At 43.8% G+C, this 288,358-nt stretch overlaps 1 protein-coding gene across 1 annotated transcript; it reads right to left on the minus strand.

The window, feature by feature from the left end:
• Positions 1 to 55,589: 55,589 nt before the first annotated feature.
• On the minus strand, positions 55,590 to 225,619 carry lrch4 (leucine-rich repeats and calponin homology (CH) domain containing 4). Its single transcript, XM_084335405.1, has 18 exons — positions 225,274 to 225,619; positions 133,624 to 133,768; positions 127,375 to 127,504; positions 120,599 to 120,704; positions 111,228 to 111,474; positions 107,696 to 107,792; positions 100,420 to 100,528; positions 99,856 to 99,959; positions 98,210 to 98,262; positions 84,097 to 84,261; positions 80,951 to 81,019; positions 80,464 to 80,518; positions 78,097 to 78,160; positions 70,391 to 70,492; positions 68,641 to 68,738; positions 64,457 to 64,594; positions 62,174 to 62,251; positions 55,590 to 60,513 (listed from the first exon to the last, which is right to left on the minus strand). Exons 1-18 carry the CDS (start codon positions 225,443 to 225,445, stop codon positions 60,244 to 60,246), a joined length of 2,202 nt encoding a protein of 733 aa, XP_084191531.1. The 5' UTR covers positions 225,446 to 225,619; the 3' UTR covers positions 55,590 to 60,243.
• Positions 225,620 to 288,358: the final 62,739 nt, after the last annotated feature.

Here is a 288,358-nt window from a genome sequence, read left to right on the forward strand (position 1 = left end):
CGTCCCAACTGTCGTCCCCGTAGAGGCAGGAATCAAAGAAGGGGTCTGAGGCCCACCTGTCGTGGTGGTCATCGGAGGCACTGAGCTTGGTATCTTCCATGTTCAGGAAACGGTTGTTGACGTCGTAACCTTTATGTTTCGGCTCCCCCTTTGGTGCCTTTTCATTTTTAGATTTCTCCTTCTCCTCCCTGGTGTTCTTCTCCTTGTCCATCTGCAGATGTTTCTCCTCGTTCTGTTCACTTTTCCTGTCAGCCTTTGAGGAGGACTTCTCCTTGGACCTTTTCTCCTCTTTGTGAGCCTTAGGTTTCTCCTCCTTGAGCTTGTCTCTCTCTTTGAGGGTCCTTTCCTTCTTGGCTGATTCTTTAACTTTCTTAATTTTCTCCTTCTTCGCCGTTCTCTGCAGCTCTTTCCCAGAAGACCAGTCCTCGTCCTCAGGTTCCATTTTTGAAAGCCGCTCCTTTGACTTATCTTTCTGAGAAATGGAGATGCGGTTGGCTGTGACTGTGGGGCAGCTAATCCCACTCTCATTGCCTCCTCTCAATGGTCCGTTGACAACCCATCCCAAAAGGGTTTTAACAGCGTAAGGTCCTTTACCCCTGCTGTTTATCACCTCCCATGGCTCCATTGCGTCTGGAGTGTTAGTTCCAATTAACAACTCCACGTCAGCGTCAATAGCAGGAATTTCCACAGTGTTTAAATATGGCCAAGCATACAAGTCCTTTTGTCGCGGGATGTTATCGCGAGTCACAGGCATCTTGTGTTGAGTGTACACATCAGGCAACTCAATGTAGGTGTCACTGTTTAGTGCCGCAACCTCTAGTCCCTAGATGACGTGACTGTTGACGAAGTTTTCTTGGTTCATCGTTTTCATTAAGAATCTAGTGCTCCAGGCGGTTAGGTGGCCGAGCGGAGATTGCGTTCGTCACCAACCCCGGAGCTGTGAGCTGGATTCGCCTGTTTCTAAGACTGTGTTGCCTTTCTTTGCCTTGATCTTGACAGGCACGATAGACAAGACGCAATTCTGTGCTCCGGCCCCTATGTGACCACAAGTTTTGGGAGTGGTGACTTGACTCATTCTGTTTTCATCTCGTGTGTCATCTTGTCGTGATCTTAGTTATTTCCATTCCCTTTCATAAATATGTAGAATGGTAGGATGTCTTAGGTTACATATTTTACAAAACAGCCTACTATGGCACTGTGAACTTATGTGCCCGACATATAGACATCCAAAACAAGCGCCCTTTCTTTTTAGAAAGTCTATTTTTTCACCATGCCGCTTTTTCCCCATTTTAGAACATGTTTCCAAACTGTGGCCCTCTTCACATAGCAGGCAGGATTCTCTTATTGGTTTGTCTCTCTCCTCTTGATTGTCAAACTCAACAGGTGCCACAAATGTAGCGAAACTGCTTCCTCTCTCCTGCAGGCACCCTTGTGAAGTTTTGTTTCCAATCTTTAACTTTGACATTGAGACAACAGTGTCTAGAATGTCCCCGTACAGTGGGTCAGATGCAATAGACACTTGTCTTTCAATGAAGGTGACAACTTCACTGAAACCTGCTTGACGATGGTGTCTCTCCTGGTATTCAAAAGCAATGTTTCTCCATCTGTCTCTGAGTTTGTAAGGTAGCTTCATGATTATTGCCTGTAGGTTTGATGGCATGTTCATCTCAGACATGTAGCTGATGTCTTCCATGGCATTACAGCAGATGCGTAGAAATAACGAAAATGCTTGTAAGGCCTTGATATCTTCTGATTTTACAGGTACCCATCCAAACGCTCTCTCCATATATGCAGTGGCTATTTTCTGCTCATTTCCAAAACGTTCATGCAGAAGCGTTCTAGCCTTGTGATAACCCTGTCGGATGGCATATGTTGACAGCTCTTTACCAGCTCTTTAGGTTGCCCTCTAGTGTACTGCTCCAGGTAGTACAAGCAGTCCACACTGCTAGCAGCCTTTCCTTCCACGCCATGTTCAAAGGCTCTAATGAATGTGTTGTACTCAAAAGGGTTTCCATCAAAGATTGGTATATCCCTGGGGGGTAGTGATAAGGAAACTTGCTGTTGCACAAGTAATGCTGTAATGTCATTTTGCTTCTGCATGATCGTGAAGATATTGCCTTGATCCTCACTGCTTTGAATGGGTTGCTGCGGTGAATATACAGCATGGGGTAGGTGTTGAGATCGTTGTGGCATGCTTGCAGTGAGAGCACTTGGTTTTGTTTTGGTTCCTTGAGAAATGATTTCCTTGTGCCGGGTGGCTACAGTACTGAGCTGCTTGTATGGCTTTTGGTGTGATTGAGTTGGTCTTGCAGGTTTGCTGCCTCCTGTTGGTGGATAGTTGACATGACAGTCTGACATTGATGGAATGAATTGTACAGCAGAGGGGTTGAGAGCAGCCTTTTCTTTTGACGCATAAGAGTTCATTCCATCTGTAACTCTGCTTTCAATGTCAGACCCTCTTTTCCTGAGAACATTCACCTTAGCTGTCTGAGCAGCTATTTGACTTTGTATTTGAAGCAATTGTCTTTTTTTCCTTATTTGTGCCTCCTGGGCTTCCATTTGTGCCTTTAATTGTGCTTGCTGGGCTTCCATTTGTGCCTTTAATTGTACCTCCTGAGCTTCCATTTCATGACTTTCTTTTAACGCCATTTCCAATACCACGAGTGCCGCCACCTCGGCCTGTGCCAAGATGGATGCAGAAATGTTTGATGACATTGAGTGTCGCGTAGAACTACCACGTGACACTCTTGATTTACCCGTCATCTGGCCCAATACTATTCACCTCCTCGTTTCCATTTGACACAAAGTTGAAATTTGAACCATCATTATCAAGACCCTCGTTTGTATATGACACAGCATTGTTATTTGAACCGTTGTTATTCAGAACCTCATTTGTACTCGACACAGCATTGTTCTTTGGGTCAACCACAACCTCAGTTGCATTGGGCACACCATTGAATTCGTAACCATTGTCATCAACTTGTGTGGGCATGCACTGCTCCCTGTTAGCACACACCCATTTCTCCATTTTGTCAATGATTTGATTAACATTGTGCAGGTGACCTTGAAACCATTATGTTTGTTTAGACATTTCGTCGTCGGGCAATAGAGGTTTTAGTGATTCATGTACCCGTGTAGTTTCACCAACCAACTTAATTTGCATGATGGAAATATTTTCATTTGAGCACATCATTTGATCCAACTCTTTAGCCATTTTACACAATTGTTTCAGTCCAAAGTTCCTTTCTTTATGCAACAACATGATCTTTGTTTCCAAAGCTTTAAATGTGGGCTTAGAAAGCCTTTTGCCAAGTTCATTGTCTGTTTCATCTTGATTGACAGCTGCCTCCATTTCAACATTAATTTCCTGATTCCCCACGCTACTCATGTCTACAATGTCAAGCAATAGGCGGAGGTTTTATTTAGAATTCTTGGTAGGATTTGCCTTTATCCATTTGCGCGAGGCCACTCCTTCCACAACTTTATTCCATTCATTCATGAATCCGTCTCACCGTAACTTCTTTGATGTGTTGTTCCGCGTTGTGCTGCGTGCATGTTTATATCGTGGTTGAACCGGCAGAAACGTCAATGAAAGGGGCGCTGTTCCTTGACTCCTTCCGTATCTGTCTGTCTTCGAAAACAATCTTGTTTAGAAGCTTATCTTTTTACTTGTGTAAGGGCAACCTAACAAGAAATGTTGCCAGTGAGGGAATACTGGGTGAAGCTCTTTCCTACGCGTGATGCTTGTTGATAATAAAATGATGTCTTCTCCTTGGTTACTGTTGAGAGTTTTATTACTACTTGCGGTGTGGACAAATATAAGCATACAAAATAAACTCAAAAAGTGACTCAATATAACTGAAAACAAACAAACGAGCACGGTAAAAAGATAGTGTGGCTTCCCTGTGATAATTACCCAATTTCCCTGCCGCTGCACACCTGTAAACACATACATATAGACTGCACCTGAGCGCACATGAGCCCCGCCTCCTGTGCCCACTGCCAGCTAATTGGTCAACACTTTCATGGTGACACGGTGCCTTCATACAATAACATAACGTCAGAAAATCATTAAATTGGCTACAACATATACCTTTAGGAGTTTAACATGAAGTAGTATTTTAACTTTGGGTGGAATAAAGTTTTAGAAACATTTGGGATGAATACACCTTTAAAGCTATTTGTGGGAATACACATACAAAAATAAAAACGAAACAATGGAAAAACATGCAGAACTGATCGCTAATGCTGTCACATCCCTGATGAAGATGGACAGGAGCACTTGGATTGGCAAGGTATTGTATTGGTGCGGACCCACGACAAGATGAAGGCCGACAGGATAGGTCAAGCGCAGATGACATTTCAATGGCAACCCCCCCAAAGGAATGCGTGTGTGCTGGCCATCTCACATGTGTTACAAATAAAGACTTCATAGTCTCATTTCATTCATTTATTCATTCAAACTATTTGGGGTTATAAGCTTTAAAAGGATTTGGGGAAGACACCATAACACAATTGGGTATTCGAACCTTTAAAACCATTTGGGTGGAATACACCTTTAAAATGATTCGGGGAAGACACATTTGGGTATTAGAACCTTTAAAACCATTTGGGTGGAATACACCTTTAAAATGATTCGTGGAAGACACATTTGGGTATTAGAACCTTTAAAACCATTTGTGTGGAATACACCTTTAAAATGATTCGTGGAAGACACATTTGGGTATTAGAACCTTTAAAACCATTTGGGTGGAATACACCTTTAAAATGATTCGGGGAAGACACATTTTGGTATTAGAACCTTTAAGACCATTTGGGTGGAATACACCTTTAAAATTATTCGGGGAAGACACATTTGGGTATTAGAACCTTTAAAACCATTTGGGTGGAATACACCTTTAAAATGATTTGTGGAAGACACATTTGGGTATTAGAACCTTTAAAACCATTTGGGTGGAATACACCTTTAAAATTATTCGGGGAAGTCACATTTGGGTATTAGAACCTTTAAGACCATTTGGGTGGAATACACCTTTAAAATGATTCGGGGAAGACACATTTGGGTATTATAACCTTTAAAACAATTTGGGTGGAATACACCTTTAAAATTATTCGGGGAAGACACATTTGGGTTATAACCTTTAACACTATTTGGGTGGAATACACCTTTAAATGCCACTGTCCCGCCACAGGTTTGTCATTTTCCCACTACCATTTTACCACTGTCCTGCAGCCATTTAACCACTGTCCTGCAGCCATTTTACCACTATCCTGCAGGCTGCAGCCATTTTACCACTGTCCTACTCCTGCTACTGTTTAAGCATTGTCCTGCACTGTCCTGCTACTGTTTATTCACTGTCCTGCACTGTTCTGCTACTGTTTAAGCACTGTCCTGCTACTGTTGAATCACTGTCCTGCTACTGTTGCATCACTGTGATCCACTGTCCTGCTACTGTTGAATCACTGTGATGCAATGTCCTGCACTGTCCTGTTACTGTTGCATCACTGTGATCCACTGTCCTGCTACTGTTGAATCACTGTGATGCACTGTCCTGCTACTGTTGAATCACTGTCCTGCACTGTCCTGCTACTGTTGCATCACTGTCCTGCACTGTCCTGCTACTGTTGCATCACTGTGATCCACTGTCCTGGTATTGTTGAATCACTGTGATGCACTGTCCTGCTACTGTTGCATCACTGTGATGCACTGTCCTGCTACTGTTGAATCACTGTGATGCACTGTCCTGCTACTGTGGAATCACTGTGATCCACTGTTCTGCACTGTCCTGCTACTGTTGCATCACTGTGATGCACTGTCCTGCAACTGTTGAATCACTGTGATGCACTGTCCTGCACTGTCCTGCTACTGTTGCATCACTGTGATCCACTGTCCTGCTACTGTTGAATCACTGTGATGCACTGTCCTGCTACTGTTGCATCACTGTGATCCACTGTCCTGCTACTGTTGAATCACTGTGATGCACTGTCCTGCTACTGTTTAATCACTGAGATGCACTGTCCTGCACTGTCCTGCTACTGTTTAATCACGGTGATGCACTGTCCTGCTACTGTTGCATCACTGTCCTGCACTGTCCTGCTACTGTTGCATCACTGTGATCCACTGTCCTGGTATTGTTGAATCACTGTGATGCACTGTCCTGCTACTGTTGCATCACTGTGATGCACTGTCCTGCTACTGTTGAATCACTGTGATGCACTGTCCTGCTACTGTGGAATCACTGTGATCCACTGTTCTGCACTGTCCTGCTACTGTTGCATCACTGTGATGCACTGTCCTGCAACTGTTGAATCACTGTGATGCACTGTCCTGCACTGTCCTGCTACTGTTGCATCACTGTGATCCACTGTCCTGCTACTGTTGAATCACTGTGATGCACTGTCCTGCTACTGTTGCATCACTGTGATCCACTGTCCTGCTACTGTTGAATCACTGTGATGCACTGTCCTGCTACTGTTTAATCACTGAGATGCACTGTCCTGCACTGTCCTGCTACTGTTTAATCACGGTGATGCACTGTCCTGCTACTGTTTCATCACTGTCCTGCACTGTCCTGCACAGTACAGGACACAAAATGATTTAACTTGTTTCATTACATCCAACATCTTGGGGGTCAATGTAGCTCAGCATCTGTGTGTATTAATCAACTTCCTTTCCCCAACGGGCCTGAATGGACTTCTAAGACAGGAAATATTAAATATAAGTGTTTCTATGAGTTTACAGGGACGTTGGTGTGTTTCCAGGTATGCTGGGATTAGCAGTATACTGGGAGTAGCAGTGCTCTGACTGGCTTCCCAAGTAAAAATGAAGGCTGTCAAAGTTAACGCGTTAACGCACAATTATTTAAACGCCACTATTTTTTTTAACGCACGATTAACGTTTAAAACAATGCTTTTTTTACTTTTTTGTTTTTACTAGACTTCACTGTATTATTGTATTATTATTAGGGCTGTCAGTTTATCGCGTTAATTCGATTAATTAATTACACAGCAAATTATCGCGTTATGAAAATTAACTCAAAATTAATTACAAAAAAAATAAAAATAAAATTAAATAATAATTTTTTTTATCTCATTCATTCCATAAGAACGTAGAATACACATTTACAGACTTTTTTTTATATGGTCTATTTGCATTTTCTTGGTATCTGATTCTAGGGACATAGATGGATCTCAGGGAATGTATTCCCAGTGTCAGAAATACTGTGTCTGTTACTAGGCTTGAGTACATTGTAATGAACCAAATGAGAATATCAATTAAATTTTTTTTTTATCTTTGACTGTGAATAACACCATGCTCAAATTGACCAGACCTGAAAAATCTAAGCAAATTAATAGATGGAAGATGATTAAACAGAAGGTTTTGTTGATAGAGTACTGAATTCTGCCATCCGGACACATGAAATTTGAAATATGGTTATAGAATATAGAATATCAGGCATAAAATGGTTATGCGATTAAAATGCGATTAGATTAATTAATTACAAATCCTGTAATTAATTAGATAAATTTTTTTAATCGCCTGACAGCACTAATTATTATTGATACACTCATTGATACTATGTTGGTTTCTGACTCAAAGTGTGTGTGTGAGAGAGAGAGAGGGGGGGGGGTGAGAGATGAGGAAGGGGCAAGAGAGCTGGGAGTGTGTGTGAGAGAGAGAGGGGGCGGGGGGTGCGAGTCCTCAGCCCTTGTGTGGGTGAATGTAACAAGTTCCTGTCATAGAGAAGATGATTTCTCACACTATAGAAGTCAGGGACCATAGGATGAATCAAGGCCGAAGAGAGAGACACCGGGCAGATCGGATGAATAGGAGGAGATATAGTTTATTTCACACAAGGTCAAACACCAAAGTCCTAACAGGTTAAAGTATTAAAGCATATTTATAGTCTTCTTTTTTGGCATATTTCAATAAAGGCAGGTCACTTCCTAATTGGTCAAGTTCGGTGGGTGTGTAGGTGTGTCTAATACTTCTTGTTATCGCCAACTTTCTTTTATTCACTGCGTTTCATTTTGGCTATTCACTGTTTTTCATCAAACCGGTTTATTCTGTTTTTTTGGGGAACTCATTCTAAAATGAGTTCATCCCAGGTCCTGACCGAGGTTAGATCCAAATCTAAGAACACTAGAAAACATCCCTTGCACCCCTCCTGGTCCACTCTGACACAGTTTGCTCAGAGGATATAATATCTGTGACATGGGATATGTTTTGTAATGACCTGTATCCATAAAGGTGTAATCTATTTTATATAGGATGTGCATTATATGGCATTCTGCCACCACAGTCCTCCCTTTCATGGCAATGCCATGAATATGTACTACTTATATGTACCTACCACATATATGTACTAGTGATTTATATGTAATAATGACTGTTAATACTTCACATGACTGAATGAATATAAACACAACAGTCAGTACTAACATGCAAGATGTACCTCAGATATACCTTGGTTATACAATACATTTTCATTAATAAAACACTTCATTAACAAGAGGGAAAAAACCTGACACCGCAGATTTGTTTACAGAAAAAAACTCGTATCCTAGTGTCGTTTCTTAGTGGCACCTGAAATGCTGGGTCTCATTGTTGGTCTTTGTAAACCATCAGCATGCACAAGTTGAACATTTTTAAAACATAAACTACTATTAAATTAATTTCTTATTTGTAACTTATTCATCACCAAGTAAATTGCAGATTATTGTATGAAGTTTTCCCTTCTATATTTGCAAAAACCAACTTATCATCTAACAGCCTTTTCTTTTATATGCTGAAAACATTTTGATAATGTTAAATAATAGGACACACAACTTTGCTTGTTCAGTGCCTCGTACGTCCTTTTTCCTGTGTATTTTACACCTTATCTCCCCACCTAAAATCTTTATTCAACCATCATACTGTTCCACATTTTGTGTTTAACCTGTTTCCCATCTCAACATATCCTCCCTTTAGATACACCCGTATCTATACTGTGACTCTGCACTAGTGTTTAGTGTATACATACATCAACTCCCCCAGTTACTGTGCCTAGAAGCAGAATACGTCGACCAGCAGTGAAAATCACCGCTCAGGCTTATCTAATCCATAGACCTACTAATTCCGCAAGTCCATTCGAGGCATTTTGCAAAAAGGCCCACAATATTTGCCAGTAAACTTCCGTTCTTTACAGGAGAAAAAATTAACTCCCTGTTGTCAAGATTTGTAAGAAAGGTAAAACCATGACCTATTGTGACTTACAGCAAGTAACCTTACATTTGCCAACATTCGGCTCCACTTCAATATGTAGTTCTTCATCAAATAAAAGATCATATTCTCATGCGTATTTTCACTTGAATACAAAACCAACATGTAATGTAACATGTCATGGCCTAAATCTAGTAACACTTTAATCATTGTTCACTCTTTACTGTCCACATTTCGTCCATCATCTAGTCCATAGTCCACAACACAATTGTCCTTTCATCTGCCACTCGCTTTCATGATGCTGTTGGTCTCAGGCTTTGATCCTGCTTAGCTTCTAGGATCAGGCCAGGTCAGTTGTGTCAGGACTCCAGGTTGGTATGGCAGCAACTTGTACTCAGACAGAAAGTCCTCATCCTCCTCCAATGTCCCTCTTTTTCCACACCGTCTTGACCAGGGTACAATTGCAACATGTCCAACAGAAAAAATTACAATTAGAAAATCCCATATTTAACTGCTTGTTTATACCACCCTTCTAAATTTTATCTAGCCAAGCTCCATTGTATAGTCCCGTGCCAACATTTTCATCGCTTAATCCAATAATTAATAGGTTACGAAGAGATTCTAGTTGACGAATACTCTCTCCTAGACATCTCGGCCTATCTTACAAACTATAATAGTTAACCTCCTAAAAGTAAACATTGAATGCACAACCAATTCTCATTCACCACATGTCAGTTTCAAATTCCTTTTGACACAATTAGTTGCTAAACCAGCCTTGTGCAGTAACTGTCCTAGTGACATACAACCGCTTCCTGGAAATATCCAATTATAAAATACATTGAAAGAAATGATGAATAAGACTCTTTAATTTGTATGGTCCACTTTGACCACCACTTTGACCTTTATAACCTGCTTGTGTAGGGTACCCCTCTCTGTCCCTTAGAACCTCCCTTTGGTAGAGTACACCTCTTTGTCCCTTAGGACCCACCCCCCCACCAGGTCCAGGTAGATCCCATCTTGAACACAAGCCACCTCTTGCGAGCTACACAGTATTCAAATAGAGACCCCCCCCGCCGGCAGAGATAGGTTTCTTCTTATTTGATCCAGTTTTTTGTCATAACCGAGAGGTCCCCATTCCCCGGGCACAAATCTAGACAGGAATCCCTTAGGCCTTAACCCCAAATACATGAATTTCACATTTCACATCACTTTGTCACATTCCAGGTACATTCATCACGTCCATCATGACTCTCTTTATCGTGTTGGTCGTCAAACTGGGGCACCTCAATGTATGATATCTTCATTTAAAAAATTACACCACAGCTACATTGGATCAATCACAATGAATAGACCAGATGTATTGTTTTGCGTATTTATAGCACAAGTGCTAGTTTTCAATACTGGTCCCTTGGTGTGTCATTACACCTCTTCTGCTCATTTCGTACATTAATGACTTACTTAGTCACCCGGACTATTGAAATGCTAAAATGTGAGGACACTGTGGCTCTATAATCCTATTTCATTATCTGACCTCTTTTTATATTGTCAAGGGTCATGTCATGGACATACATTATATGGATATACATATAACTATGGAGGCTTATTTTTGCTCTCCTTATGCCAAAAGAAAATAATAATATAAAAATGGAAACAACATAGTTCTGTCCTTATGGACTTAATATATGTTCATACAGTGAAATTGCTGGCAAGGTGACCCCAATTTGGCTGGCATGCGGAGTTGCACTTGTACTTAACTTTGAGGTGCTGGCTTTTGCATTTCGAGGACTCTACCTTCTGTCCAGCGTATCTCCCCCTGGATCCTTGGATCCTCAGTCTCTGCCTCCTCCAGCCTCTGCTGTCCCACTTGGATGATAAAAGAATACAGAACAGAAAACTTATACCATCTTTTGCGTGTCTGCACATGGTAATTTCTGTTTGTCTTATATTATTACAACACTGTCCTTGTTTCGTGCTGTGCTTCGTGTTGCGCTCCAGGTGATGCTGAGTCGTGCTTCATTGTCTCGAACTTGGATTGGCTCACCCCACTCTGGTCTCTCTCCTTCAAAGGATGCTCTCTTTTTGACAGAATACTTATTTCGCACTGTTTGCAACAGGCGGCTCATGCAAAAGTCCTATGCAGGACCTTTTAAGCTGCAATGCTGGCCTGCAATGACCTGTTTGCCTCAGTGTTACGTTAGCCCTTTTTATTAGTTTAGCTTTTCCATGCAATTACATCATATCAAGTTAGTCAGCTTTAGGTTGATGATCAAACATCCATGGCGCGCCCATTCACTCGTCTCCATACTCACTCATGTCTGGTCAGTCATCCTTGTCAGTCGTCCTTGCTCTTCTCTACCTATTCTCTATATTCCTCTCTTTGATTAAATGACAAATCATCTGTTCATTACCTTACACTTCTTCCACCTATGGAACATCTTCTGAAAAAAAACAACGCCTAAAATATATATACAATATATATATATATATATATATATATATATATATATATATATATATATATATATTATATATACATATTGGCAAATGGAATATTGCTCCACTTCCTACGAGACTATTTGCATCTTCTTGGTATCTAGGGACATCCATGACCCCAGGGAATGTACTCCGTGTCAGAATACACCGTGTCTATTACTAGGCCCCTTAAATTGTGATGAAAACAATGTGTTAGTGATGCTCCCTTCTTCCTGAAAACAGACACAAACAGTGGTTAATCAAATGTTCAATATTCAATGTACTCCTTTAGTCTCATTTGCATATAATTGGATTTTTACTTCCCCAATTTCCCAATATGATCCTCTGTGTGACCTAGTCACAAAACCTATGGACTCTTGTCCCTGTACCACTCTTGATCCCTTCTTTTGTCCTTTCTACCACTTCGCTCAACCTTCCTCAGACTTCCCTTTACTCTTCTCTTCTCTTAAATTTCCCTGTATAAAGCAACTCCCTACTAATGTTACCAGGCTTGCTGATACAAAAGAGAATATTTCTTCTTACAAAGATGTAATGCTCCAATCCAACCACTTGGTGTCACTCTCAGACCGCTCCATCTCCTCCCAACGCAGCACAGCGTTTTCTTGGCAAGCATGCGAGGCACCACATTCCTCTCCTCCTCTCTCTCTCTCCCCCTGAATCCCATGTCTGAGAGATGGAAAAAAAGACTTTTCTCTCCAAGTCCCCTCTCGGAGAGACAGAGAGCGAAAAAGAGAAGTCACTAATCATAATAATAGGACATTATTAATTTATTATAGTACAACTATACTATAATAAACCTAAATATAAATAAATAAAATAATAATAAATATACTAAACTTTCTTCAGCAGTTATATTCTACTATTATAGTCGGAACACTATGATGTGTAAAAAACAAAAGACCCTGTCTGTCTGTTCTGATCTGTTATATATTTCAAAACGTGTAATGATTTATACGACCACTTGGTTTATCCTGGTATTTTTCCTCTGTTTTTTACAATAGTCCTGGGTGGGCTGTTACCACCCACCTCTATATAGTTTATATCCTTTAAATACTATTATCATTTTCTTATTTCATCTCTCAAGATAAAACAAGAGAGAGATAGATATTCCACTACAACTTAGATCAACCTGTTAGTTAATTTATTTATTTATGATTGACAGGGCACACTGTGTCATGTCACATGATAGTCTTAATATCTCAATGCCAGTCTCCGTCCCCCAACAATGATGTATATATTTTAGCTTTTTGTTGGCCTTTATAAACTCTCTTAACGATCTCCATTCCTGTAAAGGCAACATGATTACCTCCTGCTCCGTCACATCGTCCAATCTCTCTATAGCCTCGACTGTCAAATCTGACCTGATCACATTTAATATCCCATCTTCCTCCTCACTATCTTGGCAATCTCTGTTATAGGTCACAGATGACAGTTGTGGGCATTCGTCCACTCGTCTCAAATTTAGCCTACATTCCTTGCGATCCTGCTTCATTGATTGTTGACCAATGAGGGAACGCTGTGGTTCGCTTACTCTACACAAGTTTATTTGAACTCTTTTTCCTAATTTATCACACTGCTTAACAGTGGTTTGAATAGATTCTTTGAATAGATTCTCAACATCCTCTCTCTCCTCCTGGGCTCTTGTCTCAGACACCTCGCAACTGTGTGGAGACTCGTCAATTTGTCTTAACTCTAGCCTAAATTCCGTTATATGTCCCACATACCGGACAAAAATGTTGCTCATTTCTTCCACTTGTATAATAAATGTTATTAGTTCACAGATATATTTTTTATTTGAATATTTATAGATATCCTTTGAATGCTCCTTATCTGCCTGCAGTTCCCAATCTATATGATCTGCTCTATCACAAATATGTTCCTTATATACTAATATTCATCGACTACTGCCGGCTATAGATCCGCCACCTCCCCCAACACCACTACATATCCACCACTTCTGCTAAAATCATAAACAGAATAATCAGACACTTTACACTAGAATTCTTTTTTATATTCTCAATATCAAGATCCTTGTCTGTGATGAAATGCAATAATACAAGAAAATATTAAATCAAAGACCTAAAGTAAGTAGCCGTCTCGCTGCTTTAAATGTGTGTATGTAATGAAATGAGACAGAAGACACTGTGGAGGGAAGCTGATCAATCATACAACCTTGCTTCTTTGAATCTCCTTGTGTCGTCTCTCTCATTTGTGTTGAAACCGGAAAGAAAAGAAAGTAAATAAACAAAAACAATGATTAATTAATTTCACTTCATAACCACTTTGAATCACAAATATATCTTCTTAACTCTGAGAAACCTTCCAGAACTAGAAAAAAACTTTGACATGTACTGTATTGTCTGTCTGTAACTTGGTGCATCCGAAAAGAGTCACAGACCTTGTGCCCCCACCTTTGTGTGCCGTATAGCTCCTCCTTCCGAATACTGCCTCTCTGTTCTGAGAATATTTCTCTCACTTCTTTCAGACTCTCTGTCTTAACGTTTCTCTTTCCCAACCAGAGTCTGCTGGAATGTGTAGTTGTTGGCTCCCTTACTGTTAAAGAAACCTCTCTTTCTCACTATGCTTGCTCCTCTCCTTTCTTTCCCTTATAGAAAATAAGATAAAATACATAGCTGTCACCTATGTAAAAATACAAAATAAAACACCGGGCCACGCCCTTGCAAACTGTACTATACACTGAACACCAGGGGGTCACTCCCTGTCATTAAAACAGTGCCCCAAAAAGATACGAGTCAGCTATAGTCTGACCACCATATCTCCTTTCAGGGTCACTTCCTACAGAGCTGAGTGGATCACAGAGCTGAGAGGATCACAGCGCAAATCATAGAGCTGAGTGGATCACCGATTAGATCACAGAGCTGAAAGGTCGCTCACATATGCAACTTAAACACACACACACACAGAGTCATTTCTCTGTCACAATAAATCACTGTTAGTCCGAGTCGTCAACCGTTACCTAAGACACTTGTGTACAAAACAAAGTCATCTGTTACCTTTGCTTCTCCTTTACCTCAACTATGTGAGATTCCCGGGGCCACTCAAACATGTGAGATTCCCAGGGTCTCACTTCAAAGACCGAGCACAGAACAGAGCTACGTACCACCCAAATACAAATACACTTAGTTTGTCTAACAGTCTTTTTTTTTTTATAAACAACGTTTTTTATTCAAAGATTACATTTACATTCATATCCTGCATACAGATGTCATGTCCTTTGTTGTTTCCTTACTGAATATCCCTCCCTCCCGCCCCACCCAGAAAAATAAAAAAGACAGTACAAAAGTAAATAAATACATACAAAATAAAACAAGACAAATACAAAATGTGACATTAGGATCCACTTTAACAGCAATATGGTACTCTTAAAGGATAAGTATATTTGCTATGGATATAATGAAACATAAGTGCAACTCCAGGTCCGATACACCAGCCAGGTCGCATGACCCTAAATACGTGAGGTGGGAGATTAAATAAATACACGCCTACTGTCCCCAACACCCCCAATCAACAGGTAAGCCCACTCAGTGAAAACTGTCCCCCCCCTACATGGCACTCGACATAACTTCAGTCAGGAGGAAACGGATCTATTCTATCTACATATGAGATTAGCGGTTGCCAATGTGTGTAGAATTTATCAGCTGATCCTCGAATTGTAAATTTAATTTTTTCCAGTTTTAGGAATGACATCACATCATTCAGCCATAATCTGGATGATGGGGGAGGTTCTGCTTTCCAATGCAAGAGTATCCTCCTGCGGGCAATCAGTGAGGCAAAGGACACTACATTGTATTGTTTTTTGGTCAAGATCACATCCTCCTCGGGGATCCCAAAGATAGCAATTTGGGGGCAGGGCACTATAGTAATCTCCAGTACCTCCGAGATGGTATCAAAAAAGAACTTCCAGAATGTTATCAATTTCGAGCAGGACCAGAACATGTGGGTTAGATCCCCTGGTGACTGTGCACATCTGTTACAGTTGTCCGTCACATTGGGATATATTTTAGCCAATCTGGCATTGCTATAATGGACTCTGTGAAGGACCTTAAACTGAATAAGGCCAAGTCTGGCACAGGAGGAAGAGGTATTAACTCCCTCTAGTGCGTCCCCCCACCATTCATCCGAGAAGGCCACCCCTAGTTCAGTCTCCCACCCCGACCTAATCCTGTTTATGGCCGTGTCTTTTCTAGGTATGGTATCATAGAGATATGAAACATGGCCCCTATCCATACTAGCCGAGTGTCGAAAACGCTCCACACCTGATGGAGGGGGCAACTGTGGAAACGTAGGGGAATGGGTCCTCACAAAATGCCGAATCTGGAAATATCTAAACCGGTCAGAGTGAGGTAAGTTATATGTGTCACATAGGTCCCCAAATTCTGCAAATACACCATCTATGTATAAGTCACTCAAAGTGATTAGTCCCTCTTTCTTCCATCTAGCGAACCCAGAGTCCAGTGTAGCAGGTAAGAAAAGGTGGTTATTACAGATGGGTGCTGACATAGTGAGCTTAGTCCACCCGCATATCTTTCTCATCTGGGCCCATATCTTTAATGTGGAAACAACAATTGGGTTCTTACTATATTTTGTTGGTGATAGTGGCATTTCACCACAAGCTAAAGCTTGAAGGGAAGATGTTGGGCAAGAACTGGCCTCAAGTTGACCCCAGCTGCTGTCCGGTTCACTCGTCCACAAGACAATTTTGTGAAGATTGGCGGCCCAGTAATAGAACATGAAATTTGGTAGGCCCATTCCTCCCTGACTCCTATCCCTTTGCAGCAAGGATAATTTTATTCTTGGTGTTTTGCCCTCCCAGATAAATGAAGAGATCATCTTATCCAGATCAAGAAAAAATGCTTTGGGGAGAAATAAGGGAAGACTTTGGAATAAGTATAAATATCTGGGTAATACATTCATTTTAATGGAATGTACTCTGCCAGCTAAGGACAGGGGTAAGCCATTCCACCTCTGTAAGTCAGCCTTTACCTTTGTTGTTAATGTGGTAAAGTTTTGTTTTCGAAGAGAGCAAAGAGATTGGGAGATGTTAATGCCCAGGTACTTAAAACCAGTATCCGCTATCTGGAAAGATGGAAGGCGATGGGAAATATTCCGGGCGAGATCATTAATTGGGAAGCATTCACTTTTCTGTATGTTTAATTTGTAGCCAGAAAAGCTTCCAAAAACCTTTAGAAGAGACAAAATATTTGGGATACCGGCCATTGGGTCTGATATGTAGAGCAATAGATCGTCTGCATAAAGAGATACTTTATGCTCGCTACCTCCCCTCCTAATGCCAGAGAACAAGGATTCAGCTCTAAGAGCTATGGACAGGGGTTCAATGGCCGCCGCAAAAATCAATGGAGACAGTGGGCACCCTTGGCGTGTCCCACGTGTGAGTGGGAAGGGCTTAGAACTGAAGCCATTAGTTGTGACACATGCCTGGGGGGCGGTGTACAGTAAGCGTATCCACGCCAACATTTCTTCCCCAAATCCAAACTGTTTTAATGTAAAGAACAAATAGTCCCACTCCACTCTATCGAAGGCTTTTTCCGCGTCCAGAGAAACCACTACCTCCGGGACTATTTGAGAGCTTGGTAGTCCAATAATGCTCAACAGTCTACGAATATTTGTAAAGGAATGGCGGTTCTTTATAAAGCCTGTCTGGTCCTCAGATATTACTGTGGGGAGAACAGCCTCTAGTCTACATGCCAACGCTTTAGCTAATATTTTATTGTCCACATTAAGAAGAGACACAGCTCGATAAGAGGAGCAGTTTATGGGGTCTTTATCCTTCTTAAGGAGTAAAGAGATGGAGGCCTGCGTGAGAGTAGGTGGCAGAGTACCCTTCTGTAATGAGTCATCAAACATCTCTAATAATAAAGGGGCCAATTGATTTGAAAATTTCTTAAAGAATTCTACAGGGTAGCCATCTGGGCCTGGAGATTTTCCGCTCTGCATCTTTTTAATAGCTGCAGCAACCTCACTTAGTTGTAGCGATCGGTCTAAGTCCTGACAATCTTCTGGAGAAATTTTGGGAATAACTTGGCCTGAAAAGAAATCTAGCATTACAGAGGTGTCTTTGGGCGCTTCAGATGTGTAGAGCTGTGAATAGAATGACACAAATGCGTCATTAATTTGTTTAGGATCCGTTGTTAGTGAATCTGAACTATCGCGAATCTGTGGTATTAGTTGTGAGGCTGATCTGCTCTTCAGCTGTTGGGCCAGAAGTCGACCCGCCTTGTCCCCACTCTCATATAGGGCACCCCTTGTTCTAAGCAACAGTCGCTCTGCCTCTTTGGTGGATAAAAGATTATGTTCCGTCTGAAAGCCAAGCCGGTCCTTATAAAGTTCCGGAGTCGGAGCCACGGCATAGCGACGATCAAGATCTGTAATCAGAGTCTCCAATTGTTGTTGCCTTTCGAGACGCTGTTTGTTAGCATGTGCGGTGTATGAAATAATTGTGCCCCTAACATTTGCCTTTAGTGTCTCCCATAATAATGAGGGTGAGGTTTCGTCATTTTTATTTGTCTCGAGAAATAGGTCAATCGCTTGAGATACCACGTTACAGAATTCATCAGATGCCAGTAGGGTAGAGTCCAGTCTCCAGAAACGGGCCTCTTTGGGTTTAGATTTGAAAATAAGTTCAAAGGTTACGGGGGCGTGGTCTGAAATAGTTATAGCAGAATAGCTAGCTGAGGACAAAGACGGTAATAAGGCCTTATCAAAGAAAAAATAGTCTATGCGTGTGTAGGAGTGATGCACATGAGAAAAAAAAGAGAATTGTTTATCTGTAGGATACAGAAATCGCCACGGGTCAATGTAGCCATTGTTATTATTATACATCTTTGAGGGCACAGCAGTCCTGGTACTCGATCTATCAAGGTGGGGGTCCATTACACAGTTGATATCTCCTCCCAGTATTAAGTGATGTGTGTCTAAGTCGGGAAGTGAGGACAGCAGTTTCTTTATAAAGTTAACATCATCCCAGTTAGGTGCATACACACTCACAAGGACCACTGGGGTCTGATATAGTGAGCCAGTTACTATTATATAGCGACCATTGGGGTCTGAAACAGTCTTAACGGGAGTGAACTGTACTTTCTTGCCTATCAGTATGGCTGTCCCTCGTGTTTTAATTTCAAATTTAGAGTGGAAAATCTGACCGATCCATGGTCTAGCGAGTCTCCCCTGGTCAGTGGTACGTAAATGTGTTTCTTGAAGAAATATAATATCGCCTCTCAATTTTTTTATGTGGGAGAAGACCCTAGCCCTTTTGACCGGCCCATTTATTCCCCCCACATTCCATGAGAAGAATCTGACTGTGTTCCCCAGTCCCACCGAAACCTTTGCGTTAGTCATTGTCAGTTGTTAGTGGGTCAGACATCATACATAATAATAGTTGCAGAGTGTATAATAGTATCCCAACCAGGGAAGGGTACCAACCTAGACTGCCGTGCATCGGACCTAGAAGAGCACACGCTAAAATGTCAATCACAGCAAACAGACAGAGTGTATAAGAATAACAGAGTACCATAAAACAAAAACAAAAGCAAACCCTCCCACCCCCCTCCCCCCTCCCCCCGCACATCAAGTGTTCCATCCCCGAATGATGGGAACAACCGTGCTGACTCCAACAGGAGCCTTTCCCTTCAGTGATACTTACGGCTATAACCATGGCTAACAAAAACAAAACAAAAAAGCTCAGCAGGGTTATATGTAAATATTAGGCACCTAGAATACAGTGCAACCTGAGTCAAAATAAAGGATCATTTTATCTAATGTTTAATCTATGACTTTATGGTCCTTGGATGTAAATGCAAATTAAACATGGTCAACTTTCAAAAATAGAAAACCACTGGTTATTGACCGACACCAGACCTTATATGTAGTGGGTACACCCATTACAAAGAATATTCAGGCTCTGGAATATCCCCCCTCCCAATGTCAACCTCATTAAACATAGAATACAGTGCAACTTAGATCTAGTGCTTAACCTACAACATGTATGGTCATAGGGTATAAATGCAGATTGAACCTGCCAATTTTCAAAAATAGGAGAAAATTGGTAGATGTTTAAATCAGGCGTGATTAGGTATAAAACAAATTATACATATATATGGTATATTGACCAACCTCAAACCATACGATTAGGGGCACAACTGTTACTAAGAGCAATGATAAGAGTACAGTGCAACTTAAATCCAGTATTTAACCTATGACTTTATGGCCATATGATATAAATGTAAATCAAACATGGTCAATTTTCAGGTATAGTGAATAAATGGTGTATTGACCAACCTCTCGCCTATGTGTAGTGGGAACAACAGCTACAAAGAGTAATGATAAGATCTTATTACAACTTAATTCTATTGTTCAACCTACGGCTTTATGGCTATATGATATAAATGTAAATTAAACATGGTCAATTTTCAGATATAGAACGTGTTCCCTTCGCAGTTATAGGGCATCTTAAATCTAGTGTTTACCCCCGACCCCCTTGGCCATGTGCTATAAATGTAAATTAAACGTGGTCAGTTCCCAGATACAAAAAACATCTGGCACTAACCGACATCACACTATGTGTGTCGTGGGGACGGCAGCTACAGAAAATAATGATGAAAACACCCTACAACTTAAATAAACGTAGTACATTTTCAGATATAATGGAATAAGTGGTATCTTGATCGCCCTCGTACGGCACGGCCCCACACCACCCGCAGGCGGAGGAGTGTCTCCCCCCGCGGACCGCGACGGACCGCGGCCAGAGCGCACACGAAGGACAGCGCACCCACACGGGAACAGCCATAGAATAATAATAACAACAAAAATAAAAATACACACTGTACCACCCAACTCTAATGTTTAGAAAATGACTGTTGTATTGACCTACACCATACCTGGTCGCGGTGGCAGCAGCTACACAGTAATGATAAACACTGTACCACTCAAATCTAAAAATGCAACGTGGGGAATTTTCAAATCTAAAAAATAAAATAGCAGTTGACTGACATCCTATTATGTGTAGCGAGCACAAGTTGAGGCTTTCATTTTTCTTCTTTTATACAACTTAAATAGTTGGCCCGAATATGTCGTTGACTCACCAATCAGTCCGTGGAAACTAATAGAAAACAGTCCCATCTTTAATTCAGTCTAGTCCCCGTTTCTGTTCAACGATTTGACAAAATTTGCAGCCTCCTCAGGTGTGTCGAACTGACTCTCTTTGCCGCGATAGGTAACGATGAGGCGGGCTGGATGGCGAATTCCAAAACGGAGCCCCTCCACCTCTCGGAGCTGGCTTCTCACCTCGTTAAACGCTGCACGCGCCCGTGCTATCTTGGCGGTGTGGTCTGGAAAAACGGAGATGGACACCCCCTCGTACATGATCCTCTTCGTCTCTCTTGCTTTCTTTAGGATGTCGACACAGTCTGAAAAGTAGTGTAGTCTGGCCACAATTGTGCGAGGTCGCTCCCCCGGTCGGAGTCGCTCCCCTGGTCGGGGTTTGGCCTGGAGTGTACGGTGCGCCCTGTCCAACACAGGTTCCTTCTCCATGTTGAAAGCCTCCTTAAGCAGCCTGGAGACGGCTGCAGTCGTGAGGGGGGAGCCTGTACCTTCAGGAACGCCAACAATCCGTATGTTGTTGCGACGAGACCTAGATTCGAGATCTTCACATTTATCTTCTGTTTTAATCAGTTCTTTGACAAGATGTTCAACTTTCTCCTTCAAAATGGCGACGTCGTCGGTGCATGTGGTTAGCGCGTCTTCCACTCCTGCCACTGTGCCTTTTATCAGCGTTACCTCAGATTGTAAAGTTGTTATCTTGGCTGACCATTCAGTGTTCATGGCTTGTAGTTCGGATTTGATGGTTACTAGGTCATTTCCCAGAGCCGAGTGCAACTCAGCTTTAAAGATTTCAGCAATATCATTGCGCACAGTTGCAAGAATGTCCAACTTGAAGGCCGCGGCTTCTGACTCCCTGGTATCCACTGGGAGAGAGTGGATCGAAGGCTCACGTGAGAGCGGGGCCGCACCACATTGCGTTATTTTCTGCTGCGACTGAGATATTATACACTGTATTTTAGTAACTTTTGGAGGCATTTTGAAGCCCAAACAAAAACTGTCTAGTTCACGGGTGTATTATATTCAATACTAGTAAAAACGTCTTCTTGAAAGGGTGCCTTTAGATTATATAATTAGGCAATTCTGCCGGAGCTCTTAAATCTGCGTGTCACTCCATAGTACGTTAAACCGGAAGTCACCGTCTAACAGTCTTTTAAAGAAAAGAAAAAACTATTCATCCGATCCCTACAGCCTCTCTCCCAGGTTCCTGTACTTGATTTCTCCGATTCTTCACAATATAGAATAAATCGAGTTAGGTTATTTTTGAGGAATGAACGGCCCAGCCCCAGGGGACCCACACAGCAGCCAATTTTAAACAAAATAGAGAAATAAAAAATCTCTCACCTTCTCTGCATTGTCTGCTGCTCAGGCCCCCCGATGGTCGAACCCCCAACTCCCCTGCTAACGTTGGGCGCCAAATGTGGTAGAGAAGATGATTTCTCACACTATAGAATGAGTCAGGGACCATAGGATGAATCAAGGCCGAAGAGAGAGACACCGGGCAGATCGGATGAATTCTCCACTTGCACAATCTGAAAGTAGCCATTTCCGGCTGACTTCCGGTTGCCAATGGCACTTCCTGTCCCATCCAAATACATTGGTTTTAGCTACTTTTCTCCCCTTATTTAAACAACTTTGTCGTCACAGAGAGGCAATGAAACGTTTGTATTATTATAGTATAGAATGTATTTAATAAGCGGCGGCTAGGTGGTGTAGTGGGCAAGGCACTCGCCACCAGTGTGGAGACGCTAGGATTCGCGTGTTCGAATCCAGCTCTCCACATTGTTTTCAGTTTAGCTGGTCGTCCGCAGTAATACACATCGGCCGTATTACGGGGAGGGAAACTGAAGGGTGGGGATCGGGCGTTGTGAACAAGCGACTCCTACAAGTCGGTTGGTGCGCCTGCGCAGTAGAATCAGGAAGTGTCGGGGGCAGCGTGAGCCTCCCACGCGTTACTCCTCGACACAGAGATCGAGCAGCGCAGGTGAAAAGATGCGACTGCTGTTACCTCAAGTACCGGAGGGGACTTGTGCTATGTATGACTTAGTCCACATTGCAGCCGGCTTGTGGGAGGCAAGAAACAGCGTTCGTGACAGGGGAGGGTTGAATTGGATGATACGAAATTGGGATGGGAGAAAATATAGAAAAATGGGAGAAAAAGTGGATAAAAAAAAAGAATGTATTTAATAAGCAAACGTTTGTCAGCAGGGTTTTTGGGCTGTATTTCATGTAAAAACGTTTACTGTTAGTTTCCTTGCTCAGCCAGCATTAGCTAACCGAAGCTAGTGGTTAAACAGGCCGGATTAGCTTTGAGCTAACTATCTTTCCCGACCCATGTATTCATTCCATTCTAAACATAACGTTAGTTTACAAAACATGACCCGTCTATATAACGTTGAGGAACAAATTATATAGACGGGTAATGTTTTGAACAACTAACGTTACGTTTAGAATGGAATGAATACATGGGTCGGGAAAGATAGTTAGCTCAAAGCTATTCCGGCCAGTTTATCAACTTCCTGTCATTTAGAAATATGATTTTATAGTGAAAATCATTACCAAAACGTCCGGAAAAACCTAACGGGAGCATTATAGATGGTCATACAAATGTACAAATGCTATAAGGTGGCAAGAAATGCACTATAAACAATACTTTGCGGCGTCGTTTCTTGCGCTAGCCTCTTGTTAGCCAGCATTAGCCTTAATAGCTTTGAGCTAAGGATCTTTGCCGATGCATAAAGTATTGTTTATAGAGCATTTCTTGCCACCTTATAGCATTTGTACATGTGTATGACCGTCTATAATGCTCCCGTTAGGTTTTTCCGGACGTTTTGGTAATGATTTTCACTATAAAATCATATTTCTAAATGACAGGAAGTTGATAAACTGGCCGGAATAGCTTTGAGCTAAAGGATCTTTGCCGATGCATTCCATTCTAAACGTAACGTTAGTTGTTCAAAACATTACCCGTCTATATAATTTGTTCCTCAACGTTATATAGACGGGTCATGTTTTGTAAACTAACGTTATGTTTAGAATGGAATGAATACATGGGTCGGGAAAGATAGTTAGCTCAAAGCTAATCCGGCCTGTTTAACCACTAGCTTCGGTTAGCTAATGCTGGCTGAGCAAGGAAACATACAGCCCAAAAACCCTGCTGACAAACGTTTGCTTATTAAATACATTCTATACTATAATAATACAAACGTTTCATTGCCTCTCTGTGACGACAAAGTTGTTTAAATAAGGGGAGAAAAGTAGCTAAAACCAATGTATTTGGATGGGACAGGAAGTGCCATTGGCAACCGGAAGTCAGCCGGAAATGGCTACTTTCAGATTGTGCAAGTGGAGAATAGGAGGAGATATAGTTTATTTCACACAAGGTCAAACATCAAAGTCCTAACAGGTTAAAGTATTGAAGCATATTTATAGTCTTCTTCCTTGGCATATTTCAATAAAGGCAGGTCACTTCCTAATTGGTCAAGTTCGGTGTAGGTGTGTCTAATACTTCTTGTTATCGCCAACTTTCATTTATTAACTGCGTTTCATTTTGGCTATTCACTGTTTTTCATCAAACTGGTTTATTCTGGTTTTTTGGGGAACTCATTCTAAAATGAGTTCATCCCAGGTCCTGACCGAGGTTAGATCCAAATCTAAGAACACTAGAAAACATCCCTTGCACCCCTCCTGGTCCACTCTGACACAGTTTGCTCAGAGGATATAATATCTGTGACATGGGATATGTTTTGTAATGACCTGTATCCATAAAGGTGTAATCTATTTTATATAGGATGTGCATTATATGGCATTCTGCCACCACATTCCTAACGTTTTCTTTCCCCTATTATTTCATGCACACTTTATTCATTGTTTTAAATTATTATTTTCTTTTTAAGTTATTTTGTGCATCACTCGTTTTGAATTTGATGCAAATGTGCAATGCATGAGGGTCATCCTTTTGTGTTGGATGTGACATGTTTGTGACATGTCACCAGCTTGTGACTGCAACTTGTTCTTGTTCGCGGATGACTCAGCCCTGCTGGTCTCTGACAGGGACAAGTTACAGGTTGAAAAAGCCCTCAGCTCTGAACTCGGGCAGAATCTACAGTACACCTGGCTTGCTGATAACAAACTATCATTACACCTGGGTAAAACAAAGTCCATTCTCTTTGGATCAAATAACAAACTCACCAAGGCCAACGGCTTCTCTGTTACAGTGGGTGACAATATTGTCACAAGTAAAGATGAAATTACCTACCTGGGTTCCATCCTAGAGGCAAATCTTTCCTGTGACAAAATGGCAACCAATGAAATAAAAAAATGTCAACCAACGAACAAGATTCTTTCTACTGGATAATAATAATAATACATTTTATTTATAAAGCGCTTTTCAGGAACCCAAAGACGCTGACAACAACAAGTAACAGATACAGAGTCCAGTAGGGGAACAGTCAGGGAAGTAAGGAAACCGAGGGGAGGGGGGGGGGGGGGGGGCAGGAGACGGAGAGAAAGTAGGGAAGGGGAAAGGGAGGTGGTAAGTTGGAGGAGGGTGGTTATGGGTAGGGACGGTTGTATTCTTGGGAGAACAGGTAGGTTTTGAGTCGGGATTTAAAGGTGGAGAGTGAGGGAGAGTCACGGACAGTCTGAGGGAGGGTGTTCCACAGTCTGGGTGCAGCTCGTGAAAAAGCCTGGTGACCAAAACTTTAAAGTTTGGATGACGGGACAGTGAGGGAAAGAGTGGAAGAGGACCGGAGGGAACGGGTGGCGCGGTAGGGGAGAAAGAGTTCAGTCAGGTACAGGGACGTGCACAGGATTTTAGAGGGGCAGGTGCTCAAAGGCTGAAAAGGGCACTACACCTGTGTGATTTTTAAGGGCCCTTTTCGGGCGGGGGGCCCACTTTTTATGCTTTTTGGGGGGTTTTGGTGATCAAATATTGAATATTGAACTATAATAATCAGTGCAGGAGCTCACTTATCTTTGAAAGACACTTTTATCACTGACTTAAAAGGCCCATAAATCTCCATAAATGTTCAGGGGGGAGGGAATAAGTGCTTACCCTACAGACCCCAAGAAGTGCTGTATATTCTGTATTGTTTAATATAAATGCATTTTTTATTCCAATCCCGATTTGTATTTGAGATTCCCAAATCCCATCGGACTTGACTTCTTTGTGTCCCTCAATGAGTGTAATACCAGCATTCAACAGCAGTTTCTATCATGATCATCATCACCACCCACGCTATGCATAAAATATATAGGTCCGCGGAGAGGCATGCTGAGGAGGCCGTGCAAACTGCAATGGAATATGGGGCATCTCTCTCTCTTTACCTAATATTTTGATTCTATCCTGACATTTTTCAGTTGGAAGGGCAGTCTATATGCGTAACAGTAAAAAAAAAAAAAAAAAAAAAAAAAAATTATTTTGATTTTTTTTTCAAAAAGGGCACTTTTTTGATGAGGCTCAAAAAGGCAGGTGCTCAGGCACCCCTTGGCCTCTATGTGTGCACGTGCCTGGTCAGGTAGGGGGGGCCAGGCTATGGAGGGTTTTGAAGTTGATGCGTTCCTTGATCGGGAGCCAGTGGAGGGAGTGGACTCAGTGGAGGACAGGAGTGATGTGTTCACGTAAACAAGAATACCCTGAAGACTCATTCAAGGGTACTACGACTATGCTTGCACCTCATGGTACCAAAGCACCTCAAAAGCCCTAAAAACAAGACTACAAACATCACAAAACAAACTGGTCAGACTACTGCTTGACCTTACTCCTAAAACCCACCTCACCCCTGCCCACTTTGACAACCTAGGATGGCTTAGAGTAGACGACAGAGTACAGCAACTTGCAATGGGCCTGGTCTACAAGATACACTACACCACTAAGATACCCATGTACATGTCGAAATACTTCCCAAAGGTCAGTGAATTCCATGACCACAACACCAGAGGGAGTTCCACAAATCATATTCAACCCAGATTTGGCTCAAACAAGGGACTAAACACGTTTAGCAAATATGCCACAACAATGTGGAACACCCTACCCACAGCCGTAAAATAATGTGAATCCCTACCCTCCTTCAAAACCGCCCTCAAAGAGCACCTACGGGAGGCTGCAATTCGAAACTGGCCCCGGTAAATGTCCAAACACCCAAGTAATCGCGAGTTAACTATGGACAATCATGTGATTAATCAGATTAAATATTTTTATCGATTGACAGCCTTAGTAAAAATGTAAATTTCTTGACATGATAAACAGTATATTCCAACTGTGTCTCCCATGCCTTACACCAGTGGTTACCAAAAAGTGGGGCGCGAAGGTACTGCAGGTGGGGCGCAAATATGAAAAATGAAGAATAATGTAAATTTAGCACCAAAACTGATAAACGCCAATGTCAACAAAAATGTGTTATTCTTTATACAGAGCACATTCAGAAGCCTAAATATGTTTAGCCACAAAAGGTGGCAAATTATTAGGCAAATTATTATTGTTCTAGGAATAATTTTTATAAAAAGGATGGAGGAGTGAATCTGAAAGAACTTGGAAGACTAGAAATAAACACGTTAGAATTAGACCGAATACAGTGTTGAAACTAGACATGAACCTTACCTCAAAGTTTTGTACCTCACTGTTTACTCATTTTATTTTTAAATATGTTTTTTTTTTTTTTTTTTTTATTGCAAAACAAAAATTATTAAAAGTCAGTACTCAACACACAATGCATAATGAAACTAACAATCAAGGTGGCTAAAATGACATGCAAGTACAGAAACAGAAAACAAAAAAAAAGTCTATAATAATATTTTAACGTATACAGTGTATATCCAACGAAATTACCAATTATACAAATGCCTTATACAGGATATACCCCTAATACCTATTTTCTAAAACCCTACACACATATGCTCCAGCTCGAACCCCCCCCTCCCGGACCCCTCCTTGGATAGTACCTCCATTATCCCTCACTCCTAACCAGACACTAACTTTTAAATATGTTTTTGTAGATTTTTATTGGTTTGTACTACTGGGCAGTCCGGTAGAGAGAGGGGGAAAGGAGGAAATGGGAGACAGAGCAGGGGAAAACATTCGGCAAAGGACGCCGGGTCCGGGAGTCGAACCCGGGTCGGTCGTTTCAGTGCGTTACATGGTGTGCTACTAGAGCGCCCCTGTTTACAAGTTTTTACTGTATATTGTATATAATATGTATATTGTATATTCCTCTTTACTTACTTTTTACTTACTTTTTGTTTTTACTGTATGAAGCACACTCTCAGGGGCTCATACAGAACCAAGCATTTCACCCTAAAGTACGTGTATTTTATTGTGATAATTAATAAACAAACTTGAAACTTGAAAACTTGTGTATGTATGTGACGAATAAACCTCTTGAATCTATTTTTGTACCTGCATTCTATTTTGTTTTTAAATGGAAAATAAAAAGGTTAATGAGTTTGACATTATTCCAAATGGGGATGGTGTGTAGTGTTTTGATTGATTAACTATCAAAAGTGTGTTGGTCTATTCTTTTTCTCATTATACTATCCACTGAACTGTTAGTGTACAACCTCAATCTTTAGAAAATTGTACCAGCATCTTTAATATTGCAGGTTGGGAATCACAAGGTAAAGTGTTTTGATACAAATTTGCTGCATGCATCACGGATTGTGTGTTTATGGAGATTTATCGAATAATTTCCCAGATTGATTGATTCAAAACTTTATTAACATATTGCAGAATGGGTACAATACAGTACGGCTCAATGCACACAATTGTTAAGGGGATGCAGACCAGAGAAAGACTTTAGTCTTGTTTACATCAGGGTCCCCCATTTTCAATTCATCATGACATTTATGACATACGACAGGACGTCATGCATCGGTGTGATTTTTTATTTTTTTCTAAATGGATCTTTACAATATTTGGACATGTACTACATAAGGCTGCAGGCTATGGATCTCGTGAGATTATTAAGCCTCCAGACATTCTGGGGAAATACTACCTCTGGACTACTAACTACTACAGAAAAACTTGAGTAACAAGTTTTTCTACAACTCAAGTTCAGACCTATGTTACTCTAATTCATTAGCACTAAAAGTGAATCAGTAACTTCAGAATGTCATCTTTCAAAAGAGACCAGGCTCATGCATGTGCTATAAGTATAAAGTATGTTGTTTTGTTTTGCAAAAAATGCAAGTCTTTACCGGCTTAGCGTAGGTAAAGTGCATTGCACATGTGTGGGCCCATGCAGGTTGGAGATATACGCTCCAGGTTACTCACAGGGTTGAACCGTGTAACGGATACTAATGGTCGCTTTAGGCGAAGGTCACTATCCTGTTGTTGCTACTAATTGCCGCCTTGAGAGCGAAGGGTACTAGTAACATGTTTTGCAATATCCCCTGTTGTGATCTGACAGCTTTTCAGTAAAGGGAGATACTGCTAATTTGATCCACTGTGTTGTTGTGTATGTGTTTCAGTGAATTATCAGTGTATAACCTGTTCTGTAACATTAACGGGGTGGTACACTGATTTCGGGTCTTCAACAGCAAAAAGGTATGGTACTGCTTTGGGGGAAAACCATATTAACCATTACTTCCACCAGCTCAGTGGCCTTGTGGGTAGAGTGTCCGCCCTGAGTTCGGGAGGCTGGGAGTTCAAGCCCCGGCCGAGTCATACCAAAGACTATTTAAAAATGGTACCCATAGCCTCCCTGCTTGACAATCAGCATCAAGGGTTGGTTTGGGGGGAAGTCCTTGCGACATACTAGCGTCATGTCCAAGGGGTGTACTTGTATCAAGCTGCCTCACGCTACGGAAACAGGAGATAGGCTCCTGCCCCATGTGCCGTTACGGCTCGAGAACCATTGGTTCTCAAAGGCAAACTTCTTCTTCTTCCACCGGGTGTGAGGGGGTGCGTAGTGTACTAGGGGAAGTGCAGGTGTGTAGGGAATTAAGGAGTATTGTCCTACAGAGCAGGGGAGGACTATTACATGAGTCCTAGGTTGGTAAATCCTAAGGCCCTATCCACTGCATTCATATACTCTAGACCTAGTATTGCAGCACTACAGCTAGGGGCCCCGCTGGACTTAGCTCTGCTGCGTTCCTACTATCCGGTGTTAGTAGAATCTCACCCTCATTAAGTAGGGATAATCCACCCTTCTACATATGCATATAACATTGTTTAGAAACCAATTTTTTTAACGTTAGAATGTGTTTTTTGTCCATTTTCGTCGATGTACTCCATGGATGACATGCTAACGTCACGTTAGTGTTTACACACATTTATTGTGGTCTGTAACTTGGCAACAAAGAGAGCTGCTAATGATCGAGCGCAAGATACGTGACAGAACTCGCACCAATACGTCAAATAAAACTATGCAGTGACCAAGTATCCGTTCGCGAGGAAAGATATAGTCCCGACTTTAAAACTATGATTGCGCAAAACCAGGTGGATTCTAAATGGAGAACTTTTTATTCCTAAATCTACACCAATAGATCTTTAGCTCAGAGTGAAAATTGTGTAGTCCACCGAGGTGGGAACGAGAATAGTTTTCTATCCACTTCAGCCTTCACCGTACGGCCTAATAATAGTCAATATGAGCCTGAGGCTGCAGAAAGTCCAGACATTGTGGTAAAACTCCTGTGTGGTCCCTGTCCCTAAGTGCTCACGTCCCAGCACGTCCAAGGACTACAGGCCGGTGGCTCTAACCTCTCATATAATGAAGACCATGGAGAGGTTAGTCCTGGAGCAACTCCGCCCGGTGATTAAATGGGGCGACAGTGGCTCTGAGGTAGAGGTAGTCGTCTGGCAAGAGTTTCCCAGTTCGATTCCCGCTCCTCCCGGTCGGGCAGCGTGTCGATGTGTCCTTGAGCAAGACACTTAACCCGTAATTGCTCCCGATGAGCAGGTTGGCACCTTGCATGGTTGCGTCTGCCGTCTGTGTGTGAATGTGCGAGTGAATGTGTGAGTGAATGGGTAAAATGTGAGTAACAAATTGTAAAGCACATAAAAGCGCTATATAAAAAAGCAGCCATTTACCATACCGGGCACTGGTGGTGGACTTCGTCACATGGTGCGATAAAAAACACCTGCAGCTAAATGTGACGAAGTCCAGGGAACTGGTTGTGGATCTGGGAAGGAGGAGTGCATCTGTGACCCCCGTTTCCATCAGGGGAGTCGATGTGGACAGGAAGGCCAGTAACGTGGTAGGGGTGGAGCTGGATTCTCTAGCGGTGGTGGAGGAGAGGAGGAGCCACCTACAACCCCTCCCACCCACTATACACAGACTTGGCTGACAGAAGGAGCACGTTCAGTGCTAGACTAAGACTCCCAAGATGTAGCACTGAACGGCACAGGAAGTCCTTCATTCCGACAGCCATCAGACTTTATAATGCATCACAGTGCCTCACTGCATCACTGAGCACAGGGTGACAGTACAAATTTACACTTACTGTATATTTCTGTATTTTTACAGTATATTTTATATTAGAATGTAAAAGCGTCAGCTAACTGACTAATGTATTAGTGTATTTATTTTACTCCACCTTTAAATTTTTTACAGTTGTACAGCCCTGGCCTATTCTTTTCCCCCAATTACATTATATTCTATTGTGCTTCTTTCTTAATTTAGTTCATATTCCATTTTATTTTACTCCACCTTTAATTTTTTTAGTTGTACAGCCCTGGCCTATTTTTAGTTCACAAATACATCCACTTCTATTGTGCTTCTATCTTAATTTAGTTCATATTCCATTTTATTTTATTATCTGTCCGTTATTGTCTGTCCGTTTAATGTCGCGCCGAAAACGACCAAAGCAAATTCCTTGCATGTGAAAACTACAATAAAGACCTTTCCGATTCCGATCCTGATCCTGATGAAGAGCGTGGGGGTTCATGCCAATTTCTAATTACACCCGATAAATGTCTGACTGGCTCAGGGCTTCCTGGGATAGTTACCGGCCCTCACGGGGTGATCCGATCAGACGTGAGAGGAATAGGTCCAGCCCTATTACCAGACACAAGAGAGTGTATGTGTGTGTAGCAGAATACGACCAACCCTATTTCCAGGGGCTTGCACAGACAATTTGGGTCTCAGGGGCTCAAGGGGTTATAAGACATTTATAAGGTATTTGTAGATAATTAACTAATCATGAACAAACCATTTATATACATTCGTAAATGATTATTAAATCATTTATAACTATTTGTAACATTTACCAATTATTTATAATTATTTATTTATTCATTATCAACATTGTTTGTACTTGATTTGTTCATCATTAACACTTTGATCGCCATGGGTTAAATTCATAATTTACCATCCCTAGCCAGCTCTATTTGTCTATGGAGAAGTTCCCCTTCTTTGCAGGGCTATAACTTTTTAAATTCTATTGCTAAATTGCCATTATTATGGCCCATTCAATGTCCTATATGTATTGTTCAGGGTGTAGCAACGTTAAACTTTTTCATTCACATATTCATACTAAAATATGGTCTAAAGTATGTTTTTATCGTTTTCTGCAGCTTTCTCCAGAACTTGATTTATAGCTCCAAATGCATTATATTGATGATGAAATACAGTTCGATAGCAATGGGCGCGAGATAAAAAATGTCAACTGGACGTGGTTCTAGAAGTTACTACGCATCATCTGATGATGACCGGATGGGCGGGGGGGGGGCGTTTATAATTCCGTGGGCAACGTTATACCATTCGTCTAATGTGGGTCATATGGTCATCAGAGCAGTTTATATGGAATACGTTAGAAAATAACGCTGGATCTTACCGTATGTTCCTCGCGCCGTTGGACGATCGGCGTGGAGTAGACAGTTTTCGATTATGGGATGTTGATCCTGATGAACCATTTCCAGGTTGTATAATACTATATACGTCCAAATAACGTTGTTTATTGAGTTAGGGCGAGCGATCGATTATCCAGTGTGTTGAGATGGGGTCCGGCTACCGATCGCGAGTGCCCGGACGGATTATGGATGAGCACTTCCTGTTTGGCGCGCCCTCTCTCTTGGCCGATCTGCCGATCGGCCACCGGATGGCGCTCTTGAACCGTTAGACAGTTGAGTGGAGCTCACCAGTACATGTCTCCGGAGGAGAAATATGATTTCGATCACAGATTTTTGAATTATTGATATCAAATACGAGTTACGGCGTCTTCGGCAGAATGAGCATGGCTAGGAATGATGTCTAAACACGTCATCGGCGATTAAAGTGTTAACTAAACACATATGGTGTGTTGTCATTAACTAAACACACAGGGCATGTTGTCATTAACTAAACACACAGGGCGTGTTGTCATTAACTAAACACACAGGGCATGTTGTCATTAACTAAACACACAGGGCGTGTTGTCATTAACTAAACACACAGGGCATGTTGTCATTAACTAAACACACAGGGCGTGTTGTCATTAACTAAACACACAGGGCATGTTGTCATTAACTAAACACACAGGGCGTGTTGTCATTAACTAAACACACAGGGCGTGTTGTCATTAACTAAACACCCAGGGCATGTTGTCATTAACTAAACACACAGGGCATGTTGTCATTAACTAAACACACAGGGCGTGTTGTCATTAACTAAACACACAGGGCATGTTGTCATTAACTAAACACACAGGGCGTGTTGTCATTAACTAAACACACAGGGCATGTTGTCATTAACTAAACACACAGGGCATGTTGTCATTAACTAAACACACAGGGCATGTTGTCATTAACTAAACACATATGGTGTGTTGTCATTAATTAAACACACAGGGCGTGTTGTCATTAACTAAACACACAGGGCATGTTGTCATTAACTAAACACACAGGGCATGTTGTCATTAACTAAACACATATGGTGTGTTGTCATTAACTAAACACATATGGTGTGTTGTCATTAATTAAACACACAGGGCGTGTTGTCATTAACTAAACACATATGGTGTTGTCATTAATTAAACACACAGGGCGTGTTGTCATTAACTAAACACATATGGTGTTGTCATTAATTAAACACACAGGGCGTGTTGTCATTAACTAAACACATATGGTGTTGTCATTAACTAAACACACAGGGCATGTTGTCATTAACTAAACACACAGGGCATGTTGTCATTAATTAAACACACATGGCATGTTGTCATTAACTAAACACACAGGGCATGTTGTCATTAACTAAACACACAGGGCATGTTGTCATTAACTAAACACACATGGTGTGTTGTCATTAACTAAACACACAGGGCATGTTGTCATTAATTAAACACACATGGCATGTTGTCATTAACTAAACACACAGGGCATGTTGTCATTAACTAAACACACATGGTGTGTTGTCATTAACTAAACACACAGGGCATGTTGTCATTAATTAAACACACATGGCATGTTGTCATTAACTAAACACACAGGGCATGTTGTCATTAACTAAACACACAGGGCATGTTGTCATTAACTAAACACACATGGTGTGTTGTCATTAACTAAACACACAGGGCATGTTGTCATTAATTAAACACACAGGGCGTGTTGTCATTAACTAAACACACAGGGCGTGTTGTCATTAACTAAACACACAGGGCGTGTTGTCATTAACTAAACACATATGGTGTTGTCATTAATTAAACACATATGGTGTGTTGTCATTAACTAAACACACAGGGCGTGTTGTCATTAACTAAACACACAGGGCATGTTGTCATTAACTAAACACATATGGTGTTGTCATTAACTAAACACACAGGGCGTGTTGTCATTAACTAAACACATATGGTGTTGTCATTAATTAAACACATATGGTGTGTTGTCATTAACTAAACACACAGGGCGTGTTGTCATTAACTAAACACATATGGTGTTGTCATTAATTAAACACATATGGTGTGTTGTCATTAACTAAACACACAGGGTGTGTTGTCATTAACTAAACACACAGGGCGTGTTGTCATTAACTAAACAAACAGGGCATGTTGTCATTAACTAAACACACAGGGCATGTTGTCATTAATTAAACACACAGGGCGTGTTGTCATTAACTAAACACACAGGGCATGTTGTCATTAACTAAACACACAGGGCATGTTGTCATTAATTAAACACACAGGGCATGTTGTCATTAACTAAACACACAGGGCATGTTGTCATTAACTAAACACACAGGGCATGTTGTCATTAACTAAACACACAGGGCGTGTTGTCATTAACTAAACACACAGGGCATGTTGTCATTAATTAAACACACAGGGCGTGTTGTCATTAACTAAACACACAGGGCATGTTGTCATTAACTAAACACAGGGCATGTTGTCATTAACTAAACACACAGGGCATGTTGTCATTAACTAAACACACAGGGCGTGTTGTCATTAATTAAACACACAGGGCGTGTTGTCATTAACTAAACACACAGGGCGTGTTGTCGTTAACTAAACACACAGGGCATGTTGTCATTAACTAAACACATATGGTGTTTTGTCATTAACAAAACACACAGGGCGTGTTGTCATTAACTAAACACACAGGGCGTGTTGTCATTAACTAAACACACAGGGCATGTTGTCATTAACTAAACACACAGGGCATGTTGTCATTAACTAAACACACAGGGCGTGTTGTCATTAACTAAACACACAGGGCATGTTGTCATTAACTAAACACACAGGGCGTGTTGTCATTAACTAAACACACAGGGCGTGTTGTCATTAACTAAACACACAGGGCGTGTTGTCATTAACTAAACACACAGGGCGTGTTGTCATTAACTAAACACACATGGTGTGTTGTCATTAACTAAACACAGGGCGGGTTGCCATCCTTTCTTTTTCTTCTTATAACGTCTAACTATTTTCTTAACATATCTTTGACACAGCTGTATGCGTTTGGTTAAGGACAACACAACCCTGTTTCTTCCCCCTCTTTTAGAGCTTGTACAGTTTATTTTGTGTAATCCAAAAGCCATTTGAAGGAGTTATTTTTCTTTTTTTTATTTCAAAATAACAATACAATATTATTAAAAAATAACAACTTTTTGATTAGATTAACTTTTTCAAGGGAATTCATTTTTAGATCAAACTTTTCAGGAGACAGCAAATTGGGCCGACAACCTCAACGTTGGGAAAACTAGAGCCAGCTTTCCCTGCCTACCACCAACACATTGCTTTTGAGGGGGGCACTGTGATCAGTGGTGCGTTATTAAAATCATCGGGGTTGCACGCACCACGTGCATGCGCGCTCCCGGCGCGTGCGCGCGCTCCCGCGAATGCGCATTTAATTTCCCCTCGCTTGAGCGCAGACTGGAGACAGTGCCTGATTGCCTCTACGAATGGAATGTAACACATGTCTTCACAACAGGTTGGGTGTGAATGCGCATTTAATGTCCCCTCGCTTGAGCGCAGACTGGAGACAGTGCCTGATTGCCTCTACGAATGGAATGTAACACATGTCTTCACAACAGGTTGGGTGTGAATGTATCTGAGAGCGTATTTAACACACCTGACGACCGGCGCTATTGATATGCAAATAGCGAGTACTTATCATGGGGTGGCACGGAGTGCAACCCCGTCCCATGAAGAACGCATGCCTGACTGTGATACTGTAACATGTGATACTGTAACATGTGACACTGCAACATGTGACACTGTAACATGTGATACTGTAACATGTGATACTGTAACATGTGACACTGCAACATGTGATACTGTAACATGTGATACTGTAACATGTGATACTGTAGCATGTGATACTGTAACATGTGACACTGTAACATGTGATACGGCAACATGTGATACTGTAACATGTGATACTGTAACATGTGACACTGTAACATGTGATACTGTAACATGTGACACTGCAACATGTGATACTGTAACATGTGATACGGCAACATGTGACACTGTAACATGTCATACTGTAACATGTGACACTGTAACATGTGACACTGTAACATGTGACACTGCAACATGTGATACTGTAACATGTGATACTGTAACATGTGATACTGTAGCATGTGATACTGTAACATGTGACACTGTAACATGTGATACTGCAACATGTGATACTGTAACATGTGATACTGTAACATGTGATACTGTAACATGTGACACTGCAACATGTGATACTGTAACATGTGACACTAACATGTGATACTGCAACATGTGATACTGCAACATGTGATACTGCAACATGTGATACTGCAACATGTGATACTGCAACATGTGACATTGCAACATGTGACACTGCAACATGTGATACTGTACCATGTGACACTGTAACATGTGACACTGTAACATGTGACACTGTAACATGTGATACTGTAACATGTGATACTGTAACATGTGACACTGTAACATGTGACACTGTAACATGTGATACTGTAACATGTGATACTGCAACATGTGATACTGTAACATGTGATACTGCAACATGTGATACTGCAACATGTGACATTGCAACATGTGACACTGCAACATGTGATACTGCAACATGTGACACTAACATGTGACACTGTAACAACATGTGATACTGTAACATGTGATACTGTAACATGTGATGCTGTAACATGTGACACTGTAACATGTGACACTGTAACATGTGACACTAACATGTGATACTGCAACATGTGACACTGTAACATGTGATGCTGTAACATGTGACACTGTAACATGTGACACTGTAACATGTGACACTAACATGTGATACTGCAACATGTGACACTGTAACATGTGATACTGTAACATGTGATACTGTAACATGTGACACTGTAACATGTGACACTAACATGTGATACTGTAACATGTGATACTGTAACATGTGACACTGTAACATGTGATACTGTAACATGTGACACTGTAACATGTGATATTGCAACATGTGACACTAACATGTGACACTAACATGTGATACTGCAACATGTGATACTGCAACATGTGATACTAACATGTGATACTGCAACATGTGACACTGTAACATGTGTTACTGTAACATGTGATACTGTAACATGTGACACTGTAATATGTGACACTAACATGTGATACTGTAACATGTGACACTAACATGTGATACTGCAACATGTGACACTGTAACATGTGTTACTGTAACATGTGACACTGTAACATGTGACACTAACATGTGATACTGTAACATGTGACACTGTAACATGTGACACTGTAACATGTGACACTGTAACATGTGATATTGCAACATGTGACACTAACATGTGATACTGCAACATGTGACACTGTAACATGCGATGCTGCAACATGTGATGCTGCAACATGTGATGCTGCAACATGTGATGCTGCAACATGTGATGCTGCAACATGTGATGCTGCAACATGTGATGCTGCAACATGTGATGCTGTAACATGTGATGCTGCAACATGTGATGCTGCAACATGTGATGCTGCAACATGTGATGCTGCAACAAGTGATGCTGTAACATGTGATGATGTAACATGTGATGCTGCAACATGTGATGCTGCAACATGTGATACTGCAACATGTGATACTGCAACATGTGATACCGTAACATGTGATGCCGTAACATGTGATGCCGTAACATGTGATGCCGTAACATGTGATGCCGTAACATGTGATGCCGTAACATGTGATGCCGTAACATGTGATACCGTAACATGTGATACTGCAACATGTGATACTGTAACATGTGATACTGTAAGCATGTGATACTGTAACATGCGATACTGCAACATGTGATACTGCAAAATGTGACACTAACATGTGACACTGTAACATGTGATACTGTAACATGTGATACTGTAACATGTGATGCTACACCATGTGATGCTGCACCATGTGATGCTGCACCATGTGATGCTGCACCATGTGATGCTGCACCATGTGATACTGTAACATGTGACACTGTAACATGTGACACTGTAACATGTGACACTGTAACATGTGATACTGTAACATGTGATGCTGCAACATGTGATACTGCAACATGTGATACTGCAACATGTGCCACTAACATGTGATACTGTAAGCATGTGATACTGTAACATGTGATGCTGTAACATGTGATACTGCAACATGTGATACTGTAACATGTGCTGCTGCAACATGTGATACTGTAACATGTGATACTGTAACATGTGATGCTGCAACATGTGATACTGTAACATGTGATACTGTACTGCAACATGTGACACTGTAACATGTGATACTGCAACATGTGATACTGCAACATGTGATACTGCAACATGTGACACTGCAACATGTGACACTGTAACATGTGATACTGTAACATGTGATACTGCAACATGTGATACTGTAACATGTGATGCTGCAACATGTGATACTGCAACATGTGATACTGTAACATGTGACACTAACATGTGATACTGCAACATGTGACACTAACATGTGATACTGCAACACTGATACTGTAACATGTGATGCTGTAACATGTGATACTGCAACATGTGATACTGTAACATGTGATGCTGCAACATGTGATACTGCAACATGTGACACTGTAACATGTGACACTGTAACATGTGATACTGCAACATGTGATACTGTAACATGTGACACTAACATGTGATATTGCAACATGTGACACTAACATGTGATACTGCAACACTGATACTGTAACATGTGATGCTGTAACATGTTACAGCATCACATGTTGCAGCATCACATGTTGCAGTATCACATGTTACAGTATCACATGTTAGTGTCACATGTTACAGTATCACATGTGATGCTGCAACATGTGATGCTGCAACATGTGATACTGCAACATGTGACACTGCAACATGTGATACTGTAACATGTGACACTGCAACATGGAACTATGAGGTGCAGGTGGGAAGTGGAGCCGGCTGCCCCGGGGCGTCCTGCCGGGAGGGTCGTCGTGGACCAGCCAGGGGGAGGTGGATCAGGGCCTGGACGGTCTGGGCCACCCGAGCGAGCCCCTCCTCCTCCAGGACCATCTGGGGGGCCCACAGCGCCTCCTGGAGGAGTGCAGGGGGAGAGAGTTGGGAAGGTCAGAGATGTATACGGTGGCCCTGCTGGCCAAAGAAAAACCCATATCTCCAATTTGTTGTTATTAAAAATGTTTACTTGTATTGACTATCGAGTGCACATGGTTCTCTGTGTGACACTTCCTGACAAGTGGTCCTTGTTGGAGATACAAGTTTTATTTTGGCAGCAATTGCGAGTGGACATAAAAAGAGATGCATACACAACAGACCATGCAGAGATAACCCACAGCAGACACCATCACTATAGAGTTAACATACACAACGCACCATGCAGAAGTGACCCACAGCAGACACCATCACTATAGAGTTAACATACACAACGCACCATGCAGAAGTGACCCACAGCAGACACCATCACTATAGAGTTAACATACACAACAGACCATGCAGAGATAACCCACAGCAGACACCATCACTATAGAGTTAACATACACAACGCACCATGCAGAAGTGACCCACAGCAGACACCATCACTATAGAGTTAACATACACAGCGGACCATGCAGAGATAACCCACAGCAGACACCATCACTATAGAGTTAACATACACAACGCACCATGCAGAAGTGACCCACAGCAGACACCATCACTATAGAGTTAACATACACAACGCACCATGCAGAAGTGACCCACAGCAGACACCATCACTATAGAGTTAACATACACAACGCACCATGCAGAAGTGACCCACAGCAGACACCATCACTATAGAGTTAACATACACAACGCACCATGCAGAAGTGACCCACAGCAGACACCATCACTATAGAGTTAACATACACAACGCACCATGCAGAAGTGACCCACAGCAGACACCATCACTATAGAGTTAACATACACAACGCACCATGCAGAAGTGACCCACAGCAGACACCATCACTATAGTTAACATACACAGGCATCCGCACTTTGTTAAAATGCATTATTACTTCAAAAATCTATGATTTTTGTGGGGACGTGTTGTCTCCAGTGAGATTAAAGAAACATGCCAACAGTATGGGAAATGCGCTTACCGCCTTCTCCAGAGTCAGACAAGAAGATAAGATTCCTCTGTGTGTTCAGTAGAAAGCTATCCAGCTGCAAGCTAGCAGTAGCACAGCACAAATTAATGGAAGCAGATGGGTTAGCCTAGCTGTTGGCCAACAACACCTCAGTCCTAGGCTAGGTGATCCATATCCAATACCATTCATTTGTGCTGTGCTAGGCTCCATATCTCCCCTGGTTTGGCCTCACTTCACTGGCTTCCAGTTCGTTATAGAGTTGATTTCAAGGCAGCTGTTCGCGTTCAAAGCCCAGAACCAACTGGCTCCCTCCTATATCACAGATATCTTAAAACTACCTCCAGGTCTCATAGGTCGTCTGACCTGGGCCTCCTGGCTGTCCCACGCTCAAGTGGGTCTTATGCTGCATTCGGTTATGGTCGGAGGTGGGAGGATGGAAGTGGGAAATGTGTCGTGGGGCGCGCGGGCCCTCTGAGCCCCTGGAGGTGCTACTCCAGCCCTGCCTGAGTGACTCAGCCTGGTGCTGCCCCAGGGGTTTTAATGGATCCAATCTAGAGATATGCTAATGGTGCTAAGATGGCATTTTAAGGAAACTGAAGCACAATTGTAGAAACTTTTTCTCCACAATGTGATTTGTAAGTGCCTGGTGTAGAATAACGAACCGGATACAATTCAAATGTCAGGATATTGCTTGAAGCTCTTCAACTTGAAGCAACAGCTACAGCAGAATAGGTTATTTGTGTGCAAATCAGTGCTGCATGCACATTCATCTAGCCTGTCCACAGTACATCCCAAGCACTGACTGTACTTTATGTTGGAACATGTATTTCAGTCATTTCAGGGGTGTTCTTGTGATTAAGTATGCCTGCCGGCATACTTGATCATGTACTGTGGCAAGTAATCAGGCAAGCGATACCGGAGTCTCATGGCAAGCACAGAAAGACTCAGAAGAAGCTTCTATCCCCAGGCCATCAGGATGCTCAACGAACAATAACACTATGTAACAACCATCAAATGCACACAGCACACACATCCACACGCACACACTCACTTTAAACAAACAACTCACTGCAGCACCCACTTTATACACTTTAGAACACCTAAACACACTTTATATTTATTGGTAAAGAATTTGCACTACAACCCATACCTCATTACACCTTACTGTAAATTGTACCTAAATTGTACCTCATCCCATTTCTCCTTTGCACTATATAGTATATTAGTTTATTGTATGGTAACTCAGTTACTTCTACTCTGCATTGAACATTGTACATATGTACATACTGAACACTTGTGTCTACGTACGTGACTTCTATTTTATACTGCTATACTTATTTTATTTTATACTTATCTATTTTTGTCTAGCACAGTCTCTGGAGCGTAACAGAAAGAAGCATTTTGTATAAAAGTATTCTGTACTTCTGTATGACAACTAATAAAGAAACTTGAATGCATGATCATAAAACAAGTTTGTTTTGTGATCTTTTCTTTTTAGAAAGTCCTACTCGGCCAACTCAACTCAGCCTATGTGTTTATTTAAACGAATATCCTTATTAATATTGATATTTGAATAACAAACTGGTTGTCCCAAGAGCTCACAGATTTAATAACAGAGACATGCTCCCACTTCCTACCAGAATAATACATTTCAATCGTGGCTATATGGGTTAAAATCCTGACTGAGAATGCTCCAGTTTGCATACATTCCATGGGTCTGACTGTCAGGCTAATCTTTTATTTTTTGCCTTTTAACTTTTTCTCCCATCCCTCAATTAAGTCTGGGGAGGGTGTAGACTACCACACCACATGCTGCCCTACTGTCGGTCTGGGGAGGGTGTAGACCAGGGGTTCCCAAACTTTTCAGGCCGGGACCCAGAAAATAAGGCGTCAGAGAGCCGCGGCCCAATGCACATCGTCAGGCTTTTTTCTTTTTTTTTTTTTTTTTTGCCAGGTGACCGATTTTTTAAGCCAAATATCACTTCAATCCTATTAAGTTAGTTCAAGTTAGTTATTCATTTATATGTGCTATTTATGAGAGGGCTAACTTGTTGCAAAATAATAATGATAATAATAATAGCCTCATTAAAATACTATTGTTGCTTCGGTTGTTTTCAGCGTTTTATGTGCATAATCTGTTATTTAGTTTGAAATAAGTAGATTTTTCGTTTTTGTTTATTTATTATAGTCACATTTTAGAATACAATAGAATATAATTTTAGAATACAACTAGAAACACTGTCCTGGCCTGCTTCTAAGTTCAGTGGCCTTAAAATTTTTTAAAAAAAAAATAGATTTTTTTTTTTTTTGGAAATCATCTCGCGGCCCTCCCGTGGTTGCTCGCGGCCCACCTTTGGGTCGCGACCCCGACTTTGGGAACCACTGGTGTAGACTACCACATGCTGCCCTACTGTCGGTCTGGGGAGGGTGTAGACTACCACATGCTGCCCTACTGTCGGTCTGGGGAGGGTGCAGACTACCACATGCTGCCCTACTGTCGGTCTGGGGAGGGTGTATACTACCACATGCTGCCCTACCGTCACATGCTGCCCTACTCTGTCTGGGGAGGGTGTAGACTACCACATGCTGCCCTACTCTGTCTGGGGAGGGTGTAGACTACCACATGCTGCCCTACTCTGTCTGGGGAGGGTGTAGACTAGCACATGCTGCCCTACGGTCTGTCTGGGGAGGGTGTAGACTAGCACATGTTGCCCTACGGTCTGTCTGGGGAGGGTGTAGACTAGCACATGTTGCCCTACGGTCTGTCTGGGGAGGGTGTAGACTACCACATGCTGCCCTACTCTGTCTGGGGAGGGTGTAGACTACCACATGCTGCCCTACGGTCTGTCTGGGGAGGGTGTAGACTACCACATGCTGCCCTACGGTGTGTCTGGGTTGGGTGCAATAGACAGTCCTGTGACAGCAGAGGTCCTAGCGGCCCCGGGAGTGGTGTGAATAATTCATCAGAACATGAACCCTGCAAACGTGGGTTCAAACCCTGTCAAGAGATGAGATCTTACTCTAGTTATTGTCATAAAGAAAAAAGAGCACACAGGCGTTTGAATTATGACCGTTGGTCATGTGTTGGCTATGCTAACAAGTGGTTGACAGGGTTACATTTTTCTGTTACCCTGCAGTGGCAAGCACACACACACAGAGGTGGAGCAAGAGCCGACAGGTTGCTGGTACCGACGAGATGTATTTCAGTTGTGACTCCAGGGTGGCTAGTATTACATCGACGGTGCTCCTCATCTCTGCCAAAATGCAAGGCACTGAACCCCAAACTGCTCCAGGGGGCTGTATTGTACTGTAAGGTGACCTTGCACTCTGACTTATGAACTGTGCGTGTGTGTGGGCTACATGTGTTTTTTCAGAAAGATACATTTCAATGTCTGTGTAAACTGACATAAATCTCAAAAAATCTGATTCCGCGACTGGATTTACCTGAGAAGGTGGAGAAAAAACGTAGGTTCCGACAGTCCAAATATGAATCATATGTCAGATATCAGATCAAAGATACGCAAATCTCGTAACAAAAACATATGATGGCCATGAGATCAGATCTGTTCCACATAAACAACACCTGCCCGCCTGGCCTTTTCCTCCGCAGACTGGATTTGCTCATCAGTTCATTCTGGCCCGCTGCCTCACCTATAGGCGCAGTTCAACTGGCCTGTGATACAAATCAAACACACCTCCGTCTCACTGCGCAGTGACACAAATGTATTAATGCACAGAGCGATATCTGAATCTGCATAATTTTGAATATGTTTTTAGTGACTAACCCTGCTTTCGGGGGCCATCGGTGGAAGACCCGGTATTTAGCCTTCAGTTGTACCTTGTTGTACCTTGTTTTTAATAACGTTTGCTTTTAAAAGCTCATCGATCATCCGTTTTCGACTCGGGACGTATTTTTCGGTTGCATCCAATTTGACTTCAAGTCAAGTGAATTATTGCCAATTCATCATAGTACAGTCGCTGAAATTATTAGTTTTGTGCAAAATAAGTGAAAGCTGTGGTAAAGAGAGAGAGACAGGCTAGAGAGATACAGGGTAGAGAGACACAGGGGGAGAGAGAGACACAGGGGGGAGAGAGAGACAGGGGGGGGAGAGAGAGACAGGGGGGGAGACACAGGGGGGAGAGAGAGACACAGGGGAGAGAGAGAGACACAGGGGGGAGAGAGAGACACAGGGGGAGAGAGACACAGGGGGAGACACGGGGTAGAGAGAGTAAAATGGTATCTGCACGATACCAATGTAAAATTACTGATGTATGCAGATGATCTGGTTCTGCTGTCAGCCACTAAAGAGGGTCTACAACAGAACCTAGACATCCTCCACCAGTTCTGCCAGACATGGTCTCTGAACGTAAACATGAAGAAGACTAAAGTCATGATCTTTCAAAGGAGACACGAGTCTCAGAGTTCACATAATACATTTAAATTAGGCACACACATATTAGAAAACACAAAAAGCTACCCATATTTGGGATTGAAAATACATCATAATGGTAACTTCAATATGGCTGTGAATGAACTGAAGGAGAAGGGAAGAAGGGCTTTTTATGCCATCAAAAGGAAAATTCCAATTGACATCCCAATTAGGACCTGGCTCAAAATTCTAAATTCTGTAATAAATCCAATAATATTATATGGCAGTGAAGTGTGGGGTCCATTAACTAACCAAGACTTCCCAAAATGGGAAAAACACCCATTAGAAGTACTGCATGCAGAATTGTGCAAAAACCTACTTAGGGTCCACACTGCCAATAATGCATGCAGGGCAGAACTTGGCCAATACCCCCTAATCATTCAAATTCAAAAGCGAGCCATCAAATTCTACACACACCTCCAATCAAGTGACCCCCACTCCTACCACTACAAAGCCCTTCAGAGCCAAGAGATGAACCCAGATAAGAGTCCCCTCTGCCAGCTAGTCAGAAATCTCTGCCCACAAACGCTTCAGGACAGATACCAAGAAATCTGGCCCAACCAAATAATCTCAAAACAAAAAGAAAATTATATAGAATATTGGAACAAATCAACCAAATCTCAAACTAAATTAGAATTCTATTTGACCCTAAACAGAGAGTGCACGGTGGCAGAATACCTGACCACTGTGAATGAGATCAAATTAAGAAAGACATTGACACGGTACAGACTGAGTGGACATAGTCTAGCCATAGAAACAGGCCGTCACAGGCAGAACTGGCTGCCCAGAGAGGCCAGGCTGTGTTCACTTTGCCATCAGGGGGACGTTGAGACAGAACCGCACTTCCTCCTATACCGTGAGAAATACAAGGATCCAAGAGAAGTCTTCTTTGATAAAATAAATAAAATTGATGCACAGTTTATCCATCTCCCTGATAACCAAAAGCTGCTATACATGTGTGGGGAGAAAAGTCAGTGTACAGCATTAGCTGCAAAATATGTAGACGGTTGTCACACAATAAGAGAACAAGCCCTGTAAATGTATCTGAGTGGCCACACTTGAAAAATGACTACCCGATCAAGTGACTATTTTGTAAATTAATATGTTTCTTGTTGATTGTCCTTACTGTTATTACTAATATTATGATATTTTATTGCTTAATATATATGTTATTGTTTGTATGTTGAACTTGCTTTGGCAATAAGTATGTTAATATTTCATGCCAATAAAGCCTATTTGAATTGAATTGACACAGGGAGAGAGACACACAGGGGGGAGATAGAGACACAGGGGAGAGAGAGAGACACACAGGGGAGAGAGAGAGACACAGGGGAGAGAGAGACACACAGGGGAGAGAGAGACACAGGGGAGAGAGAGAGACACAGGGGAGAGAGAGAGACACAGGGGAGAGAGAGAGACACAGGGGAGAGAGAGACACACAGGGGAGAGAGAGACACAGGGGGGAGAGAGAGACACAGGGGAGAGAGAGAGACACAGGGGAGAGAGAGTCACAGGGGAGAGAGAGAGACACAGGGGGGAGAGAGAGACACAGGGGGGAGAGAGACACAGGGGGGAGAGAGAGACACAGGGGGGAGAGAGAGACACAAGGGAGAGAGAGAGACACAGGGGGGAGAGAGAGAGACAGGGGGGAGAGAGAGAGACAGGGGGGAGAGACACAGGGGGGAGAGAGAGACAGGGGGAGAGAGACACACAGGGGGAGACACAGGGGGAGAGAAAGACAGGGGGGAGAGAGACACAGGGGAGAGACACAGGGTAGAGAGAGAGACAGGGGGGAGAGAGAGACACAGGGGGGAGACACAGGGGGAGAGAGACACAGGGGGAGAGAGAGAGACACAGGGAGAGAGAGACACAGGGGGAGAGAGAGACACAGGGGGTAGAGAGAGAGACAGGGGGAGAGAGAGACACAGGGGGAGAGAGAGACACAGGGGAGAGAGACACAGGGGGAGAGAGAGACACAGGGGGTAGAGAGAGAGACAGGGGGGAGAGAGAGACACAGGGGGGAGAGAGAGACACAGGGGGAGAGAGACACAGGGGGAGAGAGACACAGGGGGGAGAGAGAGACACAGGGGGAGAGAGACACAGGGGGAGAGAGAGACAGGGGGAGAGAGAGAGACACAGGGGAGAGAGAGACACAGGGGGGAGAGACAGGGAGAGAGACAGGGGAGAGAGAGACACAGGGGGGAGAGAGAGACACAGGGGGGAGAGAGAGACACAGGGGGAGAGAGAGACAGGGGGAGAGAGAGACACAGGGGAGAGAGAGACACAGGGGGGAGAGACAGGGAGAGACACAGGGGAGAGAGAGACACAGGGGGGAGAGAGAGACACAGGGGGGAGAGACACAGGGGGAGAGAGACACAGGGGGGAGAGAGAGACACAGGGGGAGAGAGACACAGGGGGGAGAGAGACACGGGGGAGAGAGACACAGGGGAGAGAGACACAGGGGAGAGAGACACAGGGGGGAGAGAGACACAGGGGAGAGAGACACAGGGGGAGAGAGACACAGGAGGAGAGAGACACAGGGGGGGAGAGACACAGGGGGAGAGAGAGACACAGGGGGAGAGAGACAGACACAGGGGGAGAGAGACACAGGGAGAGAGACACAGGGGGAGAGAGAGACACAGGGGGGAGAGAGACACAGGGAGAGAGACACAGGGGGAGAGAGAGACACAGGGGGGAGAGAGACAGACACAGGGGGAGAGAGACACAGGGAGAGAGACACAGGGGGAGAGAGAGACACAGGGGGGAGACAGGGGCTGACTTCGGTAGGTTTGAGATCAGGCGGGCCACTGCGTTCTGACTGAGTTGAAGAGGCTTGGTGGCAGTGGTCGGAAGGCCAGCAAGCAGTGCGTTGCAGTAGTCGAGGCGGGAGATGACTGTTGATTGGACGAGGAGTTGGGTGGCTTCTTTCGTCAGGAAGGGGCGGATCCTTCTGACGTTGCTCAGGAGGAATATGCAGCTTCTGGTTGTCGCTGCGATGTGAGCGAAGAAGGTCAACTGGTCGTCAAGGACAACACCAAGGTTTTTGGCGGTCAGGGACGCGGTCACAGCTGCATTCTCGACTGATGGAAAGGTCGGTCAGGGGGGAGGATTTGGCCGGCAGGTGGAGCAATTCTGTTTTGCTTAGGTTCAGTTTGAGGTGGTTGGTCGTCATCCATGCGGAGATATCGGACAGACAAGCCGAGATTCACTCGGAGACGTGGATATCTGAGGGAGGGAAGGAGGAAGAGATGAGTATGATCGGCATAGCACTGATACGAGAAGCCATGAGAGGTGATAATGTTACCCAGAGATTTAGTGTAGAGGGAGAAGAGAAGGGGTCCTAGGACCGAGCCCTGGGGGACACCCGTCCGCAGGGGGCGGGTGGCCGACAGGGTCCCTCTCGATGACACTTAGTAGGAGCGGTCATTGAGGTATGATGTCAGCCATGTCAGCGCAGAGCCAGCCACTCCCATTCCTGCGAGGGACTTGAGGAGGATCTGATGGTTGACTTTGTCGAAGGCTGCAGATAGGTCTAGGAAAATCAGGACAGAGAGGCCTTTCGCTTTTGCTAAGTGAAGTGACCGCAATGAGGGCCGTTTCTGTGGAGTGGCCAGTCCTGAAGCCTGACTGATTAGGGTCTAGGAGATCATTCTGTAAGAGATGAGCAGTAAGTTGGTTGGATACAGCACGTTCAAGTGTTTTAGAAAGGAAGGAGAGAAGAGAGACAGGGCGATAGTTGCCTATGACAGTGGGGTTCATGGTTGGTTTTTTTTACGAGCGGTGTGACTCTGGCTTGTTTTAGGGAGGTGGGAACCACCCCCGAGTTGAGGGAGGAGTTGATGTTTGCAGTTAGGAATGGGAGGATGTCTGGTACTATGGTCTGGAGGAGTGGGGAGGGTAACTGATCCAGCTGGCATGTGGTCGGACGGTTAGACTTTACCAGTGTCAGGGTCTCAGCTTCTGTAATGGGAGAGAAAGATGACAGAGTGAAGGATGAGGTTCTCGATTCAGTATTTGGAATGGGTGGGGGTTGTGAGAGCTGCGGATGTTCTCCACTTTTTCCTAAAGAAGATCTCAAAGAGGGCAGGTTGCGTCTGACTGAGACGGTTTGAGTTGGAGTGAAGGGCTTTCGGTTAAGCATGAGAGTTAGTGAGAAGGATATGAAGGAATGGTCAGATACATGCAGGGGAGTTACCGTGGTGTTAATGATGCTGGAGTTACGGGAAAATATGAGATCCAAGGAGTTGCCTGCTTTGTGGGTGGAAGGCAGTGGGAGTCAGGTCAAAGGATTGTAGGAGGGAGACCACTGTGTCCGACTGAGATGAGTCAGGCAGGTTGAAGTCGCCCATTAGGAGGGGGGTACCATCTTCTGGTAAGGAGCTTAGAAGCATGTCCAGCTCATTTGGGAAGTGATCGAACGGAACTGGAGGGCGATAGAGTGTAACAATGGTGAGATTGAAAGGATTAGAGACAGATACTGCATGATATTCGAGAGAGGAGAGTGACAGCTCTGGGAGTGGTGTTGAGTTTGTAGCCCATGAAGGAGATGTCATGAGGCCAGTGCCTCCACCCCGTCTGGAAGGTCGAGGTGTGTGAGTGAAGTTATAGTTTGTAGATAAGGCTGCACTGGTGTTGATGAGTTATTGGGGGTTATCCAGGTCTCAGTTAGAGCCAGGAGCTGTAGGTTTTGACTATGGGCGTAGGCAGTAATGAAGTCAGCTTTCTTGACGGCTGATTGACAATTCCATAAGCCTCCCCGTACTGTGACAGGTATATTAGTGGCTGTAGTGTGGGGGGGGGGGGGGGGGGGTAGGAGAAATTAGTTGGGTTGTTTCCAAACTGTCGTGGGTGGGTTGAATCTGTTCTGGAGGAGCAGATTGTGCATATAGGTATGAGGCACATTTGAGTCCATGAAATGATAAGGGAACAGTCCCTGTAAGAGAAGATGTTGCTATTTTCCCATCTACATCATTTCATGGTGACACAAGGATTCAATGTCTCGAATGACATCACTGGTTGCCATATTCAAACTAATTTACTCTCAATAACTGTCCAATAAATTAATGAATGTGTGCAAAACTGAGTTTTTGGATGTGTGTGAGATTATGTGCAGAATAAATAGGCATTGTTTTTTGGCGAAGTGGCCCTTTAAGGTGAGAGTAAGGGGCTAGGGAATACATTTAAGTCAATAGTGTCCTCACAATTATAGTACAAGTTGATCTCTGGCTCTGCTTCATCATATTCACCCCCTCCCCACAAAAAACATCCTTATAGTTATGAGGTATAGTTATTGCTACATTTCATCATCTTTTATCTGTAGCCGATCTGAGACGAGATAGGCTCATAAGTCAAGTTCAAGTTCTTTAATAGTTGTCATACAGAAGTACAGAATACTTTCATACAAAATGCTTCTTACTGTTACGCTCCAGAGACTGTGCTAGACAAGATAGTATCAAATAACATAATAACATAATATAGCATGAATTTAGAAGAAGAAAAATGAGGTCACAGTGTTCGGTATAGACATATGTACAATGTTCTGAGTTACCATATAATATACAATACACAATACTATGCAGTGTACTAATGTACAGTACTATCTAGTGCAAAGCAGAAATGGGATGAGGTACAATTTTAGGTACAATTTACAGTAAGGTGTACGAGTTGTAGTGCAATCCTTCATCCATAAATATAAAGTGTGGGGAGTGGGTGCTACAGTGTGTTTGTTTAAAGTGGGTGTGTGCTATAAAGTGTGTGGAGTGGGTGCTACAGTGTGTTTGTTTAAAGTGAGTGTGTGCGTGTGGATGTGTGTGCTATGTGCGTTTGGTGGTTGTTGTTGTGTAGTGTTCATTCATTGTTCGTTTAGCAGCCTGATGGCCTGGGGATAGAAGCTTCTTCTGAGTCTTTCTGTGCTCGCCTTGAGACTCCGGTATCGCTTGCCTGACCGCAGCAGTTCAAAGAGGCAGTTGTTCGGGTGACTGGAGTCTTTAATGATTCTCTTAGCCTTGCCCTTGCAACGCTTGTTGTAAATGTTCTGGAGGGTGGGGAGCCCCCCTCCAATTGTGCGTTCGGCTGAACGTGTCACTCTTTGTAGTCTGCTTCGGTCTTGTGCAGTGCTATTCCCAAACCAGGAGGTGATGTTGCCGGTCAAGATGCTCTCTATTGTACATGAGTAGAAGTTCTTAAGGATCTTCTGGCTGACTTGGAACTTCCTTAGGCGCCTGAGGAAGTAGAGGCGCTGTCAATGTGTGTGGTCCATGTCAAGTCCTCGGATATGTAGGCTCCGAGGTACTTAAAGCTGTTGACTCTCTCAACCGGTGCCCCGTCGATGCTGAGGGGGCTGTAGTCCTTGACCCCCGACCTCCTGAAGTCCACAATCATCTCCTTTGTTTTGCTGACGTTCAGGGAGAGGCTGTTTTCCTGGCACCATCCCGCCAGGACCTTGACCTCTTCCAGGTAGGCCCTCTCGTCGTTGGCAGAGATCAGGCCCACCACCACTGTGTCGTCAGCAAATTTGATGATTGTATTGCTACTCCGCTGAGCCACACAGTCGTGTGTGTACAGGGAGTAGAGGAGGGGACTCAGAACACAGCCCTGGGGGGCCCCTATGTTGAGGGTGATGGATGAGGAGGTGCAGTTGCCTGCTCTCACCACCTGGGGTCTGCCAGTCAGGAAGTCCAAGACCCACTGGCAGAGGTCATAGCCCAAGCCCAGGTCCCTGAGCTTGGCTATGAGTATGGAGGGGACTATGGTATTGAATGCCGAGCTGTAGTCGATGAATAGCATTCTCACATAGTTCCCCTGCCTCTTGTCCAGGTGTGATGCTGCTGTGTGCAGCACATGGGCTATGGCGTCCTCCGTGGACCTGTTGGGGCGGTATGCAAATTGCAGGGGGTCCATGTTGATGGGGAGGGAGGAGCAGATGTAGCCCTTTACTAGCTTCTCAAAGCACTTCATGGCTATGGAGGTGAGAGCTACAGGGCGGTAGTCGTTGAGGCAAGCAGGCTTGGATTTTTTGGGTACAGGGATAATAGTGGACTTCTTCAGGCAGGTGGGGATGACAGCCTGTTCTAAGGACAGGTTAAATATGTCAGTGAATACTGGGGCCAGTTGGTCGGCACAGACTTTTAGGACGCGGCCGGGGATGCCGTCCGGACCTGCTGCCTTCCTGATATTCACTTTTTTAAAGGTCCGCCTCACCTCATGCTCTGTTACCCTGAACACTGCGCCTCCATCAGCAGCCGACCCCCCCCCCCCATTGCCGTGGCTTGTGAGCTGGTGTTGTTATTACCAGCATCAAACCTCGCATAGAAGGTATTGAGGTCATTTGCTAAGGAGATGTCACTGTTCAGTTTGAGGGAGGCGCCTTTGTAGTCTGTCATCGTTTTGAGCCCCTGCCACATAGCTCTAGAGTCAGCTTGTTCAAACTGGAGTTCAATTTTATCCCTGTAGCGCCGTTTGGCCTCTGACACTGTCCTCCTTACGTTGTATCGCGCCACCTTGTGGTCATTCATGTTGCCTGCCACTAGGCCGTCGTTGTATGCTTTGGTGCGCTCTCTCAGAGCTTCACGGACGGATTTGTCTACCCAGGGTTTTTGATTTGGGTAAACTTTCATTTTGGTAGTGGGGATTGTTTCTTCCACCCTAGTACAAACATAGTCCAGCACTGTTTCCGTGTAGACATTAATGTTATCTGTGTCGCGGAACACATTCCAGTCTGTGTAGTGAAACACGGACCGGAGCGTCTCCTCTGACGTCAAATCCCATTTCTGCACCTCTCGCGAGACTACAGGAGTACTTTTAATTCTCTGTTTGTACTTTGGTGAAAGAAAGATGGACGCGTGATCTGATTTACCAAAGCCACTATCAGAATGAGCCTTGTAGCCACCTTTAAATTGCGTGTAACAGTGATCTAGGATGTTACCGCCTCTGGTGTTGCAAGTCACATGCTGATAGAAGTCAGGCAATACCTTTCTCAGATTGGCGCTATTGAAATCTCCCAGCACTAAAATGGCGGCGTTAACATTCGCCACTTGTATTCTATTTACCTCGTCGTGGAGTCTGGAGAGCGCAACCTTGTTGCTGGCTTGCGGTGGAATATACACTCCGATCAGGATGATCGCTGTTAACTCCCTCGGGAGGAAGAAAGGACGACACTTGATGGTTATATATTCCAGTTCTGGGGAGCAGTGGTTGGATAATTCCTTCACGTTAGTTGGATCGCTCCAATTTTTGTTAAACATGAAGGCAATACCTCCTCCACGTTGTTTACCGGACTCTGCTGATGTCCGATCCTTGCGATGGATAAAGAAGTGATCTGCCGGTTGAATTGCGTGGTCTGGAACCTCCGGTGTGAGCCATGTTTCGGTGAAGCAGAGGACGTTGCAGTCCCTAACGTCTCTTTGATATTGAATCCTTGCTCGGATGTCATCCAGTTTATTGTCAATTGATTGTACATTGGCTAGCAATATACTGGGCAGTGGTGTACGGTGGCGTCTGGATCTCAGCCTGTTACGGATCCCAGCCCTCTTCCCACGCCGTCTGGTTCCCCTGTTCCTGGGATCAAGGAACAAAGGATCTGGTCCTACTCTCCGGAGAATTTCTTCAGGCCATTGTTGCGGTTCGGAAAGCTGGTCCAGTGAGTAATCCAGTTGGTAAATTTCCCGTAATCCAATGTCTATGAGTGACTGACGGTCATACACGTTAGATGCACCAACAGTTGGTACAAACAAAACTCTAAAAACTATAAATATTAACAAAAGTAGGCACAGTCTCGACGGAGCGTACAGACAGGCAGCCGGTCGTTGCGGCGCCATCTTTCATGGTCAAGTCATAATGAGGTGCATGTGGTCTCGTGGCTGCTCCGAGTACGAGTTCTATTACTGTATATATCGGCTCAGAGGCCTCGAGACACCATCTGGACGCTGTTCCAGCAGCTACTCGATGGCCATCATGATCCGCCATTTCCTGAAACCTCTCTTAACCGATCAATTCCAGTGATCATCCCCATGCACTGGGGACAATCATGCAGTTCAATCAACTATTCTCTGGTATCATCAATAACTTCGATAAGAGACCGTGGTCTTTATTGGACTTATGTTGTTTGTTGTTATTATTGATGTATTGTATTCCTACGTTCTCTGCACTTCCCCATTACAGATGTATTATGTATAATGTCTGCAGTCAGTTTTATTCGTTGGTGAGACCAAAGACACATTTCCACATTGTAGACAATAAAGTGAAACTAAATTAACTAAAACTAAGACGCATGTAGTTATAGAAATCTTCATCCGCAAACCTCTCGATATACATGCTGCGTACAATACACACGCGTAAACACACACACACACCACGACGGAACCACAAGACGTACTGTATGCAGAGGTGGCGCAGAGAGGAAGGGCACGGCGAGGAGAGCGGGGTTAAGTGGTTGTCGAGCAGGGAAAGGTAGGGACACTGGAGACGGGACACAATTTATGGGAAAGGCTTTTTTTTTGACACAGCGATAGCAGCAACACAGAAGCGAGGGAGTTCAGTACCATTAGCCCAGACTCACCTTCTCCGACACGGGGTACAGCTGGGATTTACGGTGATAAGAACCTGCTCAGTTATGTGGAGCACAGAGGAGCTTGGGAGTCGCAAAGCGCACGGACAGCGATGCATTAAAGCTTCTTGGCCGCTTGACAAGCAAGTACACACTAACAGGACACGAGGGCCGTCCGCTTAAGTCCATTAATCGGTCGGTTTGGTTTTAGTCCAGACTTTGTTTGTTAGTCTTTTCACACTTTCGTTCTGCAGAAGGAGTTATATCCATAATCCTGGATACCGGTAAGCAGTAGGGATGCACCAATATGAACATTATGGACCGCTATTGAAACCACATTATCCGTTATGGCCGATAACCCATATTTACAGATTACAGATATGATTTGGTCTGTGTAAAAAAAAAAAAAAAGTCCAACTTGTACATAGGGGAATTATAAGACATGAAAACAACTGTAAAAATGGATATTAAATCATTTGTTTCTGCAGTCTATGTCAAAGCGGATATGGTCGCAGATAAATCATGCACCCCTAAGAGCTCGATTTAAGGAGCTCCTTCTGCAAGACAGTGTGAGGAAACACAATTGACCCATCTCAAGCCCCACCCTCTTTTCCTGATCCTCCAATCACAACTGTTGCTTCCCTCGAAGATTATACAGATTCATTCAATTAGTGGACTAAGAATTTCTTTAGCCAAGGACGGTCCCACAGAACACACAGAAGCAGACAAATGCCGTAATGATCAAAGTTCTTCTTTTTCTTTTTTTTAATAATTTCTTTTTACAGTGAGAGGAAGGGGGGAACAGAAAAACAAAACACTTTACATATAAATTTATATAAACTCAGATTTCTCGTTCTCATTAAATACATTGGGTATCATAAATATTACAAAATACAACAGTATTTCTCTTTTGCTGTCATCTTTAAGAATATAGTTCAGTCTAGACCAGTGGAGGAAGTATGTGGTGCTTATAGGGCTTATAGTGCTTATTTTCTTTTATAAAAACATACATTTTGATGTAAACTTTTTTTGTTTTGTTTTGTTTAAAAATTCCATTTTAACAGCGTACTACTTTAAAGGTTGCAAGTAAAAAAAAATTAACAAATGGTAACAGACTGGGAGAGGATGTTTTAACAACAGATCCCTTTCCACTATGACACAGGTGTAAATAAGCCACAACCAAGACGGCCCCTTGTGGCCACTTTTATGCAAGGTGCCCTATTATTATTATTATAATCATCATTATTATTATTAGGTACAGTATAGGTAACTAAAGTACAAAGGATGACATCTTTGTGATTAAGACCTTCTCTGGTGACTTGTGACGTGAAATAGCCGATATGATATATCATGAACTTCCTTTTTGCTTAAGTAGGTGCCTCATTGCAGAGACGTCACTAAGGCTATGTTCACACTGCAAGCCTTAGTGCTCAATTATGATTTATTGCTCATCATTTTTAAGATATGGCCGATATCAGATTCCAGTGTGAACTGGTCCCTGCTCCTGAACTGACCCACATGCGCCAATTAACAATAAAGATCGACGTAGAAATTGTGACAAATGTCAACCTAGAGTGACATAAGTCACATGACTGTTCAGACTGAGGTCGCGTTGCAAAAGATCAGACCTGTATCTGATTTAGTATCACATATGAAAGTGGCCCAAATCAGAATTGAAAATATCAGATTCCTTATGATTTGTGTTGTGGGAAAAATTATTTGGATTCTGAGTCACATTATGAGCCAAGCAATCAGATTTGGGCCACTCTGGTCTGCAGTGTGAACGTAGCCACAATTCTCACAAAGTAAGCAGAGACGCACGACAGAAAACTCAGAGGCCCCTTGGTGTAAGATTAACCCTTTCACTACCACACTAACCTTCTGTAGTGTGGTCGTGAAAGGGTTAACCTTCTCTAGTGTGGTAGTGAAAGGGTTAACCCTTTGTCGTGTGGCAGTGAAAGTGTTAACTGTCTGTAGTGTGGTAGTGAAAGGGTTAACCGTCTGTAGTGTGGTAGTGAAATGGTTAACAGTCTGTAGTGTGGTAGTGAAAGGGTTAACCTTCTGTAGTGTGGTAGTGAACCCTTTGTCGTGTGGCAGTGAAAGTGTTAACCGTCTGTAGTGTGGTAGTGAATGGGTTAACCTTCTGTAGTGTGGTAGTGAAAAGGGTTAACCCTTTGTATTGTTGCAGTGAAAGGGTTAACAATTTGGTAGTGTGGTAGTGAAAGGGTTAACCGTCTGTAGTGTGGTAGTGAAAGGGTTAACCATCTGTAGTGTGGTAGTGAAAGGGTTAACAGTCTGTAGTGTGGTAGTGAAAGGGTTAAGACGGCCTGATAGGATTCAACCATTTAACGACATGTTGAAAACACAAAGCCTTCTCAACCCTAAACATTTTAAGGGGGGGAATTAACCCTATTGGTGAATTGGAGGCCTCTGCTTTCTCCAAGTACAACGATGACAAAAAAACAAGACAAAACATTCTCAAAATAAATAAAAAAACAAACAAACAATAACTTAATTAGTTTACATTTATACAAACATTAAGCAAAGTAGTAAGCTGTGGATTTAAGTGACCGATACCACAACAGCAAAAGAGGAATTTTACATACAAGCTTTGAAAGGATTCTGTACCATCAGTTTGGAAGAATGAAGCAAGCGGGGCGATGGTGTGACAACACCGACCTCTGCTGGTCACAGTCAACATTGCAGACAGAAGAACAAGACGGCCAACAAGTGAGTGAATTTAAAGGCCCAATCTGTGATTTCTGACCACATTAATGGTGGTACAAATTCACATACACATTCTTTAACCTGTAAATAGAAAATACTTTCTAAACCCTGAATGTAAATCTGAATATACATGTGTTTCACTCCAGTGTTTACAAACATGACCAAACATTTATAAAAGTCAAACTCCATGATGGAGTTTGACAGAATGAAGTCAAACTCCATCAAATAGAGAATAAAAGCACGTCTCCATTCTTTTAAAATGTTCATATCTTTTGATGGTGGTGGCTTCCAATTTGCTTCCAATTGGGATCACCGATCGGGCCTTTAAGTGGGTCTTTATTGATAAGAGGCACTAGAGTGTTAATCTGCGTCTTTTTGGCGAAACACGAGGGTTAACCCCTTCAGGGTATCTCTGCATGTGAAGTGATCACATGTCCCTCTTCAGGCAACCGCTATATTTATCAAGGCTTTTAAGAGAAGAAGAAAATCACATTCACAGTTCTGTCTAAATACATTGACCGCATTCACACAGCAGCCATTTTGCTCTTATGACACACTCAGGTTGAACATGAACATGAAATAAGAGCAGAATTTAGTTCTTATGTCACGTTCAGGTTGACCATGAACATGAAATAAGAGCAGATTTTTTTTTCTTATGTCACGTTCAGGTTGAACATGAAATAAGAGCAGAATTTTGTTCTTATGTCACGTTCAGGTTGGGATTCCTTTCCTTTTGGACCCGAGCATGACATAAGAGCAAAATGGCTGCCCATGTGCATTGCACTTCCCCTCTCCGGGCAAGTGGCTGTGCGTTTCGCCGCTCCGCCATGCTGTGCGTAGCTGGGGGAGCTCAAGGCTAAGCTAGGAGACTAAGGCAAGTAGGTTCATGTTGGTTTATTTTTTTTTGTCCATCTCGCACGGCGCATTTTCACATGCTACCGATTCGGCTGCAGATTCTCATACGAGGGGAGGGGGTTTAGCTTATATGTGCCATGTAGGGGCGCATAGTGTCGTTTATAAAAATAAAAAAAAGGTGCTCCGTTTTGTGATAGCGTCTTCCTGGTCTGGTCTGGTCTGTGTTGTGTGTGTATACAGTGTGTTATGGCATCTGTTTTGCGGGTTACGAGTGTTATGTATACTGGACACACACACACTGTCTGTCTGTCTGTCTGTCTGTCTGTCTGTCTGTCTGTCTGTCTGTCTGTCTGTCTGTCTGTCTGTCTCTCTCTCTCTCTCTATCTCTCTCACACACAGCTGTTGGCTTAGTGGGGGCAGCTGCTGGTCCTGTGTGTTTCCGACCCCCCCCCCCCGATCTGTTCACACCGCTCAACAGCTGCGCGGACGTTTCGGACGAGACCTCGGCGAAATGGAATTCTGCAACCAGTAAACGTCTTAGTGTTTGTTTTCATCCGTTCGAAGTGCCAGACAAGGAGTTTTTTTTTTGCATTAAGGATAAGCCAGTCCTATCCTTAGTCCTGTCCTAGGATAATTTGTCCTGTGCGGCACGCCAACACCACGCAGAGAACACTTGGTTTTCTTCAAAGGAAAACTTTAACATTTAGAACTTTAGTTATGGTTCTTCGCCAGACACTTTGCGTCACTACATTCTAGGGATGGGGAGAAACTCGCAAAAATTACTATTCGATAGTCACTAATAGAAAACGAGTTTCCATGTTAATGTACAGTAGGTGGTTTTGTTTTTACTTAATAGCAAATGTGAGATAATCTGACACGCCAGCGAGCTGACTGCTGCCTTTGCTAACAGCTGGCGCTGCATTCATTCTGAATGTTACCTCACTGATGCTTGAAATGTGTGATCTTAGTGAAACTACAGGGCAAACGTACAAAACGTTGCTACCATGTAACATATACTCATCTTTCTTTTCTGTTCTCCCAGCTGCTAACAGACTTATGCTACCTGGCTAGCTAGCGAGCTGTACCCAGCATGCTGTTCAGAGGTGTAACAGTTAACAGGGTCCCCTCTCAATACACTACACAGTGTAGGTGCCGGTAAAAAACAAGGGAAACGATATTTTTTGAGACAAAAACGATATTTGCATAAACTATTAACATTTTTATAATTTAACGACTGAATATTAGAATAATTTGAAAATCGATGACCATCCCTACTCCATTCTGTGTATCCTTTTCGTTTCCCTAAATGGAATGTTGGCGTTCCTCACTGGAAGCACCGGAGAAAGCATCGACCCCCCCCATGGCTCAACCGACGAAGGCTAACGATGCCATTCCATTTTAGGGAAATTAAAAGGAAAAGTGTTCCGTAATTCACAACATGAGGTGAAAAACAATAACAAAATAGAAATCCATGCAACATGTCCCAAGTGTTCCATCAGGTGTCTTCCTGTGAGATCGGCACGTGTTATTTATCTGTAGTCAGACCGTCTTTATAATATATGAGGAGGGGACAACAGAGTGTAGTCAGACCGTCCCATATGGTCCGTGGCTGCTCTCTATATGAGGAGGGGACAACAGAGTGTAGTCAGACCGTCCCATATGGTCCGTGGCTCCTCTCTATATGAGGAGGGGACAACAGAGTGTAGTCAGACCGTCCCATATGGTCCGTGGCTCCTCTCTATATGAGGAGGGGACAACAGAGTGTAGTCAGACCGTCCCATATGGTCCGTGGCTCCTCTCTATATGAGGAGGGGACAACAGAGTGCAGTCAGACTGTCCCATATGGTCCGTGGCTGCTCCCTAGGCGAGGAGGTGACAGTAGAGCGTGTAGAGCAGGGCCATGGCCAGAGCGTAGAACAGCAGGAAGCCTGTGGAGAGCAGCGAGGAGGAGAAAGAAGAAGAAGAGGAGCAGGAGGAGCGAAGGGAAGACGAGGAGGGCGTGGAGGACGAGGAGCCGGGGGTCGGGCTAAGGGCCTCCCCCTCTGTGGCGACGGCTAGCATGGCAGCGACGCAGCGCTGCACAGCGGGCAACTTGCATAAACACACGTCAGAGTACACACACAGCTCCGTCTGGGCGAGAGACAGCAGGCATGAAGGGGAGTAGAGAGAGAGAGAGAGAGAGAGAGAGAGAGAGAGAGAGAGAGAGAGAGAGAGAGAGAGAGAGAGAGAGAGAGAGAGAGAGAGAGAGAGAGAGAGGGGAGAGTGAAGGAAGGGGGAGGGAGATAAAGACATGGGATGGGAAAATGGAAATACAAAGATTGGAGACGGAGAGAGAGTAGAGAGGAGACATAAGAGTAAACAACAGGAATTTAGACACAAACAAAAAAAAGCTACTGAGCTGAAAGCACACAACAAATGAGTCCTGAGATTTTAATGTTTTATTGCTTTTAAGCTTAAGACATAAAACATGAAATGAGCCGCCATGATCAAAAGAGATAATAGATAAAAAGAGGAGAGAACAGAGTAGAGAGAATTTGTATTTAATTTAATTGAGAGTAGACAGGAGAGAAGAGGAGAGGGAGGAGAAAGTAGAGAGAGAAGAGTAGAGAGAAGACAGAGTAGAGAGAGGACAGAGTAGAGAGAGAAGAGTAGAGAGAGAACAGGGGAGAGTAGAGAGAGAGGACAGAGGAGAGAGAGGAGAGTAGAGAGAGAGGACAGAGTAGAGAGAGAAGAGTAGAGAGAGAAGAGTAGAGAGAGGACAGAGTAGAGAGAGAAGAGTAGAGAGAGAGGACAGAGTAGAGAGAGAACAGAGGAGAGAGAGGGGAGAGTAGAGAGAGAGGACAGAGGAGAGAGAGGGGAGAGTAGAGAGAGAGGACAGAGTAGAGAGAGAAGAGTAAAGAGAAGACAGAGTAGAGAGAGGAGTGAGTAGAGAGAACAGAGTAGAGAGGGGAGAGTAGAGAGAGAGGACAGAGTAGAGAGAGGAGAGAGTAGAGAGAGGAGAGAGTAGAGAGAACAGAGTAGAGAGAACAGAGTAGAGAGAGGACAGAGTAGAGAGAGAGAGAGAAGAGTAGAGAGAGAGGACAGAGTAGAGAGAGAGGACAGAGTAGAGAGAGAGAGGACAGAGTAGAGAGAGAGGACAGAGTAGAGAGAGAGAGAGAAGAGTAGAGAGAGAGGACAGAGTAGAGAGAGAGGACAGAGTAGAGAGAGAGAGGACAGAGTAGAGAGAGAGGACAGAGTAGAGAGAGAGAGGACAGAGTAGAGAGAGAGAGGACAGAGTAGAGAGAGAGAGGACAGAGTAGAGAGAGAGAGAGAAGAGTAGAGAGAGAGGACAGAGTAGAGAGAGGACAGCGTAGAGAGAGAGGACAGAGTAGAGAGAGAGAGAAGAGTAGAGAGAGAGGACAGCGTAGAGAGAGAGGACAGAGTAGAGAGAGAGGACAGAGTAGAGAGAGAACAGAGTAGAGAGAGGAGAGTAGAGAGAGAGGACAGAGTAGAGAGAGAGAGGACATCGTAGAGAGAGAGAGGACAGCGTAGAGAGAGAGGACAGAGTAGAGAGAGAGAGGACAGCGTAGAGAGAGAGAGGACAGCGTAGAGAGAGAGAGGACAGCGTAGAGAGAGAGAGGACAGCGTAGAGAGAGAGGACAGCGTAGAGAGAGAGGACAGTGTAGAGAGAGAGGACAGCGTAGAGAGAGAGGACAGCGTAGAGAGAGAGAGAAGAGAGAGAGAGAGGACAGAGTAGAGAGAGAGAGAGAGAGAGAGAAGAGTAGAGAGAAAGAGATGGTGGTGCTCTTACCTCGGGGACTCCCAGCTTGCGGCAGGCAGAGATGAAGTTCTCCACATTGAGGCGGCACTTGGCAGAGCTCAATTTTGGCTGAGAAAAGAAAGGTTTCCATTATGAGAAATGTAAGCTGCACTTAGCTGTTGTTCACAATATTACACCATGTACGCAATGATACTATATCACCCCAAATCAGGAGTAATCTGACCAGGTCATTTAAAAGATTCCAAGTCTTCCACATGAGAAATATCAGCGCCGCCCAGCCTGCCCTATTGTAGTCCGTTTGGTTTGAGACTAGTTTGACATCAGATCAAGTATTAGGTACAGTAGTATGGAGCAGTGGTTCTCGTAGTAGGGCACGGGGACCCCCAGGAAAATGGGGAATAGTTTAATTTCACATGTATTTTTTACTCTAGATATTATTAGTGAGAGAATGTGTATGAGTGACTATTCTGATCTCTCCAGTTATATCTCCCGTTATCTCTTCTACACAGTTATCTCTCCACTGTTATCTCTCCACTGTTATCTCTACACTGATCTTTACACCGTTATCTCTCCACTGTTATCTCTCCACCTACAGTATAGACAGTTTGTCAGATGGCTGTTTGTGCCAATGAAACAGAACTGGCTTTGAAATCTCGCTCTGGAATCCTGCGAGTCGTGAGTTTGTTGCAGGACGCTGGAGGCTGTGGAGCACGGATAGTCCATATGCATTAAGGTATATTGCTGTGTGCATTATGTCCGCAGAGCGAGATCTAATAAAACTGGTAGTGTGTGTGTGTGTCTACTTGTATTTCTATACTACAGGGGACACTGACCTGTTTACACACTCACGCAATGGGTGTAGAGATAACAAAAACACTGCTCCTGGTGTGGGCTGAATGCACTGCATGACTGATGGGAGACACTTTCACTTTCATCGAGCTGAAGAACGTGTAGCGAGTCTTCGAGCTCTGGCTCGTTGTTTGCGTTCGCCACACTATGAGGCTATGCTAAATGACAGGTAATCTCTCAGTGGTGTGCGCGGGCTGAGAGGACAACATCAGGCCCTTTGGGCAAGTTATATTTTGGGAAGGGGGTGAACTTGGGGAGTTTTGATTTTAGTTCTGCACGCAAAAAAAAGAAAGTTCTGCACGTGCGTTCCGTTGGTGGTTCAAATAACGTTGTATTCGTTCGGTACACAGTGTGTACTGAACCGAAGGTCCCGTACAGAAACGGTTCGGTACGAATACGTGTACCGTTACACCCCTACTAAAATCTGATACCAAGAAATGGGTGTAAACTTCCCGAAATCAAAGGAAAGTGATTTGCTCTCTCTAATGAAGAACAATTTATTATATCTCAATAACTTTTGTTCAATGACCCCAAAATGACGTCCAGGTCTATACTGTTCATTAAAAGTAATAGATCGGATTGGTACTCCGTATCGGACGATACTCAAAAGCCCAGGTATCGGGACCGGGACTGAAAAAGTGGGATCGGTTGCGTTCCTAACGACAACTACAACGTCAGGAATGTGGTCAGAAGCGGGCGAGATGAAAACGGTGCGGCTGGGTCACTGGTCAGGGTTCCCACAGACATTGCAAAATGAAATTCAAGGACTTTAAAGTACTTTTCTAAGCTCAAATTTTCATTTTAAAATTGCATTTAAAAGGATACAATTCACTTTTAAATGCTGTTTTTATAGAAATAAAATATAGGATATAGGATCCAATATTTATGGCTTAAAACCAATTTCCGACAATTAGTTACAATAAATAAATAAATTTAAATCTTGATTCAGAATTTTTTTTATCATGGATGAACAAAACTTTCAATGTGAATGGTTGATTTGAATTTCAAGGACTTTTTAAGCACCTTGTTAAAAAATTGGCTGTTTTCAAGGAATTCCAGGCCTTGACTATATTTTGTCAAAAAGCAAGCATTTTAAGCACTTCAAGGTAGGGCTGGGCGATATGGCCAAAAACGTTATTGCGATAAAATTATAAAATAATTTTCATATAACTCGATATCGATAATTATCGTCGATATAATGTCTGTCAAGTTTAATTAACTTATTATGCCCAGCGCCGATGGACGGGCTATTAATAGACTTGTTTTTCTGCTGCGAATGTCTCGAGTTGATGTCGTCATCAGTCCGCGCACGTTAGCAGTTAGCCAGAGCGAGCAGTGTATCCCATGACAAAGTACTAAATATCCCTAAAATACTCTGTTCCGCCCCAATACATTGCAACGACGTCCACCCTTCAAGGACCTTGTGCGAACCCTGTACTACAGACCACTCCTCACGGGACTCACCACTGCAGGGGAGGGAATGTGGATGATTGACACGGAGCGCGGCCGCATTTGATTGGCCAGCTGACAGAGGATGGTGCCATTGGATAAGGCCTCCCCGAGGTCCTCTGGCAGAGTGATCTTCAGCCGAGACTCCAGAATCTGATGGAGGAGGAGGAGGAAGGAGAACTTTGAGTATTACTGACTTTGAGCTGGTGCATATAAATGCCATATCCTGTTTATAAACTATATCCAGAGTATGGAAATATAATAATATGATATCATATTAGGATATAATGACATCCGCTAGGATTCCGAGGCTAGATATGACAGAATACCCGTCAGAATATACCTGCATATATTCATTTTTAAATACTTGTATATTATATATATATTTATTACATGGCGTTTTAACATTCGCCGAAATGCTTGATTGTGATTGGTCAATAGCCCCTGACAGCGGTGAATAATTTTTCGATAACCACTGGTGATTATTGTTTTTCGCAGCTGGAGCAATCAAGCCCACTGACACACACTGTTTCAGTGCAATCAGACACACCTGCCGGCTGCCGGCGATAATAATAATCACTTTATTTGGGCTGACAGAGAGCCACAGAACAACTGCGTCTGCATTTGATCTCGTCTCGTCGATGGTGTAAAATTAATTAGATATATTGTTAGTAAGTTAGCCATGTAATAAGCGGGATAATGTATAGCTATACTCGGTCATTGTGGCAAAATAATTGACCTTCACTGACGTTTTAAAACACCTCGGCGAGGCGCCTCGGTGTTCTAAACTCTGTGTCGGTCAATTATTTTGCGACAATGACCTCGTAGCTATACATTATCCCTTACATATCTGTATATGTCCTTTACCTACTCTTACTAGTTAAATCACTGTCCAGTATACATAATAATAATAATAATGTAACACTGTACATGTAGATTAGCATTATTACTCAGTAGTCCTCATTTATATATATTCCAGTTTAATCACTTGTACATTGTATATCGTTACTGCACTTTACTGTGACCTTTGCACTCTGGTTAGATGCAAAATGTCTCGTTGTACTGTACCTGTGCTGTATGATGATAATGCATTTTAATCTAATCTATTTCCCACCAGCCTGAATACATATATGCCTGTAACTGAATGATGGTCCACCAGCTAGTACTGCGGTCAAGTGAGCCGTCTTTTGCTTTTGCGTGGTCAAACCAGCCGCTCTTGTTTTTCGAGTGCGCGATTAGTTCCAGGTTTACGGTAATGCATTAAAACAAGCCTGGGACGCTGTTGTAATGAACCGACGTGACTTTTGAACACAGTCTCACAAGTAGATCTTACAGAAATACTTAATATGACATTGAATGCGCATCGAATCAATAGGACGTTTCGTATGTGCAGTATTATTGAACATCGAATCAATAGGACGCGTGTAGCTTTATGCCAAGCAAGCAGTGCAAAAATTTGCCGTAGTGGCATGCAGTAATGCGCCTTTCATTTTCCGCCGCCCAGCGCCCAGGTCGCGCGGAAATAGGCTGTCTATTGCCATTCTCTTTGACAAACTCTAACCTTAACCAGCTCCTTAACAACGCCTAAACTTAACCGTTCTAACCTTAACCAACTCCGAAACAATGCCTAACCTTAACCTTAACCTTAGAAATTATATTGCCATTCTCTTTGACAAACTCTAACCTTAACCAGCTCCTTAACAGCGCCTAAACTTAACCGTTCTAACCTTAACCAACTCCGAAACAATGCCTAACCTTAATCGGCGAAAGAATACACGTTAAAAAAAAATCACGTTAAAAAATATTTTCGATGGGATTCGAACTCGCCAGCAAACAAGCCATAGGATCCACAGCCATGTGTCCTAGCCAATTGAGCTATTTGCTAGATACTGAATAAGGGGCGGTGACTGATATATATTGAGCTCCGCTCGTGTCGCATGCGCGGGCACCTCGCGCGAGCACGCCGGCGCACGCACGCACCTGAGCGAGCACGCCGCCGCCGGTGCACGCACGGTAGCATTTGTCTGAAAAGAAGGGCGCTTTACCGCACTAGCGTGCGGTGACGAATGCGGAAGCATTTTTGCACTGCTTGCTTGGCATTAACGTACAGGCCAATAGGACGTGCAGTATATTCGACCACTAAAGCTACAGACAATTCCACAGAGGAACACTTCCGGTGAGGATTTCAAAGTAAAGGATGGCATGTGCTTAATTTCTATTATTTCACAAGTAGTTTATGACACTGCCATGTTTGTACTTAATACTTCTTAAGACTACTTGCATAAATAATATGAACTACTTTTACTGTGTACTTTGAGTAATTTGAGTTTCAAAGTCCTTTTTATAGAACAATGAGCATTTTCGACTAAATTTGATGTGGGATAAAAACCATTTCTCCCATAAGCAGTTTATGAAACTGCCATGGTTGTACTTAGTACTTCTTAGACTACTTGTACAAATTATATGAAATATTTTTACTGTGTACTTTTTGAGTAATTTCAGTTTCAAAGTCCTCAGAATCAGCAAAGTTAGTCGAAAATGCTGATTCTGAGGACTTTGAAACTGAAATTACTCAAAAAGTACACAGTAAAAATATTTCATATAATTTGTGCAAGTAGTCTAAGAAGTACTAAGTACAAGCATGGCAGTTTCATAAACTGCTTATGGGAAAATATTTTTTTGAGGGAGTGTGGGGGGGGGGGGGGGGGTGTGAGGGAGCGTGGGGCTGTGTGTGAGGGAGCGTGGGGGGGGGGGTGTGAGGGAGCGTGGGGCTGTGTGTGTGAGGGAGCATGGGGGGGGGGGGGTGTGAGGGAGCGTGGGGCTGTGTGTGAGGGAGCGTGGGGGTGTGTGTGAGGGAGCGTGGGGCTGTGTGTGAGGGAGCGTGGGGGTGTGTGTGAGGGAGCGTGGGGCTGTGTGTGAGGGAGCGTGGGGGTGTGTGTGAGGGAGCGTGGGGGTGTGTGTGAGGGAGCGTGGGGGTGTGTGTGAGGGAGCGTGGGGCTGTGTGTGAGGGAGCGTGGGGCTGTGTGTGAGGGAGCGTGGGGCTGTGTGTGAGGGAGCGTGGGGCTGTGTGTGAGGGAGCGTGGGGCTGTGTGTGAGGGAGCGTGGGGCTGTGTGTGAGGGAGCGTGGGGCTGTGTGTGAGGGAGCGTGGGGGTGTGTGTGAGGGAGCGTGGGGGTGTGTGTGAGGGAGCGTGGGGGTGTGTGTGAGGGAGCGTGGGTGTGTGTGAGGGAGCGTGGGGGTGTGTGTGAGGGAGCGTGGGGGTGTGTGTGAGGGAGCGTGGGGGTGTGTGTGAGGGAGCGTGGGGGTGTGTGTGAGGGAGCGTGGGGGTGTGTGTGAGGGAGCGTGGGGGTGTGTGTGAGGGAGCGTGGGGGTGTGTGTGAGGGAGCGTGGGGGTGTGTGTGAGGGAGCGTGGGTGTGTGTGAGGGAGCGTGGGGCTGTGTGTGAGGGAGTGTGGGGGTGTGTGTGAGGGAGCGTGGGGGTGTGTGTGAGGGAGCGTGGGGGTGTGTGTGAGGGAGCGTGGGTGTGTGTGAGGGAGTGTGGGGGTGTGTGTGAGGGAGTGTGGGCTGTGTGTGTGAGGGAGTGTGGGGGTGTGTGTGAGGGAGCGTGGGGGTGTGTGTGAGGGAGCGTGGGGGTGTGTGTGAGGGAGCGTGGGTGTGTGTGAGGGAGCGTGGGTGTGTGTGTGAGGGAGCGTGGGGCTGTGTGTGAGGGAGTGTGGGGCTGTGTGTGAGGGAGTGTGGGGCTGTGTGTGAGGGAGCGTGGGGCTGTGTGTGAGGGAGTGTGGGGCTGTGTGTGAGGGAGTGTGGGGCTGTGTGTGAGGGAGCGTGGGTGTGTGTGAGGGAGCGTGGGGGTGTGTGTGAGGGAGCATGGGGGTGTGTGTGAGGGAGCGTGGGGGTGTGTGTGAGGGAGCGTGGGGGTGTGTGTGAGGGAGTGTGGGGGTGTGTGTGAGGGAGTGTGGGCTGTGTGTGTGAGGGAGCGTGGGGGTGTGTGTGAGGGAGCGTGGGGGTGTGTGTGAGGGAGCGTGGGTGTGTGTGAGGGAGCGTGGGGGTGTGTGTGAGGGAGCGTGGGGGAGGGAGCGTGGGGGTGTGTGAGGGAGCGTGGGGGTGTGTGTGAGGGAGCGTGGGGCTGTGTGTGAGGGAGCGTGGGGGTGTGTGTGAGGGAGCGTGGGGGTGTGTGTGAGGGAGCGTGGAGCTGGTCACCTACCCTGCGTAGCTGGATGATGTCGGGCCTCTCCTCCCTTGGAGAGCGCAGTGTAGTGCGAGACTCACTCCTCCCATAATCCACCAGGCTCAGGACTGACCCTGACAAGCGGAGACACTGACCATGAATAAAAGGACTTTGCTATGAATAAACCATTTAATTGCTATGAATAAAAGGACTTTGCTATGAATAAACCTTTTAATGGCCATGAATAAAAGGACGTTGCTATGAATAAACCTTTTAATGACCATGAATAAAATGACTGTGTTCATGATTTCACGTTCAATGGCCATGAATAAAGCACTTTGCCCATGAAAAGTACTTTCACTACACACGTCTTCAGACTGACTTCTGTCAGTAGGGCTACTAACACTAGATCAAAAAAAATTGATGTTTATTTTCACCTCTATAGCTTAGGACATTTCAAGATTTCAAGATTCAAGATTCAAGAGTTTTAATTGTCACGGCATACAGGTATACAATGAAATGCGGCTGGTCTTGCCCGCGACGATGTGCAATACAGTGGTACAACATATAATAGAATCCAATAAAATACAGTGGTACAACATATTAATAGAATCCAATAAAACAGTGCAATAAACAGGTACATGGTGTGCCATCTCGGTATCTGTACATTAGTATTTACAGAGCATATAGGACATGCTAGTTAGCTTTAGTAGTGCAATACACTGTTCCTGATGTTATACTATTTTAAGTGGCCTTTCCTCTGGCCATAAGTGTGCGTGTGTGCGGCATGAGTGTTAAAGTGGCTGCTAGTGTGTGAGCGTGCTCAGCGTGCGTGTCGTGTATGTACTTGTGTGTGGATAGTTCAGTTTCTGTGTCTCTCGATGTTCATTGTTCAAGGCTCTGATGGCCTGGGGGAAGAAGCTTAGCCTAAGCCTCTCCGTCTTAGTCTCTAGAATTCGCAGGCGTCTGCCTGACCTCAGCAGCTGGAACAGGCTGTTATTGGGGTGGTGGGGGTCTTTCATTATCCTGCAGGCTCTGGATTTGCACCTCTTGTTGTATAGAGCCTGCAGGGGAGGTAGCGCAATACCCGTGGTACGCTCGGCTGAGCGCACCACACTCTGTAGGGCCTTCTTGTCCTGTGCCGTGCTGTTCCCATACCAGGCAGTGATGTTTCCGGTCAAGATGCTCTCTACAGCTCCTGAGTAGAAGGACTGAAGTATCTTCCCCGATACTCTGAACTTCCTTAACTGTCTCAGGTGGTAGAGGCGCTGCTTCGCTTTCTTTACTACTGTGCCTATGTGTGTTGACCATGTCAGGTCCTCTGAGATGTGGACCCCCAGGTACTTGAAGCTGCTCACCCTGTCCACGGTAGCCCCGTTAATCCTCAGTGGTGTGTGTGTCTCCCGCTGTCCTCTCCTATAATCCACGATCAGCTCCTTGGTTTTACCAATGTTCAGGAGCAGGCTGTTGTCCTGGCACCAACGTTCCAGTACCTCAACCTCCTCCCGGTAGGCCTTCTCGTCGTTGTCCGAGATCAGCCCCACCACCACCGTGTCGTGTGTGTGTGCATGTGTATATGTGTGTATGTGTGTGTGTGTGAACCTAGTCTAGAAAAGGGCCAAACTAGGCAGATTATGTCTGTGACATTTTGACCAATCCTCCCTTTAAAATAGGCCATTTCAGGGTTAGAACAAGGTTAAGGATTAAGTTTAGCGACTAGAGAATTAACAGTCCTCACAACTATAGAGATACAAGAGAGAGAGTGTGTGTGTGTGTGTGTCTCTACCTGAGGTCTTGACTGCGCAGCGGGAGGACGTCCTGAACAGGAAGCTGTTGGGTTTCTGGGCCTGGCCAGGAGGGGGCGACGTCTTCGGAGAGGACAGACCATCTAAAAACACACACGGGTGCGTCTCATTAGTCAACTAACACACCGTCCCTACTTTCCCTCTGCCCTCTGTAATAGGTAGCGCCACACGTCATTAGGCAGGTTACGAGGCTGAGCGGGGGACTGGAATGGAACACACCTGCCCTTGTGCAGATAACTAGGACATCTAAAGCTCCGAGTCATGAGTCAGAAAATATCACAGACCGGTTAATTTTTGTCTAGGAGTATCATAATTATGATATTATATAAATGGTATTATTGATATAGTTTGTTTACTTACACTTGGATATAGTTTGTTTGGTCATTGGTTCTCGCACGGAAAATGGCAGAAAATCGTAATGCATTCTGGCTACAAATGCGCCTGGAGTGTAACATGGCTGTTGACTCTCGAGTGTAACATGGCTGTTGACTCTCGAGTGTAACATGGCTGTTGACTCTCGAGTGTAACATGGCTGTTGACTCTCGAGTGTAACATGGCTGTTGACTCTCGAGTGTAACATGGCTGTTGACTCTCGAGTGTAACATGGCTGTTGACTCTCGAGTGTAACACGGCTGTTGACTCTCGAGTGTAACACGGCTGTTGACTCTCGAGTGTAACATGGCTGTTGACTCTCGAGTGTAACATGGCTGTTGACTCTCGAGTGTAACATGGCTGTTGACTCTCGAGTGTAACATGGCTGTTGACTCTCGGCTGGATCTCACAAAGTTCACTTGAGTTTTTCATGGTAATGGAACAGTTCTTAACACATTCAGGGCCATTGGGGCCTATCTAATCCCACTCTACTGTATGAGGCCAGCTTTTCATTACAAGTTTTCACTGTGCATGAGGTTGTTTGTAGAGCTAAATCTATATTTTATATTATTGCTATGTGTCCATTGTCATTGTCAAAGAATTTTTTTTCCCATCAATACGTTCCCATTTTATAGCGTCGTGAATATGAACTATATACGCAATGTTCTGGGGTAATTCCTGCAAAGCTAGTTATAGGGCGCTAAGCTAATAACGTTAAATCGATTGGTGTTTCAGCCCTACACAAGCTAGTTAAAAATCTAAATGCATATGGCATATGATCGGTATCATGGTCCACCATGAATGCATGAAAGGGGGGGGGGGCGGGGGAAGTAGTTTCTGATTACCAATATCGGCATTCGTTATTGGTAATCAATAATTGCAACATCATACGCTGACCGGGTGGATGGCTATGAGAACAAGGCCCGATCAGACTGAAATTGACGTCAAATCGCTCTTACCTGTGGCCGGTCGGATTCCAAAAAGAATTTCCCAGTTATTTGATCACCATCTGGTAGATCGATATGTCCATTGGTTGATGCTATATATATTCCTTTACTGCATACTGAATTCGGTGTCGCAAAAAGTATTCCAGGCGATCTGGTAAAGCCATAGCTTCAGGCTAACAGAAAAGCTAACCCGGAATGAAAAAAAAGTGACACCCGGTCTGCAACACGGGAAACTGCATTATCGAGACAGCACCAATACCAGGATCTGGCCGGTACTGCACTTTCGGAGTCCCGATATGCCGTTTCTAGCCAAAATACAGCTCTGTGACATTGAGTAGGATATTAAAATGGAATAAAAGCAAAACTGAGTGGTAACACGTATATATACGTGGCTGGCCTTTTTTTTTTAATACACTTTTTCTCCCCATTTTCAATTTTTTTCCCATCCCAATTTCGTATTTCCAATTCTTCCCCCCCTGTCTTGAATGTTGCTAGACTATGCCTCCCACTGGTCGGCTGTAGTGAGGATAGAAGCCTTGCATCACGTGTCCCCTCCGGTACACGAGGAGGCAGCCTGTCGCATCTTTTCACCGCAGCAGCTCAAACTCTGTGGCGAGGAGTAACGCGTGGGAGGCTCACGCTGCCCCGATACTTCCTGTTTCCGCCGCACCGGCGTCACCCAACCGACCTGTAGGAGTCGCTGTCCACAACGTCCAATCCCCACCCACCGGCTTTCGCACCCTCTAACACTGCCAATTGTGTTAGTATGACGGCCGGCCAAGCCGGTAGCAACGCAGAGAGCTGGGCTCGATACCAGCATCTCCTGCGTTAGTGGCGAGCGCCTTGCCCACTGCGCCACTCACCCGCCCTCGTGGTTGGCCTTTTAAGGATGGCGCCCAATCACGTATTTATACGTGGTTGGCCAGGAATGTGTTAAGGCGAGACAGTACCCCCGAAATCGCCTTTTTCGACGATATTGAGATTGTTATATTTTGCTTCCTTAGCATGTCTTATTTCAAACTAGTGGCAATAAAATATCGAAATTAGTTGTTTATTTTACTTCATTTTGTCTGATTGTGTCCATAGATCACAATTATGTACAATACAGAACTTTGAGGGCGTTTTCCCAAAAATGTGTTTTCTTACGCGCAAGAGATGAAATATATTCATTTCCCTAGCACCTACACAAACCATACTTTCCAAATGTCTTCCCATCTATACCCTGTATCTTTTCACAAAGGGGTTTGTTGATATATCATTCATACCCTGATTTATAGTACATTTATACCAAACAAACTGGCGAAAATTGATTTTTTATGACTGTAGACAGCATTTCCTGATTTATGGGATGATAAAAAGACATAGCCACAATCCCTTCTGTAAAAAGTTCATTGTGTTATGCGTCAACATAATGAAACAACATTTTTGAATCTGGCACCATCCAATGTTGGATGTCTATCCTGGCGATATATGCAAATGAGCGCATATTTAATTAGGTAACGCCCATTTAGCATCTAAACATAAAATCTCAGAAAACTTGTAAAATATTTTTACTTAGTTGTTATGTACATAACAAACTGGGAAAGTTTCATAGTGATATCTATTAAAATATTTGTCTTGCCTATTAGGGGGTACTGTCTCGCCTTAAGACGGCAGCGGGGCGTGTTAAAAAGTTAAAACCTCTTAACACTTGGGGGCCCACATGTGGGCCCTCTTGAGGACGATTTGCCCACCGGCACTTTGCCGACCTCTAGCGGCTCGGGTGTGCATATTCTTTAATGCAATATATAGAGAATTAAAGCCCTATTTGTTGCCTGTCGATAGCCATTTCAGGCGACAAAATCCGTTCAGCGCTTCTCGAGTTACATATGTGCCGATATGTGAGGCGTGTGCCGAAGTAGACTGCAGACTTTTTACTTTTTCAAATACCACTCCCGACTCTCGAGCCTCTACCTCCGTCAAACATTTGGCAATCTCATTTGAAAATGATTGGACAGGGTTGTAACCAATGAGTAGGGCTTTCCAATGGTACCCCACGTGGGAATGAGCAAATCAGGGATCTAGGTGAAAAGTCACAAGCCAAAACAGGAAGAGAATTCTCTGTCGAATGCAATGCATAACTTTTTACCAAAACCGCTTGGAAATGACTGATTTCTCAACGAATTTTTTATGAAATTTGGACATGTAATACACAAGACTTCAGGCTATGGACCCAGGGTGTTTCTTCATTTTTCGGGAAATACTACTTCTGGACTACTAACTACTACAGAAAAACGTTTTTTCTACAACTCAAGTTCAGAACTATGTTACTCTATTTCATTAGCACTAAAAGTTAATTTTCTCAGTCAAACTTCAGAATGTCATCTTTCAAAAGAGGCCAGGCTCATGCATGTGCTATAAATATAAAGTATAGTATTTTAGTTTGCAAAAAAGGATGCAGTCCTCAAAAAAGATGACTAAGATGACTTTTCTGCCCGCTTGTTAAGGACTAATGGAACGCAGCCATAGACTGTACTTCCACTGAAAATACAATTTTAGATTTATTAATTGGATGTGTTGCCTCCATGATGGAGGACCATCTGACTCTTAAGTGGTCTGCACACGGCGGGCGACAGACGTCGCCTGGCGATGTGATCGCCTGTCGCTCAATGACAATCGCTTAGCCCCCCACACCAGAGGCGACCGTTCTCAGGTATAATGAGATGCATAAGCTATGTGTCGCTCTGTTCCCCCCCGGGAGATATAGGAGGATGGACCGCCAGCCGGGACCGGACGTTAGTTTGTCGTGAAGCGAGCGTATATATACAGGGTATCTGCAGGTTTAGCCCAGTCAGATTTAAGGCTTTTTAAGACTTTTTAATGCCACTCAGAATTAAATTTAATACCAATTTCACAATAACAAAATGGCAAAAATCATGCAACGACACCAATTAGTTTAAGTTTAGGGACACGTTGGTCCAAAGATGTTTATTAAAAAATAACTTGGAAACTTAAAAATCTTGAACTTAAAGGAGTAACTGGATTGGATGAATTTCAACAAAGGGGTGACCAAACATAAATAGCAAATATAGCTATACAAAATATACCAGGGGCCAAGCAGCAAGTGCAACAGCCACATTTCCGTCAGAACACATAGGACTGATACCTGTAAGAACACATGATTATCACCATAGGACTGATACCTGTCAGAACACATAACTATTACCACCCTCCCCAGGGTATCAAAAAAGTCAACCAACAAACTAGATTCTTGTACCGGATCTGCTCTCTGGTAAACAAGAATACCCTGAAGACTCTGGCAGGAGCACTCATTCAGGGGTACTACGACTATGCTTGCACCTCATGGTACCAAAGCACCTCAAAGGCACAAAAAACAAGATTACAAACATCACAAAACAAACTGGTCAGACTACTGCTTAACCTCACTCCTAAAACCCACTTTACCCCTGCCCACATTCAAAACCGCTCTTAAAGAGCACCTACGGGAGGCTGCAATTAGAAACTGGGCACCGTAAATGTCCAACGCCCCCCCCCCCCCCCCCCCTCCTAATGTACAGTCTCCTCCCCATCATATGTATATATTTTCTGTTAGGATCTCTGGGTAACAGTACTGTATATTTGCATATGTCACAAATGTAACAGTACAGTTACTATGAATTGAAAATGGGGGACCCTGATGTAAACAAGACGAAAGTCTCTCTGGTCTGCATCCCCTTAACAATTGTGTGTATTGATCTGTTATCTGTTAATACAGTTTTTCATTTATTCATCCAGTCGTTTTGTTTTTGTGGTTTGGTTGAATGAATGAAAACTTTGTTTAACAGATTGCAGAATGGGTACAATACAGTACGGCTCAATACACACAATTGTTAAGGGGATGCAGACCAGAGAAAGACGTTTGTCTTGTTTCCATCAGGGTCCCCCATTTTCAATTCATAGTGACATTTATGACACTCAACATACATGACATTTATGGCATAGGGACATACAGGTATATAGTACTGTTACATTTGTGACATATAAGATATGCAAATATACAGTACTGTTACCCATAGATCCTAACATACATATGATGGGAGGATACTGTACATTAGGAGGGGGTGGGTGGGAGGAAAAAATACATAGTGGGTGACTCTCATCGAACATAAACACAAACGTGTCCTTGTTTACATCCGTGAATAGATTATTTTCAAGTTAAGACCTCAGCTTCAAGTGTTGGCGTGGAGCCGCATGTTATCCAGACTTCTGTTGGTGCAGATGTTATAGTCCTACCTGAGATGGCGGGGCCGAAAAGAAATTCGAAATAGTAGTTTGCAGGCGCCGTTTTTGCAGAGGTACGCTTAGCGCTGCTCAGCATGTGCGACTCGACTGCTCTTTTTTTGTTGTTGCAGCGGGCCTCGTAATGGTCTTTGACTTTGACTGGGACCAACCATCGCGCAAACAGTGGATTGTCAAGCCAGTTCTCGTTAAATTGGCACTTTCCCATATTAACGAGTGCAAATGCTAAACTAAACGTAACGTTATCGCTTCCGCTTCGCCTTGCTAACGTTAGCTAGACTCCACTGAAATTGTTCCCGGCCAACATAAGGACCAGTGTTGGTTCCGCCCCATTCCGGTCTGCGTGATGCTACAACGCGGTCAATAAAAACTCCCGACTTTATCTCCCGTTAACCGTACTTCCCCAGATTTCATAATAAAACATGACATGGCATTTTATCTTTCCTTTCTATGGCATTTTTAAGACCTCTGAAAATGGATTTAAGACATTTTAAGACAAACTAAGGCCTTAATTATTGATAAACCAATTTAAGACTTTTTAAGACTTTTTAAGGATCCGCGGACACCCTGATATAATTAGCAGGTAGCTGTGTTGTGCGTTACGAGAGAGTATTAACCTGTAAAACCCATATTGAGCTGGAATTAAACCATCATATACGAATACAACCTCTCCTCATTCTTCCTGACATTACTGCATGCCTGATCGCTACGATACGTTCACTACCACCAATTGGACAAGTATTGTTATGCAGCTGCTGAAAGAGTGTTTTTTTTCACGGAAGACGCAAACTGTTTTATTCTCAACGATAATTTTCTTTGGACAATAAACCTTACAAACTACATCAGCTGCAGCCTGGACATTAAACTCTGTCAACATCCACAACTTATTTTGTTACCCGAGTATTAAAACACTAGTAGGTGCATCGTGGGGCATTGTTCATTTATTAGTTAATGACAAGCGGCCACTATATCTTCTCAAACTAACGTTATTTATTTAAATTGTTCCCGTTAATAATAATGAACATAAGTAGCATGGTAATAATACGTAGGCTATTGATCAATGAATGTATTGAATGATACATTAAAGGTGTACAAATGATACACCAGTAGAACTTCTGTACTGCTTCTACTGTAGAAGTCATGTTATTTCCTCATTGTCCTGCTGTGTCGCCTCAAAAAATAGGATCGAGGCGATTTTTAGCGAGGCGACAGAAATAGCTGCGCGATGGTCGCTTCAGAATCTCCTGCCGTGTGGGTTCTCTCATTCATAACAATGAAGGCGATACAATTCTGTCTGTCGGCTCGCTAAAAAAATCGGTCGCCTGGCTTAAATCGCTCGCCGTGTGGGGACCCCTTTAATCATAAACACTGTACCATCACTATTATTACTATGTTCTATTATTACTATGTTCTGTTATTATTATTATTATTATTATTATTATTATTATTATTATTATTATTATTATCTCTTCTGCACGTACCTACCCTGCCCCATGATACTATGACATCTGCATTTCTCAGAGGGGATTAATAAAGGAACACTTGACTGGAGTTATTTCCAAGAAAATATAAATCCTACAATAACATTTGAAGAGGTCCTTCTGCATCATTACATGTGGGAAACACTATGTGTCAATTAAATCAACTAATCGTTTCGTCGTCAAAGTCCTATGACCATCAGTCGACCAAGATGTTTTTTTTTGCTATATAATTGCAAGCAGTCATTTGGTAATCGGAAGGTTCCTGGTTCGATCCCGGCTCCTCCCGGTGTGTCCTTGAGCAAGACACTGAACCCCTGACTGCTCCCAACGAGCAAGTTGGAGCCTCCACCGTCGGTGAGTGAATGAGTGAATGAATGGATGAGTGAATGAGTGAATGAATGGGCAAATTAATGGGTGAATGAATGAGTGACTGAATGAATGGGTGGGTGAGTGAATGAATGGGTGAATGAATGAGTGAATGAATGGGAGAATTAATGGATGAATGAATGAGTGACTGAATGAATGGGTGGGTGAATGAATGAATGGGTGAATGAATGAGTGAATGAATGGGTGAATGAATGGGTGAATGCGTTTCTGTGTGTGTTGTACCTGATCTGCTGGTTGAGCGTTGGATGGGCGTGGCATGAAACACAGAGGACATCTGCTCTACACTCTGAAAAGGAGACAAGGGACTTCAGACAGACAGCACTGAGGACACATCCACCTGTGATCTTCAGACGGGTTAAAGACACTTCAGACAGACAGCACTGAGGACACATCCACCTGTGATCTTCAGACGGGTTAAAGACACTTCAGACAGACAGCACTGAGGACACATCCACCTGTGATCTTCAGACGGGTTAAAGACACTTCAGACAGACAGCACTGAGGACACATCCACCTGTGATCTTCAGACGGGTTAAAGACACTTCAGACAGACAGCACTGAGGACACATCCACCTGTGATCTTCAGACGGGTTAAAGGCACTTCAGACAGACAGCACTGAGGACACATCCACCTGTGATCTTCAGACAGGTTAAAGACACTTCAGACAGACAGCACTGAGGACACATCCACCTGTGATCTTCAGACAGGTTAAAGACACTTCAGACAGACAGCACTGAGGACACATCCACCTGTGATCTTCAGACAGGTTAAAGACACTTCAGACAGACAGCACTGAGGACACATCCACCTGTGATCTTCAGACAGGTTAAAGACACTTCAGACAGACAGCACTGAGGACACATCCACCTGTGATCTTCAGACGGGTTAAAGGCACTTCAGACAGACAGCACTGAGGACACATCCACCTGTGATCTTCAGACGGGTTAAAGACACTTCAGACAGACAGCACTGAGGACACATCCACCTGTGATCTTCAGACAGGTTAAAGACACTTCAGACAGACAGCACTGAGGACACATCCACCTGTGATCTTCAGACGGGTTAAAGGCACTTCAGACAGACAGCACTGAGGACACATCCACCTGTGATCTTCAGACGGGTTAAAGACACTTCAGACAGACAGCACTGAGGACACATCCACCTGTGATCTTCAGACGGGTTAAAGGCACTTCAGACAGACAGCACTGAGGACACATCCACCTGTGATCTTCAGACAGGTTAAAGACACTTCAGACAGACAGCACTGAGGACACATCCACCTGTGATCTTCAGACGGGTTAAAGACACTTCAGACAGACAGCACTGAGGACACATCCACCTGTGATCTTCAGACAGGTTAAAGACACTTCAGACAGACAGCACTGAGGACACATCCACCTGTGATCTTCAGACAGGTTAAAGACACTTCAGACAGACAGCACTGAGGACACATCCACCTGTGATCTTCAGACAGGTTAAAGACACTTCAGACAGACAGCACTGAGGACACATCCACCTGTGATCTTCAGACGGGTTAAAGGCACTTCAGACAGACAGCACTGAGGACACATCCACCTGTGATCTTCAGACGGGTTAAAGACACTTCAGACAGACAGCACTGAGGACACATCCACCTGTGATCTTCAGACAGGTTAAAGACACTTCAGACAGACAGCACTGAGGACACATCCACCTGTGATCTTCAGACGGGTTAAAGGCACTTCAGACAGACAGCACTGAGGACACATCCACCTGTGATCTTCAGACGGGTTAAAGACACTTCAGACAGACAGCACTGAGGACACATCCACCTGTGATCTTCAGACGGGTTAAAGGCACTTCAGACAGACAGCACTGAGGACACATCCACCTGTGATCTTCAGACAGGTTAAAGACACTTCAGACAGACAGCACTGAGGACACATCCACCTGTGATCTTCAGACGGGTTAAAGACACTTCAGACAGACAGCACTGAGGACACATCCACCTGTGATCTTCAGACGGGTTAAAGACACTTCAGACAGACAGCACTGAGGACACATCCACCTGTGATCTTCAGACGGGTTAAAGACACTTCAGACAGACAGCACTGAGGACACATCCACCTGTGATCTTCAGACGGGTTAAAGACACTTCAGACAGACAGCACTGAGGACACATCCACCTGTGATCTTCAGACGGGTTAAAGACACTTCAGACAGACAGCACTGAGGACACATCCACCTGTGATCTTCAGACAGGTTAAAGACACTTCAGACAGACCGCACTGAGGACACATCCACCTGTGATCTTCAGACGGGTTAAAGACACTTCAGACAGACCGCACTGAGGACACATCCACCTGTGATCTTCAGACGGGTTAAAGACACTTCAGACAGACAGCACTGAGGACACATCCACCTGTGATCTTCAGACGGGTTAAAGACACTTCAGACAGACAGCACTGAGGACACATCCACCTGTGATCTTCAGACGGGTTAAAGGCACTTCAGACAGACCGCACTTATTTGAGCCCTTTTACTAATCAGCACACATATCTTAGCCTGTTTACTAATCAGCACGGCTGCAGAGTGGAGAGAGTACTCACCGCACAGCGTGGTCTGAGGCCGTTTTGGGTGTGGTTGTTCTCCGGCGAGCCGCCACTAGGTGGAGACAAACATCACAGATTTACTAAATTATACACAATACTATGCATTTCTTGTAATACAATGTGTCTCATGTTACAGTTCCTATTTTGGAATCTCAATTTTATGTATTAGAATGTTGCAATATTTCTGTTGTTTTTTCTATTGTAGAATGTAGTCATTTATTTAGATTTTCTAATTGTAATTTCCCCCTAAATCTTGATAATTGAATATGTGTAAAACTTGTAAACCTTTATTTCTTCAGGGCTCTTGGAAAAATAGCCCAACTACAAGCTAAAATAAAGTCTAATAAACAAACTAACTAACTCCCATCTACCACTAATGTAGCATGGTCAACTCAAACATTCACACAGTGTTGATTCAAATCTTGCTCACTAGCTCAGTCTTGTGTATACTTTGTGTTCACAAGGGGGGGGGGGGGGGCCTTACCCGGTGCAACTTCCTGTCTGCGGTGCCGTGGTCACATGACTTCCTGTTTTAGAGGCTGTCTTCGGTAAACTGTGGAAGGAGGGGTTTGAGATGAAGAAACCATATAATCAACAACTTCAGCAGGTTCCACATCAAGACTATTGTTGCTGGCCGTCACACTCCATAACTGCCATTTCCGTTCACTGTGTGGAAGTGAAATATTTATACATACTAGGGCTGGGCGATAAAACGATAACGATAACTATCGCGATAAATAATTTCCTCGAAATAAACATGAAACGTGGTCGCAAAGTTTCGATATATCGATTTTCCAAGCTTGGATATGAGCACACGCACTAACAACCAATCAGTGAAGGAGATGGCCGACAGCGGAAGGAGACGTAGAGCTCAAGTAGCAAACGAGGCTGGCTAGGATAATTAGCTTGCACGGCGCTATTTTATAGTTTACCTGCCGAGTTGGTGTGTGTTTTGAATTCTGAGGGTAACTGTTATAGTAGTGTGGGGTATACGGTGGACGTCGTTGCAATGTATTGGGGCGGAACAGAGTATTTTATGGTCATATTTAGTACATTGTCATGGACTACACCGCTTGGAAACGAGGCTGGCTAGGATAATTAGCTTGCACGGCGCTATTTTACAGTTTACCTGCCGAGTTGGTGTGTGTTTTGAATTCTGAGGGTAACTGTTATAGTAGTGTGGGGTATACGGTGGACGTCGTTGCAATGTATTGGGGCGGAACAGAGTATTTTATGGTCATATTTAGTACATTGTCATGAGATACTCCGCTTGCTCTGGCTAACTGCTAACGTGCGCGGACTGATGACGACATCAACTCGACTCCGAGACATTCGCAGCAGCAAAACAAGTCTATTAATAGCCCGTCCATCGGCGCCGGGCATAAGAAGTTAATTAAACTTGACAGACATTATATCGACGATAATTATCGATATAGAGTTATATGAAAATAATTTTATAATTTTATCGCGATAACGTTTTTGGCCATATCGCCCAGCCCTAATACATACATCTCTCAAGTCACTCCTAAACTGTACAAACATCTCCCGTCTCTTTTTTTCTTTAAGCTACATCTTAGGTCACAAACCTTCTTCTGACAACAGTAGTAAAAATGATGTTTCAATGAGCCTAGGTCCCACAACCAGAAAAAAACCTGTAAAAATCACATTTCACTCCTTGACTTGAAACATTTAAGAAAACCGTGTTCCAAACCATACAAATATCTCTGCACTGGCCACACTGACTAAGCTCTGACTGGGTTCAGGAGATTCACTGATAGAGAGGGATGAAAGAGTGTTTATATCTAGTGACCTCTATTTCAAACAACCGCCCTATTTCCTTGATCCTCTAATCTGAACCGTTGCTTCCCGTGGACAAACAAGGGTTTTTGGAGGATCAGGAAACAAGGGCGGGGTTTGGCGATCAGGTCAATTCAGGTGTCTTTTCTTGTATTCAATTGGAACCCTGAAGCATATATCTGATGAGAGCAGTTCATATTCTGCTCAAAAGAGCATTAGGAGGAGGCAAGGATGCTCCCTTGCCCCCATCACTTTCGTACAGTCTCGTTTATATGCGACTTTAAACTTAAACCGCCGTGTTACCAAACCAAGCTGAGATTCTGGAAGGTAATACTCTCCATCACAGAATGATAACGTAAACATCACTACCCTCGGTCCGACCACAAAAACCCTGAGTCTGTGCACAGAGCGCTGTCTAGAAGACGTTTCAAGCACAATAAAACCCCTTCCTTCCTCGTCTTCCTCCCCTTGTGTCCTAGACGGGGAGTGTGAAGCCTTGAGACTCTGCACGATGACTAATTACAGGGTTCACACAAGGTACTTGAAGTGCTTGATTTTTTACCAAAAAAGTCAAGGCCTGGAATCCCTTGAAAGCAGCCCATTTTTTAACAAGGTGCTTAAAAAGTCATTGAAATTCAAATCAACCATTCGCATTGAATGTTTTGTTCATCCATGATAAAATTGTTCTAAATCAAGAAATTAAAATTTTTTAGTTAAAGTGTAAGTAATTGTCGGAAATTGGTTTTAAGCCATTATTCCCCTTGTACTGGAAGATTTCCCTCAAGACGTTTCGTTAAAAGGAACCCTCCTCCCATCGAAACATAAACACAATGCATTTTGTCCACAGTGTTCACACACATTCCAAAACTATGACCTGTCCATCAATAGTGTTGGGACGTGTTTGAGATTATGGGGAGCGTAATAAAGCAGCTGTATTAAAGAATTGCGAAAATGGACCTTTCCCATGTTTTGCATTGTTTTTACAGAATGAAACTCGCATGAAAATGTGAGATAATGTGCATTGTGCCTGCTCTGCAGTTCAGGTGTGACAAGAAACAAGCCTCTTGAAACCAGCCGAACAGAATTGCAGCTTCAATCAGCGCAGTTAGTCAGTGCTGATTGAAGATATCTTGGAAAAATGGGCTTGTACAAAATGGTGGCTCGCTCGTAAATCTCATCTTTTCTACCAAAATGTTAACCTAAATTATGTTTGACACATTTTTAACAGTATGTTTGATATGCTATTGCTGGATCTCGAGTCATATTTGATCTGCGCGAGCGTGTGTGTGTGTGTGTGCGTGCAAAATAAGATATTCCTTTATTGATCCCCTTGGGGAAATTCAGGCATCATAGCAGGATGGGGGAGTGGAGGTACAGGTAGTAGAAGACATGGTACAGGTCATAGAATTATAGTACAGTGGAGAAGTAAAAAAAGAAAAAGAAAAGAAAAGGCAATGTAAACAATATAACAATAACCCTCTCAGTTATATTTGCCCTACAATAAATAGTTACAATATATATAATCGAATATCTAATCTAATATATAATCTAAAAATGATAAATGCTAGAAATGCTAAGTATATTCTCTGATGAAGTGTACAGTATACAAATGAGGTGCAATATGCATAAGGTGTGTCCGTATGTCACGTTATATATTGTCCTTTTGGGCGGGAGTCAGACACACTCCGTGATGGAAGTTCCTAGTAGCTGGTAAATGTGTAAGTGTGTGTGTGTGTGTGCACGTGCATGCGTCCAGTCCAGAGTCATATTTGATCTGCGCATGTGTGTGTGTTTGTGTGTGTGTGCGCGTGCGTCCAGTCCAGAGTAACTCACATGTCTCTGGCCTTCTCCCTCTGCTGCTGCTGCTGCCGCCTCTCTCTCTCCTGCCAGATCAGGAGGTTCCCGGGCCGCCGCCTCTCCTCCAGGGTGGGGCTGGATGGGGACTGGGGAGACGAGGAGGTGGAGGTGGGCTCTGCTGGCTCCACCTGCGGGTGGGTCCTGGGAGGGACACAGAGAGAGATCAAGACTGTGGCGCTTCCCATGGGATTGGAGTATCCATTCGTTTGCGGTTTACAAACATACCGTGTTCGCGCCAGTCAGCAATATCAACTGAGTCACGTGACTAAGTTGCCCCAGACCTGCGCGAGCTGCTGCGCTAACAAAATAAGAATGGGGCTCTATGGAGAAACCATGGCACTCCCCTGACTAAAAGTTGTTTAAAACGAAAACAGCTGGATGTCATTTTGTCAAATCCACATGGCTGTGAGTGTGAGTCTTTCACCTTTTACATAGCTTTGGCATGAATTGATTGTTTAAATTGCTAGCATGGCTAACAAATGCAAATATATTGTAGTCTGCCCCGTTGTTCTGACCAGGATTACGCTCCTTTTGCCTCCTCGATGCACGCGATCACAGAGTCTCACGTATACAGCGAACAGGTCTATTCACACCCTGGGTGGCAACAGGGTGGAAAGGAATCCCATCCTGAGCACGACATAAGAGCAAAATGGGCACCGTGTGAATATGGTCAATTGAGATTTCAATATGCCAATACATGGGTTGAGAAGCATTGCTGCACTCATGCAGGTATCAAAGAAGATGTTTAGATCCAAGGCCATGGGCGTCATAAAACAAAGTTAAAGTAACACTTTATTTATTTTGCACATAATCTCCATCCAAAAACTCAGTTTTGCACACATTATTTTACATAGACAGTTATTGGGAATAAATTCATTTGAATATGGCCACCAGTGATGTCATTGGGGGACATTGATTCCTTGTGTTGTTAATTACAGCTCAATGAAATAAGATCAGATATTCCTTTATTGATCCTTTTGGGGAAATTCAGGCATAATAGCAGCATGGGGGGGGGGGGGGGGGGGGTACAGGTATGGGCATGGTAATAGCAGAATACATAAATACAGGCAATACAATTATAGTACAGTACAAATAGTTCAAATAGGGAGTGTAAACAATATAATTAACTCTGAATATACACATGAGCAAGTAGGCAGTGTGGTCAAAGGTGTAGATTAGGGTCTGTATGCCATATCAGTTATATTATACATTACAATAAATATAGTTACAATAAACACTAGAATCAAAATATATACTATGAGTAAGTAAAGTATACAGTATACACAGGTGCAGTATACACAAGGTACCCTAACCGGTGTGATATACGTCATTCATTGATATGATAAGGTAGCAGTCCCTATAAGACAAGGTATTGCTGTTTTTATTTTTTTTAGCATTTTTACAGCTTAATTTTTTTGGCCATACAAGACCGACAGAGGAGAGGGAGAACGGGGAAAGATGTGGGGAGGACCTGCGACAAATCAGCCCGGGAGCAGGAGGCGAACCCGGGACGGCCGCGTAGGTGTGCGAGGCACTATGCGGTGCGCCACAAGGGCGCCCAGGTATTGCTGTTTTTTAATCTACATTTCACGGTGCTGTAATCAACACAACACAAAGATGTCCCCGATGTCATCACTGATTCAAACTAATTTACTCTCAATAACAGTCACACTAAATGAATGTGTGCAAAACTGTTTATAGAGTTTCTGGATGTGTGTGAGATTATGTTCAAAATAAATTAGCATTGTTTTTGGGTGAAGTGCCCCTTTAAGGTGGTGCTACACCAGCCAGCGTTTAGGGCAACGAGGGACAAGTAGTCTAGATGGAAACATAGGTCCAACATGGTCTGGATTTTTTGGAAATGGAAAAACATGCACAACAACAAATCGCCAACGCTGTCGCGTCCTTGACAAAGACTCAATCGCATTAGGCGACACAAGAATTTGCATGTGTGTGTTCCTGTGTGTGCCGCCCATCGCATGCGTGTGTCGTTTGCATGCCAAATAAAGACTTCCTAAGTCCTGCATATACTGATGATCCTCCTCTACCATGTCAGCATGACCAACCTCTATATACTGATGATCCTCCTCTACCATGTCTGACCAACCTCTATATACTGATGACCCTCCTCTACCATGTCTGACCAACCTCTATATATACTGATGATCCTCCTCTACCATGTCTGACCAACCTCTATATATACTGATGATCCTCCTCTACCATGTCAGCATGACCAACCTCTATATATACTGGTGATCCTCCTCTACCATGTCTGACCAACCTCTATATACTGATGACCCTCCTCTACCATGTCTGACCAACCTCTATATATACTGGTGATCCTCCTCTACCATGTCTGACCAACCTCTATATACTGATGATCCTCCTCTACCATGTCAGCATGACCAACCTCTCTATATACTGGTGATCCTCCTCTACCATGTCTGACCAACCTCTATATACTGATGATCCTCCTCTACCATGTCAGCATGACCAACCTCCATATACTGATGACCCTCCTCTACCATGTCAGCATGACCAACCTCTATATACTGATGACCCTCCTCTACCATGTCTGACCAACCTCTATATATACTGATGATCCTCCTCTACCATGTCAGCATGACCAACCTCTATATATACTGGTGATCCTCCTCTACCATGTCTGACCAACCTCTATATACTGATGATCCTCCTCTACCATGTCAGCATGACCAACCTCCATATACTGATGATCCTCCTCTACCATGTCAGCATGACCAACCTCTATATACTGATGATCCTCCTCTACCATGTCAGCATGAACAACCTCTATATACTGATGACCCTCCTCTACCAGCATGACCAACCTCTATATACTGATGATCCTCCTCTACCATGTCAGCATGACCAACCGCTCCATATACTGGTGATCCTCCTCTACCATGTCAGCATGAACAACCTCTATATACTGATGACCCTCCTCTACCAGCATGACCAACCTCTATATACTGATGATCCTCCTCTACCATGTCAGCATGACCAACCTCTATATACTGATGACCCTCCTCTACCATGTCTGACCAACCTCTATATATACTGGTGATCCTCCTCTACCATGTCAGCATGACCAACCTCTCTATATACTGATGATCCTCCTCTACCATGTCAGCATGACCAACCTCTATATATACTGATGATCCTCCTCTACCATGTCAGCATGACCAACCGCTCCATATACTGATGATCCTCCTCTACCATGTCAGCATGACCAACCTCTTATACTGATGATCCTCCTCTACCAGCATGACCAACCTCCATATACTGATGATCCTCCTCTACCATGTCAGCATGACCAACCTCTATATATACTGATGATCCTCCTCTACCATGTCAGCATGACCAACCTCTATATACTGATGATCCTCCTCTACCATGTCAGCATGACCAACCTCTATATACTGATGATCCTCCTCTACCATGTCTGACCAACCTCTATATACTGGTGATCCTCCTCTACCATGTCAGCATGAACAACCTCTATATACTGATGATCCTCCTCTACCATGTCAGCATGAACAACCTCTATATACTGATGATCCTCCTCTACCATGTCAGCATGAACAACCTCTATATACTGATGATCCTCCTCTACCATGTCAGCATGAACAACCTCTATATATACTGATGATCCTCCTCTACCATGTCAGCATGAACAACCTCTATATATACTGATGATCCTCCTCTACCATGTCTGACCAACCTCTATATACTGATGATCCTCCTCTACCATGTCTGACCAACCTCTATATACTGATGACCCTCCTCTACCATGCCAGCAGGATCAACCTCTCCATATACCTCGACCACAGCACTGGCATGCATCGCAAGCTGATAAATGTGTCTGAACTGGCTGAGTCTCTGGGCCCCGAGTACTGCAGCACTCTGCTGGGATACTATGTATTTTCTGGGGAAGACTGTACCAGCGCCTTCAAAGGCAAGGGAAAGGTGAATCCCTTGAAGAAGTTGCAGAAGAACCCTAGGTTCCAGAAGGCTTTCAGTCATCTTGGTGCATTATGGCTGGTGACAGATGAGCTCCAACAGGAGATGGAGTCCTTCACTTGCATTATGGATGGCCATGGTCGGATGAAGTCAGTTGATGCTGTGTGAGCCAAGATGCTGCAGAAAATGGTGGGTCTCGATAAAGTCCTGGATGCAAAATCCAAAGTAGACCTTGAACGCCTGCCTCCTCCCAAGGTCTGTCTCTACAGCTAGTCAACTTCAGAGTTGCCTGCTACAAAAGAGCAGACCAGCCAATATTTGAGATGCCCAAACCCTATGATCAGGATATGGGCTGGGAGAAGATGATGGATGGGGGGGTGTTAGAGCCTGTCTGGACGATTGGACCCATCCTCCCTCCTTCTCTTGTTGAGGTACTGGCCCAGAAAGCGGAGTTAGAAGAGCAAGAAGCTCTTAATAAGGAGGCAGATTATGCAAAACATAAAGTGGATCAGGAGGATGGAGAGTACGAGTGTGATGAGGATGGAGATTGGAGAGATAGACTTTGACGATCTCTTTGATGATGATGATTAGGAGTTTAGGTTTTAATGTTGTGCCAACAGAGAAGATGTACTGTAATAGTACTTTGTTTGAACCTTAACAAAACAAATTTCACTGGATTTCAAATTGTATAGGAAAATGTGTTAATTTGTCTATGTAGGACGAATTAGTCTTTTCACATTAGTCTTCCACTTTTGGCCTTGTTTACACAAAATCTACAATATTTAGGGCATAACAGCATGATACAATCTTTATTAACATTGTATTTCCAATAGTAACCTCAAATTGATCTCATCTGATGGGACTACATTTGAGTAAAGTGGGAAAATAGAGATGTGAAACATTTTCAGCTTTTTTTGCATTTTCTTGTCCTGAAATAGAATCAAGATGTGTTTGAAACCTCAGGATAGGTGTAATAAAGGGTTAAGAATAAACTCCATGGGACATTATTTCAACCTGTTAAAATCTTAAAATAGACACTTCAAGGATTAAGAAAAAACAGGTGGCGAAAAAAAATCCAGACCATGTAGGTGGACCTATGTTTCCATCTGGACTAAAGTGGATGAAGACGTTTGCACCGATCGCATGGCCGCCTCTCGTTGCCCAGATACATCCCATTATATACAGTATGTCCGCCTCTGTCGGACTTCATTTCCTGTTGGCACGTTGCCAATGTTGTCCAAAAACATTGCCCCGCATATCGCCTCCTGTAGGCTTGTATTTGCCTGTGGTCAACAAGCCATAACTATTACTCGTTTATTGATAACAAGTCACATGTTTAGGGGTAGAGTCATTTTTCACAAAGTGCATTGATGAAACTGATCATCAGGTGTAGTTTGGTAAACCCTGGTTTTAGTCTTTAAGCTACATAATATGAAGCGTGTGGTCGTTTATTTGTACGGCTCAACACAGGCCTTCATATATAAGCTGACTGTTTTGGTCTGTGGTGTTCGTGTGGTCAGAGCTACAGACCACGGGCTCATAGTGGTCAGAGCTACAGATTACTGGCTCATGGTTGTTGGCTCCTGTGACCGTGGGAAGTTACTGCCGACGGGACGAGAGTGCTGCTGATAGGACATGTCCATTGGTACGAGAGTGCTGCTGATAGGACATGTCCATTGGTACGAGAGTGCTGCTGATAGGACATGTCCATTGGTACGAGAGTGCTGCTGATAGGACATGTCCATTGGTACGAGAGTGCTGCTGATAGGACATGTCCATTGGTACGAGAGTGCTGCTGATAGGACATGTCCATTGGTACGAGAGTGCTGCTGATAGGACATGTCCATTGGTTAAATTCAGTATTGAGATGGCAACATGTTTTTTATGGTTAACTCCTCTTATTTGTGGTTATTTGTGCAGGACTCGTCACCAGAGTGCCATTTTCCACATTTGTCTCAATTTCACATTCTTCCCCTGGAGAGGGAGAGCTTCTCTATACTTCCCTGAAATCTGAGTTGTGTGTGTGATGTCACGAATAGGTCAAACCTATCATGGTCCAGTATCTGGTAACTTGACACCTTTATCTTCAGCTACACAGAAAGATGAATAAGTATCGACACGTCTTGAAAGAATAATAAGCTGCAGACTCGGAATTCCTGGTAAATATGAATAGGTGCTTGTTAGCTATTTGCATATTCATAGATCCTTGCGTTCTCAATGAGCGTAAAGGTGTAGAGATGCTGCTGAGCCATTCTGACTAGTTTATTGAAGAATTCAGTGGAAAAAACACGTGTACAAATTATTATTCAATATAGAAATTGTTAAGGGTTGAAAAGACATCTGGAGGGGACCTTTAATTAAGTACAGATTACTGTTCATATAAGCTAGTTGCTGCCCAGATATTAGTGATGTGAGATTCACAAACAAATCTTTTAAAATAACCAAATCTTTCAAGTGGACAAGTGGATTCGATTGGCCAATGTGAACCAATTGCAACAAAATAACCAAATCTTTCAAGTGGACGAGTGGATTCGATTGGCCAACGTGAACCAATTGCAACAAATGACAGCAACCGCACATGGTTCTCCTTCTACCGAGCTGAGCGGGAGTCTCCTCCTCTCAGACGAGGCCAGCGGTGAGCGGGAGGGCAGGCTTTTCATGGAGTCGAGGCGCTAGGGGAACATACTACTGAGCAGTGGTGGAAGAAGTACACAGTTCCTTTACTTACGTAAAAGTAGAAATACCCAGATAAATTAGTACTCTGGTAAAAGTCCTCCATTCAAATTCTACTTAAGTAAAGGTAGAGAAGTGTTTGCTATTGAATGTACTTAAGTGTCTAAAGTAAAAGTATGCATTCTACATGACGTTTGTGTATTCCAGTGCTTGGGAGCTTTCCATCCTCGATCCATTGACCTTATATTAAAGTGGTATGTGGTCCAGTTGTGTTTTCCATCAATCTTTTTCTTCAAAGTAACTAGTAACTGAAGGGTTCAGATAAATGCAGTGGAGTAAAAAGTACAATATTTCCTTTGAAATGTAGTGGAGTAAAAGTATAAAAAGTTCCCTAAAATGTAAATACTAACATAAAGTACAAGTAGCTCAAAATTGTACGTAAGTACAGTACTTGAGTAAAAGTACTTAGTTCCTTTCCACCACTGCTATCGAGTGATTCGAGTCGGCAGAGTCCAATTACCGTTTAAAAAAGGTGAAATCTAAACAAACCGATTCGACTCTCGGACGGACCGAAAGAATCAGTGTTCAGTTCCTACCACTACCGGAAACGTCTCCCGTTTAGAAACACCCCCCTGCTCGCGCGTTTGCCGTCATCGGTGTGAATTTGGCATAAAAGACACACGTAAAGACTGCCAATACTGGAATCACTGTGTCAAGAGTGAGGGGCAGCAGCACAGGGTTTCTGTAGTAACACCGTGTTATGTACTAGAGGCCTGATCACTCTGTGTCACGGGGCATGTAGGTGAGGGCTGCCACTTAGTTAATTAGTGCTGATTGGTTACCTGCTGGGAGGTTTAAAACCAGCCAGGCACACACACATGCAGGGTCTGTGTTTAGAAGAGTGTGGGTTACCAGATAGATTGTCACGTTCTTCCAGTCCTTATCCTTTTAGCTTACACTAGTAATTCCTTAATATAGTAGCACTTGAGTTAATATACAGGTTTTGGTGTCGGTTTTGCACATAGGTTGCGGGCCTTGAGCCAGGGTCGTAACAATTGGGCGCTCATCCGGGATCTTTTACCCCTAGAACTTTGTTTGGTGTTTTTTTTTTGTGTTGCACGGGGTGTCATCATATTATGGTTTGGGTGGTGTTCGTTACATTTGGTGTAACGTGGGGGCTGAGCCATTTCATCAGACAGGTGAGTATGCCGTATTTGTTTGTAATTTGATGTGACTACTTATGCTGTTAAAATATATAGTTTAGTAGGCATCACATGTAGATAGGGACATTATTTTCTGGTTGTGGGTTAGCGTCCGGTGCACCACGTACTCCTGGGGCGGTCAATGAAATGATTGTATATGATCTTTGACTGGTAGCAGGTGTGGTTGAAGAAAGTTAGGTCTACAGGGCATTAGTTTAAGGGTAGGTAGGTTAGGGCGGCCAGGAAACACAGGTAGTGTGGTAGGGCTTGAATTAGTGTTTCTTAGGGTAGACATGTGGTAGGCCGGGTTTTTTTTTTTTTCCTGCAGTTTAGACGTAGAAGCATATGTGGTCACATCAGGTTAGAAGGCGCACCTGTTTGGAATTGTTTGTTGGATTTGTTTTGTTTGTTTGAGTGTTTGTTGAGCATACCTGGTAGCACCTAACACCCTGAGTGTATGTCACGTCTATTTAGGGTGGGTGTGGTTTTTTTTTTTGGTTTTTTTTACGTCCTTGAAATGTGCGCTCCGTAGCACACATTGCCACAGCGTCCCTTTATGGTTGTTATTAGTGGCTTTGGCATTCAGTATGGTTCTTCAGTGGTTCGTCGTGGTTCTTTAGTCGTTCTTCGGTGGTTCTTTGGTGTTTCTTTGGTGACTCTATGGTGAACGGGTGGTGGCGCTGGTGTAGGAAAGATGGCTTCCGTTAGGGATTTTGTTGATCTCCCTTCGCATGACTTGTTGGAGAGGTTTTCCAAAGAACAGCTTCTGGAGCTTGCTGTACACTACAAGGTGGAGCTTTCTCCCAGTGAGAAACGGTTGAAGCCATCTGCCTTGAGTGCTTTAAGGGTGTTGCTCATTAGAGGGCAGGTGCTTGAGGAGAGGGTGGAGCAGCCTCCTTCGTCTGACGCGTCTCCGCTTTTATCTGGTGCAGAGGGTGAATGGAGGGTTAGAGAGTTGGAGTTTAAGGAGAGGCAGCTACACCAAGAGCGTGAGGAGAGGAGAGAGGAGCGTGAGCTTAAGGAGAGGAGAGAGGAGCGTGAGCATGAGCGTGAGCTTAAGGAGAGAGAGAGGAGAGAGGAGCGTGAGCTTAAAGAGAGGAAAGAGGAGCGGGAGCTTAAGGAGAGACAAATGTTGCTGGAGCACGAGCGTGCGCAGAAGGAGCTTGAGTATAAGCATGCTGCCTTACAGGCGGGTGTTCTGCATCCAGAGTCACGTTCCGGTTTTGATGTAGGCAGGAATATTAGGATGGTGCCTCCGTTTTTTGAGAAAGACGTGGAAAGATATTTCCCCCTTTTTGAACGGGTGGCAACCACATTGAAGTGGCCTGATACCGCCTGGACACTGCTGCTGCAATGTGTTTTGGTTGGTAGGGCACAAGAAGCCTACACTGCTCTGTCCCTTGAACAAAGCGCTGATTATGAACTTGTTAAAGCTTCCATATTGAGGGCTTATGAGTTGGTCCCCGAGGCCTATCGTCAGCGTTTTAGAGGTTATCGTAGGCAGGAGGGGCAGTCTTATGTTGAATTTGGAAAAGAGAAGGAGAACCTGTTTGACCGGTGGTGCACCTCGCAGAAAGCAGAGTCAAGGGAGCAGCTCAGACAGTTGGTTCTCCTAGAGGAATTTAAAAGGTGTGTTCCTGATAACGTGTCCACACATCTAAATGAGCATAAGGTATCGAAGATAGCCGACGCTGCTGTCTTGGCTGATGAGTTTGTGTTAACACACAAATCTGTCTTTGTAGAGGAGGGCCGTGTGGAGTCCAGGGGTAGTAGGCGTCCTTCTCAGGGGAGCCGGTTCCCGGCACCCGTGTCTGCTGGTCGGTTTACTTCGACTCCTAGGCAAGGTGGCTCTGCTAGTGCATTCCCAGAGGGGGTTATCTGTTTTTACTGTAAGGAGCCTGGTCATATCGTTGCTGGATGCCCTGTGCTTAAGCAGAAAAATGTAAAAACGGTGGCTCTGGTAGAAATCATGGACAGGACACCTATGCCGACATTAGAGGGTGGGGTGCGAAGTATCAAAGGTGCAGACAGGGAGCTAGAGGGCTCCTCAACATTTATGATGGATGGATTTGTTTCACTGGTTGGTGCATTAGGATCAAGGCAGGCTATTACAATATGGAGAGATACAGGAGCTTTCCAGTCTCTCATTCTGGATGGGATTTTGCCATTTTCGGAAGATTCTTCATTGCATTCCGGTGCCATTGTTCAGGGCTTTGGAGGAGGCTTTGTGAATACTCCTTTGCATGAGGTCTCGCTAAACTCTCCCTTAGTATCAGGCAATGTTGTCGTAGGAGTGTGTTCTCACATTCCCATAAAGGGGGTGTCCTTCATTCTAGGGAACGATTTGGCCGGTGGCAAAGTGCTGGCTACTCCAGTTGTAGTTCCCGTCCCTGTAGTTTCTGAGGTTCCTGATGAGCTCGCACAGAAGCATCCAGGAGTGTTTCCTGTGTGTGCGGTAACACGCGCAATGTCAAAGGTCAAATGTGACACCCATGAGGTTGTTAACTTAGATGGTGATATGACACTTAGTGACACGTTCTTTGTTGAGTTGAAAAGTGGCCCTGATGAGGGTTTTGGTAAGGTGATACCGTCTCATGAGCAGTTGGTACTAGAGCAAAACAAGGATGTCTCCTTGTCGTCCCTCTTTGAAGAGGCGGTTTTAGAGGATGCAATGGTAGATACGTCTCAAGGATACTTTGTTAGCAATGACGTGCTCATGAGAAAGTGGACACCACCTATCCTGTCCAGTCTGGATGACTGGGGCAGTGTGTTTCAGATTGTTGTTCCAGCCGTGTATCGTCCTGATATACTGCATCTAGCACATGATCATGATCTTGCTGGTCACATGGGGGTCAGGAAGACTTATGACCGTGTGCTGAGACATTTTTGTTGGCCTGGTTTGAAGTCAGATGTGGCACAATATTGTCGCTCGTGCCATGTGTGTCAGGTGGTTGGTAAACCAAACCAGAAGATCCCTCAGGCTCCTCTGCAGCCTATCCCTGCCGTTGGGGAACCTTTTGAGCGGATCCTCATTGACTGTGTTGGTCCCCTCCCTCGAACTAAGACAGGGAACCAGTACCTTTTGACTATTATGTGTGCAGCGACCCGTTTTCCTGAAGCCATTCCTTTACGCAAGATCACAGCCCCAGCTATATCCAAAGCTCTGGTTAGGTTTTTTTCGACGTTTGGTCTACCAAAGGTCATTCAATCAGATCAAGGGTCTAACTTCATGTCCCGTCTCTTTGCTCAGGTCCTCCAGCAGTTGTCTATCCAGCATTGCCCTTCCTCTGCCTATCATCCAGAGTCCCAGGGGGCGCTGGAGAGATTTCACCAGACTATCAAAACAATGCTGCGGGCATATTGTACGGAGTTCGACAAAGACTGGGATGATGGAATTCCTTTGCTTCTGTTTGCTGCTAGGGAGGTAACCCAGGAGTCTCTTGGATTCAGCCCGGCTGAGCTGGTGTTCGGCCACACAGTGAGGGGTCCTTTGAAACTGCTGAAGGAAAAGTGGTTGGCTGACCAGACTCCTTCCTCTACTAATTTGTTGGACTATGTGTGTGACTTCAGGCTTAAGCTTAGTAGAGCATGTGAACTAGCGAAAGAGAACCTAAAGGTAGCCCAAGGAAAAATGAAGGTGTGGTATGATAGGCGGGCCCGACATAGGGTGTTCTCACCGGGAGACAAGGTGTTGGTTCTCTCGCCTATTCTTGGGTCTGCATTACAGGCTAAATACAGTGGGCCATACTCCATTGAGCGCAAAGTTGGTGAGGTCGACTACTTGATTAAAACTCCCGACCGCAGGCGCAAGAGTAGATTATGTCACGTCAATATGTTGAAGGCGTACAATGATAGGGCTCAGATGGACCAGTCAGGGGTCAAGCCTGTGGCTATTCTGACAGTTTCTGCATCTCCTATTGTGGCCGACTGTTCTGTGTCGAAGGAGATTTCTCAGGGCAGGTTGCCAAACACCCAGATACTAGGTGACTTGGACTCACACCTGTCGTACTTGCCACTTCCTGAGCGTGCGGATGTGGTGCGCCTACTTAGACAGCATACACGTTTGTTTTCTGATGTCCCTAGTCGTACTAATGTACTCGAGCACGACATTGATGTTGGTAGTGCAGGGCCAATTAAGCAACATGCCTACAGGGTGAATCCGGAAAAACGACGGATCTTGAGTAAGGAAGTAGACTATATGGTGAGACATGGCATTGCGGAGCCCAGCTCTAGTGCGTGGAGCTCCCCCTGCCTGCTTGTTGATAAGCCAGACTGCACTCATCGGTTCTGTACTGACTTCCGTAAAGTTAATGCAGTAACCAAGCCGGACTCGTACCCTCTTCCTCGGATGGACGACTGTATCGATCGGGTGGGTTCAGCAGCCTTTGTAAGTAAATTGGATTTGCTGAAGGGATACTGGCAGGTTCCGCTTACTCCGCGAGCACGTGAGATATCCGCTTTTGTCACACCAGAGAGTTTCTGCCAGTATACAGTGATGGCCTTTGGCATGCGAAATGCCCCAGCGACGTTTCAGCGGCTAGTGAACAAGGTCCTGGCCGGAGTAGCGTTCTGTGAGGCATATCTGGATGACCTGGTTATCCACAGTTCCTCTTGGTCACAACATGTGGAGCATCTGGCGGAAGTGTTCAAGCGGTTGGGTGATGCTAACTTGACAGTTAACCTTGCGAAATGTGAATTTGGACAGGCCACGGTTACCTACCTGGGTAAGGTGGTTGGACGTGGGCATGTGTGCCCCATTACAGCTAAGGTGGAGGCTATAGTGGGCTTCCCTGCTCCCATCACCAGGCGGGAGTTAAAGCGCTTCCTAGGTATGGCAGGGTACTATAGGAGTTTCTGTAGGAACTTTGCTTCTGTTGTTGCCCCTTTGACCAATCTGCTCAGTCCTAAGGTACCTTTCGTGTGGACTGAGACTTGTCAACAGTCTTTTGAGAGCATCAAGGGTATTCTGATTAGCGCTCCCGTTCTGTCAGCTCCCGATTTTCAACTGCCATTCAAGTTGGCAGTGGATGCTAGTGACCTCGGTGCTGGAGCCGTCCTCCTGCAAGAGGATGCATTAGAGGTGGAGCACCCAGTGTGCTACTTTTCTAAAAAGTTTGACAGGCATCAACTGCACTACTCTACTATAGAGAAGGAGGCGCTCGCTTTGGTTCTTGCCTTGAACCATTTTGATGTTTACGTTGGATCCTCCAGTTTACCCCTTGTTGTGTATACAGACCATAACCCTTTGGTTTTTCTTCGCAGCATGGTGAACTCGAACCATCGTTTGATGCGATGGAGTTTGTTCCTCCAGGCGTATAACTTGGATATTCGCCACATTCGTGGGAGGGACAACGTGCTAGCAGACGCCCTCTCACGATCATAGTACCGGTGTTTGTGGTACCCGTTATCACTGTTGTGGTAGTGGCCCTGACAACTAAGGGGTCACAGTTGTTTTTTTGTTTTGTCTATGAGTTGTTGTGTAGTGGTTGCCTCTTGGGCAACCAGTTTGGTGGGGGAGGTGTTATGTACTAGAGGCCTGATCACTCTGTGTCACGGGGCATGTAGGTGAGGGCTGCCACTTAGTTAATTAGTGCTGATTGGTTACCTGCTGGGAGGTTTAAAACCAGCCAGGCACACACACATGCAGGGTCTGTGTTTAGAAGAGTGTGGGTTACCAGATAGATTGTCACGTTCTTCCAGTCCTTATCCTTTTAGCTTACACTAGTAATTCCTTAATATAGTAGCACTTGAGTTAATATACAGGTTTTGGTGTCGGTTTTGCACATAGGTTGCGGGCCTTGAGCCAGGGTCGTAACACACCGGTTAATGGTTTTCCCCTAGTTGGGGTTTTCTGTGCAGTGAGTGAACAGTACGGTAAGTAGTGGGAACTGGAGAGTGTTGACTTTTCCCAGCACCTCAAACACACTGTAAGAGGCTGACCTTGTAAAACAAGGGAGGGAGAGAGAGAGATAGTGAGAGAATGAGAAGGAGGAAAGAAAAACAAGTGATAAAAGATATCTTTCTGTTTCATTCTTTTTTTCTGTTTTCAGACCAGGAGCGCGGGCGGACACGCACACACAGGTCTGTGTTTTCAGAGCAGGAAAATGGACACAGTTATATATTAAGTAACATTAACACTTGGTGGCAGTTCACTGAGCGTGCAAATTCAAACTAATATCAACAGTAATAGCAAAGGTCAAAAGTGTGAGAGAAAGAGAGCTACACAGACTCACCTGCATGTTGAAGATTCTTGACTTCTTGAAGGTGAAGAGGTCTCTTTCTTCTCCTGTAATTAAACACATCACACAATTATTTACCTATTGAAGCCAAGCAATTATTTACCTATTGAAGCCAAGATATTATTTACCTATCGAAGCTAAGAGAGTATTTACCTATTGAAGCTAAGAGATTATTTACCTATTGAAGCTAAGAGATTATTTACCTATTGAAGCCAAGCAATTATTTACCTATTGAAGCCAAGATATTATTTACCTATTGAAGCTAAAATAGTATTTACCTATTGAAGCTAAGAGATTATTTACCTATTGAAGCTAAGATATTATTTACCTATTGAAACTAAGATATTATTTACCTATGGAAACAGATTATTTACCCATTGAAGCTAAGATATTATTTACCTATTGAAGCTAAGAGATTATTTACCTATTGAAGCTAAGATATTATTTACCTATGGAAACTGAGATTATTCACCCATTGAAGCTAATAGATTATTTAGCTATGAAAACAGATATTATTTACCCATTGAAGCTAATTTACCTTCTGTATGAATATTTTTTATTTGATTTTAAGTTTCTGTGTGATACTTTTGATACTCTGGTTGTATCACTGCAGCCATTGTGATACATTTGAATAAGTGAATCATTACGGCTGAATCATAGATAATGTATGTATTATTTTATATGAGCCATGATATTATCTTAATAGTGCTTTATTATTTATTTATCTCTAGATGCCATGCTCCTTTTATATTAGCCAAGTAGTATTTCCATTGTTCCATTAATCAGTCAGCGATTAATAGACTAGTCATTTAATGCGCCCTGAGAGGGAGGTTTGCCTGGGTGGGAGGTTCAAATGGTCAAAGTGGGTATACAACAGGAGTCAAGTCAAGAGTTTTAATTGTCACGGCATACAAGTATAAAAGGAAATGCGGAGGGAAGACTGTCAAGTTTTAAACTGTGGATACCAAACAGAGAAGGTAAAGACGACTTTGAACTGTTGAACAGTAATCCAGAACTATTTTATTGCACTGTAAAATATATATATTTTTTAATCTATTCTATTCTACAATTGTATTGCACTGCACTATTGCACTATTATACTCTGTCTATTTTATCTTACTCTTTTTATTATTGTCTATTTAAAACGAAATCAAACCATAAACAAGGTGGCCTGTTGGAATGTTAGATCCTAATGTGAAAAACTGTGATTTTATATGTCTGCACTTTTATGTGCTCATTTTATGCCTGTCTTTTTTCTGTTGTGAAGCACTTTGAGCTGCAGTTTCTGTATGAAAGGTGCTATACAAATAAAGTTTATTATTATTATTATTATTATTATTAATCATTCCCACTGCCAAGTAAGTAACCAACTACCTACTTTAACCGACCAACTGACTCACCAGAGGGGAAGCTAGGAGTGTAGGTGAGTGAGTGAGTGAGTGAGTGAGTGAGTGAGTGAGTGAGTGAGTGAGTGAGTGAGTGAGTGAGTGAGTGAGTGAGTGAGTGAGTGAGTGAGTGAGTGAGTGAGTGAGTGAGTGAGTGAGTGAGTGAGTGAGTGAGTGAGTGACTGACTGACTGATCCATACCAGAGGGGGAGCTATGAGTGTAGATGAGTGACTGACTGACAGTGTGATCCATACCAGAGGGGGAGCTATGAGTGGAGGAGTGGGAGCGTCTGTTCTACACACTTCCTCTTCTGTCACGCTGCTGTCGGTGAAGTCCACCTGCTCAGTCTCTCCATTCACTGGGAGGGAGGCAGAGGGAGGGAGGGAGAGAAAGGGAGATGGAGGGCGGGAGGGTTGAGGGAGGGAAGGAAGGAAGGAAGTAGGGAGGAAGAGAGAGATGAGGGAAGATACGAAAGGCAGTGCAATAACAGTTTGAGTTGAGCCTTGGAGGACGATAAAATAGAACTCTCTTTATACACAAACACAGAGTAGAGGGATAGGAGTTTGATTTACTACACAGGCTGAAAGGAAAACGCTTTTCATTCAGGCGAGAAAGAGAGAGAGAGAGAGAGAGAGAGAGAGAGAGAGAGAGAGAATAGTGTTACAGTACGTCATGCCAATAAAGCCATGTGAATTGAGAGGGAGAGAGAGAAAGAGACCAATGTTACATCATGCCAATAAAGCCATGTGCACTGAATTGAGAGAGAGAATTGTACACACAGTTGTGAGTACCGTATATGTGTGTGTGTGTGTCCTCACCTTGCTTCGTCTCCAGAGGGGAGTCTTCCTCTGCCTCCTCCTCCAGGTTCCTCTGGTCCCTGCTGAGCTCAGCCAAGCGCAGAGAGCGCTCCGAGAAGTCATCCGCTGACTGTACACACACACACACACACACAGATGTGGGACAGGAAATCAGGATTAAAAAGGCAGTAAAGGAGAACGCCGCCCAAATGAAGAATTCCAATATGTAATTCCCATGGCTTAGGAAAGTTCAGCTAATCTTTTTAATATGATATATAATATCATGAGTTTCTGTCCCCGGGAAGCAAATATCTAATTTCAGCCGTCATCAGGTATTAAAGTCTGCAGTAGTCGGTCAATTGACAATTTTTTTGGACCCACAGAATGTTTTGAGTTTTTATATCCAAATGAGATTTGTTCTACAGTAGTGTTCTCGGTTCTGAAACCATCAACAATCTCGGAACCCATCGGCGGTCGTCGACGCGGCTTCTGGGGGCAACATGGTAGTGGCCAGTAGAGACTCAGAGCTTCTATCCCCAGGCCATCAGGATGCTCAAGGACTCTGTAACATCAACCCATCCATCTACAGTGTACAGATTCTACACCCATTGCACACACATCCACATGAACACACTCACTTTAAACAAACACTCGCCTTAACACTCACTTTAGACACTTTAACACCACACCATATTTTATCTATTTATTAAAAGAGATTTGCACTACATCCATACCTAATTTTTGCATTTTGCACCTGGCCTTTAAAAAAAAGTAGTTGTACCTCATTGTCTGCATTTTGTACCTCATTGTCTGCATTTTTACTTTATTGTACTTAGGTTGTACTTTAGTTTGTATATTGTATATATTGTATATGTGTATAGTGTTGGGACTTTATTCCTCTTTTACTTACTTTTTTTACTGTATGAAGCACATTCTCAGGGGCTCATACAGAACCAAGCATTTCACTGTAATGTACATGTACTTTATATACGTGACAAATAAAAGCAAACTTGAACTTGAACGGTCAACGTATTAGTGGCCTGGTGTAGCAGCTGGTTGCTTCCGTTTCCCAATATCTGGGCCAAGACTTGCTCTTCCGTGCGCCAGTAATTGTTTACAATCCGATTAGCAAACAACCCCTGTATTTTTTTCCAAAGGCAGCCGTGTAATCCCACTCTGAAAGCCATTTGTTTATTCCATTACACAAGTTGAACTTTTCCCCCCCAAGACACACAAACATCAATACTTTTTGTAGGTGTTTTAAATTCTGGCGACATTCTGGCCAACGCGTTGCGCCTCTTTCGCTCACCACATGGACCGTTCACCTGCAGGAAACCCGCTCACACATGATTGGTCAATACTACTCGGACTACAAATGGAAACCAGAATGCTTCAGATATTAAAATCTTGTCCCTTGCCTACAGATTCTGCATTCATTTACATTTCGTCATTTAGCTGACGCTTTTATCCAAAGCGACTTACAAGTTTGGTACGACAAGTGAGCAGGAAGTGTACAACTCTATCAGCTGAGTAACAATGTCCATCAAAGTGTCAAAGCGGAGCCACAAGGGGTGAATTGCACTACGAAATGGGACAGCACTAAGCACTCAGTTGCCGACAGTGTAATGACGCAACACACCCCATAAAAATAGCATATTGGGATAAGTGTGACAATTTCACAGAAACGGATCACCAAGTTACCATTTCTCAAAAAATATAAATAAATACAGAAAATAAGCACTCGTTCACTCAGTGGACATTTCTAGCTCAATGCGAGGTCTGCTGCTGCTGGCTAATAATACGGTCAATACGTGGGGAGATCTTTGACAAGGCAATACGCATGTCATCCCCTCAAGGCTCAACTTGGCCCTATATTTTGTTTTCAGAGCCGTCATGGATGAAAGCCAGCTTCACATCAACACCTTAACTGCTGCATCATGAGATACTTGGTACTCCGCACCACACTCTGCAACGAGCTCTCCAGGTGGTATCAGATGAGATTTCAATGAGTTCTTCCAAGAGTTTGGATGGAGATGTGTCAGGAAGCTTTGTCTCAATGTTGTCTGTAAAGGTTTTTTTTATCCAGAGTAACTTGGTGATCCTTTTCTGTGTTTTATTAAATAATGATTTTCAGATTTTGAGAAATGGTCAAACTTATCCAAATATGGTATTTTCATAGAAAACAGTGCAGCTGCAACAGATAGCACTTTAGTGCTAATTTTCTGTAATCCAAAAAGAATAAAAAACATTTTATTTTTATTTATTTTTTTAATCTCAAGGCACCCCTGGCAGCTCTCTGAGGCACCCCTGTTGAGAACCGCTGATCTATGGAGCAACTTCACACTTGATCTGGTCTGGTTTTAGCACCATTTCTGGATTTGCGAGAGAGTTGTTTGTGTTCAATAATATTTTTTTGGGATAAACTCACTAACCTCCAAAAAACTATGATTCTGATTATTTTCAAGCTAGCCTTATTTTTCAGCTGCCATCCATAACAATTGACTGACCCAAATCAAATTAGGTGCTTGAGTGTGCTGTAGGACTGTACAAAAAAAACAAAGTGCTTGATTGTGATTGGTCAATAGCGCTCGGTTGCCCCCAACAGCGGTCAATTATTTCTCGATAATTCACCGCTGCTACGGGCAACGCGCAATAATGACCGCTGTTAGGGGCAACAGAGCGCTATTGACCAATCACAATCAAGCATTTTGATCGCAGTCACGAAAGCTAAGCTTTACCATTATGCACAGCTGCACTACATCAGGTGCAATCAAGTCCACACACCTGCCGGCTGCCGGCGATGACAGAGGAGCAACAGAACAACTGCGTCTGCATTTGATCTCGTCTTGTCGATGGTGTAAAATGAATTACGTATATTGTTAGTAAGTTAGCCATGTAATAAGCGGGATAATGTATAGCTATACTCGGTCATTGTCGCAAAATAATTGACTGACACTGCGTTCTGGAACACCGAGGCGTAAATAATTGACCTTCACTGCGTTTAGAACACCTCGGCTACGCCTCGGTGTTCCAGAACGCAGTGTCAGTCAATTATTTTGCGACAATGTAGCTATACATTATCCCTTACATATTTTTTTATTTGTATGTCATAATGATTGTGAAATATTTCCACCTGGGAGCCTTTTCACTAAATCAATTTATTTTCTCTTTCTCTGCAGAAACAAAGACTGAGGCAACTGACTGAGATTTGATGCTCTCACACACACACACACACACACACACACACACACACTATTACTCTGACAATAATATAAGAAAGGTGTTACAATATTGTTATTGTTTTGGTTGTTTTGTTGTTACCTGTTGATCTAATGTGCCTATTGTTAACACTTTAACTGCCGGGAAACGCTTTACAGCGTCATTCCCGGCCATGTTCAAGTTGCCGAAGGACGCTTTACAGCGTCTTTAATATCAATATTTCAAAAATCTGTGATCGGATTCATATTTCCCCTCCGCTGGCCTGAGATCCACCAGGAGGACCCACTGAGCTCTCTGGCGGTTCAGGAGCGCCATCTGGTGGCCGATCGGTGCAATCGCCAAACAGGAAGTGCTATGGAGGTTGTGCTGGTCGGCCATATTACTTCCGGGCACTCGGTTTGGCTGCCGGCACTCTGGCTCGTCACAATATAATAGCGATCCATTGCCAATAACTCGATAAACAACATGATTTGGACGTATATAGTATTATACAAGCTGGAAATGGTTCATCAGGATAAACATCCCATAATCGAAAACGGTCTACACCACGCTGATCGTCCAACGGCGCGAGGAAGATCCGGTGAGATTCAGCGTTATTCTTGAACGTGTTCCATATAAACTGTTATGATGAACATATGACCCACACTAGATGAATGATATAACGCTGCCCACGGAATTATAAACGATCCCCCGCCCATCCGGTCATCATCAGATCATACGTAGATCATTCTAGAAGTACGTCCAATTGAAATTTTTTATATCGCCCCGATTGCCATCAAACTGTATTTCATCATCAATATAATGCATTTGGGGCTATAGATCACGTTCTGGAGAAAGCTGCAGAAAGAGATGAAAACATACTTATACATTAGACCATACTTTACTATGAATATGTGAATGAAAAAGTTTAACGTTGCTACACAATGAACAATACATATAGGACTTTGAATGGGCCCTAATAATGGCAATGTAGCAATAGAATTTAAAAAGTTATAGCCATGCAAAGAAGGGGTACTTATCCATAGACAAATAGAGCTGGCAACCCATGGTATAGCATGAATTTAACCTCCGGCACCCATAGTGTTAACACTTTGAGTGCCACTCACGAGATATCTCGGGTTTTTAATAGTGACGTTGAATGCTACTCACGAGATTTCTCTGATTTTTTTTATTTCTTTTTTTTGCGATCTGAAAAATTATTGCATCACCCGAGCCTACCCGAGTATAGCCGAGCGGCGCCGGCGATCACTGTGGAAAAAAGTACTCCACATTTTCCAGTCCACTGATCCAGCCGGGGTTACCACAGTTCATTCTTGAACCTCAGATCCCCGCTGATCATGGAGTTCTACAGTATCGCGTTGGATCCATACACGTATCGATTTTTTCGAATGGTGATCAGGAATTGGAATATATCAGTTGGATACCATCTGATGTCAGGTAAGGACTCTATGTTATCAGTGTTAGGATAATCAGAGTAAGTTTGATGAAGATATAGGCTGTTTTGTGAAATGTCTTCTTTCGGTTTCACTGTAAAAGTCCGAGAGGAAATCAACGAGGCGATTATCCGTGCGCGGCCGTAATGTGCTTGCGTGCACGTATAATATTGATCATCTAGCGTTTATTTGAAAACGATTCATAAAAAGGCCGACGAATATCAACGTTGTGGAATATTCCACTAAAAGACGATTTTCATAGAATGCTCCAGAATGAGCTGTTTTTTATATCAAAACGGGGGCTTTTCTAACTGCTCTGAAACGGAAACGACGCGATAAAAAAACAATCTGCCTTGACAGCACTGACTGGAAAATAGTCTTTGATAATGCGATGGGCAGATTAGACACATAGCCATAATTTAAAACATAGATTAGGCGATATTAACGTTAACATTGGCGCCGATGGTGGCATTCAGCCGGTAAAAAGGAAAACCAGGCGTGGCGCTCAAAGTGTTAAAATAAATTATTTCAAATAAAAATACAATTATTTATTTGAATGGTGTTCAAACTATACCGTAATAACAACTATACCGTAATAACAACTATACATCTATAGGCGTAGACCAGGGTTTAACCCCTGGTCGTCAAGAGAGAGGGAAGATGAGCTGGTGCTGATGGGGGGTGAAATGAGGACTGATCATACCCCACACACACAAATGCACACACACACTGTGTTTAAGTTATTAAATCATATTATACAACGGCATGCAAATTTCTCGATTCTGATTGGCTGAAACAGTCCATTTACACGTCTTTATTGGCAACAATCCACGGTCCTGGGCTCAGGACCCGCCCACAACCGAATCACATATCACTCCGCCGGCTCACTCCGTGAGAAAACAAGATCGCGGACAACAAATGGATATGTTGATAGCGCCATAACAACTAAATATGAAGCGATTCTGTCACTGCGAATGTGTTAGTCCTTTAAACAATGTTGGATGATGTAATTGATGGGTCTTGAGTCATTCTAGAACAAAAGAAAAATCGCGATTTGATTGATTGATTAATTTGCATTTTTTTTTCAATTTCTTTTTCCTTCTCTCTGACTGTCAGCGCTAGCTCTAGTCTCCACCCACCACCACACACCCCCCCCCCCCCACACACCCCCCCCCCACACACACACACACACACACACACTCCTGTCTGCAACGCGGGTCAGACAGAGAGAGCTGGGTGCTGCGCTGTTCTAAGTGAGCATGGCCTATTGAGTTGATTGATTGATTGATTGCTAATTTTATTACTGTACGCTTGGTTTCCAACTGGTTAAGTTTAGGCCCTATACAGTAGGTTTAAAAAAATAAATAAAAAAATAGGGCGAAGTAAACGTTTTTTTCCTATAGGGCAAAGAAAACGTTTTAATTAGTTAAACAGCCGTACTGTATTGTACCCATTCTGCATCTGGTAATACAATTTTCAATCAATCATTCCAATAATACACAGTTGGATGTGTTAGTTGGTTGGATGCACTTCCGATCTGCTTCCACATGAGGCAACTTCTCTCAATCATTCCAATAATACACAGTTGGATGTGTTAGTTGGTTGGATGCACTTCCGATCTGCTTCCACATGGAGGCAAATTGTCTTTTTTGTAGTTGTGGGAACTACTTTTTCTGGCGGATGGTTTTTTCAATAAATCTTCGATTAATGTGTGTTTATTGTATAGAAATAAGGTTGGATGAATGTGGCAGTTGTATAAAAGCTTTACACCACTTGCAGTCGTGATTTGTGAACAATAAACCATGCCTAGGGGGGTCTAACGACCACCCCTAGGCATGGTTTATTGTTCACAAACCACTCCTGCGCGTGATGTAATGCTTAAATAATTGTCCAAATCTCTTGTCAAGTGGGTCAAAAAGTTAATGTCAAGCCCTGTAACAGTAATAATCCTTTAACCTCGTAACATGCAATGGCCCGTATTCGGGCCGACGTGCCCGTGCCGAACATATGAATTACCGTTTGAAAAAGGTCTATTTGTTGCGGTTCGAACGCCACCTCACTCGACCAAATCCGTGCCTCGGTTCTCGAGTTACATGACGATATGTCGGGAGAGCGTCTTTTTACACAGCGCGTAAAGATGACCACCCCGGACTCCCGACGCTCCAGAACTGGCAATCATCCGCTGATGGCGAAAATGATTGGTCAGCGTTGTAGCCAATGAATGTACCTTTCCAATGATACCCCACGTGGGGGGGTGCGAATAAGGGATTTAGGTGAAAATTGACAAGCGAAAACCAGAAGTCAATCACACTTGAGAATTTTCCAGTTTATACCTATTTAAAAAATTATTATAATAATTTGATATTGCAACCACTACAAAACAATTTGAGTACACAAGTTCAAGTTCAACTCAAGTTCAGACCTATGTTACTCTATTTCTTTAGCACTAAATGTGATTTTCCTTTTTTGCATTAGTAACTTCAGAATGTTATCTTTCAAAAGAGACCAGGCTCATGCATGTGCTATAAGTATAAAGTATAAAGCTAAGCTTTGCAAAAATCAGACCTCAAGTTCAAGTTAAAATGGCTTTTCTGGGTGCCTGTTAAGAGGTTAAGGCTTGCATGTAGACGGGCGTATAGGTTTACCTCGTTCCCAGACCATCTCTTGCTTCCACTGTCCACGCTATTGAAGCCAGAGTCCAGACCTCCAAACTGAGCCGAGAACAGCTCCTGGTCCGACAGACTGCAAGGGACACACAAGACAACACACACACATTACAATCAAAGAAGATGAACAGGCGCACACACGCCGGGTAGTTTTGACAAGAAACAATTACCTCTACAATAACTAGTTACACATGATATCATTTATATAATTTATAATCTAACCACAAATCCGAAAACATCACCCTTTGAAACAACTTTGCTCTTAGAGGATACTTCTTTGTATGGTCTATTATTGTATATATTCATTCACTCATTACCTTTATTTTTTTATTTTATTTTTTTTATCAAATTTGCATTACTTTTATTTCTTATGCTTAGCATTGTATTGTGGCCACCTACATTTCACTGCATGTATGTATGTGACAAATAAAACTCTTGAAATCTAAAAGGTGGTGGGAGGGTAGGAACACCACAGACAAACGCATAATTTCTAGTTACAAACTGTGCTCCAGGGATCTAGTTTTTGTATTCACTACTAAAGATATATCGTACTTTACATTGACCTTTCAAAGGCTAATCTTTTTTAGAGCAAATGGTGATCGACTATAAAAAGCTTTTGACAGATCAATAAAGAGGGCAGCACAGTGTTTCTTCTCGTCTAAAGCTGATATTATGTTATTAGTAACTAAAGAGATGGTTGATAATGTGAATATGATTGGCTCTGAACCCGGATTGGTGCGGGCCTAGTACAGAGTGATTTGAGAGAAAGGACTTAAGTTGATTATTCACTAAAGACTGCGAGACTTTCGCTGGTAACTTGGAGATAGGACGGTAGTTATTGAAATCATCTCTAACACCACCTTTCTGCAACAAGATCACAAGGGCAGAGACTAGGAACTCTTCCCATTGAGATAGAAAGATTCAAAATATGCCTCAATTGCTCTGTAATTAAAAGGAGCAGCCAATTTTAGGAAAGAATTATCCAAATGATCCTCACCAGTAGAGGTCCTGGCATCTATGGATTGGAGAGTGTCTAATACTAAGGAGAATTGAGGGGTGTGATGGGACTTGCACAATCAGTGTCTACATCAACATTAACATCAACATCAACAGGAAGAAGTCTGATATATTCTCTATCAAACATATGCCCAGCAGCTGCAAAATGCTTATTAAATTAAAGACCAATTTAATTCCGGCTAGAAATAACACAATCGTCAACACTAATATGAGCGGGTCTTGTTTTTCTTTAAATTAACTGCCTTCGAAAACTGAGCTGGGTTTGTGTAGGAACTTGTAATTCAATCTAAATAGTCATCTGATTTTGTCTCTCATAACTGTGGTACATCTGTTTCTGAGCTGTGCCAGCCAGCCAGTGCTGTGGATCACCTGAGCGTCTAGCACGGGGCCAGGCCTTATTCCCGGCATTAACCCTTTCACTAACACACTACAGAAGGTTAACCCTTTACTATCACACTATAACCGTCTGTAGTGTGATAGTAAAGGGTTAACCTTCTGTAGTATGGTACTGTAGTGAAAGGGTTAACCCTTTGTCGTGTGGCAGTGAAAGGGTTAACCTGCGTTGTCGCAGTGAAAGGGTTAACCGTTTGGTAGTGTTGCAGTGAAAGGCTTAAGCAGAGTTGAATCCACAGTATCCCATGACATCATCACTGCAGGCATCTTGGCAGGCGAACAGGTGATTGTAATAAAAAAACAGGTGACGCCACATTAAATGACAACCGTTGCCAACCGTTGCACGAGCCGCCGTGATCCGTCATCGAGCCGGGAATTTTATATAGTATAATAACTACATCCTGTTAACTGCACTGCACACTTTTAGAACTGTATAGTCATCTTGATTTTAGTCTTATTTTATTCTTATTCTATGCACATTTTTATTGTATTTATATTATTGGAAGCTGCTATGGTCGAGGGACCACAACAAATTTAATTTCACTCTTTCTTGCTGTAAGGTACTGAAATACGTGACAATAAAGGAATCTGAAACATGGCCTTCTCCTTGTTCTTATCCATTTCACTGGGATTAGCTCAGGAGCTAATTGAAGCCAATCCATTACAGTTTAAGTTTACAGCCTGACTCAGCTCTGCGGTTGCCAGATCATGGGTTGGAATAAGTGGAGGTCAATGACAAGATCTCAACAACCTATAATCAAAATTATCTGGGAATAGTAGTAATGTAACTATTCCCAACTATATTCAGTTACGTTTGGTGATTGACCTTCATCCGTTCCTTGGATAATCATTTGGGATAAAACCAACATTCATCAGGTGATGAATATCCTCAACAAAGCCCCATGTATTGATTATTTGTCATGTTTTGCTTGTTTAGATTCGTGAGAACGTTTTAAATAGCTAACTGTTAATCGTTAACCCCTTCTCTCCTCCCTTTCTCTCGACCTCCAATTCCTCTCCTCCCTTTCTCTCCTCCCTCCCCATTTCTCTCCTCTTTCTCTCTACCTCCCATTCCTCCTCTCTTTCTCTACCTCCCACTCCTCTCCTCTTTTTCTCTCTACCTCCAATACCTCTCCTCCCTTTCTCTCTACCTCCAATACCTCTCCTCCCTTTCTTTCTACCTCCCATTCCTCTCCTCCCTCTCTCTCTCCCTTCCATCCTCTCCTCCCTCCCCATTCATCTCCTCCCATCCTCTTCTACCCCCCCCCACCCCAGCAGGTATCTCTCCAGCTCCCATCCTCCTCTACCCCCCCCCCCCCCCCCCACCCCAGCAGGTATCTCTCCAGCTCCCATCCTCCTCTACCCCCCCCCCCCCCCACCCCAGCAGGTATCTCTCCAGCTCCCATCCTCCTCTACCTACCCCCCCCCCCCCCCCCCAGGTATCTCTCGGTTAGGGCTGGGTGATATAACGTTAACGATAATTATCGCGATATATTTTAATAATCGATATCAAAAAAATTATCGTTTTTTTTCTTCCCTTCTGACCTGCAACAGGGCAGTTTTAAAACCAGAGACAGTGGACAGACTTGTCTTTCTTGCCTGCAACTTAAAGTAATGGCTTTGCTTGTCCAAATGACAATACTGACCAAATTGAGATTTATTTTTCTCTTGTCCATTTATTTTGTTTGCTTTCCAATTTAAAATACAGTTTGAAACCGTCTGTACACAGTAGGCTATGTGTGCTAGCAGAACTAGACTCCAGTCACGGTGCACATGTGCGGTGGTTTGTCCACCAAAAAAGCGCCAAAAGATAGAAAAGAAACTAGCAGAGCCAGAACTGTTCAACTCCCCTGGAGCCACAGCCAGCAGAGAAGCCGGTTTACTTTCGCTTTCAAACCAGCCTGAGAACTGGAGTGTGAGGGGATGTAACACTAAAGATGGCGGCAACGACAAATAATTGCTGCAAAATAAACATACACCTGTTGTTTATATAAAAAAATAAAAAAATTATATATTCGAATATTTTTTTTATCAAGTTTTTTTTATTGTTATCGATATCGTTATCGCGATATCATACCCCCCCCCCCAGCAGGTATCTCACCAGCTGTTGAAGCCCGTGGGCCGCCGGTGGCTCTCCAGCTCCTCCTGGCTCCTCCTGCAGGCCTCCATGTTGAGGTACTTGAAGATGTGGTACTTGCCCTTGGAGCAGATCTGAGCCGGGGGCATCTGCAGAGGGTTGTTGTCCAGCGTGATGCTCTGCAGGTGGCGGAGGTGGCGGTAGCACACCGGGACGTGGGAGATGCGGTTACACGACACGTCCAGACGCACCAACGGAAGCTCGGAAATCTCTAGAGGAAGGGGGGGGGGGGGGGGGGGGGCGACAAGAGGAATATTTGTGGTCACGGAAGTGTTGGACAATCTATATTCATACTAGGACTGTTAGGAGGAACAGTCTATATTCATACTAGGACTGTTAGGAGGAACAGTCTGTATTCATACTAGGACTGTTAGGAGGAACAGTCTATATTCATACTAGGACTGTTAGGAGGAACAGTCTATATTCATACTAGGACTGTTAGGAGGAACAGTCTATATTCATACTAGGACTGTTAGGAACATTGGATTGGATTTGGATTGAATACTCTTCATTATCCCCAAGGGGCAGTCTATATTCATACTAGGACTGTTAGGAGGAACAGTCTATATTCATACTACTATAGACTACTACAGTCTATATTCATAGACTGTATCGTCTCTTTTATATATACATTTGTCCCCTTTCCGTGTTACCCTTCGAGGATTGGTGTAAAATCTCAAAATAAACATCCGTGTTTCCACCTGGTAACATCACTAATTTGAGTCTCGTCTCATGTTTGGCTTTGGGAGAGAGTATCTCGTGTTCACAAATATTGACTGAACCTAGACCATCGACAATAACATTTGAATGCCTACTTTGGGGTGGTGCTCCCCTTTAAAAAGGACTGCGTTAGGCTCCTCCTCTTTGAGATGAGTCCAGTGATCCCAGTGTTAACCCTTTCACTGCCACACTACCAAATGGCTAACCCTTTCACTGCTACAATACAGAAGGCCCTTTCACTGCTACACGACAAAGGGTTAACAATGGCACCTGCATAAAAGCCCCACCCACTTAAGAGAACAGGAACTGTCCATCCAACCATGTATTCAGTATCTACTGGTAGACTGTCAACACCGATTGGTTCTCCTCTTTCCTTTGCCAAGCCCACAACCTGCTCCTCCCATCTCGTACACAAGAATCTGCCGTGTCTCACAAGCAGTAAAAAGAAAGAAAATGACTAATGGCTAATGTACACACAAGACGACGCCCATCCAACACATTGTTCTCAGGCTTCCCTAGACAGTGATTGGCTGAACAAATAAAAAACACTATTTGGATGTCAGCCAGACCCTTCTCCGGCTCTGGGACAGCAACGCTAGGCGGGGTGAAAGGTCAGGCAGCATGAGACCATATAATGTACTACAACCTTCTAGAAAGCTATGGGCAGGATGGGGAGCTGCCGGGTCGGATGCATCTACGACTCAGTCAAGGTGTTCATGGAAAAGTTGGTCAGTCATAGAAAAGTTAAACACAAGACATTCTAATGTCTTGGGCTTCCTGTAACTTTCAGAATTCACTTCAAGGTCCTCCTCCTCACATACAAAGCTATAAATGGACATGGACCTAGCTACATTGCTAGCTAGCTACACTGCTAACTCTCTCATGAACTACCCACCAGCTAGAACCCTGCGATCATTAGATAGTCTTATTAGAGGTCAGTGGAAAGGAAACAGTCTTATTAGAGGTCACTGGAAACAGTCATAAGAAGATCGGTGATGCAGCCTTTGTCAATTACGCCCCAAAATTGTGGAACACATTCAGTGGTGCAGTCGTAATATGGGAACTGGTAACACGCCACGCCACGTGCACGCGGGTACGTGCATGCGCACAGAACTGATTTATACACACACACACACGCACGCACACACAAAAGCACACACACACACAAGCGCATATACGCAAGTGCAATCTTTCTATCATACAAGCTCTTCTTGCTCTCTATTTGTGTGAATGTGCGCGTGGAAAGCTGGCGCGCAGCACAGACGCTTGATTCAATATCATAAGCAGGTAGACCCCCATCACGAATTCCGAGACACATTAGTATTCACCTCCACTGCCTGTGTCACACAGAATGAAGGGGGAGATGCATTCAGATAGCCAACACCCAGACACTTAGTCTACCTGCGCTTTTTGTTATGTAAAACGGTGGCCGGGTACCTAAGGGTGCGGTTACACCTTTCGTTTCATCTTCGTATTGTTGTCATATGCGTTTCGCCGCGACGTTGTGCGCCTCGAGTCACACTTTCGTTTTTTTTCTTCGTTTTTGTCACCCGAGCACACTGATGTAGTACACTGCCAAAGCAGTAGGTGGCAGTAGGTGGCAAACATGAAGGCAATTTCAACCAATCAGAACTTGAATGTGCCTGCAAAGCAAATGTCAACAAGGCGGCCACCATCTTTTGCCTAGTTACCCAATGCAGCAATTCTTTTTCAGCAAAGCCTAATAAAAGTGCAATAAACAAAACGGATACATTCACTGTGTGTTCTGCCTGTCATTTGTTGATGAAACAAAACTAACATCAACACAAGTGACCACCAAGAGCGGATAGTTTAGTCTAAAAAACGATCGGTAGCATTGTTAGCTGCATGCTAACGTCAATGGAGTATGCCATTATAACAATATAGCATTGTGGCTAGAAGCTAACGTTAGCTCACGCTACTTAGCCAGCACCAAAACTGATGATATCGCGAGCTATCAGTAGTTAGATAACATTAGAGACAATGCTGTGTGTATTAAACAAAGGTGAATAGATGACTGGGCCATTTCGTTTAATGCTTGTTAAGTTGAAAGAGGAGCTCTGAGCTAACAGGGTCTGAATCCTGATAGCTCACGTTAGCCAGCTGCTCATGCAATCGGTAATGCTAGCAGAATGAATGGATGTAAACTTTATTTAACATATTGCATATGGGTACAATACAATACGGCTCAATACAAACAATTGTTAAGGGAATGCAGACTGTTGTAGCTTGGACTGGGGTCCTTATAACAATAACTTGACAACACATGGTAGCTGAAGCTATTTGGGACACGGAGCTATGTCCCAAACACACACACTGTTGTCACCGGAAGGGCACGCAGATGGTATCTACTGCGCATGGGCGTTTTCGCAACAACGGCTCCGTGCTGACTACACGCTGTTGTCGATTCGTTTTTTTTGCGTATCTCCAAACGCAAACACAATTTTGCGTTTCAGCCGTATCCACAAAAAAACGCCAAAAAACACATTTCTGTGTAATAGGGACATCAAACGTCGTCAAAAACGTATAAAAAAATGCCAGGAATACACTAGTCTAACCATGGCCTTAGTCACAACGAATGGATACAGCGCATTTTTGTGTGCGCGTACACGCGAGTACACATCCGTGCGCGATCGCGCGTACTTCAGTGATCTGGTAACACGGCGTGTAACCGCGTGTGACCACGACTGCACCACTGAACACATTACCCACAAATATCAGGAAAGCCAACACGCTAGACATTTCACAAATATATTTTTATCAAAACATTTGATTAACACATTCAGTGCCAACAACGAGATTAGTCGGCTTAACTCGCCATGCGTTGAGTGCCAAGGCCAGAGAAAAAACGAGAAAACTTGTTTTTTTTTAATAGTTATTTCTTTTATTAGCAATACCCATGCATTTTTCATCCATCCAGCCTGACGTTATCATTGGGAATGGGTCTGAGCTCGAAAAGGGCAAATACCGCCGCCTATAGTCTCCCGGATGGTATTGCACATCATTGGATTGGATTGGGTGGGCATGTGCATCAGAAAAAAAGTCCGGTCCGGGGTTTTCCCTTCTCTGGCAAGCAGTATCTGTTACCACATTCACTGGGGAGGCTGGAAACAGCTTTCGATTATGTGTTTTGGACTATAACGTTGAATCAATAAACGCGATCAATATTTAGAAAGTTGATCAGGAATTGGATTAATCTTTTTGCAGAACATTTAATGTGAAGGACTCTATTTTACCAGTTTTGGGTTAATCAGATGTTTTTTTCACAGCGATCACAACGTGTGTGTGTGCGTAACGTTAGCGCTAAGCACGGCATGGATAATCGATTTTTCAGCCCGCTTCTCTAGCGTGCATAAGTACACATACTATCGATAATCTAGCATTTATTTGAAAACGATTCATAAATCAGCCAAAAGATGACAACGTGTTTTGTGTATTCCACTAAAGAGCTATTATCGTGGAATTTTTCTGGAATTACTAGAACAAAACTATACTCCCATTCAAAACGGTATAAAACGGAAATGTACCAATGAAAAAACAATCCGTTTCATACATGTTGACTGCAAGCAAGTCATTGATAAGCGAGGGGTGTTTTAGACCCATAGCCATAATTTAAGATATAGTTTAAGCCTGCGCAAATTTCCCTGACCGCCCATTGACTTCCTTATTGGCACGGTAGCCCTATTATGGTCAAAGGGGTGTGGCTCTGAATGTGTTAATATTATGCCTTCATCACTGCACTTAAATTACTTGCACAACGGGGAGCTCCAGTAGCTCACCGCATATCTCGGCGCTATTTCTGCGTCGGGGAAAACCGTGGGGGATCTGGGGGACACGAGTTCGATTCCCGGACCCGCCGTCATTTCTCAGAATGTCTTCCCCTGCTCTACATCCCGTTTTTCTGTCGGTCATGCTTGACCAGAAAAAGCGATAAACGCAAAAAAAAAAAAAAAAAAAAAAAAAGTAAAAAAAGAAAAAAAAAAAAATTACTTGCACAACTAATTTATCTCGCACTATTTTATACTGTGCATACTATGTGTTTATTATTATTCATTTTGCGGGATGGGGGGAGATTTTACAGACAAAGTTTTAGAAAGAGTTTTTATTTTATGTTATTTTATTGTTCATGATTTTGTAACAAGATTACAATAATTCAAGAAGCCTATTGAAACGTTCTAATTCTAATATGTAGATTTCTTTTTTTTTATCATGCTGCTATTTTTTTGTGCTATGCATTGCTCTTGCTGCTTGTTTTATTATGTCTTTGTTATGTAAAGCACTTTGAACTGCAATCCTTGTCTGAAAGGTGCTATATAAATAAAGTTTATTATTATTATATTAATAAAAAGGAAGAGGACGCATTAAAAACAGCGGCAACAGTTCCCGTCTCCTGAGCGGGCGGCACTTTTACACAGGCGATAATGTTAACACTGCGAGATCGCAGGACAATTCTCAAACAAACCTGTTTTTCCACTGCATCTACAGGTCAGATAAATGTACATTTAGTGTCAGAATGTTCAGAACACCATCTGCTTGTATGAGAAGGTGCAATATGTACCTTGATGTCTATGGTAAGGAGAGACAATAACCACATTACTCCACATCGGTCATTGGGGCGAATGGAGTATTGGTCTGTTCTAGTCTGCTATGGTTGGAGGGGGGTCGGGGGTCAGTCAGCCAATGGCGCTCCTTGTGTAGCTCACATGACACATTACAGGAAGTGAGAAGGACTTTGAAATGCATCCAACTGCTGTATCACTTTTGCAATTGGGTAGTTCCGAGAGAGAGCGGGTCAAGGGTCAGAAAGTTCAATAACAAAAAGTGAAAGGATGGTAAATACATGTCCCATAAATGTCAAGGTCAAATTTCACACTTTGGAGCCTTAGCCAAGATGTTCTCAGGCCTGGTCGTATATCAGAGGTGTTGTTGAGGTCAGGACTTGGACCTCTACAGTCTTTCTAGGTTACGATGTTACGATGTGTTAAAATACTCTGTAAAGGAAATGCATTATGCATGTTAGAAAATAATTGGTATGTAGTACTGAATTATGGAGTTAAACAGTTTTTCAAAATGTTTTTTGGGGGCGAGCCTAAGATCATGGCTTGATGACGTACTGGAGCCGAGAGAGCGAGAGAGCGAGAGAGCGAGAGAGAGAGAGAGAGAGAGAGAGAGAGTGAGAGGTGGGGTGATAAGAGGGGCAGGGAGAAAGAATCAAGAGAATCAATCAAGAATCAAGAATCAAGAGGTTTATTTGTCACATATACCAGGGCATACAGTGAAATGCGGGTGGTCTTGCCCACATTGATTGTGCAAAATACAATAATAAAATAGGCATAGAAAAATAAGATAAGACACAAGATATGCATGGTAAAAAAAAAAAAAACATGCTAGGTTCCTGAGAAACTGGTTCTTATATACACTACTATGCAATATACAATTTACAATGTTAACTATGTATCTAAACTATACAGTACCTCGTTTTAAAGTGTTTCTAAAGATTACATTTTTTAAAGTGACATTTTGTTTAAAGTAGGGATGTCCGATATTACCGATTTTCTTTTAACATTTATTTAACCTTTATTTACCCAGGCAAGCAAGTAAGAACAAATTCTGATTTTATTTATTGTGAAAAGTATGCATAATGTTGTGTTAATTATTCCGTTTTTTGGGGGGGGGGGGGGGGGGGGGAACCCTGCATATATCGGTATTGGTTGATATCGGTTGGACAATATCGGTATAGGTAAAAAAGCCAATATCGGTTGCCGCATGAGTGGTGTGTGTGTGTGTGTGTGTGTGTCTGTCTGTGTGTGCTCATGTGTATTTGTGAGTGGAGAGTTCAGTGTTCAGTGTTCTGATGGCCTGGGGGAAGAAGCTGAGTCGGAGTCTCTCTGTTCTTGCAGCGTGTGACCGTAGGCGCTTGCCTGACCGCAGCAGCTTAAACAGGCTGTTGTTGGGGTGGTGAGGGTATTTCATAATTCTGCAGGCTCTGGATTTGCACCTCCTGTTATATAAGTCCTGCAGGGGTGGTAGTGCAATACCCGTAGTACGCTCAGCTGAGCGCACAACTCTCTGGAGTGCCTTCCTGTCCTGTGCCGTGCTGTTTCCAAACCAGGCAGTGATGTTTCCAGTCAGAATGCTCTCTACAGCCCCGGAGTAGAAGGAGTGGAGTATCTTCCCCGTTACTCTGAACTTCCTTAGCTGGCTCTGGTGATAGAGGCGCTGTTTCGCCTTTTTCACCACAGAATCTATGTGTGTAGACCATGTCAGGTCCTCTGTGATGTGGACTCCCAGGTACTTGAAGCTGCTCACCCTGTCCACGATAGCCCCGTTTATCCACAACGGCGTGTGTGTGTGTCCCCTGCTGTATTCTCCTAAAATCCACGATCAGCTCTTTGGTTTTACCAATGTTCAGGAGTAGGCTGTTGTCCTGGCACCAGCGTGCCAGTTCATCAACCTGCTCCCGATAGGCCTTTTCGTCATTGTTAGAGATCAGCCCCACCACCACTGTGTCGTCCGCAAACTTCACTATGGAGTTGGAGCTAAACCTGGCCACACAGTCATGTGTGTACAGTGAGTACAGCAGGGGGCTCAGAATGCAGCCCTGGGGGGACCCGATACTCAGGGTGATTTTGCTAGAGGTATGACCCCCCACCCTGACCGCCTGGGGCCTGTCACTTAGAAAGTCCAGGATCCAGGCGCTCATGGTGGCGCTCAAACCCAGATCGATCAGCTTGTCAACCAGTCTGGTGGGGACTATGGTGTTGAAAGCTGAACTATAGTTAATGAACAGCAATCTCACATAGCCCCCCTTCTGACTGTCAAGGTGAGATAGTGTGTTGTGCAGTACTTGGGAGACCGCATCGTCAGTGGACCTGTTTGTCCTGTATGCAAACTGCAATGGGTCCATGTTACTGGGTAGGGAGGCACAGATGTAATCCTTGACCAGCCTCTCAAAGCATTTCATGACCACAGAGGTGAGTGCCACCGGTCTGTAGTCATTAAGGCTTGTTGGAGAGGAGTGTTTTGGCACCGGGATTATGGTTGACATTTTGAAGCAGGCAGGGACCACGGACTCAGCCAGAGATATATTGAATATGGATGTAAATACTGGGGCCAGCTGGTTTGCACAGGACTTAAGTATTCGTCCTGTTATCCCATCTAGGCCAGCCGCTTTCCGAGTATTTATACCCTTAAACATTAATCTCAAGGGCGGTCAGGTGGCGTAGCGGAGATTGCGCTGGTCACCAACGCAGGAGACGCTGGGTTCGAGCCCAGCTCTCTGCGTTGCTACCAGCTTGGCTGGCCGTTCATACTAATACAATTGGCAGTATTAGGGGGTGGGAAAGCTGGCGGGTGGGAATCTGGCGTTGTGGACAGCGACGCCTACAGGTCAGGTCTCGGCGCTTGCTAAGCGGGGCAGGACTTGGTGGAGATAGGGTGCCCTCCCATGCGTTACACTCCACCAATGAGAGTCCTCGCTGCCAAGTGGAAAGAGCGTCACTGGCTTGACGGCGCACGTCTCGGAGGAAGCGTGCGTTCGACATCAGGACACCCTTGTACCGACTCGTAGGAGAACATGCAAACAACACCAGGTAGGGGAGGGGGGGAATTGGCACAACGACTAAAATTGGGACGGGGAGAAAATCAGAGAAAAATAGGAGAAAGAAAGGTAAAAAAAATAAATAAAAACATTAATTAGTTAAGAAAGGCATTGAATGAGAGGCAGGGAGATAGAAAGAGAGGTAGGGAGGGATAGAGATAGAAGCAGGGAGAGAGAGAAGCAGAGAGAGAGAGAGAGAGGCAGAGAGAGAGAGAGCGAGAGAGAGAAGCAGGGCCTAACAAAATTAATAGTTGGTTTCAGGTTGCCGACCGACCCTGCCGATTTAGGTGCGACCCAATATATTTTATGAGTTTAAAAATTATATAAAAAAAAAAAAAAAAAAAAATTAATGACGTTTTTTTTAATTTTTTTTACTTCATTTTTTAGCGTTTATCGCTTTTTCTGGTCAAGCATGACCGACAGAAACAGGTTGAATGGGATATAGATCAGGGGAAGACACTCTGAGAAAATACGGCGAGTCCGGGAGTCGAACTCGTGTACCCCAGATCCGTGACGGGCACGGTTGTCCCTGACGCCGAAATAGCGCCGAGATACGCGGTGAGCTACGGGAGCTCCCTTGAATGAAGTTTCATAGAAATCTTAGTCAAACATTTAGTATTATGGATATTAAACATGCTGGCAGAGTACATGCATCCATGTTGTTGTGAACATTTTAATTAAATAAAGAAATTCCCTATCCATAGTCGCCGTGGGAAAGAATAAAATAAAAAAATTAAATAAAATAAATTCCCTACCTACCCATGGCCAAACTGACAACCAACCTGAAACCAACTATTAATTTTGTTAGGCCCAGGGAGAGAGAGGGGCAGAGAGAGAGCGAGAGAGAGAGAGAGCGAGAGAGAAGCAGAAAGAGAGAGGGGCAGAGAGAGAGAGAGAGAGGGGCAGAGAGAGAGAGCGAGAGGGGCAGAGAGAGGGAGCGAGAGAGATAGCGAGAGCGAACCAGGTGGAGGGGGTCAAAGGTAAAACATGTCTGTACCTTCTGGCAGCGTGGTGAGCTGGTTCCTCCTCAGGTTCAGGTCCCTCAGACTCTCCAGCTGACCCAGCTCCACGGGCAGACCCTGCAGGTCATTACAACTCACATCCTGATGGGGAGCAGGCACAGTTCTCTTAGGAGCAGTTTATTGTGAAGGGGTGGTATTAGTATCAGTAGTAGTAAGATTAGTGGTATTAGTAGTATTAGTATTAGTGGTAGTATTATTAGTGGTAGTAGTATTAGTGGTATTAGTGGTAGTAGTATTAGTGGTAGTAGCATCAGTAGTAGTAAGATTAGTGGTAGTAGTATTAGTGGTAGTGGTATTAGTATCAGTAGTATTATTAGTGATATTAGTATTAGTGGTATTAGTATCAGTGGTAGTAGTATTAGTGGTATTAGTATTAGTGGTATTAGTAGTATTCGTATCAGTGGTAGTAGTATCAGTGGTAGTAGTATTAGTGGTAGTAGTATTAGTGGTAGTAGTATCAGTGGTAGTAGTATTAGTGGTAGTAGTATTAGTGGTAGTAGTATCAGTGGTAGTAGTATCAGTGGTAGTAGTATCAGTGGTAGTAGTATTAGTGGTAGTAGTATCAGTGGTAGTAGTATTAGTGGTAGTAGTATCAGTGGTAGTAGTATCAGTGGTAGTAGTATCAGTGGTAGTAGTATCAGTGGTAGTAGTATTAGTATCAGTCGTAGTTTTACATTTCTACTATGATGTTATTACTATCTATCGCTTACATTATCTACGTTATAACGGTTTGACAGAGTGTTAATGAGTTAGTTAGTTCCCTGTACATTCCCTGTAGTAAACCAGTATTATCTTAAAATTCATAAATAAATACCAGGGTTTCCCATTAACCCTTTCAGTGCCACGGACGACATATCTCGTTTTATCAGCCCTCCCATTGAGTGCCCACGACGACAAATAGTTTTATTTTTTTATTAGCGATCTGAATTCATATTTCATCAAGCGAGTCTCCCGTTGGTACACCAGCCCCTACAGGAGCTCAGATTGGAAAAAAGCGCCCCCTATCGTCTATCCCTGTGTAACTGCAGGTCAGTCACTTAGACTGACCTGGGATCTGTAGATCTCTGGGGGGGAGCCAACTGGCTCCTTGTGCTGGCGAGCAGTCTGCTCAAGAGGGAACTGCTCGCGGGACGGCAATCAGCCTGGAATATATATTTACAGCAGCCAATAATCAATCAATAAGGGTGATCGATATTTGGAATGGCGATCAGGAATTGGAATACTCTTTTTGGATAACATCTGATCTAAGGTAAGGAGTCTATGTTACCAGTCTTGGGGTAATCGGATCTGTATTCAAGGAGATATCAGCGTGTGCCCTATGTGTGATGTGGCTGTTTGGCTGTGATCGCTGATGAGGAAATAAGATAATCGATTTTTCAGCTTGCGTCTATAGCGTGCATACGTACACATATACTATCGATAATCTAGCGTTTATTTGAAAACGATTCATAAATAGGCCGAAAAATGACAACGTTTTTGTGTATTCTAGAATATTCCAGTAAATGTCTTTTATCATGGAATCTTTATATTTTCCTTGAAAACGAGGGCTTTTCAAAATGCTATAAAACGAAAATGAACCGATAAAAAAACAATCTGCAAAACGAGTCATTGATAAGCAACGGGCAGATTAGACACATAGCCATAATTTAAAACATAGATTAGGCGTTTTTAACGCTAACATTGAAGTGGATGGTGGCATTCAACGGGGTAAATCAATGTTAATCAAAGGCACTGAAAGTGTTAATTACCTAGACTGTGGTGGCCCACCACAGTTGTATAATGAACCAACAAAAAATGTTAATTAAAAAAAAAAATTTATATAAAGTTTGCCAACAGGGATGTATCAGTAGTATTGGCAGTGGTAGTAGTCGTAATAATAATCCACTATATTTCTTTATTTTCTAAAAAATAAACCAGTTCAACACAGGTAACCACTTTTGCTTCATTTCTTTGATGGCTCAAATGTATGCTCTAGTCCAGTGGTTCCCAAACCTCTCCTCGAGACACCCCAGCCGTTCCATGTATTTGTTAAATTCCACCACACCTTGATTCAACTAATAAAGGGCTAGTTAAGTTGAATCAGGTGTGCTGGGGTGCTTCGGGGAGAGGATTGGGAAGCACTAGTCTAGTCGATTTTGTGTTTTGAGCACAAAGTTCATCATAGATCTAGCCTCTTTATTTTGCTCTCAAAGTGCACCAGATTGATGCATTTAACTTTCAAATGTACAACAACAAAAAAGTTCCGGGGGGACATGCTCCCGGACCCCCCCTAGAGGGTCGGAGGTTCACCCCCCATAGTCTCTAAAAATCCTGTGGGAAACACTGAATACATATAAAACAAATGACAGTAAAACAACAAACAGTAAAGAATAACACAAACAACAGACCAACACTATAGAGCAGAGATGTGCACAGGTACGGGCTATTGTTGCCGCGGGCAACAGGCCGTTTACTCTGATGGGCTGAGTTGCCCCTCTGGAGAGCCTTTTATATCTTTATATCTTTTCTTTTTTTACATACAAATTATAACAAGCAGCTCCGCTGCAAATACAGGGAGGGACACGAAGCAGTGGCGTCGTTAGCCCTGGGCTTCCGGGGCTTTAGCCCCGGATGTTTTTCTCCTAGCCCCGGATCTAAAAAAAAAGAAAAAAAATAGTTTACATTGTTTTTTTTTTATGTCAGCATCCCCATTGTCTGTGCTGAATGTTTGTTAGTGTTTGGTATTTTTTGTTGGTTTTTAGTAGTTTTCATTTGATCCTATAATTCTTTCATTCACCGATTTGTGGACTTTTTTTTTTAGGGTGTGTTCACATCTGAAAGTCCAGGGATAGTCCGGACTTTCTGGTGGACCAAATGTGAAAATGATACATTGTTTGATTTTGGTCTGCGTTCACACTACCCTGTTTGGTGCGGATCTAATTTGTAAACAAAGGACATGCTGTCGCATCTATTGGACTATAGCACTCACAAACGTAATCAGTTGCCGGCAGCGTAATGAGAGATACTATTATGAGCACGGCGCTAGTCGAGAGAGAGAGAGAGAGAGAGAGAGAGAGACCTTTCCTTCCTGCGTAAGCTGTCAACTACTAGACAGCTGCATAGAAGCAGCTCGAGATGCGTTGTTGTTACAGAGCTGGTCCACGCTGCTATTATGAAATTACCTGAAGGTAATAATGAAGGTACTATAGTTCGATTGAAACGAACCGAGTCCCAACTTTTCAAGAGGACCATGGTTCGGTTGTTTGGTCCTCATTATAGTTCAGTTTGCGTTCACACCTGTACAAACCAAACGGACTATCGATCTAAAGGGACCATGGTCCACTTAAAGGGACCATGGTCCACTTAAAGTGGACCAAACAGAGTAGGTGTGAACGCGCCCTTAGTGTCCTGAAAGGCGCCTTATAAATCAAATGCATTATTATTATTATTATCATCCAGGAGGGAAAAGACACTTTGGATAGTAGGGACTGCATCTCTGCCTGTCCTGACCAGGAAACACTTTGCAACTGTGATCTCCTCTGGCAATATTTGGATATTGTAATGTGTGGCGAGGGGTTGCAGCAATTCCACTGAGAGAAACTGGTCTGAGGCTGGATAACATGCCTGTATGCCTCTCATAAGTTGTTATCCAACTCATGAGAACCTGCTCTCAAGCTCTTGCAGCATTCTGTCAACGACTGGATAGAACAGTCTCTGTCTCAGCTGATCTCCTGAGCTGAGGTCTGAGCTTGTGCCACAAGATGACTCAACTACATACTCGTCCATCCTTTTCTGCTTCCTCCTTTGGCTGGTAGTATGTTCCTCAATCCAAAGGCCATTACATATGGCCTTTGTCCTGTCATACATGTCCACTGCCATCTCTGATGTGCGATAACCTTTGAGTGTGTCCTGCACTGTGCTTTTAAATAGTACAGATATTGAAGATGTGCACTTTAACGCAGCAGCACCTGGAGCCATCCATACCCATGTCCAGTGTCCTATAATAAGCTTTAATCAAACCTCGGATAGTCCGGTTGGTTTGGGGTGGTGTGAAAGCTCATTCACTCTTGCAAGTGAACCCTGCTGCGGTTCATTTGAGATGTGAATGCAAAGCGGACCAAAGGCAGGAAAAGACCCAAAATCGAATCTTTTTTTATGAGAAGACTGAAACATATGTATATAATGAAACACACAATAGTTTTTTTCCGATTGCCTAAGCATGATTTTGAAAACGGGCCCGGTGTTTCAAAACACACAATTAGCACAACCACACACACAATTATCAGAACACCTCAGATCCTTTGCTAAATTAAACACTTGTCAAAACCATACACTAATTTTGTTACCATATGAAACACACGTTACATAATGACTTAATTCTGTTTGAACCAGTTACACACACTGCTGTGCTTAACCTAAAACACATTTAGCAATTCTACTTCTCAGTGATTAGAGTACTGTAAGTGAAGTACGCAGATAATGTGCAAATATACAATAAATTCACCAAACACTACACAAGACCAATGCTGTAGACTGATGAAAATATAATTTATTTATCTACATATACCCAAATCAATGATGCAGACTGATGAAAAAAATTACATTTTCTCTCCATATACCCAAATCAATGATGCAGACTGATGAAAATATAAATGTTCTATAACCAAATCAGTCAACATTTCAACATGGAGAATCACAACAATACAAGTCCCAGTTTTAATGCTACTATGTGCATAACACTGTAAGCTCAGCAAATATCAGACAAACATAAAATACTGTATCCAGTACAGGTTAAAATTACAGTAACACAATTTTTTTTGAAAAAATTTAAACAGAAAATACTAGACATTATCTCTTTGCCTAGCTGGATCTGGCAAGATAATTTTTTGTTGTGATTCTCCATGTTGACATGTTGACTGATTTGGGAAAATGGGAGAAAATGTATATTTTCATCAGTCTGCATCATTGGTTGTCTTGTGTAGTGTTTGGTGAATGTATTGTATATTTTCACATTCTCTGTGTACAGTACTTCACTCTCCTTCCATTTTGGTTGAAGACAGGTGAACTCACCTGCTGCATTTTTATAGTGCTTAAACCTGATTGTGTATCTACAATTAAGCAATGGTGTGTTTGTGCATCTGATGGCTGTGTTTAACCAATTGGCTGTGTGGTAATTTGACATTCTGTGTCTAATGTAATGCAAGTGTGTTTAGTGTTTTGCAAATCACTGTGTGTATTGTTTTGCAAAAAGTGAGGCTGACATTGTAGGGGTGCAAATCTGGGCCTATATTTTGCTCCTTGAGTGTAAGGTTTTGATAATTGTGTAATACTTTTGATTTGAGTGTTTATGCAATTGAAGAAAACTGTAAAGACTAGAGATGAACTGTTTATTTATTTTGTACATAGGCTGTGCATATGTTTGTTTGTTTATTTGCTTATGTGTATGATTCTTAACTGTGTTTTTATTTTGTTATTGGTGTATATGTGTATGTATGTACAGTATATGTATATATATTATATATATATGTATATATATGTGTATATATGTATATTTGTACTCCTGTTGGGGCTTCTTGGACCAGATCAATGTTTTATCTGGCTAAATAAATAAATAAATAAGAAACTGATAATTTGGTCCCGTTAACTTTGAATTTTCTATGGGGACTGCCCAGATCCCTCTCATGGACCTGGACCTGACTTTGAGAACCTCTAATGATTCTAGACCCCCTCCACCCCCCTGGGCTGAAGCCCCCAATGTTTTCTAACCCTAAAAACGCCCCTGACACGAAGGCACAGCGACACTGCCGCCCCCCCCCCCCCCCCCTTGGTGCCTCCACGGTTGATAAACGTCACGCTAAAGTGCCCTTTTGAGGGGCGAAAACGAGAGGATGTGCCACATTGGTGCCCTTCAATGGTCTAAACCTGAACATGTGCCCCCACAGTTGAATTCTCACGTGCCCTTTTGAGTGGCGAAAATATCTTAATACTTATAAACTTTTATATATAAGGGGGGGGGGGGGTGCAGGTTAGAGCAATAGCCCCTCCAGTTCAAGTTTTCAAGTTCAAGTTTCTTTAATAGTTGTCATACAGAAGTACAGAATACTTTTGTACAAAATGCTTCTTACTGTTGCGCTCCAGAGACTGTGCATGACAAGATAAGTATGAAATAAAAACATAGTAAAAATTAGAAGTAAAAAAAGAGGTCACAGTGTTCAGTTTTGACATATGTACAATGTTCGTAGACGTAGTTACCATACAATATACAATACTGTGCAGTGTACTAATATACAATACAATATAGTGCAAGGCATAAATGGACGAGGTGCAGTTTAGGTACAATTCACAGTAGGTGTACGAGTTGTAGTGCAAATCCTTTATCAATAAATATAAAGTGTAAGTGTGTTTGTGTGATCTAAAGTGTGGAGAGTGGGTGCTGCAGTGTGTTGTCCAGATGTCCGTGTCCCTGCTATAGAGAGAAAAGACAGGACAGAGTGAGAAGAAAAAGCTAGAGAGCCTACGACAAAACCGTCTTACATAACCTCCCCTCTTAAAGAGGACAAGAGAGCGCCACAGAAAGTAGATACTGTTGATGGAGAGAGAGACGTCTGAGTGTGTGTGTGTGTGTCTGTGTGTGTGTGTGTGTGTGTGTGTCTGTGTGTCTGTGTGTCTGTGTGTCTGTGTGTCTGTGTGTCTGTGTGTGTGTGTGTGTGTGTGTGTGTGTGTGTGTGTGTGTGTAACCTGAGCTGCCCTGGTGTGTGTGTGTGTTACCTACCAGCTGTCGGAGGTGTGTGAGGGTGTGTATGGAGGCGGGCAGCGAGGACAGCTTGTTGTTGCTGAGGATGAGGACCCGGAGCAGGGGGAGCTGGCTCACTGACAGGGGCAGGCTGGACAGGAGGTTACGACTGCAGAGAGGAGACACACACACACACACACAATGTTATATACACACACACACACACACACAAATATACATAACACACAAACAGACACACATGCATGCATGTATATACACATGCACAAACATAAATATATACACGCACACACACAAAATGTTATATACACACACACACATATACATACAAACAAATATACATAAACAGACGCATGCATGTATATATATACACATGCAAACACACACACAATGTTATATGTACACACATACACATGCATAAATACTAGGGGTGGGGGAAAAAATCGATACGTAGTAGTATCGCGATACTTTGCGTGGCGATACTGTATCGATACAGGGACGCCAAGTATTGATATTTAATTATTCATTTTTTATTTTTTTTTATATAAGGAAGTTGCATTGTTCATTTCAATACCTGTAATAGTACAGTAGTCCACGCACACATGTGCATTCAGTTAAGTTGGAATATGACTGTAATACAAACAGTTCAGTTTGTCAGGTACATGCAACACAGATTACAGTGTTGATTGACATCCGTCTACTTGAGAAAATACCATGTTCTGCAATAAAAATTATTGAAGTGAGATGAACAGACTGAACTTTATTTGATTAGATTAAACATGTTGACAAAGTTTTACTTTGCAGTTGAAAAAAGGGAATAAATCGCAATATATCGCATTATTAACATCGCAATAATCAGCATATCGCAATATATTTAGTATCGCAATACTATCGTATCGTGACTCAAGTATCGTGATAGTATCGTATCGTGAGGCCTCTGGTGATTCCCACCCCTAATAAATACACACAAATATACATAAACACAGACACACATGCATGTATATACACAATGCACAAACAGAAATATATACACACACACCAAACAAACAATGATGTCATTTTAATAAAAGGCACAAGAGCAAAACACACCTGGGCATGGTGCACAGGTGCATTGGATTTCAAATGTACACACACGGCTGTTTGGTGACATCAGTGGTTTCATTCTGAAGTCTGTATGTGTGTCTGTAAACAGTTAGTATGTAATGTGAAGTTTGTGTGCGTGTCTGTGTGTATGTCAACACTACTGTATGTGTGTGTGTCAACGCTGGATGTGTAATGTGTGGTTAATTTTGAAGCTGCTGCGCGCCATCTGGAATGTGTGCGACTGTTCTCAGAGCACAAATTAGGGGGACTCACTAAAAACTCATCGCATCGCATATGAACTGGTACCAGTACCTGGAATTTATTACCGGCACCAAACGGTACCAGTTTTCTGTACTTTACTCTCTGTAATAACAAACACGTAATTTCCGTTTTTTAAGCTCACAGTGAGGCTGCAATTCTGGTGCTGTTGTTATAGACCGGATTCTTGTTTATAAACATACCATTATTATCCATTATTATTCTATTTTATTATTTGTATTTTTGCACAATCAAGGCGGGCATGGCCACCTTCATTTCACTACCTTTATTTGTCACTACATGTATGTGACAAATAAATCTCTTGAATCTTGAATACCGTGTTTGAGCCAATCAGCAATACCCACTGAGTCAAGTGACCGAGTTGCCCCCTACCTGCATGAGCTGCAGCGCTAAATAAGTACAACAGGGCTCTATGGAGAAACCATGGCACTCCCCTGACTAAAAGTAGTTTCAAAACTAAAAAGGCTGGATGTAATTTTGCCAAATCCGCATGGCTGCGAGTGTGAGTCTTTCACATATCTAGCTTTGGCATGGATTGATAAATTATTTTTATCTTTTTTTGATCGCTAGCATAGCTAACAAATGGAAATATATTGTAGTCTGCCCCATTGTTCTGACCAGGATTATGTTCAAGTTCAAGTTTCTTTAATAGTTGTCATACAGAAGTACAGAATACTTTTATACAAAATGCTTCTTACTGTTACGCTCCAGAGACTGTGCAAGACAAGATAAGTATGAAATAAAACAACATAGTATAGCATGTAAATTAGAAGTAAAAAAAAAAAATGAGGTCACAGTGTTCAGTATAGACATATGTACAATGTTCGATGCAGAATAGACGTAACTGAGTTACCATATAATATACAATACTGTGCAGTGTACTAATACAATACTATATAGTGCAAGGCAGAAATGGGATGAGGTGCAATTTAGGTACAATTTACAGTGGGTGTACGAGTTGTAGTGCAAATCCTTTATCAATAAATATAAAGTGTGTTTGTGTGGTTTAAGTGAGTGTGTGCGTGTGGATGTGTGTGCTGTGTGCATTTGATGGTTGTTGCATAGTGTTTATTGTTCGTTTAGCAGCCTGATGGCCTGGGGATAGAAGCTTCTTCTGAGTCTTTCTGTGCTCGCCTTAAGACTCCGGTATCGCTTGCCTGACCGCAGCAGTTCAAAGAGGCAGTTGTTCGGGTGGCTCGAGTCCTTAATAATTCTCTTAGCCTTCCCCCTGCACCGCTTGTTGTAAATGTTCTGGAGGGTGGGAAGCCCCCCTCCAATTGTGCGTTCGGCTGAACGTGTCACTCTTTGTAGTCTGCTACGGTCTTGTGCAGTGCTATTCCCAAACCAGGAGGTGATGTTGCCAGTCAGGATGCTCCTTTTTGCCTCCTTGTTGCGTGCGCACACAGAGTCTGACATGAACAAGAAACTAGCTAGATAGCTAGCAGTGCTCCAAGGAGATCAAGGTAGTGATCGTCCGGCAGCGTGGCTACGTGAGTAGAGCTCCGGACTCATGATTGGAAGATCACCGGTTCGAGCCCCGGTCAAGGCCGTTGTCGGAAAGTGGTGTTGTTGTTCAGCAGGGGGCACTCTGTCCTCTGATAACAATGGTCAGTAACAATGCCTCTGTTACGGTGATAGGGACACCATACAGCTGCGAGTGCCGTCCTTCGGATGAGACGCAAAAACCAAGGTCCTGACTGAATTCGGTCGTTAACACAATGGCGCCCAAGCACGGATATATCCGGCTTTCGAATCCATGCTTAATGGAAGGACGGATATATCCGTGGCAAGTTGTTTTGGCTTTTATTCCATTTTAATAACCTATTCAAGGTCACAGAGCTGCACTGCAGATGTACCCTACTCTTTGAATTCGAGAAAGTGCATTCCCGACCAGATCCTCTTAGGGGCGCTATCGCGATAATGCAGTGTTCCCTGTGGCCGAAGTTGTCTTTTTTTTTTTTTTTATCTCTAATGTAGTTTTCTACTCACCTGAAGCGAGCCACTTCTATACAACGATGGCATCAGTAAGTTAACTCCGCCCGCCCGTCATTGTGAAACGGTCGGTAGTGTGGTGCGGACCTCCACAAGCATTATTTGGAATTGAGATAAGATATTTGGATTATCTCTTTTGCATTACATCAGATACAAGGTAAGGACATCATATATGAATTTGATCGTTGATCTACCGCGATCAAAGCAATCTGTGTGTAGGTGTATGTGCTTATTACCGTTGGCTGCGGTGGGGGTGGGCGCCCCGCTACGACGGTCATTTAATTTATGGACGAGGAGACAATCTGTCTCTGCAATGTTGACTAGAAGCAGCTCACTGAGACCCGACGGCGTTATTAGACCCATAGATATAATATAAGATATATTTTACGCACTCGCAAATGCCACAGTCTAAAACTATATCCATTGAATAAAGACCTGGCAATGAATGGGGTATTAGCGCCCCCTGCTGTGGCGGTCAATGTGTTACAAAAGCCTCTGTTCCTCTCCTTCCTTAAAAGGGGAACTATCTTATAAATGGCCTTTTTAGCATTGTCTCCTAGCTATGTGGACTTATATTAATAGGATCTATGTCTCTAATCAACATATAGGCGCATTCTTCCAATTCTCCTCTCATAATATTCACCCTCACTGAACTGAGTCATCTGAAAATGTGCATATCTGTGATGTCAGAGGTTTCTCAGCTGCATAATAATGTGGCAGTTGATGTGGCAGTTGCCACCAGGCCACACAGTGGTTGGAGCCCAGCCTCAAAACAGCTTAAGATCTTGAGGTAGAAAAATGCTGTTTTTGAGTACTTGATTAGAAATACAAAACAATGATTTTTTTTGAAAGAAAACGTACAGAGGTGTTCCATAGACTCACATGAATTGTGTAAAAGTGCCCAAATAGTGAAAGAAATTGTAAAATAGTTCCCCTTTAACGCAATGGGTGCCAATAACGAGTATACTCGTTATTGCCCGCCAAGCATTGAGTGCCAATAACGAGTATACTCGTTTTTGGATCCTTTGATATTTTTCCTTTGATCCCTGTTCTAAACATCCAGCCGGACTTCCCTGGCACAATGTTGGAATTGCAATGACGATTGAAATCCGCCAGGTGGCAGTATCGCCTACCTTATGAACATCATGGGACAGCTATTAGTGTGTTAGTACCAGCCCCACCACAGCCCCCAAACAACTAGGTAGTCATTGTGAGCAGCAGTGAGCAGGACATGTTCGACAATCGCGATCGCCTAGACTACTATCTCTCACATCATCATAGTGGTGCGCTCAGCTGAGCGTACTACGGGTATTGCACTACCACCCCTGCAGGACTTATATAACAGGAGGTGCAAATCCAGAGCCTGCAGAATTATGAAAGACCCTCACCACCCCAACAACAGCCTGTTCAAGCTGCCGCGGTCAGGCAAGCGCCTACGGTCACACGCTGCAAGAACAGAGAGACTCCGACTCAGCTTCTTCCCCCAGGCCATCAGAACACTGAACTCTCCACTCACAAATACACATGAGCACACACACACACACACACACACACACACACACCACTCATGCGGCAACCGCTAAAAAATCACTTTAAACAAAATGTCACTTTAAAAAATAGAATCTTTAGAAACACATTAGATACATTAAGAGTTAACATTGTAAATTGTATATTGCATAGTAGTGTATAAGAACCAGTTTCTTTTTTTTACCATGCATATCTTGTGTCTTATCTATTAAATTTTTTCAATACCTATTTTATTCTATTTTATTATTGTATTTTGCACAATCAATGCGGGCAAGACCACCCGCATTTCACTGTATGCCCTGGTATGTATGTGACAAATAAACCTCTCGATTCTTGATTCTATCATCACATCATAATAACAAAGCCACGTCTGCTCCCTGCAGTTCACCTGGAGAAGGTGTTGGGTGGGGTGTTAATTTTGGCAGCTATTTAAATTTTTGTTGTAGTCTTAGTCATGTGTCAAATGCTCCTTTTTCGTTTTCATCATATTTAGTCACCTTCATTTATTTTTAGTTTAGTCAGTTTTAGTCAACTACAGGTCTGAGCATTTTAGTCTTAGTCAGTTTTAGTCTAGATTTGGTCTTTTTTGTTTTAGTCTAGATTTAGTCAGGGGAAAAAGCTTTGTTGACGACCATATTTAGTCATCATTTTCGTTGACAAAATTAACACTGGGGAGGGGTTAGGCCTAACAAAAATAATTGTTGGTTTCAGGTTGCCGACCGACCCTGCCGATTTAGGTGCGACCAGATATATTTTATGAGTTTTTAAAAAAAATTATATAAAAAAAAAAAAAAAAAAAAGTTTTTTTTTTTTTTTTTTTTTTTTAGAATAAAGTTTCATAGAAATCTTAGTCAAACATTTAGTATTATGGATATTAAACATGCTGGCAGAGTACATGCATCCATGTTGTTGTGAACATTTTAATTAAATAAAGAAATTCCCTATCCATAGTCGCCGTGGGAAAGAATAAAATAAAAAAATAAAATAAAATAAATTCCCTACCTACCCATGGCCAAACTGACAACCAACCTGAAACCAACTATTAATTTTGTTAGGCCTTAGGTGTGTTGCAAAGGCCTGTGGGTAAAGTAGCTCTGCATGCATCGTTAAGAGGAACAACTCCAAGCCTTTGAATCTCTGTGGCTCAAAACGAGCTATTGTGGTATCATCCTGGTTCATAAGACATAGATTGAAAAGTATCCGCTCGATTTGTACAAGCGATGGCTTATTTTTAAGGTATGAACCTGTACGTTCATATCCTGTAAAACATTTTCAACTCAATAAGACCTAAAGTCTGTGCCTGGTCACATATGTGAGTGAGTGAGTGAGTATGTGTGTGAGCCAGTGAGCTAGTGAGTGGGCGGTCAGGCAGGCGGATATGCGAGTTACCTGAGGTTGAGGTAGGTGAGGGCCTGCAGGTTACCCAGGCTGGGGGAGAGGGTGCGCATGCCGTTGTGGTAGAGGCTGAGTGTCTCCAAGGAGATGCACTGACACAGCTCCTCTGGCAATTCACACAGACGGTTCTTCGACAGGTCTGAAACACACAGGGCAACCAAGAAATCAGTCCATGGCAACCAATCGGGGGGTAATCTGAATTAGGGATGGGCTAGGCTATAAACCTAACTCTAGCCAATAGGGGGGTAATCTGAATTAGGGCTGGGCTATAAGCCTAACTCTAACCAATCAGAGGGTAATCTGAATTAGTGCTGGGCTGTAAAACTGTAAAACAACACTTCCCTCTAGCCTTTCAAAGCCAGTGTATAGGTAACCTAATAGCCAGTAATGTTACATGCTCAAGTATATAAACCTGTAACCTGCCTGTAGCCGACATTAATAATTCATGTGGTCTTTCTCTCGGTTTAACGCAGATGGTGGCAGCAGAAAGTGCATGATTACCCGACCATTTTTACAGTCAGGCCGCGTCTATATTAATCCCAGCCGAAGAGTGCAAGAGCGCTTCCGCAATCTTCCCCATTCGCCGGTAAGCAATGCGCATTTCCTTTTCCTTCGCCCAGGTGCTCGCCGCGCATGCGCATGAGGTCCTCGCTTGGTTCAGACCCCCATTCAACACGGTTAATCACAGATGCCAGAACGCAACATATTAAAGCCTTTGGTTCATATTAGCAACGCTGGTCAATCACATTAACGCTGGTCAATCACATTAATCACAGAACACGCCATATTAAAGTGCTAATGTTTACCTTCACTCTATGAACAATGCCCAGTAACAGTACGTCCATCGACATGAATGGATATTATGCCACAGCCGTGTTGCAGTCAGACATGATGGTGGATGAAACGGATGTATGTAGAATGTACAGCGAAATAACGTTATGGCGTTATGTGGTCCTCGTTTGGATAATATGTAAAGTACAGTTGACAGCTGCGTTGTGTTAACGTTGGAATGTACAGGGAAATAACGTTATGGCGTGTTATGGCGTTATGTGGTCCTCGTTTGGATAATATGTAAAGTACAGTTGACAGCTGCGTTGTGTTAACGTTGCAATGTACAGGGAAATAACGTTATGGCGTGTTATAGCGTTATGTGGTCCTCGTTTGGATAATATGTAAAGTACAGTTGACAGCTGCGTTGTGTTAACGTTGCAATGTACAGGGAAATAACGTTATGGCGTGTTATGGCGTCATGTGGTCCTCGTTTGGATAATATGTAAAGTACAGTTGACAGCTGCGTTGTGTTAATGTTGCAATGTACAACAGTACAATGTACAGCGAAATAACGTTATGGCGTTATGTGGTCCTTGTTTGGATAATATGTAACGTTACAATGTACAGCGAAATAACGTTATGGCGTTATGTGGTCCTCGTTTGGATAATATGTAAAGTACAGTTGACGGCTGCGTTGTGTTAACGTTACAATGTACAGGGAAATAACGTTATGGCGTGTTATGGCGTTATGTGGTCCTCGTTTGGATAATATGTAAAGTACAGTTGACAGCTGCGTTGTGTTAACGTTGCAATGTACAGGGAAATAACGTTATGGCGTTGCGAGTGAATCTGGTCCGCATCGCGATAATATACATGTATTCCATTTCGGCGTCTGAGCGGGGAAAAAGAAAATGCGCATTTGGAGGGCGTTACCGGGGCCAATCAGGGCAAAATGCGGAAGCGCTCTTGCACTCTTCGGCTGGGATTAATATAGACGCAGTCAGGCCATGGCAAAGCCAGCTCTGTGTGGCAAGCAAACAAACACTCACTCATCTTTTGAAAACGTTCAGCGAATGCCAATCTAATTAAGTTAACCTCCCTTAGCTACAAAGCTAGTAGCACGGTAACATTAGATAGCTGATGCTGAGCTAAGCTAGTAGCACGGTAACATTAGATAGCTGATGCTGAGCTAAGCTAGTAGCAAGTAGGGATGGGAATTGATAGGATTTTATCGATACGATTCCATTATCGATTCTGCTTATCGATTCGATTCTTTATCGATTCCCTTATCGATACCTGATCAATTTATAATTTAAATAAATAAATTGGAAATGCAACAGAACTACATTTAGTCATTTAGCTGACGCTTTTATCCAAAGCGACTTACAAGTTCTGTACGACAAGCCATCAGGAAGGGCACAACTCTATCAGCTGAGCAACAATGTTCATCAAAGTGTTGAGTGCTACAGTGTAGGTTAGTTTATTAGGACAAGTGCATGACAGTACGGTTAGTTAGGGTTAGATATATATTTTTTTTATTCAGATAATGGTTGAAGAAGTGCGTCTTTAGTCGACGGCGAAAGATTGGACGTGATTCGGCTGTCCTAACTGGGGTGGGTAGTTCATTCCACCATTGTGGGGCAAGGACTGAGAATAGGCGACTTCTCTTTGATGACCCTCCCGGAGCTCGGATAGGAGTAGGTCTGAGGCGGCCAGAAGATGCAGAGCGTCGGGGTCTAAGCTGGTTAGAATAACAACATGCAACTTGACATTTCTGATTGTCATTTATTGTTGAGCCCCCATGTCAGAAAAATACAAACACTGTAAAAAATAAAACATTAACTATAGCCTACACTTAAATAAAATAATGTATTTGAGATTCTCTTAAAATGTATTTATTTTTTTATTCTTAAACGAATTTAATCTATTGAATAACAGGTTGTTATTCCTCTGACTTCTGTCTCTCACTCACACACTCTCTCTCACACACACACACACACACACACACACACACACACACAGAGAGCGAGAGCTCCCTCCCCGGGCCCCTGTCCTTTAAAGTATTGGCTTGTGTTGCTACACGGACACATTTGTATGTTGCACCATGGTACTTCCTGTCTGACGGACTCAGAGTAGACTAGTAGAGACTTAGTAAACAAACAATCCGGCTCTTATTATATGTGAACTAAAGAGTACAAGGTTTACACAACAGTCCCCACCCGCTGTTTTATTGTATTTGTACCTGTACTATCCGCTGTCAGCTGTTTATCTCTCTTTGTGAGCTTGATTAAATAGAGTTAGCTCACGTTAGCTAGCGATAGCTCCGCGGCTAATTTTAGCTCACCCTAAACTAAATCAATGACTGTTCTAAAGCATTCAAGTAGTTTTCACTGCACATAGAAGTAGCCAAACAGCGGGAGCATTTCGGGAGCATAATACCAAAACCCAGGCAATTTCGAGCCCTTAAGGAATCAAATAGAGTCTGCCATGGCTACATGCTAACGTAACGTTATTACGCAACTGTAGGCAGCGATAAGGGAATCGAAAGTCACAGGAGCCACACGGTTCCAGGCATCGGCCAATTAGGAACCCAACGGGAACCGGTTTTCGATTCCCATCCCTAGTAGCAAGCTAACGATGCTGAGCTAAGCTAGTAGCAAGCTAACATTATATAGCTGATGCTGAGCTAACCGTCCATAGGCGCTAACCTTGGAAATAGGGATTCCCGAATTTCCCCAAGGAGATAGATAAAGGAATATTTTATCTCATCTTATAGGGGTCCAAAAATCTGCACCAGCCCTTTAAGGACCTGGGTTCCAGCATAAACGGTAACGAATAACGATATATCTGGGATTCACCACGTGTCCATGGCACCGTGTTGCCTGCCCCCAGGCGCAGGATGGACCAGGCTCATTAACCTGTGGTTAACCAGGGTCGTTTGTGGTTAAAGACAGACCAGAGGTACATCGATCCCCCACACTGTGGCTGTACAGGGCAGCTCCCTGTTCTGAGCGTGTGTCTGTGTGTGAGTGAAAGCCTCTCTTCCCAGTGTTTACAGCACGTAGATTTAGATTTGTGATGGCCCACCACAATATCAGATACTCACTACAAAACAGACTTCCCCAAGCTGAATCAATATCATAATAACAGTGCTTCTTGTGGAGTTACTGTATGCACCGGTATAGTCTTTTCCACTGCCGACTATGTGGATCTAACGCACCCTGGCCAGCCAGCCTCCACCACAAATAACCTACAACAAGAACCAGTGAATCTAACGCACCCTGGCCAGCCAGCCTCCACCACAAATAACCTACAAGAACCAGTGAATCTAACGCACCCTGGCCAGCCAGCCTCCACCACAAATAACCTACAACAAGAACCAGTGAATCTAACGCACCCTGGCCAGCCAGCCTCCACCACAAATAACCTACAACAAGAACCAGTGAATCTAACGCACCCTGGCCAGCCAGCCTCCACCACAAATAACCTACAACAAGAACCAGTGAATCTAGGCGGCTGGGTGGCGCAGCGGACATTGCGCTCGTCACCAACGCAAGAGACACCGGGTTCGACTCCGGCTGTCGGCGTTGCCTCTGGCTTGGGCCGGCCGTCATACTAACTCAATTGGCAGAGTTAGCGGGTGGAAGTCGATGGGTGGTAATCTGGATGTTGTGGACAGTGACTCCTACAGGTCGGTTGGGGCGCCTGCACAGCAGAGACAGGAAATGGCGGGGGTAGTGTGAGCCTCCCACACGTTACACCTCGCCATTGAGAGTCCGCGCTGGCAGGTGAAAAGATGTGACAGGCTGCCTCCTCGTGTATCGTAGGGGACACGTGATGCAAGGCTTCTATCCTCCCTACAACGCGAGGGAACATTTATGCACATGCGCGGGATCGCGCACCCGCTCACGTGGCATCATTAAAACACAGTGCAACCAGGTATGAAATCACCAACGCACCACTGGTGGTAGGTGAGTGCTTAGTCCACTGCGCCTTGCTAGTGCAGCTTTTAAGTATTTGAGAATTAGCATGTGATTTAGTGGTGGAGTCTAGACACGGACATAATTCAGCACTGAGAACCTTGTAGACTCAAAACACCTATCACACACAATCGTGTGTGTGGTTGAGTCTACTGTACACGGCCTCATCTCTGATAATCTTTTAATAAGGGTTAAGAAACAAACAAAATGATCACCAATGATGATGGTGTAGTGTGCTATACTATTATCCTTTACTATTGGCTGTGCAGGCCAGTCATACTACCAAGACAAAGTATGTAGTCTACAAGAGAATATGGGTAAACAAAGGCCTGTAGACTCCTGATTCACTTTCATTGTCTTGAATCACACAGGGAAGCATGCCCACAAACGCTATCCTCTGAATGACCTGCAGATACGCCTCTCTCTCTCTCCATACTTGTTCCTGGGCATCGTCAGTTGAATTCATACTCTGGCTTGTTGCTTGTTTTTCAAACCTCTCATGCCATATGAATGCATTCAGAGAAAGGAGGGGGGAGGGGGGTTGAACAAAGAACTCAGAGAGGCAGACACAGATTAGAGCGACAGATCTTGGCAAGGCCACTGGTCCATTTTAAACGACGAACGGTTCAGGTTTTTGTCCAGAAATAGCCACCTTTTGTCTGGTCCCCACTTCCCTTTCCGGGGTTATCTGGGCCACTATGGAGCACCTTGCAGGGTGAATGGATGTTACCAGGGTTCCCATAGACATGAAATTCAAGGACTTTCAAGTAGTTTTCCAAGCACTATTTTTCTTTGAAATGCTGTTTTTTTTATAAAAGAAAATAAAACAGATCCAATATTTATGGCTTAAAAACAATTTCCGACAATTAGTTATACTTTAAATGGAAACATTTTATTTCTTGATTCAGAATTTTTTTTATCATGGATGAACAAAACTTTCAATGCGAATGGTTGCTTTGAATTTCAAGGACTTTTTAACCACCTTGTTTAAAAATGGGCTGTTTTCAAGGAATTCCAGGCCTTAACTTTTTTTTTGTAAAAAATCAAGCTATTAAGCACTTCAAGGACCTTGTGCGAACCCTGTGTTACATAGGTTCCAGAACATGTACTAATGTACAGTTTTATTCACCCCCCAAAATCAAACAAAGCATTGGAATAGTTTGACATTGATTCCCATGGCAGGGATTGAAGCTATGAAGCATTCGGGTTTGCCCTATGAACGGTATAGATAAGATTGTCCGGAATGCCAGGACTGTCCGGATAAATGGAACATCTAAGCTAGTCACAGGGTGACTAATGTCACACTGCCGCATTCTTTCCACATGCAAAGCTATGTGGTAGATCACATGCTCTTTCTTATGCCGATTCAATTCTTGATTTTGGTGTGGATTACCATGGCAGCGATTGAAGCTTCGAAGTGTTTGGGTCAGCCCAAGACTTGGACCATCAGTTTAACTTGCCCAATATCCCATTCTACTGTCAGTCTCGGAAGATGATGCCAAGAAGATGGGACACACCTGGGCCCCGTTCCATGTACCTGGATAACTGAGTTAGCCGGATAACTTTAGCTGGATAACTGGGTTAGCCGGACTTTCCGGTTTCATGTACGTGGATTTTCCAGATCACCATGCCAACAGATCCAAAAGTTTGAGCCTGCTCGAAAGCAGAGTTCAAGTTCAAGTTAGCCCGATCACGCAGAGCCACGCCCCCGCAAAGAAGTGACAGCTCGTTTCCTGAAACTATTCCCACAGTCTACGATCTGCATTATACCATTCTGAATTACGTTTTTGTGCTCCATTCTTCCAGAGGGGGCTTTTGAAATGTAAAATAGACCCAAAATGCTGATATTAAATTCACTTTGTCCTAAATAATGCACGTTATATACCGTGGCGACGGTGGCGCTCGCTCGTGCGATGTACACAAAAATGTGGTTATTTTAATTGTAACTGGGATTAAGATGTCTGATGAGATGCGCTGTTTGACGGATTTGAGAAATTGAATGAGCCGTTGACGTCACATGAATGAATGAGGATAAAGAAATAAAACTTCATTCAAAATAAGGAATATTCTAAACACGGGTCTCTCGTTCATTAATGTATAAACAATGAATTTATCCCATCTGGCACAGTGGCCCAGCGGTAGTGCTCAAGCCTGCCAACCTTGCGACCCGGGTTCAAATCCCGGTGTTTCCAATATGATTTTTTTGAATATAATATTAATGATTATACGCCAAAGTAGCCTGGTTTTAAGTTAAAATATTATAAATCTACATGCATTGAGGATGTCATTCTTTATATAGCTCTCAACGTGCACCAAATTGAATTATTCCTATATTGCAAAAACAAGGAGACGACTAGGGTCTTGAACCCCGGTCGTCCGTGTGAAAGTCAAAAGAACAACCCGTTAGACCACATTGGAGATAAGTTAAAGATTGACTATACATCAATCAATGGGCAAGAGGGCCGTATCGTAATTCTGTATAACAGTTAACTAATTCTTTTCGCTAGCAAGATCTCATTTGATTATTCAATCCAGCAGGCAAGTTTAAAGAAATATAATCTGATTGATTGAGGTAATGAGGGACTTAGAATTAGCCTATAGATAACGCATTTAACTTGTCGGCGAGGCGATTGAGCCGTATTGCAATCTGTCAATAAAGTCTTAAATCAATTAATCAATCAATGCCGTTGAGAATCAGGGTCTCTGCCATCGATACGTGCTGGCTTTTCACCTAAAACGGCCGCGCGCATTTAGCCTGACTCGCAAGTCTGGCTTGAGTTAACGAGACTGAATCCACCTTTGTGAAACAGGAAAATCCCGGCTTCGAACATCGGGTTAACTGAAGCTGGATAATGGACATCTTGATCGACTTAGTTGAACCACGTACATGAAACAGGGCCCTGGAGAGGTTGGCTCAGGATCGGGATGTTTGGAGAACCCTTGTTGATGGCCTATGCCCCATCTTTAGTCGTCATAGTAAAATACAGAATACTTTTCCATGAAATGCTTTTTTCTGTATGAGCTCCTGGGAGTGTGCTAGATAAAAATAGATAAAAAGTATGAAATAGAAAAAGTCAAGTACGTAAACAAAAAGTGTTCAGTCAATATACATACAATACAGAGTAAAAAAGAGTAACGGTGAGGTACAATGCAGAAATGGGATGAGGTACAACAACTTAGGGTAAGGTGCAATGAGGTATGAATTTTTGTGCAAATCTCTTTACCAATAAATATAAAGTGTGTTAAAGTGTCTAAAGTGAGTAAAGTGGGTGTTACGGTGAGTATTTATTCAAAGTGAGTGTGTGGATGTGTGTGCTGTGAGTGTAGATGATGGGTTGTTACATGGAGTCATTGTTGTTGTGGTTGACCATCCCGATGGCCTGGGATAGAAGCTCCTTCTGAGTCTCTTTGTACTGGCCATGAGACTTCGGTATCGCTTGCCTGACCACAGCAGTTCAAAGAGGCAGTTGTTTGGGTGACTAGAGTCTTTGATTATTCTCTTAGCCTTGCCCCTGCAACGCTTGTTGTAAATGTCCTGGAGAGTAGGGAGCCCACCTCCAATTGTGCGTTCGGCTGAACGGGCCACTCTCTGTAGTCTGCTATGGTCTTGTGCGGTGCTATTCCCAAACCAGGAGGTGATGTTACCAGTCAGGATGCTCTCTATTGTGCATGAGTAGAAGTTCTTAAGGATCTTCTGACTCACTTTGAACTTCCTTAGGCACCTAAGGAAGTAGAGGCGTTGCCGTGCCTTCTCCACTACACTGTCAATGTGTGTGCTCCATGTCAAGTCCTCTGATATGTGGACTCCGAGGTACTTAAAACTGGGGTAAAAGGCGTAAGTAAGTACGGTCAGTATCAGCCTGATATCCTATTCTACTGTCAGTATCAGCCTGATATCCTATTCTACTGTTAGTATCAGCCTGATATCCTATTCTACTGTCAGTATCAGCATGATATCCTATTCTACTGTCAGTATCAGCCTGATATCCTATTCTACTGTCAGTATCAGCATGATATCCTATTCTACTGTCAGTATCAGCCTGATATCCTATTCTACTGTCAGTATCAGCCTGATATCCTATTCTACTGTCAGTATCAGCATGATATCCTATTCTACTGTCAGTATCAGCATGATATCCTATTCTACTGTCAGTATCAGACCAATATCCTATTCTACTGTCAGTATCAGCCTGATATCCTATTCTACTGTCAGTATCAGACCAATATCATATTCTACTGTCAGTATCAGCCTGATATCCTATTCTACTGTCAGTATCAGCCTGATATCCAATTCTACTGGCAGTATCAGCCTGATATCCTATTCTACCGTCAGTATCAGCATGATATCCTATTCTACTGTCAGTATCAGACCAATATCCTATTCTACTGTCAGTATCAGCCTGATATCCTATTCTACTGTCAGTATCAGCCTGATATCCTATTCTACTGTCAGTATCAGACCAATATCCTATTCTACTGTCAGTATCAGCCTGATATCCTATTCTACTGTGAGTATCAGCCTGATATCCAATTCTACTGGCAGTATCAGCATGATATCCTATTCTACTGTCAGTATCAGCATGATATCCTATTCTACTGTCAGTATCAGCATGATATCCTATTCTACTGTCAGTATCAGCCTGATATCCTATTCTACTGTCAGTATCAGTGCATCCCCACTCTGCACACTGTTCTTTTTGGTCAGACCTAATTATATTTATACCTCTCCACTCCGTTATTTCATCTCTATTTACACTCATTTCATGTTACCCTCTCTCCCTTCCTTTGTCTTCCTCTCTCCTGATATATTTTCTGCCTTCCAAGCATTTCTTTCCCTCCCTCCCTCCCTCCCTCCCTCCCTCCCTCCCCTGTGGCCAGTCCTCCCCGTCTCCTCATAATGACAGCGGTGCGTTCTTTAAGCCACGCCGAGCGCTCTCCTTGCGGGGCCCTGTAATTAGCATCTCCTTTCCTCTCCAGAAATATCTCCCTCCTGACCCCGGCTGCACACCAGGGCGTGTGAGTCTAGTGTGTGTGTGCGTGTAGTGTGTGTGTGTGTGTGTGTGTGTGTGTCTGGCCTACAATAGAGACATAAGGAAATGAAAAGACAATGACCTACTGCGATACAGTACGGTGTGTGAGCAAACAAAAGAACAGCAGAGAGGGGGAAACGCTGACACTGACCCCACTCTAACGCTATTAACGCCAACATTTCACTGCCGGCAATATGAGAACAGGCCTTGTCGATGCGAGACAGACTGCCTGATGGGCTTATATTGATTGATTGCGGTGTGCTGATGTTGTATAAACAGGCGTGTGGGGGTGTCTCTCTCTCTCTTTTGGTCCTCTCCCTCTCACATTTAGACCATGGTTCAGGTCGGTTTGCTTCGACCGATTTTAACCCTTTCACTACCACACTACAGAAGGTTAATCCTTTCACTACCACACTACAGACGGTTAACAATCTGTAGTGTGGTAGTGAAAGGGTTAACCTTCTGAATCTGCAGTGCGGCAGTGAAATGGTTAACCATTTGTCGTGTGGCAGTGCAAGGGTTAAACCTTTGTTAGTGTGGCAGTGAACGGGTTAACCTTCTGTAGTGTGGCAGTGAAAGGGTTAACCCTTTGCCATGTGGCAGTGAAATGGTTAAATACTTAAAAAAAGAAAAGTGTCATATATATATAGCCTATATATGCCAGTCATTTCTCACGTCAAGGTAATATGTAGCCTATATGAATAAAGTAAACATTCATTTTGATTCCAATTTTCAAATCGACGCTTCTTGATCTGCCCATCCATCCATCTCTCTTTCTCTCCCTCCTTCCTTCTCCGTGTCTCTCTCTCTCTCTACGTCCGTCTTCTTTTCTCAGTCCTTCCTGTTAATGTCTGGCTGAGGGCCCCACGGGCAGAGCTGGCTTTAACCCTTTCACTGCCACACTACAGAAGGTTAACGGTAACAGTCTGTAGTGTGATAGTAAAGGGTTAACCTTCTGTAGTGTGGCAGTGAAAGGGTTAACCTGCTGTCGTGTGGCAGTGAAAGGGTTAACCTTCTGTGTGTTGTCGCAGTGAAAGGGTTAACCGTTTGGTAGTGCGGCAGTGAAAGGGTTAACCGTTTGATAGTGCTGCAGTGAAAGGGTTAATACGAGGTGTTTCATTAGCAGGGCTGAAGGGAGAACTACACACGTCTTGCTAAATGGAGCAGTTCAAAAAGAGTGTGTGTGTGTGTGTGTGCCAACATTCCAGCCCAAACCCACAGCTTCTGTGCATGTGGGTCGTTTTTCTATACTTGTGGGGGACAAAAAGTCCCTGCATGCAAGGGAAACAATATATATTTTATCTTAGGATAGTCTTTATGGTTATGGCTAAGGTTAAGCCAATGGAATGTCCCCATATGGAACAAAAAAAATTTGTGTTTGTGTATACATGTTCCTATGCGGTGCATACGGTAGCGGTACAGGTAGAATGCGAGCATATGGACTTCTTCAGTGGAATTCCGTTGCTAGGGGAACAGCTAAGTGTATATGTCCCGTCAGCTATTGATACTAGCAGACACCGCAACAGGGAATAAACCTGGGCGCATTTAGAATGTTTACCTTGTCATGTTTGAAAAGGTCTATATACCTAGCAGCAGCAGCAGCAGTGTGTGTGTGACCACACCACAGAAGTATATACATAGGCCAACTTACAATGGCGGTGTAAAAAAGCTTGCAATGGACAGCTACTGTACACTGCAGCAGCAATGTGTGAAAGACTACCATGTTCTGTAAATAATATACATTAGTACACTTACATTTAGCTAACACTTTTATCCAAAGCGACTTACAAATTGTAAACAACAAGTCAGCAGGAAGGGTACATCTCTGGCAGCTAAGGGTCAGTGGCATGAGTGTCGAACATAAGTGTTACACTCTTGAGTGCATAGTAGTATAGACATATTAGCATGATAGGTAGTACAAGGATAGTAGCATAAAGCATAGTGTTACACTCTGAGTGCCTAGTAGTACAGTATAGACATAATATTAGCATGATAGGTAGTGGTATAAGGATAGTAACATAGTAAATAAATAGTGGTAAGGTCGGTGAAGGTCCATACTAGTAAAAGACAGTGTTTTCCACAGTATTTTCAGAGACTATGGGGGGTGAACCTCCGACCCTCTAGGGGGGTCCGGGGGAAGGCCCCTCGGATTTTTTTTTGTGTGTACATTTTAAAGTTAAATGCATCAATCTGGTCCACTTTGAGAGCAAAATAAAGAGGCTAGATCTATGATGAACTTTGTGCTCAAAAACACAAAATCGACTAGACTAGTAGGGATGGGTACCGAATCACGTCGGTACTACAGAGTACCGATTCACGTGAGATACGTCGTTGCCACATTTCGGTACTGTAAATTAAAATAAAAAAAAAATCTTTTATTTTAAATCTTTTACAATTTTTTTTTCACGTCAACGTTCACACGCACAACACACGCTTACCTAGGATTTGACTTGATTCAACAACAAAGCAGTCGGGGCAATGGCAAGCCGAAAACGGTCGAAAGTGTGGTTATTTGAAGTTTGGATTTTTTATTTTACAACTGAGGTAGGTAGATTACATTTTTAGAGACTAAAGTACCGAAAAAAGGTACCGCTGGGTATCGGTATCGATTCACAGGTACCGGTACCGGTTCAAATGTGAAGGTACCCAACCCTATAGACTAGTGCTTCCCAATCCTCTCCTCGAAGCACCCCAGCCGTTCAATGTACTTGTTAAATTCCACCACCAGCACACCTGATTCAACTTAACTAGCCCTTTATTAGTTGAATCAGGTGTGCTGTAGTGTTGTCAAAAATATCGAAGTATCGATACATATCGATACTGAATATTTAAAATGGTTTCGATACTCATTTCCCGAAATACCGATACTTTCTGCAGTATCGGTACCAGCTGGCGAGTGTTCTACCGCAAGTTGTTGACACGCTGTTCAGAGCGCGCTTGCCCCTCCTCCAGCCCTCCCCCTCACAGAGCCGACAAACATTTTAGCTGAAGATGGCAAATGCAGAGCCTCCGTAACTTGTGCTTGTGGATAAAGAAAACAGCAGAAGTGCTGTTTGGAGGTACTTCGGGTTTAAAGTAAACAACGAAGGACAAGCTAAAGAAGATGCCCCAATGCTATTTGCAAGCGGTGTTACAGATCAGTGCCAACGCGGATCTCCATAAAGAAATGAGAGGTTCGTGACAGCTGCTCTTTCAACGTCACTGTGACTGAAGCATTAAACCATTAACTCTAGTTTAATACATGATACGTTGTCTACTGATGGCGCATAATATCAACAGCTGATAAGTTGTTAGTAACGTTACAGGCAGCTATCAGCTAACGTTAGCTACTCCTAGCCGTTAGCTCCCTTAGCTTAGCTGGCACCTTTATAATTACTGCATGGAAACGGAGTAACGTTAAGTCGAGGTCATACAATACTACAGTCGACATAAGGTTAACGTTACCCCGTTTCCATGAAGTGTTTAAATAGCATCTCTCTCTCTCTCTCTCTCTCTCTCTCTCTCTCAATAAAAATCGAAACTGTTACTAACTGTAATACAAACAGTTCAGTTTGTCAGGTACATGCAACACAGATTACAGTGTTTACATCTGTCTGCTTGAGAAAATACCATGTTCTGCATCTGCAATAAAAATGATTGAAGTGAGATGAACAGTTACTTTTAAATGTGTGACCTAAAGATAAACAAAGGGTTTTAAAAGTGTTATATTTATCTTCTCTTATAGTACCAGAGAGAAGCTGAGGAAAATCAACCAGCAACAAAAGCTAAATTTGTTTATAATATAAAAAAAAAAAAATTATATATATATATATATATATATTATTTTTTTGGTATCGAAATGGTATCGAAGTATCGATACTTTTCAAGGTATCGTATCGAAGTCGAAATTCCAGTATTTTGACAACACTAGTGTGCTGGTGGTGGAATTTAACAAATACATGGAACGGCTGGGGTGTCTCGAGGAGAGGTTTGGGAACCACTGGACTGAGCATACATTTGAGCCATCAAAGAAATGAAGCAAAAGTGGCTACCTGTGTTGAACTGGTTTATTTTTTAGAAAATAAAGAAATATAGTGGATTACTATTACGACTACTACCACTGCCAATACTACTGATACATCCCTATTGGCAAACTTTATATTAAAAAAAAAAAATAATAAAAAAAAAAAATTGTTCATTATACAACTGTGGCGGGGTTTCAGCTGTCCTGACTGTGGTGGTGGTGTGAGGTTTGTTCCACCATTGTGGAGCGAGGACAGAGAATAGCCTCCTTCACTCTCATACAGTAGCATTATGAGAGGGGGAAGACGGTGAGTACAGTCCCACAGCCCTGTCTCTCTGACTCCATTGTCCCATAGCTGGAGGGGGGCTGCTTGAACAATGGGTGCGGGGTGTAGGGGCTGGGAATGTGTATGTGTGTGTGTTGGGGGATGGAGATGTGATCCTGTGTGCTCTCGCTCTCTCTCTCTCTCTCTCTCCAGCTGCTATCGCTATGGGCCAACGCTCTCTCACACTCCAGAGCTCCTGTTTGGTTTGGCAAAGGAAGAATGTAGCGGGTCAGAACAACCTTGCTGAACAACACACACATAACTGTATGGGTCAGCCCAAGACATGGACCATCAGTTTGGTAGTTAGGTTTGTCATTGGACAAAAAATTACTAATATACTGTATAATAATCATGTTCTCCATTATAGAGAGAACCAACAATATTGCTGTGTCTCTCAAGATTCTATACCTGGTATGAGCGCGATATCCCGTTCTACTGTCAGTATCAGACCAATATCCTGTTCTACCGTCAGTATTAGGGATGCACCGATCCGATATTGATATCGGATATCGGCCCCGATATGACTAAAATAGCTGGATTGGGTAAAAATATATATTATAAATGTAGCAGCCTGAATATTCTACTAAGTATTCAGAAGTGCTAACTAACTGTTACTTTCCCTGTGTGTGTATAAAGTGTGATAAACAGTGTTCCTTTTGATATCTCGCCCGGTCTAATAACGAGGTGAGGTGCTACTCTTCTCCGGCTTCAGTATGGATCACTAACAATAACATTGAAGCACCTTTCTCCCTTTCTGGAGTGGTCCTAGAGTGGGATCAGTGGCGGTTGCCAGCAGGGGGCGGAGTGGCAGTGGTGGCAGGTGGAGCGGAGGAGAGAGGGAAGCAACGAGGAAGAGGGAATTACCTGGGGGCCAGAGGACCAGGAAGCCCTCTTCGGCAGTGAACTCGACCGTGAACAGTCGCAGCGGGCGTGTGCTCTGGAAGAGCCCCGTTGCAGAAGTTATGTGGAAGAGCCCCGTTGGAGAGCGACGGGTGATAAGAAGTACTTGCTAGTTGACATGTTATCCTAGAAGTACCAGCGATAGTGTGTGAGTAAGCGATACAGGACGAAGGACTAACGTCCATAGTTAACGGGACTAACGTCTATAGTTAACGGGTTATAGTAGTAAGTGTGCGGTGTATTAGCATGCTGCTAACGGCTCTGTCTGACTCCAGTAGACTACCGGGCGCGCGGCGCTGAAGACCGGTGGTACAGTCAGCCACGTTGCGTTAGTAGTACAACCGATATAGCAGGAGGGTGCATCCAGACCCAAAGTTTAGCTGTGTTTAGGGTAGCCAACAGTATTAGCTCGCGTGACAGCAGCAAGCAACAGCCAGCAGTGGACGTCTCCCCGACGTCGCAGAGGACGCCTCTTCCCACCAGCAGAGGTCGCCATCACAGCACGCTCCTCCAGTTCACCACTGCCCATGCTGTTCGCCCAGCCCGCTGGCTGTGCTCGCGGGATCGCCCGACGCCATCTTGTCACCTGGACGAGAGGTGATAAGAGTGGGTCCGCCATTTTGGCTAAGTACGAACGGTACCTCGTGTATCCACATCAACGTCCATTCAAGTGAACGCTAACAACCAGTGTCTAAGGGGTACCCCAAACCATATAAGCCGGCTTTAGTGTAGGTTTTATTTTGGTAACGTGGGCCCACATTTGCTTGGTTTCTTTTGTATTTTTATTATTCTTGTTGTTTGAATTCCCAATGTTTCTCTACTTTATGCCTGTGTCTCCCCTAGTACAAGCGGGGTGTTATTAATGTATTGAGCACGCGGTGCCTATGGTGGGAATAGTGTTCCCCTACATTATCAGTGAGAGCACCCGGTGCCATTTATGAATAAGTGCTATCTGAATAAATCTGAAGTACAACCTGTAACTGATAACCTGCCCAGGCTTAAATACAAAGTAGATATAATTGGGAGCACTGTGTGTGTGTCTGTTTCTTTCATTTGCTAACCTAACCCCTGGGTAAATACTGTGACTGCATAATTATTTAACCCTTACACCCCATTCACAGAATAGCATTTGAAGGGTCTATACAGGTGGTCAAGGAAGGGTACTGCTTACAGGGAAGCCCAATAATACTATTGAACTGACAGTCACCGGGTGTGGGAGGGCTGTCGGAGGTACTGGGGGAAGTGAGAGTGTGTGGGGAGCTACTGCTGACCGCCTTGGAAGGCGAGGGAGACCAGAGTACCATTCCCCAGGTTAGTAAATCCTGGGCCCCATCCACTCCTGCTGCAAGCCCTCCAGAACGACGTTCCGGGCCAAAGACGGGGGTACATATAGATCCAATTCTATAGTATCCTGCTACCCAGTGGCTGTGTACTACTACTCCCACAAGCAGGGATAATCCACCCTTTTACATATATATCGGAATATTTTTCTTTTTATATAATAATAAATAAAATAATAAATTACAATTCAGTACATTTATATCCATGTGTTAATTTGTTACATTTTGTTTCACTAAGTTAAGAAAGTAATGTTTTAAGTCAAGCCTGATGTTGCCTTGCACAAAAGAATGATCCCAGTCTCTTCCACACAGTGAGGCAGATACAGTTTATTGATTGAACAATGGGTATCGGATCGGTACTCGGTATCGCCCGATACCCAAAGCCCAGGTATCGGGACTGAAAGTCAGATCGGTGCATCCCTAGTCAGTATCAAGACCAATATCCCTTTCTACTGGGATATCGAAGTGAATCGAAGCGGGCATGGCCAACCACATTTCACTGTATGCCCTCATTGCCCTGGTATGTATGTGATAAATAAACCTCTTGATCTTGAATCTACTGTCGGTATCAGCCCACTATCCCTTTCACACACACAACTATGCAACATGTACACACAGAAACGCACTTGCAGGCATGTGTACACACACACACACACACACAGTCAGACACACACACGCACTCCCGACTCCTATGGAGTCATATCAACAGCTGAGCGGTCCCAGGCATTTCCAGTCTCCTCCTCAAGTTCAAGTTTCAAGTTTGCTTTAATTTGTCACGTATAAAGTACACGTACATTACAGTGAGATGCTTGGTTCTGTATGAGCCCCTGAGAATGTGCTTCATACAGTAAAAAAAAAGTAAGTAAAAGAGGAATAAACACTATACAAATATACAAACTACAATGAAAGTACAATGAAGTAAAAAGTGCAGGCAAGAGGTAAAAAAAATTCAGACAATGGTACAAAAATGCAAACTTAAAAAAAGAAGTCTCTGTCCTCTCAGGCGCCGTGTCTCCCGACGCAGAGACCCGTTGCGACGAGGCGAGATGGACGCAGAGACATTATCAAGTGGACACATGATTCATGGGAAAAGTATTTATTACGGAATGGGAGCCGACGAGCATGGAGAGGTCCAGCTGGCATTCCACCGCGGAGCGGAGGAGAGGCGGCTGGATTAACTGGCACAGCTCGTGGTGCCGGCCAGGCCAAGTCCACTGCAACAGCGGGTCTCAAAATGTGGTCGGGGGACCGCCACGGGGTCCTTTTGCGTGGATACCCGGCAAAATGGGGAATAGTTTAATTTCACTAGTATTTTATTCACTGGGAGTTAAGCCCAAATGAGGGAATCAAATCAAATGTAATTTGTATAACCCGAGATCACATGGGTTTGCCCCCATGGGCCGTACAATAAATTGCAACTATATTTATTGTAGGGCAAATATAACTGAGAGGGCACCCTCATCTTGCACCTTGTTGCCCATATGCACATGTCCAGAGTTAATTATATTGTTATATTGGTTACACTGCCTTTTTATTCTATTTACATTTTTACTTCTCCACTCCACTGTACTATAATTCTATGACCTGTACTAGGGCTGGGCGATATGGCCTAAATATGATATCACGATATTTTCTGACCTTTCGGCGATACACGATACACATCACAATGTTTTTCTTTTTTACCCCAAACAATTCATTATGAGGCTTACCAAGACAGTATTTGAGTTTGCAAGCTAACATTAAAGACAAAATAAAATACCCATGCATTTAGCATTTTTATATTATATATTAGATTTAGATTATTGGATTATTAGATTATATATTGCATATATTTAGTAGGGGTGGGACGATACATCGATCCAGATCGATACATCGATGTAATTATCAACGATCGAATCGGATCGATGCGATGTAATAAGATCGATTCATATCGATACTCTTATTTTGAAAATCCTGTGGCGAGTCTCATAACTGATTGTGTTAAATGGGCATATGATATCATCTCATATCGATCGCAGGCACCTGAATCTAATCGTATCGTATTGTATCGTGAGAGACTTTGTGATATCGGCAAATATCGTATCGTTGTCCAAAGAATCGATATCGTATCGTATCATGATGAAACTGGTGATTCCCACCCCTAATATTTAGCAATGAGATATTATATGATTTAGATATGAAATATGATGAATTGAAAATGGGGGACCCTGATGTAAACAAGACGAAAGTCTTTCTCTGGTCTGCATCCCCTTAACAATTGTATGTATTGAGCTGTACTGTACGCATTCTGCAATATGTTAATAAAGTTTTAAATCAATCAATCAATAGCATTTTAGCATTTTTATGAAACTACTGTATATTTGTATGTCTCTAAATGTTTTGATGAATTGAAAATGGAGGACCCTTATGTAAAAAAGCCGAAAGTCTTTTTCTGGTCTTCATCCGCCTGTACTGTATTGTACCCATTCTGCAATCTGTTAATAAAGTTTTCATTCATTCATTCTGACGGAAAACAGAATCATTTTGATTGACAGTCGAGTCTGCCAGTTACGTCACACCGCTTGCACCCGCCCTGCTGTTCTTAGCACCAATCGGCAAGCGCTATTAGTTTTTGACTTCCTGAATGTCCTCCATTGATTTTGACGAGTGCTGACAACAACAAAGCTACTAACATTAGCTCCCCGCGGCCGACGAGTAGGAGACCAGTGCTCCGCAGGATGACTAAACGAGGCATAATGATTTTACTGCAACGAATGTTATAATAAAAGCCTTTCCATACATCTGTCTGATTGAAAACTGTATTAACAGACCGCAGAATGGGCATATCTCAGCACGGACTGAGATATGAACGAGTAACGTGTGGACCAGATTGACGCGACACAATCCTCTTGGGCAAAACATCACGATATCCACGATACGTTGAAAAAGTGTATCGTTTATATAATATCGTCATATCGCCCAGCCCTAACCTGTACCATGTCTTCTACTACCTGTACCTCCACTCCCCCATCCTGCGCTGCTATGATGCCCAAATGTCCCCAAGGGGTTCAATAAAGGAATATCTTATCTTATCTTAAGTCAAGAAGAAACATCACAACAGATCCAGAACAAAAACCACCATGAAATCCATATATGCAAGTGCAACACTCCCGGACGTTCCCCAAAGATGATGAGGAACGACTCACTTAAATCTAGCAATAGGAGAAAAAAGCACCACATTACCTCCATTAGGCAAGGTTATAACCAGTGTTGGGCAAGGTACTTCCAAAAAGTTACTAAATTACTTACTCAGTTACAAATTATAAAAGTAACTAGTTACTTCAGAAAGTAACTATTGCGTTACTTTCAAGATTTTTTTTACATAAACAACATACACAAATCTAAACTATTTTAATGTTGCTGTGGGACAAAGTGAGACTAGCCTCCAATCAAATGCCATGTAGGCTATGTAGATATTATAATTACTATGTTTATATAGTGGATCATACAAATACAAACAGAATAGATGTTTTGGAACTTTTGATATGTATTGCCCCTCAACAGGCCACAACTGGGCAACATTAAATTATGCTTGTTAAGCACTATACCAAAAATAAATAACAAATATATACTGATTGATTGAACATTTTAATTAACAGATTGCAGACAATACAGTACGGCTCAATACACAATTGTTAAGGGGATGCAGACCAGAGAAAGAGTTTCGTCTTGTTTACATCAGGGTCCCCCATTTTCAATTCATGACATTTATGACGAAAGTCTTTCTCTGGTCTACATCCCCTTAACAATTGTATGTATGGAGCTTTACTGTACTGTACCCATTCTGCAATCTGTTTATAAACTTTTCAATCAATCAATCAATGACACACAACATACAGATATAAGAATCTAATCGAATCATCTAAACTAATCTAATCATGACATTTAAGACATGCATGACATACAGCACCTGAAGCCTGTGCTATTAAACCAGGAAGTGCAGCACTGTTGATAAGGCTGTCAGCACTGCAGTAGAGCCACTCAGTGCCCTGCGCTGCACAGAGTGAACACAAAACGCTCATGGACCCGCGGCCTCATGTTGACTGAGTCGCTTGTGTTGTTCGTTGGATTCGTTTTTGGGCTCAAAACGTACACTACACGGACCGCGGTCTCATGCTGACTGATCAGTGATCGCTTGTCTTGTCGCGCTGTGTGTCAGACTCTGGATGCTTTAGACACCCGCCCACCTCCACCTCTGATTGGCTTACCATGACATTTTATTCAACCTCAGCCAATCGTCAGCATGTATGCTTGGCTCGCGCACTGTCCACTAAACAAGGAAGAACATATTATTGCCTCTCGGCGCAGAGATATGTCTGATGAAAGAAACGGGTTCATTCATAGTAACGCGCCGCATTTTTTTGCAGTAACGGTAACGACATTATTAAGATTGGAAGAGTAATCCGTTACTGAAAAAACGAACGCTGTTAGTAACGAAGTTACTTATAGCGCCGTTATTCCCATCACTGGTTATAACGCAGGTACAGAACAGATGCTCTTTTATGACAGATTTACGTGCGGTGGCCGCCCACAATATGAAACAGGCCCCCACAACAGGCCCCCCACAATATGAAACAGGCCCCCCACAATATGAAACAGGCCCCCCACAATATGAAACAGGCCCCCCACAATATGAAACAGGCCACCCACAATATGAAACAGGCCCCCCACAATATGAAACAGGCCCCCCACAATATGAAACAGGCCGCCCACAATATGAAACAGGCCCCCCACAATATGAAACAGGCCCCCCACAATATGAAACAGGCCGCCCACAATATGAAACAGGCCCCCCACAATATGAAACAGGCGCCCCACAATATGAAACAGGCCCCCCACAATATGAAACAGGCCGCCCACAATATGAAACAGGCCCCCCACAATATGAAACAGGCCCCCCACAATATGAAACAGGCCCCCCACAATATGAAACAGGCGCCCCACAATATGAAACAGGCGCCCCACAATATGAAACAGGCCCCACACAATATGAAACAGGCCGCCCACAATATGAAACAGGCCCCCCACAATATGAAACAGGCCCCCCACAATATGAAACAGCCCCCCCACAATATGAAACAGGCCCCCCACAATATGAAACAGGCCCCCCACAATATGAAACAGGCCGCCCACAATATGAAACAGGCCCCCCACAATATGAAACAGGCCCCCCACAATATGAAACAGGCCGCCCACAATATGAAACAGGCCGCCCACAATATGAAACAGGCCCCCCACAATATGAAACAGGCCCCCCACAATATGAAACAGGCCGCCCACAATATGAAACAGGCCCCCCACAATATGAAACAGGCCGCCCACAATATGAAACAGGCCGCCCACAATATGAAACAGGCCCCCCACAATATGAAACAGGCCGCCCACAATATGAAACAGGCCGCCCACAATATGAAACAGGCCCCCCACAATATGAAACTGGCCGCCCACAATATGAAACAGGCCGCCCACAATATGAAACAGGCCCCCCACAATATGAAACTGGCCGCCCACAATATGAAACAGGCCGCCCACAATATGAAACAGGCCCCCCACAATATAAAACAGGCCCCCCACAATATGAAACAGGCCCCCCACAATATGAAACAGGCGCCCCACAATGTGAAACAGGCCCCCCAGAATATAAAACAGGCCCCCCACAATATAAAACAGGCCCCCCACAATATGAAACAGGCGCCCCACAAATGTACCAAACTGATACAATAACACATTAAGTCTAGTCTAGCTTGTACTAGGGCTTCGTATTGGCAAGAATATGTCGATACGATACCTATCACGATACAGGGTGTAGTGTACGATTCTAAATAGTGTGATAAGACTACATGTTTGCGCTACTAGTTTAAGTTTAGTTTAAAGAACACACCTCCCTGTCCATAAAACGTGTGATGACGACGTGCCGTTATGCTAGATAGAGTGGGCATGCTCTCCTCTGACATCACCATTCCTCTGACATCACCATTCCTCTGGCATCCTTCCGTGGCTCGAGTCAGCCTGGCACAGTGTGAAGACATCCTTTTCAACTCTCTCCAACCTCTGCTGAGACGAGCGCTGCGCAGATTATATTCCACATACAAAGAGCTGCATATTTTCTGCCCAAAAGCGCACAGGACCGTCGGTTGTGTGATAGTAAAGGGTTAACCTTCTGTCGTGTGGCAGTGAAAGGGTTAAGATAAAGTGGGCGTGTCTGTGAGGTGAGACTTGGTGATGTGAGAGGTCATGGGACCCCTTTTAAAAATGGCTGTGCCAAAATGTAGCCTAACTTTGGAGCGTTATTTAACCCCTTCTCGACAAGCTAGCATGACATGGTTGGTACCAATGGATACCTTAGGAGGTCTAGTTCCATAATATGATACCACCTTTGCGCTAGCTTAACCACATAAGCATCGGACGGCCTGACTCACGCACTCACGGCACTTTGCGCTTGTCTGCATTTTTCGCCGATCATCCAATACACCGTAGGGAAGTTTAATTTGTCGCCTTTCGATCGTCACCACACTCCAACCAATTGCGTGCTTCGGGTCTTGAGTTACATGACGATATATCCGGCGAGCGTCATTTGATGGACCGCTCTGTCAAATGACCACGTCCGGTAATGAACGGTCCTGAACTGACCAATCACTGCTGATGGCAAAAATTATTGATCACCGTTGTAGCCAACGAGCGTCCGCTCCGAAAGAGATGGCACAAGGGCGGGTGAGAGTGGGGGAAGGTGACACAAGAAGACGAAGAAGTCCATTGTTTTGACTCCTGAATGATTTTTGATAATTTTTCTTTATTGCTTTAGCAACTTCCGAATGTTAGCTTCCAAAAGAGACCATACTCATGCATGTGCTATAAGTATAAAGCTAAGCTTTGCAAAAAAGGTATGCAGTCGTCAAACTAAAACGGCCCAGTTTTTGCCTGATACTTAAGAGGTTAAAGAACAAGCCTGCTACAGCCTCTGAGAGACAGCCACGTCGATTAAAATGTATAATGTTTGAGAATCAATACTGTATTACAAAACATAATATTGCGATACTAAACTGTAACAATATCTTATTTTTTTTTCTTTTACACCCATAGCATGTACACTGTTCTCTTCCACCGCTATATCGCCCATCCCAGTTTTAGTTGCCACCACCACAGATAGCGTACAAAACTAGCAGGGAAAATGTACAACACCACCATATCTTAACATTAGACCTAGGCTACAGCCTACTTCTTTGTTAATTAGGAGGGAAGTTGAGAATTTCACATTTTCTTTAACACATTGTGCGCCATAAACGGCGTAAAACGTTATTGCCCGCCATGCGTTGAACGGCAACAACGGCGTATCACGTGTTTGGGATCAATATTTCATTTTTTCGCCATGGCATTCATAATTCATCCAGCCTCCTTCCGGATCGCAGCCGGACCCTGTTCTGATATTGCAAGCCTCAATACCGCCGCCTGGTGGATGGTCGGGCGAGTTACACTCACGCCAAACCGGAAGTGGCGATCGGTGCATCGAGGAAATTCCTCTGCCAGAGATATATTGTGGCGTGGATCAATATACACACTCGAGTGCATTTGGATCGCTTTCGAAACGCAATAATCGATATGATTTCGGCATTTATTGCATCATACAAACCGGAAATGGATCTAGCAGATCGACGTCAAATAATTGGGATCTTTTTCCTCCAGTCTCATCGGCGAACGGTAAGAGGACACTAACGTTACTTTCAGCTTGATTGTCCATTTCTTTGTTTGCAATCAGTCTGATCAATATATCAACCCATACTAAATAAAGCCGTTACTGACGATCAAGGAATTATAAACGACCCCCCCACCCCCCTTTCCTTCACGCATGAAGCATAATTTTTTTAATATAGCGTGTATAGGAAAGAAACGCCAATCGATAATCTATCATATGCTTTAGGGCCTATAACTAGTGTTTTTGGAATTACAGCAGAAGCTGTAAAGCTTAAAAACATACTTATATTCTCGACGGTATTAACACAACAATGTATGAATGAAAAAATATAACGTTCCCAGATCCGGAACTATAGATACCCGATGTTGAATGGGCCATAGTAATGCAGATATAGCTATAATATTTAAAAAGTTATAGCCGTGCAAAGAAGGTAAACATCTCCATAGGCTTACAGCGGTGGCAGAGAGGGCATAATAATGGGCACAATGCATGGCGCCCAATGTGTTAACAGTGGTGGACGTTTCCTTGCTGTGGTGGCAATTCATAAGAGACAGTGATGAGGCAGACAGCAAGGCAAGTCAATAACTCAGTTCTATCTCTCACACACGCCATCTAACATACGACCACTTACCCCACCCATTGCTACTTTAAAGTCTGCACTGACCTGGGTTGACCCCTGCAGCGTAACCATGGCGACCATACAGACCTTGTGATAGGCAACATTGCTCCTAAAGCCTATCGACGGCCTTGACCAATGAGCTTGGCTGTAAGCGGCACACGCAAATTACGTATATGGTTGTGTACTTGTGTGTGTGTGACTGTAAGTCCATTACATCATCAACAGACATCTTGGTGGGCAAATAGCTGATCGTAATCGACCAACATGTGATTATAATCAAATGACAACCATAGCCACAGTTGGGTCATTGTGTTGTGCTCATGTTTTTTTGTCTCACTAGCCCCGCCCCCTTTTTGAGAAAAGAGCTATATGAATCTCATTGATTGGCAGGACGTGCCTGCGGTGACTAGAGATGGCCAAACACGGCGAGGAGGAGGAGGCATCTGAGGGGTGAAGAGGATCAGCTAAAGGACTGGAGGAGGATTGTTCACTCCTGCAAACAAGGAGCCTAAGGCTTAGGGGGGAAATCCACCCTAAGACAGAATCTACATTGTACTATTCCGATGACCTTGGGACAATAATCTACAAAAGTGTCTGGAAATTGAGACTTTATATTTGTGTCATCGAGTGGCACCTTTTGGAGTTGGGTCCAGTGACTGAATTAGTGTTCACGTTCACAAATCAAAACTGAGCAGTGTTACAGAAATAATGTGAATTATATTTTAGGGTGGATTTTTCCTTTAAAAACACACACACACACCTGTTTAATTACAGGTCTGCAGCATGTGATGGGAGGTGGATGAGCTCCAGGGAATGACATCACAGCTGACCTGTCGACCTCAAGGAGTTTAGAAGCCTACTCTGGCTAAATAGGAACCGGGCTCTTTTAAGCCCCAGAGTTGCTGGGGTTGGGGTGGGGTGATGAGAGCCTGATGTACGAGGTAAGGGAAGTAGTCAACAACACACACACACTATACATCAAACACACACGCACACAAAGCCCAGGCTCATATTTCAAAAACAACCCGGCAAAATTCCTTGGGGAAAATAAGGGAAGTTAAGGCAACAAAAGACTCATATTCCAGTGTGTATTGCAAGGCCTGAAGTTACCAGCCAACTGCATATTGAAGCAAAGTATTGATTATCTATATAGGGTACATGGCTAGCTATAGCCTGGTAGAGGAGTGTGTGTAGGCCTACATTTACATTTAGTAATTTAGCTGACGCTTTTATCCAAAGCGACTTGCAAGTTCTGTACGGCAAGTCATCAAGAAGGGCACAACTCTATCAGCTGAGTAACAATGTTCATCAAAGTGTTGAGTGCTACAGTGTAGGTTAGTTTATTAGGACAAGTGCATGACAGTAAGGTTAGTTAGGGTTAGATTATTATTTAAAAAAGAATTCAGATAATGGTTGAAGAAGTGAGTCTTTAGTCAATGGCGAAAGATTGGACGGGTTTCGGCTGTCCTAACTGGGGTGGGCAGTTCATTCCACCATTGTGGGGCAAGGACTGAGAAAAAGCGGCTTCTCCTTGATGACCCTCCCGAAGCTCGGATAGGAGTGGGTCTGAGACGGCCAGAAGATGCAGAGCGTAGGGGTCTTGAGGGTGTGTAGTTAGAGACCATTGACCGGAGGTAGGCGCCTAGGCGGGAGCGGTTCCCTTTGCCGCACGGTATACCAGGTCGAGGGCCTTGAAGCAGATTCATGCAGCAATGGGGAGCCAGTGCAGGTCCCTAAGAAGTGGGGTGACATGGGCCGACTTCGGTAGGTTTGAGATCAGGCGGGCCGCTGTGTTCTGAATGAGTTGAAGAGGCTTGGTGGCAGTGGCCGGGAGGCCAGCAAGCAGTGCGTTGCAGTAGTCGAGGCGGAAGATGACTGTTGATTGGACGAGGAGTTGGGTGGCTTCTTTTGTCAGGAAGGGGCGGATCCTTCTGATGTTGCTCAGGAGGAATCTGCAGGTTCTGGTTGTCACTGCGATGTGAGCGGAGAAGTTCAACTGATCGTCGAAGACAACACAAATTATAATTTTCTTTTGCGAGGCCCCCCTTCTCGCGAGGCCCTGTGCGACCGCACTGCTCGCACGCCCCTAGCGGCGGCCCTGAGTGTACATAGGACCCAGTGCCTTTAATTCGTAGCTAACTTTGTATTGCATTTAACATGTCTATTTTATCATGTCAATTTTAGTATCTTCTACTTATTTTATTTACTATTCTATTATTGCACAATCGAAGCGGGCATGGCCACCCGCATTTCACTGTATGCCCTGATATGTATGTGACAAATAAACCTCTTGAATCTTGAATCTACAGTTTTGGAAGCGCTGCCTGTGTAACTCCTTCATCTCCAGAACAGGTGGAAGCGCTGCGTGCATAACTCCACAAGCAACAGTATAATTGTTTTTACTCTACTGTGAAACAAGCCCATGCCGACCACTTGCCAAAACTCTACACCAACCCAGAGCACACAAGTGAAACGCTGCTGTCAAAGTAAATTAACATGCTAATCAGTTTCCAACCCTTTTAAGCTTTCCGGTATCATCGCATCGCCGGCCTGGTTAAATTGATTGTGTGACCGTGGCCACTCTTGCATAAGAAGATAGTCTTCCCTGCCTTATGGCGCATTAGATGAATAGCTGCTATGGCAACAAAAAAAACAAGCAGCAGCACCTGAGGCTTATGATTGGTTGGTTGGTTATGTGAAAAACGTGAAGTACACTACCTGCTAGGTGAGCATGCAGGTGGCATCATTGGAGTAGTCCGTCAAGGCTATGGGGTTGTTAAAGGAACATGCCAACATTTTGGGAAATGAGCTTACCATCTTCTCCAGAGAGAGACAAGAAGATAGATGATACCAGTTTCCTCTCTGTGCGTTCAGTAGAAAACTTCCATTCATGCTAAGCTAACGTGCAGCCAGATAGCTTTCTAGTGAACGCACAGAGAGGAAACTGGTATCTACAGGGCTCTACAGTGTAGTGTTGTCAAAAATATCGAAGTATCGATACTGAATATTTAAAACGGCTTCGATACTCATTTCCCGAAATACCGATACTTTCTGCAGTATCGGTACCAGCTGGCGAGTGTTCTACAGCAAGTTGTTGACACGCTGTTCAGAGCGCGCTTGCCCCTCCGCCTGCTCCAGCCCTCCCCCTCACAGAGTCACAGAGCCGTCTTCAGTTTACAAACATTTTAGCTGAAGATGGCAAATGCAGAGCCTCCGCAACTTGTGCTTGTGGATAAAGAAAACAGCAGAAGTGCTGTTTGGAGGTACTTCGGGTTTGAAGTAAACAACGAAGGACAAGCTAAAAATGCCCCAATGCTATTTGCAAGCGGTGTTACAGAGCAGTGCCAGCGCGGATCTCCATAAAGAAATGAAAGAGGTTCGTGACAGCTGCTCTTTCAACGTCACTGTGACTGAAGCATTAAACCATTAACTCTAGTTTAATACATGATACGTTGTCTACTGATGAAGCATAATATCAACAGCTGATTCGTTGTAACGTTACAGCTATCAGCTAACGTTAGCTAATGCTAGCCACATTTATAATTACTCCATGGAAACGGAGTAACGTTAACGTTTAAACGTTATGTCGAGGTCATACAATACTACAGTCGACATAAGGTTAACGTTACCCCATTTCCATGAAGTGTTTAAATAGCAGCAATCTTGTTGAAAATGTAACGTTACTAAAATGCTCCGAGCATAGTGTCTCTCTCTCTCTCTCTCTCGCTCTCATTATCTTTAAATAAAATTCGAAACTGTTACTAACTGTAATACAAACAGTTCAGTTTGTCAGGTACATGCAACACAGATTACAGTGTTTACATCTGTCAGCTTGAGAAAATACCATGTTCTGCATTTGCAATAAAAATGATTGAAGTGAGATGAACAGTTATTTTTAAATGTGTGATCTAAAGATAAACAAAGGGTTTTAAAAGTGTTATATTTATCTTGTCTTATAGTACCAGAGAGAAGCTGAGGAGAATCAACCAGCAACAAAAGCTAAATTTGTTTAAAAAAAAAAAAAAAAAAATACATATATATATATATATATATATATATATTTTTTTTTTATCGAAATGGTATCGAAGTATCGATACTTTTCAAGGTATCGTATCGAAGTCGAAATTCCAGTATCATGACAACACTACTACAGTGCGAGCATTTCACTCGCATTTGCCCCTAAAAATAGATTTGTGCAAACCGGAAAAATCATTTAGGAGCACAGTGTGCGAGTAATCGTTTTGCGTAGTGGGCGTGTCAACGCGCAATTGTGATTTCATAATAGACACGGAGCAGCAGGGACCAGCTCTGTAACAACTCATCTTGAGCAGTGATGCCGGTAAAGCGTTACTGAGTAACGCGTTATTGTAATCTGATTACTTTCCCCCGAAAATAGTAATCTAACGCGTTAATCTTTAAAAGCCAGTAATCTGATTGCAGTTACTTGTCCAAGTGGCTGTGCGTTACTATTTCGTTACTATCTCATCATAAATTCATAATGCAGGCGGAATGCAGTATTTTATTTCGTTTTCGACAGTCAAAAATACATGTTGAGCTGTTTTTCTTATTTGGGAGTGACGTAGTGTGGCAGTGAAAGGGTTACACAAGAATGTGTCCCGCGGCGTGACTGGACACTCTGTGAGTGACTCTGCTTTGGTACAATCACATACCCCATCCACAGTCTGCGAATCAGAGGCAGAGTAGGGCGGGTCTTCACAGTACGTCATGTGACATATGCGCCAATCGTGTGACAGCAGGGCTCCGTTGCATTCGTCTGAGAATTCCACCCCAAAACGCTTGTCTAAACGCAAAATTAAAAGTGAAACCGCGGTTTCTGTTCAGACTTCGAATGAATGAATGAATGAATGAATGAATGAAAACTTTATTTAACAGATTGCAGAATGGGTACAATACAGTACGGCTCAATACATACAATTGTTAAGGGGATGCAGACCTGAGAAAGACGTTTGTCTTGTTTCCATCAGGGTCCCCCATTTTCAATTCATATAGACATTTATGACTTCCACCCCAAAACGCTTGTCTATGCATATGCGGAGGAAACAAAATACTGTCTACCGCTAAAAACAGCACATCCAATTGCATTGAAAGCATCTGGAATCACAACACTAGCCGACGCTTCGACTAGGTACAGGAGGACTCGGAGGCCAGCCAAACAGCAAAAGAGAGAGATTGTTTCTTTCCCTTTTGATTAATGTATATTTGATGGTGGCAGAGCAAAAGCTCTTATTTGCCAGATTTACAGTTAATTTACATGTTAAAGAGAGACTGATTGTATGTTTATAGAGAGACATTTATAAAAACAATTTAATAGTTACAGTTGATATAATTGAATAGTTCAGCCTGCATTTGTTAGATGTGAATGGATACACTGGTTTTGTAAAACCACTGGCTGGCTGCTCTAATGCTGTGAGCATCATAGACTGTTGCTTTACCATACTTGATGGTACAGAAGCTGAAGCACTAGTTTAACAATTTACGTTATGTGCAGAGAAACAAGTTAAAAACAATTTATGCACTTTCAATAAAGCGTTTAAAAAAAAAACTGTTGGGGGAACGACGACGACTTCGTAACCTAGTTACTTTCAAAGTAACTAAGTTACTCTGATAATCAAGTAATCAGTAAAGTAACTTGGATTACTTTTTAAAGGAGTAATCAGTAATCAGTAATCGGATTACTTTTACAAGTAATCTGTGGCATCACTGATCTTGAGTCACTCTGCTTCTATGTGCAACGAAAACTCTGCAAGCAACGGTTCCAATGCTCTAACATGCTTTGCATCCTCGCCAGTCCTGTATACCCATGTCGTGCTAAAAACCTTAACTACTGTAATGTTATCTGCTAACTCCAACTAAGCTAACCTGCTAATGCTAACTACTGTAAGCCATCACTGGGAATGCTCAGATGCATAGTGAGGGAAGAGGGGGCTGAGAATCTCTGTGTCTCTCTGTCTATGTGTGTGTGTGTCTCGCTCTCTCCATCTCTCTCTCCTGAACCTATTTCATTCAAAAGGAAGATATTGATGGACAGTAGCTATAGTATATAGCTCAGTAGCTGTATAGGGGGTAGGTATATTTTAGGGGTAGGTTGCTCTATAAGCCTTCAGCTTCAAACCTATCCTTTTCGTTTGTTTATTTGTGAAAATGTTCGAATATTCTTTTTTTTGTTTATTTATTTGTAAACATTCGAAATAAAATAATTCATTAATTCATTCACTCAGTAGCTGTAACAGAATAATTGTATTAATTACTATTAATGAACTATTATTCAATAGCGTTTAAATTATAATGAATTAAATAATTGTATAAAGAATGTTTCCATGTTCCGTCATCTAATAATATATTCCATTACCTTTCCTATCTGTATCTGTATCAAAGTCTAAATGTAGGTATCGTGACAACACTACAACATACAAAAGCAGCTTGACAACCGATATCCTTTGCGTCTAGTAGGCATGGGCCAATGTGTGATTTTGGTGGTATGTGCTATTTGCACAGATGTTTGTACCTTAGTATGCAGACGCACAGTATAATATGCATGTAATAAATTGTTTGTCAATAAACTCTGTTACTTGAAAATGTTCACTGTGCTCCTACATTTCTTTGTGTGCTCCTAATTTTTATTTTATTTAGGAGCACATGTGCTCCTTGGGAAAAAGGTTAGCATATAGCCCTGATCTATCTTCTTGTCTCTCTCTGGAGAAGATGGTGAGCTAATTTCCCAAAATGTTGGTGCGTTCCTTTAAGTCTGATGCCAAGTCATGAATATTCTTGTCCGGGGCTAAATGCTCTGCTTCAGACAGCAGGAGATACTTTTTACAACTCAGATCTAACAGGGGACACAGGGCGACAAGTGGCTCAGGAGGTAGAGCAGTCGTCTGGTAATCCGAAGGTTCCCGGTTCGATTCCCGCTCCTCCCGGGCAGCGTGTCGAAGTGTCCTCGTCGAGCAAGACACTTAACCCCTAATTGCTCCCGATGTGCAGGTCGGCACCTTGCATGCGGTTGCCTCCGCCGTCGGTGTGTGAATGTGTAAAATGTGAGGAACAAGTTGCAAAGCGCTTTGGATAAACACTGTTATATAAATGCAGCCATTTACCATTTACACGGCACTGAGGGCATGTTGAAAGAGCCTCAGCCAGGAAGGAAGCTTGGCCCCGGAAACGGTTTATTAGAAGGTCAATATGTCACGATTTAACAACCCCATGGAGATCAAACCATGTTAAGGGCTTGTTAACTCTTTCAGTGCCACTCACGAGATTATTTTTTTTTTTTTTTGTGATCTGAAAAATTATTGCATCACCCGAGCCTACCCGAGTATAGCCGAGGGGCGCCGACGATCACTGTGGAAAAAAGCGCCCCCTGTCGTCTCCCAGATGACATAAGTGATTTTGGAATGGACTCAATGAAAATGAATGGGGAAAAAAATCCGGTACTCCACATTTTCCAGTTCACTGATCCAGCCGGGGTTACCAGAGTTCATTCTGGAGCCTCAGATCCCCGCGGATCATAGAGATCTACTGTGTCGCGTTGGATCCATACACGTATCGATTTTTTCGAATGGTGATCAGGAATTGGAATATACCAGTTGGATACCATCTGATGTCAGGTAAGGACTCTATGTTATCAGTGGTAGGATAATCGGAGTAAGTTTGATGAAGTTATAAGCTGTTTTGTGCAATGTCTTCTTTCGGTTTCACTGTAAAACTCCGTGAGGTAATCAACGGAGCGATTATCAGTGCGCGGCCGTAATGTGCTTGCGTGCACGTATAATATTGATCATCTAGCGTTTATTTGAAAACGATTCATAAAAAGGCCGACGAATATCAACGTTGTGGAATATTCCACTAAAAGACGATTTTCATAGAATGCTCCAGAATGAGCTGTTTTTTATATCAAAACGGGGGCTTTTCTAACTGCTCTGAAATGGAAACGATGCGATAAAAAAACAATCTGTCTTCACAGCACTGACTGGAAAATAGTCTTTGATAATGCGATGGGCAGATTAGACACATAGCCATAATTTAAAACATAGATTAGGCGATATTAACGTTAACATTGGCGCCGATGGTGGCATTCAAGCGGTAAAACGGAAAACCAGGCGTGGCACTGAAAGAGTTAAAGGGATAATTTTTTTTTATAACATAAAGTGGTATGAAATACTTAGCCCATAGAGTATTGGATGCATAGCCATTAGCTGACTTACAGAGTCATTAGCTGACTTGCAGAGTCCCGCGGTCAACGCTCTGGCTGTGTTACGAGCAGGCCAGGCAGCGTCAGACAGACGGGGTGTGGTAAAACATTTTAATCCATAGCACGAGATGCAAACAAGAATTGGACCATCCATGACAGCAGTCCTCCAGTATTTCTGATGCTCGATTGCTCTCTATGACAGACACCGATTCTTCTCTTAAAAACGACGCAATGTCTTGGAAGTATTTTTGTTTATTGAAGAAGCCATTGTATTACTACACGTTGGAGCTATCTAGCTAGCTAGTCCCAAGATATTGCCGGTCTGAAAGAAAAATACACCTTAATTAATCGCGTTATTAGCCTTTTGTGACCTCAGCAGCCTAACATATGGGGGCTGGTGTTTGTTTACATTCCTGAATCACATGCACAACAGGGAGAATAGTGCCCTGACCAGACATGTCTTATTTCATAATACAAAGTTTCCGAATGGACGTTTGGATTCAACCAAGTTGTATGCAGTGATGAACAGTCTTTCCCAGAGGATCACAATGTATTCAACGTTACACGGGTCACGCTATGCACGTTTAGCTTGCCCAACGTTAGATATCAGTGTTGATAAGAAGGTGCATCAATAAATGTGAATATTGAGGAAATATATTAGTTGGCTCCACGCCACGCCACATTGATTCATGCAAAAGAAGCCCCGACCAAGTATTGAGTGCATCATATATACTTTTCAGTAGGCCGACATTTCTGTAATATATATATTTATTGTGCTTGTGTAATATTATATATTATATTAATATTTTCTGAGATAAAGAATTTTGGGTTTTCATTAGCTGTAAGCCATTTACGGACATGGCCAGTTAGCCTAGGCATTGTCCAACTAACACCTCTCCCGAAGGCTAACCGGCACTGTCCACTTCATTCATTGTGCTAAGCTAGGCTAACATGTAGCCAGATAGCTTTCTACTGAACTCACAGAGAGGAAACTGGTATCTATCTTCTTGTCTCTCTCTAGAGAAGACTAAGCTAATTTCCCAAAATGTTGGAAAACCGTCGTCCCAAGGATGATGTAATGTTTTATTTTATTAGTCCTCAGATTCATTCTATATTGCCGCTGTGCATGTCCAACTATTCACAATAGCCTTTCCTACCAAAAAATTGCACAATGCCATACACAAAGCTATGTTGTAAATTAACTATGGTCAGGGGCGAAATCTCCACTAGGGACAGGGGGGACATGTATCCCTCACTTTTCAAAATCTTGTTTTTGTCCCTCTCACTTTTTACAGTCCGAAAACTAACATTATATAACGTTAATTAACATGCAAGACTTTCTCTGTGATGTATGCGCTTGTGCAATGATGTGTCGAGAGGAGTATGGCTATGGCTAATGAAAGAAAGTATGGGTTAAATGGAAATCGTCGTGGGTATGATCGCACGCACATATTTCCCATCCCATGATAATTGTGTCCCCCCCCCCCCACTTCTCAAACTAAAGTTTTGCCCTCGACTATGTTTGTCATTTAACTGTGAATCACCTGCTTTTGTCTACAAAGATCTGTGGTGATGATGTAATGGAATACTAAGGAGTCAAGGACTACTAATCGCCCACCCCCCTCACACACACACCATCTTTCTCTCTTAGGTCGCTTTCACACAGGGGCTGTTTGGTCCGGATTATCGGAACAGAATTCGATAGTCCGGTTTTTCGGGTTTGTGTGAATGCGCGTCGAACTCGGTTCGCGGACCAAAAACACAAACTCTGGTCCGCCTGAAAACGTAGGTCTCGGTTCGGCTTCATCGAACCAAACGCGAACCAAATATAGGAAGTGCTTATTATTACCGGTCCTTACCACTGCTCGCAGCATTCATTCACTGCAAAACAACCACACTGCATCTATCTCTCTATCTATATATCTATATATCTGTGCATCTTGGGAAGAAGGAAGAAAAAACGCGGCTTATTATATTATTAATAAAACAGCTACTTGTGGGCACTCATAAAAACAACGTGGTACAAGTTGTTTAGCGAGAGGATGGTGGTAATGTGCTTCAATAGAACAATGCCATGTCAAAACTCGCCTCCGCTGATCTGGAGGGCTCGCAGTCCAGACACACACACACGCGCGCACACACACACATTTCCACTGTCCAATAGCCGAGCGCCCTTTTTGACCGCGTGACATTGTTCAGAAGGTTCGGTGCGACTGACAGATTTCTATGTGAACGCAGGCGAACCAAATGAAGAATGCAACAATGTTGCAACTTCACCACCAGAACCGCACCGAGTCCACCAAAACTATATGTGAAAGCGACCTTAAATATCTCTCCTGTATCCCACTGTCAAACCAACAATACTTATGGGGGGTGGACCTCCCAAATTCCCCAAAAAGCCCCAACAACAAGGTGTCAGATTTCTCGGTAACCGGGGCTCTGGGATGAAGGTTACATAAACTTCAAAAGACAGTATTTTTCCATGAAAGGAGGCCTGGCTAATGACGCAGCACACCGTCTGGTCCTGATAGAACACAAAGACCAGGATCTATCAGACAGATATCTGAGCAGCTGACCAAGAGACTGGGGGGGGGGGGGGAGACAGAGACAGAGAGACAGAGAGACAGAGAGAGAGAGAGAGAGAGAGAGAGAAGGGGGGAGTCAGACAGAGAGAGCGAGTGGGAGAGAGAGCAAGTGGGAGGGAGACAGAGAAAACTACCCCGGATGAGTTTGCTTTTCTCCTTCCATCCTGAGAGAAAAAATTAGACAGAAGAAAAAGAGACAGATAGAGAAGAGACAGAAAATCTGTGGATGTATCCGCTTTTGCCAAAAAACAACCTTTAATTAGAAAATAAATTTGATAGTGAGATCTTTTAAGTTACCTGTATTTTGTTATTTTTATACCTAGTTTTCTTTCATGCCTCCATCCTGAGAGATGGATTAGAAAAATAGCTAAAGAAAGATCAAGAGGAGAGAGAGAAAGACAGGACGTCAGGGCTGATTGATTGAATTGATTGATTGATTGAAAACTTTATTAACAGATTGCAGAATGGGTACAGTACAGCTCAATACATACAATTGTTAAGGGGATGCAGTAGGGCTGGGCGATATGACCAAAAACGTTATCGCGATAAAATTATAAAATTATTTTCATATAATTCGATATCGATAATTATCATCGATATAATGTCTGTCAAGTTTAATTAACTTCTTATGCTGCTGCGAATGTCTCAAGTCGAGTTGATGTCGTCATCAGTCCGCGCACGTTAGCAGTAGCCGACAAGCGGAGTATCTCATGACAATAAATATGACACTAAAACTCTCTTCCGCCACAATATATTGAAACGACGTCCACTGTATACCCCACACTACTTAAACGTGGCCTCAGAATTCAAAACACACACATACTCTGCACGTAAATATATAAAACAGTGCCGTGCAAGCTAGTTATCCTAGCCAGCCTGTTGTTTATAAGCGGTGTATTCCATGACAATGTGCTAAATATGACACTAAAATACTCTCTTCCGCCACAATATATTGAAACGACGTCCACTGTATACCCCACACTACTTAAACGTGGCCTCAGAATTCAAAACACACACATACTCGGCACGTAAATATATAAAACAACGCCGTGCAAGCTAATTAGCCTAGCAAGCCTTGTTGTTGAGTGAGTCCTAGTACCTCTGGGTCTCCTTCCGGATCTCGTTCGCTCTCGGCCATCTCCTTCACTGATTGGTTATTAGCTGTTGTGCGTATGCACGTCATCACGTAACGTTGGTTGTTGTTAGTGAGTGTGCTGAGCCGAGGCTGAACGGAGCCAAGCTTGGAAATCGATATATCGAAACTTTGCGACCACGTTTCATGTTTATTTCGAGGAAATAATTTATCGCGATAGTTATCGTTATCGTTTTATCGCCCAGCCCTAGGATGCAGACCAGAGAAAGACTTTCGTCTTGTTTACATCAGGGTCCACCATTTTCAATTCATCATAACATATATGACATACACGACATACAGATAGACAGTACTGCTACATCTATACATTTATGACATAGCAGATTTGCAAATACAGTAGTGTTTGTGATACAAAAAGTCTAGAAAATAGAGTATATACATTTGACGTAGAAACTGTACATTGGAGGAGGTTGGGTAGGTGGTGTGGGGGGGGGGGGGGGGGGTTGGGTAGGAGGGAGAAACTGTACAACTGTACAAGCAAAACTGTACATTGGAATATTGACGAAACCATACTTGGTAATAATTTACTGTACATTGGAGGGGGTTGGGTTAGGACATTTACAGGGGCCAGTTTCGAATTGCAGCCTCCCGTAGGTGCTCTTTGAGAGTGGTTTTGAAAGTGGGTAGTGATTCACATTCCTTTACAGCTTTGGGTAGGGCGTTCCACATTGATGTGGCATAATTGCGAAACATGTTTAGTCCCTTGTTTGAGCCGAATCTGGGTTTAACATGATTTGTGGAGCTCCCTCTGGTGTTGTGGTCGTGGTATTCACTGACCTTTGGGAAGTATTTTGACATGTACATGGGTACCTTGCAGGGAGCGAAATTAAAGCCCGCCAAGCGCCATTTGCGGGCAGATTTTACATTTGGCGGGTGGGACTGAGAGGTCTGTCCGCCATGTGGCGGGCAACGAAATAGTAATGTGAAAACCGATCGAATAACATGATCCAATTCTTAGCGGAGTTCTCACTCGCTGTCTCAAGCACACAGACATGCAACGCGCTGCTCATCCCTCCTCCAGCCCCTCCCAACCCCATGTAAACAGAGAGGCTAGAGTCGGGCCGGGCAGTCTGCTGACTGCTCTAACGTTAGCTACCGTTACAAAATGACCCAGTCAACTATTCACTTTTAGTTTAATACTGAGGCATTGTCCGTTATCTAGCCAGCTAACTACTGATAGCAACAAATGCTCCAGCAAGTCTAGTAGTGCATAATACCTCCGTTGGATAGGTAGCTACCTAGTACACGTTAGCTCCAGTAGGGTCCAGCTGCAGCGCCGGAGAATCCTTGCTGGAGCTGGAGGCTACTCGAGTATACACACAGACAGTGGAGCTGTTTGCAGATAGCGAGCATTTTGACTTGTTGCGTGGTGGCGATAACGTTAGCTACCGTTACAAAATGACCCAGTCAATTATTCACTTTAGTTTAATACATGAGGCATTGTGTAACGTTATCCAGCCGGCTAGCTACGGATAGCTCCCGACATCAACAAATGCAATAGTCCAGTGCATAATACCTCCGTTGGCTAGGTAGCTCACTAGTCACTACGAAATGTCGCAGTAAACTAAATAGTTCACTGAGGCGTTGTCCCAACGCCATCCAGCAGTAGCTACAGAAAGCTCCTGACATCAATGTCCTACAACAACAACATGCGTATTCGAGTCCCTGGCTTACATCGCTGCTGAATAGGGTCCAGCTGTAGCTCAGGAGAATCCTTTTGCATGCTGAATGTAGCGTTTAGGGTCCAGCTGCAGCGCCGAAGAATCCTTGCTGGAGCTGGAGGCCACTCGAGTATACACACAGACAGTGGAGCTGTTTGCAGACAGCGAGGTGGCGATGTCTCGCAGATAACACAATCACAAGTATGATTATATAATATATATTTTATTAAAAAAAAAAATTTTATATAAAATAATAAAAAAAAAATGTATCAAAAAAAAGTTGGCAGGTAAGAAATATGCTTGGCGGGTAGATTCTTCCCATCTACCCGCCACTGGCCGGTGAGTCAAAAAGTTAATTTCGCTCCCTGGTACCTTGGTCGTGTAGTGTATCTTGTAGACCAGGCCCATAGCAAGTTGCTGTACTCTGTCGTCTACTCTAAGCCATCCTAGGTTGTTAAAGTGGGCAGGGTTGAGGTGGGTTCTAGGAGTAAGGTCAAGCAGTCTGGGGCTTCGAAGCTTCACACAGAATGTCAGGCCTGGGGCTTCGAAGCTTCAGACTGGACGCCAGGGCTGGTAATAATTATCAAATCAAATTATCAAAGCCTTGTATTCTTTGTGCAGAAGAGTTTCAATGCAATGGGTAAAAGAGATAATAAAAAGAATTCCACCAAAAACAAAAGAAAATGAAGTGTTGGAATAGTGATTTTGACATCGACTACCATGGCAGCGATTGAAGCTTCAAAGCATCCGGGTCAGAGGGAGGGTCGGTAAGGGATAGGATTATGTGATGAATTTGTGACGAGTTATGGAAGTCAGGAAGTGAAGATTCCCGTGGAAACATCCCTCCAGGGCAGGGGTGGCCAACCCGCGGCTCGCGAGCCGCATGCGGCTCTTTGCCCGTCAATGTGCGGCTCTTCCATCCATACAAAAAAATAAAAAAATAATAATTTTTTTTTTTTTTTTTACTTTTTTTTTTATGTCACTCATTCCATAAGGACGTAGAATAAACATTTTTTTTTTTTTTTTTAATTGTCCATTTGCATGTTCTTGGTATCTGAATCTAGGGACATATATGGATCAGTGTCAGAAATAGTGTGTCTGTTACTAGGCTTGAGAAAATTGTAATGAACCAAAGGAGAATATCAATTCTATTTAAAACATTTTTTATCTTTGACTGTGAATAACACCATGCTAAAATTCACCAGACCTGAAAAATCTAAGCAAATGAATAAAGGGAAGATGATTAAACAGAAGGTTTTGTAGATACAGTACTGAATTCTGCCATCTTTTTTATAATGTAAATTTCTCCACCATTTTTCATCATATTGCAACACCGTTTTTTGCAAGACGTTCACAGAAAGGTAGAGAAACTAACTGCGTTCTGTTTTATGGCAACAACGTTCAGGTTTGTGGGAGATAATCCGAAAAAATAAGAGAAATTAAAAAGTAAATCCAGAAGTCAGATGATTGACAGGGGCTGGTGTGAGCTGGGTAGGGTAGTTTTTCAAAATTTGAAAGTCCTGAGTCTCTTCCTTCAAAAGACTACACTCACTTTTGGCTGTGCCACTTCCTCCTGTCAATATGCGTCGGTTTCCGACTCAATGCCCTGAGATTTCTATAATCTTATATTTCACTAATAACAGTTAAAATAATTGGTAAACAAACGTAATGCTGAAAATATACACTTTTACTGTATATCTCGGGCTTAAGAGGTTAACCCTGTGAGGCCCAAATTAAAAAGAAATTAGCAACTTCAGAGGCCAGAGGGTGGGACATATAAACACATTTACTATAAAATAGCATTGTGAGGCTGAACAACAGGACCAATTGACTATACATGTGCTTAAAGGGGAACTATCTTATAAATGGCCTTTTTCAGTGTTTACCATTGTTTCTTAGCTATGTGGACTTATATTAATAGGATATATGTCTCTAATTCTCATATTGGCGCATTCTTCCAATTCTCCTCTCACAATATTCACCCTCACTGAACTGAGTCATCTGAAAATGTGCATATCTGTGATGTCAGAGATTTCTCAGCTGCATAATAATGTGGCAGTTGATGTGGCAGTTGGCACCAGGCCACACAGTGGTTGGAGCCCAGCCTCAAAAACGGCTTAAGATCTTGAGGTAGAAAAATGCGGTTTTTAGTACTTGATTAGAAATACAAAACAATGCATTTCTTTTTGAAAAAACCTAGGTGTTCCATAGACTCACAGGAATTGTGTAAAAGTGCCCAAATAGTGAAAGAAATAGTAAAATAGTTCCCCTTTAACATTTTTTAAATAAACATTATTTTTTTAAATGGCTAAAAGTGATTTTGTAATTTTGCAACCGTGGGTCTCACAGGGTACTTTTAACCCTGTGAGGCCCAAATAAAAAAGACATTAGCAACTTCAGAGGCCAGAGGGTGAGACCTATAAACACATGAAGGGTGCCGTGACTGAAAAAAAAGGTTGAGAAACGCTGGTATATGGTGTGGCTCTTTGTGGTACCACAGTCATTTTTGTGGCTCTTAGTCTCTGACTGGTTGGCCACCCCTGCTCCAGGGTATGAGATCTAGATAATATTCCATGGAGATGAGAAAAAAGGGCCACCTGCTATCCCCCCTCCCCCCACACACCCTGACCAATAGGCGATTAGGCCGACGTAAAGCTGATTAGCCAGTGGAGATGGACTAGCACCTTCTAAGTCTCACTCTCTAACTCTGAGAGTGTGGCTGTGGGTGTGTGAGAGTTGGGGCTTATGTGGTATCATGATAGATTACATTTCTGCCTTGTGTCTGAGAGTGTGTGCTCTAAGAGTTACTGTAGGACGACAATTATATAGAAGTTATATTAGTTATATAACTTAGATTTTAGATTATACACATATATATATATATATATATATATATATATATATATATATATATATATATATATTAGGGGTAGGGGTGCACCGATATATCGGTCGGGTATCGGTATCGGCCGATAAGTGCCTTGTTGACTGCTATCGGCCTATCGGCCGATAAGCTCAAATGTGCCGATAGCAGTCGCCGATAACTAACCATCCATTTGTGTAGCGTCAAAAGGCAAAAAAAAAAATCACTCGCGACCTACCTGCACAACGCCCGCCGTCCCCCCCACACACACACAAACTACTGCATCAAAGTTACTATTTATGATTAACAAGGCATTCGTTTTGTGGCATTAACGTTATATAGTTAGTGTTACACGGACAATAACATCAGCATATTATTATTACCCATAGCAGCAAGGCATTACTCCGAGTCCGTTCATAGCCGGGAGGCAGAAGACTAACGTTACTGGTGAAAATGTGATTTACGTTGGAATACTCCTTTGCCAACTTGCTGTACTTTGCTTGCAGGTCTGCAGCCATTATTACTGGATTAAGAATAGCCCCAACTTTAGCCAACGTAACGTTATGGCTAAACCTTTAACATTAGTTAACCCTAGCTTTCGGTTAGCTGTTCAATGTTAATAACACAACCAAGCGAATCCATCAGAGCTCCCCATCAACACCGCTCTGTCGGGAGGATGGCATTTAAGAAAGTATCTGCTGTTAAAATGACACAAACATTCGTTTTGTGGCATTAACGTTATTATAGTTAGTTACACGTTCAATTACATCAGCATAGTATTTACCCGAAGATAGCAAGCAAGCCGTGCATAGCTCGGTTACATTCCGTTGCTCATTCCGTACCCAACTACACATTCTGCAATCTGTTAATAAAGTTTTCAACCAGACAAATGTATAGAAAGGCTTTGTTTTATTATAAAATGTGTTGCAGTAAAATCATTGTGTCTCGTTTGGCCATCCTGTGGAGCGCGCTGGTCGGCGGGCACTGCCGGGCAGCTAACGTATTAGCTTGTTGTGGTTCTAAGTTTGACTCGCATTCTTGCAAGCAGATCAATGGCGGCATGCCCCGAAGTAGAAAAATGAATAAACGCTTGGTGGTAAGCAGGAGGTGGGTGCTAGCGGTGTGGCGTAATTGGCCGAATCGACTGTCAATCAAAATGGTTCCATTGCATTGGTTGAAAGCTCTGGTTGAGAGAATAGTATCCCGCTGCAGGCCGCCAGAATGGTTCCATTGCATTGGTTGAAAGCTCTGGTTGAGAAAATAGTATCCCTCTGCAGGCCGCCAGACGATACTGGGAGAGGGATCAGTGATACCATAAACATATTTCTTGATGTTTCCTTTTTTAAGTAAGTAAAGAGGCCTACAAATACAAACACACATACAAATATACAGTAGTTTCATTAAAAAAATTAAAAAAAAATTTAAAAAAAATTAAAAAAAAAAATTAAAAAAAAAATTAAAAAAAATTAAAAATACTTATTTTTTGCCACAATTATCGGTATCGGTATCGGTATCGGCCGATTGTGTTAGTTGAACAATCGGTATCGGTATCGGTGGCCAATTTTCATATCGGTGCACCCCTAATTAGGGGTGGAACGGTTCACAAAATCGACGGTTCGGTTCGTATCGCGGTTTTAGGTTTGGTATACGTTGTTTTTAATTTCTTTTAAATGTAACACTCGAAAAATACCATACATCAACATAAAATATATAGCCTAAAAATAATCCAACTTTTCAGTTATTCTCAAGGACGTAGTCATGCAAAAACTGAAAGAATGAGGCCATTTGACATCAGGCACATTATTTTGACAGTGACGGTTAGAGCTAGGAGAGATTTTGGTACAGCAAGAGGGGCATTGCTGATTTAAACATGCTTCTCATTTATTTGGTAAAAAAAAAGTTTACCTTTAATAATGTTTGGCACACAAAGACCAAACTGACTGAAAAATATAGGCAACATTTGTCAAAGTATTAACTTTAATATTAACTCAAAGATTATTAAACCTTTTCATTTTTGTGGCCACATTATAGACAAAGGCCAACATAAAGTGTGCATAATGCTCAACCAGCACTAGACTTTATCAAAAAGTAAAAGTCACAGAAAAGATGATTAGGGTTTTAAATAAGGACGTTTATGGGGTTTCTTGTATTAATAATAATTTGCACTAAGGAATGTAACTGTTGTTATCTTAAAAAAAAAAGGAGATGTTACAAGGGAATGGGGAATATAAACCCCCCCACAGTGGTGTGTGGAGTTGGTACGTCCCAACCGTTCCACCCCTAATATATATTGTAACTATATTTATTGTAGGGCAAATATAATTAGAGACCCTCATAATAAAATACACCTTGACCTTTTTACACTGCCTACTTGCCCTTAAGCGCATGTCCAGAATTAATTATATTGTTAAACTGCCTATTTTTTTATTCTATTTTTATTTGTACTTCTCCACTGTATGATAATTTTACGACCTGTATCATGTCTTCTACTACCAGTACAGGGCTTGACATTAACTTTTTGAGGTCAGATATTTTACTTCCGTCCGAAAGCTAAACTTACTTGTCCGAAATGTACTTGTGAAAATAAAGGCCTATTAAAAAATAAATAAAACCGACAAGAGATTTTGACAATTATTATGATTTAATAACTTAAACACAGTGTGTGTGCATTTGTGTGTGTGGGGTATATACTGTATTATCAGTCCTCCAGCTCATCTTCACTCCCCATCAGCACCAGCTCATCTTTCTCATCTCCCCTCTCTTGACGACCAGGGGTTAAACCCTGGTCTACGCCTATAGTTGTATAGTTGTTATTACGGTATAGTTGTTATTGCGGTATAGTTGTTATTGCCATAAATAACACCATTCAAATAAATAATTGTATTTTTATTTGAAATAATTTCTTTTAACAATAGGCACATTAGATCAACAGACAACAGGTAACAACAAAACCACCAACTTTTATTAAACATTCTATTAAACATGCTGATATTTTCACGGGTCTCTTGCTACTGTCAGTGTCAACTAATTGAGCACTCGGAAGACGCTCGCCGTTTGTCCAGGACAAGTAATATTGACGTACAGAGATTGAGAGTTTCCAGTGTGACACTGTGAAACAGGCACTTTCTGATCAGATGGAATAACGTTACTAATACTATTCGACAATAGGACAAGCCTTAATGTCAAGCCCTGTACCTCCCACCCCCCTCCCCCAGGCTGCTATGATGCCTGAATTTCCCCAAGGGGATCAATAAAGGAATATCTTATCTTAAAGTGCATGTCTGTCCATATTCATAACCAGGGCTTCATATTAAGTGCGTCCTGACATCCCGGATGATAAAGATGAAAGATGATAAAAAAAAACAGTCTTGGACGGTACAAAATAGATTTAGGGGCGGGGTTCTTTAAGACAGTGGATCATGTGGGTTTTGGGACAGTGCCTCTTCAGTTCACGAGAAATAACACTGGTTTAGGAGGGCCGGTTGAAGGCCCGTTTACAACATGTGCTTGTAATGTACGTGATCTCCCGGCTGGTCTGGTGCTGATGAAAGTACAAACGTCGCCGAGCTCGGAGATTTACTCCCTGTGTCTCGGCCGCAGCCAAGAAACTCCACACTCCACTCACCCCTCAGTGCTACAACTGACATCCAGTGGTTTACTTTTAAAAGTAGAAACACCCAGATAAATGAGTACTCTGTTAGTCTGTTAAAAGTCCTCCATTCAGATTCTACTTAAGTAAAAGTAGAGAGGTATTTGCTATTGCATGTAGTAAAAGTATGCATTCTACATGACGTTTGTGTATCCAGTGCTTGGGAGCGTTCAATCCTCGATCCATTGACCTCTACAGGTTATGTTAAAGTGGTATGTGGTCCAGTTATGCTGCTCTGATTAAAGGTTAAATGTTAAAGTGGTATGTGGTTCAGTTATGCTGCTCTGATTACGTCATCTTGACAGGCTTCAAATGTGAAAGTATCAAAGTACATAATCTTCATATATCTTTGCCATGTTTTCCATGCAAAATCTTTTTCTTCAAAGTAACTAGATGCATTCCGATAAATGTAGTGGAGTAAAAAGTACAATATTTCCTTTGAAATAGAAAGAGTAAAAGTATAAAGATCCCTAAAATGAAAATACTCACATAAAGTACAAGTAGCTGACACATGCCATCTCTATCTGAACGACCACATCAAACAAGAGGTGGACGTGAGCAAATACTGCGGCATGGTCATGCTGGACCTACAAAAGGCCTTCGACACTGTCAATCACACCATTCTGATTGACATAGCAATTGGTTTTGATAGTCTATCAGTGAGCTGGATACAATCCTACCTGGAGGGGAGAGAACAGATGGTGGAGGTAAACAGTACCCTATCCCCCCCCCCCCCTCCCAGTGAGCTGTGGTGTTCCACAAGGAAGCATACTAGGACCGCTACTGTTCCTAATTTATGCAAATGACATGTCGTCAGCTTGTGACTGCAACTTGTTCCTGTTTGCGGATGACTCAGCCCTGCTGGTCTCTGACAAGAACAAGTTACAGGTTGAAAAAACCCTCAGCTCGGAACTAGGCAAAATCTGCATATGGCTCGCCGATAACAAACTATCATTACACCTAGAGTTGTTCCGATACCGATACCAGTATCGGAAATGCCGCCGATACTGCCTAAAATGCTGGTATCGGTATCGGCGAGTACCCTCTAATGTTGCGCTCCGATACCATGACGTAATTTATCAACAACACTGCGGACGTTGGGCTCTGTAGATACTTTATATACTCATACTTCGCTGGGTGAGCATTATAAAACAAACGTGTGCTTAATCGACCGTGAATTAAAGTGTCAATTGCCATTAACAGCAGAGCAGATACTTTCTTAAAATGCCATTGTCCCGACAGCGCTGTTGACGGGAGCTCTGATGAGTTCGCTTGGTGGCTGGTGTTATTAGCATTGAACAGCTAACCGAAAGCTAGCTTTGACGTTACCTTGGCTAAAGTTGGGGCTATTCACATAATCCAGCAATAATGGCTGCAGATCTGCAAGCAAAGTACAGCAAGTTGGCAAAGGAGTATTCCAAGTTAAATCACAATGTCACCGGCAGTAACGTTACAGTCTTTCCATATAGCGGTAGCTCATGCTAGCTAATATAGCTCACGGTAACGTTGTCATTGCACAATTGCACGTCGCGTACACAATTAATGACATGTTGCGGACAGCCATATCGGCGACAATGTTTAGCTTTTAGTGCCAAATGATAAGAGTCTGAGGCGGAGTCTCAAAAGAGAATGTTGAATATTTATTGTGCAAAAATCACAACAACAGAGCCTCTGGTACTAAACGGAGCCTTCTTGTGGAAGCAAGTGCAGCAACGAATAATGTCCGTGTGGAACTAATGTGCCAACAACCTTTCCGTGGGTGAACTCATTGGAGATAGTTTTCAATTACTGATACTAATACTAATCTATACAATCACCTGTTGTTGAATAAATAATACCATTACTTTATAGTTATTACTAAAAAACAGTATATATAAAACAGTAGCTGTATTAAAAAAAAAAACGTTTTATAATTTATATAATATTTTTTTATTTTTTTAATGTATGCACTGGTATCGGATAAGTATCGGTATCGGCCGATACCCAAAGCTTAGGTATCGGAATCGGATCGGAAAGGAAAAAATGGTATCGGAACATCTCTAATTACACCTGGGCAAAACAGAGTCCATTCTCTTCGGTTCAAATAAACTCAGCAAGACCGACGGCTTCTCAGTTACAGTGGGTGACAATATTGTCACAAGGAAAGATGAAATTACCTACCTGGGTTCCATCCTAGAGGCTAATCTTTCCTGTGACAAAATGGCATCCAATGTAATAAAAAAAGTCAACCAACAAACTTGATTCTTGTACCGGATCTCCTCTCTGGTAAACAAGAATACCCTGAAGACTCTGGCAGGAGCACTCATTCAAGGGTACTACGACTATGCTTGCACCTCATGGTACCAAAGCACCTCAAAGGCACTAAAAACCAAATTACAAACATCTCAAAACAAACTAGTCAGACTACTGCTTGACCTGACTCCTAGAACCCACCTCACCCCTGCCCACTTTGACAATCTAGGATGGCTTAGAGTAGACGACAGAGTACAGCAACTTGCAATGGGCCTGGTCTACAAGATACACTACACGACCAAGGTACCCATGTACATGTCAAAATACTTCCCAAAGGTCAGTGAATACCACGACCACAACACCAGAGGGAGCTCCACAAATCATGTTAAACCCAGATTCGGCTCAAACAAGGGACTAAACATGTTTCGCAATTATGCCACATCAATGTGGAACGCCCTACCCAAAGCTGTAAAGGAATGTGAATCACTACCCACTTTCAAAACCACTCTCAAAGAGCACCTACGGGAGGCTGCAATTCGAAACGGGCCCCTGTAAATGTCATAACCCAGTTGTACAGTAAATGACCAAGTATGGCTTTGTCAGTATTCCAATGTACAGTGTAATGTAATTAAGTGATTTAAAAACATTTAGGGCTAATTTAAAATCTATCCTGAAACGAACAGGCAGCCAGTGGAGCGAGGCCAGTGTTGTGTCGACACCTTTGCCTACCAGGTTTGTTTTGTATGGTTCAGAGCCCATGCAGGGTTATCCTCCACTAAAGACAGGCATAGGACTTCTGTAGACCTGCCTGATCTTTGCAGTACTTACTGTGTAGTGAGGAGAGAACGATGTGAAACGAGGACCATAACACCAGCGTGATGGCATCAACAAGAGTGAAAGAAAGAGTGAAAGAAATAAAGAGTGAAAGAAATAAAGAGTGAAAGAAAGAGTGAAAGAAATAAAGAGTGAAAGAAATAAAGAGTGAAAGAAAGAAAGAAAGAAAGAAAGAAAGAAATAAAGAGTGAAAGAAAGAAAGAAAGAAAGAAAGAAAGAAAGAAAGAAAGAAAGAAAGAAAGAAAGAAAGAAAGAAAGAAAGAAAGAAAGAAAGAAAGAAAGAAAGAAAGAAAGAAAGAAAGAAAGAAAGAAAGAAAGAACGAACGAACGAACGAACGAACGAACGAACGAACGAACGAACGAACGAACGAACGAACGAACGAACGAACGAACGAACGAACGAACGAACGAAAGAAAGAAAGAAAGAAAGAAAGAAAGAAAGAAAGAAAGAAAGAAAGAAAGAAAGAAAGAAAGAAAGAAAGAAAGAAAGAAAGAAAGAAAGAAAACAAGCCCAGCCAGAGTGTCAGAACCCCAGGAAGGTGAGTCAGCTGCAGAGGGCAGTTCATCACGGGCCTCATCACTATGGCTGCAGGGTCTGTTGTGAAAGACCTGCCCACACACTGCCAGCAGCACTTGAGGAAGGAGTGCCTGTGTGAGAGCTACTTCAACTGGCCTATACTTACTTTAAGAGCTTTTTAAAACGCAAAAGACACTTGTGGGACTGAGGGAAATATAATGGGCCCTAATTAATGGCAACTGGCCAATATTTCTACTTGATTCCAAGAGAGTAAAGTGCTTCTACATTTAGTCATTTAGCGGATGCTTTTATCCAAAGCGACTTACAAGTTCTGTATGACAAGTCAGCAGGACGGGTACAACTCTTTCAGCTGAGTAACAATGTTCATCAAACAGTGCTGCAACTTGGGTGCTGCAGTGGTGAGTGCATAGTAGTAAAGACATATTAGTAATAGTATAGTAGGAAGAGTGCATGATAGTATAATGGGTGACTGTATGGCTGCCTTCATTAATGATGTTGATTAAAGATTGACAATCTATTTCATAATGCAAAGCATCTGTTGCGATTAGCATTAGCACTAACACCCCCCCCCCCCCCCCCCCCCCCACCAATGTACAGTTTATTCCCCTTCGGATGTATATATTTTTTATGATCTCTTTTTACTACAAAGTTCTGTATTATCTGTACAGTATGTCTTGTATGTCATAAATGTCCTGATGAATGAAAATGGGGGCCCCCGATGAAAGTCTTTTTCTAGTCTGCATCCTCTTAACAGTTGTTTTGTATTGAGCCGCACTGTATTGTACCCATTCTGCAATCTGTTAATAAAGTTTTCAATCAATCAATGTTATAAAAAACATTAGACCTATGTCAGCTGCCAAATATTAGTTAAAGTATTGGCAACATCTGGTAGCTGGCATAAGCTAGAATTTTTGGAAGCTAATAGTGCTAATGCTAGCTAATAGAAAAACGCTTTGCATTGTGGGGTAGATTAGTGACCTCATTAATAGGGGGGAGGGGCATACTTAATACCACACTATGACTATGCATGTTCCACTGTCAAACATCTCTGCCCAAACAGCTAGTAAACTAACCGGTGCTACCTTTACTCCTATAATATTATTGAATAGATATTATATTATTGTTCCCGACATATCTTTTAGTCTATTTTAGTCTAAGCAAAAAGTGTAAAAAATATTGTTAATTAATAAAGTTTTATGGTGTCTGTGCAGCCTAGTTTATTGACTGGGTCCATGGAAACGACGATGAACGCAGCCACAAAGGTATGGGTTCCTTACGCAGAAAAGACATAGCACTATACAGTACGTCAGTTTACTTTTCTGATAACTACATCACTGCATAACTCGTAAATGTTAAGACAAGCATAATTGTTGGTTATTATTAGTGACACTCTCAAAGTTATAGCCGCATTTTATTTCAAACTAATTTGGTCATGGATGTTCCGATTTGGTACAAATCTTTGCTCTCTTGAGCAGAGGTGTTTCGGAGGCTGTGAGTGACATAAAGGCGTAGAGACAGCTCTGCATAGGAGTGTGACTTAACACGGTCTCCCATTGGCAAAGGCCTATGGACAAACAACAGGTCTACGCAGCAGCGTTTCCGTTAGCCGGTAATTACCGGTATTTGACTGGCAAAATCTGTTGAAGTCCGACATATTTAATCTCTCCGGTCATAATGTCCGGTGAAAATAATTCCCTCTAAACACAATTAGATTATTTGAATTGTATTAAAATAGGCTAAAATTATATAGCCTATGCGATGAACGAAACAATCTCACCAAGCAGCCGGTCTAATAATGACATCCTGCTGTCAGCGCGAGCTGGCTGCTGATATATTTACGTGAAGCATGGCTTGGCAGGGTGCAGTACTCCAATTCAGCCATTGGCAATTCAGCTGTTGGGTGGGGGCGCTGCTGACACCACTGCTCTGCTCTGCCTGCTCCAAGTGCTCCATGCTTCACGTAAATATATCAGCAGCCAGCTCGCGCTGACACAGCGGTGCCAAATTTCTCAGTTCTTCGCTTGATATAATTAATACAAATGTCCAATATAACGGAATTAGTTAGCTCATAAAAATGTGATTATAACAGACTGCTGTTTATTAAGGTCGGGCAGACTGCCCACCGACACCTCAAGTCGGCAGCAGCAGCACGAAGTCTCGAGGGACTTATTTTATTTGGAATATATTAATGACTGATACGCAAAAGTAGCCTAGTTTTAAGTTAAAATATTATAAATGCCTTGATGATGTCATTCTTTATATAGGTCTATCAATTGTTTTTAAGCTCAATAAACTCTGACCGGAATTTATCCCATTTGTCCGGTAGATTGAAATCTACCGGACACTCAGACCTGCAAAAAAAAATTCTAACGGAAACCCTGCTACGCAGGTGCATGCAATCAAAGCTTGGATCTAATTGACCATATTCCTCTTCCTCAGGTTGGGATTAATTTTCAAAATGGCCACCCAAAATAGTGTGAATATGGTCAATGACCGGTGTGGTCTGCATGTTTAACTGACACAAATCCAATTAAATACAAATGAAAGGGTGTCAATCTCACACACGAGAGAGAGAGAGAGAGAGCGAGATAGAGAGAGAGCGAGAGCGAGAGAGCGAGAGCGAGAGCGAGAGAGCGAGAGCGAGAGAGCGAGAGAGCGAGAGAGAGAGAGAGAGAGAGAGAGAGAGAGAGAGAGAGAGAGAGAGAGACCCCTTTCAGACTTGGGTTTATGTTGACTTGCATTCAACACGTTGCTAATGACAACGCAGTCCTCCCTGGTTTGATGTTGCCAGACAGGATGTGTCACTGTCACTTCCTGTTAGTGTCGAGGACGGGGAACGGAACAGAGAACCATCGCTGTAAAATGTGTATGTATATATGTATATATATACTTTTGAGATAACTTTATTGTGCGACCAAGTCAGTGTTTGTTTCTTGTTTACTTTTTCTCAGTTTAATGTTGTTATCTGTTCTATATGGACAATGACAATACAATAATGCATATATTTTGACTTGTATGTCCTCAAAAAAGTATAATAAACAAAAAAGTGAAAGAAAAAATAACTCAGCAGCTATGGATCAGTGGGTGATCTATATGCGTGTGCTCAGCAACCTGGGTGACACCAGGAGGTTGCACCATGATTTTGGAGAGTCACAAAAAGATATGAAGAGGTCATTTGCAAAAACTTGAAAATTATTAAAAGGTGAAGTAGCGAAAACGTGGCACAAAATTCGGTTAATTTGCAATCTCTGTGGATTTGTTTATTTAATTTGAAATACAAATAGTGAGATTTTTTAAGTTACCTGGCTGCCTGTTACCTTTGTTGTTTTTACCTAATCAAAACAACCCAACTGCAGTTATATTGATATGACCTGGATTGCACAATAAAAAAAAAAAAAAACACCATTTGTGAAAATGACAAAAAACGCATATAGGTTTTTGCTAATTAAGTCTTCATATACAAATACAGTATCCTATTTTTTAGTAGTCCTTGTATTAAGAGCTCAGTCAATCACCTAGAGCAGTGGTTCTCAAACTGTGGTACGTGTACCACTAGTGGTACTTGGTGGTACTGCTGGTGGTACTTGAAAACATTTCCAAAAAAGCAAAAAAAAAAAAAAAAAAAGAAAAATGTATGCAGTCAGGCCACTGAACTTAGAAGTAGGGCTGGGCGATATGGCCTAAATATGATATCACGATATTTTCTGACCTTTCGGCGATACACGATACACATCACAATGTTTCCTTTTTTCCCCAAACAATTCATTATGAGGCTTACCAAGACAGTATTTGAGTTTGCAAGCAAACATTAAAGACAAAAGACTCATGCATTTAGCATTTTTATATTATATATTAGATTTAGATTATTGGATTCTTAGATTATATATTTAGCATTTTAGCCTTTCTTTTTTTTAGATTATATATTAGATTAGATTTAGATGATTAGATTACATATTGTAACTATTTATTTATTTACATGTATGTATATATTTATTATTTGAACGGCTTAAGGCTATATCTGTACTTGATGTTTGTTTGTTGTGTTGCATACTTGAAATAAACTTCAATCAAATCAAATCAAACCCCCCCTCTTAAAAACAAAAACCTGTGTTTAACCTAGCCATCTATAAAACATCATGCTAAAACTGAAACAAATGTCCTACTCCCCTAAAGAAAGAAATACATAACAAACATGACTCAGTTATCAAATAGTGCTGCTGCTTTTTATTTTGTTAAAATCTTTTAGTTAAGACTAAAAGACTACAATATATATGACTACAAGGGCCAGAAGCCGACTTCATGACGGCTTCCTGTCCTCTCATTCCATTTCCGGTTTTCCGGTTAACGTTACATTTTCAACAACAGATTGCTGCTAATTAAACACTTCATGGAAACGGAGTAATGTTAACGTTATGTCGAGTTCATACGTGTAGTCAGGGACCGAAACTAAAGCCCGCCGCCCGCCAGGGGCGCTCAGTTTTTACCTTTGGCGCTTGACACTTAGAGGGCTGCCCGCCGTGTGGCGTGTAGACGTGTAGTTCATAACGATACTCTTATTTTGATTGTGCGAGTACAGATTATAGCCTCTCGTCTTTTTTTTCTCCGCCGCGAGATCGTTAAAAAACTACAAGTCCCACATTGCACTCAAGTCAACGGTCCAATCACAGTAGAGTGACGTGACTGGTTTCATGAGAAAGAAAGCAAATGACCAATCGGAAGCTCTCATTTGGCTTGTTTACTTCCTGAAACGCCACCATTGCGATATGCGGGCAGTCTGCTCTAGTCTATATCGGACCTCCATGAGCTACCGTTACTGTTTAAACCAGGGGTCGGGAACCTATGGCTCGCGAGCCATATATGGCTCTTCTGGTGACAGCATATGGCTCCCAGAAATGTTTGAGATTTTTTATTTTATTTTTTTAATACTTGTGATATTTCTTAATAATACTGTGTCATTTTAAAGTAAACATAAATTAGTTTTGAAGATACAGCTAATAGTATCTGTAGCTGAAGATATAGCGAGCAGAGCTGGCGAGGGAACACAAGTGGACAAAAATCTTCAACCTGAAGACCAGCTGATTCTTAAAACTTGGAACGAGCTTCCTGTGACATACCACACAATGCAGCGTGAGTATTGCCGTATTGACCATGTTTGGCTCTACATATGCATGTGGGCAGTCATTCTCGCATATGAGGAACATTAAGACCAACCTACGCTCACGTTTAACTGATTGAAGCCTCAACGCCTGCATGAAGCTCAACCTCACCACGTATGAACCAGATTACAAGGCCATCAGCAAAACCATGCAGCACCAGAAGTCGCATTAAAAGTAAGACATATTTAATTTATTATACGTTAAAAATACTATATGGCTCTCAATGAAATATATTTAGAAATATTTGGCTTTTATGGCTCTCCCAGTCAAAAAGGTTCCTGACCCCTGGTCTAGCTGAATATAGGGTCTAGCTGCAGGGCCGGAGAATCCTTGCTGAGAATACAACTACAAGTATGATTATATAATATATATTTTATTTAAAAAAAATTTTTATATAAAATATATATATATTTTTTTTAATCAAAAACATTTTGGCAGGTAAGAAATATGCTTGGCGGGTAGACTCTTCTCATCTACCCGCCACTGGCCGGTGAGTCAAAAAGTTAATTTCGCTCCCTGCGTGTAGTGTAGTATGAACTCGACATAACGTTAACATTACTCCGTGTCCACTGTTGCTGCCACTGTTGCGTCGCAGATGGATGGTAAACTCTGTTAGCTCCGTAGCTAATCCGCTCATAGACTAACTTACCGATTGCAGTACCGTTAACGTCGGAGCTTACTCCTGGGTTTCAGGGGGCATCCCTAGCACCGAGCCACCGCCTCTCTGTCTCTGGCTAGGTGTGTGCGCTTGCGTGCGTGTATGTGCGTGTAGATGACATAATTTGGGCAAGTGTGTGTGTGACTGACTTTTTTTTCCTGTGAGAGGGAGAGGAAAGCATTTAGCACTGCGCTTGTAAGTCTCATCTCAGCCGCGGCGGCCTCTAACGCGAGGGCAAAACATCACGATATCCACGATACGTTTAAAAAGTGTATTGTTAATGAACTGTACCCGATATTTATATAATATCGTCATATCGCCCAGCCCTACTTAGAAGCAGGCCAGGCCAGTGTTTCTGGTTGCGGCGGTGCGATAGTTATATCATCTAAGTGGGGAACAACCAGGAGATCACTGTGACAGAGAGTAATGCAGTCTAAATAGTCATACATCTTTAATTCAACTTCAGCCCTGATCATAACCATTTATTTTTAGATTTTTTGTAATGTCAGATAAAAAATGAAATACTCCCACTTTTCTGAAAAGAGTTAAATCTGACATTACAAAAAATCCATCAAAATATGTGTTGCTGCTAATCATTGACAAATGCCTAGCCTGTAATAATCCCCCCCAGAAAAATGTACTTTGCATTTGATATATTGAAAATATTTTACTTTTTGTGTGTTTTTTTTAACAATAATTTGTGATGCCATCACACAAACTGGCATTTAAAGGGTAAACATTCAACAGCGTGTGTGTGTGTGTGTGTGTGTGTGTGTGTGTGTGTGTGTGTGAGTGTGAGAGAGAGAGAATGACGGACAATTGCTTGCTGTGTGAGAGAGAGAGAGAGAGAGAAAGATAGAGAGAATTAAGTACATTTGCTGAAATAGAGTTGTTCTTAATTTTCTCACTTGCTATGTGAGAACGTTAGTTATTATGTTCTCAATGCCCCTTGCATTGTATGAGTTGTGTGGAAGCGTTTGCTAGTTCTAGTGCTATCCCTTTGTACATTGTGGCTGTGTCTGACAAAAGTTAACAATAAATAATGGTATTAGGAATACATTTGCCTCCTGCGTGAACTGTGCATAGCTGAATAGACTGTATTTTAACGCCGGTCATATGGTGGTACTTAGAGAGCCAGCTACGTTCTCAGGTGGTACTTGGTGTAAAAAGTTTGAGAACCACTGGCCTAGCCTAGAGAATAAAAACATGTCTCTGTTCCATTCTTAATTTTGGTGTACTAGCGGGGCTACAAATTGTTCTACATTTGGATCACTGATTGCGCCTTTAAGGAACATTATTTTGATTGGCACAGAGTGTTTCCCTGCATGTCAGGGCAGGCTGATCCTAACGGCACTAACCTCTGGCCACGGGCCCAAGGCCAGGTTCCCACTGTAGGGAGGAACACCCTAGCTGGGGAACACAATAGTACACAATAGTACACAATAGTACACTGTCTCAGGGAGCGTTAGGGATGAATTCACATTCAATAGCAATTGCCGTTTACTTGCTGATGATGGACCATTCATCCTCGGTTAGGTCCTACTAGTTAACAGATTTGAGAACAACCTTCCCTTTAAGGTAAAGAAGCGTGTATGCATGTAGGGTGGGAATCGCCAGAGACCTCACGATATGATACTATCGCGATACTTGCGTCACGATACGATTATCACATTTTATTTATTACCTTTTTTCAACTGCAAAGTAAAACTTTGTCAATATGTTTTATCTAATAAAATAAAGTTCAGTCTGTTCATCTCACTTCAATAATTTTTATTGCAGAACATGGTATTTTCCCAAGCAGACAGATGTAAACACTGTAATCTGTGTTGCATGTACCTGACAAACTGAACAGTTTGTATTACAGTCATATTCCAACTTAACTGAATGCACATGTGTGTGTGTGTGTGTGTGTGTGTGTGTGCAGGGCTGTACGCTAAGATTTTTCACTAGGGGCACACTTGCCCCTAAATGAGAAATTTAGGGGCAAAAAATATTTTTTAGGGGCAAATTTTTAAATAACAATTTTACCATTATTTATATCGATTGTTTTTTATTTAAAAAAAATATATATATATTTTATATAATTTTTTTTTAATAAAATATATATATTATATAATCATACTTGTAGTTGTATTATCTGCGAGACATCGCCACCACGCAACAAGTCTAAATGCTCGCTATATGCAACCAGCTCCACTGTCTGTGTGTACTCGAGTAGCCTCCAGCTACGGCCAGGATTCCCCGGAGCTGCAGCTGGACCCTATACTGTAGCCTCCAGCTACGGCCAGGATTCTCCGGCGCTGCAGCTGGTCCCTATTGACTATATTCAGCGTGCCCTCAGCTCGAATACGCATCGACTCAGTGTTATAAGACATTGATATCAGGAGCTATCTGAACTATTTAGTTTAATGGGACGTTTCGTTTTGAACAGTAAGCTAACGCGAGCTATCATGCACTACTATTCAATACCATAGTCCCCTCCAAACTCATAACCAAGCTCAGGGACCTGGGCTTGAACTATGACCTCTGCCAGTGGGTCTTGGACTTCCTGACGGGCAGACCCCAGGTGGTAAGAGCAGGCAACTGCACCTCCTCATCCATCACGCTCAACATAGGGGCCCCCCAGGGCTGTGTTCTGAGCCCCCTCCTCTACTCCCTGTACACACATGACTGCGTGGCACAGCGGAACAACAACACAATCATCAAATTTGCTGATGACAGTAGTGGTGGGCCTGATCTCTGCCAACGACGAGAGGGCCTACCTGGAAGAGGTAGAAAATCTGTCACAGTGGTGTCAGGAGAACTGCCTCTCCCTGAACGTCAGCAAAACAAAAGAGATGATTGTGGACTTCAGGAGGTCGGGGGTCAAGGACTACAGACCCCTCAGCATCGACGGGGCACCGGTTGAGAGAGTGAACAGTTTCAAGTACCTCGGAGCCCACATATCCGAGGACTTGACATGGACCACACACATTGACAGTGTTGTGAAGAAGGCACGACAACGCCTCTACTTCCTCAGGCGCCTAAGGAAGTTCCAAGTCAGTCAGAAGATCCTTAGGAACTTCTACTCATGTACAATAGAGAGCATCCTGACTGGCAACATCACCTCCTGGTTTGGGAATAGCACTGCACAAGACCGTAGCAGACTACAAAGAGTGACACGTTCAGCCGAACGCACAATTGGAGGGGGGCTTCCCACCCTCCAGAACATTTACAACAAGCGGTGCAGGGGGAAGGCTAAGAGAATTATTAAGGACTCGAGCCACCCGAACAACTGCCTCTTTGAACTGCTGCGGTCAGGCAAGCGATACCGGAGTCTTAAGGCGAGCACAGAAAGACTCAAGAAGCTTCTATCCCCAGGCCATCAGGCTGCTAAACGAACAATAAACACTATGCAACAACCATCAAATGCACACAGCACACACACCCACACGCACACACTCACTTAAACAAACAACACACTGCAGCACCCACTCTCCACACTTTAGATCACACAAACACACTTTATATTTATTGATAAAGGATTTGCACTACAACTCGTACACCTACTGTAAATTGTACCTAAATTGCACCTCATCCCATTTCTGCCTTGCACTATATAGTATTGTATATTAGTACACTCCATAGTATTGTATATTATATGGTAACTCAGTTACGTCTATTCTGCATCGAACATTGTACATATGTCTATACTGAACACTGTGACCTCATTTTTTTTACTTCTAATTTACATACTATACTATGTTATTTTATTTCATACTTATCCTGTCTTGCACAGTCTCTGGAGCGTAACAGTAAGAAGCATTTTGTATAAAAGTATTCTGTACTTCTGTATGACAACTATTAAAGAAACTTGAACTTGAAACTTGAACTACTAGACTTACTGGAGCATTTGTTGATAGCTATCAGTAGCTAGCCGGCTGGCAGGCTCACCGAGGTCCCAGTGTCCCACTAGAGACTAGTGTTTACAACAGCCACGGGTGCGGGAGGGAGGAGGAGCAGCAGACGCTGCAGCTCTCTCCGTGTGTCTGAGTTCAGTTCAGTTCGGCTCACTATAGGAGGTCGAACGTGTCGAAAATATGAAGCAATACTAACTTTACTTTTCTTCATAGCTAAATCAGCCAGTCTATCAGAGTGAGTGCTCAGTCGATTGTTCCCGCTGATCATACCTGCTGAGTGCTCACTGCTCAGCTCGCGTGAGTGACGTCATCGCGTCATCACACGCCTTGGATAATTTAGGAGTGAAATGCGAATGCAAGACTTGAAAGCGCTACTCGCAAGCCCGCCCCCAGATAATATTTACCAATCGCAACGGCCAATTAAAGGGGCAATTCGCGACGATATCATCGCAGTGTACAGCCCTGGTGTGGACTACTGTACTATTACAGGTATTGAAATGAGCTATGCAACTTCCTTATACAATTTTTTTATTTTTTTTAATGAATAATTAAATATCGATACTTGGCGTCCCTGTATCGATACAGTATCGCCACGCAAAGTATCGCGATACTACTACGTATCGATTTTTCCCCCACCCCTACCGTGTACACACGTTCTTGCGTATGCGTGTGCACACCCCTTGAATTGTTCTGCATGTGTGTGTGTGTGTGTGTGTGTGCGCGCGTGTGTGTGGACTCAGGGAGCGAAATTAACTTTTTGACTCACCGGCCAGTGGCGGGTAGATGGGAAGAATCTACCCGCCAAGCATATTTCTTACCTGCCAAATTTTGTTTGATTAAAAAAAAAGATATATATATTTTATATAAATTTTTTTTTTTTAAATAAAATATATATTATATAATCATACTTGTAGTTGTATCATCTGCGAGACATCGCCACCACGCAATAAGTCAAAATGCTCACTATCTGCAAACAGCTCCACTGTCTGTGTGTATACTTGAGTAGCCTCCAGCTCCAGCAAGGATTCTCCGGCCCTGCAGCTAGACCCTATATTCAGCTAGACCCTACATTCAGCATGCAAGGATTCTCCGGCGATGCAGCTGGACCCTATTGGTATAACGTTACGGTTGTTTTGTCAAATCACATTCAACATGCCCTCAGCTAGAATACGCATTCAATCAATGTTATAAGACATTGATATCAGGAGCTATCTGTAGCTACTGCAAGCCCGGTAGATAACGTTAAGACAATTTAGTTTACTGGGACAGATAGATCTAACATGAGCTAGCTAACGAGGGAACGGAGGTATTATGCACTCGAGTCGACTATTGCTGGAGCATTTGTTGATATCAGCAGCTATCAGTAGCTAGCCAGCTAGATACCGTTAGACAATGCCTCGTCATGTATTAAACTAAAAGTGAATAGTTGACTGGGTCATTGTTTAAACAGTAACGGTAGCTCATGGAGGTCCGATCTAAACTAGAGCAGACTGCCCGCATATCGCAATGGTGGTATTTCAGGAAGTAAACAAGCCAAATGAGAGCTTCCGATTGGTCATTTGCTTTCTTTCTCATGAAACCAGTCACGTCACTCTACTGTGATTGGACCGTTGACTTGAGTGCAATGTGGGACTTGTAGTTTTTTAACGATCTCGCGGCGGAGAAAAAAAAGACGAGAGAGGCTATAATCTGTACTCGCACAATCAAAATAAGAGTATCGTTATGAACTACACGTCTACACGCCACACGGCGGGCAGCCCTCTAAGTGTCAAGCGCCAAAGGTAAAAACTGATCGCCCCTGGCGGGCGGCGGGCTTTAGTTTCGGTCCCTGCGTGGACTACTGTACTATTACAGGTATTGAAATGAACAATACAATTTCCTTATACAATTTTTTTTTTTTATGAATAATTAAATATCGATACTTGGCGTCCCTGTATCGATACAGTATCGCCACGCAAAGTATCGCGATACTACTACGTATCGATTTTTCCCCCACCCCTACCGTGTACACACGTTCTTGCGTATGCGTGTGCACACCCCTTGAATTGTTCTGCATGTGTGTGTGTGTGTGTGTGTGTGTGTGTGTGTGTGTGTGTGTGTGTGTGTGTGTGTGTGCATGTGTGTGTATTAGGGGTGGAGAATGTTACATTTATAGTGTGTGTGTAACAGAGGCAACTCGCCCCTGCCACGAATTCGACCATGCCTTGAGTGGGAGTCGAACCCCAGGCGTCCGCACTGCGGGCGACATCACAAACCGCTGCGCCAAGAAAGGAATTCCCTTCTAAGCGCTTGGTTTGGATGCCTCTGGGGAGTGAGTTTTACACCCGTTACACTCTCCCCCCCTAAACTCACACCACCCAAGGCATCCGGGTCTACGGCACCAGTGTAACAGAGGCAACTCGCCCCTGCCACGAATTCGACCATGCCTTGAGTGGGAGTCGAACCCCAGGCGTCCGCACTGCGGGCGACATCACAAACCGCTGCGCCAAGAAAGGAATTCCCTTCTAAGCGCTTGGTTTGGATGCCTCTGGGGAGTGAGTTTTACACCCGTTACATGTGCATGTGCCTTACATGCATCTACTCCCAATTGTGATTGGATTTAAAAAAGGTTAAATTCATAGAAGAAAGTATTGGTCGACCGAGACCAAATCGACCCATTTACTGAGAGAGAGGGGGAATCCCTAATTGACTTATTGGAAGCCCTGCCAGTGACAGTGGTGATTGGCGGATCAATAAAAGAGGGTGGGGCTTGAGATGACTGGATAATGAGAATGAAAGGCCCACCAGTCTCTTCCTTCTTGTTCCTCGAACATATCTCTTCTTCTCTTCCTCCTCTCCTCTGTCCAATTCTTAGGAGTTTGTTTTAACCTGCGATTCATTTGGAAATACACTTCAGGTCTGGTACTTTCATCCTTCCAATACGTTCTACACATTTTCTACTCTATTGTCGCATTTGCATTTATCTGATAATATTCAATAATGAAAGGTAGAATTCATATTTCAGAGGTTTATTCAAAAGTGAACAAGCAGGGGAGCCAGGGTGGCGCACCACGTAAAGCACTGCGGTGCAACGCGGCCGTCCCAGGTTCGACATTTGCCGAATGTCTCCTCCCATCCTTCCTCCGTCTATCCAATAAAGCAATAAAATTGCCAAAAAAATTAAGAAAAAAAGTTAACAAGCAAAGCAACAAACAGGAAAAAGAACACGGACGGTGCAAGGAAAAAAAGTACATTGCAACGGGCAGAATATACTGTAGCGTGGAGACGCCAAGGCATTCTACCAAGAACAGAAAGAAACAAGCAATTTATATATTGTCACTGGTAAATTCTAAGCCAATGATATAGCTTCTTCAGAAAATAGAATCAGAGAAACAGGAATTTGATGACATTCCCTCTGTGAGCACACAGAATTGCCTTGCAAGAAACAGCTAGTCTCACACTAATTGCCTTCCATCTCTCTTCTCTGCTCCACATCCGTCCTTCCACTCTACCTACCTACCTACCTACCTACCCCCCCCCCCCCCAGGGGTTTGGTTCAGCTCTCATACGTATGCAAAGTCTGCCAGCATGTTCACGGTGCAGAGGGCGGAACCAAGCGACAAGCGCAGCGACAACTCAGGCACCCGACAGGAACTCGGGCATTTATGATGAGGCAGTGAGACGACGTGCCACGTTTTCATTTGAACGGGATAGTGCGGAATTTAGATCCAGTCAACTGCAGGGTCAAAGGCACAAGTCCCACCTTAGTGATGTGATGAGACCCAACATAGAATGGAATACAACTGAGCCAATCCAAAAAGAAAAGGGAACTATTTGTGCTCAAAGAGCCAGTCTATAGTACGCAGTCCACAGAATCTGATATAGCCAGTTTATAGTACAGTCTACAGACAAAATATAATATAATCTGGTATAGGCAGTCTATAGTACAGCCTACAGACAAGATATAATCTGGTAGCCAGTCTATAGTACAGCCTACAGACAAGATATAATCTGGTAGCCAGTCTATAGTACAGCCTACAGACAAGATATAATCTGGTAGCCAGTCTATAGTACAGCCTACAGACAAGATATAATCTGGTAGCCAGTCTATAGTACAGCCTACAGACAAGATATAATCTGGTAGCCAGTTTATAGTACAGCCTACAGACAAGATATAATCTGGTAGCCAGTCTATAGTACAGCCTACAGACAAGATATAATCTGGTAGCCAGTTTATAGTACAGCCTACAGACAAGATATAATCTGGTAGCCAGTTTATAGTACAGCCTACAGACAAGATATAATCTGGTAGCCAGTCTATAGTACAGCCTACAGACAAGATATAACACAGCTGCCGGGTGGAAAACAGATAAAAAAAAAAAATGTATGCACTGTCACCTACAGTACCCGCGACCCCACTTTGGGTCACGGCCCATAGTTTGAGAACCGCTGTGATATAGTGTTGTCAAAAATATCGAAGTATCGATACATATCGATACTGAATATTTAAAATGGTTTCGATACTCATTTCCCGAAATACCGATACTTTCTGCAGTATCGGTACCAGCTGGCGAGTGTTCTACCTCAAGTTGTTGACGCGCTGTTCAGAGCACGCTTGCCCCTCCGCCTGCTCCGAGTCCAGCCCTCCCCCTCAGAGCCGTCTTCAGGCGCATAATATCAACAGCTGATTCGTTGTAACGTTAGAGCTAGCTACTGCTAGCCGTTAGCTTAGCTGGCCACTTTTACAGTCAGTCAGTCAGTCAGTCAGTCAGTCAGTCAGTCAGTCAGTCATACCATGTTCTGCATCTGCAATTAAAATGATTGAAGTGAGATGAACAGTTATTTTTAAATGTGTGATCTAAAGATAAACAAAGGGTTTTAAAAGTGTTATATTTATCTTCTCTTATAGTACCAGAGAGAAGCTGAGGAGAATCAACCAGCAACAAAAGCTAAATTTGTTTTTTTTTAAAAGAAAATATATATATATATATATATATATATTTTTTTTTATATCGAAATGGTATCGAAGTATCGATACTTTTCAAGGTATCGTATCGAAGTCGAAATTCCAGTATCGTGACAACACTACTGTGATATAAGTATTTTCTATTGAACAGTGTACGATTAATAGCCAGGAAAGAGAGAGATAGAGAGAGAGACACAGAGAGCGAAAGGGAAAGTAAGAGAGCGCATGTTACAAAGGTCACAAGTCGGATTCAAACCCACGGTCTGCGCCTCGGTCCACTGACACAACCCATACGGAGGGCAGTTAGGATCATTTTGTTCATCAGCAGTGAAACTAGTGACATTTTACACATTTAGACACAATGGCAGAACTCCCAGGAGACAGGTGACAAACACGATATATATACCAAGGAGGAGACACTACACAATCTACAGTACACTACACATTCTACACTAGACAGAGGCTCTACACCTGTACATCACAGCCTCCCAAACACCCGTCTCTACACCTGTACATCACAGCCTGCTAAACACCCGTCTCTACACCTGTACATCACAGCCTCCCAAACACCCGTCTCTACACCTGTACATCACAGCCTCCCAAACACCCGTCTCTACACCTGTACATCACAGCCTGCTAAACACCCGTCTCTACACCTGTACATCACAGCCTGCTAAACACCCGTCTCTACACCTGTACATCACAGCCTGCTAAACACCCGTCTCTAGTCTCTACACCTGTACATCACAGCCTCCCAAACACCCGTCTCTACACCTGTACATCACAGCCTCCCAAACACCCGTCTCTACACCTGTACATCACAGCCTCCCAAACACCCGTCTCTACACCTGTACATCACAGCCTGCTAAACACCCGTCTCTACACCTGTACAGGGCTGTACGCTAAGCTTTTTCACTAGGGGCACACTTGCCCCTAAATGAGAAATTTAGGGGCAAAGAATATATTTTAGGGGCACATTTTTAAATAACTATTTTACCATTATAGTAGGGCTGGGCGATATGGCCTCTAAATGATATCGCGATATTTTGACATTTCCTCTAAAGCACTTAAAAATGCTTGATTTAACCCTTTGATGCATACAGTCACGCCAATATGATGATTATAATAAGTCCCTGCAACATATGTTTGCATTATTAAACCATGAAGATGCTTTAAAAAAGAATTTAATGAAAATGTACTAAGAGTAGTCTACTGACACTAATAAAAAAAATTATTTACATCTAAGACAATTTATATAAAAACTCTTGGGTGCCTTTTACACAGTACTGTGTTTTCTATCCACTTTAGCCAAACACACACACACACATATATATATACACACACACTACTGTGAGAAAATAATAATCACACAGACTTAATGATTTTAGAATATTTCAGATAATGAAATTAAATGTTTATATCATCAACTATCCAGTTAGTATTTATACTGTGTGTAACATTTGGCTACTTTAAATCATTGAATGTAGAGAGAGAGCGAGAGAGAGAGAGAGAGAGAGAGAGAGAGAGAGAGAGAGAGAGAGAGAGAGAGAGGGGGCGAGAACGAACAAGAGAGCCAGCCCCCCCCCCCCCCCCCCCCTTCGGGTTTTGTTCTAGGTTCGCGTTTTGATCGTCTAAGCTGCCGTAGGTGATGACGTCACACTCGAATGTAAACAGGAAGAGATGGAGATGCCTGGAGACACACGGAGATGGAAATTGAATGATATACAGAAATGAATAACCAATAAATATGAAGTTATGTTTAAACTTCTGTTGTCAAGCGTTGTCAATATAACCCACCCCCTTTCCTCACGAATGGAACTAGTCTTGTGGAGTCCGCTTTGACCGTTTTCCAGGGTTAGCAGAGATCGCTAGTTAGCTTAGCATAATCCTAATGGATACCTTGGTTAGCAGCTACCGTTAGCTCATTGCTCGTGTCAATTAAATTGCATGTTATTAAAGGTCCGCGCTGGTCTGTCTAATGAAATTACAACCGCAACATTATATTGCACTGTACAGCCCTGGTTGTAGGCTAATGTTTTACTACAATTTGTATGGATTAATTTAGGAGTGAAATGCGAATGAAGAGTTGAAATCACCACTCGCAAGCTTGCCCCCAGATATTATTTTAAACTCGCACGGACCAAATTAGGGGGCAATTTGCGATCATATCATCGCAATGTACAGCCCTGCTGTACATCAGCCTCCCAAACACCCGTCTCTACACCTGTACATCACAGCTTGCTAAACACCCGGCTCTACACCTGTACATCACAGCCTGCTAAACACCCGTCTCTACACCTGTACATCACAGCCTGCTAAACACCCGTCTCTACACCTGTACACAGGGAGCGAAATTTACTTTTTGACTCACCGGCCAGTGGCGGGTAGATGGGAAGAATCTACCCGCCAAGCATATTTCTTACCTGCCAGATTTTTTTTGATTAAAAAAGAATATATATATATATATTTTATATAATTTTTTTTTAATCAAATATATATTATATAATCATACTTGTAGTTGTATTATCTGCGAGACATCGCCACCACGCAATAAGTCAAAATGCTTGCTATCTGCAAACAGCTCCACTGTCTGTGTATACTTGAGTAGCCTCCAACTCCAGCAAGGATTCTCCGGCGATGCAGCTAGACCCTATACTAATACTCTACATTCAGCATGCAAGGATTCTCCGGCGCTGCAGCTGGACCCGATTGGTATAACGTTACGGTTCTTTGGTCAAATCACATTCATCAAGCCCTCAGCTAGAATACGCATTGAATCAATGTTATAAGACATTGATATCAGGAGCTATCTGTAGCTACTGCTAGCCCGCTAGATAACGTTAAGACAATTTAGTTTACTGGGACATATAGAGCTAACGTGAGCTAGCTAACGTGAGCTAGCTAACGTGAGCTAGCTAACGAGGGAACGGAGGTATTATGCACTCGAGTCGACTATTGCTGGAGCATTTGTTTATCAGTAGCTAGCCAGCTAGATACCGTTAGACAATGCCTCGTCATGTATTAAACTAAAAGTGAATAGTTGACTGGGTCATTGTTTAAACAGTAACGGTAGCTCATGGAGGTCCGATCTAGACTAGAGCAGACTGCCTCTGTGTTGATATGAGCAGAAGCCAATAGTATCCCGCTGCAGGGCTGGCCCGGCTGGGCGGATATGACTCGTTGCCACGTTTTTTTTCAAAATAAGAATATCATACGAACTGAATGTTGCTAACTGCCGGAGCCATCAATATTATGACTCTAGCTGCACTTGGGGCGGAAATGAGACTCGCACAGATTTTCAAAATAAGAGTATCGTTGTGAACTACACGTCTACACGCCACACGGCGGGCAGACCTCTCAGTGGCAAGCGCCAAAGGTAAAAACTGAGCGCCCCTGGCGGGCGGCGGGCTTAAATTTCGCCCCCTGCCCTGTACATCACAGCCTCCTAAACACCTGTCTCTACACCTGTACGTCACAGCCTGCTAAACACCTGTACGTCACAGCCTGCTAAACACCTGTCTCTACACCTGTACATCACAGCCTCCTAAACACCCGTCTCTACACCTGTACGTCACAGCCTGCTAAACACCTGTACGTCACAGCCTGCTAAACACCTGTCTCTACACCTGTACGTCACACTCGTCACAGCCTGCTAAACACCTGTCTCTACACCTGTACGTCACAGCCTGCTAAACACCTGTTGAATTGGTGTACAGTATACAGTGTAGGCCTGCCACGATAACACATTTTGCTGGGCGATTAATTGCCCCCGAAAATATCGCGATAAGCGATATTATTGCGACCGGTTAGAGATTTTTTTTTTTAGAAATTTATTTCCCAAAACTTTTATTTTGAAGCCCACCGCTCCGTCTTTTCCGGTTTTAGACTTTTATTTTGAAGCCCACCGACCGGAGCGGAAGTATTGTTGTTATTATCCTAGCAGCATCTCGTCCGGTTCTGTGTTTTTGAGCTAATGATAAAACAAATGTTGAGATTGTTGGTGAGCAACTAACTTTAGGTTAGTTTTAACGTTAGCTACTAACGTTAGATGCAGCTACTACAGGCAATCAACGATGAGGAGGAAGCGTCAAAGCCGTATAGAATAGAATAGCCCTGTGGTGCGTAGGCACGGGAGCGCAACTCGATTACCTGTTATAATAAATTTATTCATGTTTAATAGTGATGCACCGATGTGAAAATTGTGGCCGATACCGATAACCGATATTAATATTGCTGTTCTGGCCGATACCGATATTTACCGATGTCGATATCTCTGTATAGAAAACACTTTTTTATGATAATCAAATAAAGAGCTATTTTCCAAAACGCATAATTTTTTTACTTTTGTAACTTATTTTCAGAAATGACTGATATTTTGAAACTATTTAAGGCCAAAACATGTAAAAAGAAAAAAAAACATTTATAAAAAAAAAAAAAAAAAAAAAAAAAAAAAAATTATATCGGATATCGGCCCCATCTTGATATCGGACCGATACCGATGTGTAAAAAAACGGCCATATCGGCCGATATTATATCGGCGGCCGATATATCGTGCATCACTAATGTTTAACTTGTCCCCGTGTCCAGTCCTTTGACTAGTCCCACCCGTTCATTGTAAACAATGATGCATGTAATTGTATTAACGTTATTCTGTGTTGTAGCTATGCTATACGTTGTATTTCGTTTGTTAGCTATTTAGCTAATGTTGTTGGCATTGAATGAGCATCAACACTAGATCTTTAATCTTTATTTAGCAGTCCAGTTTCTCCGGGCAGTAGCGAGTAACTACTTGGGTCTAAAAATAGCTAACGTTACACTACAAAGAACGCTATTTGGTTAAAAGGAGCAACACTATTGAGAAATGTAGTTAAGCTATATGTGGCGTTGCTAGTGCCCCACGGAGCTCCCGTTCTGTGCTCTGTAGTAAGGCCAGCGGCCCCCCACACGGAGTGACTGACGAGGGGTACTGGACTGGTTCCGCCTCATTAAAACAAACGCGCAAATAGCAATTAATCGCGCCCGTCAAAATCATTGCATTAATTTTAATTATCGCGGCAATTAATCGATTTATTGCTTATCGCGGCAGGCCTAATACAGTGTATCACTAATAACCAACAATTAAGCTTATCGGACCATTTATGAGTTATGCAGCAGCCAGGCTACTCACAAGGTCAAAAAAATCATGTCACATCACTCCCATTCTGGTATCCCTGCACTGGCTCCCGGTACACTATAGAATTCACTTCAAAGTCCTCACTTTCACTTTCAGAGCACCCCACGGTCAGGCCCCTATCTACATCACTGAACTCATCCATCCCTACACCAACACCCGCTCACTCAGATCTGCCGATCAGCACCTCCTGGTGGTCCCCAGGTCCAGGCTGAAAACAAGGGGTGATCGAGCCTTCGAGGTGACAGCACCAAGGCTCTGGAACGCTCTCCCCCTGGACCTGCGAACTGCCCCCTCTGAAAACTCTTTTAAAAAAACAACTAAAAACACATTTGTTCAGACAGGCCTTTGGTCATACATAGGCACTTTTTCTTTTTCTTGTCCTCACTGTTCCTATAGTTTTGTTTTAATTAGTGACTCATGATTTTATCCAAATTCTTTTATTCTACTTTTTCTATCTGGTTTCACTGTCTTTTTTAACTACCGTCTGTTGTTGTTGTCATTTATTTCTGATTGTTTTATTGTGTTTTTTATATTAAGCTGTAGTGTAAAGCACCCTGTGCATTCGTGCTGTGAAGGGTGCTATATAAATAAAAGTCATTCATTCATTCATACTTATCAGAAAAGTAAAACAGACATACTGCCCTGTCAAGGCAGACCGCAGTAACTTCCAAACAGTGAAACTGAGAAAAATGGCTTTAAAGTTTTTTGACTTGCCATCCAAAATGTGTTATAGGTAGATAGATGATAGTACCCAGATTTAACATGTATTAATGAAGTAATCTTTAGGCATACAAAAATATGACGTAATTATTTTAATTAACACTTTGACTGCCAGGGGGCGTCTTTAGACGTCTTTGCTGGCCATGCTAAAGTTGCCGGGGGACGCTGTACGTCGTCTTTATATCAATATTTCAAAAATCTGCGATCGGATTCATAATGTCCCTCCGCTGGCCTGAGATTCACCAGCAGGACCCACTGAGCTCTCTGGCGGTTCAGGAGCGCCATCTGGTGGCCGATCGGCGCAAGCGCTTAACAGGAAGCGCACTAGAGGTTTTGCTAGACGTCCGTATTGCTTCCGGCCACTCGGTACATGTCCCGTGACTCTAGCTCGTCACTCTACATAGCGATCGATTGCCAATAACTCGATAAACAACATGATTTGGACGTATATACCAATATACAAGCTGGAGATGGACCGGGTAATAATATATCCCATAATGATAACATTTCTACTCGACGATGATCGCCCAACGGCGCGCGGAGACTGGGGTGAGTTTCAGCGTGTAACGTTACCGTCTTCGATAATAACTGATATTATCAACATTTGACCCACATTAGATGATTGGTATAACGCTGCCCACGGAATTATAAACGCCCCCTCGCCCATCCGGTCAACATCAGATGACGTGTAGTAACTTCTAGAAGTACGTCTAGTTGGAATTTTTTATATCGCGCTGATTGCCATCAAACTGTATTTCATCATCAATATAATGCATTTGGGGCTATATATCACGTTCTGGAGAAAGCTGCAGAAAGAGATGAAAACACTTATACATTAGACCATACTTTACTATGAATATGTGAATGAAAAAGTTTAACGTTGCTACACAATGAACAATACATATAGGACTTTGAATGGGCCCTAATAATGGCAATGTAGCAATAGAATTTAAAAAGTTATAGCCCTGCAAAGAAGGGGACTTTCTCCATAGACAAATAGCGCTGGCAATCTATGGTATATCATTAATTTAACCTTAGGCAACCAAAGTGTTAACCCCAAAAAAGCAGATACTGCACTCTGCTGCACGATTTCATTAAATAATTATACAGGTAATGTACAGGGAAAGTGCAGTAACTTCAAATACAATGTTGTTTTCCCTCCAGCTTTCATAACTTAACCTAGCCATTTTATTTGGATCATCATCATTCCAATATATTCAGCTGTTAAATTTCATTTTCAAAATGGCTAGGTTAAGTTATGAAAGCTGGAGGGAAAACAACATTGTATTTGAAGTTACTGCACTTTGCCTGTACATTAACTGTATAATTATTTAAGGAAATCGTGCAGCAGAGTGCAGTATCTGCTTTTTTGGGGTTAATTAAAATAATTACGTCATATTTTTGTATGCCTAAAGATTACTTCATTAATACATGTTAAATCTGGGTACTATCATCTTACTACCTATAACACATTTTGGATGGCAAGTCAAAACACTTTAAAGCCATTTTTCACTGTTTGGAAGTTACTGCGGTCTGCCTGGGTTTTGTAGTTACTGCAGTTTTTAAAACCCCATATCTCCAAAACTGAGCGGCATTAACATCTGAAACTTGGTCACAAGATAAAACATTTATTGACAAGGTCAATTCCACTCATATGTCTTTTCTGCGTAAGGAAACCATATGGCTGCATTCATCGTTGTTTCCATGGACAACGATGGACAAGAATATAATAAATATATATGGGGGGGGGGTATCATTACTAGGGCTGACCTTCGATATTTTTTTTTGGAATTCGAAGCTTCGGGGCCAAGATTCGATTTTAATTCGAAGCTTCGAAATATTTTTTTTTTAAATGTAATATGTATATCTTTTTTTATCTTTTTTTTTTTATGTTGTGGGACTTGTACGGCACTTTGTTCAACTTTGTCAGTGCTGTAAAGTTTAAACCTTTTTAAATCTTAGACAAACTAAACACTTTGCTTTCATGAAATATTGTAAGCCGTCATTTGAGGCTTTATAAAAGCAGCACAATGAACACAAATCTGTCAGTGCCGAGTCCAACCTCATCTTAAATAACAAACAGCAAGCATTGCTGCGTGATTACCAAAGGTAGCCGCATTTCTGGCAGACGTTTCTGGTCATGTGACATGTGCACCCAATAGCGTGACGAGCTGTGTCTTTGCCCATTTCCACGTCAAACAGCCTGCAAACTACCTGGCGGTCTATCGCCATGCTCTAAGACAAACTCTAACCTTAACCAACTTCGAAAGAGTGCCTAAGCTTAACCGTCGAAAGAACTTGCCGTCACGCTCTAAGACAAACTCTAACCTTAACCAACTTTGAAGAGTGCCTAAGCTTAACCAGTGTAGAAACTGGCGTCAGCCAATCAGAGAGCGTCTGCCAGAAATGCGGCTACCTTTGGTAATCACGCAGCATTGCTTGTTGTAATTAACACATTCGGGACAGGCCACGGATAAATCCGTGTTTCGAATCCAACGGTTGAGGACTAACCACGGAAAGTTTTATTCCATTGTAATAATCTACTCGATGTCACCGCAGATCTACCCTCCTCTTCGAATTCTGAAAAGTGCATTACCGGCCAGATCCTCTTAGGGGCGCTGTCTCGATAATGCAGTGTGCCCTGTGGCAGAACGGTGCATTACTTTTTTTTACTTTCAATGTAGTTTCCAGTAGCTGGATTCTGGATGTGCAGCATAGTAGCTTGGAATACCTTTTGCGACGCCGAATTCACTATGCAGTAAAGGAATAATCATCAGCCAATGGACATATCGATCTACCAGATGGCGATCGATAACTGAGAAATGCTCTGGGAGATCCAACCGGCCCACGGTAAGATCTTTTTCACGTAAATTACATGCTGATCAGGGCTTGTTTTGATAGGCATCCACCCGATCAACGAATGAGGCTAATGCGGTTATTGGTAATCAATAATCAGAAACGACGTCCCCCCCCCCCCCCCCTTTCATGCATTCGTGGTGGACCATCATACCGATCATATGCAGTTTGAGTTTTAACTGTAGCTTCTGTATATCCGAAATGCCATTGGATTTAACGTTAGTAGCTATTAGCCCTGTATCTTGCATTCCAGGAAATATCCCAGCCGAAATCCCTTATAACGCTTATATTCAAGACACTATAAAATGAGAACGTATTGATGAAAGAATTATTTCTTTAAGCCATTTTGAAGGGACGGTTTATGGTCTCAATTGACAATGAGAATGGACAGATAGCAATACTATAAAGTAGAGATTTAGCTCTACAAACAGCCCCACGGACTATGCAAGTCTGTTTAGAAATGCTGGCCGTCTACAGTGATTTTAGACGGATCCAAATGGCCATGAATGTGTTAACAAAGAGAGGCAGAGTTGATTTTGCACACACACAAAAAAATAGAAATATTAATTTTTTTTTCTTTTTTTTAACATAATCGAATTTTTTTTCCATATTCGAATCCCATGCCCATCGAACGAAGCTTCGAAGTATTTAAGACTGCCCTAATTATTACATTACAGTGGAACATCGTCCAACTCTGCGAAAATGTGTGGGGGAATAATATTTATGGTGTAGGTGGGCGGGGCTGCAGGGGGGCGGGATCAGTGACATCATCATCACCAACAACTGCTGTGTGGCTGGGATGAATGGAAAACAGATGTGGGGACAAACACACACATAGTCTTTCATCAGTTTCTATTTGAACTGTAGTTTAAATGGAGGTTTTATACTGATTACTGGAGTAGATTTGGGAGGCATTTTTGATGATGAACACAAGAGAAAATTCATAATCCTGGCTATGTAGTAGTGGGGTGTTGATCCTGTGCTCAGTCTGAATGAACTAAAGCCAAAACAGAAAAACACGAGGGAGCCGGGGTGCAGTTTCTTAGTGATGCACAGCCTACATATTCACATGGACACAACCCATGCTGCCACCTCAGCCCCCAACACGTCTCTGTGGGGTCCGACCAATGAAATTTGGTCCCTGCATCGATAGAAAAACAAGGACGTCACACACACGCGCGCGCGCGCAAACTCCCCCCACTTCTATCAAACTTGACCCTGGCCCCCTGCCGTTCCTGTCATGTATCGAGTGGGCCCAGTCAAGCAACCATCTGGCCACACCAAAGTCAACACCCCAGGAGCTAGCTAATGGCTCTCTGCAGTTACATAAGACAGACAAAGAAAGACAAGACAAAGAGGAGAGAGAGAGAGAAAGAGACAGGACAACAAGAGCAGAGCCACAGGGTTTCATTATTTAACACGCAGTCCACTCTACTCCACTAGGTTTATTTACACTCACTCTTATAATGTTACACAGGGGTGAGGATGGAACCAACATTGAGTGCTAGGGCGACTGATAGAGGCCCATTACCTAATGGCCCATTCCCTGATAAGCCTGGAGGGGACTGGCTCTAGAGAGCGAGGAAGAGCGAGGGAGAGAGCGAGGGAGAGAGGGAGAGAGCGAGAGATTAAAAACAAAGAGGGTGGCCAGCGGCGCGCTTATTATATATTTTTTTCCACAACTGTCCCGGGAAACAACCCAAAAGGCCAGTGAGGACAACCACGTTTCTTGTTTTGAAAAAGGGGGGAGCCTCGACTTCAACTTTGCCCTTCTCTCGGAAAGTACGCGTTACACTGTTTACAAATACACACACGCGGAGGTCAGTGTGCGGCAGGGGCGGTCACTGCACAGCAGGGGTCGGGCACAATCTCAGTTTCTAAAGCGAGATGATTCGCGGTGAATCAACAGGGAGTAGGGCACGGACGGCTGGCTCGACAGCTCATCCGAGATCGGGCAGGGCAGGAGGCAGAGACCTCGGAGGCGTCGCCGGTCAAAAGAAAAACAACACATCGTTTGCATCCGGTTGCCAGACAACGTGGTATTCTCCTCGTGACTCAGAGCCCAGGGGGCAGCATTACGTGTCTATGGAGGAGGAGTGACCTTTTCCCCAAACTGGCAACCCTGGCAGAGGGAGATACAAACACACTGGGAGGCTGATAGATGGACGCACAGAGGGAGGACGAGGCACACTATGGTTCTGCGTCGAATTCATGCCACCTAGGAAATGGATATAAGAGCACATGTGCGGAGTAGTGTTGTCATCACGATACCAAACCTTTTGACTGCGATACCGATACCAGCCTAAGTATCACAATACCGATTCTAAATCGATATCACGGCAAAAAAAGGAAAACGTCAGGAAAAGTAATGGAATATATTATTAGATGACAGAACATGGAAAATTCTTCATACAATTCTTTAATTCCTTATAATTACAATTATAATTAATATTTTGACACTGAAACGTAAATAATAATTTTTTTTAAATTATTCTGTTACAGCTGCTGAGCTATATACTATAGCTAATGTCCACTCAACTCGTAGAAAATACGCATCAGGCTATTATTCTAAAAGTATCGATACTAATAAAATAGAGTATTGAACCGTTTTTAACAGCTGGGTGTCGCAATACTTTTCTAGTATCGGGGTATCGTGCAACCCTAGTGCAGAGATCGACATCTAAAATAGGGATGGACATTTTAAATTAACTTTCATCAAATAATAATCATGAATAAATTGTTCCGTCTTCCTAAAAAATAATAATGTGCAGTGCATCATGGGAAAAAACATTACCTTAGAGCCCAGTCATAGTGGATTGGATAATAGTTGTTGGGTTTCTAATGCAGCTCAGAATTTAAAACTGACTTTCATTCTATCTTGGAATTCTCAATTGACCCATCTCAAGCCCTGCCCTCATTCCTTGATCCTCCAATCACAACTGGCGCTTCGGAAGGTTGAAGGATCAAGAAAGAGAGGGGGCGTGGCTTCACTTGCAACAGTGGCTCATCAGAATGTTCACTTCTCAAAGATTAATCTAATGACTGGTCTGAAAGGGTTCATTAATAAATGACTCATCCGACATCTGAAAGGGTTCGATGATTCTATACTTTCTTGAATGATCCTTTGACTGGTACACCTTGAAATGTCACGCCACAGAATGTGCGATAAGGTTGTCGTCATGGATACCACTGTTGGTTTGATGCACAACACTCTTTTGTACCCCATGGCAAAACGGTATCAATGATTTGGATGAAAGATCCCAGTGTCAGTTGCTCTCTCTCTCTCTCCCCCTCCCTCCCTCTCTACTTCCCCAGGGGAGAGAGGAGGGATTTCCCTCACCATCTGCTCTGCCCAGAGAGTGCAAGAGGCAGAGAGTGCAAGAGGCAGAGAGTGAAAGAGTGAAAGAGAGTGAGTGAAAGAGTGAGTGAGTGAAAGAGTGAGTGAAAGAGTGAGTGAGTGAAAGAGTGAGTGAGTGAAAGAGTGAGTGAGTGAAAGAGTGAGTGTGAAAGAGTGAGAGTGAAAGAGTGAGAGTGAGAGTGAGAGTGAGAGTGAGAGAGAGAGAGAGAGAGAGAGAGACTGAACTGAGAGAGAGCACCCTCCACCCTGTAAAGTTATAGCAGTTCAGTCAGACAGAGTGACAGACTGTGGGACGAAGCACCATTCATACAGATTGCAGCTCAAAGTGCTTCACACAAAAAAACGAAACAAATGGATAATACAAATAAATAAATAATAATAGCAAAATAAGACAAAGTTAAAATAGAAATAAAGAAAAATAAGACAATAAAGATATTAATTCATTAAAAAGCTAGTTTAAAAAGGTTGTTTTTTTTGTTAAAATTGTCAACTACTTTTAACACACCCAGAGTGGTGTGTTTAGAGGAGAGCAATGGAGAAGTTGAGCAGAGTGAGAGAACATGCTCAGCCCACATCCGGAACCTGGGCGGAAATGCAATGGGGGGGGGGGGGGGGGGGGGGGGGGTTGGCGGCGAAGGCACTGTGCAAGAGAGAGACATGTGCTCACACCCAACACACATCTTCACACGCACACACACATACAGAACGCTGGACACACATTATCTGCCTTGCACCCCCCCCCCCCCCCCCCACTCTCGTAAAATGACACAGAGCAGATGCAAACAACTGACACACAGTCGGAGAGAGTACATCCATATGTCGGAGGTCGAGGTGCATGTGCGCGGCAGCACGCACACAATACACAAGGAGTTGAGGGGGGGGGGGGCTTTCACTCTACAACAACAACGTCATTAAAGACACAAGTGTGGTGTGACAGAGAGAGATGCAGAGAGAGAAAGAGAGACAGAGGCAGAGAGAGGGAGAGAGGCAGAGAGAGAGACAGAGGCAGAAAGAGAGAGACAGAGAGAGGCAGAGAGAGAGAGACGGAGGCAGAAAGAGAGCGTAAGAGAGAGTAAGAGAGAGAGAGAGAGAAAAAGAGAGAAAGAGACAGACGCTTTCCAACAAAACACTGAGCTCACATTATAAGCAGTGAGCCAGGCCAGCTGCTTCGAGGAAATAGGAAAACATAGAAAATTAAGTTTGGAAGGGAGAAAGGGGGGGGGGGTTGTTATTATTTCTTTAGAACACGTCGGTAGTGAGAGAAATTATAGGATTTAACTGTCTCTCTTTTACGCTCATTGATTTCTGTGATAAAAGATATGAGGAAGTGAAGAGGGGCTTCAGTGTGAATGGGCCTTTTGTCCAACATGGCCCCCGGCCAGATCAATTAAGCTACTACAAAATACCCAACCTTTATTGATCCCCTTGGGGAAATTGGGGTGTCATAGCAGGGGAGGTACGATATGGGCAGGGTAATAGAAGAAAGACATAAATATAGGCAATAAAGTTTTATCCGAATATAAAAATATGAGAAAAATAAACCGTGTAAACAAGGGTGCGGATGAGGGTCTGCGTGCCGCATCGGTTATATTATATGTTACAATAAATATAGGCAACAAGGAATTTGAACTTTACTATCGCTTTGGTCAAGACTTCAGTTCGTTTTTTTCCAAATAAATTATTTCCAGTAAAATGATGACACACATCTCTGGTGAGCACTAGATTTAGAAAAGAAAAGACATTCTGTGCGATTGCACGAGGCTGGGAATACAATTATTTATCCATCGGTTAAATCAACACGACCTAGCCAGCCTAATTGTTTAGTTGACAAGCTCAAAGACTCCTAATATATCGCTATTAAAAGTCGACTAAGACTTCCTCAAGGTGGAGAGATGGAGCCCTAGGAATAATGAACATAACCTTTTAACACACAAGCGGTGACGGAGCCAAAGCAGCAGCAGATTACCGCCGTCCGCGTTTTGTGAGCGGGAGAAATAAGGCAGAAGAGAGGAGTTTTAAGATGGAATTCATGTGTTTTCGAGAAGGAAGTCCTTTAGTGTTTTTCTTAAAGCACTTGGAATGTTCCCCTGGCCGTGTGTATACACACACGCACGCAGTCGCACACCTCGTTGTAGGTACTACGACTGGGGCACGCCATCGGGGCCTCACAACCGCTGAACCTGAACCGTGCACACATACACACCTCAACATAAGTGATTTTAAACATGTTTGCGACTTCGCTCTCTACCAGCAAAACAAATCTTGTGTCTTTTCTTTCTCCGGTGTCCCTCTGCAGACGGTGGGTCTGAGAGCACGTCTTTTCCTCAGCGGTGCATCATCGCAGGGACCGACTCTCTCTATCCGCCGACAGCAGAGACCCGACCACAGCAACAACAAGCAAACCGTCTGAAATATGGGACAGACACACATCCACATAATTCATATCACTGCACAACAGAGCAAGACACACTACACCTCTCATTCTGGGCTCAAGACGAGAGAGAAAGAGAAAGAGAAAGAGAGAGAGAGAGAGAGAGAGAGAGAGAGAGAGAGAGAGAGAGAGAGAGAGAGAGAGCACACAAGGGAGCTAGTGGGGGTGAGAAAGAGAGAGAAAGGTGGAAAATGGGCCGAGGCCGACTGTTGGAGCCCGAGGGAGACACACAGAGAGACACAGAGAGAGAGAAGATTGTAATCATGACTCAGAATAGAGGGAGGGGTGGGGGAGAGGGAATAGAGAGAATAGAGGTGTCGTAACCTCTCTTTTACGGGAAGCAGCAACAATCTCGACAGCGATGGCTCACTCCTCTACCCTACCCCCCCCCACACTCCCTCTTTCATTATTTCTTATATCAGCTCAGCTGCTTGGGGGCTTAGTTGCGGCATGGCGTGTGTGTCTGCTGGTTCTCCAGCCCCCCCCCCCCTCTCTCTCTCAACAAGAAGCTCTTGTCTCGGGACATCCCGGGAGGTCATACGAGAGTGAAGGGTCCCGGCAACGACAACTATTTATTAACTTTGCGCCCACTCCCTTTTTCCCACCCTGCACTAACATTTTCACTGCCGCTACTGGACAGTGGAGAGAGGTGACCCCCACCCATCCAACACCCCCCCCCCCCCCCCCCCCCCCCCCGCGCCCAGAAGCCTCGTTACCAAAGTTGTCCGAATACGATATCTAGGTTATTGCAATGTCCGTTTAGGCTTAGGGGACTAGAGATGTTAGTGTCTTTTTTTTATTAAAATGTCATGTTTTAGGGGAGGGGGTCTCCTTCAGAAGGGGCCCAGATGCATGTGACACACACACATACACACAGAGCTGAACTCTGCTCCCCTCAAAAGGCCTGCAGTGTTGGCAGAACACTCTGCGGAAGAGGCAAGCTCTTGTGTGTGTGTGTGTCTGTGTGTGTGTGTGGTCTGGTCACACACGCACGTACATGCGCCTCTGACCTTCCTGAGGGGAAGTTGTTCCAGGAGGGTGGGGGGGTGAAGGAGCAGGGAGGAGAGCAGAGCTGCTACTGTTATCATAAACACCACCAGGCCCTCCTCCGCCTGCTCCCTGTGCATCCACCAACTCACAGTATTCACCTCTTCTTCTCCTCCTTCTTCTTCCATATCTCCACAGCTTCGCCCACGGGTCTAAAGGCCACCAACGACTTCAAGAAGACTAAGACGGATACTCGCATAATAGTCTCATGGTCAGGCAACTCGGGAAGTGAATTCCTTGCGTCGTGTTAATTACAGCTCCATGGAATCATGTCGATGAAAAACTGCTACCTTATCATTTCATTTCGCCTTACAGACCTTCAAGGCCATGCTTAAAACCTACCTTTTCGTTCTAGAGCAGTGGTTCTCAACTGGTCTAGCCTCGGGACCCAACATTTTCCTTAGTCATTAAGTCGCGACCCAAATTTTTTAACCACTATGATTAATTTAATTTTTTTTTTTTTTTTTTTTGCAGTAATACACAATCTTTCATGCACTGTTAACACTTTGGTTGCCTAAGGTTAAATTAATGATATACCATAGATTGCCAGCGCTATTTGTCTATGGAGAAAGTCCCCTTCTTTGCAGGGCTATAACTTTTTAAATTCTATTGCTACATTGCCATTATTAGGGCCCATTCAAAGTCCTATATGTATTGTTCATTGTGTAGCAACGCTAAACTTTTTCATTCACATATTCATAGTAAAGTATGGTCTAATGTATAAGTATGTTTTCATCTCTTTCTGCAGCTTTCTCCAGAACGTGATATATAGCCCCAAATGCATTATATTGATGATGAAATACAGTTTGATGGCAATCAGCGCGATATAAAAAATTCCAACTAGACGTACTTCTAGAAGTTACTACACGTCATCTGATGTTGACCGGATGGGCGAGGGGGCGTTTATAATTCCGTGGGCAGCGTTATACCAATCATCTAATGTGGGTCAAATGTTGATAATATCAGTTATTATCGAAGACGGTAACGTTACACGCTGAAACTCACCCCAGTCTCCGCGCGCCGTTGGGCGATCATCGCCGAGTAGAAATTTTATCATTATGGGATATATTATTACCCGGTCCATCTCCAGCTTGTATAATGGTATATACGTCCAAATCATGTTGTTTATCGAGTTATTGGCAATCGATCGCTATGTAGTGTGACGAGCTAGAGTGCCGGAACCTATCCCGAGTGGCCGGAAGCAATACGGACATCTAGCACAACCTCTACTGCGCTTCCTGTTAAGCGGTTGCGCGATCGGCCACCAGATGGCGCTCCTGAACCGCCAGAGAGCTCAGTGGGTCCTGCTGGTGTATCTCAGGCCAGCGGAGGGACATTATGAATCCGATCGCAGATTTTTGAAATATTGATATAAAGACGACGTACAGCGTCCCCCGGCAACTTTAGCATGGCCAGCAAAGACGTCTAAAGACGGCTCCCGGCAGTCAAAGTGTTAAAAACATGAAATAAACAAAAAAAAGTGCAACGAAAGTGCAACTAGGGCTAAAAGTAAAAACCCAATGAAATAAAATAATAAATAATATATGCTTCTTAGCCGATTTCTTAGTTTAACATAACAGACCTAAGTTTGGGGGAACTAATGGGATAACTGGGGTTGCAACAAAAGTGCAACTAGGGCTAAAAACCCAATGAAATATAATAATAAATAATTATGTTTCTTAGCAGATTTCTTAGCTTAACATAACACCTAAGTTTGGGGGAACTAATGGTATAACTGGGGTTGCAACAGAAGTGCAACTAGGGCTAAAAACCCAATGAAATAAAATAAATAATATTTATGCTTCTTAGCAGACTTCTTAGCTTAATATAACAGACCTACTGTAAGTTTGGGGGAACTAATGGGATAACTGGGGTTGCAACAAAAGTGCAACTAGGGCTAAAAACACAATGAAATAAAAAAATTATAAAAATAATAATAATAATAATAATAATAATAATAATAATAATAATAATAATAATAATAATAATAATAATAATAATAATAATAATAATAATAATAATAATAATAATAATAATAATAAATAATATATCCTTCTTAGCAGACTTCTTAGCTTAACATCCCAGGGAACTAATGGGATAACTGGGGATGTTGTTTGCTCCTGACAAGAGTCTCAAAGTCTGGGGTGATGGTATAGACCAGGGGTTCCCAAACTTTTCAGGCCGGGGCCCAGAAAATAAGGCGTCAGAGAGCCGCGGCCCAATGCACATCGTCTGGCTTTTTTTTTCTCTTTTTTTTTTCAGGTGACAGATTTTTTAAGCCAAATATCACTTCAATCCTATTAAGTTAGTTCAAGTTAGTTATTCATTTATATGTGCTATTTATGAGAGGGCTAACTTGTTGCAAAATAATAATGATAATAATAATAGCCTCATTAAAATACTATTGTTGCTTCGGTTGTTTTCAGCGTTTTATGTGCATAATCTGTTATTTAGTTTGAAATGTTCGTTGAAATAAGTAGATTTTTCGTTTTTGTTTATTTATTAAGTGAATATAAAACCATATAGTCACATTTTAGAATACAATAGAATAGAATTTTAGAATACAACTAGAAACACTGTCCTGGCCTGCTTCTAACTTCAGTGGCCTGACAAAATTAAAATAAAAAAATAAAAAATAAAAAAATAAAAAATAAAAAAAATATTTAATTTCTTTTTTTTAAATTTTTTTTAAATCATCTCGCGGACCATCCGTGGCTGCTCGCGGCCCACCTTTGGGTCGCGACCCCGACTTTGGGAACCACTGGTATAGACAAAGCAACTCTGAGGTCATGCTCAATGTCAAATCTGTTCCTCTGCTTTGTCTCCAGCTGGACCAGAGCTGAGAAGCCACTTTCACAAAGATAGGTACTATATATATATAAAAAAAAAAAAAAAAAAAAAATTATTTATTTTACACACATCCGCGACCCACTCAAAATGGCCCTGCGACCCACTTTTGGGTCGCGACCCACCAGTTGAGAAACACTGTTCTAGAGGATCATTGAGTTACTTTGCTGTAGGGCTGTCCCCGACTAAGGATTTGGATAGTCGACTATGATTGGCCAAAATTTGCCGTTAGTTAGTGCCGTTAACCCATTCTCTGCCACCACTTTGACCATCCTAAACCATCCTCTGCCAGCGCTATTTGTCTATGGAGATGTTCACCTTCTTTGCAGGGCTATAACTTTTTAAATTGTATTGCTAAATTGACATTACTATGGCCCATTCAACATCAATTATCCATCGTTCAGGATGTAGGAACGTTTAACTTTTTCATTCACACATTCATACTAAAATACCGTCTAGAGCAGGGAGGGGCAACTGGCGGCCCACGGGCCGTATGCGGCCCTCACCGACGCTCCATGCGGCCCCAGGCCAATATTTATAAAAATAAAAATAAAAAATACAATTTTTATTTTTTTGCATTCGACTAAGAGGTTGGCAGTCGACTATGGCTCCTTTCGATCGATTAGTCGACTAATAGGGGTCAGCCCTAGTGTGGACATATTCAACACTGTTGAAAGTGCCGTGCAGCAATATGGGGGGTTTGATAAACTGTCCGCTGTTGTTACCGATGGAGCACCCGCAATGAAAGGAAAACACACAGGATTCGTCTGGCTTCTAAGGCAGAGTAGCGTTGAGTGTCCAATGCTGCACTGCATTATACATCAGGTAAGTTCGCTAACATAATTTCCATCTATTGTGGGTCACTAATAATCAGGGGTTCAGTGGTCATGCCACGCGGTACCACGCTGTCCCAGCACTTTTCTGAGCAGAAGTACGCGCACACAAAAATGTAACGTTATTTCATCTGATGCAGATCGCATGCACAAACATTGAAGTTGACATTCCTTCTATTGTGCGCCAACAGGAGAGACCACAAGTGTCTCATTAAAGACAGAACCATTATTGACGCACTGTGGGGGAGGGTGAATGTCATGCCAGTTTGATAAAGGGCCAATGGGAGGCACTCAGGAATGTTTTGTTTAGTAGCAGGATAAAAGTTTATACATTTAACAAAATCTTTTATTATTGCACTTTTGATTTACTGTTGTAGTGAAATGCAGCAGGAATGCTGCTTTGTGTTTGTTGAGCAGTGGGCTTTAAGTTCATACATTTATTTTAATAGAAGCCTTAATTATAATTTGTAATTTTTGTATATATTTGGGTTACACAGCAATACTTTCAAATTCAGCTGAATTTATGAATTCATAAAGTAGAAATTAAGCATTACTAAATGCGTTTGAAATGGAATAAAAACAAAGTTACAACAAATTATATGCCTTATTTATCACATCTGTGACTATTATGGGCTATTTGAGTGATGGGGTACTACTGGCGGGACTGCCGATAAACAATGCGGCCCCGCAGATTGAGTGTGGAAATGTAGTGGCTCTCACCATATACAAAGTTGCCCACCCCTGGTCTAGAGTATAAATATGTTTTTATCGTTTTCTGCAGTATTTCATAGAACGTGAGATATAGGCATAAATGTATATATTAGATTATCAAATGCAGTTTGATACCGATCCATGCTATATTTTATAATTCGTTTATAATTCAATGGCCGACGTTAAATGATTTATGTAGTATGGGTGATATATTGATCAGAGCAGTTTGTATCGAAAATGATAAAGAAAAACGCTGAAACTCACGTCAGTCTCCTCGTAGCGTTGGGCGATGAGTGGAGCAAACAGATCCCAATTATGTGATGTTGATCGATGCGATCCATTTCCGGTTTGTATATTACTAATACATGTCCAAATCATGTTGATTATTGAGTTATGGCAAAGATCCATATCCACGGTGTCTGTATTGAGCCCCGGGACGATAAACGAGTGGCCGGACGAAATTAGGGGACGGACCACTTCCGGTTTGGGCAACTTCCTGTTTGGCAACTCGCCGATCGGCCACCAGGTGGCGGTATTGAAGCGTTGCAGAGTTGTGCCGAGTCCCACAGCATCACCCAAGACTCCGTGGGTGAAATATGAATACCATGACGAAAATATGAAATATTGATCTCAAACACGCCTTACGGCGTGATTGGCAGACAACGCATGGCGGAGAAACACGCCTTAACAAGGTATTGGCGGAGAATGGGTTAATTTGTTTTTGTTTTTTTTTGTATTAGACTAAGGCTCCTTTCGACCGATTAGTCGACTATTCGACTAATAGGGGTCAGCCCTACTTTGCTGTTGTGTGTCTGACGTGTTCTTATGTTCTCTGTCTGTCCGTCTGCCTGGTTCCCTGTCTCCATTGTCCCGTCTTATTTATTATTATTATTTTTTGTTATTGTTTTTTCTTCCCAGGCTGCGCCCCGGACCGATGTAAAAATTGTCTGGGGGGGCGCATTATAAGAGAAAATGTCATAATTTAATTGAGCTGTAATCAGTGCTGTAGTACTCGAGTCCAGGACTCGTGACTCGACTTGGACTTGAGCACTGATGACTCTGAGTGGACTCGACATCGACTGCATTAGGACTCGGAAGGTGCAGATGAGGACTCAGACTTGTTAATTGATATACAGTTTAAATATTTTTTGGTAATAGGCCCTAATAATTTAGCATAAGATATTGATGGCTATATTAACAGCGTAACATTATTTAATTGCGTGTTTGGGCAGACGCGTGTGCATGAAATGCTAAATCTATGCTCAACACTAGTGCCGACAGCCTTTTCCTGACAGACAATGTCTTAGGACAGTTTGTGACTTTGTTTGGCTGTTGTCACAAAGTAAATAAACTCCCTTTGAAATGGTGACCGCCGGTGTGTCATTTATGTTTAATGTAGACCTTTTTTTATTTGTCAGCTCTTTGACTGCCAGAGTGGACTCGGAGTGGACTCAACCTTGATGACTTGGACTCAGACTCGGACTAGGGTAATGGGGACTCGACTCTCGCTCTTCTTTGGTGACTCGGACTCGAACACTGGGGACTTGAGACTCGACCTCGATATTTAGTGACGTGACTACAACACTGGCTGTAATTAATTAACACAAAACACGGATTCAATGTCCCTGATGACATCACGGGTGGCCCTATTCAAACTAATTTACTCTCAATAACTGTTTTGTTTTTGGATGTGTGTGAGATTATGTGCAAAATAATTCTGTATCGTTTTAAAGGGGAACTATCTTATAAATGGCCTTTTTGAGTGTTTAGCATTGTTTCCTAGCTATGTGAACTTATATTAATATGATCTATGTCTCAAAATTCTCATATTGGCGCATTCTTCCAATTCTCCTCTCACAATATTTATTCACCCTCACTGAACTGAGTCATTTGAAAATGTGCCCTATATGTGATGTCATAAAGACACTGCTGCATGTTAATGTTCAGGCGGGGCCGTATAGCGCAGTGGTTTAGGAGCCCAGGCTCAAAACGGCTCGAGATCTTGAGGTAGAAAATGCTGTTTTTGAGGACTTGATTAGAAATACAAAACAATGAATAAAAAAAATATATATATTACAGAGGTGTTCCATAGACTCACAGGAATTGTGTAAAAGTGCCCAAATAGTGAAAGAAATAGTAAAATAGTTCCCCTTTAAAGTGATTAACGTGCCCCTTTAATCGATATCTCAAATAGATTATATTCTTATCGTCTATGCTTGCTATGCACTCCCAAGTGAAGCATTTGAGTTTAGAAGTTAGTTAGACGACTGGGTTGTTATACACTGCGGCAGCAGTACTGTAGAATAGCATACCTGGAGAGCTAAAAACCATATCTAATGCACAAAGATTCAAGATAGGAGTAGAGAGATGGCTTAAAGGAGAGTAGTAATGCACCAGGTAGAGTAGGGCTTAGGGTTTTAGTGTAGTTTATGATATATTTTATAATGAGGATATAGTATATATATGGTAGGATGTTGTATCATTATTAGATAGAGTTGGTAGTTTGAGATTTAAATGTATTTGTATTGGTTTATAAGTAAAACTTTATAATAAGTTTTGATTTTGTACCTAATGCTATCGATTGTTTAATGCTTTGCGTTTTGTTTTATGTATGAGTTCTGTTCCAATGTGGTTTTGTATGTCTGCCAACAGGGACCTCGATGGAAATACTTTAACAAGTTTAATTCCCTGACAACCAGTGTTTTAATGTATATGATTTATGCATGTATGTTTTAAATTATGTTTTGTCTAATAAAATCAAATAAAATCAAACCAATACCACTCATTGTTGACCACAGGAAGTGTATCCCTTCCTTGCAGACGTTGTTGTACCACAATTTGGGAAAAAGCGTCAGACAAGTGCTGCTAGATGTGCAGTCATTTAAAAAAGAAAAACACCTCACACAGCCAATCCCTCCCCTGGATTTGTAACTAAAAATCATGCAATAATAATAATACATTTTATTTGTACACTACATTTCACAATGAAATCTCAAGAGTGCTACAGGTTCAAAACAAAGCAAAGTAAATGTCGTTTAAAAATGTCCACAGACTGTGGAGCTCTCAGGTGGTCAATGAATGAATGAATGACAAAAGCAGCCTGGCGATAGCCTTCCTCTGCATTAGTTATAACACACACATTAGATGATTTAGCCAAAACTGAGCACCATGCAATTAATCCAGTTTCAATAACGATTTTCACTTCTTATGATCATGAAAACAATATAATCAAGATTAATTAATTCATGACTTTTTTTCACTATAACGATAGTGACCTGTTTTTTGTTTTGTTACTATAACCTGTAATATATAAGGCAGATAGTGAAATACCTGTTACTAGGGATTTGTTTGTTTATATACTGTATATATATTTTGACAAGTTTTTTTCCCCATGCCACCATGGACATTTTGTTGTGTCCAAGTGTGCTATTAAAACACTGAGATACATTCCGAACATTCTAAATGCACTGCTTGATTTTATTTATTTATTTCATCCCTTAGAAAAACAATTTTCTTTAGCCGACGTTCCAGACGCTAATGTTGCTGAATGCCATCGCTCATTGCAACACGCTTATCAGGAGTCATTTGTCTGGCATTTTGCCTTTCCCTCCCATTCCTCACATTATACAGCTAAATTGCAGCGTGGCACGAGAAAGGGTTAGTAGTGTTGTCAACAACACGACACACAGCAGCACACTTTGTGCATCGCGCCCTTCTTCCTGCTCACTCCACACCTCACCCAAAACCAAGCGGAGGAATTCATATGTGAGAACATGTTTGTCACAGAGAATAGCCTGCTGTGTGCTACAAGTGTGAAAGGGCAACTCCCGGCAATGCCTGTGCCCGATTCTCTCGCTATTGTCACTGGCTAATACCACGATGATCACAACACCAGAGGGAGCTCCACAAATCATGTTAAACCCAGATTTGGCTCAAACAAGGGACTAAACACGTTTCGCAATTGTGCCACATCAATGTGGAACACCCTACCCATAGCTGTAAAGGAATGTGAATCACTACCCACTTTCAAAAACTCTCTCAAAGAACACCTACGGGAGACTGCAATTCGAAACTGGCCCCTGCAAATGTCCTAACCCAACCCCCTCCAATGTACAGTAAATGACCATGTATGGCTTTGTCAATATTCCAATGTACAGTGTCCCCACCCACCCCCTACCCAACCCCCCCACCCCACCCACCTCCAATGTACACTCTGCTTCTATACTTTAGGCAAGTGGCTTGTCCTTCCGCGTTCCCGTTTTGCGCTCTGATTGGCCACGCACGTTTTTTGGTCATGTGACATGTGCGCCAAATCGTGGGACGGCAAGTTTTTGGACGGTTAAGCTTAGGCACTCTTTCGAAGTTGGTTAAGGTTAGAGTTTGTCTTAGAGCATGGCGATAGAACGCCAGGTCGTTTGCAGGCTGTTCGATGCGGACATGGGCAAAGACACAGCTCGTCACGCTATTGGGCGCACATGTCACATGACCAGAAACGTGCGTGGCCAATCAGAGCGCAAAACGGGAACGCGGAAGGACAAGCCACTTGCCTAAAGCATAGACGCGTACAGTCCCCCCCCCCCTCCCGCCCACCCAACCCCACCCCCCCAACCTCCCCCAACGTACAGTTTCTACGTCAAATATACTCTTTTCTGGACTCTTTTTGTATCACAAACAGTACTGTATTTGCAAATCTGGTATGTCATAAATGTATAGATGTAGCAGTACTGTTTATCTGTATGTCGTGTGTGTCATATATGTTATGATGAATTGAAAATGGGGGACCCTGATGTAAACAAGACAAAAGTCTTTCTCTGGTCTGCATCCCCTTAACAATTGTATGTATTGAGCTGTACTGTACCCATTCTGCAATCTGTTAATAAAGTTTTCAATCAATCAATCAATCATCTTCTGTGAAAGATGCTATATACCACGCCGTTTCAACTGAACTCGAGTGGTTTTTGAGAATAAAATTTTTTGTATTTATCTATTTGAATACTTTATTATTATTTGATCCCCTGAATTTCCCCAAGAAGGGATCAATAAAGGAATATCTTATCTTGATACCATCAAGTGCTTGTTTTTGCCACTGAAACAGAAATCTCGCTCTGAAATCTTGCAAGGTGTGAGTTGTTGCAGGAAGACATAAGACTTACTAACATACACTCAACACTGTAGCACTCAAGTCTGAACACTTTGACGAACATTGTTCAGTTGATAGAGTTGTACCCTTCCTACTGACTTGTCGTACAAAACTTGTAAGTCGTTTTGGATAAAAGAGTCAGCTAAATGACTAAATGTAAATGTAAGACAACACTGGAATCTGTGGAGCATGGAGCGCTAACATTACCAGAAAAGATTTGTTGCGATGAAATACAGCTAGCTTACTTAAATGCCTTTTACCCTGTTTGGGGCATAGGCCGTCAACAAGGGTTCTCCAAGCATCCCAATCTCACAGCTAGCTTAGCGTTATCTAAAAGATAAAAACAGTGGTTCGTGTTTGTGCATTTCCAAATTGTGCCAACAACATGTCACCAACTTTGTTCATATCATATTGATACGGACATGCCGTTCCATGAGTAGAGAGACCTGCTGCAGACAGAGTGGAGGTAATGTAATTAATATTACAAATGGTAACTTGACTGTTTGACTGACAATAAGTTTTAAGCATCTGGTATAATTTGCTGTGCATCGTTATTGCTGCTGCAGTGCTCTTTAACACTTTGATTGCCTAAGGCTAAATTCATGATATACCATAGGTTGCCAGCTCTATTAGTCTATGGAGAAATTCCCCTTCTTTGCAGGGCTATAACTTTTTAAATTCTATTGCTACATTGCCATTATTAGGGCCCATTCAAAGACAAAGTCCTATAGTATTGTTCATTGTGTAGCAACGTTAAACTTTTTCATTCACATATTCATAGTAAAGTATGGTCTAATGTATAAGTATGTTTTCATCTCTTTCTGCAGCTTTCTCCAGAACGTGATATATAGCCCCAAATGCATTATATTGATGATAAAATACAGTTTGATGGCAATCAGCGCGATATAAAAAATTCCAACTAGACGTACTTCTAGAAGTTACTACACGTCATCTGATGTTGACCGGATGGGCGAGGGGAGGGGGCGTTTATAATTCCGTGGGCAGCGTTATACCAATCATCTAATGTGGGTCAAATGTTGATAATAGCAGCTAGTATCGAAGACGGTAATTTTACACGCTAAAACTCACCCCAGTCTCCGCGCGCCGTTGGGCGATCATCGTAGAGTAGAAATTTTATCATTATGGGATGGCGATTTACCCGGTCCATCTCCAGCTTGTATAATGGTATATACGTCCAAATCATGTTGTTTATCGAGTTATTGGCAATCGATCGCTATGTAGTGTGACGAGCTAGAGTGCCGGAACCTATACCGAGTGCCCGGAAGTAATACAGCCGTCCAGCAAAACCTCTACTGCGCTTCCTGTTAAGCGATTGCGCCGATCGGCCACCAGATGGCGCTCCTGAACCGCCAGAGAGCTCAGTGGGTCCTCCTGGTGGATCTCAGGCCAGCGGAGGGGAAATATGAATCCGATTCCAGATTTTTGAAATATTGATATTAAAGACGCTGTAAAGCGTCCTCGGCAACTTGAGCATGGCCGGGAATGACGCTTTAACACGGCTCCTAGCAGCCAAAGTGTTAAGACGCATTCTAAAAATGTATTTCCATAAACAAGTACTTGAGCACTAGTCTGAGAAAACATTACTCATGCCCGTCCCTACTCAAAACCAAATCTGGACAGTTCCTTGGCATTTGTAATCTTCACGAGCCTGTGATGATAAACCACCATGAAGATTACAGTCTGTAGTCTGGACAGCTCTGCATTCACCTCGTTTAGTCTATATAGATACTGTAGTACAAAACACAACACTGACACATGCATAAACATTAGGCACACAGTGGATCGGAGAAGCTAAGGGGAACAACAACAACAAAACAACCTGGGCAAGCCCGTGCCCGACTCTCTGGCACGATGACAAGACCTGCTCAGTTGACCTCACTGGCAAGTTGGTGAATCAGCAAAAGCGGTCATGCCGGCACAGCGACGCAGGCACATGCAGCTCGCTGTCTGAAATAGAAGGTGCAGACTCAAGCTTCTGTATGTGGACCGCTGCGTCATACTGTAGCATCACCAGCACTGTCCGTGTGAGTGACTGGGTAACAACTGGGTACCTTTATTGAAACTGAAAGCAGCAGCAGCAGCAGCAGCCCATTATCTCAAAGACCAGACATTATCAAAATGACCTGGTGCTGTAGCCATAACACGTTTTCAGGCCAGGAGCCCACAATGCAAAGTGTCTGACCCTAGAATTAGAGTGTTTAGGCCAGGAGCCCACAATGCAAAGTATCTGACCCTAGAATTAGAGTGTTTAGGCCAGGAGCCCACAATGCAAAGTATCTGACCCTAGAATTAGAGTGATTAAGGAATCTGTGGTTATGAAACGAGTCACTGTAGGTGTAGGGCTGGGTAATTGTCAGTTATTTGCCTAACTTGATTCTTCAGTTCATACGAGAACCTCCCCTTGGATCAATATGGCTGGCAGGTGTGTGTGTGTGTATGCAAGTGTGCGTGTATTATATGTATGTTTAGGTTTATGTATGTGCGTGTGTGTCGTGAGTATGTGCGTGTGTGCATTCCAGGCTTCTTCATCCCACAAGGCCTAGTCCTAGGACCTAGGTCCTCAGAGCAGATGGTCATAATTAGCAGAGCGCAGAGATCAGTGGAGGGGGCGTTGTTTTAAGTGGCTGGGTGGCTGGATTGATTTCAGCAACCTGGATGGGGTAATCCTCTTCTCAACAAGGCGAGGCAGTTCGCTTTATTTCACACACTGTCAACTGTCCACATGTAAACTTTACTGAGGCGTGTGTGTCAGTGGATTTATTGACAACAATTAAATTATTATAGGTGTAGATAACAAAATGGTTCAGACGATGAAGGAAGTTGGAATGCCACACCACACACACACAAGAGGTTGCCAACTTGCCATGTTGTCAAATAATGAACCCAAGAGACCTGCTACTCCCTCATCATCATCATCATCATCATCATCACCACACAACAGGAAGGAGTGGAGCAGTTGTGAAAGCCAGAAAACCAACTGTCCGAAACAAGAAACAAGTGAAGACATACATTTACACGTGAACTACACGAGATAAATACAAATGACTACAATATCTCAGACAAGGCAAAGGAAAGGCGACACAAGAGGTTCGGGAACTCAAAAAACGTGCTTATTTCTAGTAAATTAAAATAGGTAAATGTTCTTGTCGACACGTTTTTCAACCCAAACCGCACTTCGTTCTCTCAGACGTTGTTCCGCAACAACATGAAGGAGGATGTGATGCAGAGAAGAGAAGAGAAGAGAAGAGAAGAGAAGAGAAGAGAAGAGAAGAGAAGAGAAGAGAAGAGAAGAGAAGAGAAGAGAAGAGAAGCCACGGCAAGGCAGGTGGCGAGAAAACAAACAAAAGACTGTCAGCAGCACATTATAGCTCAGCTCTCAGGGCTGGTCAGTCAGTGGCATTCGAAAAGCACCGACAAACCCAACTCACCTGCGTGTGTGATGTCCGACAGGTCATAGTTCCTGGCGGTCCGGGGGAACTCCTTCAGTTTGCGGTTCGACAAGTTCAGAGCCCCGCTGGCGGCCGCCTCCTCCAGCGCCTTCTCCACGCTCCGGCTCGCCGCTATCGTCGCCGGCAGCTGGGCTCCATCCCCAGCAGCCATGAGACAAACACAAGAGATAATAAACCTTCTTTGTTACTTTGTTTGAAACCTCCCCTCTCCGTTCATACTCCTCCTCGACACCACATCCAAAGGGTGCTCGTCTCTGGTGAACAACTTCAAAAAGTGGAACAATAAATCCGCTCACACCCCTGCTAGCTCGGCAGCCTCTCTCCTTCTCTCTCACACCACACCACACACAACGAGGGGCTCGTCAGTTTCCACTCCGAGACGCTTCAACACGAGACCAGAGACGGAGCGCGCGAGCGGTACAAGCTGCCTGTCAATGGTTCCTCGGGAGGGAGGGAGGGGTGCAGCGCGAGGGAGAGTGGGAGGGGCTAGACGTTGAGGGGGTTTTGATTGACATCGGTCCACACCACGCCCATATTCCAAAGAAATAGATGAACTGCAGGCGGGGTCTAGAGAAATGGGCGTGCATGTTTGCTTTTTTGGAGATAGACTGATTGATTGATTGATTGATTGATTGATTGATTGATTGAAATTTGTATTAACAGATTGCAGAATGGGTACAATACAGTACGACTCAATACACACAATTGTTAAGGGGATGCAGACCAGAGAAAGACTTTCGTCTTGTTTACATCAGGGTCCCCCATTTTCAATTCATAATGGACTCAATTATATTGATGCTAACATGAACCAATCAACAATGTAAACACAGGGAAGGCTACTTTTTTGTGTTGGGACATAATTAAATATTTAACCAATCACAAAGTTAAAGCAGGGAAGTAGTCCAATTTATGTCTAATTGATCTATTTCTAACCAGAATATTTGCATAATGATTGATTTTTGTATTATGACGAATTTGAGACTCCAGCAACATTTATAAGATAAGATAAGATAAGATATTCCTTTATTGATCCCCTTGGGGAAATTCAGGCATCATAGCAGCATGGGGGGGAGGGGGGGGGGGTACAGGTAGTAAAACAACACAGTATACAGGTAGTAAAAGACAACACAGGCAGTGTAAACAAATTGATCAATATGGTCAATATAATTTACTATCTGACTAGCTGAGGAATATTCACATTATTCACAGTGTCACATAAGGTGCAGTATGCATGAGGTAGTGTTATAATTTACTATCTACTGAGTATACATTAATCAAAGTACCAGGGTAGTCTACGTTGTCCCCCTTGGGTTCCTATAAGTCCCAGGTCAATGTCTGGTAGCAGTCGCTGTCGCTGCCCCCTGTTGTGGGGCCTGGAGGCTGCTAGTCGCTGCCCACTGTTGTGGAGCCTGATGGCCGCTGGTATGAAGGACTGTCCGAGGCGGTTAGTTGAGTGTCGGGGGGGAATGAGTCTGTGGCTGAACGAGCTTCTCATCTTGACTAGCTCGTCGTAGAGGGGGTGGTAGGGGTTCTCCATGATGGCATCCAGCTTCCTTATCATCCCCCTCTCTACCATCACCTCAAGTCTAGGTAGCTCGACTCCCACCACGGAGCTAGCCTTCCTCACCAGCTTGTTGAGCTTGTTGGTGTCCCTTGAGTTGATGTAGCCTCCCCAGCATGCCACAGCATAGAAGAGGATGCTGGCCACAACAGACTGGTAAAAAGACTGCAGCAGTTTGTTGCACACATTGAAGGACCTGAGTCTCCTCAGGAAGAACAGCCTGCTCTGTCCCTTCCTGTAGAGGGCCTCTGTGTTGTCCGACCAGTCCAGTTTATTGTTCAGGTGTACCCCAAGGAACTTGTATGAGTCCACCATCTCCACATCCACCCCTCGGATGGAGATGGGAATCGGGGGGGGCCTCTTCTTGCCCCTCCGGAAGTCCACCACCAGCTCCTTGGTCTTACTGGTGTTGAGTTGGAGGTGGTTGCTGTCGCTCCACCCCACGAAGCTCTTGAAAGCTTTACCTTGTTGTAGGCTTACTATCTGGCTGCTTTGTATTCACACAGATTAGTATTTAGCCCTCGCGCTTTCTAGCCAAGATGATAGCAAGTAATTAATTCTGTGCTGATGGCAATATAATATAGTAGTTGATTAAGGCCAATACATTTTGATATAGACAGAGTACATGAGTCAATAGTATACTATGTACTAGTTATATGTATTCCTATCTATCTCTCTGTGTGTGTGTGTGTGTGTGTGTGTGAATGGCTGCATTTATATAGCGCTTCTATCCAAAGTGCTTTACAATTTGTTCCTCACATTTCACCCATTCATTCACAGACGGCAGAGGCGACCTTGCAAGGTGCCAACCAGCTCATCTGGAGCAATTAGGGGTTAAGTGTCTTGCTCAAGGACACTTCAACGTGCTACGCGGGAGGCCTATTGCTTATTAACAGCGGAGGAGTGCTGCCGAGTGCTTCCGCGTTTCCCCTGATTGGCTGAGACACGCCCCGCGGCAGGCGCGGCAGCCGCAGAGCGGAGCGGCAGAGCTTGCGGCATTATGTAGCCGTAATCCGCCATGATTTTCATTAGAAGCTCACCTGGCAGTGCTGCAGTCCTGCGATCCTGCGATCTGTTGGTGACAAGTTCGAATCCCATCATTCTTTTTTTTTTTTTTTTTTTTTACGTGTATTCTTTCGCCGGTTAAGGTTAGGCATGGTTAAGGTTAAGGTTAAGGTTAGGCATTGTTTCGGAGTTGGTTAAGGTTAGAAGGGTTAAGTTTAGGCACTGTTAAGGAGCTGGTTAAGGTTAGAGTTTGTCTTAGAGAATGGCAATATTCTTTCTATGGTTAAGGTTAAGGTTAGGCATGGTTAAGGTTAAGGTTAGGCATTGTTTCGGAGTTGGTTAAGGTTAGAAGGGTTAAGTTTAGGCGCTGTTAAGGAGCTGGTTAAGGTTAGCGTTTGTCTTAGAGAATGGCAATAGACAGCCTATTTCCGCACTGCCGCTCTCTCGCGCTGCCGCGGTCACATGGTCACATTGTCACATTCTTGCACTCCTCCGCTGTTAAAAAGCATTAAATTTTGAACCTGAGAGTGCTGGTCTGGCTTCACTGCTTCTTTTTTTTTTTTTTTTTTTTTACTTTGGCCATTCCCCTGGCTCTTTTATACGTTTATCGCATTTATTCTGGTCAAGGATGACCGACAGAAACAGGCTGAAAGGGTTCAGATGGGGGGGAAGACACTCTGGGAAAGGCACGGCTGCAGTCCGGGATTCGAACTCGCTAAACCCCAGATCCGTGACGAGCACGGTTGTCCCCGGCGCCGAAATAGCGCTCGAGGTACGTGGTGAGCTACTGGAGCTCCCCCACTGCTTCTTTTATATAATACTTAATGGGACTTCAGCACCCAGTGTCGTATCTTGAGAGCGCGGTCTAACTTGACATTAGAACCAGATCCTTCCCTTCCCCATACAAAACAAGAAAACCACTATCCAAAACAAAACTCTACTTGACCTCTCTCCATCCTTATACATTTCCCGCTGTCAATAAACCATTTCTCAAACATTTCTTTACTCATATATTTTCCAGCCAGTTTTAGATCTTTTTTCATCATGCTTTTAAACAAAGGCCACACCTTCACCTTCTTTTGATAAAAAAAAGCTATCCTTCTTCTGTACACAATAGCATATCTAGCATGGCTCAATACATAATTCATCAAGTTTTTCTCCTCCTTTTTCCCATAAAAAAAACCAAACAAAAACCTCTTTTTCCAATCCAGCCCATTCTCCCTCCCCTCTCCCCAGTTCACCCCCAGGCCCTCTTTCAGCCTTGTATGAAACACCTGCAGACCATCGCATTCCATAAACATATGCATAAAAGATTCATCTTTGTCGTTGCACACATCACATACCCTACTTATACTATTATCAATATGACTTAACACCGTTTTTGTGTACATCCTATTGTGTTTCAACATAAAATCATTATGTTCACACTCTATACTATTAAACTTTATATCTACACTGCCCCAAATAGTCCCTCCCACCAGCCCCGGAAAGACCCTCTCCCAAACCTGCTCTGACGCTGGTATCTTCTTTTCCTTCAAGACAAAAAATCTATATATTTCTTTACTTTTTACACTACCTATATCTTTCTGCTTCTCTCCCCTCCCTACCTTCAACTCTGGCAGTCCACATCTTTTATTTGTCCCACACTCATTATCTATTCTCTCTCTCCACTCTCTTGGCAACGCACTTTTAATTTTTTCAAAACCAGAAGAAACTGATGCATAGCTGTATTCCTCCTCCAATTCTATCACTGTGTCATATAAAGCCCGTACCGGGAGGAAGCCCGGTACAAACTCATACACACAATCCTTCACTTGTCTTATTCCTGCTCTCCAAAAAACTTTATTATACAAAACACTCTCATTAATACTTACTTTAGGGTTTAGAAATACAGGTTGGTTAAAAACCATTTCTAACTCTGTACTTAAGTATTCTACATTGGGCAAGAACTCGGCCCTTGCCTGCAGTACCTCCCTATACAAACCAGGTATCCCCTCTGTCATGGGCAGTTTAAACCCCATGAACAGACCATTGTCCCCACACTTGCCTATCTTCTCTACACACTCTCTGAAAAAAAACTTCCAGCCATACTCTGTGCTATCACACAAGTACTTCTGTACACACTTTATCCTTACAGTTTTTTTTCTTACCTTAAAATCAAACAAATTTAAACCACCTTCACTGCACTTACCTATCAGAGTCTTGTGCGCTATTTTAGCCATCTTCCCTTCCCACAGGAAATCTTTTACTACTCCATTCACAGCATTTTCTACTGTCTCTGGCATGTCCAACACACTTAAAGCATACATAAATTTTGACATTAATAAGCTATTTACTATAATTACCTTGCCTTTTAGCTTCAAACACCTCTGTTTCCAATACTGAAGCATCCGTCTTATTTTATTTACTATACCTGTCCACGTTAAATCCCTCTCTCTACTATCATTCACCCCTATCCATATCCCCAAAATTTTGATGTGCTCCTCCGATTTTAAAAGGGAAAACACATTTATCTATATTCAAATTACCTATACATAATAATTCCGACTTATCCACATTTATCTTAGCCCCTGATGCTCTACCATACACCCTCAGACACTCCATTATTCTATTTACACTGTCAATATTCCTTACTGTGAAGGTAGTATCATCCGCATACTGGTGCACCAGACTCACCCCCCCATTTGGTATTTTAATTCCTACAATTTCCTTTATACTTTTAACATATGTTGCAAGTGGCTCTGCAGAAATTGTGTACAGCAAGGCTGAAAGTGGACACCCCTGCCTCACAGACCGTTCTAAAGTAAAGACATCTGTGATACACCCATTGCACTTTACACAACTCTTTGCATCCATATACAAAAGTTTTACCCATTTTATAATTCTTTCACCAAAACCAAAAGTATTCATTGTTTTCAATAAGAACTCATGTTCCACACAATCAAAAGCTTTGTTTAGGTCTACACTTAACAAAGCACATTCTTCATCCCTACCTGTTACATATTTTATCACATCTTTTATCGTTCTGATAGTTTCAGATATGTCTCTTCCAGGTATACTGTAGACTTGCGTCGGTGCTATTATGCTCCCAATCACCCTTTTTATTCTATTAGCCAAGATCTTTGTCAACACCTTATAATCTCCGTTCAATAAACTTATTGGCCTGAAATTCTCTAACCTAGTTTTGCTGCCTTTGTTTTTAAATAACAAAGTCAAAACTCCAGTAGTCATTCCTTCCGCACACACACTGTTTCTTTCCATTTCTTTATATACATTCAATAATATTGGTGCCAGCAGATCAACAAAAGTTTTATAAAACTCTCCAGACAATCCATCTAGCCCCGGACTTTTTTTGATCTGCAGGCCATGAATTGCCTCTCTCACCTCCTTCTCAGTTATTTCTCCATCACACATATTCTTATCACTTTCCTCCAGCCTCATTTTCATGGTATTTAACACAATATTTACACACTCATTATCAACCCCTTCACTCTTGTATAGTTTCCTATAAAAATACTCTACAGTATCCAAAACACCAACAAGATCATTCATTTTTTCACCTTCTTCATTTTCAATTTCTCTTATATATGTTTTCCTTTGCTTATTTTTTTCCAACCTTAAAAAGAAAGAGGTACACCTCCAGTGGCGAATCCTTATGGAAGCCAACGGAAGCCATGCCTCCCTAATATTAAAATATGAATTAATATCAAATATGAAATATGAAAAAAAAAAAAAAAAAATTAATATAGTTTACATTCTTTTTCATCTGTGTTATATTTTTTTATTTTTTTTTAAATGTCTCCCTCTTCTCCTTCTCACTCCCTCTAACACACTGTCAGACTCACTGTGCTCACTGCAGCTAGTATAGGAGAGAGGCAGGAGGTAGGTCTCTTTCTCCAGGCTTCCAGCATTATAGAGTCCAAATCCGATCCTAGCCAATCAGATTCGAGCTGACTGCCACACCCTAAAAGTTTAAAACGGGGCTGAGAGGAAAACACTCAGCATATTTTCCCCTCTGCACTCTGAACATTGTATTAACCCGTAACTGTTCCCACGGGCCGAATATTGCCCCGATCCTCGCGAGATTAAATCCACGGGGACCTCTCTGCGTGCCGAAGCTTTTCCTAAATCACTTCCATCATCGAAAACGAGGGGAAAAGGTCGGCTCGCGACCCTGAAAATGTCACATGATTTTAAAAACGCTGTATTAAGTGAGCCTATTATGGGATCCACGCGAGCTTTCTATCGTGGAAACATCTGGGCGTCCCGCAACTTTTACTCATTCACATGTAGCCCCTAAAATGCTTAGAAAAGGAAAACAGAAAGCGTGGAATAAACTCGCCGAAACGGAAAAGTGTCCCACGGGCGCGCCGTGATTCCGATCCGCGTGAAAATATTCACGGCCATAGAGGAGACCGTGGGACACCTCTTTGCAACGAATATGTGTCTAGAATTTGCTCCCACGCGGCGCGCAAAATCGTGCAAGGAAAAATCGGACCAAAAATGAACCAATGCTCCAGCAGTATTAATGACCCTGATGTAAACAAGACAAACGTCTTTCTCTGGTCTGCATCCCCTTATACAATTGTGTGTATTGAGCCGTACTGTATTGTACCCATTCTGCAATCTGTTAAATAAATAAAAAGAAAGTTTGACTGGCCGCCGAGCCATACTGTAGTGTACATGGTGACTGCTTGACTTTAAAAAAAAAAAAATTTTATATATAAAAATATTTAATAATTTTTTTTTAATAATTTTTTTTTGGCTTCCCCTGTTATTTTACCCACGCGACGCCACTGTACACCTCTCTCCCTCAAAAGCATATTTAGCTTTGCTCCTTATAATTGCTCCCATACATTTTTTCCTCTCACTTGATTCCCACCTAGCCTCAAGCTCAATGTACTTCTCTATATTGTGATCTGGATACATTTTTATCTTCTCCTCCTCTCTTGTCAACATTTCTCTTAATTTCCATTCCTCTTTTTTCTTTTTATAATTCCGCGCGTTAGTATATCTTATACTTATTTTCTTTATATTAGCTTTCACATTACCCCACCACACACCCACATTATCTTTATATATTTGGTTTTCCTTCTCTGCACATATATATTTCTTTATCTTTCTCTGATACTCTTCCTCTTTTAGCACCCCTATATTCAAGCACCACACCCCCCCTCCTCTCATCTGCACTTCATACCCCAACTCCAAACATATAGCTGCATGGTCACTTAAATAATTAAATTTGTGCTCTATATTTAAAATGTACTTCTGTACACTTCTTTTTGCAAGGCATAAGTCTATTCTACTCTGCCTCAGTACACCCATCACCAATTGCTTTCTAGTGTATCCAATTTTACCTGCATTCTCTTCTCTCCAAACATCCACCATATCAGTTTCTGCCATTATTTTAAATAGTGCATTCCTAGATGTGTCAAATTTAAACACCCTACTTGTTGTATCCAATCTTGTGCACATAGTATTATAATCACCAATCATTATACAATTATCACTCATGTGCACCCTCAAACCCTCAAAAAACACTTTCCTCTCCTTTTCCGTATTTGGAGCATAAATACTACATAATTTATACGTAATATCATTAAACACAAAATCAATTATCAACACTCCCCTCAGTATCTTCATGTATTTTCCTTACATTATTAACAACACCTTTTTTCAATAATATAGCTACCCCACACGATCTCTCTGCTCCATTACTCACATATATTTCATCATTCCATTTCTTTTTTACTTCATTCATTACATTTTCTGTCCACCATGTTTCTTGTAAAACTATTATTTCTGCTTTATAGGTCATAAAAAGTTCCTCCATTTTCCCTACTCTTCTCAAACCATTTGCATTTAGTGAAACAATATTTAGTGTAGCACACATGACAGAAAATGTAATAAGAATGATCACATTCATTTATTTCGTCCTTTTCTCGTCTTTTCTTGCCCGCGCCCACCCCATGTCCTCGGATGAGCTCTCTTTAGCCTGTTTATATTTGACACACTCAAATCCAATATCTGTATTGTATGTTTGAAAAAAAAAACTCTATTTTCTTTGCATTTCTTAACCCATTTATATTAATAGAAGTAAATGTAATTGTAGAACACATGACAGCAAATGTGATGAGGTTTATTATATACACCATTATCATCTTTTTCTCCCTTTCCTCCCTTTTTTCCCCCCTTTAGGTGCTTCTTTTGTTTTTCTTTTCAAAAGGTTTATTGCCTCCCTACTTATATCCATTTCACAGCTTGACTCACCCGACAGTGAACCATCTGTTTCTGGGATTTCAGATGATGCCGCCAGCTCCATCACCTGTTTCTCTCCTTCAATCTCCAACTCTGTAGGTCTCTTCTCTTCACTGCCCCCAGGTGCATCAGAGGTATTCCCCTGGTTCGCCCGTGGCTCAGCCCTTTTTTTTCTTTTTTTTCCCCCCTCGAGTCCCTGAGCCACTCCCGAACCAGGTTTCCCCTCCGTGCCCTTCTGCCCCCCCGATACATAGCCATCAAGGCTGTCATTGATCTCGCAGCCGACGCTCCTTCCGCGCATCTCCGCCGCCCATCCGCCTCTCCCACTTCTCTTCTGCCCCGCCGGTAAAACAGTCCGCCATTCTGCTGTTCCTCCACTCCCGTCAGAATTCCCCTCGTCACTCCGCCATTCTGCCCGCTGCTCGCCGTCACCCCTCTGCTGTCTCTCCTCCAGCCCTGCCAGCTCTGCGTCGATGCCTCTCCACGCCGCCTCCGCCGCACCGCTCTCCTTCTGCTCCGCCACACCCGCACCGTCTGCCACCACCACGCCGCTTCCTCTCGGCTCTGCTGCCCCGTCAGCTGCTGCCGCGTCTCTCGCTCCGTCTGCCACCACCACGCCGCTTCCTCTCCTCTCCACACCTCCCGGCACCTCCTCATCGCTCTCACCCTGCCCAGTTGTTGTCGGGGTGGAGATCTCAGCGATCGCTCTCTCCAGGATATCGAAGACGTCGAACGCGGTCTCCTCTCCACTCTCCCTCTCCCTCTGCTTCGCCGTCAGCTCCCGACTGTCCCCCGTCCCGTCCAATGACTCCGTCTCACCCTCCTCCTCTCGACCTCCCTCAGTGGTCTGCATTGGCTCCTCCGCATCGCTGTCCTCCTTTTCTCCGTTCTCCTTCTCCTTCTCTCCGTTCTCCTTCTCTCCGTTCTCCATTCTCGTCCTCCGCCCCTCCTCTCTCCGTCTCCGTGGCTCCATCTGTCCCACCAGTCTCAGCGTCCTCTCCACGTCTCGCCCAGCCACCTTTCGCGAAGCCGCACCTGCATTCTCCATCCTAGGGACACACGCAACATTTCTCCCTTTCCTTACGTGCATAATGACCCTGCTTTTTGCACTTATAGCATCTAAAGTCTGGACAATCCCGTAGCACATGACCTGGCCGAACACACAACCGACACACGCGCAGCTGCTTATCGTGTATTACTCGGAAGTGATCCGTGCCCTGCAGCGTCTCGAACTTCACTGAGTACGGCAATGATTTCACAGTGTCTGTAAACTTCACCTTCATGTATCTCGTTCCATCCACCACATCTGTCCCTTGCCACATTTTTCTTTTTATCGGCGAAATTGCCCTTACTCCCCACTGAACCAATTTGTCCATGATTTCAGCATCGGTAATATAAACTGGTAGTGACAGAAAAGACACTATCATCTCATCATCTACTATCTCACGCGCCATTAAACGGTTGTTTTTGACTTTTATTCCATCCATGACTTTTGTCTTTATTTCCAGACTCTTTAACGTGATCTCATACTTCTTTGGCGTCTTATACCTGCAGCCCATCACCACCCCACACTGTGCTCTTATCGCCCTCAACATCTCCATCATTGTTACCCGTTCATCACCCTCTATATCTATCTCCACAGTGAGTTTTTTCTCATATATCAATTCCGTTCTTGTGTCTGTTTGCCTGGGAAGCCGTCCGCCATTCAGTCTGTCAACATCCATTATATCTGTCCGTTTACAATTGACTTACCGAAAGAAAGCCTCTCGGCACACAAACAATTTAATTTCCCCCAAACAGCACAAAGCTGCCGGGGGGAAACGAACACAATTAACAAAGTAGAAAAAAACAATAAATTCACTTACCATGGATAACTAGATACTTAATTTCTGTGTAACTCTCCACTCTCAAAAACACTGCTTCTCTCTCACTGCACACACTCAACTCGGCTGCTCTCAATCACCACTGATGACCAGACGACTGCTCTACCTCCTGAGCCACTGTCGCCCCAGTGGGGTGTGTGCAGAACATGTAATTCTGTCTCTGTACTCCAGCACATTGTAGTTGAAATGGAACCATGACTTTGAGGTATAGCCTTAATTTGAGGGTGTTTACATCCATATTGGGTGAACCATAGGACTTGTACACAGTCCTTCCATTTGGGGACCAAAAGTAATTGGATAAATTAACATAAACATGATGTTCTTTTGCGAATGACTGCCTGAAGTCTGCGACCCTATAGGGTGACGGGCTCGAAATTGCGACCGAATTGTGTGACACGGTGTGTAATAATAATAATAATAATAAACGTGATTTGTTTAGTACCTTTCATACAATAATTGCAGCTCAATGTGCTTCACAGCTGAAAAAAGACAGGCACAAAATGATATATAAAGTGCAGACATAAAATCACAGTTTTTTACATTAGGATCTAACATCCCAATAGTCCACCTTGTTTATGGGTTGATTCTATGGACGTTTTAAAATAGACAATAATAAAAAGAGTACTATAGAATAGACTAGAATAAAATAGTGCAATAGTGCAGTGCAATAAAATAGTGAATGACTGTTTAACAGTTTAAAACCGCCTTTACCTTCCCTGTTTGATATCCACAGTTTAAAACCTGACAGTCTTCCTTCCTGTGTGATACTCACTAGGGTAGGGTAGGTCTTCGAACCCTCGGGTCAGGGACTGGACAACATCACCTTCAGAAGACAGCTACATACCCTCTTGTATTGGAGTCTTCTGATGGAGAGTCCACTGTCCACCTAAACCCCCATTAAGTCTCATTCAAATGTATTGAGCAGGAATTAAGACAAAATAATTTCTCAAAGGACCACTTAATTAAGGGTGACAGATGTCACACAGTCATTGATTGCAAATTATTTAAATAGAATACATTTGTTGACTTTATTTAAGTTTATGTTCATTCACCCAAACCCTCCTTTTGGTCCTTTAAAATGGGGGGGGGGGGGGACTGTGAATAAAAGGAGCTACAATTCCTACATGGGTCACGGTGACCTGATATGGATGTAAACGAACACCCTCAAATTAAAGCAGAAAGCCTGCACTTTAACCTCATAGCCGTGTGTGTGTGCGTGCGTGTGTGTGTGTGTGTGTGTGTGTGTGTGTGTGTGTGTGTGTGTGCGCGCGCGCGCGCGTGTGTGTCTAAGCGTCTCTAGCTAGCTATATAAGTGCAAATGTGGAGTCAGCAGGGCTACATTGTTCCTCATCGGGTTTATACCCGGTTCTTTTTCCATTGTAATCTTCCCACTTGACCAGATGACGACCACCCCCCCCCCCCCCCCCCCACCCCACATCCCTTCTTCCCTGTGCATCCATTAACATTGTCCCCCTCTCTCCTCCCTCCCTCTCTCCTCCCTCCCTCCCTCCCTCCCTCCCTCCCTCCCTCCCTCCCTCCCTCCATCCCCAGTGTCCCATAGGACCATCTGTCAATGTCCTGGTGTCCTGGTCACACAGCTGGGGCCAGAGCCGTACGGTCGGGGGGCCTTGTACGCTTTCCCCTTGCTCACTTAAACACACACGTTAACAGCCACGAGTTAACCCTGTGTCCACTGGACCTTTAAGAGATTATGATAAAAACATTACATGCCCGCCGGCGGCTTAGATGCTGTGTATTTGCTTCCTCTGGTAAAGTGCACTAGTTCCTGGCGGCACATGAAGGGTTAAGTGCACTAGTTCCTGGCGGCACATGAAGGGTTAAGTGCACTAGTTCCTGGTGGCACATGAAGGGTTAAGTGCACTAGTTGCTGGCGGCACATGAAGGGTTAAGTGCACTAGTTCCTGGCGGCACATGAAGGGTTAAGTGCACTAGTTCCTGGTGGCACATGAAGGGTTAAGTGCACTAGTTGCTGGTGGCACATGAAGGGTTAAGTGCACTAGTTGCTGGTGACACATGAAGGGTTAAGTGCACTAGTTCCTGGCGGCTCATGAAGGGTTAAGTGCACTAGTTGCTGGTGGCTCATGAAGGGTTAAGTGCACTAGTTGCTGGCGGCACATGAAGGGTTAAGTGCACTAGTTGCTGGTGGCACATGAAGGGTTAAGTGCACTAGTTGCTGGTGGCACATGAAGGGTTAAGTGCACTAGTTGCTGGCGGCACATGAAGGGTTAAGTGCACTAGTTGCTGGTGGCACATGAAGGGTTAAGTGCACTAGTTGCTGGTGGCACATGAAGGGTTAAGTGCACTAGTTGCTGGTGGCACATGAAGGGTTAAGTGCACTAGTTCCTGGCGGCTCATGAAGGGTTAAGTGCACTAGTTGCTGGTGGCTCATGAAGGGTTAAGTGCACTAGTTGCTGGCGGCACATGAAGGGTTAAGTGCACTAGTTGCTGGTGGCACATGAAGGGTTAAGTGCACTAGTTCCTGGTGGCACATGAAGGGTTAAGTGCACTAGTTGCTGGTGGCACATGAAGGGTTAAGTGCACTAGTTGCTGGTGGCTCATGAAGGGTTAAGTGCACTAGTTGCTGGTGGCTCATGAAGGGTTATATATCGTATTTGCATCGCGTCCCGCTCTGAGCCTTACGAGATACTCCTATCTCCTGTGATACTTAATGTATCTCCCACGAATAAAAACACATGCACCCCACCTGTATGGGGCCCCGCCCCTTATGGTGGCACCACCCATATAACCATGACTCTGGTCATGAAACACCCTTCCTCTGTTTTCGTCCCAGCGTATTGGATGCGTGCACCATACGAGACTAGCGGAATGAAAAGATTAAGGAAGATTAATAATGTTGGAAGCTTACCGGAGGTTGCTGGCCCCTGGCATCTTCGACGCATGTTTTCGGCGACACAACGGGCCTGTGTTGATGTTCCTCGTTTGATGACTGCACATCGAGGTTCAGCTGTACAAGGCTGGCTGTCGGGCCAGCTTGTACTCAGGTAGGCCCTGTGTCTTCAGGCATGGGTATTAGTGTTAGTAATGCTGGTTTGTTTTGTTAACACAACCATGTTGTGTGTTGGCGCCGGGGGCAGGATGGTTTGGTGAACGTTCTCTGCAGGGAACGGTTTCCAAGCTGTCTTGGGTGTGCTGCTAAAACATCTGAAGCTATGCTACATGCTATCGCTACTGCCGCATGCTATTACTACTGCTATTTGCTATGCTGTTTTAATGTCTCCGCCGTGAGATGTTGTCACTCTCCCGCCTCTTGCCCGGTTCATCAATGAAGGTCAGTCGGTAGCTGTTGTGGGGTTTTTTGAGTTCTATTTACCTTTTTCGGGTAAATGGGTTGACAACGGGGTAGGTCGTGGCTAGGTTCCTAGCCAGGTATTTTACCTTGTGTTCCGGCGGGGTTTGTTGAACGGTGTTCCCATCTGGGTTGGCGTCGGGTAGTGGGGCTATGGGTCCAGCCAACATGATAAACATGTTGCGTGTCTGTGCACAGGCAATTGTTGTCTTGGGTCCCACATTGCCTGGCGTTAGGCTGCAGTAGTATAAGGGCAGGGCCGCCTGGGAGAAATGTGAGGCCCTGTGCGTTTTTAGACGCGAGGCCCCCCACCTCCTGGGGCGGCCCTGTGTAGGGGGCTATTGTTTCGTTTTGTCACTCTGCTATGAGAAGGTCTGTCTTGCTACAGCTTTCTCTCCTCTCAAACCATTCATACTGACGGTCAATCGGTATACTGGGGGAGTAGTGCGGGGGGGGGGGGCTTTGTTTACCTTTTTTGGTAAATGGGCTAAACTAGGGCTGGTGTTCTGTTGTGAATATTTTGAATGAAGACGGGTCTGGTCCGTCTCCCCTTAAACTTTGTGTGTATGGGTTTGCTCATTCTACAGTTTTTTGTGGTTTAGCTCTTTTTATTCATTTAACCCTTTCATGGTGCACACCACAGTGGAGGGTGCTGTTTGCAATCACCACTGGTGCTCCATGTTAACGTCAGTCCTTTGTTTTTGATATATTGAAACAATGCCCCGCCCGGCCGACACCATGGGTGGGTCGGCCTGGCGAGTGGCTGGTGGGCTGTTAAGGCTTGTACCGCCACGGTATGAAATTGGCAACGATTAGAACTGTGTTCGAATTGCTGGTTTTTTCTATTAAAAAAATGGTGTCTGGTGGAGGGGCCTTGAGGGCCAGCCGACGTCGACACATCGCGCGAGGTTGTTGACGTTATTAGCTTTGACCCAGCCGCAAGCTATAACCGCTCAGGGTTCCCCTCTCCGCAGGGGATTTTGGTCTTCTGCTGGAGCGCGGGCGGTATTGTCCTAGGCCCTACACCGCCTCACACCGCGCAGCCAGAAGAAGAGAGAGCATGGCCTCGTCAGCGGCGATGACGGGGCCCTCGACAGGCGGCCATGTTTTTCCCCCGCCAGAGGTATCCTGGGCGTTGATTCGACAGGTGTCCACAAGGCCGACAGCCTTGTGGCTGTCGGCCTTGCAATATCACTGCAGGGCTACGGTGTGTAGGAACCCATGGGGGCCTTACACCTTGCATGTCCGGCTGCAGAACAACTCCTTCAGCATGTTCTGGAGGGGTGTTCAGTGGGGGGGCTTTTTTCATCGGAAGCCCCCCGTATCAGATCGGCCCTTTCTGTCGGGGTTCCCCCTTGGGTGCGATGGCCTCGTGGGTGTGTCAGGGTCAGGTGTTCCGACACGGAACGCGCTCCTCGCACGGGGGACCGGGCCAACTATCTACAGTTCCTGGCGGACCTGCGCCACGTGACGGCGGGTGCGTTGGGAGTGTCGTCACATATGACTACGGCAGTACCATATGTCGAGGTAGATGGAGAGAACGGTGAGGCGGGGACTTGTGTTTATACAACCCCACCCGTTTTCAGGTTTGGTACAGACCCTGTTGTCGGGGTCTCCAGCAGGGACAGCTCTGGTCAACGAGATCCAATCTCTGTGGACGAAGCAAGCCATCGTCGTGGCGTTCTCCTCCCGGTGTTCTCAGCCCGAGAAGTCGGGAGGGAGGGGTGTAAGACCCAGGCTGGACCTGTCCCATGGGAAGGTTCAGCATTTTTTGGATCGTCTCCTACCTGTTGAACACTGTCAGGTGGGGGTCTGGTTCTCCTCCATAGACCTGTAGGATGCGTATGCGCATCCCCGATCTTCCATCCTAGGGCTTACCTACGCTTCCTTTGCAGGGTTAGCGTATGAGTACCAGAGGCTGCCGTTCGGTTTTCTCTGGCTCCCCGCATCTTCACCAAGTGCGTGGAGGCCGCACTGGGGCCTCTGCGTCGTCCGGGGTTACGGAGTGTTCTGCCCTGATGACGTTCTGGTCCTTCGCGGTCAAGGTGGATCGTCAGGTCTCATACCAGGCAGGTCTCTACCAGCCTGGGGTTGCTGTAGACTGGATGTAGAGTATTCCTCTTCCCAGTCAACGGTTGGAGGGCTATGGGCATCCATCTCAGAGCGTGTTGTCAACACGCTCGGGAGGTTCCGTCCTAGGACGGTTACGGCGCTGTCTCACGTCGCGTTTTCACCGACGCCTCCCTCGCTGGTGATGCGTCGGGCCAACGCAGTAGGGGGCAGCTGGCAAACCATGCTGCCCGGTCTGCGCTACGTTCAATGTGTTGGTGTTGAAAGCGGTCCTTCTGGTCCACAAATGGTGTTGATCAGGACGGACGATACGACGTCAGTGTTGTGTATCGACAGACAGGGAGGAGTACGCTCCCCCTGTCTGCACCAGGCGGCGGGCGGCTGGCTATGGGGCTGAGCCTGAGGGCTCCCCACATCCCCGGCAGGGAGAATGTGGGTGCAGGTGTACTGTCGCGGGGCGGCCCTCATCCTGACGGGTGAGGATTGCGTCTGGACATGGCCAGGCAGGTCTGGGACCGATGCCGTGCCGCCAGGGATTCTTCCCCATACATCTGTTAGGTCAGTTGTTGGGACGGGTACGTTGAGGGGCGCAGGTTCTTGATCCTGATGGTGTTACCATCTGGAATGCGCATGCTCCCTCCACTGTCGCGCTTACGCGGGCAGATGACGTATGTTCCAAGTGTGGTGTAAGGTGGGGGGCCGGGACTCAGTCTCCTGCCCCCTGGATGCTGTCCTTGGTTACCTCCAGTCTCTCCTTGATAGACTGTCGGCTTCGACGGTGAGGGTATATGCAGCAGCTATATCCTCCTATCATGAGGGGTTTGAGGGGATGTCTTGTTCAGCCACCCTCTTGTGAAGCGTTTCCTGCTTGGCGCTCGACGCGTTAAGCCGGTGCAACGCTCCTTGGCTCCGACTTGGGATCTTCAATTGGTCCTCGGTCGGTTGTCCTTGGCCCCGTTTGAGCCGCTCGAGCAGGCGCCGTGGGGACACGGACCGATTGGGACCGCGTTCCTTCTGGCTGTCACTTCCGCTAAACGCGTAGGTGAGCTCTGTGCTCTCTCGGTACGTCCAGAGTGCCTGTCTTTTCGGACCAATTGCGGTGTCACTCTGCGACCTGATCTTGCTTTCGTGCCTAAGGATATCCGGAGTTCCTTCCGCTCCCGGGATATTGTGGTTCAGGCGTTTCGTCCTCCTCCTCACACTAGTGAGTTAGATGCGGGCCTTCACCTGTCATGTCCAGTCCGTGCTTGGGGATTTACCTCAGCCGTACTCAGGATTTCAGGGTTACCGTCCAGCTTTTTGTCTGTTACGGTGGGGCTCGTGCTGGTAAGGCACTGTCGGAGCAGCGCCTGTCCCATTGGTTGTGCGAGGGTGTTACCCGCTGCTACACGTTGGCTGGGCAGGATCCCCCTGGGGGCGTCAGGGCGCACTCCACTCGTGGGGTGGCTGCCTCTGCCGCTCTCCTGGGTGGGGCCTCGGTGGAGGCCATCTGTGCTGCAGCTTCATGGTCCTCCCCGGGCTCCTTTGTAAGGTTTTTCCTCATGGACATGACCGGGGGTTCTGTCTTCCAGGCGGTTCTGGGGTCTGTGGCCTTTCCTGCTTCCCGTCCTTTGGTCGGGTAGCAGGAGTGTATGGGTATGGGCCACAGTGTGTTGAGTCACACGTGGTTCCGCCTGTACGGTGTGTTCAAGGGGTTCTAGTTTCCCTCTTGTTCGCATTCAGGTGGAGTTGACTGCGCCCCCCCTTCATTAGGGAGGATGGGGTGACAGGGCTCCCTGCACCCCTTGATGTGGGCTTACGGGTCCTCAGGGGGTACATCTGTCGGGTCTCGCGCCCGCTCTTCCCCATTATCTCGTAAGGCTCAGAGCGGGACGCGATGCAAATACGATATATAACGATAGGTTATGTAGATAACCTAGTTATATTAGTATTGGCTGAGCGTCCCGCTCTGCGCGGCCCTGAGTTCCCTCTTGAGGGATCTTTTCCTGGAACGGGTTTTGGCGAGGAAGGGTGTTTCATGACCAGAGTCATGGTTATATGGGTGGTGCCACCATAAGGGGCGGGGCCCCATACAGGTGGGGTGCATGTGTTTTTATTCGTGGGAGATACATTAAGTATCACAGGAGATAGGAGTATCTCGTAAGGCTCAGAGCGGGACGCTCAGCCAATACTAATATAACTAGGTTATCTACATAACCTATCGTTAAGTGCACTAGTTCCTGGTGGCTCATGAAGGGTTAAGTGCACTAGTTCCTGGTGGCACATGAAGGGTTAAGTGCACTAGTTCCTGGCGGCACATGAAGGGTTAAGTGCACTAGTTCCTGGCGGCACATGAAGGGTTAAGTGCACTAGTTGCTGGTGGCACATGAAGGGTTAAGTGCACTAGTTCCTGGCGGCACATGAAGGGTTAAGTGCACTAGTTGCTGGTGGCACATGAAGGGTTAAGTGCACTAGTTGCTGGCGGCAAATGAAGGGTTAAGTGCACTAGTTCCTGGCGGCACATGAAGGGTTAAGTGCACTAGTTCCTGGTGGGACATGAAGGGTTAAGTGCACTAGTTGCTGGTGGCACATGAAGGGTTAAGTGCACTAGTTCCTGGCGGCACATGAAGGGTTAAGTGCACTAGTTGCTGGTGGCACATGAAGGGTTAAGTGCACTAGTTCCTGGTGGCACATGAAGGGTTAAGTGCACTAGTTCCTGGCGGCACATGAAGGGTTAAGTGCACTAGTTCCTGGCGGCACATGAAGGGTTAAGTGCACTAGTTGCTGGTGGCACATGAAGGGTTAAGTGCACTAGTTCCTGGCGGCACATGAAGGGTTAAGTGCACTAGTTGCTGGTGGCACATGAAGGGTTAAGTGCACTAGTTGCTGGCGGCACATGAAGGGTTAAGTGCACTAGTTCCTGGCGGCACATGAAGGGTTAAGTGCACTAGTTCCTGGTGGGACATGAAGGGTTAAGTGCACTAGTTGCTGGCGGCACATGAAGGGTTAAGTGCACTAGTTCCTGGCGGCACATGAAGGGTTAAGTGCACTAGTTGCTGGTGGCACATGAAGGGTTAAGTGCACTAGTTCCTGGTGGGACATGAAGGGTTAAGTGCACTAGTTGCTGGTGGCACATGAAGGGTTAAGTGCACTAGTTGCTGGCGGCACATGAAGGGTTAAGTGCACTAGTTCCTGGTGGGACATGAAGGGTTAAGTGCACTAGTTGCTGGCGGCACATGAAGGGTTAAGTGCACTAGTTGCTGGTGGCAAATGAAGGGTTAAGTGCACTAGTTCCTGGTGGCACATGAAGGGTTAAGTGCACTAGTTGCTGGTGGGACATGAAGGGTTAAGTGCACTAGTTGCTGGTGGCACATGAAGGGTTAAGTGCACTAGTTCCTGGTGGCACATGAAGGGTTAAGTGCACTAGTTCCTGGTGGGACATGAAGGGTTAAGTGCACTAGTTGCTGGCGGCACATGAAGGGTTAAGTGCACTAGTTGCTGGCGGCACATGAAGGGTTAAGTGCACTAGTTGCTGGTGGCACATGAAGGGTTAAGTGCACTAGTTCCTGGTGGCTCATGAAGGGTTAAGTGCACTAGTTCCTGGCGGCACATGAAGGGTTAAGTGCACTAGTTGCTGGTGGCACATGAAGGGTTAAGTGCACTAGTTGCTGGCGGCACATGAAGGGTTAAGTGCACTAGTTCCTGGCGGCACATGAAGGGTTAAGTGCACTAGTTGCTGGCGGCACATGAAGGGTTAAGTGCACTAGTTCCTGGCGGCACATGAAGGGTTAAGTGCACTAGTTCCTGGTGGCACATGAAGGGTTAAGTGCACTAGTTCCTGGCGGCACATGAAGGGTTAAGTGCACTAGTTCCTGGCGGCACATGAAGGGTTAAGTGCACTAGTTCCTGGTGGGACATGAAGGGTTAAGTGCACTAGTTGCTGGCGGCACATGAAGGGTTAAGTGCACTAGTTCCTGGTGGGACATGAAGGGTTAAGTGCACTAGTTGCTGGTGGCACATGAAGGGTTAATTGCACTAGTTCCTGGTGGCACATGAAGGGTTAAGTGCACTAGTTCCTGGCGGCACATGAAGGGTTAAGTGCACTAGTTGCTGGCGGCACATGAAGGGTTAAGTGCACTAGTTCCTGGCGGCACATGAAGGGTTAAGTGCACTAGTTCCTGGTGGCACATGAAGGGTTAAGTGCACTAGTTGCTGGCGGCACATGAAGGGTTAAGTGCACTAGTTCCTGGCGGCACATGAAGGGTTAAGTGCACTAGTTCCTAGTGGCACATGAAGGGTTAAGTGCACTAGTTCCTGGCGGCACATGACGGGTTAAGTGCACTAGTTCCTGGTGGCACATGAAGGGTTAAGTGCACTAGTTGCTGGCGGCACATGAAGGGTTAAGTGCACTAGTTCCTGGCGGCACATGAAGGGTTAAGTGCACTAGTTCCTGGCGGCACATGAAGGGTAAAGTGCACTAGTTCCTGGTGGGACATGAAGGGTTAAGTGCACTAGTTGCTGGTGGGACATGAAGGGTTAAGTGCACTAGTTGCTGGCGGCACATGAAGGGTTAAGTGCACTAGTTGCTGGTGGCACATGAAGGGTTAAGTGCACTAGTTGCTGGCGGCACATGAAGGGTTAAGTGCACTAGTTCCTGGCGGCACATGAAGGGTTAAGTGCACTAGTTCCTGGCGGCACATGAAGGGTTAAGTGCACTAGTTCCTGGTGGGACATGAAGGGTTAAGTGCACTAGTTCCTGGCGGCACATGAAGGGTTAAGTGCACTAGTTGCTGGCGGCACATGAAGGGTTAAGTGCACTAGTTCCTGGCGGCACATGAAGGGTTAAGTGCACTAGTTCCTGGTGGGACATGAAGGGTTAAGTGCACTAGTTGCTGGTGGCACATGAAGGGTTAAGTGCACTAGTTGCTGGTGGCACATGAAGGGTTAAGTGCACTAGTTCCTGGCGGCACATGAAGGGTTAAGTGCACTAGTTGCTGGCGGCACATGAAGGGTTAAGTGCACTAGTTGCTGGCGGCACATGAAGGGTTAAGTGCACTAGTTCCTGGTGGGACATGAAGGGTTAAGTGCACTAGTTGCTGGCGGCACATGAAGGGTTAAGTGCACTAGTTCCTGGCGGCACATGAAGGGTTAAGTGCACTAGTTCCAGGCGGCACATGAAGGGTTAAGTGCACTAGTTGCTGGTGGGACATGAAGGGTTAAGTGCACTAGTTGCTGGTGGGACATGAAGGGTTAAGTGCACTAGTTCCTGGCGGCACATGAAGGGTTAAGTGCACTAGTTCCTGGTGGGACATGAAGGGTTAAGTGCACTAGTTGCTGGTGGGACATGAAGGGTTAAGTGCACTAGTTGCTGGCGGCACATGAAGGGTTAAGTGCACTAGTTGCTGGTGGCACATGAAGGGTTAAGTGCACTAGTTGCTGGCGGCACATGAAGGGTTAAGTGCACTAGTTCCTGGCGGCACATGAAGGGTTAAGTGCACTAGTTGCTGGTGGCACATGACGGGTTAAGTGCACTAGTTGCTGGTGGGACATGAAGGGTTAAGTGCACTAGTTGCTGGCGGCACATGAAGGGTTAAGTGCACTAGTTCCTGGTGGGACATGAAGGGTTAAGTGCACTAGTTGCTGGTGGGACATGAAGGGTTAAGTGCACTAGTTCCTGGCGGCACATGAAGGGTTAAGTGCACTAGTTGCTGGCGGCACATGAAGGGTTAAGTGCACTAGTTCCTGGCGGCACATGAAGGGTTAAGTGCACTAGTTCCTGGTGGCACATGAAGGGTTAAGTGCACTAGTTCCTGGCGGCACATGAAGGGTTAAGTGCACTAGTTCCTGGCGGCACATGAAGGGTTAAGTGCACTAGTTCCTGGTGGCACATGAAGGGTTAAGTGCACTAGTTCCTGGCGGCACATGAAGGGTTAAGTGCACTAGTTCCTGGCGGCACATGAAGGGTTAAGTGCACTAGTTCCTGGTGGGACATGAAGGGTTAAGTGCACTAGTTGCTGGCGGCACATGAAGGGTTAAGTGCACTAGTTCCTGGTGGGACATGAAGGGTTAAGTGCACTAGTTGCTGGTGGCACATGAAGGGTTAATTGCACTAGTTCCTGGTGGCACATGAAGGGTTAAGTGCACTAGTTCCTGGCGGCACATGAAGGGTTAAGTGCACTAGTTGCTGGCGGCACATGAAGGGTTAAGTGCACTAGTTCCTGGCGGCACATGAAGGGTTAAGTGCACTAGTTCCTAGTGGCACATGAAGGGTTAAGTGCACTAGTTCCTGGCGGCACATGAAGGGTTAAGTGCACTAGTTGCTGGTGGCACATGAAGGGTTAAGTGCACTAGTTCCTGGCGGCACATGAAGGGTTAAGTGCACTAGTTGCTGGCGGCACATGAAGGGTTAAGTGCACTAGTTGCTGGCGGCACATGAAGGGTTAAGTGCACTAGTTCCTGGTGGGACATGAAGGGTTAAGTGCACTAGTTGCTGGCGGCACATGAAGGGTTAAGTGCACTAGTTCCTGGCGGCACATGAAGGGTTAAGTGCACTAGTTCCAGGCGGCACATGAAGGGTTAAGTGCACTAGTTGCTGGTGGGACATGAAGGGTTAAGTGCACTAGTTGCTGGTGGGACATGAAGGGTTAAGTGCACTAGTTGCTGGTGGCACATGAAGGGTTAAGTGCACTAGTTCCTGGCGGCACATGAAGGGTTAAGTGCACTAGTTGCTGGCGGCACATGAAGGGTTAAGTGCACTAGTTGCTGGCGGCACATGAAGGGTTAAGTGCACTAGTTCCTGGTGGGACATGAAGGGTTAAGTGCACTAGTTGCTGGCGGCACATGAAGGGTTAAGTGCACTAGTTCCTGGCGGCACATGAAGGGTTAAGTGCACTAGTTCCAGGCGGCACATGAAGGGTTAAGTGCACTAGTTGCTGGTGGGACATGAAGGGTTAAGTGCACTAGTTGCTGGTGGGACATGAAGGGTTAAGTGCACTAGTTCCTGGCGGCACATGAAGGGTTAAGTGCACTAGTTCCTGGTGGGACATGAAGGGTTAAGTGCACTAGTTGCTGGTGGGACATGAAGAGTTAAGTGCACTAGTTCCTGGTGGCACATGAAGGGTTAAGTGCACTAGTTCCTGGCGGCACATGAAGGGTTAAGTGCACTAGTTGCTGGCGGCACATGCAGGGTTAAGTGCACTAGTTGCTGGCGGCACATGAAGGGTTAAGTGCACTAGTTCCTCCTGGTGGGACATGAAGGGTTAAGTGCACTAGTTCCTGGCGGCACATGAAGGGTTAAGTGCACTAGTTCCTGGCGGCACATGAAGGGTTAAGTGCACTAGTTGCTGGCGGCACATGAAGGGTTAAGTGCACTAGTTGCTGGCGGCACATGAAGGGTTAAGTGCACTAGTTCCTGGCGGCACATGAAGGGTTAAGTGCACTAGTTCCTGGTGGGACATGAAGGGTTAAGTGCACTAGTTCCTGGCGGCACATGAAGGGTTAAGTGCACTAGTTGCTGGCGGCACATGAAGGGTTAAGTGCACTAGTTCCTGGCGGCACATGAAGGGTTAAGTGCACTAGTTGCTGGTGGCACATGAAGGGTTAAGTGCACTAGTTCCTGGCGGCACATGAAGGGTTAAGTGCACTAGTTGCTGGCGGCACATGAAGGGTTAAGTGCACTAGTTGCTGGCGGCACATGAAGGGTTAAGTGCACTAGTTCCTGGTGGGACATGAAGGGTTAAGTGCACTAGTTGCTGGCGGCACATGAAGGGTTAAGTGCACTAGTTCCTGGCGGCACATGAAGGGTTAAGTGCACTAGTTCCAGGCGGCACATGAAGGGTTAAGTGCACTAGTTGCTGGTGGGACATGAAGGGTTAAGTGCACTAGTTGCTGGTGGGACATGAAGGGTTAAGTGCACTAGTTCCTGGCGGCACATGAAGGGTTAAGTGCACTAGTTCCTGGTGGGACATGAAGGGTTAAGTGCACTAGTTGCTGGTGGGACATGAAGGGTTAAGTGCACTAGTTGCTGGCGGCACATGAAGGGTTAAGTGCACTAGTTGCTGGTGGCACATGAAGGGTTAAGTGCACTAGTTGCTGGCGGCACATGAAGGGTTAAGTGCACTAGTTCCTGGCGGCACATGAAGGGTTAAGTGCACTAGTTCCTGGCGGCACATGAAGGGTTAAGTGCACTAGTTCCTGGTGGGACATGAAGGGTTAAGTGCACTAGTTCCTGGCGGCACATGAAGGGTTAAGTGCACTAGTTGCTGGCGGCACATGAAGGGTTAAGTGCACTAGTTCCTGGCGGCACATGAAGGGTTAAGTGCACTAGTTCCTGGTGGGACATGAAGGGTTAAGTGCACTAGTTCCTGGTGGGACATGAAGGGTTAAGTGCACTAGTTGCTGGTGGCACATGAAGGGTTAAGTGCACTAGTTGCTGGTGGCACATGAAGGGTTAAGTGCACTAGTTCCTGGCGGCACATGAAGGGTTAAGTGCACTAGTTGCTGGCGGCACATGAATGGTTAAGTGCACTAGTTGCTGGCGGCACATGAAGGGTTAAGTGCACTAGTTCCTGGTGGGACATGAAGGGTTAAGTGCACTAGTTGCTGGCGGCACATGAAGGGTTAAGTGCACTAGTTCCTGGCGGCACATGAAGGGTTAAGTGCACTAGTTCCAGGCGGCACATGAAGGGTTAAGTACACTAGTTGCTGGTGGGACATGAAGGGTTAAGTGCACTAGTTGCTGGTGGGACATGAAGGGTTAAGTGCACTAGTTCCTGGCGGCACATGAAGGGTTAAGTGCACTAGTTCCTGGTGGGACATGAAGGGTTAAGTGCACTAGTTGCTGGTGGGACATGAAGGGTTAAGTGCACTAGTTGCTGGCGGCACATGAAGGGTTAAGTGCACTAGTTGCTGGTGGCACATGAAGGGTTAAGTGCACTAGTTGCTGGCGGCACATGAAGGGTTAAGTGCACTAGTTCCTGGCGGCACATGAAGGGTTAAGTGCACTAGTTTCTGGTGGCACATGACGGGTTAAGTGCACTAGTTGCTGGTGGGACATGAAGGGTTAAGTGCACTAGTTGCTGGCGGCACATGAAGGGTTAAGTGCACTAGTTCCTGGTGGGACATGAAGGGTTAAGTGCACTAGTTGCTGGTGGCACATGACGGGTTAAGTGCACCAGTTGCTGGTGGGACATGAAGGGTTAAGTGCACTAGTTCCTGGCAACACATGAAGGGTTAAGTGCACTAGTTGCTGGCGGCACATGAAGGGTTAAGTGCACTAGTTCCTGGCGGCACATGAAGGGTTAAGTGCACTAGTTCCTGGCGGCACATGAAGGGTTAAGTGCACTAGTTCCTGGCGGCACATGAAGGGTTAAGTGCACTAGTTCCTGGCGGCACATGAAGGGTTAAGTGCACTAGTTCCTGGTGGCACATGAAGGGTTAAGTGCACTAGTTCCTGGCGGCACATGAAGGGTTAAGTGCACTAGTTCCTGGCGGCACATGAAGGGTTAAGTGCACTAGTTCCTGGTGGGACATGAAGGGTTAAGTGCACTAGTTGCTGGCGGCACATGAAGGGTTAAGTTCACTAGTTCCTGGTGGGACATGAAGGGTTAAGTGCACTAGTTGCTGGTGGCACATGAAGGGTTAATTGCACTAGTTCCTGGTGGCACATGAAGGGTTAAGTGCACTAGTTCCTGGCGGCACATGAAGGGTTAAGTGCACTAGTTGCTGGCGGCACATGAAGGGTTAAGTGCACTAGTTCCTGGCGGCACATGAAGGGTTAAGTGCACTAGTTCCTAGTGGCACATGAAGGGTTAAGTGCACTAGTTCCTGGCGGCACATGAAGGGTTAAGTGCACTAGTTGCTGGTGGCACATGAAGGGTTAAGTGCACTAGTTCCTGGCGTCACATGAAGGGTTAAGTGCACTAGTTGCTGGCGGCACATGAAGGGTTAAGTGCACTAGTTGCTGGCGGCACATGAAGGGTTAAGTGCACTAGTTCCTGGTGGGACATGAAGGGTTAAGTGCACTAGTTGCTGGCGGCACATGAAGGGTTAAGTGCACTAGTTCCTGGCGGCACATGAAGGGTTAAGTGCACTAGTTCCAGGCGGCACATGAAGGGTTAAGTGCACTAGTTGCTGGTGGGACATGAAGGGTTAAGTGCACTAGTTGCTGGTGGGACATGCAGGGTTAAGTGCACTAGTTGCTGGTGGCACATGAAGGGTTAAGTGCACTAGTTCCTGGCGGCACATGAAGGGTTAAGTGCACTAGTTGCTGGCGGCACATGAAGGGTTAAGTGCACTAGTTGCTGGCGGCACATGAAGGGTTAAGTGCACTAGTTCCTGGTGGGACATGAAGGGTTAAGTGCACTAGTTGCTGGCGGCACATGAAGGGTTAAGTGCACTAGTTCCTGGCGGCACATGAAGGGTTAAGTGCACTAGTTCCAGGCGGCACATGAAGGGTTAAGTGCACTAGTTGCTGGTGGGACATGAAGGGTTAAGTGCACTAGTTGCTGGTGGGACATGAAGGGTTAAGTTCACTAGTTCCTGGCGGCACATGAAGGGTTAAGTGCACTAGTTCCTGGTGGGACATGAAGGGTTAAGTGCACTAGTTGCTGGTGGGACATGAAGGGTTAAGTGCACTAGTTCCTGGTGGCACATGAAGGGTTAAGTGCACTAGTTCCTGGCGGCACATGAAGGGTTAAGTGCACTAGTTGCTGGCGGCACATGAAGGGTTAAGTGCACTAGTTGCTGGCGGCACATGAAGGGTTAAGTGCACTAGTTCCTCCTGGTGGGACATGAAGGGTTAAGTGCACTAGTTCCTGGCGGCACATGAAGGGTTAAGTGCACTAGTTCCTGGCGGCACATGAAGGGTTAAGTGCACTAGTTCCTCCTGGTGGGACATGAAGGGTTAAGTGCACTAGTTGCTGGCGGCACATGAAGGGTTAAGTGCACTAGTTCCTGGCGGCACATGAAGGGTTAAGTGCACTAGTTCCTGGCGGCACATGAAGGGTTAAGTGCACTAGTTCCTGGCGGCACATGAAGGGTTAAGTGCACTAGTTGCTGGCGGCACATGAAGGGTTAAGTGCACTAGTTCCTGGCGGCACATGAAGGGTTAAGTGCACTAGTTGCTGGTGGCACATGAAGGGTTAAGTGCACTAGTTCCTGGTGGGACATGAAGGGTTAAGTGCACTAGTTGCTGGTGGGACATGAAGGGTTAAGTGCACTAGTTGCTGGTGGCACATGAAGGGTTAAGTGCACTAGTTGCTGGCGGCACATGAAGGGTTAAGTGCACTATTTGCTGGCGGCACATGAAGGGTTAAGTGCACTAGTTGCTGGCGGCACATGAAGGGTTAAGTGCACTAGTTCCTGGTGGGACATGAAGGGTTAAGTGCACTAGTTGCTGGTGGCACATGAAGGGTTAAGTGCACTAGTTGCTGGCGGCACATGAAGGGTTAAGTGCACTAGTTGCTGGCGGCACATGAAGGGTTAAGTGCACTAGTTGCTGGCGGCACATGAAGGGTTAAGTGCACTAGTTGCTGGCGGCACATGAAGGGTTAGTTCATGTTGGGAAACACATTGTTAAAATGGCTCTCCACCAGTGTTGTGGTCCTCGAGTCCAGGGCCCTCATTCATCAATGTGTGCGTAGAACATGACCTATTTCCACACGTAAGCACGGAATGTAGAACTAGTGTACGCACAGGAAAGTCGGGATTCATCACACGGTGCGTACGCAGGCTCTATGCTCCTCCGTGTTGATGAATACCACTTTGTTCTACCGTCAATGCTCGTGCATGATTATCCATATATGGTCATGAAAATGAGGAAACACCCCCCATGGGATGTGAAATAATGGACGGACCCGAGCGGAACTCTGAGAAACTCCACGAAGATTGTTCACTGCTGTCGAACCAAGAAGACACTTTTGGGATAAATAAAAGGCGGACTTGTAAACGATGATGTCAGATATCAACGGCTCCCTAAGACCATTGCTGCAATTCTGCCTGGACAGCTCAAAATACTAATAAAGACCGTTCGTTGACCACTGTTTGGCGTTGGTTGTGTGTCATTATAACCGTGCTGTAATATGAATGCCTTTATTAGTTGTGTTCGATTGGCTATATGATTTTTTTTTAGAGGCATCTATTTTGTTGTCGGCTAATAAAGACCGCGCTGGAATATGACTGCCTTTTCCCGTGTTGTTTGATTAATACCCAGGGATTAAAGTTCTCCTCAATTTTATTCCAAATCGCGATGGATCTCCCGTAAATTTTCTACCTGCTGCATATGATTTCTAGAGGCATACTACAATCTATTTTGATGTCAGTATTGGGTAGCCTATATAAACAATAATAGAGAGCATATACAAGAACAATGAATCTCACTGCATGTATGATGTAGCCTGCCTTTCAATACATGAACTTGAATTCCATCATGTTTGTGTGCGGGACTCACAAGGCTGTTGTCACAATGGGTGGTACGTACCGGTACAGTAATAATTACAGTCCACACAATATCACGATCCATGCCATAGCCTATGTTCTATTAGGACATGATCTGTGACGACAAATGTTCTAGAATGTTTGAAGATATCATACTCTGACAGCATGCCTATGATCAACAAAAACGCGAACTTGAATCCCATCATATACATAGTCTGTCCACTATCTGGTGGCATTGCAATGCGTTTTCTATTCTTTCTTATACAGTAAAAAGGGGGAAGAACACTATATTCATATGACTTGTATTCTGCTTACAGCTTCGAAATTCCACTTGTTTCGTTTAACGTAAAGCCTTTTAAATATAATCAAAACGTTCCCGTGTTTCTGCGGTCTGCGCAAAATAATAACGAGTTGAGCTTTATGATTTATGATGAATTGAAAATGGGGGACCCTGATGTAAACAAGACGAAAGTTGGTCTGCATCCCCAATTAACAATTGTATGTACTGAGCTGTACTGTACTGTACCCATTCTGCAATCTGTTAATAAACTTTTCAATCAATCAATCAATCAAGCTACGCGGAGCGCAGTCAGTCAGTAGCCTACACCCCGTATATTCCGATAACGCTATATAAACCATGCTGCATTCATTCTGAGAGAAAGATCTATTATTCCAAATGCTATTTATAGGGTTTTGACCATAATTACACTACTGTTGCTATTTTACAATGAACTATAATGAACTACGGTTCGTACAGAACATGCCAGTGTTATTATGCACAGAAGCTCATTTCCTTGTTGTAATAATATATTCTACCACTGGGCGCCAGGTACGCCTGGTCTGACCTGTGCGTAGATGTAAGCACGGAGTCAAGTTCAAATCGAAATGGATGAATCCCACTCTTTGCTTAGAAATGATCGTACGCACAGGGTAAGCACAGATCTGTGCGTAGAACACGTTGATGAATGAGGGCCCAGGACTCTGACTCGAGTCTGATTTTCAGGACTCGTGACTCGACTTGGACTTGAGCGCTGATGACTCGGACTTGGACTTGGACTCGATCGCTGACTGCATTCGGACTCGGAAGGTGCAGACTCGGACTTCTTAATTGATAAATACAGTTATCTATTTTAATTTATTTTTGTGATAGGCCCTAATCATTTGGTATAAGATATTGATGGCTAGTGCATTTGTTTGGCTATTTGTGTCACAAAGTAAATAAACTCCATTTGGAATGGTGACTGCTGTGTCATTTATGTTTAATGTAGACCTTTTTTTATTTGTATGTCAGCTCTTTGACTGCCAGAGTGGAGTGGACTCAACCTTGATGACTTGGACTCGGACTCGGACAAGGGTAATGGGGACTCGAGACTCAACTCGGACTCGCGATTTAGTGACTCGACTACAACACTGCTATCCACCAGTGGTGGAAGAAGTACACAGTTCCTTTACTTAAGTAAAAGTAGAAATACTCAGATAAATTAGTACTCTGGTAAAAGTAAAAGTCCTCCATTCAAATTCGACTTAAGTAAAAGTAGAGAAGTATTTGCTATTCAAGGTACTTAACTATCTAAAGTAAAAGTACACATTCCACATGACTGTGTATCCATTGACCTCTATAGGTTGTGTTAAAGTGATATGTGGTCCAGTTATGCTGCTCTGATTACGTCCTCTTGAAGTTGACAGGCTTCAAATGTGAAAGTATATAATCTTCATAAATTTTCTATTTTGTATGTTTTCTTTGCAAAATCATTTTCTTCAAAGTAACTAGTAACTGATGGGTTCAGATACATGTAGTGGAGTAAAAGTATAAAGTTCCCTAAAATGAAAATTCTCACGTGAAGTACAAGTAGCTCAAATCTTTACTTAAATACAGTACTTGAGTAAAAATACTTAATTACTTTCCAACACTGCTATCCACTATCAGTGACAAGTGGTCATTGCTGTCATGGCTACTGAGCTTGTTTACTAGTAATTCCAAACAAAGCGCCGTAAAACGCATCACTTCCTGTCCACCAAACGATTCTCCCGGGATTCTACCAGACACCGAAGTTCAGAACAACAAAATGTAGAAGTGTTTGTGAACTAGGTAAAAACGCTAGTTACGTTCATTGGCAATAAAAAATAGCAAGACAGACTTGTTTACCTGGAAATGTTAGAGATTACATTAGTATATTGACTGAATGAAAAGAACATCCGCACACTCAAATCTGTGCAAGAATTATATTCAAGATTGCAAACAAATGTAATTCTTGCACAGATTTGAGTGTGTGGGTTCTCTTTCATTCAGTCTACTATATTTTAGGTCCAGCAGCTCAGCATAGTTGAGGTGACCAGATGAGCTGTGTCCTTTTCTCTATTTTCGAGATTCGAGGACTGGCGCTATCACCCACACGTAGACCCTGATACTTGCAGAGGAGTGACATGGACCTGAGCTACAACCACCCCCCCCCCCTTATTTTATTACATGTATTTACTTTTACTTTGTTTGTTCGTATTACAGTATTATTTATTCATTTATAATTATTTTGTGCTCAATTATTATTTACTCATCATGTTTTGAAGGTGTGAGGGAAGTAGGTGGGATTGGGGGGGGGGATCTTGGGTGCGGAGGGCAGTTGAACTGGGGCAGTAGGGGGGGGGGTGGTAGGATGGGGGAGGGTGGGAGTGTTGTGGGCGTATATGTTTAATTTAGTTTTATTTAAAAAAAATTATATATAAAGTATGCATATGAACAGATTTATATATTAAACATTTAAATTATTAATAAAAATAAAAATAATTAAAAAAGAGGACTGGTGAATTTGGGGGATAAGTTAGTGAGAAAGGGTCTAAGAGAATGTTTTGCCCCGGGGTTGTGGTCTCCGCACAAATAGATGAAAGTCTGCTGAGTTTCTTTGATCTTGACAGAATGGGTCCAGTGTAGGGATAGATGGGGCTGATACCAACAACCGATAGAAAACACATCTTCTGTCATGGCTGATAATCAATATTTACTGATGTGGTGGTCTGCGTAAAAAACGTATAGGAATCATTATTTTAAGTAGTGTCCCTTTGTGCTTTTAATCTGGCCCTTTTCCCCTTTAAATCATGCTTCTTCTGAGTAATCCAACAAGTAATCACTTGTTTTTCAAAAGTACCTGTAATCTGATTACTTTTTGTAATTGAATTATCCTTATCCAATTACACTTATTCCATTCCCACCCAACCTTGCAAACCAGTGTGGCTGTAGCCGGTATACAGTAGAGAGGATTCAGTGACTTCTTAAAGTGGAAATGAAGCAGTGCGATAAATACATATTCATAGCATCACATTAGTATTTAGATAAGCCACAGAAGAAGTCACGTTATAAAAATAAGCAGTTTCTAAGAAAAAACGATTTGTTGTGTACATTTCTGAAGCATTTAGCATTATGGGCGCGGCCATTTTGTTGCTGACGTCATACCGCTGGTTGGGTGTATACACTCTGGTTAGCTGCCTATAGTGAATGGGTCAGTCAGCAAATAAAATGTTGCCTACAAAACAACGGGACCGCGGTGGTTCTGTTTGTATTGCTCCTGGCTGTTCAAACTAATTTTACCATGTGAGAGAGAGGAAAGTTGGTTAATTTCCACAAACTACCAGTGAAAAAAACAGTGTTGTTGACATGTTGGCTCGGGCTGGCTGCACTCAGGCGGCGCGACCAGCCTGTTGGACAGGGAAGGAGGATCTGCAGAGAACACTTCATTGCCTCGGATTATGTTGTTGGGGTGGGATGTTTGTCCAGAAGACCACTAATCAGCTGAAGCCGGACGCGGTTCCCTCGGTCTTCGACAGACAGACCGGCGTTAGCTCTCGGGAGCGATGGCTAGCTAGTTAGCACCAGCCGGGGACCGGCGTTAGCTCTCGGGAGCGATGGCTAGCTAGTTAGCACCAGCCGGCGACCGGCGTTAGCAACCGGAGCGTCGCGGAGCATTCAGCCTGCTGGCTACCTAGACCCACTTCAACCAGCGTCGCGGAGCATTCAGCCTGCTGGCTACACAGCTTGTCGGTGTGCTGGAGCCCGGAGCCAGCTACCGTTAGCTTGCAGAGGCTCCAGCACACCGACAAGCTGTGTAGCTAGCTACCGTTAGCTTGCAGAGGCTCCAGCACACCGACAAGCTGTGTAGCTAGCTACCGTTAGCTTGCAGAGGCTCCAGCACACCGACAAGCAGTGTAGCTAGCTACCGTTAGCTTGCAGAGGCTCCAGCACACCGACAAGCTGTGTAGCTAGCTACCGTTAGCTTGCAGAGGCTCCAGCACACCGACAAGCTGTGTAGCTAGCTACCGTTAGCTTGCAGAGGCTCCAGCACACCGACAAGCTGTGTAGCTAGCTACCGTTAGCTTGCAGAGGCTCCAGCACACCGACAAGCTGTGTAGCTAGCTACCGTTAGCTTGCAGAGGCTCCAGCACACCGACAAGCTGTGTAGCTAGCTACCGTTAGCTTGCAGAGGCTCCAGCACACCGACAAGCTGTGTAGCCAGCAGGCTGAATGCTCCGCGACGCTGGTTGAAGTGGGTCTAGGTAGCCAGCAGGCTGAATGCTCCGCGACGCTCCGGTTGCTAACGCCGGTCGCCGGCTGGTGCTAACTAGCTAGCCATCGCTCCCGAGAGCTAACGCCGGTCCCCGGCTGGTGCCAACTAGCTAGCGATCGCTCCCGAGAGGTAACGCCGGTCTGTCTGTCGAAGACCGAGGGAACCGCGTCCGGCTTCAGCTGATTAGTGGTCTTCTGGACAAACATCCCACCCCAACAACATAATCCGAGGCAATGAAGTGTTCTCTGCAGATCCTCCTTCCCTGTCCAACAGGCTGGTCGCGCCGCCTGAGTGCAGCCAGCCCGAGCCAACATGTCAACAACACTGTTTTTTTCACTGGTAGTTTGTGGAAATTAACCAACTTTCCTCTCTCTCACATGGTAAAATTAGTTTGAACAGCCAGGAGCAATACAAACAGAACCACAGCGGTCCCGTTGTTTTGTAGGCAACATTTTATTTGCTGACTGACCCATTCACTATAGGCAGCTAACCAGAGTGTATACACCCAACCAGCGGTATGACGTCAGCCATGACGTCAGCAACAAAATGGCGGCGCCCATGTTGAAAACAGGGATATTATATTATATTTTTCAGACAAATAAGATAGATTTCACATTTGATTATAGAACCCTGTCTTACACAAGGTACACAACAAACAAACTAGGATCACATTGCTCACTGCTTCATTTCCACTTTAACCACGTGGGCCATGTGGGTTTTTATTTCTACCTCGTACCAATTCTACCAAGCAGGTCAGGAAATCAACAACAGATCTACAACCCACATGGGGAAAAACAAGAGGATGAGAGGGAGAGCGCAGAGGAAGACGGGGGGGGGTAGGGGGTGGGAGTAGAGAGCGTGAGAAAGAGTGATGTCAGCACTACATCCTCCAATACCGCTGCTCTCAGGACACGGAGAGAAGGATGGATGAGTGGGTGGAGGGGGGGGGGGGGGGGGGGGGAAATAAGGAGATAGCTGAAACGTGAGGTTTTGAGCGGAGAAGATGAACTTCTGAATAGAGGACTGTACTAGGTCACTGGTTTCACAGGAAGCACAAAAATAAACAACCCACAGCATTCCAAAAACATCACTCTCTCCATTTCTTTTCTCCATCACCTCTTCCCTCATTCCCTCTATCTCTCTCCCCCCTCCCTCTCTCTCCCCCTCCCTCTCTCTCTCCCTCTCCCCCTCTCTCTCTTTGATTGATTGATTTATTGAATGATTGATTGATTGATTGATTGATTGATTGATTGATTGAAAACTTTATTAACAGATTGCAGAATGGGTACAATACAGTACGGCTCAATACAAACAACTGCTAAGAGGATGCAGACCAGAAAAAGACTTGCGTCTTGCATCAGGGTCCTCCATTTTCAATTCATTCAGATTCCTTTAATGAGCCATATGTGTAAACACATTGGTAATTGTTACGGCAATTACAGTATATGCATTTTTACATAGATATTTTTTCCACATAACAAACAGCAACAACAGACACAGGACAAAGACAGTGCAGTGAAGGATTCATAATTTGAATAAATATATATATATAAAGTGTATTCAGTGTAAAGTAAAGTGCAAAGTTCCAGGTCAGTCCCAGTGCAGTATTTTTTCCAGTGTCATTGTTATTGTGCCAGTGTCACTTGGGGGCGGGGGCCTGAGGCATTGATCAGCATGGCGGCAGAGGGAAAAAAAACTCAGTTTGTGACGAGCTTTCACAGCCTTTGGGATCCTCAGCCTTCTCCCAGAGGGGAGCAGGGTGAAGAGGCTGTGGCCAGGGTGGGAGGGGTCGGCCATGATCTTTCTTGCCCTCTTCAGCGCCCTGGAGTCGTGCAGGGACCTGAGGGAGGGCAGGGGACAGCCGATCACCCTTTCCGCGGAGCGAATCACCCGCTGCAGCTTGGCGAGATATTTTGCCGCTGCAGCAGGGAACCAGGAGATGATGGAGAGGGTGAGCATTGATTCGATGATGGCCGTGTACAATTGGGCCATCATGGTCCTCGGCAGTTTAAATTTATTCAACTGCCGGAGGAAGAACATCCTCTTTTGGGCCTTTTTAAGCAGGCCCATGATGTTTTGCTCCCACTTCAAATCCCGGGAGATGGCCATGCCTAGAAAGCGGCATTACTTCACAAAGGCCACCTGGGTGCCTCCCAGTATGATGGGAGGGGGCGGGGCTGCTTTCCTCCGGAAGTCCACTACCATCTCCACTGTCTTTATAGCATTGAGCTCAAGGTTGTTGCAGCTGCACCAGCTCTGCAGACTCTCGATCTCCCTCCTGTAGGCCGACTCGTCCCCCCTGGAGATGAGACCCACCAGGGTGGTGTCGTCAGCGAATTTCAGGAGTTTGACTGAGGGGTGAAGAGAGACACAGCTGTTAGTATAGAGGGCGAACAGTAGTGGGGACAGGACGCAGCCCTGCGGGGAACCGGTGCTGGTGGACCTAGAGCTGGTGTGGTAGATTTTGGACATAGATCATCATCATAACAGGATTTCAAATCAAACTAATGTGTAGAAACAGTCGAAGTGGAACAATTGACCCTCAACTATAGTTTCATAGAGTGTGTGTTTACCAAGACCTTGTGTTCACTCCAGGAGGTCATTTGCATATAGTGGCAGCTAGTGGCAGCTGAGGTAATACTTACTTCCCCTTAGGGGGTGTAAGAACAAAGGACAGGAAACTCTAGATAAACATGTGTCTCCTTTTAGGAGACACAGATGTGGCCAATTGGTCTGCTAAAAACTAAGTACATCTTCAAAGGTCTGATAACCCATTTAGATTAGTTTTTGATATGAAAGAATATATTATAAATGAATGCTAAAAGTATAAACTGTATAAAAGAAATTGATGTAAGTTAAAATATGATTAGGCCTGTTTACATTGGGGTAAGAATTCTGAAGTCATACTAAACTATGTAATTAGTTTTCACTTAAAGTGAAAATAGGTTATAATGATAAGAAATGTGTTTAAATATGATATCTCTGGGTTCATGTAATTCAAATATAGATATTAGGAAATGAATAAATGCAATGTATTAAGGTAGATTGTTAGATGATGGTTGCACCTTGAATTAAACAAATGAAAGTATATATGGATGACTGTGTAAGGACCGCCCCTGTTTGCATTCAAACATAGAGAGGCTGTGATTGGATAACCACAGCCTTATGATGTCATCACAAAGGGACGCTAGGCCTTGTTAAAATGATCTGGGTGTGGGAACGAGAGGGACTCTGAAAACCCAACTCACCAGGACAACACCTACCACCCATCCACACCAAGGCGGGCAGGTCAGCAGGAGACAACAAAGAACAAAGGACGCTTTTGGAGGGAAAACAGAACTATACTTTGTTCACTAGCCAAGGGAACAAAGCCAACAACGACTTATCAACTATCATTCTTTAAATCTGATTTCTTAGATAGGGCGAGAGCGGCATAGTGCTCCGGTACCTTGAATTTTTTTTTTTTGATCAAATTTTTTTTTATTATTAATTACATGAAACAGGACAACACAATAACCACAGTAACAAAAAACATAACTTCACAGGAGAATAACAAACAATAATAATACAGAATAATAAATTATAAAGACAAAAAGAAAAAGAAACAGCGTCCAACCTATCAAATATAGATGGCTACTTCAATAACAAAAAGGGGGGTCTTCAAAACATGGCAACCTTTCCCCACCTTTACAAAGTGGAGTGACTTAAAAGATTGTTTATGAGAGTGTTGCCGCAGATTTACTGTAGATAGCCTAGGTCCCTTACACATGTTCAAGACTGCCAAACTCGCAGAAGGTAAAGTGTAAGAAGAAAGAAATTCTTCCTCCAAGTTGGTTGACAGGTCAATCAGTCTGCCAATATTAGTCCCTTGGGGAGATGGCATGTGAATTGACATATAGCGCAGAATAGCTAAATACCAACCCCCCCTAAAATCCCCCCAGTCAAAGTTAAGAAGGATAAGACAAAAACCAAGACAGACAAGACATTTCCTCCTCCCCCTCCCCAGAGACCGCCGGAGCCCCCCGATCAAGCGCCCCAACCCCACTCAGCCGCACACTGCGGTCTTTACCTTCTCAGCTGCTGCGAACCACAGGTCAATTCCAGCCTGCCCTACCCCAATCACCCGGGCCGTGGATATCTCAAGATAAATCACATCCAATAGAGTTAGGGACCAGTTAATCATTGTAAGCTTCTCAGGCTCCTTCCATCTCATTGCTATTAGCTTCTTCGCTGCTGTGACGCCCGCTAGGACAACCCTTTTCAGTTGTACGGACGCGGGTAGTGTCGTTATATCGTTCAGGAGTAGCGTAACAGCTGTGAATGGGATAGTTAAGCCACACAGATCTGAAAGTTTGTCCGTTATTGACCTCCAGAAGCGGGCCACTGGTGGGCAATCCCAATACATATGCATATAAGTGCCAGTGGCCTTTTGAGAGCACAAAGTGCACCGAGAGTCGGTTATCAGTCCCATAGCATATAGCTTCCTAGGTGTAAGATAGGTCCTATGAATATAATTAAAATTAATTTGCTGGTGATTGGGGTTGCAGGAAGATAATGCCACATTTGCCCAAACATCATCCCAGTCAAACTCGGGGTCCAACTCCGGGATATCCACACGCCAGATTGTATCCAATGATACATTTTTATACGTGGATTGAATTAAGAGCGTATAAAAGTCGGAGACAAACCCTCTGGATGTCGTCCTGTCCACTATGAGCCTGAGGAAGGGGTGTGGGTGCAAGGCTTGAGCCCACGGTACGCCATGCGCCCTCAGTGCTGACCTTAGTTGAAGGTAAAGAAAGAAGGACTCGCCGGGAAGATCATAAAATTCTCTTAAGTCCTGAAACGCACGGAGGCCGTTCTTATCATAAATATCCTCCAGAGTATGCACTCCCCTCCTTTGCCATTGAGGAATATTAACCGGCTTGTGTCCAACAAGTAATTGCTGGTTATTAAAAATTGGAGAGTCCAGGTGCCATGGGCATTTAACCCCACACGACCTCTGTACATTACGCCACGTTTGGATCATGTGAGTTATGATCGGTCCATACCTCAGCCGGCATTTCGAAATAGAGACAGTGGAGTACACTACATCCTGCAATCTTAGCGGAGATACCGCCGCCGCTTCTAAGGAGCGCCACGATACAGCCTCTACAGGGTCTAGCCAGCACATCAGAGGTCTCAGTGAAAAGGACCAGAAATAAAGTTTAAAATCAGGGATTGCGAGGCCCCCATCTTGTTTTCTACGTTGAGTAGTAGCTCTTTTGATTCTCGGGCGTTTGTTATTCCAGATAAACTTAGATACCATCGATTGTACCTTGCGCCAGTGGTCTATTGGAGGGGGCAGGGGGAGCATTGAGCTAATCAAATTTATCCTAGGCAGGATGTTCATTTTGATTATGGAAGCCCGGGCTTGTAAGGAGTTAGGAAGGGACGACCACCTGTCTAGATCCTGGCGTATTTTATCATAAGTACCCGTGAAGTTGTACTTAGTAGTTTGGTTCAGCGTGGGGAATATCTCTATGCCCAAGTATTTAAAATGTTCTACTATGGGGATATCAGCTGGTAGTCGTACCGCCTTGGCCAGTTCATTAAGAGGTAGGCAGGCTGATTTGTTCCAGTTAATCTTAAAGCCTGACAATTTACCAAAGTCGTCGATTATCCTCAATAATTTTGTGGCCGACCGGGAGGGGTCGTCCATGAAAATCAGCAGGTCATCCGCATAGAGAGCAATTTTGTGTGGAGTATTATTGACCATTATGGGGACGATGTCCTCCGATTGCCTAATAAATTGGGCCAAAGGTTCGAGGGAAAGCGCGAACAGTCCTGGGCTCAGAGGACAACCCTGTCTAGAAGATCTGGAGACTGGAAAGAGTGTGGAACAGTTTTTGCCTGTCAGTATCATCGCAGACGGCGAGGCATACAGGACTTTAATCATATGAATAAAACTCTTCCCAAGACCCATGACCTCAAGTACCTTCCACAGGTATGACCACTCAAGTCTGTCAAACGCCTTCATGGCATCCAAAGACAGAACTGTGGATGGAGTTGTATTGTCTTTACTGTTATCGATTACATGCAACAGCCTCCTAAGATTATCTGCAGCCAGACGCCCCGGGATAAAACCAGTTTGATCGCAGTGTACCAATACAGACATAAATCTCTGCAGGCGACGGGCCAGCACCTTGGCAAACACTTTTAAATCGGCCCCGAGAAGACTCAAGGGTCTATAGCTACCACAATCATTGGGATCTTTGTCCTTCTTGAGAAGTAAAGAAATCAACGCCATATTGACATCTCTTGAGAACTCCCCTTGTTCGATAGCGTAATTGATCATATCGAGCATCAATGGACCCAGTTGGTCCCAGAAAGCTAAATACACTTCGGGTGGAATACCATCCCAGCCTGGTGCCTTACCCCTCTGCATTTCAACAATCGTCTCCCTCAATTCCACGAGAGTAATCGTTCTCCCCAGTTCCTTGGCCTCTTCCTCAGAAATGTGGGGTATCTCAAGCCCGCCAATGAACGATTCAAATTTAGAGTCATCAAGATTACCCTCTGAGCTATATAACTGTGAGTAAAACTCTTTAAAAGTGTCATTGATCTTTTTCGAATCAGTAGTGACTGCACCCTGGCTCGTCCTAATCGAGGGGATATCCGAGAAATGATCATTTGAGCGTATTTTCATTGCCAATAGATGGCTAGGTCTGGAGCCGTGAAAATAGTAATTTTGTCTTGTCCTATGTATCAAGAACTCAGACTGTTGTTTAAGTATGGAGTTTATTTCTTTTTTGACTATCTTACGTTGTGTGTTTAGTCGTTCATTATAGTTAGTTTGCAAGGATGCGTATAGGTCCGCATATAATGATTCCAGTCCTTCTAGCTTTTTTGACCGGGATTTTCGCAAATTGGAGGCAAATAGTGTGACATGACCCCTGATAAATCCTTTCAATGCGTTCCACAGGACCCTAGGGTCATCTACTGTGCCAACGTTGATCTGCAAAAATTCAGCTAGTTTACTCCTGAACTCAGAACAGAAGTCATCGTTCTTTAGCGAGGTCGAATTAAAACGCCGTCTGGGAGCTCTTGCGGAGAGCCTGCCAAAGGTTGCCGTAAGGAAAATCCCCTTGTGGTCTGAGAGAGCCAAGGGAACCAATGAGACATCGAAACTATCAAACATATTAGGGGACGCGAATGCATAGTCAATTCGAGAGAAGCTTTTGTGTCTGGCTGACAGGTGAGAGTAATCTTTGAGGGTGGGGTTGGATAAGCGCCAAAGGTCTGTGAGCCCCGTGTCCTTGGCCCACATCCTAAGGGCCTTAGAGGCCCGTTTTTGGTCGCTCGTTTCAGAGGGCCCGGACCTATCCATCTCCGCATCCCAGCACGCATTAAAATTGCCACCCACAATGAGAGCGTATCCATTAAGTTCCAACATATTCTTCGTGATTGTATTATAGAACGCTGAATCAAATGTGTTAGGAGCATACAATGCTATTATAGCCATCTTCCTATGCAAGAATTCAACTTTTGCTATAGTAATCCTTCCCTCCGTGTCCGACCATACATCCAAGACTTTGATATCAAGGTTACGTCTTGTAACTATGACTACTCCTTTCGTCTTATCATCGGCTGAGGATGAGGAGATAACGTGATATTGCCGATTTGCCAGTCTTGACACGTCACCTACCAATAAATGCGTCTCACTAAGGAGAGCAAGGTCAATATTTCTCCTCTTCAATAGCCAAAGGACACTGGCACGCTTGTGTGGGGCGTTAAGCCCTCCTGCGTTCCAAATTAAAATATTCAATTTAGCCATGGTCGAGCTCGTCTAAATGCGTAGAGAACATACCAGTGCAGCCAGGCTGAGTACAGAGGCGCTGATCCAGGCGGGCCCAGACGGTCAATCCCAGGAGTTCAGAGGAGGAACAATTACACACATATAAGACAACAGTACATAAAACACATAAAAATACCACCCCAGCTACAACCCCCCCTCCTTCTACTCTAAACCCTAACCCACCCGTCCCATTATAAGCCCCCCTATACCCACTCTCCAATCCCCACCCTATGCCCCATCCACTGAGGATGGTCGTACCTTGAATCTTTTATAGCATTCTTTATTGTAATTTGTATACAACTCTTAACTTTGATTAAACAGCTGTTATATAACCTTTTCCTCCTGATTTTCTTCTGCCTGCACCGCTGAGTAGTTAATAAGTAATTCCCAGAGCTTTAGAGTTATTGAAACACAACGCAGAGCAGATCGGCGCCCGGTTCTGGTACAGAGCAGAACCGTTATTAGCTTGGGAATCTACTTCATTTTGGTGCCCTGTGACCCGTGAACAAGTGGCGGCCCAGGACGAGAATTTTTTTTCCTTCACTCATCAACCTCATCAGCGGACGACGGAGGACACAACTGCGGGAGCTTCGTTCCTGTGAGAGAGGTGAGTGTTGAAGAAGAATGGGCTGCTCAGTTCGAACAACAAGGGGTTGGGAAAAGAAATTGCCTCATGTAGAATTATGTGAAGTAAAGAGGAGGCCTCATGTAATATGAAGACGTATTGGGGGCACAAACTATCTGGTTATGGGAAATGGTCATAGCGTCGGATGGCGACAGATGAAAGGCTTTTCTGGCCAGGAAGCACGGTAATCTGGTGGCGTGCGACAGGGGCGCGTCCTGAGTATATGAGATCCCTAAAATTATTCTCAGGAAGAGGGCGCTGTAATAATTGGTAATTTGCTTGTCCTGAATGGGGAGAGAGCCGTGTATAAGATGGGCTCTGTTGCTATTTAGAACATGTAAATCGGCTTGGTATAAGATGATTTAGGACCTGCGTAATCGGGGAACGTGGTTTGTGCGATTACAGGAATATCACGTAATAATTAATATAAACGGGGCCGGCGTGTTCAAGAGGCTCAATAAATAATGGTTTGCTGACTGAGCGTGATAGACAGGACGTGTCTGCGGGAAACTATCGGCCGAATTAAATGAAGATATATGTTCGTCTTTAGGCATAATATCGAGCGGGTCCGGAGATCCTTTTTAATCTTGAGCATAACCGGCGTGTTGATTAATTGCGTGCGCTGTGATACAAGGAGGACGATGTGCTTAAAAACAATTCGGTTAAGATGACTGATAAGTACTTAGTGGGAATTCGATTACAAAGCTATGGTAAGCTTAAGCATTCAGTATAAAAGTGTGTGCGATTACGTTTGATCTCGGGTTTAATAGTCGCGCAGTAGTTATTGAATAGAGTGAAACGGGATGTGAGAGCTGCCGTGCGACATTCGAGGGACAATAGTATGTGAGTCTGAATGGAAGTTTGTATTTTTATTTGTAGTTAGGAAGCGTGTATGATTGAATGGTTGGAGAATGGCTATGGTTAGGTATGATTGGTGGTACGTATGAGATTATTGTTGTATTATTATGTAATTTAAGTCACCGGTTAGCCGTGGGGAGATGTGATGATAACGCCGGTTTTTCGGAGCCGGTGGAACGCAGCGGAGGCGACCGGAGGATGCGGCAGACAAATAGGCGTAGGTTCAAATGTATAAGGTCGATCGATAGTGTCTTGGGATTACGGGGATGTGTTAGGCACTTTAAAATTTTCATATTCGACGCGGATAAAATAGTTGTTTAATGTTTTAGGTGAACGGGATGGTATGTTGCGGGGACCCGGAAGTCGTTCTGAGCTCACCGGTGGTGACGGCGGCGGGGTCAAGCTAGTGTTTTGTGGCGGCCTGTAGGTGGTTATGTTTTTATATTTCTGTTTAGATCACTACACTGGCGTTTTGAGGGGATTAGGGTTCTGTTGTGGGGAATGTGGTGTTGTATTATCATTGCGAGGTGTCGGCCCGCGCGGCGAAACGGGTCGATGGGTCGTTGGGGAACGTTTTTATGGGATCATGGGAGAAGCTAAGCTAATGCTACCTAGCCGCGCTAACGGCTAAAGCGGTCGCCGGTTGTGACGTCATAAGGGTGCGCGGTCTGGCGGCCTACGCGCGCTGGGTTGAAGCTAACGAAGCTAATATGCTAAGCTAACTGTGCTGACGTCATGGCATAACGGGGCTCTCGGGATGTCTCGCGATGGGACGGCCATCTTGGTAGGGGCGCCGAGCGTCCATTGTTAAGGGGAAGGTGGAGTTTATTTGGGAATACGGTAGAGGGCAGCAGAGGACAGGATGAGTTTCCTTTTGGTACTATTTTTGGGTTCTGCACACAGAACGTTTTCATTTAAAGGTTAGTGTACTAGTAGAGTTAGATTAGATTGTTGTGCTTTAATATGGTGGTGGGTTGTGGGGCCTTGGCCCCTCTCCCCCTCGTCCATTCCCTCTTCACCCCCTCCCTCTCTCTTTCTCTTTCACCCCCCCCCCTCTCTTTCTTTCCTTCTCTCACCCCCCCCCCTCTCTCTCTCTCTTGCTCCCTCCCTATCTCTCACCCTCTCTCTCTCTCCTGCCTCCCCCCTCTCTCCCTCTCCCTCTCACCTCCCCCCTCTCTCTCTCTCTTACCCCCCCCCCCCCCCTCTCGCTCTCTCCCTCTCGCTCACTCCCTCCCCCTCACTCCCCTCATGGGTATAGGCACAGGCTATATTGTGATGTGGTGTGGTATGAACGAGGGCTCTCGTTCCCACACCGCCTCTCTTCCATATTTTCTCCCCCCCTCGGCCCCCCCGAAACGCTCTCTCTTTCTCTCCTAGTTTGGGCCTGTATATTGTATGGTGTTTTCTTTATAGGTTTCAAACGCGGTGTAGTGCTAGATTTATTGTTTATTGCTGTTTGCTGAAGGGTTCAAAGGCAGTTGGTTGAGTTTGGGACTTGTTTAGTGTATGTTGTTGTTCCATATTCAGTTTTATTGTTATTTTTAGGGAATTTCTAGTGCTGGTAGTGGTATTGGCTGGCGTTAGGGCAATGATGTCGTACTCAACCGGCGATGGGGCCGTACTCTCTGGCTCTCTCCAGGTCTCCGGCCACCTTCCGGTCTCTTGACTTAACGGAGAAGTGTAGCGCTGCTGACACGGGGCAACGCGGTGGACTCCGTGTCAGTGTTTTTTGTGTGGCGTTCATGTTGGTGGGCCGTAAGTTGGAGCATATTTACTCTGCTCGGCTGCGCCTGCGATGGGGGTGTGGGTAGACAGATCGTCGTGGCTCACTGTCTGCCTCCACGCGTTGACGGGGATGCGCTATGTGTGCGACTCGTCGATGCTCGCTGCCACACTGCGCACATTTTCATTTTAGCAGGGGTACGGGGACTGCTGGACGTCGTGGCGGGGGTGGGCTCGTTGCCTGCCACCGCGTATTGGCGGGGATGCGCTATGCGTGCACTCGTCAAGAGCTCGCTGCCACACTACGCGCATTGGGTTATATTGTGTGTGGGTATTTGGGTGACGGTGGTTATGGTGGTTGAGTGGTGTCGGAGGTGCTGTGTGTGTGTGGCAGTGGTTGTGAGTGGAATGAACTTTGGATATCCTTGAGTAGGAGGCCCGGGGTTTCGCGTTCCAGGTTGCAAACTGGGGGTGACGCCGTGGGCCACAGGTCGGGTTGACCAGTGGGATGTCATTGGTCGGCAGGGATTTCAATGTGGGGATGGTGTCGGCGCCTGTGTTTTATGAACGGGTTGTGTGACACTGTTCTGAATGCACAGGGACTTCAGTGACATAAGGCACTGAAAATTGATTTCTATTCTCGTGAGAAGCGCGTTTTAACACCTAAATGGTTAGGTGTTACGGGGGAAATATAGTGAGTGTGTGAAAAATTGTGTGTGAAATATGTATGTTACTGATATGTATAATGTAATATGAGCGGAATACATTGTTAGGCTTTCACGGACAGAAATAAATATAGTTACACATAGAAGCGAAGATAAAGCGTAATTATACACATAGTCATTTGCAAAGAACAATAAGAGTTAAAGTGCGTTTTAGACACCTATAATATTAGAGTAAAAGTGAGATTATTCACCTAAATTACCATGTCCAATACAGATGTTTAGAAATGATAGGCTGTAAATAACAAGTTTCTGATTGACCAACAGAAGGAGAAAGCTGATGCAAAAGTTGTGTGAAGGAGGATCATGACAACGGGATTGAGAGTTCTAGTTTTACAATGGAGACAACTGAAAAAAGATTAAGGCTGTGTCATTGATAAATCAAAACGAAAATTGCACAAATGCTCTCAAGTGATTTTTAGTATAGGAGATGCCCGACATTCCATCCTTAAAGATAAATTATGGATTGTGAACGGGAAATGTCACTGATAATTAAGTGTATGTTTTTTCTTCTCTCTTCACAGCTGCTCCAGGACGGACGGCCAGCGCTGACAATTTCGAACCCCAACAGGGAAATCAAAGAGACTGTTGAAAGTCGGGGGGTATAGTATCACACAGCGAGTTATCAATTCCTGTTTGCACCAATATATAAGTGTGAGTGAAATTAACTCAAGTTTGGTAAAAATAGTTTGAATACAGAGAAACTTGCTTTCCAAACGGTGATATTACGAGTGTTTGAAGAAAGGTGAGAATGGAAAATACACAGATAGGAGCAACTGGAGGGTTAGATGCACTAACCATAGAAAGGGTAGACAATCTGTCTATTTCAACGACTGGAGATGTCACAATAAAAGTGACGAAAAAATTGCCAAAGATATTCAGGCCATTACAGAACCTTGTATTTAAATGTAAAAAAGGAGGCCGGTATAGAATGCGTACCCAAATCAAAAAGCAGAAAAAGAGATTACGAAAGGTGATGAAAAGAAATAATGCCGGTAGTGGGGTAATGCCGATAACCTCTGCAGACATTACATTGACCGAATTGAACAGTGACGTTAACCTGATTGACTGGAATGTGATCGACTCCCCTCTAGTGTCCAGTGTGACGGAGGGACTGGAAATAATGTCTTTAGCTCCGCCACAGGGAGTCGTTGCAGCAAGCGACCCAGAGACAACTGTATTACCGATCCACGCTGAAGTGTCTGTTGCGGGAGACTGCCAGTTAACCAAGGGACAACGAAAGCGAATGAGGAGAGCGATACATGAACAGTTTCTACAGCCCACCTGTGTCTCGTGCCCAGGTTTTCTCCACCCCCACCATCAGTACCAAACTGAGAGATGTGGCCCGATGACTAGGAGCCAGTCAACAAGGGCCAGGGTGGAGGAAGAGGGGAAGACGTGCCTCCCTCTAGGACAACAGCTAACCGAGGCTAGACAGGTAGTGGAATACCTCCAAGGCCTAATCCAGTCCACACAGCCCGGAGGGGAGACAGGTTCCAATGGAGAACCAGATGGCCAGAGACGGGCCCAGTTGGGGCCACAAGGGGGTCCTGCGCCGGAACAACAACAAACCCCAAGAGGGAGACAGTGGCAACAATGAGGAAGAGGTGGAGGCAGAGGCAGGAATCCGAATGGATACGTGTTGCGGCGGATGGAGTGTTGGGCGTGCGGGACTCCCGGACACATTTCTCGAGAATGTGAGTGGGACTATCTATCCACAACAGGAGGCCCTCGATGGGGGAACAGAGGAGGTGGGCGTGGGCAATACCAAGGTCAGTATCAAGTACAGTGTCCACGGCCCGTAAGCTCCCCCTGTCCAGGACCCCCGCAGCATCAAAGCCAAGATGAGAGGCGGGGCCCAGCAATGGGAAGTCAAGCCGCCAGCGCTGAGATGGGGGAAGAGGCGGCGTCCTATAGACAACAGGGAGTGGTTGTACAAGAACTGGTAGCGGCCCCCTCTCAACAACAGGCTCAAGGAACTGTGACTGAACCAAATAGGTACGTGGCTTTCTCCTCAGAACAGGCTCAAGGGGACCGTGACGGTGATGACATACAGCAAGGACATGCTCTGGGCCCGATGCCCCCAGGGCCATCCGATCACAGGAGGGCGACCCGCCGGGTCCCACAACCCAGGATATACAGCCAGTTTTGTTGGATCTGTGGAGTGAAAGGTAATTTTCAAAGGTCATGTCTGCAGAGGCCACTGGCAGAATAAAAATATATACAACTGATTAGGGTAAAGATGGAATAGATTGAATAAAAAATATATGCTCCGGGTTAGAATAAAGATAGAATAAAAAATAAATAGAGGGGTTAGGTGATTAGGTTATGTATGGAAGTTACTAAAAATGGATGTGTGAGTAACTGACAAATGCATGAACTAATCAGACTAACAAGAAAATCAAATTATGTTAAACAGTTAATATTAGGTATTCAATATTAGACAGTGTGATGAAGTGACACTGCGGAAGCTAGTGGTCAGTAAATTATCCATGCTTTGTCAACATTCAGATTGGTCAAAGGGTGGAGTGCATGATTAAGAAATTAAAAAGACCCATAGTTGTTTCTAGTTTTGTATAGTATTGATAGAAGCGATTAACAGTTATGAGTAATAGGAATAGGTGGTTACTTTTATTTTTCTGTAGAACTTCTCTTTTCTAGTGTGTTACGAGCAATTCCTGACTTAGGCCGGGAGCGTTCATTTTGTTTATTCATTTGATTTCCCTTTTTTGTTTCTTAGTTAATAGGGGGTGCATAAGCCTCTAGGTGATAGGTTAAAGATGAGTTGAAAAGAAAAAAGAAAATGCTCACAAGTTTAGTTTATTTTTCATTTATTGGTTTGGCATGGTTTTTCTTTGTATGTTTTGTTTTCTGTTTCCTTTCTTTCTATATATTTTTTCTTAGGGTACCTGGCAAGCTGGGAGTGATCTCGACACATCAGGACGGGGTAGTATATGTCTATAAAATGGACTGGGAACAAAGTGAATGGACATGAGCTGGTTCATGGATTTTTGTTCTCCGCCCATTGAATACCCGGTTTTAGGGGCTGGGGGTGTGTCGTGATTGGTGAAGGTGTTGGGAAGCATGATTCTCTGTACATTAATGAGCTCGATAGGTTTGGTCGCTATTGGCCAAATGAGTCTTTGTGTAGGGTGTGAACATGTGCAATTGATGATTGGCTTGTGGGGGACTCCGTGGGCTTGATGAAGGCTGGCGGAGAGTGTGGAAGATGTGTGTTTAAGGCGGACTGTGTTTTGTTGCCATACACACAGGACTACTGGGAGAGTGGATGTGTCAGTGCTGACTGTCCGGGCCGGGGTGCAGCTGTCCGGAGACGAAGGTAACGATGTTTGAATGTAAATTCCGCATCGAAGGGTGGTGGGGGTTATACTGTTTTGACAGCATAATATAAAGAGAGCCATGTGAATTTTTCTGAATTTTGAATATTAAACGACCAAGAAGCCATAAGATATATAGAAATATGATTTGGAATAGAAAGTTGTCAAAACTCAGACCAGTAAAGAGAGTCTGAGGGAGGAAAAGTATGGATTCTCAATCAATTGTTGTGGTAGAAGTGACCTGCACTGTCCCGAAGCTAAATCTATATTCACTACAGGATACAAATGGGAGACTGGGGAACCAGACACTGGCTAGTGTCTACCCAGAGGTCCATGGGGAATCCCAACGCTGCAGGGCACCTAGAGAAGAACCAGGAGAAGCCTACCTCTCAGGCCGGGAGAGTTCCGGCCAACGCAGTGACCGGGTCTTGAGGCTTCAGAGGGAAACGACAGGCAACCAACGAGGAGACAGGCGGCTAGGCCTCAGCAACAACTCCGGCTGTCAACAGACGGGCTGCAAGGCCTTAACCATTGACCAGGGGGTCTACAAGCGAAAGGGGGGAGCTGCTATCGCCCCTATCAACGACCAGGCGGAGGGGGAGAGAAGCAAACCTCTTCCACTAATCCAAGGGTCAACGGGGGTTGAGCAGCCAGCGACGACATCCCCACAGCTGTGACAGCAATAGAAAAATACAGCAGGGGGTCCTACCCCTAATAGAGGTCAACACGAGACAGGATTCTCGACAGAAGACAGGGTGTGATAGAAAGGCAATTTGCTTTCTAATTCCACCTCCCAGAATGGGTGGTCGCATTCAGCAGTCGTGAACTGCACCAGCTCTGAGCGATAAGGAGGAGGCCAGGTCGATTTAGAAAACATTGACCCCCCTCCTCACTGTTCTAAGTCAGACTTTGACAAATCACAGTTGAAACCAATGGAAATTGATCTTGGTACGAAAACAGATTATTAAAGACTGTACACGGGACACAAAAACTGAAACTGCTAATAAAGGTGTTAGAAAACGAATGTTAGGCTGAATTTTAGAAACTGAGTGTGGCAAACCATATGTATTTTATCCAAGTATGATTTAAAAATGTCTTAAATTCTTATCCAAATAGTAGTGTGTAGAAGTTAGGATCTATGTTTAACATAATGAAGGATAGATAAACTATCCGAGTGTGGAAATGTGGTAGATTTCATCATAACAGGATTTCAAATCAAACTAATGTGTAGAAACAGTCGAAGTGGAACAATTGACCCTCAACTATAGTTTCATAGAGTGTGTGTTTACCAAGACCTTGTGTTCACTCCAGGAGGTCATTTGCATATAGTGGCAGCTAGTGGCAGCTGAGGTAATACTTACTTCCCCTTAGGGGGTGTAAGAACAAAGGACAGGAAACTCTAGATAAACATGTGTCTCCTTTTAGGAGACACAGATGTGGCCAATTGGTCTGCTAAAAACTAAGTACATCTTCAAAGGTCTGATAACCCATTTAGATTAGTTTTTGATATGAAAGAATATATTATAAATGAATGCTAAAAGTATAAACTGTATAAAAGAAATTGATGTAAGTTAAAATATGATTAGGCCTGTTTACATTGGGGTAAGAATTCTGAAGTCATACTAAACTATGTAATTAGTTTTCACTTAAAGTGAAAATAGGTTATAATGATAAGAAATGTGTTTAAATATGATATCTCTGGGTTCATGTAATTCAAATATAGATATTAGGAAATGAATAAATGCAATGTATTAAGGTAGATTGTTAGATGATGGTTGCACCTTGAATTAAACAAATGAAAGTATATATGGATGACTGTGTAAGGACCGCCCCTGTTTGCATTCAAACATAGAGAGGCTGTGATTGGATAACCACAGCCTTATGATGTCATCACAAAGGGACGCTAGGCCTTGTTAAAATGATCTGGGTGTGGGAACGAGAGGGACTCTGAAAACCCAACTCACCAGGACAACACCTACCACCCATCCACACCAAGGCGGGCAGGTCAGCAGGAGACAACAAAGAACAAAGGACGCTTTTGGAGGGAAAACAGAACTATACTTTGTTCACTAGCCAAGGGAAAAAAGCCATCAACGACTTATCAACTATCATTCTTTAAATCTGATTTCTTAGATCGGGCGAGAGCGGCATAGTGCTCCGGTACCTTGAATCTTTTATAGCATTCTTTATTGTAATTTGTATACAACTCTTAACTTTGATTAAACAGCTGTTATATAACCTTTTCCTCCTGATTTTCTTCTGCCTGCACCGCTGAGTAGTTAATAAGTAATTCCCAGAGCTTTAGAGTTATTGAAACACAACGCAGAGCAGATCGGCGCCCGGTTCTGGTACAGAGCAGAACCGTTATTAGCTTGGGAATCTACTTCACTGGAAATGCTCTTGCCCAGCTTCACCCGCTGAGACCTGTTGGACAGGAAGTCATCAAGACATTTATGACATACAAGACATGGACATTTACCGGGGCCAGTTTCTAATTGCAGCCACCAGTAGGTGCTCTTTGAGAGCAGTTTTGAAGGAGGGTAGGGATTCACATTATTTTACGCCTGTGGGTAAGGCATTCCACATTATTGTGGCATAATTGCAAAACGTGATTAGTCCCTTGTTTGAGCCAAATCTGGGTTGAACATGATTTGTGGAACTCACTGACCTTTGGGAAGTATTTCGACATGTACATGGGTATCTTAGTGGTGTAGTGTATCTTGTAGACCAGGCCCATTGCAAGTTGCTGTACTGTTAGAGTCTTCAAGGTATTCTTGTTTACCAGAGAGGAGATCCGGTACAAGAATCTTGTTCGTTGGTTGACTTTTTTGATTACATTGGTTGCCACTTTGTCACAGGAAAGATTTGCCTCTAGGATGGAACCCAGGTAGGTAATTTCATCTTTCCTTGTGACAATATTGTCATCCACTGTAACAGAGACGCTGTTGGCCTTGCTAAGTTTGCTATTTGATCCAAAGAGAATGGATTCTGTTTTACCCAGGTGTAATGATAGTTTGTTATCAGCGAGCCAGGTGCAGATTCTGCCGAGTTCAGAGCTGAGGGCTTTTTCAACCTGCAACTTGTCCCTGTCAGAGACCAGCAGGACTGAGTCGTCCGTGAACAGGAACAAGTTGCAGTCACAAGCTGATGACATGTCATTTGCATAAATTAGTAAAGGTCCTAGTATGCTTCCTTGTGGAACACCGCAGCTCACTGGGAGGGGGGGGGGACGGACAGTGTACCGTTCACCTCCACCATCTTTTCTCTCCCCTCCAGGTAGGATTGCATCCAGCTCACTGATGAACTATCAAAACCAATTGCTTTTAGCTTATCAATCAGAATGGAGTGATTGACAGTGTCGAAAGCCTTTTGTAGGTCCAGCATGACCATGCCGCAGTATTTGCCCGCGTCCACCTCGTGTTTGATGTGGTCGTTCAAATAGAGAAGGCATGTGTCAGTGGAATGGGATGTTCTGAAGCCAGATTGGAATTCGTAGATTAGCTTTTTTTCCCGCAAGGTACTTTTCGACCTGTTCGTAGACAATTTTTTCCATTATTTTTCGAGATGGAGGTAAGAATAGAAACAGGGCGGTAGTTGCCTGGGTCTAATTTGCTGCCTTTTTTGTGGAGGGGGTCACTCTCGCAATTTTGAAATCTTTGGGGACGTGTCCCTGTTTTATGGAGAGGTTTATTATGTGGGTGATGACTGGGGTGATGGTGGCTGCTGAGTCTCTGAGGAATTTGGAGGGGATATTGTCATGACCAGTGACCTTGTTAGGTTGGAGGGCGCTCAGTTTTCTAAACACCTCATCAGTTGTTACCATTTCGAGTTTGATGTCCTCTTTGCGAACCCCTAGGTTTTTGTAGAAGGCTAGGATGTGTTCTACACCAAAATGCCCAGAGTGGGAGGGTAGTTTATTAACCAATGTTGTGGCTATGTTTGTAAAGAATATGTTTAAGTAATTGGCCACATCCAGCTTGTCTGTGATGAGAGTGTTTTCTGTCTTTATGTTGATGTTTGTAAATCTGTTCAGTTTTTTACTCAGCCTAGTTGGTTGTTGAGTAATTTCCAAAGCTCACAGGGTTTGTTTTAGTTTTCCTCAGTTGTATCATTGACAACATTTCTTTTTGCATATTTTATCATGGTTTCTGCATATTTTATGCATATTTTATCATTTTATCATAGTTTCTTAGCCTGTCTTTGCTTTTGGCAAGCTTTGACTGACTTTTATGAAGTTCAGATAATTTTTTGTCTAGTAAGTGAGAACAATGAAGCTACTCATGTTTTAATTAATAATAATAATAATAATAATAATAATAATAATAATAATAATAATAATAATAATAATAATAATAATAATAATAATAATAATAATAATAATAATAATAATAATAATAATAATAATAAAGTTCTTTATTGGTACAGTTAAACTAAACTTTTAACAGTGCAGATTAAGAGCTGTCTGACTGCCCAATTGTCACAAAATGCGGGGTTTCTATAGATTCCTAGGGTTAAAAAGAAATCCGCCGGCCACAGAGCCTTTGTCTACCACGCTCCCTACCCGTGGAATAAATTACCTGCCGTCGTCATGGGCGCCTGCTCTGTCGAAGCTTTTTTTTTTTTTTTTATCTTTCTTCCCCTCCTTTTTCCCGATTTTTCTCCCATCCCACCCTTCCTGGTTGTTGCATACTTTCCCCCACTGTTGGTCCGGGGGACCGGAGACTGTCACATGCTTTCCTCCGACGCATGTGCAGCCTGGGGCAGGCCAACCTGGCCGCGCAGGTTCTCACCGGGGAGAGTGTAGCGTGTGGGAGGCCACACTATCTCTCCTTAGTTCCAACCCTTGCTGAGCAGGCGCCCCGACCGAACTGTAGGGGTCGCTGTCCACAACGCCCAGGACCCACCCTTCAGCTTTCCCACCCCCTGATACAGCCAATTGTATCAGTGTGAGAGGCCAGCTGTCAAAGCTTTTAAATCCTTGCTTAAGACCCATCTTTTCTCTCTCTCCTTCAACCTACCCTGATCTCACCTGGTCGGGGACTGACCCTTAGTTTAATCTGCCTAGTTTAGTTAGGATATCTGCTATCTGCTCCCATGTCTGCTTCTCTGCAGACATGGGAGAATATTTTAACCCCTGTCTCTGTCTCTGAGTGAATTTATCGATATAGACATTCGAGTGACCTTCTACCTCATACTGGACATGAGCACCACCGGTCCCATGGAACTGCTGCATACCGCCTTCTGTCTGGTCTGCAGCGTTGAACCTTACCTGCTCTTCCTTTACCTATTCTGAGGGCATATGGCCCTGAGCCATCGTCTTGTATCTCATCCTGTTTACATACACTTGCTGTAGTTCTTAGTTCTATCCATTACTTCAATTTCACAATTCTCTTATATACTTTGATTCTATTATCACCATGCTGTTAGGATAGGGGTTAGGATAGGGGTTGGCCGAGCCATACTGTATGGTGACTGCTTGGTTTGACTGGCAGTGGCCGCCGAGCCATACTGTACATGGTGACTGCCTGGTTTGACTGGCAGTGGCCGCCGAGCCATACTGTACATGATGACTGCTTGGCAAAAAAAAATTTAAAAAAAAAATATATATATATATTAATTAATAACTATTTTTTTTAAATAACTTTTTTTTTGGCATCCCCTATTATTTTACCCACGCGACGCCACTGAGTATAAGGCAATTCAACAAGGCTTGAGCAGCAAGGCTATGGTTAGTTGTCGTACCAGGGAGTGGTCGGAGGAGCCCGGCAGGTGGTCGGTGGGAAGCCTTCCCACAAGCACAGACGGTGCAGGCAAGGACGAAGGCGCGGGTGTCTTCCCTCATGGAGACCCACCAGAAGTGCCGCTTCAGTAGGGACAGGGTACGGTCGATCCCAGGATGACAGGCGAACCGGGAGGTGTGGATCCACTGGAGCACCTGGGAGCGGACACACGGTCGGGAACAAAAAGCCGGTTAGGTGGACCGTTACCTGGATCAGGCTGGACACGCTGAGCCTCCCGGACGACGGACTGGATCTCCCAGGTGGCGGAGGCCACCAAGCAAGAGGAGGAGTCAAGTCAAGTCAAGTCAAGAGTTTTAATTGTCACGGCATACAGGTATACAATGAAATGCGGGTGGTCTTGCCCGCAACAATGTGCAATACAGTGGTACATATAATAGAATCAAAAGAAGAAACAACATTGTGCAGTAACAGGTAGCAGGTAACATGGAGTGACATCTCGGTATCTGTACATAGTTATTTACAGCGCATGTGTGACATGCTAGTTAGTTATGTAAGGGGTGCAGCGACCCGGCTGTAGTCCCTGATGAAACGCTGATAGAAGTTAGCAAACCCCAGGAAGCGTTGGAGCTGCTCGACGTTGGTGGGCCGGGGCCAGTCGGACACTGCCTTGATCTTCTCGGGATCCGCCCGGATCCGGCCACCCTTTATTATGTAGCCGAGGAACCCGATGAAGGAGACGTGGAACTCACACTTCTCCGCCTTGACGAACAACGTGTTCTCCAGCAGGCGTTGGAGGACCCGGCGGACATGCTGGACGTGCTCTTCCATAGAGCGGGAAAAAATCAGAATGTCATCCAAATAAACAAAAACAGAGCGGTTAAGGACATCACGGAGAACGTCATTGACAAGGGCCTGGAAGACAGCAGGGGCGTTGGTCAACCCAAAGGGCATTACCTTGTACTCGAAGTGACCGAGCGGGGTCTTAAAGGCTGTCTTCTATTCGTCCCCCTCCCGGACACGGACAAGGTGATAGGCATTCCTGAGGTCCAGCTTCGTGAAAATGGTGGCACCTTCTTGGAAACGAAAAAGAAACCCACGCCGGCAGGAGAGGAGGAGGGGGTAATAATGCCTGAGGCCAGGGACTCGTGGACGTATTTCTCCATGGACTCCCTCTCCAGGTGTGAGAGGTTGAACAGGCGACTAGCGGGGAGCGGGGCCCCCGGGAGCAGGTCAAGAGCACAGTCGTACAGGCGATGGGGTGGCAAGGAGAGAGCATGCTGTTTACTAAAAACAGCCTCTAAATCATGATAAATTGGAGGGATAGCGTTCGTTGGAAACGTGAGAAGACGCGTGTCCAGTTCTCTGGCTAAATTAATTAGCTTGTCTAGGGAAGACGGTTTCTCTTTAGACGCCAATTCATCCTTTAGGACGTCGCTGAGGCCTTGACGGAAAGCCCCTCGTAACGGCGTGTCATTCCACTCGGAACCCGCTGCTAGGATACGGAATTCAATTGCATATTCGCTCACACTGCGGTTTCCCTGGCGGATTGTGAACAAGCCGGCAGTACTATCCGAGCCCCCAGGAGGATGGTCGAAGACTTTGTGCATGTCGCCGATATATGCAGAGTACGAATTGCAGAGGGGGGACTGACTGAAGTGGAGGGCGGTTGCCCATTGTAACGCGGGACCCTTGAGCAGACACGACAGGTAAGAGTCTTTAGACTTATCACTTTGGAAGGTTTGTGGCTGTTGCCCGAATACTAATGAACATTGGAAAATAAAGGCACGACACTTAGAGACGTCTCCGTCATAACGTTCTGGTGCGGGGACATGGGGCTCCCTGTGCGGGGATACAACAGGTGGGTCGTCTAGCTGGGCAGAGACGTATGCATCAAAACGCTCACATTGTCTGTCTCGCTCCACGGAGCTGAGCGTGAGAGCGCGGAGTTGGGCAATGGTTTCGTCCAGTAACTGTGAGTGTTGGTTTACCAGAACGGCGTGTCCATTGAGGACGGTCTGGAATTCCCCCCATCCTCCGGGCTCCTGTGGTGCTGGACTCGACATCTGGTCGGAGTGTTCTGTTAGGATAGGGGTTGCCCAATTGCAGAACACAGGAGGAGAGAAAATGGAGCGGCTTAGGTTGGTTTTAATTATGACCCTTCCAAGCAGTGTGCCGCACGGGGGCGTCCAGGTGAGCGGAGTACCGGAGCGGTGGTCCTGGGGCACAGAGAGAACAGTATTAGGACAAGGCAATTCAACAAGGCTTGAGCAGCAAGGCTAGGGTTAGTTGTCGTACCTATAAGTAAGGTTAACACTCCGACGAGGGTAGAACAGGATCCGTGGGCTGAAGTACCATCTCGCTGATGAGGGGATCCCTCTCAGCCGTGTCAATTAGCGTGCTGGCAGCGTGGGAATCCGGGGATCGGATGCTGCCCATATAAGGGTGTGAGAGGATGAGGGGTGAGGAAGGCTTCCGCCGTGATGGTAATGGTGAGGAAGGGGGAGGGGTGAGGAAGGCTCTCGCCATGATTACAACACATGCATGCATGCCTGTTCTGGTTCATTGCTGGGTTAAGTACTTCTATTCTATTCACATATGCTTACTACATGTATCTATTATTCTATTCTATTATATTCACATACATGCTTATTGCTTACTACTTACTACTATCTATTGCTATGTCTGCTCATCACAAACACGCAAACTATCTAACGCCTGTCCCCGCCTCCCTGTCATCCCTCGTGGTGATGACCGGAGTGGTGGACGTCCCATGATGATGGCCTGGAGGATGCAATCCTCTCTACGCCGCCCCCATACCTCAGGTGGATCCGTCATCAGCTCTATTTTCAATCTTTCAAAATATTCTTATATACCCTAGTTGCTATTGCATGCACTTATTTGTGTTTCATTACACCTATATGTTTACACCTTCATTACACCTATACAGCTTACCAACCGTTTCGCCTGTTTTATTGCAACACTATCACGACATCTAAGAAGGGAGATCCCCCCTTGAACGGCCCTTCTAAGGTTTCTCCCCTCCACATTGCTTATGGTGCTTTTTTCCCTATTGCTAGGTTTTTTGTGAGTTTTTCCGTACCTTCTTGTCTGGGAGTGTTGCATTCATTTATTTTATTTATTTAAAATGTTTTGGACTTCATGGTGTTTTTGTTTTGTTCTTGATTTATTGTAATGTTTCTTCTTGACTTGTTTAAAGAAGACGTGTCCGGCCCATGGGGACATTAATGATGTGTTGCCTTACAAATACATTTGATTTGATTGATAAACCTAGATCTCTGGACAATCCAGAGACTCCGTGGGCAATCTGCGCATGCAGAGTTCAGGAGTAGGTGCGGAAAAGTGACTATAGCTCGGCCGAGAAAGTGCTGATCGACTTGTGACCGGTCTCTCTGTATTCAGGAGACTCAGGCATATAAAAGTCTATTGGATCATGTCTCCAGCACCCCCACAGCCATAGCTACATCCACTTAATGCCAAGGCTCTCATCCACATTCATACATTTTCTCCCCCTGCTCTCTCTCCCATGAGCTCAATGTAATGCGGAAGTACACTGGTCTATGTCATAGGTTCTCTTTGATTGGCCCACAGTCCAAAGTCATGACATCATCCCAGACGCATGTGGGTCAATGAGGCTCATGAATATTCACGCTCATTAGCGAAGAGACTGAGCTCAGTCATCTGCTTTTTTGTTTGGGACGAATGTTCTGTTTAGTGTGCGTCTGCTAAGATAGACCATCATGAATGTGCATGTGTGTTTTCTGGTCATCTGATTCTGTACCAGTGTGTGGTTATCTGTGTACTGACTGGCCAATATTGCCATAATCATCTGGAATTTTTCAGATCATCGACATATCTATCACGATATGTGAACAGTCTGCAAAATCATAACATCAACAATCCAATTGCAGTTCATCACATTGAACTGCATGATAATGTCAGTGTTGTGACGACTGCACCTGAGCAGGTCCCTGCGCCGTGCGGCACTGTCACTCAGCCCCGACGCGCACGTCTCCCTGGACGTTCTCGTCCCACAGCTGATTCGAGTCTACAATCAGAGACTCCTGTCACGGCGAGGACTATAAATGTTTGACCGGCCCAGAGGACAACGTGAGTTCATTCTGTTTGGAACAGTAGGTGTTTTGAGTCTTAATATCTTTCTTGACTATTTTGTCTCTCCTGAGTATTGTGATTGCATTTCAATATTTGGAGTAATTTGACTTTCGTTGTTGATGCGCATGTTATCTTCCTATTGTTAATCCTAACCTCGTTCTCTCCCCTCTAGCTTGGGTAGATGTTTGCTGGTTTACTAATCTCGTGTTTCTTTTTCTTGTGTCTAGTTTTGGGAGGACGTCGCCCTCGCAACCACGCCGCGCTCGTCGCGTTCATTCAGTAGTTTCTTTCTCCCCCACCTCGCCTATCCCTCGCTTGTTATTCCCTCGGGATATTCCCGATATTATTTCCTGGCGTTGCTGAGGCAACCTTGACCAACTACATATTTTCAACATGGTAAGACTCCATTCTACATATTAAATACATACAGTCATCTGCTACACAACACATTTGGGAGTAACCACACACTTCATTCAGACCAGGCTGCAGAAACAAATTAGTGGGGGGGTGTTACGCACCCCAGTAGGGAGACGCAACACAAGGCCACAGACAGGGTAGGTGAGGGTGCAGTGACACAAAATCCAGGAGACAATTTGCAAAATAATTATATTTATTTTACAAAACACAAATCAGCAACACAGAGAGCAAGGAGGATCTACCAGTGGCACCAAATGAAATATCAAAAGGAAATTAAAGCCCAGGTGGCGGTGCTCACTTCTAAGGCTGGTGTCTTTAACAGTAGGTCACCTACGTGATGCAAAATGTAGACCCAGGGTATCTTCCTGTCCTCAATGTCCCTGTGTGCGAAACAAACGAAAAGCAATCACCATAGGCTGGGTGACACAAGAACAAAATACACAGGTTAACAGAAATGTGCAACAAACTATAATGACTTAAACACAACACAATGAACCAGCGCGTCAGGTACCAGCTCTATACCAAACTAATGCCAAAAAGGCCACAGCTCTACATAAGATGCACAACACTAAAGATACCTCCTAAACTAACTAACAGCACAAAGTGCCAGAGCCTTCACCAGCTCTATTACCAGAACACACAAAGAGTTCTCCCACACAGACACAGCATCGTTACCACAACCAAACGAACCAGGGAGCTCACTAAAGTGGTCTGCACACGGCGAGCGACCGACGTCGCCTGGCGATGCGATCGTCTGTCGCTCAACGACAATCGCCTGGCCCCCCACACCAGAGCCGACCGACAGTTCACAGGTATAATAATGTGTCGCTCTGTTTAGCTGGGGGTGTGGTTATTACTTGTTTCCCCCCGGAGGGAGATATAGGAGGACGGACCGGATGTTAGGTTATCGTGAAGCAGGTAGCTGTGGTAGCTGTGTTGTGCTCTACGAGGGAATATTAACCTGTAAAACCCATATTGAGCTGGAATTAAACCACCATATATACGAATACAACCTCTCCTCATTCTTCCTGACATTACTGCATGCCTGATCGCTACAATACGTTCACTACCACCGATTGAACAAGTAATGTTATGCAGCTGAGAGAGAACGTTTTTTCACGGAAGACGCTGTTCTGTTCTCAACCATCATTTTCTTTGGACAATAAACCGTATAAACTACATCAGCCGCAGCCTGGACATTAAACTCTGTCAACATCCACAACTTCTTTTGTTACCCGAGTATAAAAACACTAGTAGGTGCATCGTGGCGCATTGTTCATTTATTAGTTAATGACAAGCGGCCACTATAGCTTGTCCAACTAAGGTTATTTATTTAAATTGTTCCTGTTAATAATAATTAACATAAGTAGCATGGTAATAATATATAGGTTATTGATCAATGAATGTATTGATACATACAGTAATGGTGTACAAATGATACACCAGTAGAAGTCATGTTATTTCCTCATTGTCCTTTCTGTGTCGCCTCAAAAAATAGGATCGAGACGGTTTTTAGCCAGGCGACAGAAGTTGCTGCGCGATCGTCGCTTCAAAATCTCTTGCCGTGTGGGTTCTCTCATTCATAACAAAGGAGGCGATACAATTCTGTTGGTCGGCTGGCAAAAAAAGTCGGTCGCTTGGCTAAAATCGCCCTCCGTGTGCGGAGCCCTTAACACTGCACACAAATGGGGTATATGAAGGAGTGTGGAGCTTGATTGCTTGATGAGCCTCAGCTGCTGCTCCTGCTGCTGCTGTTGTTGTTGTTGCTGGAACTGAGACACCTGAGAATGGGGATATGTAGACACAAGAGGGAGACAAAAGAACACAACAAACAACACATGCCTATATATACAACATATTATCATACACTACTCCCCCTATATATATACATAAGGACACCGTCCGTAACAGGGGGCATAAAATGTTCTCGGAGGGGCACAATGGTTTTTCAACACAGGTTCCCTTTTATACGTTTCAGCTGGGACAGCGGCGCTGTGGCTTGCTTGGCGCTGCCCACGGTGCTGAACTAAACAGCAGAGAGGCAATTGAAAAATCTAATTTCTCTCTATCTTAAGAACATTCACTTATACAAAAACAGACTGAACGGATATATATAACAGACCTGCTGGGGCAGCGGACTGAGAGCAGGGGACACAAACAGGCTGGATAAGATGGTCAGGAAGGCCAGTAGCGTGGTTGGGGTGGAGCTGGACTCTAGCGAGGGTGGCGGAGAGGAGGAACCTTGCTAAGCTCCAGGCCATCAGGGAAAACCCCTCCCACCCACTATACACAGACTTGGCTGACAGGAGGAGCATGTTCAGTGCCAGGCTCACACTACCTAAATGCAGCACTGAACGGCACAGGAAGTCCTTCATTCCGACAGCCATCAGACTATACAATGCATCACTGTGCCTCACTGCATCACTGAGCACAGAGTGACAGTTACCATCTTCCTGGACTCTTACTTTTTAAACAGCACTGTGCAATATTACACCTACTGTAGACTTCAGTATATTTTTACTGTATTTATTTACTGTATCTTTTTTTCTATTTTTATTCTATTTTTATTCTATTTTTATTCTATTTTATTTTATTCTATTCTTAGGCCATTTATTTTGTTATTATCTTTTTTATATTTAAAGTTTTTTATTTTTCTCAAACAAGACAATACATACATGACAAAACAAGACAAGAAATTATAATAATAACAATAACAACAAGGGGCGAGGGGGGGGGGGGGGGGGGGGGGTTGCAGAGCGTTACAAAGGTTCAGTAGACAAACTTATTCCAGATAGTGATCTAATAAAGTTCAGGGGACCTTGAAGGCCATCGGGCCTATCACTCTCTTGAAGAGACAGAGCAGCCTGTTCCATCGATAGCAAGTCCATGAAGTCCTTGCGCCAGTTCTCCATACTGAAGCAGTTCGGTTTGCGTTCTTTCCAGTTCATTAAAATAATCCGTTTGCATGCTAGAAAAGCCAGTGCTACAGTATTATTTACAATCTTTGCTTGAGCAGTGTCCATTTTTACACCCAATATACACATTATAGGGCAAGGATTAATGTCAATTTGGAGAGTAACTGACAGGTCCTCAGCAATGTCCAACCAAAATGTCCTAACAAGCGGGCAGTGCCACAGCAAGTGCATGAGCGTACCCTCTACTCCACACCCATGCCAGCACAATTTGGGTAGGGTGTGATTCATTTTATTCAATGTACAGGGTGTTATATAGGCCCTGTGTAGTATCTTTAATTGTATAATTTTATATCTAACACATTTTGATATTTTTGTACTATTCCTAAGTGCTGCTTCCCATTGTGTTTCAGATATGGGTATACCCATGTCTCGCTCCCATTGGACTTTAGTTTGGGTATTGGTATCAGGGGTGGTTGAACATGATAGTTTATACATTGCAGAAACAATGCCTTTCCTGCCTGTAATTCCCCTTAATGTCTCTTCCATGACTCCGTTTGTTCCTATAGCTATGCCTTTAGACAACAATGATTTAATAACTGATTGTATTTGTAAATAAGATAAAAATTCTGTGTCTTTCAGCCCAAACTGTGTTTTAAGTTCAATAAAAGGTATCATATTTCCCCTTTCGATCACTTGGCCCACCTGTGTTATATTATGTTGTTGCCATACATTATTTTTAAGGATTTTACCTCCTGCAGAGAGCAAAGGGTTTTTCCATAATGGACATGATGGTAAGGAATATCCACTAAAGGTCAGGCGTTTATGTAAGATTTTCACTATTTCACATGAAAATTCTAAAAGCGGATTGTCCAGTCTGGGAGTGATTTTTGGGTTATACCACAACATTAAAAGAGATAGATCTTTGTTATGTTCTTCTATAATTTGTTCTTCAAGCCATTCCCAGCTGCCAATCTGTCTCACACTATTGTAAGCCCACTGCAAGGGGTATCTTGAGTTATATGCTATGTAATATTGGTGGATATCTGGTAGTCCTATTCCTCCACTATTTCTTGGTTTTATAAGTTTTTTATGGCTGATTCTAGGTTTTCTGTTGTTCCATAGGAAGCCAGAAAATAATTTGTTTATTTCTTTGAACCAACTAGTAGGGAACTTTAACGGTATAGAGGACATCAAAAAAGCTAGCCTTGGTAACAAATTCATTTTTATAATATCAGATCTGCCCCAAAGGGATAAAGGTCAGATGTATTTAACTCAACCATTTTTTCAATGGGAGATCGGATTTTAATTCCCAGGTATTTAATTCCTTTTGGCTTCCAATTGAAAGGAGCAGAACCCAGATGTGATTGAAAAGTTAGGTTGTTAAGTGGAATAGCTTCACTTTTACTATAATTCACTTTATAGCCCGAACATTTACCAAATGTATCTATAAGCTTTAGCACTTGAGATATGGAATGGCTAGGATTTGTTAGTGTTAATAATATGTCATCAGCAAACAGGCTGGCCTTATACTCACAACTACCAATACGAATACCACTGATTTCTTTATGAGCACGTATAGCACAGGCAAGTGGTTCGAGGGAAAGAATAAAAATGTGCGGTGAAACCGGACATCCTTGGCGGGTAGATCGATAGAGATGGAATGGATCAGACCTTATACCATTTGTT

This window comes from Notolepis coatsorum (assembly GCF_963971535.1).
Source record: "Notolepis coatsorum genome assembly, chromosome: 1".
Classification (NCBI taxonomy): Eukaryota; Metazoa; Chordata; class Actinopteri; order Aulopiformes; family Paralepididae; genus Notolepis; species Notolepis coatsorum.

What these genes read in the sequence shown, in the direction of transcription:
- lrch4 (XM_084335405.1), bottom strand. Translation starts at nt 225,445, where the DNA reads ATGGCTGCTGGGGATGGAGCCCAGCTGCCGGCGACGATAGCGGCGAGC. An exon ending in CAGACAGGAAGTTGCACCGG is followed by an intron (nt 80,519 to 80,950) that starts GTAAGGCCCCCC and finishes GTCTCCACCTAG; the next exon opens with TGGCGGCTCGCCGGAGAACA. An exon ending in GCCTCAGACCACGCTGTGCG is followed by an intron (nt 78,161 to 80,463) that starts GTGAGTACTCTC and finishes TCTCCTTTTCAG; the next exon opens with AGTGTAGAGCAGATGTCCTC.